General features: G+C 40.7%; 4 protein-coding genes across 29 annotated transcripts in view; 2 read left to right on the plus strand and 2 right to left on the minus strand.

The window, feature by feature from the left end:
• Positions 1-45,161, minus strand: part of PPP4R1 (protein phosphatase 4 regulatory subunit 1) — a 64,154-nt gene extending 18,993 nt beyond the window's left edge. The window contains exons 1-11 of one of the 22 annotated variants that reach the window (XM_086892127.1): positions 44,934-45,161; positions 44,242-44,286; positions 30,100-30,235; positions 22,869-22,975; positions 9,143-9,285; positions 7,650-7,796; positions 5,989-6,096; positions 5,158-5,223; positions 2,869-3,027; positions 1,554-1,684; positions 1-417 (exon numbers count right to left, since the gene is read on the minus strand). The exon at positions 1-417 is cut by the window's left edge and continues 104 nt beyond it. In XM_086892127.1, the coding sequence (XP_086748253.1) occupies positions 1-417; positions 1,554-1,684; positions 2,869-3,027; positions 5,158-5,223; positions 5,989-6,096; positions 7,650-7,796; positions 9,143-9,285; positions 22,869-22,975; positions 30,100-30,158 (1,337 nt within the window). In that variant the 5' untranslated portion in view covers positions 30,159-30,235; positions 44,242-44,286; positions 44,934-45,161. The other 21 variants (XM_086892095.1, XM_086892130.1, XM_086892098.1 and 18 more) reach the window with 21 other exon arrangements.
• Positions 45,162-64,061: 18,900 nt separating this feature from the next.
• RAB31 (RAB31, member RAS oncogene family) lies at positions 64,062-129,270 on the plus strand. Of its 5 annotated transcripts, none has more exons than XM_086892725.1 (8): positions 64,062-64,168; positions 91,017-91,096; positions 93,254-93,335; positions 103,435-103,506; positions 105,351-105,457; positions 109,357-109,466; positions 121,322-121,402; positions 121,496-125,534. In XM_086892725.1, exons 1-8 carry the CDS (start codon positions 64,130-64,132, stop codon positions 121,564-121,566), a joined length of 642 nt encoding a protein of 213 aa, XP_086748851.1. In that variant the 5' UTR covers positions 64,062-64,129; the 3' UTR covers positions 121,567-125,534. The 5 variants fall into 5 exon arrangements, with proteins under 5 accessions (XP_086748851.1, XP_086748827.1, XP_086748844.1 ...); XM_086892701.1 differs by having other exon boundaries at positions 64,063-64,153; positions 121,496-125,057; XM_086892718.1 differs by lacking the exons at positions 121,322-121,402; positions 121,496-125,534 and adding an exon at positions 129,236-129,270 and having other exon boundaries at positions 64,063-64,168.
• An 11,935-nt stretch (positions 129,271-141,205) lies between these two features.
• Positions 141,206-168,814, plus strand: VAPA (VAMP associated protein A). Its single transcript, XM_086892692.1, has 6 exons — positions 141,206-141,495; positions 158,162-158,314; positions 160,517-160,620; positions 162,598-162,678; positions 165,015-165,191; positions 166,136-168,814. The coding sequence occupies exons 1-6, from the start codon at positions 141,420-141,422 to the stop codon at positions 166,292-166,294; spliced, it is 750 nt and encodes a 249-aa protein (XP_086748818.1). The 5' UTR covers positions 141,206-141,419; the 3' UTR covers positions 166,295-168,814.
• A 10,052-nt stretch (positions 168,815-178,866) lies between these two features.
• On the minus strand, positions 178,867-206,600 carry APCDD1 (APC down-regulated 1). The gene is made up of 5 exons (XM_086892729.1): positions 206,507-206,600; positions 196,826-197,009; positions 194,709-195,240; positions 185,192-185,513; positions 178,867-183,144 (listed from the first exon to the last, which is right to left on the minus strand). Exons 1-5 carry the CDS (start codon positions 206,562-206,564, stop codon positions 182,696-182,698), a joined length of 1,545 nt encoding a protein of 514 aa, XP_086748855.1. The 5' UTR covers positions 206,565-206,600; the 3' UTR covers positions 178,867-182,695.
• Between the last annotated feature and the right edge of the window lie 81,758 nt (positions 206,601-288,358).

Here is a 288,358-nt window from a genome sequence, read left to right on the forward strand (position 1 = left end):
TCCTGAATTTCTCTATCGAGTTTTATATCAGAAGTCTGCTGAAGCTCAAAGTCAATATCTATTTCAGGAAGTGGAGTCCTCCAGAAATGGAAAGAGTTGTATAATTCCTGCTCTGAAAGAGAGGTTTCCTGTGAATTCAGCTCAGCTTCCTGCAGATCTCTTGTACAGCAATGAGAACTTTGCTCATTCTCATCTGCCATTTCCCCACAAGATTCTGAAGGCAAAGTGCAATGGAAGGATGATTCAGTCTGGAAATCACTTTCCCTCTTGGAGTTATTTGACACTGTATTTTGATCTTCTATGACATTTTCAAGTTTTCTTGCAAAATCATCACTATCATCACTATGTGAAGACAGATCCTCTGTTCTGTTGTGCTCTTCATCTGTTGTGACATCTTCTGCAGTCCCGACTTGTTCACTGTTGAGTGTCAAAGAAAATGGACATTAAAAAAACCAAAATAGACTTATTATACTCTTGAAAATTCACATACATGCTATCAACTTATTTGTCAAAGTAAATTTACTTACAGCATAACAAAACAGAAACCATAGAATCACAGAGGGGTCAAGGTTGGAAGGGACCTGGGCCAACCTCCTTGTACAAGTAGGGACAACCAGAACCAGCTGCCCAGGACCTGTCCAGACAGGTTTTGAGTATTTCAGAGGATGGATACTCCACAGCCTTCATTGACAACATTTGCCAGTGCTTAGTCATCCTCACAGTAAAAAAAAAAAAAAAAAAAAAAAAAAGTGGGTTTTGATGTTCAGGAGGACCTCCTGTGTTTGGGGTTGTGACTCTGGTCCTGTCACTGGGTATCACAGAAAAGGAGTCCAGCTTCATCCTCTCTTCACTCTCCCCTCAGGTATTTATACACATTGGTAAGACCCCTCCCAGCCTGCCCTCTCTTCCCCAGGCTGAAGTCCCAGCTCTCTCAGTCGGTCATTCTGTGGCCCTTCACTGCATTGTCTCCAGTGTGTCCAGGTCTCCCTCTGGATGGCAGCATTACCCTGAGGGTGAAGCAGCCACTCCTCCCAGCTTTATGTCATCAGCAGACCTGCTGAAGGGACACCCTGCTCCACCATTCAGATCACTGAAGAGGATGTTAAACAGCAGTGGAGCCAATACTGATCCCTCTCACACACAATCAGTTAGCAACCTTCAACTACGCGCTGCTGACCAGCGCCAGTGGGCCCAGCCAGGCAGGCAGGCGGTCCTCAACCCACCTCACTATCTCCTCATCTGACCCAAACTTCAGCAGCTTCTCCACAAGGGTCCTACAAGAGACCATGTCAAAAGCCTTCCCGAAATCCAGGTACACAACATACACTGCTCTCCCTTGTCTATCAAGTCAGTCATCTCACCACAGAATATATATCCTAATTCTGGTACCACAGAATATATATCCTAATTCTGGTCTGTGAAAATGAGAAGATCCAGATCTTTCCATTTACCAAATACTCAGTTTATCCAAGAAAGTTAATTTTTCTAACATGTAGTTCATGCAAAAGAAGAACAAGGAGGCAAAACAAAACTTGTAGATTTAGCAAACTTACCTGTTTTCCTGTGCAGAACCACAATCTTCTGGGTTTTTACCATCTTCTTCTTTAAAGTACTGGCCACTGCTGGATGGATTAGCAAAAGTTGATATGAAAGGCCCCAGAGACTGAAAAGCTGCTTGACGAACCTAGTGGAAAAAGTCCAAGGTAAAAAACCAAAATTATATATATAAATTTTGCTGTCCTATAAAACCTAAAATGCCTGCTATTAGGAATTGAAAGGGTCATAAGCCTACTAAGGAAACCAAAAGCAGAGGCTCTTATATGGAAAGAATCAGCCAGATGTATACAGATTGCCAACTTTAAAAAAAATGTTAAAGAAAATGAAAAAGCAGGGTGAAACCAATTAAATCACAGGTAACTAAACTGACAGGATTATTCCCCACAACCAAAGCAGGAAGAATCTGCTTAGATAATAGAAGCAGGTAAATTTGAGCTCAGGTCAGAATTTTAACAACTTGAAAGGAAAAAAAAATGTACAGTAAATAGACATTTCACTTTCAGAAATTTGACTGATAAGCATTATACTTCTTTCCCTTTTCTATTTGGCTATGCTGTGAATTTGCTCCTTCTTTCTCCTACTATTCAGTCTCCTCAACAATTCTCTTAGTTTTTGTTATTTGATTAATTCTGCTGGGCTACAACTTGGATTTTCCAAGATCCACGAGCTCATGCTTCTGTGCAGATGATCCTTGGCTCTTGGAAGTAGTCTGCTCAGTTACAAATTTAAGGTTTAAGAGTAAATCTTCAAGACAGCAAATAAAAAAAACCCCCTCCAAACAAACAAAAAACCAAGCCAACCCCCCAAACAACAACAAAAAAATGCCACCCAAGCCCTCCAAATAAAAAACAAAACCAAAAGCCCATCACCTAAGAAACAATTAAAAAATTAATTAATAAAAAATTCCCCACCACCAACATCCAAAAGACCCACAAAACCCAAAACCAATCAACCTCCCAATCAACAAACCAACCAAAAACTCCAGCACCCCCTCCCCCTAAAAATGACATGGTCTTAGGGAACCGAAAGAAGTACAGGTATATCAGTTTTCCAGTTTTGCTAATGAATCTCAGCAATGTTAAGTCACAGGCTAAAAAAAGCTACTCCACTGACAGTGTTTTTCTTAATGCTGCAGTGAAAATGTGAGGGACTCTCTACACCCATCAATGAACTAACCAGTCTAAGAACAATTTTGCTTTATGTGCATGAAACAGGTTAGATTATCCACAGCCACAATACTCCTACATGGAGTACTGTAGGTAAAATCCTTCAAATAGGACAGCTATTCAAAAAACAAAAAGCAAATCTTACCCATCGTGAAGGATCACTAATCAAATTAATAAAAAGGGTTGACAATTTTGTCCTCCGGACTTCCTGTGATGTTGCACAAGAAACTGCCATGAAGCACTCAGCACAGGCTTTCCTAACTCCCCACACATTATCAGAGCAGAGCTGGAAAAACCTCGGCAGCTGTTGGGAATATAGTCAGTGAGTTTGCAAGTCTGAATAGGCAGTGCTTGTTTCAAAACAAGTTCTCACATTCATTTTCTTCAACTGGTTGTCCATCTTTATACTCAGGTGCACGGTTTAACATTTGCAAGACAAAACACACATTCAGTAGTGCCAAGCTTCTAATCTGCTACCTTCATATTACTTATGGATACAGATAAGGAAAATTCACCTGTCTGAAGAATAGCAACAAAGTACTAACTCTTAAACCTGATTTATAGCCCAAAAAATGCCCCCAAAAAGCCCAACTTCAAAAATACCTCCAAGACCAACAAACCTATTATAAGACAAGACCTCATGTCTACACCATTTTTTTAAAGCAAGGACAAGAAAAATAGTACTGATGCATTATTAGGAAGCAATTCTTTACTACAAGGGTGGTGAGGCACTACAACCCATTGCCCAGGTAGACTGTGGATGCCCCAAGCCTGTAACTGTTCAAGACCAGGTGAATAAGGCCTTGAATAACCTGATCTAGTGGAAAGCATCCCTGCCCATGACAGGGGAGGTTAGAATTAGATGATCTTTAAGGTCCCTTACAAAGCTTAACATTTTTTGATTCTATGGTTAACATTTTACCTATCAGAGACCACTTCAGATTTTTTTTTAAGATTCTTACTGAAATGAAAAGGAACAGCATCTTCAGAAAGAAAAACCTCCCTTTTCTAACTACACTTCTCCTTGTTAGATTTATCAGCCTCTGCCACCCTCTATCCTAGAATGCAGGACATGAACTGCAAAGAGGAACAGGGGAACGAGAGAAAGACTGCATTTTCTCAGGAGAAAACTTATTTGAACAGAGCAGTGGTTTTACTAATATAATTGAAGCATTTTGAAGGTGCTCAGGTGTTTGGGCTTTTTGGAAACAATAATGGTAAGGGTGGACAGTCAAGGTGAGGCACAGACATGCAGGGCTGCCTTGGCTTGCAACAGGCACAGTGACAAAATATGATTAATCAATGGCTGTTGCTACAGCCTTGTTCACAGTTATTGATGTTCAACTGCTCCTGCTCTCTGCAGCCAAGTTTTCTGGACTTTGCCTCTAATTAAAAAAAAAGCTTTTAGGTTCAAAAATGAAGTCTTATCATTCAGCTTTTTACACCCCTCCTTTTTCCTAACAATAATCACAAAAGACCAGAAAATGGCATTTTCTGTTATAGAAAGAGAACTCCAGCTGTCCCGCCACACATTATTGCTTTCAAATGAAATAATCATCACTTTTTTATTTCATAGTAGTCTAACTGCACCCTCTACAAAGTTTTAATCCAAATTCATTATGCTAATCACTAAAAAGGCAGTTGTGTGAGAAAAATCAATTTACATCCCAAATCAGGAAGCATATGGGATGTAAGTCCACACAACTAAACTCCACTACCAAATGACTTCAATCACTCAATAGCTAGAGAAAAATGCAAAAAATGCTTTAAGAGCATAAGAAATGGCCTGAGAGACACAATAGGCCTACCTGTCCCAACACCACAACTGCAAAAAGCTGCAGAGCCTCTGGCTGAAGTCATGCCTGCATTTATACTCTACTCATGTAAGTCCCTCACTAATTCAGAGCATTGATTCATCAGCCTCTGCTGGCCCTCAACAAGCTCACTGTCCACATTCCCAAGAGGATAAAGCTTGAAGAGAGATCCCAGAGACTGCCAAGCTGATTTCTGCTCCCTAGTCTTATCACGTCTCCCAGTTATCAACACCCCCTAGGCTCCCCAGACCCACCATGGGAATGTGGGCACAGTTCCTACTGATCCCACTGAAGGATCCTCTTCTCACTACTCCATCCAGCTCCCTGCTTTTCCAGTTTGAAATTTGTCTCTCCTCCCTCTATTTCATTTGTTATTTCTGAGATTCACTTATTTACTTTACCTTTCTTTCTCTTTCCCTGCATTCCCAGATGTTTGAGGCAGGAAAACTGACTTGGAGAGATTAAATCAATACATAGGCCTCACCACTTCGAGCACTTTATCCCCCCAGCCATGCTCCCCCTGTATCTGCAAGCTCCCATGAACTGCCCTTCTTCTGTAGCTTGTCTGGCTCCACTCCTGAATTGTATTAAGAAGAAAAGCCCTTTAAGAAATGGCTTACCAGCATTTCTTCGGTGGCTTGCTGTCCAACCACACTGCAGATATCTCCAAAATTGGCTGCACATACCTTGCAGACAGAATGCAAGAAATAAAGACTAAGACCAGAGTTTTAATACAGCAAAATCCAAGGGGGAAAAAATGACTTTTAAAATCAGAAAACTGTGTTTTGGTGTAAACTCATTATGAGCTACTTTCCCATTCCATCACTTTCCACGGTTTTTAAAAAATAAATAATTTTCTTTTTCTTCAAAATTAGTCTTTTTCTTCAAATTTAATCATAGAAAAATGCCAGAACTTAAATGAATAGAAAAAAGGATAAAATGTATTTGAAGTGCTGTCAAATTAAAGAATACATGCAGCTATCAAGGGAAATAAGCTATTCAATGGCAGGATGAGATCCAGGCGCAGCCTCTACACCTAAACATCATGATGGAATACTGGTTTACTTCAATAAATATGAGCATCTTTAATTCCATCTGTGCACAGAGGTATGAGCTCAGGTGGCTGACGCTGTATCAGCCACAGCTGGTTCATGTTATCCTGGCTACCAACACAACCGTAAGGACGTATGCCAAATTACACTGCAGCTATCTATAGCATAAGGACAAGCAGATTCTTTCTTTGTTTCTAGTAATAAAGGTGGTGATTCTGGAAAAAAATATCAGTGTCAATATTAAAACCTGTGGAAATGCAAACTACAAAAACCCCCACAGTTTTCATTTACACATGTCACAAATGAGATCTACCAGGGAAGTTTCTTAGTCACATGCAAGTTCCAAGCACATGACACGTTTTTCAGAGATAATCTAGACCAGATGCTCCTAATTCATACCTTACGAACGTGAAACATCCTGCAGTCACAGCACATCTCGCAGAACCTGGGAAGCACAAGTCTTTCCGTGATGTCCTTTCCAACCATGGAGGCCATTTTGCACATAATCTAATGATAACGAGACACACACTAATTAGAGACGCCTGCACAACACACATTCTGTGTCAGCTAAGCAGAGGGTTTTTACATCTACTATTCATTCTACTGAAAACTGTGAAAAATACTGAAAACAAAACCCCACTTGTATGGAAAAGGCTTGGCTACTTTTGCAGAGAACCAAATTTCCCATTTCCTGGTCATGACACAACACAGGTGTAGAAGATGACACTGATCTTCCAATAAACTGAACCAATTCCCAGCTAACAAAGATAATTCGACTCTTAGCAATTATTCTATGTTACCCAAGAGACCTCTAAAAAAATAGTACACGATTCTTTTACTATTTCAATACGAAATGCATGTGTACAATCAACAGAAAATTATTGACAATTAATATGCTTAAGAAACTTCTGAGTCCTGTATGGTTTTGAATCAATTACAACACTACACTGCATATATGCAACTCTCAAACATAAAATTCCCAAAGAAATGTATCACGCCAAAAAAGAACTCTTCCCTCTAACTGTTCTTTCATTCTAATTTGTACTGAAACTTAAAAAAAAAAGTTTTAAAAAGCAGAAAGAATTTTATGTTTATCCTTCCCAATCATGTCAGTAGAACTATTTACATTCATTCCCCTGTAGTAACAAATGATGGCTTTTCTAACCTCTAGGTGGTTGATGAGGTACAGAAATTTCTATCAAGTTTCAATACCTTCAAAACCATGAAGACAGATAAAGCTAATCTGCTTATATTTTATTCCCTTATGTAGTTGTAAGCTTCATCAGGAAGCAGTAGAAATTTTGTGCCAAGTGCAACAGTGCTGGAGTCTTTTTACTGTTTATCAGTCCAGCCACTGCAGTAAAATATTAAATGAGGTCTCTCTCAAGCAAAAAGAAAAGAAAAAAAATTCACCCAGAAGAAAGAATTTTTTTCAATATAAATTGCAAAAAAACAAAGGAAATAAAACGGCATACATCTGCTATTTCTCCATTATAAATTAACTAATCTGCTTACTATTTTAATTCAACACATACATTTTAAATACGAAGGCTGTGTCTAATGCAAAAAAAACCCCACCAACCATGAGTTAATCAACTCAGATGCTTATTACTTTGTCCAATAAAACACAACAAAATCAATAAAGAGAATAGACATACAGCAAGGAACAATAGAACTGAGGCACTAAAGCTTTTGAACTGATGGAAATTTTCCACACAGGCAATCTGAACTTCCATAAAATAAACAGACAAACCTTCAAAAAACTAAAAAGCCAACACAGCAGATGCTTTAGGAGTCAATAAAATTAATCCCCTGCACTGTCTTGTCCAGACAGACTTTTTTTAACAGCATATATAAGCTACTGAATTTAAATCTAAACTTGACCAGAGTGTACAGCGCCGACACCGACACAACACAGAAGTTACAGATTTGTTACAGAGAGGGAATATAGCGTTTTCCTTTTAGTAATGGCTGTGCAACTTGAAACACACCACGACCACTGCACTATCAAGCATTCAGGCAAACCTTTGGCTGTGTGATTTGGTACTGCTGCTACTTACAGCCACAGCTTCTGTCTTGACATCGTCGTTGCTGTCTGGAGCTGTCAGATCTATCAGCACAGGGCACACTTTGGTCTCCACATCGTATCTCTCAATGAGTTCTTGCTCCAACAGCACTAACAATGCCGCCTGGCTTGTTTTTCTTACCTGCCATAAAAAGACAAAAATTGAACCAAGCAACTCCAAGAGAGTTTTATTTGTTGAAATACATGTGTTCTGTATTTTGGAACCTGTACCTATATACCAACACACAGCAGTACTAACTGCACACAGTGCGAGGACAAGTGCTCCACAAGTGCAAGAACTTCGTATTTGCTGTCCTGTGTTTTGGGAAGCATGAAGGCAGACACCTGCCTTAGTTGACAATGTGAGAGTGTTTCTTGGGTTCACACACAACTTGTTTTAATGTCAAAAAGAGTAGTCATGGCAAATCTCAAGCAAATGTGTGAAGAAAAAGCAGCACAACTAATGGAGCGGAACAAATTTCTAAGGAAGATGAATTTTACTAAACAAATCCTCTTTTTCTGAGATTAACAAGAAATAGGCTGGCAAGAAAAAATTGTGTTTATTTCCAATGCTTTTGAATTCTGAGACACATTTTTGCTTAGTCTCATTTAAAAAAAAATTTACAGAATTAAGATACCCATGTAAGATACCCATTCATAGCTGGCTAACCCCTGCCTCTAAAAGGAGCAATTTTATCAGAAGAGAAACCATTACATACAGCAAGAGACTACGTATACTGCAATGCAGTAATTTTGGAAACTCCTATGTGCTCTTTGTTTCAGAGATCCGCAGCAAAATAACCACTGAATCTTCTAGAAGGAGAACATCAAACAAAAGTATGGGTACTATACATGTGATACACAAATTAGCAGAACAACTACCAAGAAAAATAGGTTTGGTTAGTTATCTTTCACTATGTAAAGGACAGGGAAAAAAGTGACAAACTCAAGAGGCCTAAAATATTGAAAATAATGTATCAACTAGCATTAGTCTAGTCTGAAATGACTGAAGAAGCCTCAAGAAAGCTTTGGACAAGCTAACTTATACATTCAGAGAAACAAACCACATGAGTTCAATCCTAAACTTTTATTGGATTGATATACAAATAACTGGTAATGAAGATATATCATGGTGTTAAAAAACTGATTAATACAAAGGACTCACAGTTTTTCACTACTAGTGTTCCTTTTTGCCACAATTTATGTAAGCTTGTCTAAATAACTGATTTTGTCCATATGAATGCAATACCACATAAAAGGCCCCAAATCAGGACAGATCACATGAGATGTAAAAAACTGTCATTATATTGTCTTTAGAAGTTTTTCTTTAGTATTTCCTTTAAATAAATTCATAGTTTCATGTATTTCATGTCCAATCCAAATCCTTATATCCCAAAATCTAAAACGCTTGTATGAATCCAAATTTAAGTAATTTGGCATCACAGCAATATTTCACCAGCTAGTAGGCTGCTCCTACAAGAACCTTACCTGGTTATTCTGGTCTGCGAGGTATCGCACCACAATAGGTAGCAGGTATTTGGAAAAAGCATAAGGGATTGAAGGTCTGTTTTCTTGACAGAACATAGCAATATGAGGCACCTGTTCCATCAGTTCTGCCCGCACTGTTGGTTCTGTAAGGGTCAAAACAAGACCAAAAAAAGGCACAATATATGTTAACAAGCATGCTCCCAGATCCTGCCAGAGCAAGCCTCTTACAGGAATCTACATACAAAGTATGTTCTCAAGTGTTCACGTCAGTGTGTGTTTGTCAAGCTTCATTTTAACCATATTTTTACAAAACCAGATAAAACTACGCCCTGTGCTGCCAAACTACTAAAAAGTCATGTCTCACATTCTTAGTAATAAAACAAGAAGAGGTGTAAGACAGCCAGCCACCAAACGTCATGAGTATCAGAACTGTCCAAACTCCTTATGTGCATCACCTACTTCACAGAAACCCCCTACGCAGAAAGTCAGCCCAGAACTGGCACCACTGTGAGAAGAAAAAAACTGAGGGGGAGTCTGGGCCACAGCCTCTCAAACAGGAAAGATCCCACTGAACAGGACAACCAGCCATAACCACAGATGCTGCTCTTCATTCTTTGTTTTTCAAGGCCACTGATGTCATTGTCAGATGGAAAAAGGTCATGCATCTTTCCAGCTGCTTCTGTTAAACCTTTGTGATGTGTTTCTCACCAAAATTGGTGATTAATTAAAAAACATTTAATTCACTTTTTAAATTCAAGAAATGGCACGCTGCCTGGATGAACCCTAATCCCCACAGAATATGCACATATATCTAGGGGATCAGAGAGGAAGCAAAAGAAGCAATACAGGCATGGATTAAATCCCAACTGTTAGAAAAACAGATTCCATTTAAGAAGCAGGACCTTATTACATGCCTAACTTCTCCATGGGGATAAAAAAATCAGAACTAAGTACTTCTGCCCTTTCAGGATTTGCTGACATGTGCTATTACTACTAGTCTACTGATACCTATAAAAAGACATAAAAAACCCCATCGACTACTCTCAAATTAAACTAATTTGATTTACAATACTTCAAATAATAAGATGTATATGTCACAGGATAGATATGTATGCCCTACTGAATTTTTACCTAGAAGTTGTTCAGGTAAAACTTAATAGTATAACTTGAACCATCTTCCTTGGAATACTTGTAATTAACATGATTCATTAAAAATACAACCTTTTGTTAAACAGAAGCATGCAACATGCATTTGTATTTAACACAGCAAATGTGTGCAGCACTTGGCTTTCTTGAACACTGGCTACAAGTGTAAACTCAGGTCTGAATAAAACATAACAAAGACAAAGCAAGTCCCCTGCTGTGTGCAGTCTTTTCTTCACTAAGGACAATGAGAACAGAGAAGATCACTGCACATGAAGTAACTAAATGCCTATGGCCTCCAATTCTTTCACTACAGACTTGAATTACTTTTCCTATAGAAAAACACACCAAAATCCGAGTTGAAGGGGATCTTTTAGATCATCTAGTTCCAACCCCTGGGGGTAGGGGGTTCCACTAGACCAGGCTGCTCAAAGCCCCATCTAACCTGGCCTTTAACATTTCCAGGGATCCTCTGGAAAGTTTATGAATTGGGGACCAAGATGCAAATACAAAATGAAGTCTCAGATAAATCAGTATTGTACAGGTTTGCTGTTCACGACAATAGAGTAAAAAATGTCTTCCAGTCTGCTCTGTATCTCTTCCTAAATGCTATCAGGAGCACACAGGAGAAAAACATTTTTATTTAAACTTCAGATGTTCTGAAACATATGCAGGTTGAACTCCAAAAGCAGCACAGACATCCTGAGGTTTGTATTGAAGAAGTCAGCTCCTGAAGAATGCTACACAAACTATGTGCACATTTTAGCAGATCTAACAAAAATTCACACCTTAAAATGCTGAACTCTAGTCTAGTGACCAAAATATGCACCTGTAACTAAGACAAACTAACAGTTAATAAGATTATTAATTCTGAAAGTTGAAATCTCCATATCATACTAATGCAAAGAAAGAAAAGATTCCTATTGTAGAAACTCCAGCTTTTGCTTCCTTATAAAAATTTGCCAGAGCAGTCTTTAGAACACAGGGAAGGTGCAACTGTTCATTAGGATGAGGTGATGGGTGGGTGTGTGTGGGTGTGTGTGTGTCGTCAACCAAAGTAGATTGGGTGATTTCAAGAGTCAAGCTGGCAAAGGTATCTATTTTCTTCCTACATTTAATTCAGTTTTGGTCCTTTTATCTGACAAGGCCCACCTTCTTCAGTTCTGGAAGAGGGCTTGAAGTGTGCCTGAGGAAGGAGTCCTTTTACATGTCAACTTTGACACATCAACATGTTTTTTTCCACCTGTGTGACAACCTGCACAAAGGTGACTGAGTTAAAGAAGCCTTGCAAGCACCCTCCATTTACAGCTGCCCAGTATCCACTGAAGGCAGAGCAACTACAAATGGAAGAGTCCTTCCTTCCTGAGTACATTTTGAGACAAAGAAAGACATTACCTCTGTAAAGATGCTGTACACAGCCCCTCTCCCAAGCGCCATTTGTTTGAAAAAAGTGTAGATGGCAAACAGAGCAAGATGAGGAAGCATGAGGCTGGGCAAGGAGGATGGGAATTTGATGGACAAGAAATGGGAACCAGTGCCCAAAGCCACGGCTGGAGGAACTTGTGCCCACCTTTCCCATATTTCCAAACATGCCCAGGACATGATCTAGGGGTACAAGAGACTTATGTAACAACACTTAGCCCTAGGATCTTGTTCTCCCATGTTAGGACTCGTGCCTTGTTTCTTGTGGCAGACAGAAGATGACTGGGGACGGGGAGAGAGGGAGGGCAGAGGTGAAAGCGGAAGGAGAGTAACCAAAATCAATCTGACTGAGGCTGCATGTTTGGCAGCAGTGCTCCTTAAATGGCTTCTGAATTTGCTTTGGGCAGCTCCCACCATCCCAGACACAAAACCTGCAGCTTCCATTTATGCCAATGCTACTGTTCACAAAGCCAGACAATAAACCCTATCAAAGAACTGATCTAGCTGATGCAGCTTTTGACTTCACCACAGCAGCATCATTAAACAGCAAGAACTGGCACTTAATATTGATCTCCCTGTGCAATCACGCAATTCCCTCAAGTAGCAGAACTGTCTGATGATGGAAGTAAGCAGTGGTAAAAGAAGGCGCTAGAACTGAGGGAAAGAAGCAAAATGCTGAGAAAGTCAATTCATTCCTTTGCCTAGTGTGAAGCTGTGCAAAATGTTCAAGCCAGGCTCTTCAGAGACTAACTGCACACCACTCATTTGATTGCAGTCTGAACTCTGTCTTGATGCTTTACAAATACCTCTGCAATCAAAGCCAACAAGAACTCTGTATTAAGCATATCAAGAGCAGTGTACATACTTTGGACACTAGGCACTCAAAATGGGGAGATTGTTCCCATACCTCTTTGACACCTCTACAGTTTGCCCACCCACTGATAAAGCAATGGCAACACTCCCTTTCCCCAAATTGACAAAGTCTGCTGTGAAATTGGATTCATGTATTTTTTTTATGAAGGACTCCAGTAAGAGTGCAGGATGTACAAAAACCACGAGATCCTTTTCCTTCAGAACAGGGCTCATCTATTATGCAGCAGTTATGTCAGCCACCTGACAATACTAAAGACCTGCAGACGTAAAGTGAGCGCCTTTCTTCCTGAGCCACTAAGTCAGCTCTGTCTTTGTGAAGAACACAGGCAGATAAGACGATGCAATTAAAGATTTGAAACATTCATGCCCAGGAATGAATTAGAACTGTAAAGTCACCTTAGTTCTTATGTTCCCTAACTTCTAAGTACACAGCTCTGGGATCTTTGTATGGTCGATTCAAAGCAACAAACAAGGAGTGCTGTGTAGGGAACTGGCTGTGTAACACAACACCGTAATTCGCCATCAAAAGGCGTTTGTGCTGTTCTGGGGAATTACTGCTGCTATGCAAGAAACTGAACCTTAAGCTTACCAATTTAGATAACAGTTCAATTCTTCAAAGGCTGAAGCATATGCTCCAGTGTGTACTGAATAGAGCCTAATCTTGCAGTCTGATGCAGTTACAGTAGAGCTTTTTTTTGCACTGTGTTTCCTTAAGACCCAAGCAACAACGCCAAAAAAATCCACTTAAGTCAGAGAGCTTTCTCATTCCCTTCATCTATTCCTCAGCTTTGTCTTTAACTTGAACAGGTGGCAGCTCCAAGCAGAGATTCCAGAAGGCTTCAATATATAACAAGTGTCTGCCATTTCAGTTTGAACTTCCCTGTTGTTTAAAACCAAATTTACAGCTTGGTCACTGTGTTGGTTTTGGCTGGCACAGCATTAATTTTCTTCAGGGTAGCTGGTAGGGGGCATGTTTCTGATTTTTGCAGGAAACAGTGTTGATAACTCAGGGATGTTTTAGTTATTGCTGAGCAGCACTTACACAGAGCCAGGGTCTCTTCTGCCTTTCACCCCACTTCACCAGCAATCGGCAGGAGATGCACAGGGGGAACACAGCCACGACAGCTGATCCCAACCGACCACAGGGACACCCCAGACCATGGTGGCATGCTGATCATATAGAGCTGAGGGAAGAAGGTGGAATGGGGGGAAAGTTCATAATGGTGGTGTTTATCATCCCAAGTCACTGTCAGGTATGATGGAGCCCTGTTCTCCTGGGAATGGCTGAACAGCTGCCAGTCCATGGGAAGTGGTGTATGAATTCCTCTCACATTTGCAGTGAAGATTTGAGCATTACCCTGCATTAAGTTCCATGCTCATAAATTTAAGGCAGCTTAAACACTGTTGCCAGCACAAATCCAAAACATGGCCCAATATTAGTTACTATGAAGAAAATTAACTACTTCTGCCAAAACCAGCACATTTATCAACACAGTGAACAGGGCACAGCAGTTACATGTTGCTTTGTAAAGCCGAAGTTCATCCAGCTGGGGAATACGTCAGCACTCTGTGTTTTTTGCACTGTACAATATAGTCAAGGACCAGGATTTTACACAGTATAAACAAAATCCAGGAGCAGAATTCTACTTCATGTCAAGTTTCTATCTTAGGCAGTCTGGAAAAAACTCTGTGTACAGCTAGGCTCTACATAACATTTGCCTGAAGCAGTATTTTTCCATTTGGTAGAGGGAGTATTTTTAAATGCTGATCTTTTCAAACTATCTCTTGAAAGTCCAAGTCTATCTATTCCTTAAAGTAGCAATTTACTAAAAAGAAACCCTGCAATTTGTTAAAACAAAAACTTTGAAAAGAAATATTAACATAAAAGACTAGATTTCCTCACTCATTAGAATTTTATTTCATTCTATCCTATCTTGTGTATTATCTAGATACAGAATTACACTGAATTGAGTTTTAAGAATCAAGCAAAATTAAGAGAATGACAGAAGGCAGTGAAAATGGCTTCCATTTCTTCTGTTAATGAAATAATTTTGAAAAGAAGCTTCCAGAATAAAATGACACAGTTCTACCTACCTCTTCATTTCCAGACCACACAAAACCATTATTAAAATGTTCAAATCAGCATCTCCAGAACCTGGGCAGACTTTTTTCTGAATAAAGAAACCCTCAGTTTTAGCTATTACACAAATGACTATTCAAATCAACATCCTAAACTGACTCCAAAATCACAGAAGTAATTAACTATTTTCTCTTCATCCAAGAAATAACACATTTCCCCTAAAATCTGACACCATCTCTCATGTAAAGTGCCAGCACGTTCACTTGGCTACCCTTAGCACACACACTCAGCTTGTATATATAAATGTGTAATGTTTATTTCAACCCTGCTGAGGCTTCAGTTTACTCTCTATTCCACTTCAGCTATAAGGAAGTAAAGCAACACCATCAGCTGCATACTGGAAATTAAAAGGGGATTATTTTAGAACTGCACAGTATAATACCAACTAATTGCTTCAGAGCCGTTATTTATAAATGGAGTCATTATTCCAGAGCCACCCAACAACTAGATTTACTTCACAATGCTTTATTCTGCAGCAACGTACAGTATTTAGAAAAAAGTCTGCAATGCTTTCATTATCCAACTATGAACATTCCAAAATGAAAGCAGCAGTGAAATTCCACTATATTTGTGAGGGGTTGTAAGGTTTCTGTGTTCTAAAACTGTTTATGAAGAACAACCATTGACGACGTTAAAGCTTCTGTAACTGACAATTTTTATGACTGTATTAGCACATCTGAATATTAATAATATTGCCCTTTGTTCTTATTAAGGGTTGTGAGCAACAGGGAATGGTGAAAGTGCATGGCTCTGCATTAACACTTCCATTCTATAAAAGAATAATTCACAGAACCACAGAATATCCTGAGTTAAAAGGGATCCAGAAAGACCATCAAAGCCCAACTCCTGGCTCTGCAAAGGACCAACCAGACACCATGTACCTGAGAGCATTGTCCAAATGCCTCTTGAACTGTCAGGCTGGTGCTGTGACCACTTCACTGGGGAGCCTAATCCAGTGCCCAGCCACTCTCTGGGTGAAGAACCTTTCCTTAATATCCAACCTAAACCTCCCCTGACACAGCTTTATCTATCCTCTCCTTTCCCCAAAGATAATTTTCCATTACCCTCTTTTTTTCCTTCTACAAACATACATATTTTCCCTGTTGGTTTGTACTATTTCCCATTTCATCTTTCCCTCTGACTTTCCTACCTCTTTCAAAGATAAAAGAAAAGCTAGACAAGTGGAAATACACTGTAACCAGAGCCCATTCTTTTTAGCTTAGGAGTCCAGCAGAAAGGCTGATGTGTCTGAGGCATGTGCTGCTTCAGTAGTCAGGCTCTTTTCTCCTGCTAACCAGAAATGGATTTCATTACTGACTGACAGAGCAAGTAACAAGAAACACAGACTAATGAGGGAGGGTAAAGTCACCCTTAGTCACTCATCAGATGCATAGAGGGACAAAAGAGGTTTACATCAAGCACAGTAAAAAATTCTTTAGCGTAGCATGAGGTGGGAGATGAGATATGGAAAATCCTGAAACATGAGGATGGGAAGAGAAGAAAATACATCTGAAGATACTGGCAGCTGGGAAAGGCAAATATTAGTATTCCCATTAATACTGCATACATATGAACATTTTTGTTACATAAAATGCTGCAATATGTGCTGTTTGACAGGTAATGTTGGCATGTCTCAAAATACCAACAGCAATAATTGAACCTACATTAATAAAACCATTTAAGCACACTATTAAGTAATTAGGGTTGTGAGGCCATTTACATTAAGCCTGATTATAGAGCTTCAAAACTTAATGACCAATTAGCCTAATAATTGTTTTCAAAATCAGATTGTTTTGGAAATGGCATTTACAACTTACTCCTTGCAGTAAAGAGATTACTCCTCATTCAGAAGAAAAACATCCTAGTTGGCTATACTCAAAAAAGCACCAGCCCTTCAGGACATTTATTTTCCCCCCATCATTTCTTGAAAAAGACATCTATGTGTATGTATTTAATAGTAAGCCAAAGTACACATGGATTTTAGAAATGAAGATACAGACTCTTAAAGAAACTTCAGAAAATAAGATTTAAAGCTTCTGGAGCCTCTTGCACTCTAAGCAAAATGCCAATATTGTACTAATTCTGGCTGGGGCTAACTTTTAAAGCCAGTTAATGCACTTCAGCACACAACGATGAAATCTTGTATCATCTAAGCCACTCACAAGCTGGTACCAAAAAAGAAAAAGTATGAATTATACTAATTTACTTAAGTGAAAAACTCAGACACAAGGCCCTTGTTCAAGCTTTCACAAGCCTGTGTCTAGTCTGCATTTGAGAATGGAGAACACCCAGCTGTCTTAATACAAAGATAAGCATTTCTAACATAATAAGCATAATCTAACAAGGGTTAATGTGAGATAACTTAACATTTGCCAAGCACTGGGCTTATATGCCAAACTACTTCTTGGCTTGTATAGATTCAGAGACACCATTAAAACATCTAAGTGTAAAGTCATACCTAACATCCCTAAAGAAACAGAGAAATTACAAAGTGATTGAACAGCAGATTCAAAAGCAGTATAATGTATCTTTCTCAACTGTCACTACCGTAGGAAACTCAGTAACAAAGACAGCAGGGAAGTCCAGTTTAGGACTGAAAAGTACCCAAATTCCACAGCAGAGTAACAGATTAAACAGCAACACCCCAATTACAGCAATGAAGACAAACACTGAAGTCTTCCAAACAACTCAGGTTTGGAAAATAACTTTCTTAAGCAAGTAAGGGCCTTGGGAGCAGAAGATTATTCCCCAATGCCACTGATGGGTTTCCTCCACAGAACAGCTATTCTGTGCTGCCACATACATACAACAGAAGCACATGATACCAGGGCAGAGCAAATCTTGTCTTCTGCCAGCACTGGGAGCAGCTCATTTCCAGTACCACCTGAAGTGGGTATCTTTTTCCCCACAGAAACACAACAGTGGTTTTAAGGCTACAAGTGTAAACTGGAATTAATTCATTAAAAGGAGTCCAAATTACCCTGTCAGGAGAATGCACACTTTATACCATTTGTATGTGCAGACACAATAGTAATCAAAACTCTTTCACAAAATACAATTCACTACAACTCTACTCAGAGGGTCCAAATGAGTTTCCTTCAAAAGCTATGTCTTCCAGAATGTTTTTTTCTTTTTTTACAAAAAGCTTTTATAAAACCAGTTTTAGAGCTGATATTTACTTTTGCTATGATACCTCAAAAAACGTGTCTTGGCTAGCCAGTTGGTATCTCCAGATATGTAACAATCATAGCAAACCATCCTCTCATAATTGTCTTCCATCATTATATACAATCATATATTTGGAACCAGGTATTTTTCTAGTAAAGATTATTTTTTGCTCCACATTAATACACTATTCAGTGCAACCAAGATGACATTTAGGTTGTTAAAGTTTTATCACAGGAGATGAAGAATGAAAATTATTAGAAATTCTCCTGCTTTTAAACACAGAAATGGCTGTCTCAGCATAGCCCCAGCTTATTAAAAAGTATTAAAAACAACCAAAACAAACCTGAAAAAAGCTAAAAAAAACCCAACCAAAACAACAAAAAAAAAACCAACCCAAACCTACAAACCACAAACCCAAAGAATTTTTACAAAACCCTGAGACTGATTCTTTTTCAAGCAAAGACCATATCTGAAAAACATCAACCCAACTACAAGACTTCTGAAATTGCAAGGTATTAACAGGACAGAGGACTCCCTTGGCAATTTTAGGATAGCTGGTATTTCTAGTTCACTGCTGTACCTCTATTTTAGAAATCAGCATCAGCAGCCCAGAAAGAGAACAGATACTGTGTATCCTGGGTATATTCTTCAATTCCAACCTGATTATACCAACTATTGAAAAGAAAAAGGAAAAGTACTTTGCTTTCTATAACTTCATTTGACAAGAGAAGAAAAAGAGCTCCAAATGTTAAAAGAACTGGTGCAAGACTGGCAAGCATCAGCAACTTGAAATACTTAGTCATAGTTTAGTTTGACTTCCAAGTTTGTTTTTATTTTTATTTATTTAAACATTTGAACATGAAGGTTTGACTGCAGGATAGCTCTAACCATACAAATGTCTTGCTTTTACCAGGGAAGTTAAAACACACAGGCACTTTTACAATGTTTTTTATTCCAAATTCAGGAACTTTTATGTTTTATGCTTAAATTGGGGAAAAAAAAATACTGTAAATGGAAAGAAGAAAGACAAAAATTAACAAGTCTAATAGTTACTACCTTAAACATACACACACAAAAAACCAAAACCTCTGCAACAAAACCAAAAAGCCATGACAAAAAAAATTAAACAAAACCCATTGTGCTACAGTTTGAATAATAGTCAAGCTCATATATTAAGAAGATACAAAGCAGATCTAGTTCCCTAATGAATTTTCACATGGTTTAGAACACAAGGATATTCTAATAACCTGTCTTACCGAAACCAGTCAAGTCCAATACTGCAACTGCTCGAGGCACAAGACTCACAGTTTGCAGAAATTTAATTTGTGGGGCAGCTGCAGAATCCAGCGCTACTAGTTTGGCAGATCTGAGACAACTTTACAGTGCAGGAAAAGCCTGAACTGCTGCTTTTACTGACGCTGAGAAAATATCAGCCCTGACTAAAAATGTACCCCACCCTTGTTAAAGGCAACAAATTGATTTGAGCTCAACTCTTGGCTTCCACTACTTTTCTGCCTAAATAAACTTCAATTTGACACACTTAGTTGGTCACCAATGAAAAGCCTAAGGCTACAAGTTGCTGCAAGAGGCCACTTTCCCTTGGACACATCTGTCCTATTTTCTAAACTGAAGTGGAGCTTCAGAAAGTTTCTGATGCTCAAAACTATTCACAGGGCCACACAAACAGGCAACTGTATATGCAGATTTCAGCAGCAGAGCTTTGCTAGGAAAGCACTCTATAAACAGTAGCATGCTACTGTTCTCAATTAAAGACATATTTTATTGTAAGTGAATAGTGACTTTCTTTCCCTTTTAAAGAATCATTGGAGAGGTACTCAGTATCATTATGTAATGCTTACAACAGGCTACTTTTCCTGGCTAAACAAGGACATTCCTCCAGAAAAAGAAAACCATGCATTTTAAATTAAGACAGTAATAACAGAATAACAGAAATCAGCAGAATATATTTTTAGAAAGCATTATCTTCTGCAGTTCCAGAAGAAGGGAGAAAAACTAGCAGACATCAAAAAGAAGAAACATTTTCTTCTCATTCAAGATTTACTATAAATTTTTCCCCACAGCACTCCAACAATAACAAAATAATGACCAGATCTTTTCTGATGTTTTGCTGATAGACTTTCTTCCTTCTGGTGTGTCAAATATATCAGCTATGCTGAAATCAAGTTCTTAATTCTTTCAAGAGCATCTTTAAGCCACAATTTTGTCACAGCTCTGTCCACACCATTTTCCCCTTCATCCACTCCCCCACCACTTTTTAAGCACTCCTTTTCTTCCACATTTGTTTTTCATTTTTCTCTTGCTTTTGCCATTTATTCAAAACACTCAGCAGTCCCAATATATTCATTATAGAGACAGACATACTGGATCTACAGAGCCCTCCTACTCATAGCAAAGAAGGTCATGCTCTTTAGGGCAAGCTCACTATACTGGATGTCAAGAGCAGACTTCTGGCATCTTCAGGGATCTGCTTGGTGGAGTACCATGGGATAAAGCCCTGCAGGGAACAGTTGCCCAAGAAAGTTAGTTAATATTCAAGGATCACATCCTCCAAGTGCAGGAGCAATGCATCCCAACAAAGAAGTAGTCAAGCAAAAACACTGGGAGGCCTGTATGGATGTACAAGGAGCTCCTGGACAAACTCAAGCAAAAAAAGGAAGCCTACAGAGGGTGCAAGCAAGGACTGGTAAACTAGGAGGAATACAGAAAAATTGTCCGAGCTGCCAGGAACTGGGTTAGGAAAGCTAAAGCCCCCAAAAAATTAAAAGTGGTCAGGGATGTCAAAGGCAACAAGAAAAGGTTCTATAGGTACACCAGTGATAAAAGGAAGACTAGGGAAAATATAACTTCTGTCTAGAAGATTCAAAAGTGGGAGACCTGGTTACCCTGAACATGGAGAAGGCTGAAGTACTCAATGACGTTTCTCCCTCAGTCTCCAGCTGCAAATTCTCAACCCGAGACCCAGAAGGCGAAGATCAGAGAATGATGAACTGCCCACAGAAGAAGATCAGGGTCAAGATCATCTAAAGTACCTGAAAGTCCACAGGACCTGATGCAGTGCATCTGCAGGTCCTGAGGGAACTGGCAGAAGAAATGGCTAAGCCACTATCCATCACATTTGAGAATTGTGGCAATCCAGTGAAGTTCCCACCAAACTTAAAAGGGAGAACAAATCCCTCATTTTCAAAAAGAGAAAAAAAGAAGACAGAGGGAACTGAAGACCAGTTTTAGCCTTCACCTTGATGCCTTAGCAAGATCATGGTGCAGATCCTCCTGGAAACTGAGAAGGCACATGGAAACTAAGAAGGTGATGTGTAAGAACTACAACAACTTCACTAAGGTCAATTTCTTGGCTTTCTACAATGGGGTTAAAGTGCTGGTGGATAAGGCAAGGGCAACTGACATCCTGTATCTGGACTTACGCAAAACATCTGACACTATCTTGTTACATCCTTGTTTTCAAATCACAGACACATGGATTTGACTGATGGCAATTCAGTGGATAAACAGCTGGCTGGATAATGCACTCAAAACAGTTGTGGTCAACAGCTTGATATCCAAGGGGAGAGTAGTGACAACTGGAGCTCCTTGGGGGTCAATACTGGGACCAGCACTGTTCAACATCTTAGTTGGTGACATGGACAGCACCCTCAGCACTACACCAAGCTTTGTGGTGGGATTGACATGCTGGAGGGAAGGGACGGCATGCACAGGGACATGTGCCTGAGAAGCAGGCACATGTGAACCTCATGAAGTTCAACAGGGCCTAAAACAAGGTCCTGCACATGGGTTTGGACAGACCTTGGTACCAATGCAGGGTTAGTAGAGAATGGATTGAGACAAACCCTGAGGAGAAAGATTCAGAGGTGCTGGTTGATGAGAAGCTCAACATGACCCAGCAATGTGCACCTGCAGCCCAGAAAGCCAAACACATCCTGAACTACATCAAAAGCAGCATGACCAGCAGGGTGAGGGAGGGGATTCTGCTTCTCTGCTCTGGTGAGACCCCACATGGAGTGCTGCATCCAGCTCTGGGGACCCCCAGACAAGAAGGACGTAGACTTGGAGCAGCAAGTCCAGAGGAGGGTCATGAAACTGATCAGAGAGATAGAGAATCTCTCCTACAAGAGAAGGCTGATAGAGCTCGGGCTGCTCAGCCTGGAGAAGGCTCTGGGAAGACCTTACTGCAACCCTCCAGTACCTAAGGACGCCTGAAAGAGAGCTGGAGAGGGACTTTTTACAAGGCCATGTAGTGACTTGGTATGGGGTAATGGCTTCAAACTGAAAGAAGGCAGGTTTAGATTAGATTCAAAGCAGAAATTCTTCAGTATGAGAATGGTGAGGCACTGGAGCAGGTTACCCAGAAATTGTGGATGCCTCATCACCGGAAGTGCTCAAGATCAGGCTAGATGGAGTTTTGAACAGTCTGGTTTTGTAGAAGGTGTCCCTGCTCATGGCAGGTCCCTTCCAACCTAAATCATTCTCTGATTTCACATTTATCAATTCTTGCTGCTTCTCTTACCTGCCTTCACACCTGGTTGCCCAAAAAGGTCTAAAGGAACAACTTCAGCATTTAAATTCTATCAAAATTTATGGGAGTTTTGCACAGATGGTTTCCAAGTTTCTTTTGAAGGCAAGAAACTAATCTTGATCTACAACTCTAAAATAATCATCTAGATCTCCTGAGTAGCAAAAGTACATAATAAAAGTTACTAAAAAATGTACTGCTGGAAAGCTGCAGTCCTACATTTTGAACAGGTGTGAATCTGTTGATGAAAATAGTAAGGAAAAAAGTCATCTTTGGGGGTTGATTAAGAAAAATTAAACTTTACACTATTTTATTGAATTTGCAGAAGCCTAGTTTGAATACTGGAGAAAGAACATACCGCTCCTGTGCTAAACACAAGTTCAGCACCTCTGACTTTCCCACATGAACCCAGTAAAATGTTTAGTGCTACCTACCTGAATCATCAGCTAATCTGCTGATTCTCTCCAACACAGCAATACAATCTCTCTCATCATCACTGACTTCCTTCAAAGTGTCCAGCAAACTTCGAGCCACCATTTGCCTAGTTTACAAGAAAGATTAAAAATCAGCATTATTTGTGTCTGGAAATACAGATAAATCAAAAAGTTGTGCAATCATACAAGTTTCTTACATAAATAGAATTTTATATATATTCACTTCAAAGTCAGTATATTTAGTTAGCCCTGCTTTGGGAATTCTTATTTCTGATACCTGGCATAATCTTAAAGAACCGTATGCTTTAAATGTAACATTTAAAGTATCCCTTTCATTTACAAGGATAAGAAAAACCAGCCACCAAGACCAGAAACAGTAATCATCTGCTAAGTGGGCAAACAGGAGCTGAATGTTAGGAAGTCAGAATTGGCCTTCCATCCTCATCTATGTAGTCCCTAACTTGTTCCATACAAAGTAACACTAGTATCGTTAAAGTGTTTTTAAACAGAATTCTAAATTTATTTCACAGAAAGCATGAAGACTCAAGCTGAAGATTTTCATACCAACATTTAAAAGTCAAACTTCATGTGAATGCTACAAGTATATACTGTGAGTGGTGGGTACATATTTTATGTGAAAATAACACTACTCAACCCATGTGTACCTGAGACGTACATTAAGCAAAGTAGAAAAACATTAAGAAAATATTAAATAAGTCATAATCAACTCAGTTACTACTTCAAATGCAAAAGAAAATATTCTATGGATTAATTTATGACTGAAGAGACATAGTCAGATTTGGTATTTTGTCCACCGAGGTTCTGTTGCAGCCTATGTTACAAAGTCATACCCATCAGGTACCTAGATAGCCCTAAATGCAGCTGGCAATCAACCCTTCTCCTCAAAACCAGCTTGCAATGGCATAAATCTTTTCTCACCCTATTGGATAACATGGGTTACATGTCACTTCAGAGTTATCCCTGGATAATAGAAAGGGAATGGGCCAAGGAACAGCATCCGAGACACTGGTAGATCTGGTAATGCCCTGAAGCAACTCAACAAAATGCTGAAGTTGTCAGGTGCCAGGTATTTCCAAAACTGAAGGACAGAAACACTCCTAGGATGTAGCCTAGGTAGAAGCACTGTTGTAGACAAGAGCAGAGGCATACCTAAACTTTATGAAGTTCACTACAAGCAGTGAACATGAGCAGTGGTAAGCAACTGGTAAGAAAACAGATGGTTACATTCCTAGTACACAAGGGAAGCTCAACAACTTCACAGTTCCATGCAACTGGAGAACGGCAGGAGGTTTCCATGAATTCCCAAAGCTAAGCACACATTTTCTCCCACTGAAAATCAGTAATTCAAATATTTCACATTGGCCACTTGCAGAACTATTTTAAACTAAACTGTTTTGACATACAGATGTATAAAATCTAAAAAAAACAAATTGAAGAAACCATTTGTTTGTCTTTTTCAAATTTCCTCTCCCTAACTCTTTCAATTCGACAGAAGTACATCTCTGTACTTCTTGAGAATTCAGCCATCAAAACCCTAACAGAGGGAAACAGACTGCATGACACACTAACCTAGAAGCAGAGTTGACTTGGTCTTTTAAAGGGCTGGACACCTCTGAAAAGAGAAGAGGAACAGATAAAGCAATTTCATAAACCAGCCTGTGTGGACATGTGTCTCCTAGATATTAAATGTAGTCTTGGAAAGTCAACTAACCCACTGAGTCTCAGCAAGTAAGGAACCACAGTAAACAGAACCCATCCAACAAACAGCTCAAAATCCCTTCTGACTCCAGGGGACTATGGAATTGCTCTCTACTATGCTGGGAGTTTTGAGAAGACTAATCTCCTCATAGAGTGGGACCGGAGTGGCTGAATCTCAGTGTCTTTACTAGTTCCTGTGGGTTGGACATATGGCTATGCAGAAGGCCATAAACCTGCTCAAGAGGAGAAGAACACAGAAATCCTGATCTGAAGTAGACTTGACCTATCTATTAAACCCATTACACTTATTCCATGCACCAAATGTAGGGTGGCCCCCACCTTCATCCAGACAATATTTCCCTCTTTGGCTTGTAAAGGAACTAATGGATCTACTTTTACAATAAACAGATTCTGGTAAAAAGCAAAACAACGAAGGGTACCTGGGTAAGCTAAATTCACTTTAGCAAATCTAACTGGGTAGGTAGCCAGTAATCACAGAGTAAACACAAAACTCAGTCTGATCCATCCATCCATCTATCCATCCATCCATCCATCCATCCATCCATCCATCCATCCATCCATCCATCCATCCATCCAATGATGGCCACTCATGTTCTCCAAACATTACAGGCTGTGCTCTAGCTCTGCCAAGGTGTGCTTGATCTCTGACTGGCACCTAAGCAGCACTACATCTATTTATCCATTAAACAGTTCACAGACTAAAGAAAGGCCAGAGGTCAAAGGCTACAATGTAGCGTGCAGTACAAGCACTTCCAATATTATGTGCAGAAGTGGAGGCTATTTAGCAAAATTCTGAATTTCACGAGCCTGTCAAACATTAGGAAAAACTGATAAGGTATCTTGTAGGTACACTTAACTGCAATTGGCAGCAGGACAAAATGGGAATAGATTACAAACACCCTGCCTTTATGCCACATGCAGGTGACAGGTATTTTGAAGACTGTACACACAGACATAATACAGGATGTCAGAATATACTCTGAGAAGAACCGTAAGTAATTTTGCTTTGCTTAGTCAAACTCCTTTGAACCTCATTTGCCCTTTAGTAATTTTTTACTTTAGAATTTAAATTACTTCATCTGCACAAGGAGTGCATATAGCTAATAAGCATATGTTTAAAAAACTGAAACAAAACCAGAGAAAAATAAAAGGAAAAAGATACCTCTTTTCTTTGCCCATTTTTTCAGAACTTGTAAATCAAATTTCACAGAACCATGGAATATGCTGAGCTGGAAGGGATCCATAAGGATCATTCAGTCCAACTCCCAGTCCTGGACAAGACATCCCAAAGAGACACAGCACATGCCTGAGAGCACTATTGACATTTTGTGTTTAAATTAATACTGGCAATAGTAAATGAGCCTGGCAGTGTTTTCCCCTAACAAGCTCAGAGAATACTCAGAATAAACTCCCAATTTTAAAATCAACATCTCTGTACCCGTAAGAAGAAAGGCTAAACATGAAGAGGTACATTCAAGCACTGTTGAAGTAATTAAAACTTTTCTTTAGTGCTTTGGGAAAGTTCTGTCCTTTGTTAGTTCAGCTTAAATCATTTTAACACATTTAAAAGGTAAAATTTCTCAAGCTATATTGTTTTATTTAAGTCATTTCTTTGGTATACACAGATCTGCAAATTAATGTTCAAAAAAAATGTTTTGAGGTTTGTTTCATTTTTTTACTACATTTTAATTTTTGATATACAGTAGGATCAGAAACACTGAGACAGTAACAGAGTAAAGCTAGAGATCAGAAGAAATAACCTAATTTATACTAAAATGATGAGAAACGTCCCTGTCAGAACAAAGCCAGCATAGTTTCACCTGCATGTCTTCAGCATGAGTTTAGCACTTCCTTACTGTCAGTACACAAATACCCAAGAAAGAAACTACACTGGGCTAGGCTACAGGGACAGAAGGGAAGAGAAAAATAACTGCAGCTGTGTACAATCAAATTGTCAATTAAATTTAATCTGATCATACCTAAATAAAAATAAGGCAAGCCAGTCTCGACATCTGACAAAACTGTCTTAGAGAGGTTTTTCATATACATTACAGCAGGGATCTTGTAATTACAGCATTCCTCTGTTTTAGTGAGGTTATTTCATGCATTCAAGTCCCAAATTTGAAATACACAGTTAAATGAAGTTCCTGTGAAAGCATTACTTATAAGCTGTGAGTACACACATATGCTTAATCCCACTTTGAGATCCAGCATATCCTCACTTAATGCTGTTCTATGAGTATTTTAAATTAGACTGTTGCCAAAAAACTTTTTTCAAAGTATATCAGGTATTCTCCCAAGGGAAAAGCAAAGACATACTTCAAAGAAGTCTGGCAAGAGGACAGTTTCAAATTATCTACATTCATATGCAGATCTAGTCTTGATAACCAAGACTGACCATACTTGTGAATTAGCCTCCTGCCAAGATGTGCTTTGGTCTGAAGAGAAAAAGCAGCAATAATTTCTCATAGGCTTATGAAAATGAAGGCTCAGCGTTCAGGAACTGCCTCACTATTCAAATAGATTTATTGGTGAGTGCTCTACACTTCTGAGCCTTCTTAATGAGGAATGGGAGCAAGTTCATGGCAATAAAGATCAGAAAAATCCACAAGGGATTTTAACACAAATAAAGAAAAGAGACAAAAACTATGCTCCAAACTGCACCAGTAACTAGCAACTGGTTTTTAAAGCGAGTAGTAAAAGGGAATCATCGTCCTTGTTCATATGCACACACACCAGTGCTACCAGACACAAGATGACCCTGTGTTTTAGGGTGATGGCTTTGGACTTCTGCTCCACATCTACCCTTGCAGTAATGTGATGTTGGATTATTAAGGCATATGCTAGAGATGCTTCTCAAATCTGGTCTGGAGGCTGCGTCTTCAATAATCACACCACAGCCAGACTCCCACACTTGCCTTATTTGACAGACACAAGAGGGGTCATTCATTGTAATATTTGTCAGGTTCCTCTTCATTCTCACAGATTAAGGCAACATCTGTGATGCTTATGAGCAACACCTAAACCAGTAAAAATGTAAACCATAACATACCAGAAGTCATCACAAAGCAACTATTTCTGCCACTTGGGAAGCCATTAAAGGATTCCCTACCCCTCTCTCTCTTTTTCAGTTAATCCTATCAAAAATCTTACATATTTAAACAAAGAAGACATTCCTATTTCCAAGCCCCATCTCCTGAAATTTTTTAGGACACAGACACTGATCCATTCCCATCTCAGCAAGTGGCTGAGAAACCATGAGTGCTCAAGGAATCCACTTAAAGCAGACTAGACTTCTGCAGCAGTTGTTAAAAATCCCTTCACTTTAATCTTTCAATACAATCACAGACTGTAAATATGCTGCATAGGTAGATGATTAGCGAGATAGAAAAGGATAATAAAACCAAATGCAAAGAGAAATAATACCTAAAATTAAATGTAAAGATTAAAAACTGCCATTTGCCATAAAGGCAAATTCATCCAATTAAAGGGGGAAAAAATCCATCTTACCCTAATTTACCTAGATTCAGTGATTATGTTTCAAGAGTTTGGAACGTGTAATATGAAGCTTCCAGAGAAATGCAGGTTCCAGGTCACAGAAACAACTGAAACATTATTAACTCAATTATAGTATTTTAAAACTTTTAAACTACTCATTAGTAATTGGATGTGCTGATACCATACTAAGACATAGGAATAAACAAATGTAATTTAATTTATCATTTTCCTATTAAATGCTCCAGTTCCTCTGCTTAGCAAAAATCCCTCCTATTATTCTCACACTGACTAATGCTGAATCATCATAAAATGACTGCAATTGTCACTATCATTTATTTTGATCTAAGTGCTACTCACAGTTATACCATTAATAATTATCATTTGCTACTTCCTGTATTTTCTTATGCTGCATAACACAATAGGCCTACAAAGGGAGCTAGGATTAAAAAAACATGTTTGTACCAGCAAAAAGAATCCAAACAAGCAAACACAGGAAAAAAATCAGGAAAAACTACAGCTACTCTGATCACCTTGCCCTGCAGGAAAGCACAGGATGCATAAACTTGGACACAGCAATTAAAGAGATTCCAAGTTTATGCATGCCCCATATCCAATGCAATCCATACTGAGAAATCAGACAGATTTTGCTTAGGTGGGCAACTAAAATATTAGGACCAGCATTCTTGGTTAAAATTCAACATACATAACTTGAGTTTCTGAGTTTGTTCTCCTCCCTACTATCTTTTATCACATAATTATCATCTGGAGTCCTGAAGGCTCCTCTTCTCTCCCTCACCATGAAAAGTCAAAATTTACAAAAACTCCCTTCTGGTAGTATAAGTGACAATCTCATCTTAAATTGTAAAATACAGCAAACTTTGGATTTGAGGACAAAACAAAATTTGAAAATGAGGCGTTCATTCGGAACTCATCTGTGCATACAGGTTTATGCAGGTTGTAACAAGAGAAACCATTCTACAATTTTTAGCTTCGATTCAATGGTATGCTCACACACGTAGTGTGGAATTTTAAGTACAGTTCACGTGACTAAAGCTAAGAACAGAGCTAAATACTTTCCAAACCCAGGCCCTGAACAACAAAACAGAGGCTATCCTATTGGGTGATTGATCGTAGACTTTGGTTCTATGTATTATTGTATCAAGAATTCAACATTAAAGCAAACACACTTCATTAAAAGCTTACTTGAAACCCAAACTAAACCATGTTCAAATAAAATACCAGAAAATCTCAATGTTACCATATTTTATACATTTCTGTTGTCCTCTTACTGTTTACAGGTCCAATTAAAATAAACCACGGGTTTGAATTTCTCCATTCAAGTGCAGAGCATCTGAGTGCAAGGGGGTGGGGTAGGATGTGTGTCTGTCTGAAGTATGCTACAATACCTGTGCTTTTAAATGAAACAACCATTTCAGAGGCATTACAGAAATAAAAAGGGGAAAATGCAGAATGCAGTATTAAATGGGCAAGTTCACTTACAATAACTAGAAGCAGCAATATTGAAGTTATAAACTACAGAGGAGATTGATTCTGAAATAGTTCTTGGGTTTCTCTCGGCAAACTCTTTGCTGTTCATTATGCTCTCCTGACCTTTCATAAAGTATTTTCTGAAGCTCATTGTCACACAGAGTTATGGATAGAGTTACTATCACCTTACAGTCCTGTGCCAACAGGAATGTTAGCATCTACAAAAAAACCTAAACGATGTGCTCCAATTAATGGAGAAGTTCAAGTCCTTTACTACAAGTTGCTTGAAAGATGAACTAATGTTTTTCTGTTATCATTAATATTTTGCTCTCTCTAAGTAGGAGGCACATGAGCAAACAGAAGGATGGGTGGAAACTGAAGATATTCCTAGAGGTGCTGGGTTTTTTGAAATGATTTGTATTCCATGCAAATTAACTTCAGTCAGATTTGAATCACATGAATAGTCTGCATACCATTAGTCAGACAGGACATTTAAAAAGCATACCTGTTAAATATGTTCTCACTTGCAGCGTACTTGTCCAATCTTCCCAAAGGCGTCAACATTTCATCTTGTGAGACAAAGTCCAGGGCTGAAGGTATAATAATCACATCAGACTCTGAGCTGTAGTCATCCACACCAACTATCAGAGACATCAGAAATATTCCTTATAATCACAGTAGTTTGACACTAAAATGATTGATGTCTGTTGTTGGTCTGAAATACAGAAGTCTAGGCAAGGTCCCATTGACAACATATTAAGTAACTGCATCACATTGTTCCCACCAGCTTCCCCAGCCCCTCATAAAGTCTTCTCTATACAAATGTGACTGATGATGTATAAATGGATTTTGAGTCATTTTATCTAAGTTCCCAAGTAAGATTCATCACTAATCTTCCTGAGTATTTTTATACCTTATATTTTTCTCAAGCAAATGACCTGTATCTAGTTGTAAAGTCAGCTTTTTGAAAACACGTACTCAAATCATAGCTGCGGGTAGCCCAGAGTTTATACAACATGATCTAACAGACCAAAAAGACTTTGTTCTAAACCAGAAAAATCTCAATTAAGCATGTCAAAATCAGAATGTGTTGCTAGATCTGACTACCAAATAAAATGGGCACAATTCACCTACTGCATAATTATAAAGCAGCAAATCATCACGGAATTCTTATACAGACCCCTTTATCAACACAAAACCAAAGACATGGAAAGAAGTCCAATCCTGCTCTAAAGAGCTGCTTAAGAATTAGGATTTGAATTACCCCCATTTTAGTTTCCATATGCCCTCAAAACTGCTCTAAAACTCAGTCCTATAGCAAACACACACTTCTGGCTGCAAATGAGATCCCCCGTTGGAAAGGTCGTCTCCATTAGTCCTGAAAACACAACACTACAGTACACTACCCCTATTCTTCAGTCTAGCCAAATCCTCTGAAATGCCTTTTCAAAACTTGCAAATAGAGATCAGAAGACAGATCTGCAAGTCCAACAACGATTTTTTGAATGAACTCTACAAAAGGAAGAGATTATTGTCCTCTTACTCTCCATACAATTATGCTGTGCTATATAAATTGCTTACCAAAGAGTGTGTCATTATACTCAACATTCAGAATACATAAACAGATACCATTGCCTGAATATCTTCCTTACTGTACTGCAAATGTCAAAAGACAAACACTGAGCTCTCAGAGAGTTATATTTTTAGATATAAACTAAGTTAATGGCACCCTTTTAACAACAAAGTAATGATCCCATTTTCTATATAGAGAATCCATGGACATCAATTGATCCCATCCTTGCACAAGGGATCAGATTTTGCAGTCCTTGACAGAACATGAAATTCTTGCCAGAAATCAAATGAAAAAGTGATGGGGAAAGAGCAAGTGTATAAGAACAATTTAAGACATGGGAGAAAGGAAGAAAGTGTACTAGGAGCCAAAGGAAATGGAAGAGGAATCTGAGAAGAGGAATTAGTAGTGTTAGATATGTCTAAGGTAGAGAATAGAATAATAAACTGCAGGGGCAGGAAGGGAAGGCTGAAAAGAATGATCAGCTGCAAAAAGCTATTGCAACACAAAGGGAAAGTGTTTAGCAACTCCAGGTTTACATAACTGTTTGAACTTGTGTTTGGTTTGGGTTTGTGGGTTTCTTTGGGTTTAACTTCTGTTGTTTAGTTTGGGCTCTTTGCAAGAATCAGTTTTATTTTCACAGGAAGTGGGAGGCAAGTAAAAATGAACTCATAATGCAAGCTAGGACTTTATGCCAGGTTAAGTTAACAAGGAACAGGCTACATCCTTTCACAGGCTTGTAGGCCTTTAATTCAACCCATCAATCCAACTGAGACCAGGGATTTTTCTGTGTTTTTAGTTCTGTTCTCACTTAGACTATTTCAGTTGAAGGTATCTTCAGCTATCATCCAGTCCAACTGCCCAACCACCTCAGGGCTGAACAGAAGTTAAATCGCTTCCCATTCTCAGGGATCTACAAAACGTGATGAAATCACCCCTCAGCCTCCTTCTCTCCAACTAAACAGTGAAATTAGTTCTATGACAGGGTTCTATTTTTCTATTTCAGTGTCTGTTGATCATACTGTAAATTTTAAAACATAAATTGAAGAAATGATGTCAAAATACCAACATAAAAATAACTATACTGCTGACAGTAATTATTTAGCTATCAAACTCAAGAATACAAAAAAATAAAATGCTGCCCATCACATGTATGACCAATTTTACTCACTCCATTTCTCTCTTCTCAACCTCAGCTTTGTTCTATGTTCCTCCTTGTACCCTCTACATTTACTTTTCTACAATTTTTGCCTCATGAAACCAGTTAAGTCAACCCAACTTCTAAATCCACTCATATCAGATGTAAATACCAATGATAAAAATATGAGTGTCTGCTCACAACTGATCTGTTTGATGTCTCCTACTAGTTCAAACATTGAGTTGTGTGGACTTGGCTCTGCTGAGTTTATGAATTGTAAAATTAGGCTTAGCACTGCATTGAGCTTGATGTGTCTCTGCTACCAAGCAACAATTACTATTTAACTAATTCCAGCATCTCAGCTCGTAGTCACGGAAGAGATCATTCAAATGACAGCATCTTGATTAACACAACTATAATACAGGGAAGAAAAGGGTAGTAAAAATAAACCAGTCAGCACATGAACAGTTTATAGTTCTAGTAAAGTGCTGTTACAGTTATGTTACATATTCATTTTCACTTCCATGACACCTATCCAAGTCAAAACAGATAGTCCATTCTAACAAAGAACTCCCATTCCAACAAAGCCCCTCAAGTGGATGTTTGTCTTCCATTTGCCACAAACACAAATCACCAACATCTGACCACTTCTCATCTAAAATGCATAAAGGACATACTTTGCATTATTCAATAAACCAAGTCACTCTGCTATTCCCTCCACATTATACCAAAAAGGCTGTTTACTGAGTATTGCCTCTTCAGCCCTACTCTGCTTTCTACCCAACTTTGAGCACTGATTAAGTACCACAAGACCTTCTGTAAATTTTACAAATGCAAAACACACTCTTAAACAACACAAGTGTACTGGTTTTGGCTGGGATGGAGTTAAAGTTCTTCAGAGTAGCTTATACAGGAATACTTTGCACATTTCCAACCTATTCACTGGGAGAGCGCCATGAGGAACAGAAAAGGTCCTGTTAGTGCTTAAGTCCTGTCTTCAACAGTAGCTAACATATCAGTGATTTATCAACACTAGTTTTAGCAGAAATCCAAAACATTGTCCCATACATGGTATTATGGAGAAATTTAACTCTATGCCAGTCAAAACCAGTACAAATTTTGGCTAATTCAAATGAAGAACACACAAATTTCTTCCTGCTTCAGAACACAGAACAGGCAATAGGACAATATATTACTTATCTACTGCAGAAAAACTATGGGTCAATTTTCTTATTTTTCTCCACTTTTTCAAATCCACAGAAAGCATATAAACTACAAGACACCACTGAAAACTAATGCAAGTGCAGAGCCTTAACTACCTTCTAATCTGGTCCTACATATTCACACCAGCATGCAGAAGTAGAGCTAGACAAAATAGGAGTCTCCATAAGAACACACTATCCCAGGAGTTTAAAGTCACTAGTGGTGTCAGGAGGAGAAACAGCAATTGCACAGTGATGTCAAAAGCAATCACCACGCTTCTATTTCTGTATATTCAAGTACCAAAGTAGAACAAAATTAATACATTCATTGTTTATCCAGACAAAGTTTGCAAGTTTCTCTTCAAAACTCTACACAATGACTGCCAAACACAAGGAAGCATCGTATAAAACAACACATAACAACACTGCCTTTTGCTTCCATGTCTGACTGTCATTAACCTGCTGTACTACAGAAGCCAAGTGACTTATCCTCTGTGTACCTTCATTTTCCTGTCAAAACATTTGTTTGAGTGTTTTTGAGAAGTTGTTCAAGCTTGTCTATCTATCTTGCATCTGGTCCATACTGTACTGTGTGAAAATATATATTAACATTCCCTGCTTCAAGCTCTCCTGTTTCCCTGAAGCTCTCCTTTGTTTTATGGCAAAGATACAACAATAACTTGACACAGTTATTAACTAACATGAACTATACAGCAGTCTTGCTGAGGCAGACTGTGTGTAGAGGTGCTTAGTCAACCACTGCCAAGCTTGGCTGAACATACAACAACAAAACAGAGGTCCATTTAAAACTCAGTTCCCTACAAAACCACAGCCTGTAGGCCAATTTTCAAGGCAGTTGGTTTTTCTACTACATATCTCATCCTCATATAATCCTTCACAAAGGTCTCTCATACGGAATCTTTTACAGAGAGGCACACAAAATCACATTTGAAAAAAATAACTATTTTTTCTTATTTAATAATGCAGGAACAATTCTTTGCCATAGACTGTTCAGTAACAAGGCCTATATGTATTCTTTTCATTCTCCTGTATTTGCTATGAGCGCCAGAGCAGAATCATTCTTCTTTGTTTTGGCATAGAAACTCAGTGACAAGAAGTGTATTTAAAAAAAATAAGCAATTCAATTCTGAAAGCTGAACAACAAACAGCTTTAAGGATTCGAGACTTCCAGCTAATCCTAACAGTTCTCTCATTTTAGCTTCTGCATCCCCAGAGTCCTCAAGACCTATTGCAAAATCTATACGGCAGATACATCTACTAAAACGGACTAATTTTTATTCAATTTTAGCATAAGTTACTTATTACACTCTACATCAATTGTTAACATATGGATATTCAAGATAATACAGCACTTATATGCAGAACCAAGTCCTATTCTGCTGTTCAGGCAAGTAATTTTTCTGCTTAACTCTAAAGCAAGAATTGTAATCTTATGGGTCCAGACATTTGATATCATGACCACAAAATAACAGTAGTAGGTTTTGTTCTAAATTACTGCCCTCCATGCTACAAAATAATAAATTCACCTTAGATTCAGACTTCTGCAGAGCAGAAGTAGAATTCTCTTCAATAAGTTCACTTAATTCTCTTCAATATTGCACTTCAATATTGCAAACACATTCATTTCTATATATAACTATTTCTAATTCATTAGCCCTTCAAACCGTGGAGCACCATCAGACTTGAGCCTCTTACGAATGTGAAGTTATCACACCTGTGTACACAGACTTTGTTGTCTGAATTCCAAGTTTGGTGGGACGGGGGTTGGGGGTGGGGCAGAAGGAGAAGAAAAGCAGGAGCAAGGAAGAAGATAAGAAAGGTGGAAATGCAAAGCAGCTCTGATGCAATTACCATACTAGCCCCCATGTAGCACTTTGACAGCAGAGCTTACTAACAGCTTGAAGCAGACAAAGAAAATCCTATAAAATAAAGCTTCACTAAAGGTTTGGGGGGCAAGGGACAGGGAGTACCTATCAGATGAAAGACACAGGAATGAAAAAATCAGCAGCTGTTAACACACAGAACAGATGCGAGCATGGCACAGAAAATTTCAAAGACCCAGTAGTCTAAATGTAACAGGCTATGAGAATATTTTCATTTAGTAAAGCCCTTCATAAAAAGACAGCTATCAAGCTGCCACAGGAGTTGCATTTCTCATCAAGCATCAGAGGAAACAAGGGGCAATACAAAATTCCTTAAGCAAGGAGAAGAGGTGCAGCTACACACAAGTTTGTTTCTTTCAGGCATATGCAAGCAGCATTGAAAATACTGATTTGCTCTGGAAAAAAAAAAAAGGAATAGTTCTATCTCATATTGCTCACTAGTCATTTATTAGCACAACAGCTGAATGTACCTTCTACCGGTTAACAGTTTGACCTGCCACAAACGCTGCTCCAGAGGAAATTGAAACAAAGAGAAGGATATCCAAGCTACCAGTTAAAACAATCAACAGTTTATATTCAGTCTGCCTATTTCCTGTAGGGAGCATGTCACGCCCATCACCAAGGCACTCAAGTTCCCTGCTATTTAAGTCCCTGTCTTCTACCCCTTCCAAACAACTGCATGTACTTAAGAATTGTGGAATGAAGTTGGAGTGAAGCAAAAACCAGCTCCTGCAAGTAGAAGTTCCTCTAAGGCACTTTTTTCTCCTCTACAAAGTCATTACTGCCAAAGAAAGGTATCCCTTTTCTCTCTGCAGAGTATTGCTGTTCATGGGATTTTTAACTGACTGCATGACTGACTGAGAATTTTGTAGCACTGGGGGGAAAATCCTATTTCCATCTTCAGCCAACATGTTCTCTCTGGTCCTACAATAGGACACGTGCATTCAATGTGCTTGGGGCCATGCTCAAATTCTGCCACACAACTGGGTATTTAGTACACACAAAAACACCAAACATTGGACTAACTAGAAGGAAGAGAGATATGAAGCAAGCAGCTGAAGCTCAAACACTCTAAGGACTTGTGCAAGCTTTGCAGTGCTTGATGTGACACCATGAGTTATGATACATCAGCTATGAAGTGTTGTTCCACTGTGCAGTACTTCGACAGCATCATCACAGTAATTCAAAATACACTTACTTAGGCTAAACACTGCAGAGAAGTCAAGCTCTACAACTACAGTACATCCATAAGCTATGAAACATGGCTTTGCAATGTAATTCCCTTTTAACTTCCTAACTGCACTTTTCTCTGCCTAAATCCCAGAAAATGCTCTTGAGACGCTGCTTGACAGCTTTCAAAACTCATGTTGGGATAAACCCCTGTGTTTTCTGGGTATACAGAGAAATTCTTGCTGCAACTCTCCACACACTTCCTGTCTGTGCTCAGTATAAAGTATAAAACCAGTCTGTGGGAGAAAGTTGAGCAGTACAGAATGCTGTGGATTCACTCTTGGAAAAAAGTAAGAACGGTCATGGGTGTTCATTTCAATGCAATTTAATGTTTACATTACTTGCACAAGCAAGCATCCCTACAGACTAATCAAGCTGTTCCTCCTGTAGCCTAGAGAGGAAGGAAAAGGTAGTCTCTCCTCCATTCAAGTATTTGGGAACTGTTCAGGCATTTGGCAACACCACAAGAAAAATTTCCTAAGTAGATTTGTTTATCAGAAAAAAATGCTTCAACAGTCTGCAAAATCACTCACATACCATGTCCATTTCATACATTAATCGATTTAGCTTTTCCAGACTCTGTACAGAGAATAATACCTCTTTATGGTACTGTCTCTCTATTTTACCTTAAAAACAGTATGAAAAACCCACCAGACCAGTGGTCTCAACTGTCAGTGCCATTGTTCCACTGTTGCAAACAAACACCCTTTGACAATTTTTCAACCTATCCGGTAGGGTTTTAACACCCTACTGCCAGAAAGAACTGCAGCATTCCTCTCAGACCAAGGAACAGCCACGTTAGTTTCTCTTACACTGTACCTTCTAAAGCAGACAGAGGAGCCCTGATATCCTGGCAACTTTTAGGGGCAGCTGTCCCTGCCTCACTCTTCCAAAGAGAGAACTGTTCCTCCAGCTCTCAAAGCAGAAGCTATCCTTTCATCCAGTCCTGTTCATGTTATAACTCTTGCAATGAAAACTTCCTGCCCACACAGAGGGAAAGTCTTAGCAGCAAAAGGCACACACACAGGAAAGAAAAGCATTTTATCTTCAACACGCTGCAGTCTGCCACCTCCACAATAGGTCAGCAGTCAGAAATAACTGCAAGCACCAAGGTTTCACTATCTTAAGCCTAGGATTTTGAACATTTCCAGCTCATTCGTGACTCTTTCACTCCCTCTGTTTCTCAGCTGCAAGTGGGAGAAAAAGAGAGAAGGAGGTGAATACCCAAAGCCCTGTAAGATAAAGCATGACAGGGGGGAAAAAAAAAAAAAAAAAAAAAAAATATCTGGCAACCTTAACTGAGAATCCTTGCCAGAGATGGGATAATGAAAGGTGTCTGGTGAGCACATTCCCACATCAGAAGTGATGCTGTGGCCTTGGAAAGCTGAAAGCCTAGAAAATTATTTCTTCTTCAGTCCTCTACTAGGTGCAACGGAGAAAAAATGTGCAGCTGCATTAGAAATGTTCATTAGCCTACATCAAATCAAGCACAATCCCTTCCTCACATCATCTTCTTTTCTCTAGGATCCTAAGAGGTTGCCAGAGAAAGAGACTAACCATTACCCACCTGAGACCACTAACACCAGAATTCCATGGGGACACAGCCATCCACCTGAGTCTCCCAGTTTCTGTGAGGGTCAATCACCACATTAAAAGACATAGAAATGAACTGAAGTGTTGGGAGAATTAAACCCTGATCTCCAGGGAAAACAACAGACTTAACACGCGTGCCTCATTAGCATTAAGGAATGGTTATTGGATTCCCAAAGGAGCAGAATCTCAGTCACACCAGAGAACTGATTCCAATCACTACAGAAAGTCTGCCATTAATTCCTGTTATTACTTTTATGCAATGCTGAAATGCCAACCCAATAACTCAAACTATCTCAGCACTCTTTCACCAGAGCTCAGACTCTGAGGTCAGTACTGCAACAGGGCATTTGAACATGATGTTAGAAATTTAGCTATACTCACAGCTGGAATTAAGTCTAAAAAGTGACACAATGTGCAGCCTATACAAAACAACTACCAGCATAAAAAAATCTGTTAATTCTTATTCTGTGGTGAAGGAACAAAGAAACCACAGTGCAAAAGCTTCTGATATTACTACGTGCAGCTGTGGAAAAGGGAAGGTGAATTTTAACATACTCAACACATGTTATGCCAGCATAATTCACTGCCAGAGAATAAAAACTACAACACAGCATCAAGCTGTGACTGTGATTTGACACCACAGGGAAATACAGACTGATTTTATAAAAACAAAACAACATAAAAGAAAAAAACCCACATTTTTCGACTTAAACTATAATTAAAAAGGTTAAAAAAATTAAATTTAAATTAGCTTCCATTTGGAAAGAGACTTGTGCACTACTTAAAGTCTGAGAGAATAATTTAATTAAAAGCATTCAACCAATACAAGCTCACTGCTAATGCCAGAAGATTTGCTCATCACCTGGAAAAAGAACATAGCATCAACGATAAAACAGCTTTTGACATTTGCAGATGCACAAAGAGAATTTTCTTCAACTCAGCTAAATAAGTGTTTCACTCACTGAGAAGCCTGCTGGGAGGAGAGGCTAGGAAAACCTGTCCTCCCTTTTACTCAATGGAAAAGAACTCAATAATAAAAATAGAGCTATGTTGGATCATCACTACTATGTTTTCAGTTTTCAGAACTGTTTCATCCACTAGTAAAATCCAAACAGTAACATTAGATTTGCCAATTGTAAAAACTAACTTATTGCTGAATTTTAAATCTATCATACCATTAAGCACTTGTGTTAAAGGAAACAAGTTTAAACATGCGTATGTAAAAATTCATTTAACAGTTCTAAACTACAACTGTCTAAATAATGTGTAGATACTAAAACTCAATTTTCTGCATTTTTAGTTAAAACATCTGGAAACTAATTGTACAGAAAAAGGAAATTCACCATTGTCAGCATGGCAAAAAGGTAAAGTTTCAAAATCTGAGTAAGCTACATAACCACCAAAGCATGCTCGTATACTTGCAACTACCAGAAGTCCTGACGTTGCATGCAAATGCAGCTATCACTAACAAAGGCTTTTTCCAAAAACAAAGGTAAAACAATATTAAAACCAGTTATCAGATGAAAATCTCTTTTCTCTCCTGATTTAAATCACAATTAAAATAGTGAGTTGAATAAAGCTATTCCCTTTCCAAATCTGAATTCTAATTGCAGATGGCTCTATTTTTTAGAGCACACATCCTGCACACATCAATGGTCAGACTCAAAGACGTCATCATCATGGTACGTTTCATTTCATCTATCTGTACTGATCAGTTCAGCCTCCAGAAACAGCCAGGGGAGGGGGGAACACAAACTGGCAAGAGTCATAAAGAACACTTTCTTTTCAACAAGCCCACGTTTGCTTTTCAACCATTTTTGCTGCCTGTTTTCTTTTCTGTTCTATACTTATCTTAGACAGTTATACTACTCTATTTTGATTTTGCATGCACAAAACAAAAGACTTGAATAAAAGCCAGATTTACCCTGACTTTTTGCATACTGTGCAAGATTTCAGACAGAAGAGCAAGGAAGCCAACAATCCAAGTAGTGGGATGAAGATTCTTCTTCAGGCTTCCACTTTGAATTTTTTAATTTTCACCCTATTTTCTTTAGAGTGTGGTGCCTTTTTTTTTTTTTTCTTTAATGAATAATGTCACACAAGGATTCTTCTTAGATTTATCTTCACATAAATGAAATGCAATTTTATGTTCCTTTTTATGGGGGGGGGGGGTTAGAGTCAATTAAGTTGTCTTTCATTAGAATAACTGACATCTAGTAATTAATTTTTCTTTTATTCCCTTTTTGTATGTTTAGCCAGGGTACAGTCATTGTCTTGGTCTTGGGTTATTTTTCCTTTTACTTCAAACAAGCCAATAAGCAAAAGCTATTGGCTAAAGAATTCTGGAAGAACCAGAATTTCTTCAATTATTATGACAGCCTTTGACATCAGGAGCTATGTCTACAGAAGTGAAATATCAGCTAAAATCAAAATACTTAAATGCCATTTGCAAGCTATGTAACTACTTAAAGCAATCATCTGTTTAATGTACCAGGTGCAAAGTATGCATTTACCTCAAGAAAAAAAATATCAGAGCTTTCCAGTGGTTACCAAGCAACCAAGAGCAGAAAAATAATATGAAGCTTTCAAAATAGAAATGCAAACCAAAGCTGAAATTAATTATTTAAAAGTCAATCCAGCTGGTTTATCAACCACTCTCTGAAAGCCTTTCTTATAAAACCTCTTGTTTAATCTCTGACCTCTTAAACAAATCAACAAAAGGAAGGCTGGTTTTGTTTTTTTTTTAATAGATGCCTTCCACAGCATATATTCTAAAGGTCTCCACTACTCCAACAGCTGATTTACTGCTCTCTGCTGTAATCTAGAAATGTATCATTAACCTAAATATTTATCAAGTTTTCTTCAGAGAAAAGGTAAACTTTGTTTCACAAGCAGCTATTAAAACAGTCCTCCGAAGATATAGTATTTTACTCTTCTGTAAAATTACGTTTTCAGGTTAATTAGCATTCAACACTGGCATAACAAATGAGGAGAAGAACAAATTGTACAGTTGTACAAGTTGTTGATTGAACTCCACCTTTCCAGTAAAACACTTGACTATAGAAACCTTAAAAGACAAAGATCATAAAACAGCTGTTCTTCACTCTGCCTATCTAAAAGCTGCACAGATGCTTGGCTCATTACTTTCAGCAGGAATTGTGCATGGTTGTTTGCTCAGCTCCAGGATTTTCTCCTATTGCTTTAGAACATGACCAACAAAAGGTATCTCTTAAGTCACCTTAATGATTCCCCCTTTAGCAGGAAACACTGAATCACACTGGAAATTCTCATCACCCAAAGGAAAAAAACAAAACAAACAATGTAACAACAAAAAAATATTTCATGATTCGGACTCAAACCTAGGCTCACTGATGAGCTACAGATGAATACCTAATCTAGTGAAATGTCCTGAGCCATATGCACAGAGACTCAGCTTTAGATGTCCAATCCAGAGCTTGACACATGCATCCGGTCTTAAACAGTCCTGATTTCTTCAGCACACCCGCAAAGATGTCTTGCTATTACTTGATATCAGATCAGTTGAAAGCCCAAAAATTTATTGAAAACATAGTTCACTTTTCAAACGAGCCAGTCAATCAATCATTTTATATTTATCTAATTCCTCCTCCTAAATTATATGACCAGGAATACTGGTTTGCCTGCAAATATTTCTCTCTTATTTGTCCTTAAAAATAACTCAACACACTTAATAGCAAGAATGCAGCTGGCAGAATCACACAGGCATAAAAACTGCCAGCACTTCCAGTTTTATCACTATTGCATTCTACTACTCCAGTAATACACCTCTAAACCAGTGTCTAACTCTGTTACTTGAAAGAGCTGCAAACATTTGAAATATTTACAACATAGAGATATTGTAGGGCGCGGTTCAGGCAGGAACTGCAACTTTCCGTCTTAATTTAACTGTCTGTTTCATATGTGCAACCAATCAATTGGAAACATTTTCATAACTGTGTGAAACTGTTTTTGGGTACAAAACACAACTATTTCAAATAATACTGCACAAGAAACAGTATTTCAGTTTCCTTGATCTGTACTATTTTTCTTTGGCTCACAGACACCATCCAAAACCAAAATCATGTACAATTTAGAACTATAAAAGCCACTGTGTGACTGAACTACATCCAGACAGCACATACTGATTCATACAGATTCCTGTTTTTTTCTCTTAAAATACCATGCATATGTACTGAGACATTTGCTTTTATCTACTTCCATCAAAACCTCAGTAATTTTTAATGAGGTTTCAAATCTTTATATTTCTATAGCTTCTGCCTTCAGGATGCTCTCATCTGGACTGAGTCATATCTCCAAGCATATTTTTTTTTTTTCATTTCTAAAGACCATAACATAAGACCAGCACCAGGAACCCACAGCTTCAGTCACCCCTTCAATGACTACATATAATTTCAATTCCTGTCTTCCAGTCAGCTAAAACCATAATCTAAGTGGAAAACTAAGAATGCACTTTATTTCTTTTTTACGTGTGTCCCTTTGGAAAAAGTCCTCTGTAATCACTGTTTTCAAACAGCAACTTATCATGTGGAATTAGAGAAAAAAAAAAAAAAAAAAAAAGAAGCCTGAGGGAAAGGCTCTCTCTTTGTGCAAGGCAAAGCACAATAGGAGCCTTCTAAATGTCAGCTGACAAAAGTGAAAAAGAAGACGTATCAGTTAAATCCTGAAAAGTTTAAATAGCTCTCCTCTAAAAACGAAAGCCACGAAACACGAGGATTTTCTCCTGTACTCCAGCTCTGGTGAGGGGATGCCCTGCAGACTGCACGGCAGACAAAGCACCTTCAGGCAGTAACCAGGGGGTCTGCACACCCACAGCAGGCGCCTGCCTCTACCTCCATTTTCACTTTCCTCACAAAATTCACCCTCTTCTGCTTCCAAGAAGCTACCACAACATCGATACGATCAACAGACATCTCCTCACCTGAGTAACATCTTGGTCTGCCATGCTAAGGCTTCTCACCCCGAATTTGTAATTTTTGCACCACCCCAGCCAAAATTCAGCTACTTTGCACCCTGACGTTAACTCTTCTCCACAGATCTCTCCAGAGGGGTCAGGACTCACAGAATCAATTGGGTGTGAAAATACTTATGAAATCGCCGTGTCCAACCTGTGACCAAACATCACCTTGTCAACTGGACCATGCCACTGAGTGCCACCTCCACTCTCCTGAAACACCTCCGGGGACAGTGAGTGACTCCACCACCTCCTGGGAAGTCAATTCCAATATCTAATCACCCCTTCTGAGAACAAATCCCTCCTGGTGTTCAACCTGAATCTCCCCTGGCGCAGCCTGAGGCCATGTCCTTCTTGCTGTCCCTGCTTGCCTGGGAGAAGAGACCGACCCCCTCCCGGCCACAACCTCCTTTCAGGTAGCTGTAAAGAGCAGTAAGCTCTCTCCTTGAGCCTCTTTTCTCCAGGCTAAGCATCCCCAGCTCTCACACCCGCTCCTCACAGGACATGTGCTCCAGAGCCTTCACAAGGAAGGGAGCGCCTGATGGGAGGGGTGGAGGGGGGCAGGATTGGCGACACAAAAATTATATACAAAATACAGAGATATAAAAGGAACGAGCAACCCACATGCTGCTGCAGATGTAGCAGCCTTAGCCTCCTCCTGCTCCTCCCCGCCGGCGCCCCGCCGTGCCCGGGCCATGAGGGAACGCCGCCCCTCAGGCAGAGCCTCCCCTGCTTCCATCCCTCCTTCCCTCCCTCCCTCGCTCCCACCGGGGCGGCCGCTAACGGCGCCCCCGCCCCGCCCGCCGCCCAACGCACCCCGCGGGACCGCCCGGCGCAGCCCCACGCGCGACCGGGACCGGGTCATGGACACCGGGAAGCGCGGAGCATGGCCATGGCTTCCTCCTCTCCTCCTCCTCCTCCCCGCCGCCTCCCACAATGCACCCTGGGCGCTCCCCCGCGGAAACCACTTCCTCGCCCGAAAGCCGCCCCGCCGCTCCCCCCCACCCCGTCCCCACTCACATCCGTCGATCTCCTCCTGCAGGTCCTCCTGGAGCAGCGACAGATCTGCGGTGGGGGAGACACACACACACACGCACCATGTGCCAATGCGCCCGCCGACCCTCGGTGCCACGCGTGACCCCGTCCCGCCCGCGGGCTGCGACCCCCCGACGCGACCAGCCCCGCAGCCCCTGCGCTCCGAGCCCGGACAGCGGCGGGCAGCGCTGCCGAAGCCGGGGCGGGGGAGAGGAGAAGGAGGGGGGATAGAGGAGGGAGGGCTGGCGCCTCGCCGGGGAGGCGGCGTGTGCGGGAAGGGGGAGGGGGGCGATGCCTACCCGCCATCTTGCTGCTGCAGCCCCCGCGGGGCGCCCGGCTACATCCAGCCCGCGGCCGGGCAATGGGAGCGGCGGTGGGAGAGGGCGGGCACGCGTGCGGTCCAGGCCCCGGGCCCGGCGGCGCCTCTCCGCGTCCCCGGGAGAGCCGCGCAGGGAGGGAGGGAGGAGGGAGCGGGCGGAGGAAGGCGGGAGGAGGGGTCTGGGCCGGACACGCTGCCCCCGCCTCCGCCCGGCGGAGCCGCTCTCGCTCGCTCGCTGCTCGCTCGCTCAGGCGGCCGCGCCTCCCCTCTCCGCGCTCTGAGTCACGGCCGGAGCTGCCCGGGCCGGCCCTGCGGCTGGAGAGCGCCCGGGCTCGGCCACACGCCCCGACGCGCTCACCTGCTCTCCGCGCTCCTCCGCCAAATCCGGGCTTGGGCTCGGGCTCCTCCTGCCGCCCGCCGACGGGCTGAGGCGAGGCCACGGAACTTGCCCTGCCGTGAAGTTTGGGTGTTGTGGGGTCGGTCGCCTGGAGGAAGGCGACCCAAGGTGCTCCTCGCCGTGGTCACCGTAGGGTCGCTTCCAGACGCGGGGCCGCAGAAATCCTCGCCGCCGGCGTCGTGGGGTTACCTGGGGAGAAAGGTTCCGTGACCTACCAAAGAGAAGAGTGTGGCCAGTAGGTCCAGAGAGGTGATCCTGCTCTGCTTGGCGCTGGTGGGGCCACATTTGCAGTGCTGTGTCCAGTTTTGGGCTACTCAGTGCAAGAAAGACCTACTAGAGAGGGTCCAGTGGAGGGCCACAAAGATTATTGGGGGTCTGAAGCGTCTCTCATAGGAGAGGCTGTGGGAGCTGGGCATGTTTAGTCTAAAGACTGAGAGGAGATCTCATTAATGCATATAAATATCTCAAAGGCAGGTGTTAAGAGGATGGTTCCAGACTCTTTAAGTTGTTCCCAGTGACAGGATGAGAAGCAATGGCCATAAACTAAAACACAAGGAGCTTCTAGATGAGGAACAATTTTGCATTGAGGGTGGCAGAGCACTGGAACAAGCTGTCCAAGGAGGTTGTGAAGTCTCCTCTGGAGACATTCAGAACCCACCTGGATGTGTTCCTGTCTCACCTGCTCTAGGTGGCCCTGCCTTGGCAGGAGGGGTTTGGACAAGATGATCTCCGGAGGTCCCTTCCAACCCCAATGATTCTGTGACAGCAGCCATCCTACTATCACCATGAAGCCCATGAGCATCCTCCTCGCATGAAGTTTCTGCAGCTGGGATCCTGTGGCTTAAACACACAGGATATTGCCCCGCTGTGCCTTCTGACTTCTGCTTTAAAAACAGGCAATTTAGTTGTACACAGACACAAAGGTGCACATAATTTTCTGCTTTTTTTGGCTGTACCTTTTGGTCTCTGCTGATGGTTCTCATTTCAACTGTTTTGATATAATTTTTCCACTGTAAATTGGAATATTTAAAGTTTTGGATGAAACAAATGCTCTATTCTGTTGATAACCAGGGCACTTGAAAGAGGAAATGACCATTACGGGTATTAGTGCTACCTGGGAATATTACCTGAGTCTTCCACAGTCTTATTTTAAATCTCCATAATGAGAGATGAAGTTGTTAGTGCACAGAAAAGCAAAATACATTCTTTTTGGCTTGCAAAAAAAGATGCAATTTCATTAGCACTGTTTTTAACCGTGTGTTTGACAGTATGTCTTCTCAGCTGCTCTTTAACAATTTTTGGTTTTATTTGGTAAATTGTACAAGGATTAAATCTTTATAGTCATTCATTCTCTTTGCCATGGTGAATGAAAATGTGTAATCTTCTTTTAAAATCTATACACCCCTTTCCTTAAAATCCTGTAAATAAGCTTGGTCTTATTTCACACCTGTTCAATCTTTGGATGAGCTACTGGGGCCTACTGGATACTGATTATCTAACATTTTCTTTTATTCAGATATATAACCTCAAAATCTGAGTAAATCAAGTAAATTCACCATGACTAAATTATGACATGAATATTAATAACATGAACCATGTTATTCTCTGCCAGTGTAATTTAAGAAAAGATTCAGAGGAAATATTTGACATAACAAATCTCTGGCAACACTGGATGTGATAGCAATAGACTTAGAACAGAAAAGTTAGATGTACTTCAAGATCCCATTCTATTTTCTTTATTACTGCAAGTTATTTCCAGAAAGTTTTCTCACATCTCCTCTGCATCGTTCACCACAATCAGTTTTGCTCCCACTGAATTCAGTAGAAGTGAATCTAAGAATCTCTCTCACAACTAAAATTTGATGCATTTCATTTTACTGAATGAATCAAGGAGCCTGACTCCTCTTTCCAACCATTTAGGAAAAGGCACTAATGCTCACAAATCATAAATTACTGTGGTCTGAGAACATCAAAGCTACCTTAAACATTATTAGAGTTATCATCATAAGGAAAACTTAATGAGGTACATCTATGACAACTGGGTTTACAATGATCAGAATTACTGCTCTTAAAAATGTATTAATAGTGTTCATTATAATCAATTAATTATTAGCCCATATATAGTTGCCTCTAGAGTATTTAGGATTTTTTTTTTTTAAATTTCTATGTGTGTATTGTTTTAAAGAGAGGAAGTATGATTTTTGAATAAAGCAATGAGAACTGCAAGCAGTCATACTGAACCTAAGATCATATAAATTAATTTTGGATCTTCCTGTGTGCTTGTGATCTCCAGTGGTCTTTGGTTCTTTCTCTGTAGGCAGGACCATGTGATATTTAAATAGCACAGACAACAAGGATCAGTGTGTTACAAATCATAATTGTTCAGGAGTTGCTGGGGGTTTTGTGCTTGGTGTCACCTCTAGAACATCAGACTTTGCTCCTCAGGCACAGTTGGTTCTAGCACTATCACTAGGAGTCATCAGGAAAGATCCCTTCCCCCATGAGTAGGAGCTCTGGCAAAACCTTTGGCTCATACAGTGACACATGCATGGTAGGGGGAAAGTAATTTATTTAAAACATTTTAAAAAAGGCTTCAAGCCAACATGCAATGAAAAATCCCATTTAATGAATAAGTAACCCGGTATTTCTAAACTTTTTGGCCTCAGTAAATCCAGAGGTGGTCCTTCAGAGCCTGATCCAAAGTTCAAGCTGATGGTTAAGATTCCCTGCCACTGGTACAGATGAGGCAGACAGAGAACCTTGTAAGTGTAGGACAGATGCTGACTCTTGCAGATGAGTGGCCGTTCCAAACCAGCACACCTAATTATGGAAGAAAATTTTCATGACAGACTTGTTTTATTAGACAAGACGTGTTAAGGAGCAAGTAATATAACACTTGCCAAAACGTTCTAGCAGATTTTGTGCTGGAGTTCTCATAGTCAGCTTAAGTACCCTTACAGATGCTGGGAAGTAAAGAACTGAAGAATGATAAGCTCACATTCTCACAATCTATCTCAAGGGAAAAACACACTACAAACACTACACCACTGCTTCAAGCTTGGGATGGAAGGATACAAATGGAAGACTCCTTGACAAAATCCTTTGCACATGATAAAAGACACTGCATTGTTATCTACATGATGTATCTCAAAAAAGTCCATAGCAATCAGCAAGACATTTCTATAAAGTAAAAGTGCTTTCCATAAAGTGCTTTGTATTTACAAAGTATTTACATAAAGTGCTATATAAATCCTTTCAAACTTTCACATTGAACACAAGATACCAAACATCCACCTAGAAATACTTGCAGCGAGTTATTCTGTAGTTTGATTGGTGACATCTTTTCAATTAAAACTGCTCTGGGATATAAGAACCTCAGGCTCAAAAACTCTGCTGCACACGGAACTCACCCATATTATTTTATTTATTATCTAAGGTATTAGAGTTTTTTTCTCATTTGCTTGAAGAAGCAGGTCTCATCAGATAGCGTCAGCTCTCAATGTCCATATATTAACTTGCTTTGCATTTCTCACAGGCTACCTTCATGTGTGGGAAGAGCTTCCCATAAATATTTGCACAGCCATATCTCTCTATCCTCCTTCGGATTCCTCCAAGAAACTCTCTTTTCCTGTGAAGCCTATCAAGAAATGGATCAGGGTTAGACTGCTGGTGCACCCAGTCAGCTGCTTATCTTCTTGAATAATCCTGACTCATCTTCTTGGCCACCCCCAGGATTCCATCTGCATGTGTTGTCCTTGATGGTTCAGCCATTCATCCTTTGCTTTCTAGACCATCGTTCTTTACAGAATGTTTAACCAAATTTGGCCCATAACTAAATGTACAGACTAAGATACATATACACACATAAGCACACACATCCCTTTAATATGTATGGATACATATGAAAACCCAGTGGCTGAAGTCTGGGATTTGCAGTTGATTTGCATTTGAAAATATAGTAAAGCATTTCTCCTAAAAAGAGGTGTTCATCATAAAATGTTTCTTTTCTTCTCCTTTCCATTTCACTTTTCCTTCTCTTCTTCCCTCCCTTACTCCTTTTTTCCTTCTCCAATTAAAATACTGGAGAGGGTGGGGTTTTATTTGTTTTAGGTTGTTTTATATATATATATACATATATGTATATATTCCTTGTGGTTGCAAAAGTTTTTAAATGTGTATCACTCAGTTTTATTTAATTTTTCCTTTTTCCTGGGCAAGAGTTTGAGCAGGTGTCTCCTGGCAAACCTTAGCATTAAAGTTCAGCTACCACTGCTCTCAGAGAAGACCTTGCTGAAGGATTTTAATCATACAATATACCAACCATGAATAAATTAACACTTAAATTTGCTGACAAAAAGCCTGGTTAATAAAAAGTTTGCTTTGTGGGTTCCTCATGTCATTCCAGGTCAGCAGCAAATTCTGTGGCAAGTTCAAGTGATGCTCAATCCTCTTAAAACTAGGAAATACCCACCTGAGGTACATCCCAGTGCGGAATTAAGGCTGCACCTGGAGCTTGCAGTGGCTCTTGGCATTAATTTGCACACAAATCTCTTGCACTGGTGGCATGGAGATTGCAGCTGTGTGGGCAAAAGGAGGAGAGGCATGCAAGTCAGGCGACAAGTCTGATGCCTCATTTTTCAATTTTTCAATTTTTCAATTTTTCAGTTAAATGTGATGATATCCAACTCCTTTGGCCAAAGACCAAGGAGAGAGTGGTCTGTCATCTCAATAGCAGTGAAGTGAAATTCCCTGTCTGTATCTCACCCTTCAGGTGCTGAAGCTGATGATGAAAGAACACAAAGAATTGCTGCATCAGAGGCTGTTTCAAGGAGATGGGTCTCAGAGTTTGACTGCAGCATATGTGTAGGATTCCTCATTTAGTAACACACGCCTGGACACAGGCTTTCCTTTAAGAGCGCTTGAAGTGCTGCAGCTCTGAGATGTTCTGCTTCAGGAGCCACAGTGTCATGCATATGTATGTTATGGGAAGTCTGAATCACTGATCAAACAATGCAGAGTTCAGGTTGTACTGCTCTACCTTAGCTCTGCATTTCCTGCTTCTCAGAGGTGTCTATCTCACTGTCATATCGGAAAGGAACAAGACTGAGCAACAAGAAACTGAATCTTCTCCTCACTGAATTGCCTGGGGTGGGGATGGGGGGAATTTGTTCATTTTTTTTACTGGGGGGATGGGGATTGTTTTGTTATTTTGGTTTTGTTTGCTTTGAAAAGAAAGAAAAGGTGAATTTTGGCTATTTCAAGAAATTCCAGCAACCACCTATATGAGCAAATGGGATACTATTGCAGAAGATACGTTTATCCCTCAACACTTCATCCGAGATCTCCAAATCATTTTTAAATGAACTAAATTATTCTCATCTTCCAGGTAAAGAAACTGAGAACAAAAGAAGCAAAGTGATGTGCTTGATACTGCTTGAGGCCTGAGATGGCAATTAGTGCATAAAATAAAATACACCAAAAAAAAGTCTTCTGTGCTATTTTTTGCTATCTGATGCCAGTAGCACAGTAGCACATATGTAGCTGTAGCATATATGACAGTAGCAGTCTACTGAATGATTCCAGATGTGCCAGCTCTCAGTTGTATGCCAGGCCAGACCCTCCCTGATAGATTAGCCTTTGGGCCAGCCAGGCTCTCCAGCCTTTCCTCAGCCCACACATTCTCCCTTCCCCACCCAACTAGTCCCTGCCTGGAAATACCTAACCTGATATTCAGATTAATATATTTGCATTTATTCACTCCTTTACTTCCTGGTCTACTTAGTTTAAATTTGCATCTCTTTAGAGCTACTTAAATATTAGCACATGCAAGCTGATGGCTCGCATTCTTCTGAACCAGAGATGAGTTACTGAGATCCCAGAACGCATCTCAAATAGACCAGTGGGACTGAATTATCACTACTCCCAAACCTCCTTTTCCATGAGTTTCACATCCCTTCAACTGGTCCCTTCCTAAGATCCTTTCTCTTCTTACTTCAGCACCAGCTCTCTCCACTCTCCCCCATCTCAAACTCCTCTCTCCACTCTCCCCCATCCCAAACTCCTCTCAGTGAGCTCCTGTGTACAGCACATTTAATTCTGTTATTGCTGACAGTTTCTGAACCTTCTTGCTTATTTTCTTACACTCACATTGCATTTTCCCAAAATAAAACAGAAACAAAACCTAAATCCTGGCCGAAGTGGAGTCTGGCACCTTGTCTACAGACCTTTGTCATATTTTAACTGGACTTAGGTCAGACTCAAGAGTAGCACTCTTTCATAACCCACATGAATACAAGCTGGCTGGAAGTCCTCTTGGCACCCTACTCAGCCAACAACGGTGTAATCCATTTAGTCAGGGAGGACTGGGTACATGCCTATGCAGGCAGCCAAGCTCTTTTTTTGCTGATCTGAAGGGTGGTAGGTGCCAGTGGGAAGCATGTCAGGAGAATGATTGGTTTTGGACACGGCTTGTTATCCTGGTCTGTGCAATTGCTAGGACCTGTCAATCCTTAAAAATGTGAGGGGTGGAGAAGTCAAGAGGTTACTTCCTAAGAACCCTTTGTTTAGATAACCCTGGCTCTTGCAGGAAGAACACTGAATTTCAGGGTCAGTAACACACGTGTATTTTAGACTCTGGAGGAGGCAGCCTTCAGATGTGTGTGTTTGTACAGTCTTTTGAGGGCAGATGTGAGCTCGTCCTGCTTCTGCTCCAACTCAGTCAGCATCTGTGTAATTACACTTCATGTAGCACTGAGCCCAGAGAGAGGTATGGACAGACTGTGGCACAACATTTGGAGACTAGTCAATTACATGCAAAATATAGCAGAAGTCCTCTCATTGAAGAAATAATTAAAACTGAAACTGTTTTTCCTCTCAAAGTGCAGGCTGAAAATATCCAAAAAGATTCAATGCTTATCTTATTTACAGTGTTAGAAAAGGATTAAAGACTATCCTATTTACAGTGTTAGAAAAAGATTACAGACTATGAGGAAAGGATTATATAACGAGGAAACAACCACCAAAAAGCTGCCCAAAATAAAGAGAAGAACTAAGTGCTGGTTCTTGACATATGCTGGTTCCTACACCAAAATTTTCAGCTATTGAACTGGGAGGGAATCCAGAGAATTAAGGTTTTTATCAGAAATAAATGTACACAAAACTAGAGGGGATACAAATACACACAAAATCCCATGTCTAATTTCTGAAGAAGACAGTGATAAAGTATGAGTTAAGAAATATGACTATGCACAGGGCCAGATGGTTTGTAATAGAAGGTACCAAAAAGTTTAAAGAGCTGTCTGATCCAAAAATAGTTTCTCTGTTTAATTAAATTAGCTAAGATGTGAAAGAGCAATTACAGCCCTAAAGCAACTCCTAACTAGGCTGATTCTCTCAATAATTTCCAAATCATCTTCGCTCACTTGATATAAAAATGGTTATTTCCTTTTCTTTTACAATCATATAGGCTTTGACCTGCTGGGTGCTTGGCTGAGGTACAAATGTAAGCTGTAATATTTTTTAACTGTGGCAACAGTTAAAAGGTGTCAGGTATATTAAGAAGCTTTACATTATGCATTTCACATTCTTGGATTTAAGCGCTGGCAACATTCTAGGTTCCAAGGTTTCTGTTTAAAATGAGATTTAATGTGCATACACTGTATCATTGCCAATAATATCTTTAACTGGGTGTGTTTTATTGAGTGATTCATAAAGTAAGACAGACAAAGTATGCACAGTGGTATTGGAATTTGGGTGGGATCAAAGTGCTGATTTAGTGTAATATGTTGTCAAGCACAGCATACAGGAAATCTTTCTGAATGAAGATGGATTTAGCCTATGAGAATCCAAGTATATTTCCAACTGTCATTTATTCCAGTGAACCCCCCCTTGAAAATATTAAACTGAAAAAGCTGCATCACTCACCCTCAGATATTCCATTGGCAGTGAGACTACAGTCAGACTTGTTGGACATAAAAGTCAGGAAAACTACTAAAATTTATAAAAATAACATTGATTTAAAGGGACACTGTCTGAAGTTGCAACACAGAAGAAAATTCTATCTGTTCCCTAACAGAGTGGCCGCAACATTTTAATTTAAATGCAATTTTGCTGTTAATTTGGCATCCATAAGCATACTGAGCTGGGTATGCTGTGATTGTACATTTGCATGCATGCACCTCACCCTCTCTGCACTCTTCCTGTTTGCATCTCCTTCCAGGCAGTATTTTGAAAACCACAGTGCTGATTTTGTTTCTGAGACTAAGAAGCCACTCGTACTGAGAACAAGGAGCTCTAACACTGAGAAACTGAGCCCTACTTAGAGGGCTTCACACTGGTAAGAGGGATAATCCTGTCCTGAGTTCCATTATTAAAAATCAAGCTGTTACATTTATGAAACACCTGTTTAAATACATTATGTTTGATTCTTCGTTGACTCCTGATCAAGAATGACGTCTTTTTTGATCACATACTGCTTGCTAAGCAGTGGGAACAGAGTATTCTGCCTTTATCCCTGCTATCTCCACTCAGATGCCCTTGGAGGGCATAACCAGATTGTTGGTCTGGCCCTGCCTGGTCCTAGCTGCTCCTTTGGCAAAATTCACGCATTTGTGAGCTAGGACAGAAACTACGAAAGGAAGGCTGTGGACACCCTGTCTCACGAGGAAGAGTTTTATGGGGGAGAAGGAGCTTGCAAGACTCACGTTCGTACAAAACAGAGAGAATGGGACAAGGTGAACTCTCCCGCTGGCAGGAGCTAAAAGGACTCTGGGTCTGCCCCTAGCGCTGGAAAGGATTCGGTACAGCAATCAGGGCAGATACGTTTTCAAAGGGCTTCCCACCTTCTGCTTTGAAAAGTAGTCTGCTGTTTTGCAAGACCTGTGTCTAGAGAACTAATATTCCCAAGATGTTATTTGGTTCTCAGAATTTCCTACCATCTGTGATTTTTTAAGGGTATGAATGCTATTAACCTATAGGTTAATTGATTAGTTTTAAATAATGTGTTACATCCTTTCCCTCAATTGTGTTTTAAGATTTATATTAGATTAAATACACAGGGAAGATTTTAGTTTGTAATTTGCCTCAGTGAGAAATAGATGAAATAAAAGGCTGCACTTGCTGTGGTGTCCTTCAGCTACCCATGAAAAGTTAACCTGTAAAGTTCTCAGAACTGTCATGGAGCAAAACTTTGGGATATTAAGAACTTGAGAATAAAGGAAAAATTATTTCTCCTGGAAAGAAGCTATAGCTTATATGCATTAATTATCTCATGGTACTTTTTGATAAGCAAACACAAAAGCAAGCAGTGTACAGCATGTCAGTGCAAGTTAGAGAGGCAGTGAAAATCTGGCTTATCTTGAAAAAAAGAAGCTGTAGCGTGGCTTTGTTTCTTTGGTCTGCGGACAGATCCTTCATGAAGATAGCAGCAGGAAACAGCATGTCTTGCTTTAAGGTAGGATTTAGGTAATCTCATCTTCAAAAATCTCTGCATTCTTTTTTCTTCCACATTTCGCTCCTGATATGCCACTAACAGAGCATATGTACATTGAGCCTGATTACACGCCTATCATACTTCTTCCCCTGGACTAGATAAACCAATCAACCAGTGTGACAGATAAATCAATCAATCAATCAATCAATCAATCAGTGTGAGCTTATTTTTTGGGTGACAAGTCCAAGAATAGGTGTGCCATAGATGTCCTCCTCAAAAGACATCTTTTGTCTCTCTCCTCTCTCCTGTGTTGGAATAAATAAGATGTTATGAACTTTCTGTTGTTGTGGAGTAGCACACCCTGGCAGCTCTGCATCTGGATGGAAGTCTTTGAACTCCCACAGTATCATTAACCTTCCCATCCTGCAGGAGAAAGCCAGACAGTAGTTCAATTTTTTCCCCATCCTCTGTGCAAGTCATTTGGGACCCAGCTTCCCAGATCCTTGTCTATTTCCAGTGGTCTGATTTCCTTACTTTTCTGGCTATTGGAGATTGCTATGACCTAGCCCAAGATGCCCAAGTGCTCCCATTCTCCGTGTAGGAGCGAAAGGCGATACTCCCACAGAGATGCAGTTCATCTGAACATATTTTGAAAAGGAATTACAGTCAAGTCACATGCTCAGAAGGTAAGTCAACAGTAGTGGCTCACATAAAGTCCAAATTGCTCACAGGCTATGCTCTTCCCTTGCTAATGACCGCATGAACAGTTGAATCAGGGGGTCAGGAACCACATCCCCATTCCAGCCACCTGTCTTACTGAAAGGAATTACTTGGCACTATTAGCTCATACTCACTCCAAACAAGGCTTGAAGAGTTGAATTAGAATTATTTTTATCTATTCTAACACCAAAATGAGACTTCTGACTCTTTCTGGGTTTTGGTGAAATGTTATTTTGTCTCTGCCAGAGCATCAGATTTGTTTTCTAATCCAATTTACCGCTTTCCTGATATCATAAGAAAGATTATGACCACGGTAGCTTCTCTTTAAGGTTATTCTGCAGATAGACCTTCACTTTGCTGATTCTTTTGCTGAAGATAACTAGTGCTAGTTCTTTTTAAGCTATACCTTCACAACTTTCTACTCTATTACGTTTTTATTCTCGTCTATTCTTAAAACTTTTCTAATTGTGAAAGTGAGAGAAATGATTCCATGATCTATGTGTGATGAAGGTATGTCTGCAGACCCTTAGAATGCAGACTTAGCAGAGAACTTTTCCTTTGCATTTAATTGCCCTAAAAATAACATTTAAAGCCTCCTAGTGTACTGCAGGATTTTTGTCCTAATGCACCCATCATATTTAAAGAAACTACAAGAACTGATTGAGAATGAGAGTAAAATAGCTGGACTGATAAAACAGGCTGCATTGTGCATATTTCCAGTTTCTGCTCTCAAGATAGTTTCTTAGCTATCAGTAATGTCAGGGTAATCAGCCCCTCTTGGTGCAGTTAAGGTCCTGACAAGTTATTGCTTATTTGAAGAGATTATTAGTACTCCTCATTAGAAAATTAAAGCTTAGAATTAATTAGAAAATAAAAGTGCATTCTTCCCCCTTATAAAATATTTCATTAATATGTATTAAAAAACCCTACAAAACAGAGCACACTAACTTCTTATTTATTTCTAGGTTTGAACAAACTAAGATTATCTGTGTTGGAGCCAGATTCTGAGGTCCATAAACAGGCAACACTACCACTGCTGTACAAGGAAATTGGAATAAATATTAAGCAAAGGGTTGTCCTGAAATGAAAAATGCCATCACCATTAACAGAAATAATTATAAATTGTGTGATCAAAACTTTGCAAAACTGCAGGTTTCTTTAAGGGTTAATTCATCCACATAAAGGACACAGATCCAAATAAGGAATTTGGAATTTACATCAAAAATCCTTTGCAATGCAGAGCTGTTTAGACTAGTGGTGGGAAGAGGGGAGGTCATACTCCCAAACTCAAACTCATTTCAACACATAAAAATGTTATTCATAGCAGAAACAAAATAAAAGAAAAATAAAAAAGGAACTCTAACGTTTAATGCTGTAGATTTTTTTTGATTGATGAGAATTTCTTTCTCATCATCAAAATGATCAGACTTTTCTCCCTCTGAAATTCCTTTCTCATATTGTTTTCCTATTTTATTTTGGGAGTGCAAAGATCCCTCTCACTGTTAAATCTAAACAAAGGAATCAACTTTTAGTATGCAAGACTAAAGACTAAGTCATAAGGTAAGTAAGTCTCCTCTGTCATCACCTGGCTTACAATTGGATTTTAGTTTTTCCTTTGCAGTTGCCTCGTGATTGTTCCTAAGGAACACCCAATTCCACTGATACAGACAAAAAGATAGGAGTGACACAACAAGGTAGCTACAGACATCCTTCTCACTGCTTTTACTACCATAAGGTCAGGATGGATAGATGCATTTTCATTTGAAAATTTTCATTTGAGCCTTGTTTGGAAGGTCCCTGTTTGGGTCCTCTGTAACCAGAGGAAGCACCATCAATGTGCATTCACTGCCTGCAGATTTAATGAGAAAAATCAATGTGAAGTTCAAACCTTCTCTGGCTGGCAAAACACACTGGGTATGTTTTAGACAAACCTGATGCTCACTTGGCAGGACAAATTTCTGAGAGTATAAGAGCCCTGTTATCTCTCCTTGGCAGTTTGCACAATAGAAGCCTGCTTGCTCAACAATAAAACTTTGGCCTTAATATAAAACTCTTTTCATCATTTGTAAGGCTAAGCTTAATTAAAAGGAGAATTGTGTATGCTCTCCTTTCATTTGGTAGTAAACACAGGCTCCTTCACCTCATACAAAGCTAATGGTGGTAAACCAGATACTGCACCACTCTGTACAAGAATAGTGTACTGTGGAATATACTACTAGAAGGAAGCAGCATGTATATTCAGTAAATCCAGTTGTAATTTATGAGAACCTCTCTGAGCCGCTCCTACAGTGAGCTGGAAGGCAAGAAGGTATCACCAACCTGCTGCAAAGACTCCCTGAATTTTGAAGTAGAGATCTCCAGTTATCACTCCAACCAGACAACTGATAGTTGGGTGAAGCTGATCTTCACATTCCCTTTTCAAGCAGCAAGTAACAGGTGTCACCTATGCCAGGAGCATGAAAAGAACCAAGCAAACCAATGCCAGCATCACCAAAATTAAACTGAGACAGTTCTTGTCATCTCCAGGGACTCATTCAGAACAATCATCACGCTGTCTTTACAAACTGTTCTCAAAATTGGCAGCCCAAAATGAGGACCTGCAGAATGGAACGTGTTACAAGAGCTATGGACATGATAAAACTGCAACCTTGAATATCCCCCAGTCAGTGACCCCCTCTTTCATATTGTGCCTCGTTACAGGAAATCACAATAGCCTTTTGTTTGGATTGGTGTTTACACTGCAAACACCTGCATGCTCAGGCATGGTCTTGTATGGAATCATACATGACAAAGGACTCGTGCAGCCTTGTGGGTTCACATTAGTATTTTCATAAGGTTCATGCAGAAAGTGAGTTTGATAATAAGATACAGAGCTTTCATCAAGAACTGACTGAATGAATTCATGCATGATAAGAAATTTACAGGATGCAGCAACTGGATTGATTTTGCTGGACTGATTTAATAAAATCACCATTTCAATCTCAGCAGAAAGACCTCTAACTTGATTCCTTTGTCCAACCTCAACAGTTGGTGTTGACTGGCTATTATGGTTTAACCCCAGCAACCAAGCCCCAGGCAGCCACTCACTCTCTCCCCCACCAGTGAGATTGGGGAGAGAATCAGGAGGGTAAAAGCTGGAAAACTCATGAGTTCACATAAAGACCATTTGATAAGGAAAGAAAAAGCTGCTCACACAAGCAAAGCAAAAAGGGGAATGAATTCAGTGGTTCCCATAGGCAGGCAGGTGTTCAGCCACCTCCAGGAGAGCAGGGCCCCATCATGCACAGCAGTGACTTGGGAAGACAGCCTCCATCACTCCAAAGGTCCTCCCCTTCCTTCTTATTCCCACACATTATATACTGAGCATAATGTCATATAAATATTCCTTTGGTTAGTTGGTGTCAGCTGCCCCAGACGTGTCTCCTCCAAGTTTCCCACATGCTCTCAGCTTCCTACCCAGCATGGCAGTATGAAGAATGGCCCTGGATCTGTGTAAGCCCTGCTCAGCAATAACAAAAACATCTCTATATTACCAATCCTTGTAATTTGTGTTCAGCACAAATCCAAAACACAGCCCCATCCCAGCCACTGGGAAGAAAATTAACTCTACCCTAGCAAAACCCAGCCCACTAGCCAATTAACTTAGCAACATGGACAAATAATCTGTTGGATCACCAAGTTGTGACTTCTGCTTTTTCAGGACATTTCAGAAATTTCTTTTTACCTGTATAAGACTGCACCTTTAAATTAGTTTACTTTTCATTTGTTGCTCTGACTGACTCTGATTTTCAAAGCCTTTTCCAGACTAAATCCATCTGAAGCTAATTTATGTCTATTTTTTGATTGAGCCAATATTTTGCTTTAGCTAGTTCTTGTCCCTTCTTAATTTGCTATGTTCTTAATTTGCAGTGTTCCCAAGTTGTACCTCAGCTTCTATTTTTCTGATGTAAGCAAAAAGCTTTTTTTAAAATTCTTTCCCCATCTAGCAGTGGAGAAATGTTGCACTATCACCAGCTTGAGGCTATGAGACATCATTTGCAACAAATGAGAAGTCCTGCATAGCTTTTCACTCCTTAGATAGGGCATTGCCGTGAGGATAGGCAGTGAATAAGCAGAGTAAATTTGACCCTCTTGACAAACAAATATCTCTACTGCCAGAGATGCCAAAATGTTCCCCGAGCACTTTAGGAGCATCTGTTATGAGGTCCAACAAGAAACATGGTGGTAAGCTATACAAAAACAACCCCTAGGTTTCACTCAACAGCAATAATGCTGCTTTTCCAAGTTCTTGGCAGTCAAGCTGCAAGTAGGATCTTGCAGAGGTTTACTCCCCTCTAGCCTTTTCCAGCAGATTTTTCTCTGTAGAAGGGCATGATTGGGCCATCCAACTGCCATAAACAGGAGATGTTCAAACATGAAGCAACACTACAGCAAAATGAAGTAGCAGCCAGCTACATAGTCTCCTGGCATTAATGCTGGAACCAGTGGGTTATAAAGAACCTAATTCATTCTTTGCATGTGCAATGAAGTGGAATAACCCTTCTCAAGTAATAAAAAAATTGCAGTGGCTTCAGACCTCTGTAGCTGCAATCAAAATCATGCTCTTATTTCCACCAGGTCATTCCTGTACTTCTCTGGTTTTCGTGTCCCAGGACTCTCATGATGCTTTTCCAGGGCAGTCCTTTGCTAGCCTTTTTTAAAGTAAGCAGACTCTGATTAAGTAAACATTTACTTTGGTCAAGTAAACAAACAAACAAAAATAGCATCTCCCAGAATTTTAGCCATTTCATAACCACTGGATTTTGCATGGGATCTAAGAGTCGGAAGCTGCTCCTCCCACTCAAGGAACAGCTTGCTCAGCAGCAGCTGCTTTCCTTTTAAGAGATTTTGGCAGTTTCTTGGGCAAGTACCAGAAAGATTTCTGTGGTGGCAGTCATTACCGCACTGCAAGTTTGTGTCATCCAATGCAGAGGCATTTCTTCCTGGGCAGCAGGGAGTTAACTTGCCTCCTGTTCCCTGCCTTGGGAACAAGAGCTGGGATGGCAGCCCATAGTAGGAGGGTCTGGATTGAATTCTCCAGTGAAGAGGAGGGATAACATTTTTGTGTGAGAAAGATGCTTGCCAAGAAATCGAGAGGGGAAGTAACATGGGAGAAAGGAAGTAACTCATCAGTGTTTGGGACAGACAACAGCAGTTTCAGGATCTGGGTACACATCAGGGTCTTGGATGGATCTTTCTTGACCCACATCACTCACAGAGAAAGAAAGCAGAAGGAGGAAATGTAGATGCCTTCATAAGCATGAACACTGACAGAACCTCAAAAGCATCCTGTTTCGTACCAATACTTTAGGCTTACTAAATACCACTACACCACTTCTAGAGGGGAAGAAACTGAGGTCACAGAAAACTTTTAAACATAGTTTTCTACCAGCATGAGTCACATTGGGGCAGACACATGTGAGAAGGGGCAAAGAGAAGGGCAGCAGCAGCCCCAGCTGCTATTGCTCCTGACCACTGGAGGACACCATGCCAGGACTTGAAGCTCTAGGGGAAGGCTGATGAAAACAGAAGCCACTTAGCTTTGTACTTCCCAAAACCAAAATACAGCTGGGTATAAAGAAGTGAGGTACACCATTGTTTCAAAACTTACAATTATTCATTGAATAAAATGCTACAAAAGGAAGGAAAAGAAAAAAAAACGAAGAAAGAAAGAAAGAAAGAAAGAAAACTTCTGGGATGCAAAGACTTGTTTTCCTTTATTTTTAATCAGCCATTTGAAAACACTGCAACATGACCAATTCTGCAAAAATGTTTTTCTGACCACAGTGTCTTGCATCCAGACAAACACAAGGATTATGCCAGTTCCTGGAAGAATGAGCGTCAGTAGCTTTTTTTAATACTGGAACACGTCTGTTTGTTGTTTTTCTCTCTTCTTATCACCCTAATTTTGGGGATACTCAAAATTTTTGGTGACATCTTTTTTGTTGTTTTTGTTGTTCATTGGCTCTTTGTTTAAACAAGTACTATATGTTACTTTTTCCTCTGGTTGTTAATTTCTGTTTGGCTCTTTAGATTTTTTGACTGTACAATAAAATTACCCTTAACAGCCACCCTTCTGCTGTTTCAGCCTGAACAACTTCCACTGGGTCATCTTTGTGCTACTGTTTTAAACAGTTCACTTGTTTAGAAGTAGTTAATTAGTTATTGGCTCTATTCAGCAAGGAACTTTTGAGGTCTGGGCTGTAACTTCTTTTAGTGAGAGCTCCTGTTTCACCAGTGTGTATTGGAGAAATTTCTCCGGGTAGGATGAAAAACGGGACTCTGACTTGCTTTGCTGGGCAAATATCTCAGGCACTGTTTTGTATTTTGGTGTACTGAGTCAAGACAGCAAGTGAACATGTAGTTATATGGCTTTGAAGTCTGTGAGATGTATTACTGTCTGAAAAATGGATGGGTGTCCCTCTGTCCATGGCGGTGGGGCTTGGGACTAGAGGATCCTTTAGAACCATTCCAACCCAAGACATTCTGTGTTTCTGTGATAATGTAATTCCAGTGTGTCTTGCTGAAATTAATTCAGATGGCATAATGTTTCACATATACAGTAATGAAAAAAATCTCAGACTTCAAGAATTACAAAATCTGGACCAAATGAAAGGGATAGTTGACTAATAGGATACATGGAAGATACAAAAAAAATTAAAAAACATCACAAAACCCCAAAAAGAATCTATGGAAAGGTGATCCTGAACCACAACACTGTCTGTGAAAGAAGAGTGGAATGATGTAAAACCTTAAAAATTTGTATCTCCTGTCAATTTGTAGAACTAATTAGTGGCTGAAATTTGTAAAACTAATCAGAAGCTGCTTGAAACTGGATGTCCTGAGTGCGAACTGTAATTTTTCTACATCAGGGAGCATATCCCATTTGCTTATTGAAATACATCAGTGTATAATGCATTCTTATGGAAAGGCAATGAACAGCCAGAATCCTTGCAATATTGTGTACTGGTTGTCTGAAAACCTGCTATGTTTTGTTTCTCTGCTAAATTCTCCTAAAAAAAAAAAAAAAAGCCTAATTAAATCAAAAACATCTCTCTGATGAGCCTCTCCTTTGATCCTTTGATCTCCCTCTTTTGATAATCTCTCTCTTTTGATAATCTCTCTCCTGACAGAGAATGTGAATACTCTGCTAGCAGTACTTCATGCTTTCCTCCATGGGGATAACAACTGCTCTTCTCCTGGCATTTCCATGGCCTAGGATCTGGGATCTCTGGAAAAGGGCAAATATCTCCATCCAGTCTATTGGTGTGAGTGCAGGACTCCGCGTGGAACTAATTAGTGCTGTAATGAATGCCACAACAGTTGCTTGCCAGGAAGCATCTAATGACCTGGCAGTAATCTCACAATGATTAATCAAGATTTTCTTTAATTCCCTTTAGCAATTTTACCTGATAAATTAGGGAAGGAAGGAAGGAAGGAAGGAAGGAAGGAAGGAAGGAAGGAAGGAAGGAAGGAAGGAAGGAAGGAAGGAAGGAAGGAAGGAAGGAAGGAAGGAAGGAAGGAAGGAAGGAAGGAAGGAAGGAAGGAAGGAAGGAAGGAAGGAAGGAAGGAAGGAAGGAAGGAAGGAAGGAAGGAAGGAAGGAAGGAAGGAAGGAAGGAAGGAAGGAAGGAAGGAAGGAAGGAAGGAAGGAAGGAAGGAAGGAAGGAAGGAAGGAAGGAAGGAAGGAAGGAAGGAAGGAAGGAAGGAAGGAAGGAAGGAAGGAAGGAAGGAAGGAAGGAAGGAAGGAAGGAAGGAAGGAAGGAAGGAAGGAAGGAAGGAAGGAAGGAAGGAAGGAAGGAAGGAAGGAAGGAAGGAAGGCTAAAATAAAACTGTAAGTAGAACAGAGGCTCTGATTTAAAATATCTGGTGGATGATGCTCTCCTGCTTTCCTGGGTTTATTGTGTAAAATCCTTCTCTATAAATTCTAGAACCTTGCACACCAAGAGCAGAGTGGTTATGACTCCTTCTTCACTGACTTCAGAGGACTAGCTTTAAGATGATGAGCTTAACTTAAATTGGGTATGTGATGTGTGGGGTGCAACCCTACTACTAACCTGAGGTTGACTATTTTAATCCAAACTGTGTGTATTACCAGGGTTGGGTAAGAAAAATGGAGTTACCATTTTCAGTGATTTCTGCACATAGAAAGAAAAGCCTTTCAAAAATAAATAAAAAAAATTAAAAAAAAAAAAGAAAAAAAAAAGAAAGGAGATGGATTCAGATGCAACCAGAGCAGTCCCCATCCCATGCCTAGCCCAGCACATGGTGTGTAGGACTAAGCATATGCACAGACCCCTGCAGGATGCCGTCTCTCACAAACTGTTTTTCTCACAACAGCAAATATTTACCCTGCAGTACAAGAAAGACAAGGAGCTCCAGGAGGGGGTCCAGCTAAGGGACACAAAGACTATTAGGGGTCTGGAGCATCTCTCTTATGAGACTGGGCCTCAGAAAAGATTGAAAGGGATCTCATTAATACATCTAAGTATCTCAATGGCAGGTGCCAAGAGGATGGTGTCATACTCTTTTAAAGTCGTTGCCAGTGACAGGATGAGGAGCTATGGCCATAAGCTAAAACAGTTTATGTTCACTGAGGTTTCACCTCAACACGAGGAAGAGAGTGGCAGAGCACTGGAACAATCTGTCCAGGGAGGTCACGGAGCCTCCCTTTCTGGAGACATTCAAAATCCGCTTGGATGTGTTCCTGTCTCACCTGCTCTAGGTGACCCCGCTTTGGCAGGAGGGTGGGACCAGACGGTCTCTAGAGGTCCCTTCCATCCCCGCCGATTCTGCGCTGCCCTAGTTGCGGCTCCCATCCCGGAGCTCCCCGGGAGCGGGGGGCAGCGGCGAGGCGGGGCCGGGCGCATGTGACCGGCGGCGGGGGCGGCCCCGGCGGGGCTGGGCCGCCTCGGCGGGGCAGTGCGGAGCGGCGGCGCCGGGCATGCGGAGCGGCCGGGCCCCGGGCAGATGATGGCGATACGCGAGCTCAAAGTGTGTCTGCTCGGCGTGAGTAAGGGCGACCGGGGGGTCGCTTCCCCCTTCCTTCCTCTCTCGCCCCGCAGGTGGGGGCCGTGGCTGCTGGGGTGCTCGCTAAGCCGGGAACGCTTCCAGCCTCGCGGTGCCGCTTCCCGGGGGCGCCGCGGCCCCGCTCCCGCTCCCGGGCGGGGCGGGGGGGCTCGGCCGCAGAAAATTCCTCCCCGCCGAAACTTGGCAGCCGTGCACCGGCCTCCGCGGGGCGGGGGGAAGCTTTGGGGATTGTTGTTTTTGTCTTGTTCCTCAACTTTTTAAAAGCGAGAAGGGCGTAGCGGGCTGGGGGAGGCGGCGAGCGGCTCTTCTGGGGGTCTCCCCCAGCGCTCCCCAGGCGGGGGGGTGCCGGCGCCCAGCCATCCCCCCCGGCGGCCCTGCGGAGGTCTCCCTTTGGTGCCTGAACCCCGAAGGCACCCGGGGGGGATTTACTGCCCTCCCTGGGGCTCGTCACAGGCGGCGGTGGCCTCGCCGAGCCCCCGTTCCAGCGGGGCAGGCGCCCGCAGAAAAGCGGCAGCGCTGCCCAGGCCGGGACGCTGTGTCGGGTGGCTCCTTCTCCCGGGGCTCCGTCCTGTCTCACCCATGTGCTGCTCGGCGCTTTGTGTAGTTACTTGCCTGGCTTTATTCAGCAGCGCTTCTCTGGCTCGACTCCTTACAGGAACGGCCTTTTTTTGCCATTCCTTTTTTTTTTTTTTTTTTTTTTTTCCCTCATCTTTCGCTTTTTTGGCGAACTCGCGCGTGCGTTTCACATCTGGAGCAGCAATGTGCTTAGCTCTGCACTTTGGCTGCGCCTGCCCCTCTCTGCCCGGCACCGAGGGAGCTTCCCGGCAAAGTGTGCCCACAAAGTTGGGACGAGCACCGCCGCAGAGCAGAACCACCTCTCCTGACGGTAACCAGCAGAGCATCACTACTTCAGTACACACGTTCTTTTTAAAAGTCAAGCATCTCAAATTACCCGGTGCGAGTTCGGCTGCTTTTTGGTCCACATCTCCGTAAGCACTCGGAGAAGCTGCATGAATTAAGGTGTTTTCGAGTGAATTTGCTTTCATGCCATTCAAGTGAGTTGAACATTTGAAAACCAAACATGAATAGACGCTCCAGTTCTCTCTGATTTGTGTTGACGCTTAGCCCAGCAGGAGTGGGTACCTTGCCCTGGAGTAGTTCTTGCCAGGATGCAGTGCCAGGGCACTGGAGAGTTCAACCCAAAGTATTTGGCAAGTGACCGTTCCTCCTTTCTTGGATAGAATTCCTGCCTTCAACTTTTAAAATGGCATAGTGACAAAAATAAATGTGGTTTGTACAAACACGAGGAGTCTGTGGTAGAATATGTGGATGTGTCTTTGCTTGTTTTCTTCTCCAGCAGAAAATGTTGTAGTTTTATAGAGAGGAAGTGTCTTGTGGAATGAGATATCTTATGTCCATAATTTATCGATGTTTTGTAACATTAAAACTTACTGGAGGTTTTGTAAGGCAATTGTTTGCTTTTTTTTTAAGACAGGAAAAGAAACCTATAATGCAGCTCTATGTTACTAGGAGTATGCAATTACTCTGTAGATTCATTAAAATGATGGGGTGGCAGTGGTAGCACTTAGAGAGATGTGTCTGTAGTTACAGTCACTGAGTAATCAGTGAGATATTCCTTCCTGAGTTTGAAGAGGGCATAGTCCTAGAAAATCTTATACTTCTGATCACAGACATCTTATTTACCATGGGGATTGATGCTCTATTTTCCCAAAAGAGAGGAATTCTTCAGATAATGAATCCTCTCAAGAAGTTCAGACATTTCTAGAGCAGGGAAACTCCATACCTGTCTGCGTGAACAAATGCAGGCATTAATCTTCTGATCTGCTTGAAAGCTAGGCAGCAACTCAAAAATACATTCTCAGATCTACCAAAAGAAATCTTGACAGTTTTTTTTTTTTCTTCAGTAGGTCCTGGACCTGTTTAATCTGCATTGTACGTCATAGATCCCTTGATAGTCAAGTCAGGCATGTCCTAGTCCCAAGACAAGTTCTTATCTTTGTTAGAAATATGGATTAAATTGGTTTGTAAACCCATATCCCTCCTCAGTTCTGAACACAGCCCTAGGCTGCACCTCTGGTTTAGACAGGAGGGTCATTGGCAGTTTCTGGCCTCAAGCTGTGAAGAGGGCCTGGGCTTGGGCTGTTTCTGCCTATTCAAAGTTTCCCAATGGGGAAAAATTGCAGCTGGTGCAATGTTTGCAAAGCCAGCTTCTCCACAAGCTCTGAAGCCCCATTTGGCTATAGAGGGTCTTGTTGGGAAGATGATGAAGAGGAATAGAGAAACCAGAGCTGTGGTCCACATTATGGCCCTACAGGCCAGTGCAGATCTCCAGGGTCAGTGAGTGGCCTGGAGCCATTGCACTAGAGATGAGGAGTAGGTTATTGGCTCCTGGATGTGACCCCACATTGCCAGGGGGGAGACCGGCCTCTAACTTTTGACATTAACCTAATTAAACAGGATTTGGTTATCTAAATGTCATCATGTCATTTCTTCCTCCTCCAGAGTATGCTGGGGTTTTTTGAAACTCTCTGTGGGCATCATGGGAGTGATTTGGAGCAGCCAGGAGGAGCAGACAGCAAGATGATGGTTATGGGATTTGTAGCTGTTAAAGGAGACACCAGGGAGAGAAGGGCAGAGGAGAAATCTGGGGCAGCAGGAGGGTGTGAATGAGTCAGTGTGGAAGGAAGTCTTTGTTGATTGCAGAGCTCTTTGAGAAGGGATGGTTCCAGCTTGCCAGTGGGCTAGCAGGAGCAGGATGCCTTCCTAATTGTCCAGTGCCTTGCAACCTCATGTGTAGGAGCTACAGAGGTGTAGTTGAACAGCTCTCTTTAGTATGTTGCCATGCAAGTGTCCTCAAGCCTGCTCCTAAACTACTTCCTCCAGTAAATTATTGCTGCTGGGCAGTGAAGTGTCTGCATGTGGAAGGTGTTAATCTTCCTGAGTGGGAATGCCTGAGCTGTGCTCCAACTCCTGTCATGTTACCCCTGGCTCTTCCTGGTCTCTCAGTCCAGTTTGTTGTTTGTTCCCAGCAGTTGTCCCTGTGTTAGATGCCACATGCTTATGGGTCTGAGCAGGTTTTAGCTGCAGGTTTATGTGGTGAAATGAAGTGTAGCTCCCATTTGATTTGCATGGTGTTTCTACGTTGTTTCTACCTTGTTGAGGGGCTGGAGGAGAGAGGAGCATGGGGGACCTGTGGTGTTCCTGAGCTGTGCTTTAGTGCTGAAATGTGACTGGCTGTGCAGCAGCCAGGTTTCCTAATCTGTCTGTGGCTGCTGAGTGCCCTGTGCTTTAGCTCCCAACATTTTCTTCATGTGGGCTGGAGGAATGATTTACAGTTCCCTGCCAGATCCTGATATAATTGTGTGTGGCAACCGCAGGAAAGATTGTGAGGTTTACGACTAAGGCAAAGTTTCTTGTCTTTGTCACTTCCTGAGGAAACTTTGACAACTCTTCAGACTTTGGGAGTTGGTTTGCTGACTGCTGTCTAAAGTGACCTCCATTGCTCCTTTCCTTTTGTTTTTGTTTATTACATTTTTGTGTTGTAACTGTGCCTCACAGGACCGAAGGAGATAGGATTGGAAGAGGCTCAGAGGTCATCCCTTCTCCCTAAACCCCTTCTTATTCCTGACATATGTTTGTTTCCTGTCTTTAAAAACTCATGATCTTCTCCCTGGGGTTATGTCTCAGAGCTTAACTGCTTTTACTGTACAAGGTTTTTCCTGAACATAGTGCCCACATCTTCCCTAGCTGAGACTTTGTTTCTTTACCTTTCTTCTGTTTGTGCCTTTGTTTTCTTGCTCTTAAGAAGTCACTGGTCTGCATTCTGCTAGTATGAAAATGCTGTCTGAAGCTGGTGAGCCTGCATTTGTAAAAGGAGTGACATTTCCTCTGTGGAAATTACACTATGATACTGAACACAACTCACTGGGAATCTTTTTGTTTGTGTCTGAAATGTTTGTCATAGTTGATGCTTTTATGGCCTACACATCCCAACGCAAATAGAAAAGCTCCTGTTAAAAACAAAACTGCCCTCCTGCCTGGGTTGAACCAGTTAAGGAGCTTTCTTCTCACCAGGTATGTGCAAGGTGGCCTCCATGGTAAGGTGAGCATCACCTTACCATGACAAGTAACGCTGCACAGTGCAGAAGCCACATGTGCAACAACATCTGCAGTGTTGTAGCCTAAAACAGAGAGTAGAGCAAACAAAGGGGGTCATGAAAAGAGGAAAAAATGTACTGATGAAGTAAATGTGTGCCTTTTATAATTTTGTCCACAAAAGTATCTTGTCTGAGAGAAGAATAGAGGCTGCCAAGCCATTTTCCCCCCCCCCCATGTTAATGGTCCATCATCACCTACTCATTCATTCATATTTTATTATGCAAACAAGCAGCTCTATCATGAGGGAAATTTTTGGATCATGACTACATGGCTGTCTGTCTTGTGAAGTCACTGGTTTGAAGTGTCCATCATTGCAGCCTTTCCATCAAAGAAGCTCTTTGATCTGTATCTCTTTCCTAGCCAGTTTTTGCATTGTTGTGAAACATCAAATTACGGGTAAAACCAAACAGTGATTTTAAGTCCATGGTGAACTGAAAGACAGACACATGGTTAGCTGAAGTGCACAGACTTAATTTTCTTGGGAAGTGTTTTTTCTTGGTATTCTTCATTGGTGAAGAATATTCTGAAATTTGCACTTAATGTGGCCACACAGCGCTTCCATATTCCATTCTCCTGCTTTGCCAGTCAAAAGAAGTGTACAAGATACTGAAGGAGACTGGGACTGGTGATTTTGTTTTTATTGTATTTGTCAATATTGCATAAAAATACTGTTATGCACCAAAGAAAAAAGGCCTGCTCTCTTGTATCAATAAAAAAGTGTCTTCAGAAGCCTAAATCAGCCTTTTCATATTATTTTATAAGATTTTTTAATGGATACAATCTGATATTTTTGCAATATAGACATTAAATATGTAGGTAAACGATTTCTCACAATTTGGAATTCAGGATGTCATGTTGATCTTGGCCCTATATTGCTTTCCTGACATACCTACAAAACTTTTTTCTTTACTAATTTCTTCCAAGGGTTTTGTGTGGGATTGCTTAGAAGAGTAGACTGGACCATCCTTCTAGGAAAAGGTGATTGTGGAGGCCACACTCTGCTTTCGTTTCCAGTGGCCCAACCAAACAGGATTTTTGAAGAAGCAGAAGCAGAAATTTGAAGCAGATTTTAGTTTCAGTAGCAGCAAAGCCTCAAAGAGGAAGCTAGTTACTAGTAATCTACTAGGTAGCAAAAGAGTAGCCTGTGGCTGCTGCCTGTTGCTGCACTTCATGGGCTCCCACCTGCTGATAACCAGCTCTGAGCTCCCATCCATGCTTGTAACTTGCCTGTTGAATGAGTCCATGCAGTGACTATCACCCAGAAATCATATGCAGGCTGTAGTTTTACTGTCTTTCAAATTGTCTTTAAATTTAGATTTCCCCAGCACCTTGCTCTTTTTGATTTCTGGCTGAAAAACTGGGAAACTTCTTGGTTTACAGTAATTCTGGGGGAAAGAAAAACAGCCCTGCATTCTTTCTGCCAAAATAAGGAAGTTGAATGGTGATAAACTCAATCTTTTTTTCACATAGTTGAATGCAGTTTTTGCCCTACTCAGGGAAATAATGCTGAGGCAGACTACGTGAAGGAGGCAGAAAGTTTGCATGCAAACAATATGCAGGGAAAAGAAAAACCTTCTCATTTTCATCAGGGGGCTCTTTTTAACTGGCTTAAGTCAAGCCATATCAAAAGGCCATTTTTAATTTGCATTTAATGTATGTTTTCTGAGACTGGTTGATGGCAGGACTTGTTTCTGAGGTGGTAATTTGATTTATTGGTAGGATGTGTTGCAGTTAAAGTGTGTTTTAGCTGCACATGGGCAAAGGCCTTTGAGTCTGCAGGGCTTTTGCTTGTGGTGGTGTTTGTAAATAACAGCGCGAGTGCCTTTTACTTGTGTTGGGTTGTGTCTCACCTAGGTGCAGTGTGGGTGCTGCAGACTGCAAGTGGACACACAGGCTGGAGAGATGTATTCTTGACATATTCTGTCTAAAATTCCTCAAGCTAATTGCTTGTTGAGAGCAGCATTTACAGGGAGGCCAGAGCCATAACTCTGCTGCTCTTGCTCTTTTGCCTCCCTGCTGCTCATTCTTACGAATGCCATTTTCCCAGTCTTCAGGGCTGTTAGACCCTCTAGGGGCTACTATTAGTCATGAATTTCCTGGACACATCTCCCTTCAGATAACATCAGGACAGACACTTTTTTTTTTTCATTTCCTGCATTGTGGTTTTGAGGGGAAGGCAGAAGGGCACATTGAAGTGAACTCAGCTGGCTTTAGTAGGTTTGCACTTATGATAGAATGGTTTGAGTTGGAAGGAACCTTAAAGATCATCTGGTTCCATCCGTGGGCAGGGTGACCTTTCACTAGAGAAGGCTGCTGTTGACCCCACCTTCCCCACAGTTCAGGTGCTGCCTCAGAAAACTGAATGCAGGGCAAGGAGTTTCTCCTCAACTTTGGTGGCTCACCAGCCTCCACTGATGCAGAGGCTGTTTTTAGAGCTGTGGTCTCCATCCAGAGGTCTGGAGCTCCCTTTGCTCATATTTTTCTCAAGCTGTTTTTGGGGCCAGCCGAGTGCCCAACACATGGTTAGAGATACCTTCCAAGAGGGTTGGGAGAGGAGGTGGGAGCTACCTATGAGGCTTACCTCCATCCAGTGCTAATCACACCTGTGGGTTAGATCATCACACCAATGAGCTGGATCATCCCGTGATTTTTAGAGAGGGCAGAGCAGGCCTTCAGTACTTTTCTCCTTGTTGTGTCCCCCACTGCCTCCTGACTGCAGGCCGAGGGCAGCTCATGTGAATATAACTCTGCAGCCCCTCACCAGAAGGTATCTGGAGCTGCCATGGGACATGTGCTTCCAAAGTAAACAAAAAAAAAAAAAGATGTTTTTGTTCTTTTGGGGTTGTTTTTCTTCTCACTGCATACCTTGGAGAGGCTGGGTAGTGGTGTCAAGGTGAAAGGAAATTTTTAAAATTCCATCTCAGTTTGTAAGGTGCCAGGAAAGGAACACATTTCAGTTTTCTTGTGAAACATCTTGTACACCCTTTCAGTGAATGCTCGCTGTTCTGAACACCACTGCCAAAAGACAAATCCAAGCTTTAGAAAGCCTCCAGCGGAGGTGGATGGGAGGCCAACTGGGAGCACAGCCTTGTGTAAGCACATGCCAGTGGTTGATTTACGGTCTCTGGCTTTGCAAGGCTGCTCTGAAAGCTGAACAACAGGCAGTGGAACAAATGCTTTTTATTTTCTTGTGGATATTTTTAAGCAGAAAAGCTGGTTAGTCCATGGGTTTTATATTTTTTGGAGGCGAGGGTAGAGAAGTTACGGTTTTTCACTTTTTGTTTTGGCCAGAGTATGTTCTTATTTGGGCAACATGTGGAAGTGCATGTGCATGAAATCCAGCCACTAAATACTTTGTGTCCCTGAGTTATTGTTTCTTCCTTTGTCAGCAGAGTGACAGGATGCTGCAGACGTCAGTGGGTGTCCTGGTTGGACCTGTCAGGGAACTATAAAAAAATGTAAATGATAAATATTAGGTTCTTACAGGAATTCACCTATAGTTAGGGGCTCTCTGAAGCAGATTCTTCTTCCCTTTGGAGCCTGTCTACAGAGCCAAAATGAGTTACGATAGATTCCTAAACTGGGTTTAATTCTGAAAAAAAAAATTAAATTTGGGGCCCGTTTAATTCTGAAGCAAACAAAACTCAAGTGTTGATAGGATCCCATGGCTCATCAGTAAAGCTGTACTTTTGGGTGACAAAATATGTCTGAAGTCACTTGCATCTCCTTCCACGCTCACTGATGACCAGTAGGATACAACTGGAATAGCTTTAACTTTCTCTATCTTATGCTTGTAATTGGTTACTGATAACTCATATCCAGTACTGCTGCAGTGTAAACTCTCTAGATCTACCAATTTCTTACTGTGAGGGAGTTCAGTGGCAAAAAAGAATCCTTAGGTCAACATCTGGTGTGTGCCAACAGAGAGAAACTGTCCTGGGAATCACCCAGACTTGCCAAAGACTGATTGAAAAGAGCATTTCCTTGAATGTGGTGTGGTGTCACACCAAGGTTCAGCTTGACTCTTGAGACTTCAATTTTTAGCTAGTTGATTTGAAGGGGTGAAAATATGTTATCACTCCAGTCAATAGTTTAGGATTTAGAAGCATATTACAACTGAAATATTTGAGGTGTTGGTAAATGTCATCACAATTTTCAGTTTGAGCATCATCTATCTGTGAAGCAAATACTAATTTTGTTTGCTTTAGGCAGTCTCTATTAATAAAAACAACCCCAAACCACTAAAAAAATGAACCTCTCACTGACAGATACACACCACTATAAGCTTCTAAGGGTGCACTTCCACTTTGTGCCTGGATTAATCTTGCAGCTGATTAATTCCTGAGGGATTTAGGAAACGAGAAAAGAAATATGTTCTTTCTTAAAGAGGAAGCCCATTATCTATCTCTTTTTTTTCCTTTTCCTTTGCATACTAAATATAAGTATTTAAGTGCCTATTTTAAGAATCATAATATCAACATTTGAAATACACCTTCTTAAAGCTGATATGAACAGGAAGCCTCCATCCACTTTTGGGCCAGAAGTTGTTCATGGTACATAGTCCATGCTGACTTCAACCTTTTCAATACTGCATAGACAAGCTTCCTTTTAGGATATTAATTTCATGAATGTGCTACAAATGTGGGATTTTTTTGCTACATTATCCCTTACACCAGCAGTTTTCTTTTTTGAATGTTATTGCTCTTGTGGAAAATCCAAGGGAAGTTGAACTTAGTTTTTGTCTTGGTTTGGTTAAATATCAGTGAGGGAATTAAACCTTGTCTTCAAGTGTTATTACTCCAGCAGCACAGTGTAGTTTATGTGAATAGTCTTCAGAATCAATTGTTCTGTCCTTTGATGTTTATTTTTTCTGCCTTGGATATTTTTGTTTATTTTTTCCCTGCGGAGTGTGCTTGAAAAGAATAAATGCATGCCAGGGCATTAGACAGACAGTTGGAGCATGTTTTATGTGACAAAAATGTTGGTTGGATAAAACCAGATAACATAAATTCGATTTGAGATTATGTTAGTGATACCCTAATCTGAGTAGCATCCTTAAGCATATGTTTGATTCTGAGCATTAGGATAATCCCTCTTCAGCAGAGTATCAGGGTACATCCTTCCCTGCATGGGCTAAATTGCATCCCATGCTTAAAGCTCAGCATATGCTTTAATGCACAGCTGAATGTACTGCTGTGTGGAGAATAAGATAAAATGTTTAGGTAAATTAAGTATTTGAGATAAGACAAGCTCATGAGTGATTCCTGTCATTTGACATTAAAGCCAGATAGAGTGGCCAGGTTTGTCTTCTCCTTTAGGCTGACGTGGAAAAAGGCAGAGAGAAAGCGAACCTTTGACACCATAAATCCAAATTTAAAAAGATTTTCTGAAGGAGAGTGGTAGCCCTGCAGCCTAAAAAGTTATTCAGGAATAGTTTATGACCAAAGAATGGTTTGGGTTGGAAGGGACCTTAAAGATCATCTCATTCCAGCCCCCCTGCCATGGGCAAGTACAGATTGCTGTAGACAGCATTGCTCAGGCCTTGAGCACTTGCAAGGATGTGCAGATCAGTAGAAAAAGGGGTGTAGATATTGGCATAGAGGAGATTTGCAGGAACAGAGACTAATGGAGGAGGAGGTGGAGTGCTGAAACTGTGAGACCATGGGAGGACATGTGGGAGCATTGTATGAAGACTGGTGAGACAGAGGAGTGAAGTCAGGAGCAAGGGAAAGAGAAGCTGAGGATAATAAAACAGAAAGCTAGACAGAGCAAACCAACAAAAGGTAGTAAAAATAATAATATGGGGTGAAAAACCCCACCAACCTCTCCCTTGGTTTTAGCTTCCAGTTTCCTTTTAAATTATTTTTAAACCCTCACTTTGTTTTAGTGCTGTTTCATTTGTGTTTCAAAACACTTTTGGCCAGTGGAGCCTGCAGAATTGTTGTTTTTGCATCTTGGCCAGACAAAAGCCCTGTCACAGATGTGACACAGGGAAGCTTTGGTAAGATCTCATTGGCCAGTTGAGATGTCTTCCTCAATCCTTGTGCCTGTTGTTTTGCCTTGTCTGAGATCTCTGGGAACTTTGGAATTAGTTCCATGTAGTCCCAAACACTCAGGCTGTGATGCTGGAAGTGTTAGTATCTGGACAGTCTGTCTTGAGGGTGACTCCTCAGTGCCTTCTGTGTGGCTTTTCCTACTTTGGAAGGAATTTCTCTACCAGTTTGTCCTTTCAGGAGGTGTCCTTAAATATACTAAACTCCATGGTTTAGCATTCCATTTGAAATGCTCACAACATGTTTTCAGTTGAGATTTCCAAAGTCTATACACTTTCGACCATTTCTGGCTTCCAGATTTTGAGTGGAGAAAAAATGGACAGGTGAATAAAAACTTCCTTCTGCAAGTCAGTTGTAAGTTAGATACTGATTTCCTAGTTATTTTTGTGATGGAGAGAAGAAAGTGCCTTAACAGTAAGTGTGACAAAACCTGGTTATCCTTAAGGGCCTTTCCCTAAAAAGTTGAATTTCCTGGCAGTAGTTGCCAGCTTTTAGAAGTTGCTGCGTTTCATTCTCGATTAAATCAACAGGGGATGAACACATTCAAGAAGTCAAGTGCTTAAGGGCTACAGCCTTGCACTGATAATTTCTCCCATTTATGAGCCTGTTCGGTGCAGATAGCTTTACGTTTAGTAACTTCACAGCAGCACACAGTAAATCCACAGATAAAAAACTCAGCCCTGGGTTTTATTATACCGTGCTTGCTGTTATCTCTTCTGTTTACTTGCATGAGTGGTAGAGGGGAAAGCACCAGGTGGGTCTTTTTGTGATGCTGTTTAAAATAAGTGGTGGTGTTTGCTGTCTTAGGGAGAACTTCATGTCCAGACAACATGGAATGAGTATGAAATCACTACTAATTGACATTAATTAAACCTAACGTTGGGTCAAACATTTCTTAACACAAATTTAGGTTTAGGCAAACTTCTCATTCTCCATTTCCAGTCTTGCACATAAATTCAGGAAATGAAAACCCCCAGTTTCAAGGATTTTAGGCCTTTCCTTCATGTTGCCACCTAACGTCCATGTGGAAGCATAGTATCTACATGTAATTTGCAGTTAATTGTAAATAACAAATAATGGCAAATTTCAGAAACTCTCAACTTGTCCCCTTCCCCTGATACCCCCTGGAGAAGACACTTGTTTTATTGTGCCTGGAAGGCTGATGGAGGCGGATTTCCAAGGACTGGCAAATTGTAAAAGCAGCTTGCATAAGGAGGGTGCCATTGGCAGCTGGGCAGCCTTTAGGCTGCTGATGAAGGAGACCAGCTCACACCTTAGATGGTCACCAGAGGCTGCTGATATTGCAGATTGTTGTATCAGCTAAAAGGAACTGATAAGCAGAGGCAGAGTTTCTGGCAATAAATCCAGGTATGAAATCCTTTGTTCCTGTCCCACCCTTGTGGTGTTTCCTGATGTGCTCAAGGCTGGTGATGTCCGGCTGCCTTTGGCTAGTTGAGACCAGAGGAAGAGTTATTTGCTGCTGGTTGTTGGTAGGTGACATACCCCTTACCAGGGCTCTGCTAATTTGGAGCAAAGATCTGTGGCCATGAGGCTGGTTCCTGTTTGTTAGAGGAAATGTTAGTTTTTATAGCTGCCTCCTGAAACTGCCTTCTTCCTCTCTATTGCCTGTTGCTGCAAAGGAGAAGGGATTGAGCTTTCTTGTCTCCAGGACTGAAGTTTTCAACTACTGTTTCAGATGGAACTCATCATTTGTGTGGCTTTTTTCTTCCTCTCTGGTATGAAATGCAATAAAAAGTTGCAGGTGGGACAGTTACAAATTGGGAGGAGTATGTCTGATCATTGAATTGAATAGGGGTTATTGATCTTGGATGGACAAATTGGAAGGTAATCGAGCCTTTAATTTACAGTTTTTTCAGGCAATTGCTGGACAATTTTTATACTAGTGGAATAGCAAGCTGAACACAAGAGACATTTTGTCAAATGCTGTGGTTGATGGACATAGTATTGCTTGTGTAAGGGCCACTGCCTTCATTTAATAAAAGAAAATGACTTTTGGTACTTGTCAGCAATCTGCAATATGAAATTTTAATGTTTGGATTGGATTATCAATTTCAGACTGGTTGGAATATTTTTAATATTTTCTATGTTGAGAAAGGAATATAATTTTATTTTGTTTTCATATTTACTAGGTGGCACTAACAAGCCTTTATTTCTAAATCATGACCCCTAATGATAGAATTTGACAATGAAAAGAGATAGGGTGTTGGAGTATGAGCAGCAACTTGTGTAAACAGCAATTCAAGTCAAAGATTATCTCCTCATCATACCAGTATTTTGAAAGTTGCAGCTGTTACAATATATATGGGGAAGGTTCACTTAGGAAAAGAATTTGGTTTAGAAAGAACTACATAAAATTGTTTACCCCATTTTTTGCTGGCAAATTGTACTTGAAAACAACATTTGTCCGGATGCTGTTGCTTAATGTGTTTACTTAACTATGAAAACCTCAGGTTATTTATGTATGTAGTCTGAAAACTAAATTTAGTTTCTCTGATCACTGCATTGCACAATGGTGATGAAGGATATTTAACCAAATTGTTACACTGGTGTGTGTGCACATGGCCAATAGAGATAAAACCCCTGCCATCAATACTCATTATCACTGACAATGTGAGCTATAGTGACTTGTATGTTACTTCCCTTACCTAATTTTTCAGCTTCAGGGACAATTACGAGGATTTCTAAGTAGATACTATTCGCACATTTTTTACTGTGTCTTTACATAGGAATTTCTCTGTGGGAGGAGTTGTACATCAAGTACAACTTTGTGACTGCGTGTGTGTTTTGAGATAGAGAGGGTAGGAAAGGGTTGGCAGTGTGCAGATGTTAAAAAGTCCCCCAAATTTGTCCAGAAAATGAACTGTGACCATTGGAATTGCCAAAATCCAGGTATTACTATCAATAAAATTGCATAGGTATTAAAGGAGTACCTGCAGTTTTAATTTATTTTAGCTTTATTTAGCTCCTCCCAGTTTGAGGTTTAACTTGCCGGAGGGATCTGTGAAATTTGCTTTTAGTTCCTATTTCATTGGTGTGGGGAGTATGACCCATGGTAAACCAGGGCCCATTTCTCATCCTCACCTGAAAAATGAAATGGTGAATCCTAAAGTGTCTGTGGTGGAGCTCAGATGGGAAGTCAGCAAGCGGGCAGCAGGGAGATGTCATTAGCATGAATTAGGGTGTTAGGAGAGCATGCCATAGTTTGAGGTCTGCGAGGGAAGCTGTGAATGCCCCATCCTTGCAAGTGTTCAGGACCAGGCTGCATGGGACTTTGAGCAACTTGATCCGGTGGAAGGTGTCCCTGTCCCTTTCATCCCAAGCAATTCTATGATTCTGTAACACGCCTTCTTACCACTTTCAAAGAGCCTGTCAGGCTGGGTTTAGTGGGTTTATCTGCTGGTCTGTGTTACACCGTGGTCAGGAGGATCCTATGATCCAATACTCAGTAAAAGGCAATTAGAGGTATGATTCTTGTTTGGATGATAGTGACTCCATGGAGTGCCACAGCTATAGTCTTCTAAAAATTAATCCCAAAATTTCCCCTCTGCAGCATACAACATTGTTGATACCGTGCAGGTTTGTGGGGTTTTTCCTTGCTTTGTTCATTAATACAGTACATTAACTGTGGGATAAGGGCATTCCTTTGAAGCTTCCTCTGCCACATTCACACTACCCATTGCCACACAGGGCTGCTCAAGGTGGTACCAGCAGTGGGAGATGCCTGTGAATCCAAGGGAAGGTGCTCAGGCACTCCTCTTTCCCTCTCAGTCTGTTTCACCTTTCTAGTTCTTGTAAGCTCATCCTGCTATCCTCTTTCCCTCCTTACCCAGGCTTTCGGCTCCCAACTCACTGGAGTGCTTCAGGCAGTGTCCCTCCTTCGCTCCAGTCTCAGCGTGGCCAGGAGTGCCCGGCTCCCGCATCCCGCAGTCCCAGGAGTCACCAGGTGGTGCTATTGCCCAGAGAAATGCCCTCCCTTGGCTGCAGCGCAGCCCAGCCCTTGCAGAAGGCTTCGATGGTGTTTGGTTTTGTGGTGGAGCTTTCTTCGGTGAGCAGCTGTGTCAGGTGGTGCGAGGGCTCTTGTTTCACGCCGTGGGTTCAGTCTTGAGTCAGTTCTATTGATGCAAGTCAAAAGTCAGTTTCCTGTGACTTAATCAGCCAGTGCCTTGTTTGACAAGGAGGTCCCCCAAAGGCTGGACTGCTTCTGCAGTTTGTGACCACCCTCTTGTACTCAAAAGTACTCAAATACTTCACTGTAGTGTGAAGCATTAGCAGGTCTCATTAAGGATATCCTCAGGCTTTGTACTCTTGGGTCTCCCGTGCAACCCAGTGGGAAGGATTTTTGCTTGTTCATTGACATGTGCCGCTTGTCTAAAGGAGATTTGTGTGTGTGTGTGACCCTTCAAAGGTGCTTCTCTTCTTTCTCCTTTCATCCTCTCATTTTATTAGCCAGCCAGATTGATACCACCTTATTTGCAGCTGGTTTTTATAGAGATCATGCTCTTACTTGAAACTGTAGAGGCAGCTCAAAACATGGAGTTGAGCATCTTAAATGAATAGCCAACGCCCCTAAAAGCCACAGTTTGAGATAAAGGAATGCAAATAAACACCAAAGTTCCTTCTTCCTTTTTACCAGGCTAAGCAATTCTCTCTCCACAGCTGCCCATACCGCATGCTGTCAAGGGCATAAGAAATTGATTGAGATTCTGCTCCTTGATTTCAATCTAAAATCCTCCATTTCTCTTGGCAGTTCAGCTGCTGTTCTGAATTTGATAACTTGTGTGCAAAGGAGAAGGAAAGGTGTAAGAAAAGACACAGAGAATTATCTGGAAATTTGATGTGGGTAAGCAGCTTCTAAAGAATTAGCTGGAAATTTATTGTGGGGAAACTGTTTCTAAATAATATTAGCAACAATCAAAGGCTGTTATCTTTGCTGTCCACACTCGTGGTAGCATAGTGCTGTGGTTGGCTTGCACGTTGTGTGATAAGATGCAGTGATTAAGCATAAGTAGGGGAACTGGAATATGGATTTGGGTTTTGGGTTGGTCTTGGTTTGGTTGGTCATTTTTTTTTTTTTTACCTGAGTAGGTGAGCTCTAAAAATTGTGAAGCAGAGGTAGGTTGGCTGCAGCATTAATTTTATTCCTGAAGAATAGCTCCGTGGGCTCTTGCTCCACAGCCCCCTGTCTCATAAATAAAGATCGCTTTATATTCCTGTGCCAGCTTCATGGGCAAAAGACTTGGCAGGTTGTGGAAGAGCAGCACAATTTGTAAGTCCTGGAAGAGTAAATGTGCAGCAGATGCACATTTATGTGCAAGTGGAGTACTTTGCTGGGGCAGTGAGTATCACACCGGGCTGGGCTGGGACATGAACAGATCAAGAGCAGGCCTTGAGAAGGACCTGAGGATTCTGCTGGATGAGAGGCTGGGCATGAGCTGACAATGTGAGCTTGCAGCCCAGAAAGCCAGACACATCCTGGGCTGCATCAAAGGCAGTGTGGCCAGCAGGGTAAGGGAGGAGATTCTGCCCCTCTGCTCCGCTGTGATGAGACCCCACCTGCAGTGCTGCATCCAGCCCTGGGATCCCAGCACAGGAAGGATGTGGCCCTGTTGGACAGAGTGCAGAGGAGGCCACCAACATGATTAGAGGGATGAAGCATCTCTTGTGCAACAAAAGGCTGAGAGAACTGGAATTGTTCAGCCAAGAGAAGAGAAGGGTGACCTAATTGCAGCCTTCCGGTACCTGAAGGGAGTCTACAAGAAAGACCGAGAGGAACGTTTTACAAGGGCGTGTAGTGGCAGGACAAGGATGAATGTATTCAAACAAAAAGATTGTAGGTTTGGATTAGATGTTAGGATGTTTTTTGCTGTGATGGTGGTAAGGCACTGGAGCAGGTTGCCCAGAGTTGTGGATGCCCCATGTCTGGAAGTGTTCAAGGCCACACTGGGTGGAGCACTGGGCAACCTGATCTATTGAAAGATGTGCCTGCCCATGGTAGGTGGGTTGGAGGTAGATGATCCTTGAGCTCCCTTTCTGTGATTCTCTGATTCTTATGGCTGCAGCTACAGTTCTCCATCCTATCAAACCAAGCATGAAGATCTTGGGATTGGGAGCCCTAGTGATGATAACAGAATAATGCCAGTTATTCTTTCCAGGAAAGACTTTGGTTTTAAATAATATTACATGCATTAATATATCAGTGTCTTCGGCAGAGTGAATTTCTTGATAGCATTAGCTATGATACAGACATAAGTTGCTCTTCAGTCTCGCTTATCTCTGGCCAGGCATGTTGCTTTGGTAGGATGATAAAGAGCTTTTGGTCATCAATGGCCCTTTTATACTTTATAGTTTGGTGTTGCTTGTGATCTTTGGGTATGTCTTTGACAAAAGTAGATGAAGAGATTGTAATTAATATTGCAATCTGGGAGGGAAGGAGGGATGGAAATACTCTTTTGTGCCTATAAGAGAGAAAAAAAGCATAGCAAAATATTAAAGAAAGTGTATTTGAAACTTGGGCATTAGAGGTTTTTGTTATCTCTGAAACATTACTGGGTTGGGATCTGGTGGAGAGCAAGGGGCTGTGACTGCGAAGAAACTGGCTAACTCCAAAGAAGCCTACAGATCACCAGGACCACTAGGACTGCATTCTCTGGCTCCAGGTACAGCAGATACTGGAGCAGCAATGCAGGCCTGAGTTTAATTCCACAGGAGGATGTGTGCAGGATGTGTGTGGAAGGAAAACATGTGCTGAATAATCACACTGGTAAGGGTGCCAAAACTGGTAAGGCAGCAGGCACTTGGCTTTGGGGACTGGTTGGGAGCAGAAGTGGACAGGGCTGTAGACTCCCTTCAGCTCTAAGGTGAAGGAGACGGTCGGTCACTGTACATGTTTTGCAAATGGATGTGGACTGAAGGAAAACAAACCAAGAAAAGGGATCAGATGATGTTTTCCATTCAGAGACGGATTGGGTTTCTGTGGCAAGGCTCTGGTAGCGGAGGGGGGCTGCAGGGGTGGCTTCTGTGAGAAGCTGCCAGAAGCTTGCCTGGTGTCCTACGGAGCCAATGCCAGCTGGTTCCAGGGTGGACCCGCCACTCGCCAAGGCCAAGCCCATCAGTGATGGTGGTAGTGGCTCTGGGATAACACACCTAAGAATTGGAAAAAGCAACTGCAAAAGAGCAGATTGCAGCCAGAGGGAGGAGTAAGAATATGTGGGAGCAACAGCCCTGCAGACACCGGGGTCAGTGGAGGAGAGGGACGAGGTACTCCAGGCTCCGGAGCAGAGATTCCCCTGGGTGCAGACCATGGTGAGGCAGCTGTGCCCCTTCAGCCCATGGAGATCCATGGTGGAGCAGAGATCTTCCTGCAGCCCATGGAGGGGACTATTTTGGAAAAGGTGGAGGGCTGAGGGGCTGAGGTGACCCCATGGAAAATCCATGCAGAAGCAGACTCCTGCCAGGACCTGCAGACCCATGAAGAGAGGAGCCCACACTGGAATAACTTTGCTGGCCTGACTTGTGACTACGTGGAGGACCCACACTGGAGCTGTCTGTGCCTGAAGGACTGCACCCCATGGAAGAGACTGTGCTGGAGCAGTTTGTGAAGAACTGTGCTCCATGGGAAGGACTCGTTGAGCAGAGGAAGAATGTGAGGAGTCTTCCCCCTAAGGAGGAGTGAGGCAGAGACAATGCTCTGGTGAGGAGCAGGTAGAGAAATTTGGAGTAAAGTTAAGCTCAGGAAGAAGGGAAGGTGAAGAGGAAGTATTTTAAGATTTAATTTGTATTTTTCATCATCCTACTTTGATTTGATTGGCAATAAATTAAATTAATTTCCCCATTTTGAGTCTATTCTGCCCATGGCAGTAGGTGAGTGATCTCTCCCTGTCCTTATTTCAACCCACAGATTTTTTATTATATTTTTCCTCCCCTGCCCAGCTGAGGAGGGGGGTGATAGGACGGCTTTGGTGGGCACCTGGTTTCCAGGCAGCATCAACCCACCACAGCATACCAGATACATTAAGCCCTGACTAGTAAATGTTTTTCTGTTTTAAAAAAGTCAGTAGAAATATAAGGATGGTATTGAAGACACATAAATACCAAACAAATAAACTCAGTGCTTGGCTATCTCTAAAAGAACTTAAATAGCTCTTTGTTACTGTACTGTCTGAATGCTTTACAACTGTCACTGTTTTACATCCCCATAACGCTGTTACGAGGTAAAATCAAGTAACTATTTTCCTATAACAAGTAGTGAGCTGAGAACAATAGAGCCAAGAATTCCTGTGCCAAATGCAGTCCTTGCAGCACTAGGAGGAAGGATTGCATTCTGATATAACAGGACTGACCTGACTGTGGGTAGAACAAGTGCTGCACTTTTACGTGTAGAGTGAATTAATATAATTGTAATGTGCTCCATAGGAAAAAGTCTGATTCTGTAGCTAATCTGTGCTCTGCAACAGCAATGTTGGCCTGAAAGCAATTAGAAATGATGTGTGGGGTTTTTACTGTGTGGGAGTTGGCATAGGTCATCCTAACTTAGTGGGAGTAATGTGCCAACTGACTTAAAAGATACCTTTACTACCATATAAGTTTAAAGAAGGGAGTGCAACAAAGGGAAATGCAAATAGGGATGTTCATGTAAAGTTCATACAGGGACAGGTAACAAGAAGAAACTGTGGTGGTTCCTACTGAAGTAAGACACTGCAGAATCCCTCCCTCTCAGAACAGAGTTGCAGTGGGATCCATGTGTTTGTGCTGGGATTGTGGGCAACTGGGTTCCAGTTTTCAGTGTGAGTGTTGTTCATTTGGCAGGCACCCTTCACTCAGGAAAGTGCATGATAGCAAAATGACACTTCTGGGAGCCAACTCTGGCCCTAGTTCTTCCCTTTCAAAAATTTACTTTGCAGATGAGTATCTCCCAGATCTTTGCAGAAACTCCTTGAAGATCACTGGTGGTATAAGACCACAGAATTTTAATTTGGAATTTACAGAAATCGTTAGTGTTCTGAATGAGATGTGTATATTTTGATTGCAGAAGTGAAGCTTCAGAGCACCTGTACCTGCATTCCTTTGCTTCAGACTGAAGCCCAGGCAGTTTTGTGTTGGTGAAGCAGCTGAGAGCCAGTGTGTGAGTCTAAGAGCTGCTCTTGTATTTTCATCTGTTCAGTTATGCAGTGATACCTTTGCTCACTTGATACTTCTTGCAGATGGAAAAATTGAATAAAGGTGGGAAGCTTTTTGCATTTCTTCCTAGACACCACTCTGCAGTGCATGGCTTCATTTTCCCTGGGACAAGCCTGACACTTGGCAGATTCAATTCAGTCCCAGGGGTGTCTCTGAACCTCGGTCTCCTGCAGGGTATTTCTCCTTAGAGAGCAGTGTTTTCAGACAACCGAAAGCGATACCCAAACACAGGGGAGGGCAAAGGATGTGTTTAAGGTTGGCAAATAGTTTATTGGGTAGAGTAATTCTTGGATTAGACACTGCCCTTGGAAACCACGATCAGGAATCTGTTGTGCATAACTCTTCCTTGTATGTTCATAGAGTTGATAAAAATCCAAAGGCAGTTTCAGATGCTCTTCAAGCTGCTTGTCACAGCCTTCCAGAGCAGCTGTAACTGGATTAGTAAGACATGGAAAATATTGCAATGCTACCTGCATTTGATCATCTGAGTAATGATTAAAATGTTAAAGGCAGGCATAGAGGACTAAAGCAGACTGCAAATTGCAAAGCTTTAATTTATTTTGCAGCTTGTTGCTTTTTTATCTCCACTGGAATTTGAAAGGCAGCCATAATCCTGTACTCAGCCTTACTGTGTCACATGCCTTAGGGTTAAGAACTGGCAACCCTGAAAGCATTCAAGTTGCAGGTTGGGTATCTCAGTGCTGCATGCCAGGCCTTGCCCGAGGAGTGACATTCCTCCTGGACACCAGGCTTGACCAGAGCTGAGCTTACATTTCTGCTAAAGCCCAGTGATACTTTACAGCACAGGCCTTGCAATTTGTTTGATGGTAGCTAATGAAATGCAAACCATTTAGCAGCTCTGAGATGCGATTACACTGCTGTGAATTTTCAGATTCCATCAGAGTCCTGCTGAGGGTAATGGGAATGGGCCAGGATGATTCAACTGTAAATCAAAAACAAAGCGCGGCCAATTCTGACAGTGGGAAGAAGAGCTGTTCAAATGTGCAGAAGCTGGTTTGCCAAGTCAAAACCAGCTGCACTTTACAGAGCTACTGGAATGAATGGTCTCTCTCTACATTTGTGGGTTCTTTTGTGACTCATTGATTATTTTTCTTGCCCTGAAGTTTAAATTCTGTCTTTCTACTTCAGGTTTGCTTGGCCAGTTGTTAAGGTTTTCAGTGCTTGTTTTTGGTATATAAAATACCAAATGCATCGATAATAAAGGGCAGTTTTCTCCTTTTGGTAACTTCATACTGATTCAGGTGTTTTCATCTGTACATACTTAATGCTTCAGCATTAATGAATGAATTAATGAATGCTCTGCTCTGAGTAAGACCTCTCCCTCCTCTCTGCACTAGCACTGGTAGGAATCAAATAAGTGTAACAAAAAGTGGCATTTAACTTGGGAAATCTTGAATGTAAACTGGATTCTCTGGTAGTTTTCAGTTAGGGATTAATCAGCCAAGAGTGTCCAGTGGTGTGAATATGTAACAGGGAGCCAGGAATTGTTGCTTCTCTTAACATGAGGAGCAGCCAGCTTCCTCTCCGAGCAGATCCTCTTCCAGGAGAGTGGGACAGCTTTTTGACTGCACCCCAGTTCTGTATGTTTCATCAAGCCTGTTGGGTTTGTTGGTGTTTTTTGAGTTTGTTTTTGTTTTGTTTTGTTTTTTTTGGTTTTTTTGTTTTGTTTATTTTTTGCTCTGAAGGAAGCCAGAAGGTGTTATCTCACTGGAAGGTACACTGAAAGAGTTGTTAATGACAAATTTGACCACAGATGTTTCTGGTGCATGCACTTAATTGTACTTTTTGATGTTAACCTGTCTGGAGAAAGCTTCAGAACAGCTTGCTGGTAGATTCTGGTACTGCTCTCTGGCTGAAACCCTGAGTTCCAGCAGTGTGAGCAGCTTTGTAATTCCAACTGTATGCCTGATGAAAAAGCTTTGCCATGAGAGACTTCCTGGGGGTTACACTAAATTAACCCTGACTGCATTGGTTGTACTCTTTTTCTTTTGATTGGGGATCCTCAGAGGAAGGGTTCAGTTGCTAAATGCTTGTGGTACCTTTGCTCAAGTTAGGGTTGTTGGCAGCTCAGCTTTTGGGGAGCCTGGCACAAATGAGCTCTGAGGAGCAGATACATTCCTGCTGTGAGGTTCAGGCAAGTCCTGCTGAATTTGATGGAAGCCACATGAGCTGTGGGATCAGTTTCTGGCTTGTGGGCAAGGACAAAGATTTGTCAAGTCCAAATGCTTCTCATATTATTACTAAAATAACGTCTTCTTTGCCTGGGGATTTTTGAGCACTTATTATTAATACTCTCCAGGTTGCTAGGGCTCATTCTTCTTCCAATCTGTAAGACTAACTCATGTTAAACCCTGTCAGATTTAATGAGACCTGTCTATAACTGATGTCTCAGTGACTCTTAGTTATTTTGAGGAATGTTTTGAAAGGACAGACATTTTTAATTTTTAAACATTTTTACAAATTCAGATTGTAAATTTGATTGAATCCTGGCTTTGTCCAAGCTGATGAGAAAACTTCTTTCTGAAGGAGCTGTGTGTGAGATCCCTATTTATATAGAGGTCAGTTCTCCATTGCTTCTTAATGCAAATTTTTGTGGTGCCTGTGTCCAGGATGTCTCAACCTTCCTTTAAAGCTGAAATGGGAAGTTAGTCATGAGATCTGTGGTGGTTACAAGCCAGATGTTCTTTTATTCCTCCTTAGTTTGCAAGTGGAAGGATACAAGGCAGTTTCTTCAGTATGTTCATTCTCAGGGTGCCATTTCCTTATGTGAAGTTCTGTCTAGTGTTCTTGTTTTGTTTGTATTTTCAAAATCCTAGAGTCATAAAGGGTTTTTGTATGGTTTATTAAATTTTACACATACTTAGGAAGCCCTGTGTGTTAACATAGCAGAGAAAGACTCTGCATAGTTGAGACTAAAAAAGCTCTTGCAGCAGTGTGCATGATTATAGGGCTGCTGTTTAGTCATCAGTCGTGATATGTGTGGATTTTTTTTGTGAATCCAACATTTATTCCATTTCAGATGTAAAACAAAAAAAAAAAAAAACAAACAAAAAAACATGAAGAGATTAGTTTACTCAGCACAATAGGGCTTGACCCTCAATCTATTAAAAGCTATTATAATATCAAGGCTACAGACTATCAGCCTAATCAGGGATGTGTTTACAGGATACTATAGTTCCCTCTAATTTGGAAAAGTGCTTGGAGGACCAGGCCCTATATGCAAAGATACAAATGAGACATCCAGATTTAAATTAAAGAACTGTATTTTTCTGCATTAACTTTTTCTGCTGGGATAAATGTGTTTGGAACAACAGACAGAGGAATATACCAAATGCCTATTTGTAATGGGGAAATTGTTTTCTCCTTTAATATATTGCTCATATTTTTTCTGCTTTATTTTTTTTTTATCTCCCTGTAAGCTTCTGCAAATCAGCCAGGAGAAGTCAGCAGCTCAGTTGTTGTTTGCCTGCAAATGAGTTGCCAGCATCCTGTAATGCTGCTAGCTTGAAATACAGTCTCATCTCCTTTACAGTAATGAGAGCTGAGGAGAGCCAAGTGGGGTGGTTCCCTGGGAGCAGGAGTGTGGGTGGAAACACTGTTTTCTGTGACATTCTGCTCTCCATTCTGGTGCTCTTAAAATCCTTGTGCCTAAATCTGCTGGTAAGGGATTTTGAAAGAGCAGAGAGTGTGTTTTCCAGGGTTGAAGGGTAAAAATCTGGAATTAGTCATGCTTGCATTGGTTCCCTCTATTTATCAGAAACATCTGATACAGTTTCAGGTTTTTGAATCCATTTTGCTGACCAGGGGAGATTCTGAAGTTGTAACTACTTATTCTGGCAAACTAATAGTGGTTCACTTAGTGTGGATTACATTTCTGCTTCTTTCCTTCCTCCCTACCCCACCCACTTTGCTTATCTCGCTACAAAGTGGTTTATGAGTGATATTTTGTAAGCGTGCTGGGAGGCTTATGAAGAAGAAAAGGAAAAAAGGCAAACCTGTTGCTGGTTCCTCGAGTGACTCATGAACGCCTTGATTCACAATAATTGTTTTATATTTTTTTCATTTCTTGCCACGTCTTTTCTGGATTGGAACGCTCTTGATCGTGATGATTCAATGACTATAGTGCTGAAGCCCTTAGGTTTCCTGTGAAAGAGGATTTTTCCCAAAGAATTTCAGGATCTGTTTCTTCAAGTGCAACAGAGCTCCTGAGGGCATGTTCTCGGTTTCTGAAACTTGTCCAATCCACTCTGCTCAATGCCACCATGACCTTTTCCATAAGCCTAGGTGTTATACCTTTGTGTGTGTTTGATGTTACGTGTGCACCAAGATCAGGTAAAACAAAACAGAAAAATGGATTAGGAGGTGTAATAGCAGAACTTGAGAATGGGCAAAATAAACCTTTTGTATGCCTGAATGTTACCCAGGCATGTGGCTTGATAAATCTGCTATAATCCTTTGAAGAAAAAAGAACAAAACAAAGGACATCATCCCCATCAGATGTTAGAAAAATAGGTTTGTGTAATAGAGAAAGACCATATAGTAAAGGACAAAGCAGATGGTTGCAGGAAAGGTTTATACAGCCTTACAAAGGAGGTTTAATATCAATGCACTGAGAAGCAAACATTTTTCTATACTTCTTTGAAGCACCAACTCTGCTTTCCTTGTCTTCTGTGAGAGACTTGAAAGAGAGTTCCCTGTTGTCAGTAAAAGTTAAGGTCTCATTAGCTGTTTTCAAGCTGTATAATGTTCATATGCCGTGATTTGCTTTGCTTTCAGGCAGGTGAATGTCTTGATTGATGGATGTCAGTACAGTTTTCAGTAACGTGGACTGAACTCTGTCTAAGTAGTTTTAAATCCCATGATGGAATGATAATCACTGCCTTAAGTAGGAAGCTTTTTCTATTTTACTTCCTTCCCCTCTATGCTCTAATTATACTCTGGTAGATGGTGGTTTGCATCCTCCAGGCAACAAAAGGGAAGCTGGGAGTGCTTGTTTCAACTGAACCCCCCTGGTGCAATAAATTGCCTGGCTCCTGGAAAGCACCAGCCACAGGCTGCAGCAGGGCTCATCCTAGAAACAGGTTCACTTGTGGTCCAGGTCCATTGGTTTCACTCCAGTTACTTGAGGGGGATATTAGCCCTCTTGGTAGTGCAGGCAGCTCCAGGAGCAAAATGTAAGAATGCCTTTAAGCTTCTGGAGGGCTGTTGGTGTGCCTGGCATGTGCTTAACTGTGCTCACTGTGAGATGTGAAAGCAATAGAAACTTGGAAAGATCCTTTTAACGGTATCATGAAACATTAGTAAGAGCCACAAACTGAAAGATGAAGAGGTTCCAGGAAAATGAGCTAAGCTTTAATCCGTGCTTGTGGCTGTCACGTCCCTGCCAGAGACCCTGGCTCCTCTTGTAATTGCAGTTGCCATTCAGAGTGACCTGTCAGGAGAGCTGGAGGAAGCAGATGAAACTGAAGAATTGTCAGGTCACCAGAGTCAAAGTCTGGTTTCGAACATGGTGGCAGAAATGCTGTCCCCACAAGAGGGAAATGTAATTCCTTGCAACCAGTGGGTGGTGATTCTAATTTCTCTACACCACTTAAAACCTGGAAAAATACTTAGATCCTCAATTTCAGGGCAGAGGGGTTTTTTAATTTTATTTTTGTTAGCATGCTCTGCCATCCTGGTATAGTAATTATACAGTGATGTCACCTGGAGTCAATAATGAAGGCAAAATTTGGGAACAGTAACAGGATGTGTTACTGCTATTGATCAAAGGCTACAGGGCTGTTTTGAAACACTGCTCCTCTCTTTGATCTTTTTTTCCTATTGATTGAACAGAGTAGATAAACAACTGTCTGTGTAACATGAGCATTTGTTATGGCTTTTAAGCTGACTAAGGACAGCATTGAATTAAATATGAGAGTTTAAATGATGGTTTTCTAATAAATGCTGTTTATAAAGACTGGCATGACAATACAGTTTCATTTGAGCGTGGTGGAAGGAAATGTAAATACAGGCATTCTTTTTCTTTCTTATTCAAAAAGAAGATAACATTGCAAAATTGATTATAGTAGAGGCAGAACTGTCGCTATTTTTAATATGTGGTTATATGTGGGCAAAAGCTGCTTTTCTATTTTTTTACTCGTTATATGTGTCGTGCTGTTAACAAACTGTATTGTCATATCTTGGCATTTTTCAAGAATGTTGTGTAAATTAGTCACCTTAAAATAAGGATACAAATGGAGCTACCAGGTACAATCTGGTAGTTCTGCAATCACTTCAATGAAATTAATAGAAAACTTTCCATTGACTGTTTAATGAGTTAGATTGGACCCTGGGCTGTCATTGTTAATGTCTTGGAAAGGTCAGTATCGATTTCCTGGCATCCTTTTTGTCTCTAAGGAGGTTCTTTGCAATTCTGTGGAAGACATAGCAATAATGTTATTCCTCTGCCTTGATAATTCGTTGTATAATTTAAGTTCTACCTGCCATCAAAGTCTTTGGGCAAAAACAGACAGACTGAAAAATGTTGCATTTTAGGGAAGTTGTTTATATCTTAAATGCCTAAATAATATTTCTGCATAATTTCAAGTTTTCTCCTGCCCCTTCAGGTTATTTTGAATTTTATTCTAGTATTGTACTGCTGTTATTTTTCCCTACTGATTTGGTGTGTTAAAAGAAGAAAAAAAAAAGACTATTCCTGCAAATGGAATCAGCCTGCCTTGTTGCAGTGTTGAATGCAAGCTGTGTTGCCTTTAAAGTAATGCACTGCAGACCTCTAACATGGCATGCACAGGGAGAGCTGCACATCTCTGGGGATCCAGATCTTTGGATTCCTACCTTTTCAAAACCACCCAAAGTCTCTGCAAAGTTTCCACTAAGTGGGCTAGTTTGTTTTGTCATGAAAAGGTTATTTCCACTAAGCCACTGCTGTCAGAGTGCTAAAATGTTGTTGTTGTTGTTAGTCTGTTTTGGAAGCTTGCTTGGGCTGGCCGTGCAACAGGCCTGAATGAAATTGTTTCTCTGGCTCCGCTGTGTAATGCGCCGTGTGTTGGAAAGCATGGGGTTTGCTTGTACAAGTAAATGGCTATGCTGGATGGACTGCAGTCCTTGCAACAGGAATATAAAATCCACCCAATAAAATAGAGAGCTTGGAGAGAAGGGAGTCCTGGGAAGAAGGCCAGGGAGATTCACTCACAATGCTGATGTTTGAAAAGGATAAGCCATGTCCTCACTTTTCTTCTGGAATGTGTAATGTGCCCTGCTTGCCACAGGACAAGAAGAAATATTAATTCTTGAAAATAAATCAAGTGGAGTATTGACATCTAGGGTCTCCTGGATATGACTTCATGACTCACTGTCATGCTTTCTTTGGTTTTCAGGATACTGGGGTTGGGAAATCGAGCATCGTTTGTCGGTTTGTCCAGGACCACTTTGATCATAATATTAGTCCTACTATTGGGTAAGTATCACACATAGTACCACTTTGGTTTTCATGTCAGTGAGGCTTCAAATCTGACCCTTGAGTGATTTAAGTCCTAAGGTCCTACAGCCATAACAGTCTAAAGTGGGAAGCTCTTGACAAGACAAATACCAAAACCCCACAACCCAAGAGGCTGGGATCTGCCACAATGATCAAGTAATCCCATAGCTGAGCAATGGCAGAAAGACCATGGGAAGCCCTTGAAGTACCTTTGTTGAGTGTCCTGGTAGGCTGGTCTGGAACATGGACAGTGTTTGTTTCCCCATATGGATGTGCTTTTGTCTAAGTTTAGGATGTGTCACATTGTCCTTTCTTAAAATAGGAACAATGCAATTGAAACTAAGTATAATTAATTTATATTGCTTCTTTAAAAACTACTAAGCTTCCATGTATCAGACCATCAGAATCCTAATAGTCCTGCAGTAGATTTTAATTCAGAGTTGTGAGGTTTTTTTCTTTTAATATCTTAGGGACAGATCTTCCAAGTTCAGTGTGACCTGGAAAATTTTTAAAGTTACGGATCTCTTATGAGAAAGGAAGCTATTATGGAATGTATAGAAAGGAGTAATTTGTGGGGAAGGGCTGATCTGGCATGTGTGTCAGAGGTGTCATAAGTCGTCTGTGAAGGATTGGTATTGTTTGCTGTGTGTTGTTCAGAGAGTTGCATGGTACCTTCTGAAGCTCTGCCTTTCAGTGCATGGAGGAGTCTCAGCTGGATGCTGCACGTAGAAGTTCCAGGACAATTTTGGATTCCTGAATGAGATGAATAGAGAAAAATGGACATAGAGAAGGGAAACATGTCATGAATAAAATTACTGGCTGAAGGACACTTGTTTGCAGTGAAGGAATTGATGGCAACTTGAGTGGTTTTTTTTGTTGTTTTTTTTTACTTCTAGCAGCCCTTTTCCCCAAGTAGCAGTTGCTAAGTTGAGCCTTCTGCTCAATCTGGAAAACAATTTTCCTCTGTTATTATAATTATGAAAACTAAAAGAGATTTTTTTTTCCACTGAGAGATTAAAATGTGACGGCTAGGTTCACACAGGTGATAATATTTGTCTGCACAGATAAGGGTTTTTTTCTTCCAAATTATTCAATTATTTAAAATATGTAATCCTTGCAATCAACAGTTGCTGCTATGGATCTATGAAGTTCCAGTTTTTGAAGCTGTGAAGTGTTGCTTATTGGTTTGAGAAGGGAGTGACAACTGAGAGAACATACCCTAAAAACAACTAGAGAAATGTTGCCTTTATTTTCTTTTTCTTCCCTTAGTTAGTACTTTCATAAGCAGTGCAGCATTGTTAAATTTAAGCAATTTGCAGATGGCTGTAAAGGAGAGCTCTGGTTTATCATTCTCAGGAAGTGTTTCATTCGGTCATATGTCATTTGATGTCATTTGGTGCTTTTGTAATGACTGTGCATTGTGATGAGATAGAGATGAAATGCATCTCTGTGAGCCAGGAAAAATGTTACCACAACAAAAATGGTTCAGCAGTACCCAGATAGGATGGGGAAAATAGAAATCTGCTGGAGTTTGGCAGTCTCTCCTACCAGCTTTCAAATGGACTGCTGTAATGCAGAAAAAGCCTATAAATTAGTAACCTTCTTTCCTAAAAGAAAAAAACTTAAAAAATATAGACCAACCTCATTTCCTATGGAAAGTAAAAGAAACTGGAAAGAATTCTTCATCCCAGTTGAAAGGAGGAACAACTTTCTTGCATTTGTTTACCATGTGCACTCCAGCAGGTGACTTTTCTGTTCCCTGGTGATCTAGTCTCATATGTTGAAGTGAAAAGTGGTGCAGGATGTTGTCTGTTGCCTTTTTCTCAGGCCTGTATCACCAAGAAGATGGAGCTAACAAGCAGCAGAAGCTACTTGTGAATGGCAGGAGCATTTGTGTTCCTGGACCCATGAACAAATGTCCTCTGAACTTCAGAGGCTTTTTCCTTCTTGTTAAAAAATACATCTATAGGTAGCATATGTTCTCTCTGAGAAAAGGGAGACTTCTGCAGGTATTTTATCAGGGTTTTAGAGTTTTCCCCAAATGCAGTCTAATCCAGCAGAACTCACTAAGGTCTACAGGTTACATATTCAGAGTGCCAGTTATGTTACAAATTTCACTTTCTTCCTCATTTTCAGAGCATCCTTCATGACTAAAACTGTGCCATGTGGGAATGAGCTTCATAAATTTCTGATCTGGGACACAGCTGGTCAGGAACGGGTGAGTATTAGTTTGCAGAATGCTTTTATTATTCTGGTCTCTCTTACTGGGTTGATGTGCTTTTTCTAAACCTTTCTTCTTCGTAAGTATCAACCTCTTGAATCTTTGCAAGGCTGTGCAATGCAGGTTGTCAGCAGGCACCAAAGTATGTAGGTTCCCTTTCCATGAATGGGGAAAATTCAGAGACAGGCTGAGCATACCACTTGCCTAAAAAAACCCCAAACTGTGGTGTGAATTATGAGCCACCTTCCTCAAGACAGCTTGAGCAGTGCCCCAGCAACATCCAGCTCCCCTCTGGTTTCATCAGGTTTGTGTATGGCAGCTTTCATTGGCATTGGAAAGGCTTTGAGGGTTTTGAGTTGCAGCCCATGGGCTGGGGGTGGTCTGAACTTAGGTGATGACTCCAGGATTGTCTTGGATTAGAACAGTGAATATGGGCATGGCTTGTGTCTGCTGTTACTGTTTAGGAAATTACCACTGCAACCTGAACCACTTTGGGTTTTTGTCTCTAGTGTGTGAAGTGAATTACTCAGATCATACAGCTTTCCCTTTGACTTTAAGAAAAAACAAAAAAACCCAACCAAACCATAATGGATTTTTGGGCATTAGTTCATCTTAACTGTAAGTCTGGTTGAATTTTTTTTTTTAATAGCCTCAGTGGCAGTAGTATGCAGTAATAGACTGCAGTAGTAGAGCTGTAGGTTTCTTTTAATATATGCTCGTGTTTGTCTTGAGAAATATGAGAGAGATGGAAAAACCTATGCATGCTTCTAGAACATCTTCAAACTTGTGAAATATGCACAGTGTCTCTTCATAGGAAATTGTAGCTGTGCTCACATTAGGTTGGGATAAATGGGATGCTTATACAGACCAGACTGGGATGTCAGTCCTGATACATTCCACTGTATTCCCCATACCTTATATGTGAATTGTGGGCAAAGAAGATTTTTGCTCTTAACTACAGGAAATGCTTGTGCTTTTATTTACAATGCATAGCATGAGGTAAAGTGACCCTGATGAAATATGTTGACTCATAACAATTCAGTAAGTTATTTATCATGGGAAAATGGACCTTGAAAAACATATTTGAGGCCTAATTCCTTCCCTTGAATCTTGTTTGTTCCATTTCTGCATGGTCTGGAGCTGATAACTGACTAATTACTGCAAGAGGTAGAAAAAGTTCAGGTTTCTTTCCCACGGTTTCTGTTTCCTTGCTTATTCTCTCTCTTTTCCCTCCACTGCTCTGCTCTCCATGCTTTTTCTTTTCCTTTTAGCACTTCACACACAGAACTCAGTAGGATTAATACTTATATCAAAAAGCTATTTTCCTACATAGTCTAAGGACTCTCAAAGCCCTTTAAAAGTTGGTGGGTAGTAATATTTGTATTTACTGAAACAAATGATGCCGCATTTGAGGCAAATAATCTGTGACTGAGCTCTGGCTCTTGGACACAAAATCCATCCTTCCCAACTAGTCCCTTATGCTTCTCAATTCTTTTTAGCTCATCATTTTTCAAACATCTGCTTTCCTTTTTTTGTGTGTATGTGTGTTTGTCAAACTGTAGTGAGCAGTGAGCACCACAAACTTTCTTAGATTGCATAGAATTTTTTACAGATAAGACATGCTAAATGTTTTCATTAATTAGTAACCACAAATTAGTCCAGGGACCATCTTTATGTTCTGTGTTTCCACAGTGTATTCTCAGTCCTTCAGGAGGACTAGGAAAGTGTAGTGATATAGTAAACAAAGTTCACTGATGTTGAGTGCAAGCTACAAAGGCAGACAAGTTTCCCAAGGTGAGGTCCATACTGGTCCAGGTCATTCTCTGTCCTATAACATTCCTGTTTTACATTATAGCTGAACACATGATGTTTCTCAATATCTTACTTTAATCAGGGATTTTTGGTTGTTTTGTTTTGTGTTGCTCCTTCTGTTCTGCAATTCAAGAAGAAATGTCTTCCCTGTTAATTTTTTTCTAACTATTCCCTGAACAACAATGATGACCCAACATTTCCAGCCTATCCCATCGTCTGGGCCTATTGCTGTTTTCACAGTGTACTAATAAACGTCTTCTGAGTGTTGTTTCTGCTTTGAGAATTGTCCTTGCAATTGTTCTTTGCAATTTTTGTTGAGGCTTTGTGTTCCACTGCTGAAGCCTGGCAGTTTTGCCAGTCTGTACTGCTGAGAGCAGTGTTTAGGACTTTCTGCTCTTTCAGCATTGCCTTAATTTGGCTTCACTGTCCTGAATGCAAGGCCAAGCATAGGCTTGTGCTTATTCTGGAGTTGGGATGCCCTGTGCTCTCCCAGCTGTGCCAGCTGTGTCTACATGCTGATGTGGAGCCTTCACAGCAGGAGAGCCCTGGCTGAGGTTTAACTGAGTCCTCACTTATGCCATGCAAGTGGAGCTCAAACCTTAACCGTGGTAGAGCAGGCAGGCAGAAACAACAGTAGTGGTGCTTCTGTTCATGAGTTTGTCCTTTTTAATGAGTTTTCACTTCTCTGTTCATGATTTTCTGTGGGAAACTGCTAGCTTGGAGTCAGTGCTGCAGAGTGACAATAATGCAGCAGAAAATGGAGATTAAAAGCTTTTCTATCATATCCCTGGTGGGGGTGCATGCTGAGTGTGCTTCTTAGGAGGAGACCCTGGAGAGGGGTATGTGGCTTGTGGTGAAAAATTCACATAGTACACGATTACAAAAGGAGAGAGAGCTTTTTAATCCTTTTATCTTGTTATTTTTTCTTTCCCTTGTTCTTGACTAGAAAGAAACAAACTGGCAGCAGACTTCACAAAATCCCCCTATCTTCTGTGCCTGAGTACTGGTCTCTGTGGACCTGGTGGCTTTGTGCTGGTGTGCTATCCAGCAAACTGGCTTTATTTTTTTTCTGATAGTCACTTCCCCTCTACACCAATGTTTCCCAAATGTCACTTTTCCCCCTCCTATCTCACATTTTCCCCATTAAATTTGAATTGTTGCCACAGTCTTTGGGACTTACATGCCCAACAATTATGTTGTTATTAGCAAAGATTCCCTCCCCTAAGAAGAGTCTCCTCACAAGTTAGTTAATGATGTTTTTATTAGCATATATTTTGGTTCATGGTGCCCTAAGTAGCTTCTAATTACAATGCTTTGTTTGAATACCTTGGGTGGCTGCCAGCTTTCTGTTTTGTCAGCTGAGGAATATTGTAGCAAACAGGGAGTCTGAGGCCCATGTTTCTAGAGCAGGAAAATTTATCTCTATCCTTTTTAAATTTACTGTGTTGAACTCTGGGACTTTTAATTTTGTGTAATAGAAGAGGTCTCAATTACCTGAGCCCACTTTAAAGCTTGATAGAAATTATCCTGAGTTGTGAGCTTTTTCTTTTTTTGTTTTTTAACCTTCTCCATTTCCAGGAAAAGACTGACTGATGACATGTCCACTGCTCTTTATAGCTCCCTCTTTTCTGAGTGGCAGTAGTTGTCCTGGTGATTCAGAGACAGTGTCACAACACCATCTATCAATGACTTGAATTATTTCTGCAGGCAAAATGCAGCCTGAATTTTACTCTGTGGTGCCATAAATGTGGCTCTGATGGTCTCCCACAGCTCAGTCAGAGTGGGGGTGATTTGTTTCGTGTGGTGTGAGGGCCTCTTGCATGCTGCAAATGTTGACAGGTGACTTGGCAGTGTGTGAGAGCACAAGTGGCATTAGAGCTAGCAAGCCAATATGTTATTTTTACTATTTTCAGAGTGAGCATAAAGCATGGTAAATAATTTAGGAGATGCATTGGAATGTGTTTTTTCTTAAGCTTCAGCAAACTTGCAGCACCTGTAGTTTGATGGTGAGTCATGGTTTTGGTATAGTGCCTTTTGCATCCTTTGTTTAATAACTGTAAACTTCAGAAGGGCTAAGTACAAGTCACTTCTGTGATGTTGCAAAAGTTTGTTTTCTGCCTATTTAAAATACCTTTGAAAGGTTAACCTAACATGTTGAACTTTTTCCTTCTTCAGTTTAAGAATTTTTAGACATTGGAAAAAAATGTTCACTCTTTTATATATACATATATATACTTCAATTTAACTAGCAAAAAGTACCTATAGATCAGAGACAGATCTTTCCTCGTTTACTCAGCTTGGAAATCCTGAGAATTGGAATTTCAGCCTTCAATCATGTAAGGAAAATTACTCAAGGTTTTAAAATGCTAAATGGCATCTGAAAGTGGCTTTCATGCATAACATTTTTCCCATTTGCTCTTTGCCAGCTGAGAATGTCAGGAATTCTGTATCCCTCCCTGTTAGAGAAGCTTGTGTGTCAGGATAATCTGTTTAATGCTTTTGGGGTTTGCCTTGGCTTCTCTCTGCACCACCACAATTTTCTGTGTGTTGTCAGCCACTGCCTTGAAGGTGGCAGGAGTGGGGCGTGTACTTGGGCAAGTGGTTTTTGGGACAGGACTGAATGGGTTTTATGGGAGTGGCCTGGCAGGGAGGGCCAAGGACAGGAGAAACCGGACACCCAAAATCACGTGCAGAGGTGTGGGAACGGCCTGCTGAGTGAAGGGACCTGATACATGTTTAAGAGTCCAGAAAGTGTGAGTGTGTGTAATAGGAAGGAGAAAGAGGTTGCAGGGCAGTGGCACTGCCCACACATGTCAGCAAGTAGCAGAGCCAGAGGCTGTGGCTGACCTTGCCATTAGTGGCACCCAGATAAAGAGTAAGAGTAAGGATCTCTGACCTTGAGAGGAACAAAGTAGTTTGGGCTTGGCCACTCAAATGCAGCATGTGTTGTCAGAGAGCAGCTTCATAGGAAAGGGAATGAAATTTAGTCAAATGATCGCAGCTGTCAGGAACTAAAATCTTCTGCTGCTGTGCACCTGCAGGTGCTTGAGAAGACACTGTGTAAGAAAATCATAGCTGAATTCAAAGTGTGTAACACTTGCTGAGCACTGGTGTGATTCTTCTCAGTTTGTCCACCCTTATCCTTTCCAGCTGTGCTTATGGGCAGAATTATAATCCCTTTTCAGTAAGAGCAGGTGATTTTCTTTACAGTTTAGAATAGTAAAAGCAACCAAATACAGGAGTTAGGTGGTGGTTGTAGTTGTTGTTTTTGCTTTTGCTTTTTTGCCTCTTGACTGTGGAGTTGGGAAGAGGCAGCCCTGCTGCGGCAGTATGCCAGTCCTGGGATATAGCACCACAGGATGGTGCAAAGAGCTGCTGACATGAATTAATGTTCCCTGGTGTGCCTGGCAGATTGAATGAATCCCAACTGTCTTCAGCAGCATTTGTCAGCCTTTATATAAACAAGCAGGAGTGTTAGTTTTTATTTCTGTGTTCATTTGGCCTCTGTTTTGCTTTCTAAATCAGCATTACATTAGACAGGGTTAAGAGACTTCCACTACCACAGCTCAGGTGTGATTTATGCTGTGTTCCCATGATTTTGGTCTTCTGTTCCAAGTATGATGTGACTGTTTTCCTTCTTCCCCATTCTTTACTGGTAGTAAAGAGGAAATGTGGCAAGTGTTACCTGTGACCAAATACACCCCTCCATGATGAGATGCATGGGAAGCAGAAAGCAAAATTCTACACTGCTTTTAAATAGGTGGTAAATTCCTTAATGGCTACTTAGTTCTGTCTTTCTGTCCTCTGCAAGGGCAAAACTTCTGTTGACTTCATTGAGATGGCCAGATGAGGGCTTGCAGAATCCCAAAATACTCTGGAATCAATGAGACAAACTCTGGTTATGCTCAGCTTTCATTTCCACCATGTAAGACTGAATTTGCTCTCTGTACTGTGAGGCTCTACAGTTGTAAAGGGCTGGGCATCTTCTAGTGGGACCCTTAGGAAAAAGGGGTTCTGCTTTCAGAGGAAATTTCATAATGCACATGTGGCCTCACTTCACTTAGTGTCAGAGATGATGAACCACAGGTGCAAAGTGGATGTGTTGGTAGAGGAGCACAAGGAAGAAGATGCTCTGAGCCCAGTCAGCATCGCACCAGCATTCAGGTGACTGTAGGTATAGAGCACTCTGTGTGTCTCTGAGGAGGAGAGTCCTGGAAGTCTGCATGAAGTAATTGATTCTGAGTTTTGGCATGTCTTTGGTACAATATGTATCTTATTTGTATTTTGAGGGGTCCTTTCAGCCTGGCTGCTGGATTGGAAAATGTACCTACCCCTGCAATTGAGTATGGCACTGCCTGGATTAGCAACCTCAGCCTAACCAGTTACCAAACTCTCCAAAAGCAAAATGGGGCTAATGAGTGATGCAGTTGGTCAAATAGGCAAACTCTTTTTTTTGGTGGATGCTGAATGAGAGGCATGAAACTTCAAAATTCCCACAGTAGGTGACCTCTAATGGTAGTTTATTCATTATACAGAGATGGGAGATGTTCCCAGTGCTTAGAAGGTAGAAAGCAGTTGAGATGAAGTTTGGTGGTGTTAAGTACCAAGGTTCTGTATTTTTTGCTCCTAACAAAAATAAATGCTGTAAAGTTGTTGGTGAGTTTTTAAATTTTTATTTTTAGGGGAAACAGAGGAGAAAAGCCAGCTCTGAATGTATTCACCAATTAAAGGATGATCATGTGAGTGTGATGCAGCCATGAGAAAAGTGTTAGGGGATGTGCAGTTAAGGCTGTTCAATGTCTATAATGCTGGATAGAAACCTGGTCACCAGCAGTCAGGAAAGATGAACTGAAGCTGGACCAAGCACAAGGAAAGGTGATTAGGCCCTGATTTCTCCCTTTAACATCATCTTCAGAGTGGAAGAGCCTGGTATAGCAGAATAGCAAAGTTAAATCTGCAAGCTTGTCACTCTATATTAATATTTCAGCTGAAGGCAAGTAGTGATCCCTAAATTTTACTAAGTCAAGGTGCAAGCAAATTACAAGTAATTTAGTAAGGATTTAGGAATTCAAAATGTTATTAATTGTCAAAGTAATATGATCCCTGCAGCAGTATAATGAAAAAAGAAAACTAATTATTTTGGACAGAACATTGATCAGCTTTTGAAATGGGTTAGGAGTGTGTTTATTTGTGATGGTGGGAGCTGATGGACATCTCTTTCTAGTCTGTGTTTTCCTGTTGGACCAAGGGGATGTGAGCTGCTGCTGGCTGCAGGAAGGGGTGACATCTGCCAGAGAGCTGCTCTCAGCTGCAGGTTATGGAGGGGCTGACTCCATGGAAAGTTGGGGCTGTAACCTGAGTGTTGGTGTGGCAGAGCCGAGAGTGGCTGCCTGAGCATTTTTAGGTGGCCCTTCTCAAACAGATTTGTTCTTATGCTAAATCTCAAACTGCTTCTGTTTCTCCTAATTTTCTTGGGAATTACTGGTTATAGAAATACTGAGCTATAAAATCAAGGTTATAGACATTGTCATTTATAATACAGAAGGTAGTCCCGTGAGATTTAATTTTGTGAGCTGTTTTTTAGTGTGTCACTTGTTTTGGGCATCTGTCCCACATTTGGTCCTTGGCAGGTGAAAAATATGCAGATTAATATTTTGTATCCCTTTAATTAATTTGGTGTGACTCTCTTTTTCCAATTAATTAGGCCAGAAAAATGTTCAAGAGGACTTTGCTTTTGGGCGCTGATTTAAAAGAAAAATTAAACATAATTATTTGCATGATATTGGAAAATTCATGTTCAAGGAGCACATTTGTTAAAAGTCTATCATTAAATCATGAAACTCATGCAGTTAAAATTTTTCAGCCCCTCTTGATTCATTCAGTGTTGTGAAGAGCCTTTTCCTGTTTTCTTGTAGAGAACAGTGATTTCTTGTGACTGGGACATAGTGTATTGTCATGTTTGTTTATTAGCCTGTAGAAGAGAATGACAAAGGGCATTTTTTTGTTTGTTTGTTTGTTTTAAATTACTTTTATTTTTGCTTTCTGGCCCTAACACTGCAAATATTCTTCAGTGAAACAGCTATTAAGGGAAGTGTTCTTGTCAGCTGGTCAGAAGAAAAGGGAGAGCAATTCCCAAGATGTTGTACAGATTATCAGTGTGCTTTCAGGGCCAGTCTTGAAGGAATTTGGAGTATGTGAATTTAACTGCATGGCTCCTGTGAAGTGTGATTGCTGTTATCTGAGAGCTCTTTGTAAATTCATGAATGCTGTATAATCTAGATTAAAATGTAATCGAGATTAAGACCAAATCAGCATAAGTGTAGGGTATGTATGTTTTTTTCCTGGAGTTTACAGACTGGGAGGGGTGTGCATAAGCCATGAAAGGTCAGATGTATCCTCCACTGTTAAGGCTCCTGGCTTTCAGGCTATTTCAATACAACACTTATGTTGAGGAGAAGGTCTTGGAAGTTCCTGAAGTTTGTAGGAGACAATTTCTAGTTGCAGGTATTCAGTGAGCCAACCAGGCAAGATGCCCTCCTAGACTTGTTTGTGATTAGGAATGACTTGGGGATGTGGTAATAGGTGGGATGCCTTGGCCACAGTGATCACGAAACAGGTAATGAGTCCAATGTTTTCTTTAGATCTCCTGTGCTGTCAACATACTTGAAAAAGTCCTTCTTGTTATCTGGAGTGATGCCTCAAGCTTGTCAGTGTTTAAGAAGCATTTGGACAATGCCCTTGACAAGATGCTTTAACTTTTGGCCAGCCCTGAACTGATCAGGAACTTGGTCTACATGATTCTTGTAGATCCATTCCAACTGAAATGGTCTGCTCTGTTCTAACATACTGAAAATTTCTGTCATGATTTAGGAGCCTAAAAATTCTGGAGAGCATTTATTGCATTAAGCATGCAAGTAACAAAGCTACACACTAAAACCCCAGAAAGCACACATCTACCCAACTCCCTCGGGATCTTGGCTGATCCCATTTCTTCAGACCACGCTTCTTGACTGATTTCTCTTTCTTTTCTCATCCTCTTTCCTGCTGTTTTCTCTTATTAATGAGCTCTCCCACCTGCCTCTCTCCCCAAAACACTTCAGCACTTGACCATCTGTCACTGCTGCTGTGCATCCATACTGTTATAAAAGAAAGCGCCGACCTTGAGCTGGTGTGTGAGATCTGTGATAAATAGCTTACAAACTGGCAAGTGAACCAGCATTGCAAATAAATTGCCTGGTATGTTGTGCGTGAAACAGCAAGAAATGTGGTGGCTGCTAAAAGTCTAAATGCTCAGTCAGTAGGTACAGTTCTGGGAAAAAAGATGTGTCCAGTAAATGTGCAGAAGTTTGCAGTGTAACACGTGGTGGATCCATGCATGTTTGCTGGGCAGTGAGGTTCAGACCCTGCCCTGAAAATGTATTTGATTTAGGCGCTGACCTCAGTTATTAGCTGCAGCTTAATATGCAGCTTTTGCAGATAACTTCCCCCCCCCAGAATTATAAAATGGCTGTGTGAGCATACTGAGACTGAATGCATTTTCCAAGAAAGATTATTTTTGGTTTGTTTGAGACTAAGCTTAGTTGAATCAGCAGAAAGACTTTTACTTCCTTTCTTTAATTGTAATTGTAAGCTGAAATTCTAAATCAGCTGCTTAGTCATTGCTAAATTACAAAAATTATGCTGTTCTTCAGTTGTCATAACAAACATATTTATTTCTTGGGTTTTTTCCTGAAAGAATGTTTTCCTTGAAGCAAAAAGCTGAAGAGTAATCAAGAATCTATGTTTTTTGAAATATCTATCATAGTATAGGATAGGTAAGCAAGACAGATGTTCAGATTTTTCTGACAAGTTGATTTTATCCAAGTCATTTGCAATGCTTTATAAAATTCAAACCCAAGCTGAATCCAGTCATTGCTTAGATTTATAAAGCAAGACTGTGGTTTTCCAGGGGAAGGGGTCCCTATGCCATCAGGTTCACAGTGTTGGTGATTTTCCTGTCAAAACTTGTCCTCAGAGTCCATGCCCTGTAATGGAAATGATGCCTTGAACCTGTAAGTGCTGGTTTCATAAATTTAGTGGGATGAAGAGCAGCAGGAGATAAAGAAGGTCTGGCTTCTTTGTGTTTAAGGAAAATGAGAGATGGGTGGCCACTGATAAGATCTGCTCTCTGTGGGATGGAAGAAAGCAGGTGGTCCTGCCATGGCAAGTCTTTGAGACCTGGCAAAGCATGTGATAATTCTGATTTATTAATGATACTTTCTTTTGGGGGTTTATGTTTTAACAGTTTCATTCCTTGGCTCCAATGTACTACCGAGGTTCAGCAGCAGCTGTGATAGTGTATGATATCACCAAACAGGTAAGAGTTTTGGGATGCTTTTCACCTGTGTTAACTCCTGTGTTTGGGCCCGAGTTGGAGTTAAACCCCACAACTGTGGGATTTAATTTGTCTGGTGTGTATATGCTTCGGTAGTTTGTGTAGATCTGGGTAGAGGTGTTTAACTTCCTTAAAACATTAAATGAAAAGTTCTGCTTCTGTGTTGTTTCAACTTCATGCAGACAAAAGGTTGGGGACTGCATTTTGTCAACGTTTCTTTGGGCTTCTGCTGGCTAAGTAGACAGGATTAATGTCCTGCAATACCCCCTACCCACCACCACCACCACCTATGTTCTCTGTGTGGAGTTAAATTTTTACTACAAAAAGCAGCTGTTAGCTTTATCAGCTGAGTAGAAATTGCTTGCATATTACCGGTTTTAAAACTAATTATTTTTATCTAAGCATATAATTTCATGTTTGTATTACAGGTGTCATATCTTAATTTTGAAACTGATAATGAAATCATGGGCATTTTTTCTTAATATCATTCACTTGGAATGAAAATGGTATTTTTAGATTCTTAATTCTCTGGTTCATTTCTCAGGCAGAGGAGGAAAGGAGATTGCAGCTGCATGCCTTTTTCTCTCCTTTTGGAAGGTACAGCTGAGTTAGAGGCAGTGCTAATGGCTGGCCAGGAGAGATCACTAGCATTTTATTCCTTTCTTGCCAATTGATTTATTTACTACAAGGTTGGGAGGGCTGGTTTGGTTCCCCAGTGCATTGTTGTAATGCTCTGTCGCTGATGGTGGTGGTCACTGTTGTGCAGCAGTGCTGTTCTCCACTGCTTATTTGCCAGGAAAAGGTGAGGAAGACTGAATCATGCTGGATTGATACTTTTGATTTAAATACCTTACAGCTGACCTTGTAATATATTGTAAGAATAAAATTTTGTTTTGCCAGCCTTTCTCCAAGCTTATGTGGAACAGCTCTCAGGATAAAGAGGGGGAAATAGGAGAGGAAGGTCGATGCGTATTTCACTTTCTGATGCTTAATATTCAGTGTTAATCTTTAAAGCAGAATGGATTTTTTTTCCCAAATGACTGATATGGCTCTACCTTTGGTGATACTGATGCAGCTATTGCTGATTTAGACATGACTCTTATGTGCATTTCTGTAGGGGAAAAAATTATTTATAATCTATTTATAAGCTCACTTTGTCAGTAAAAATTTCAACTATGCATTATACTTAGAATGTCCCGAAAGAAGTGTGATCTTAAAGCTACTACTTCACTTGTGTAAAGAAATATAAAAATTACTATTAAAAGGTAGGTATCATCAGCTAGAGCTTGATTTTTGTGCTTGGCGGGAAAAAAGCTAAGTGAATTGTCACCTCTCTTTTCAGTTTTATAATGAGTAAATTGAGGTTTACCAGATCACAGATTTGGAAATGCAGGGAGGTGGTTATCACTGTGAAAGCTCTCCTAGATATTACCAAAAATATGACAGTGATTGAGATGGTAAGCTGCTGGACAGAAGTGAAATTAGACAAATTAAGCTCACATTAAGTGAAGGAAATGAGCTACTAGATGAGCTGGGGTAGTTTCTTCATCACTGGAAGTTTAATATTCTGTGCCACATTGGAGTAGGGAGGAGGGGAAGTGGAAAAGAGGGAAACATCCAAGTTCAAGAATTAATTTGAAGAAGTCTTATGGCCTGAAGCTTGAAAAGCAAATTGCATAGATAGATAAATGATCTTCCAGTCTTGTGATCTATGTAATCATTATTGCATTAATACTGTCAAAGCTGTGCTCCCCTACTTTAAAAAATAGGCAAATGCATTGACAGAGGGTGTGCTGGTAGCTTACACTGTTATTTCTCTGATGTAGGATTCATTTCATACTTTGAAAAAATGGGTGAAAGAACTAAAAGAACATGGTCCTGAAAACATTGTAATGGCCATTGCCGGAAACAAATGTGATCTTTCTGATATCAGGTAAAACTTTTTGTTGTTATTTTCATTGCAGTAACTATATTGTTTCTTCCCTTCAGGTAACAATTTTGCTTCATTGTTATAATAGTATATAATTTTGGCCTTCTGCAGTAGAATCAGTGATTCTAGTAATGCACAACCTCAACAACAGCATGACTTGAATTATGTATTTTTTTAACTTCTCTTTTACTCCCCTTCCTCTCTATTTGTACAATCTCTACATCCTTTATCTGCTGAATCATTTGGTATGGAAAAAGGTTCTCTTTTTTTGTTTCTCCCTTCCATTCTGTTAAAAGGTGCAGAATGTTGTAAGTTGTGATGAGTGAAACCAGCAATGTAAAGCTGGGAGGGTGGGAAAGAGGTAAAATAGTATCACAGAACTTCTGAAAACTTGTGTTTGCAAGAACTGAAACTGTTTCATAATACTGGATGTAGAAAGTGTATTTTGGGGGGTTTTTTGAAGCATAACTTCAAGTAAAACTTTTGATCCCTGTGTGAAGCAAAGAACCTCCTAGATAAAAGAGGGCTGGGTTGAATCCACACCCCTGCAGAAGAGATGAGATGATGCTGTTTGGAATGAGAGTGAAGCTAGAATCACTCTTCTGCTTGTTAGCTCCATTTTGGATTTGCATTTATCCTTTCAGGAAATGGAAGCACATTCCGCTGTACAGTAGTGATTCGGTTTGTCAGTCCATGACTATTACTACTTCTTGCTTTATCTATGAGTACAAACTCAATGATCATATTTGATGCTTTCCCCTTATGACCTCATAGGCTCTTGTGGTTGTTCAAATACATCCCCATGTGTTTAGTTATCGTTACTAAGGCCCAGATTCACCAGAGCTCTGCAGCATGTGTCTAACTTCAAGTAATTGCTGCAGTGCTTTATTGAATCAAGGCCTAGGGTTTGAACTGTGTGGGTTTTGTTTTGTTCTCCCCCCTGCCAATGTCAGCCATGAACTAACACAACGCTGCAACTCACTGCTTTCTGTAAGTAGTGAACAAGCCCTAATTCTGGGAAACTTCTGGTTTCTGTTGGGCTAAGAATCAGGGACACAGATGTATTGGCATCTCCTACGTGATGTGGTGATGTGCTGGTCAACACGGTGGAACTGAGTCCTACAAGGCAAAAATTTCCAGATACGAAGGAGAAAAAAAGAGGAAAGGATGGTTATAAAAATAAAACCAAAAGCCAGTTAGCAGAAATCATGGGTTTTAGTTGACCTGAGAGTCACTTTTAAATTTATTGCATAAGTGTTCCCAGCAATAAAGTTGCCAGATTAACTCAAGGGTAATAAGTTTGGAGATGGTGGCAAATGGCAACAATGCAAATGAGTCCATAACTAGCCCTCTTCTTGCTTGCTGTTGCACCAATTGCAGACTTCAAAAAAATCTTGCATCCCAAAAATATTGTGAAAGTACTGGGCTTCCTCAAAGAGCAGCTGTGATCTGTAATCTTCTCACCGCATTATTATCAACCACTACCTGTAGTTTACTGATTGCTGATCATCTGATTCTTGCTCCTGTTCAGCCGGTATAGCTCTTTGCACAAATTGTTTTGCTGTGTGAATGGTCCTCATTGTACTCCATGAGCTAATGTCTCTTAATCTTTTTGGTTTTTTTATGGGAGAGGACATTTTTTTCTCCTCATAATTATGAATAGTTTTGGTAATATTTTTTGGTGCAGTTGTTCTTTCTGCATCCCCCTATCTTTTTTCTTTCTGAAGTTATCCAGTGATGTCCAGCTAAAGTTGTTTTGGTGGAAAAATAGAGGGTAGACTGTCTCATATGTGATATATTTTCACAGTTCTTCCAGAAATCTGATTGTTTATGCAATGCATGCAGCTGTTTGCATTCTCTGTCTGCTTTATGTCTTCAGATTTACTTCAGTAAAAATGGTTTTAGGTGAAACATGTCACCAATTTATCAGGTTGTTTCCAATGAGTAGAAAATACACATGCCTTTAGGCACAGAGAATTTACAAGTAAGATAATGTGAGCACACAGAAGCAAGCTGCTGTTTGTATGCATTTTTGGCATCTCTGCTTCGTTTTGTAGTGCTTTTGGCAGATGTTTTGCTGGATATCAAAGAGACAGCTGCTTTTAAGACCAATGTGAATAGGTGCAAAAGAAGTCAAGCTGACTTGGTTCAAGTTGGTTTGATTCTGTCATCTCTATGAGTGTAAGAGATAATATAAGGAGGAATTAATGTATTTCTCATAATCATTGACCATGTTACTCCCCCTGTTTAGCATCTAAAATTTGGTTTTGAGCTGCCAAGATGTATTTGGGACACTTAGGGGTCACACTGCTTTTCCTCAATGTTGTTAATAAGATATCAACAATTCTTGGTGCTCTGTTGAAGTAAATTTCTTCTCCACTTTGAAGGAATTTCTAGAGATAGGCAATTTTGTCAAGTATAAATCGTCATTTTTGTGTAGCTCTGTCAACTCTTTGAACTGCTGAATGTTCAGCATACTTCTAAGTAATAGGAATAAGGCTTTCTTCTGATGTGCACTGTTCTTCTGACAGGTCATTAAAAAGTACTTTCAAAGACAGGAGCTGAAACTTCAATGCTAAAATGTTGTAAGTGTCCATAACACCTTTTTTGAGCATTATGGAATGCAATAGTTGTAACAGCAGCTAAGAAGTGTTCACTTCCCTAAAAAAGTGGTTCACCTTCTTAACAAGTTTTGTTCACTGGAAATCCTTGGTTAAGAGAATTCAGCAGAATTCTTCATTCTATGCATCTATAATATTTCCTTATTCTGTAATTTATCTGGACTTCCTTAAATCCTTTGACATGGTCCTTTACAACATCCTTCTCTCTAAACTGGAAAGAGACGGATTTGATGGTTGGCCTGTTTGATGGATAAGGAGTTGATTATCCTGTTGCATCTGGAGGGTAGTGGTCAACGGCTCAGAGTCCTGATGGACACCAGTGGTGTCCCTTAGGGATCCATATTGGGACCAGTGTTATGTAATACCTTCTAATAATGACACAGACGAAAGGATTGAGTGCACCCTCAGCAGTTTGCTGATGGCATCAAGCTGAGTGATGTGTCTGACATGCTCATACTGGGAGGAAATTGTAAGAGGAGTCTCTGGATTGGTATACTGAAGCTGTGGGTGAAGCAGTTGGCAGAGATTCTGCTGTTGGTCAAAAATCAGGAAGAGAGGTTGTTACAGACAGCAGCGCACACGGGCAGATCCAGCCCTGAAATCTGGCTCAGGGAGATACAAGGCCAGCATGGGACTAGCTTGTTTAAAGCAGAGGTATTTTTGAATGTTGTAAAGTGCATTTGCCATCTTTTGACATATGAAGTATTGGCTGCAAAAAGAGGGTGTTCTGCTGGTGATTTTAAGATGATGTCACTTCGGTGAAATGGCACAGAATGGTGTCTTTCACCAGTGAACTGGCCCTCACAGATTGCTGTTGCTGATGTTCTTGAAGTCAGTGGCTTTCATATTTACTTCAGAATCTCTTGTTTCTTGCTGCTTGCAAAGACCAAGACATACAGTACTCTTATCATTTTCATCTGCAACAGTTGTACCCTATCTTGTTTGAACATTTGGCATGTGGAGAAAGCTTTTCTTATCAAAGTCAAATATAAAACACAAACAAATGTGATTTTTTTTAAATGATCTTCCTTTTCTCAAGGTGTGGATTCAACAGCAAGTCACAGAAATCTGCAGATTGATCAATTTTGTGGAAATGTTGATGTCTTTGAATAACATCATCTAAATGCCATATGAAAGAGAGTACTGTTTTTATGGAGTTGAAGAACATATTAATGCTTTTCTCATCAGGCTGTGTTTGAGGTTGTTTGGGTTTTTTTTTTAAAAATTAACTTTTTTTTTAAATTGGCTTCATTTATTTATAAATGTTATATTTTTTTTAAGGGAGGTTCCTATGAAGGATGCCAAAGAATATGCAGAATCTATAGGTGCAATTGTTGTTGAAACCAGTGCAAAGAATGCTGTTAACATTGAAGAACTTTTTCAAGGAATAAGTAAGTAAATGTTCCCTTTAATTAATTAATTTTGATTTTTTAGAAGTTTTCTGAAAATAGCTGTCTATTTCAGGTCTATAAACTATCTCTCTAAGGACATCAATAAATCCTATGAACCCTGTGGTATGGCTGCTATTTTTTCAGATGTAAACTAAGAACAACTTTGAATACACCAGAGCAAAACATAGTAGATAGTAGATACAGGGTAAGCCTGTTCCTTCTAAATCTGGATATAAATCCTGCCCTGGGCCACATCTGCTGTTTCAGACCAAGCCTGCTGTAGAGGCAATACTGTTGATCTTATCATCATGTTGCTAAAAATCTTAAACGTTGATAAATGCTCCTGGAGTGCATTGGTAAGTACAAGATAGTCACTGCAGTGGAATACATTAAAAAAAACCCAAAAAGATACATTTCTCTCTAGGCCTTCTAAACATGATGAGACTGGCACTTACCATGAGAAGAAGAAAAACTGTCTTGTTCAGTTTGCCTTCCAGGGGTTCCTTTGCTGGTCACTGTTTGCAAGTGGGAAGGACCTTGAGGGCTGGAAGGGACCTGACAAGAACTTGAGTCCAGCTTTCTGCCCAGGCAGACTTGGTAGTGAATTCAGACCAGGTTGCTCAGGCCATTGTCTGGCTGGGTCCCAGAGCAGAGGTTCCACAGCTGCCTTGCTGGGCAGCTGTTGAAATAGTCCTCACAGTGAGGATCGCTACATCAAGCCAGAGCCTATTCTCATTCAATTTACTCCTTGTCCTGGGTGCACCTCATTGAAGAGCCTGGTTCACCTTCTCAGCAGCCCTTCCCATGGGTACTGACAGGCAGCTTTGTGCCCCACCAAAGCCATTGTGTCTCCAGGCTGAGCTGCCACTATTTCCTCAGCCTCTCCTCACAGGACAAGTCCTCCAGCCCTCACTGTCTTGCAGCCCTCCTCTGAGTTTGTGCCAGCTTGTTAATGTTTTTCTTGTGTTGTGGGCCCCAAAGCCAGTGTGACCCAGCTGGTGTTAGACCACATCTAAAAGGGGATAACTACTTTGCCTAATGTTCTGTCTTGGCTCCTGTGACTTGCTGCTGGCTGTCTCTGCTGCCAGAGCATGCTGCTGGCTCATGCTCAGATTGCTTCCCTCAGGTCTTTATTGGGCAGAGCTGGTCCCCAGGCAGCCAGTCCCCAGCCTCTCTCATAGCCAGGGGCTCTTCCTTCCCACAAGTAGTGCTTGGCATTTGTCCTTTCTGAAGTATGGAAAGGTTCTTTTTGACCCATATCTGCCTCCAGCCTAAGGCCCTCTGAAGAGCAGCCCTGCCTCAAGGATACTGAGTTGGGTGTCATCTGAGGGCTGAATTGGGTTGCCTGATTTTTCATCCTTCAGGCTCTAATAAAAGATATTAAACAAGGTAACTGGCCTGTGGGTAGACACATACTATTAGCCACTGACCTTTGAGTCTGACGTTCCAGCCAGCTGCTCACACAGCTAACAGTCTGCCTATCTAGGCTGTAACATCCCAACTTGGATGTACCAGGATGCTGTAGGGAGAATTATCAAAAGCCTTGCCAAAGTCAAGGTAAACAGCATCCAGTGCTCTCCCAGTCATGCTGTCATAGAGGGCAACCAGGATGGCTGGACACAGTTAACCCTCGGTAAGTCCATGCTGACTAGTCCTGGTCACCTTCTTCACCTTCTTCACCGCAGAAGCAGCTTCTCAGAGGATTTACTCTGTGGTTTTCCCGGGAAGCAGAGTGAGGCTAACCAGCCTGTAGACCCATGGCTTGTTATGTCCCTCTTTGAAGACACTGACCTTTCTCCACAACCTTTCAAAAACAACAGGGATGATAAAGAATGGTGTTGCTCCCTATGCATCCTCAGGCTTGTATGGATTAAGATTTCTCAGGAGCTCCATGGTCTGATCACCTTCCATAACTGCTGTTTGCTCCTCTCCCTGAATCCTCTTCTGGGGTGCAGAGACCTAGTAGACAGCATGTCCAGACACTCAACCTTGTTTCCCTGAAGTTATTTTATTTTATTTTATTTTATTTTATTTTATTTTATTTTATTTTATTTTATTTTATTTTATTTTATTTTATTTTATTTTATTTTATTTTATTTTATTTTATTTTATTTTATTTTATTTTATTTTATTTTATTTTATTTTATTTTTTTTATTTTTATTTTTATTTTATTTTTTTATTTTTTATTTCTTTTATTTCTTTTCTTTTATTTCTTTTCTTTTATTTATTTTCTTTTATTTATTGTCTTTTATTTCTTTTATTTCTTTTTTTTTATTCCTTTATTTTTTAATTTCATTATTTTTTTCACATATTTTTAATCAGCTGATAATCTCTAGCACGCTTTGCCTGCGATGGGGCCTGTTCAACTGTTTGCTGTGCTCACATGGGATGTATTTGCAATGGTTAATGAGAACCAATATTCCTAGAATACACTACCATTCTTTTGCCTCCTTTTAAAAAGGAGGTGTGTGCCACATGGCTGTCTAGAGGAACTGGTTCTTCCCTGTGATAGTTTACTTGTTTGTCTGCATCTGATGGTTGCGGGTGTTCTCGCAGAGGAACACATTCTTGCCACATAATTAAATAATTAGTTTCCATCTTTGATAGGCATTGCTGCAGCTGGCAGTGTGCACCGTCCCTAATAATGAATATAATAGATGAGGAAAATCAGCTAAATTAAGTTTAGTATGAACTAGATACCCAGGCAAGTGCACTTAATTCCACAGGCAATTACTTCTATATATAGAAATATTTGGTCTCAGTGGATCTACTTGTGACCTTATCAAGCACTCAGCAGAGAGAAAGGAGAGAATTGGTAGAGTATGTTTATAGAAATATAGTGAAAACTAAGTGCAAAATGCTTGATTAGCAGTAGAATTAATTAGTGAGATTGTGACTGGACTGAGAGTATTGATAAGTAACCTGATGTTTTACACCACTTCAGTCTTGGTGCAATTTCCAAAAAAATCTGTCTCTGCCCAAGTTGCATAGCAACATTTCTGCCTTTTCAGAGTATGAAATCCTCCTGTGGCAATGTCTCCTACCTTGTTGGCTAATTTTGTTTGTGTGATGCCCTAAAAGTCACACTGCAGCTTTAGTTTTGCTTTTATGCTGCCTGAGAGCTCCTACCCTTCTCCCTGTGCTGCTCATGAAGGGCATGGTGCAGCTCCCTGGCCTCTGAACAAGGAAGCAGCAATTTCTGTTTACCTTGGACTTTGCAGGTAGACTGTATGTGTTATCTATTTTATAGTCTAGCTTTGGAAGGATATTACAACATGTGTGGAGAATTAATCTATTAAATCTTCCTTGAAATCGATAGCTCAAGCAGAAGGGGTAGACTTCATTTTATTTTAGCTGAAAAAATTTACCTCCTTTTTGCCTATGCTTTTCATTTCCCAAAGGCATTTTAACATAAAAATTTTTCCTTCCTGAGATGTTTAACGACTGTCTCTTTCCAGGGACAATGTTGTGATGATGGAAAAAATGTACTCATAATGATATAAAGAAGGCATAAAGAAAAAAGTGTTTTATTGACAGCCACATGAATCTTGGAAAAATTACAGAGATTATAGAAAGATTGCTTCATTTCTAAGGTTATTATATTACACTGTGCTTAAAGGATTTTTAAAATAAGTTTCTGTCACAATTTGAGGATTTGGCTGCTTAGAGGGAGATCTTCATAACACAGTCTCAACATAAATCTGTTGTCCTTAATTTGTCTCAAGAAAATACAAGATGTGAAAGACTAGAATCAGTAAAAGTTTCTGATTTTTTGAAGATGAGTCAAATTTGGCAGGAGAGGTACTCTGCAGTCACTGTACTTGGGCAAATAAGGCTGAGGAGGCAGACTGAGCATGAGAGTCAGCAAAGTCAGTGTTCTCTTACTTGTTTGCATTGAGCTGAGTAATAGGCTGCAGCTCCTGGGTTCTGTTGTAGCCATGGGATTTCAAATGGTAAGCCACTTCACTTAGCCTGGCTTTGCTTGGTAGTGCCTGGCTGAAGGCTTGCTGTGATTGTGAAATATCATGTGACTGATTTATGTCTCTGTAAACATGAAACGAGTATTTTTAATACAGTTGTATATTCCTCACTTGAGCTAAATTTTTCCCAATGTCTTTCTCTAAAGGTTTTTGACATAAAAAGGTCTTAATAGTTCAGTGTTTCTTCCATTTGTTCCAGTAGTTTTCTTAATAGCTGAGTTTCTGTAGGAACAAATGTTATTAACTTTTTATTCCCAGTCTTAAAAGAATCATAGGCAGAGTGGCTCCCTGTTGCTGTTTGTTTGGCAGCAGAAAAAATGCCAGGAATGTGTTATACAATAGCAGTATAATAAAGTTGTGCCTGTGCAGGGGGTCATACTGGTTCTGTATTGCCCTTTCTTGTTTGTGGAATTTTAGCCCACTGACCTTTGCTTGTGCCTGGCTGGTTTTCTGAGACTAAACAAGTTACCCCATGTGTACCATCATTTAGTGGCAATCATACCCTTGCAATTCTCAGACACCTGTTCATTTACCAGCTCAAATAAGCCTTAGTTACCTTACTCAAAGCTGGTACACACCCAGCTGTTTCTCTTCAGCCTGCGTGTGTTGCCTGCTACCTCAGCGTGAAGTTGCCCCAGATATGAAAGAGCAGATTACGTGAAAGCCGCCCTCGGCGCGCGGCAGAGCCGAGGCTGTGGCTCCCTGGTTAATTCCAGGCTGCAGCAGGAGATCCGGAGGGGAGCGGGCAGTGGGACAAGCAAGCCGCTGAAGAATAGCTAGCTAAGTGAAACATGAAATAAGCTTGGGCTTAAACAAAACAGGTTTTTATGGCCATGTGCTATTTTCTTTAAGGTCTGGCAAATCATAGGACAACAGAATGGTTTGGGTTGGAAGGGACCTTTAAGATCATCTGGTTCAACTCCTCTATAGTAGATCAGGTTGCTCAAGCCCCGCTTCAACAAAAGTTGGAGATCAGTGTGCTACCAAAGGGGGCAAGATTGAAGCATTTCAGCATCCTCTGTTGAGGGTGAGAAGGAAGTAGGAAGAACATTATCAGAACACTCTATAGAGACTGTGCAAAGAGTGGTTAGCATGCTCACTCTAACTGATGCTTGTACTACGAAAAGGAGAGACAGACTGATGTTTAAAATCCTGATAAGAACATTCTTCCTAGATGAGGCTTCCTAATTAGAGCAGTTTCTGTCTTGGGATTCAACCTTTCATGTGGTAAATGCTCAGTTGTAAATGTATGAAGCTATTGATTTTTTGATGCCTTGCCAGAAGCTCATATATTGAATATTTAATGTAACCCAAATACTTGTTTCCTAGAAATACTGGGAGATTAAAAAAACCAAATCAAACTCAATCTCTAGAGTTTATAGTTTAACCAGTTGTATGCTGGACTAACTAAAGAGGAAGGTATGAAATACCTGTGGAATATGGAAGGAATCCTTTCCAGTAGACATTCAATGTTTGCACTGACTCAGATGGGCTTGGATGGGTGGAATTGCAGATGAACAGTCTTCAAGGTTTGAGAGTGATGAGTATGGTGGTTTTCATCCTTTCATCTGCTGGTATTTGCAGATATCTGTGAAGTACTTTGAAGGGGTCTATGAAAGATATTTTAAGAAAATAAAATATATTTAGGTTACAAAGAAATTTCACATATGCCAATTTTTAAGGTAGTCAAAACTCATAATTGAATTTTTGTATGGGGTGTGAAAGGATGGAATAACATTGTCCAAACTTATATTTGAGATTATGTTCTTTACAGTTTATGCTCCCAGTGTTTCAGGATTAGTTCTCCTCTTGGTTTCAGACTAGTGAATGGAGCAAAACTTAATGACCTTTGGGCTATTCCTTAAGTAAAACATATAAGGTACTGGATTTCTCTCGAGGAGAGCACTTCAGCTTAAAACAGTAATAAATAAATAAACTGACACAGCCCAAAGTTAATTACAGCAGGACCTTGAGTCAAGGTTGGATCTCTCAGTAATTAAGTAATTAGGAATACTGTTGTTTACTTTGATACATGTAAGATTTAAATATTTGTTTGGATTTTTCTCTGGAGATTTTAATTAAATGAGCAAAATGTAGTTGTATTGCTGATTTCCCTACCAAGAACTTGTGTCAGCAATCTATGCTTTTGCTTTATATCAAAGCAAACCAAAGGCTTGATTTTCTTGCATGGTGATGCTGTTAGCTGTGCTATTAAGAGTATTAAAATAATTGCAACTCAACTATGTATACTTATGCAGTAGATTTTGTTGTAAAATTTATTGTGTTCCCTTGCATGAAAACTTACAAAATGAGTAAACAGTCATCTCTGTCAGCTGGGGAAATCTTAACATCAGTGTAAGCGGGGCAGGGGGGAAGAACTAGAGACAGACTAGGGAGCCAAGCTTTATAATCCATGTGACAAACTTCTAACATACCACTGAAATAGGTTTCAGAGCATGAAAGAATTTGGAGAGATATGAAGTGGGACTGTTTTAAGTCCTACAGGTGCAGAAAACTGCCAAAACTATTAGATCAGATGTACTTGCTTTGCTCTGCTGTGTCTTCACAGATGGCTGTTCTTTATTAATGAGATTTGCAGGGGATCATCTTGCTGTGATACAGCTGGCAATTTGTGGAGGAGGTTCTGGCCATTGTATAGCTGTTGTACCACTGCTTGAAGAAGTTAACCTTTTCTCAGGTGAGACATTAGAAATGCTCACCTGAGCTCTGACAGGTGTCAGGCTGCTGCTCTGGGGCAGAGTGAAATGAATTTGACCTTCCCCCAGCCTACTAAAAATTATATGTGATTTTTAGGAAAATGGAAAGAAAGGCAGAGAAAGCCACTGCACAGGACTCTGATTGCTTCTTATCCTTAGTGTAATTGTTGTGTTAGGTGGCAGGACTCTGCTTCTTGAATGGTCTGAAGTTGTGTTCAGGGTGGTTTAGGTTAGATACTAGGAAAAGGTTCTTCACCCAGAGAGTGGCTGGGCACTAGAACAGGCTCCCCAGGAAAGTGGTCACAGCACCAGAGTTCAGTGAGCACTTGGACAGTGCTCTCAGACACATGGTGTGACTCTTGGGGTATCCTGTGTAGGGCCAGGAGTTGGACTTGATAGTTTTTGTGGGTGCCTTCCAACTCAGCATATTCTGTGATTCTGTGAGTCTTTGGGGTTTGACCTCATGATCTGCATATTCCATCTTAGGCTGATCACAACATATCTGTTTCCACAGTAAATTGCTTACCTGTTCGATGCATTGCGTTTGTCCTTTTGTCAGCATGGTAACTGTTGTGGTTTTTTTTACTGAGCCTTATTCTCAGCTTTAAGGCTGATCCCATCCTTTCCTTTCATGCAGTCTTTTACAGGTCAGAAATGAAGCTAGTTTCATGTTTAAAATCTCAAACAAGAGCAAAACACTCAACTTCAAGCCTGTTTTTTCTGAGCTAGTGAATGTCACAGCTTCCAACTGGAGCATCACATTCAAAAAGGAATAAAGAGAGCAGCTTTTATTACTTTGAGTCTCCTGCTTCCAGCTGCAGCAGAGCAATACCTGTCCATCTTTCTTCAACTTCTGCTCATTGAGCTGTTACCCAGTCCCTGTTGTCTCTCTTGCTTCTCTGCTCCACTTTACATTTTTCTTCATTCCCATTTTGTTTATCTCTTGTTGCACCCTCCCATTTCCCAATCTCTGCCTCTGGCACTCTTAGAACAGCAACGCCCACAGTGCTGATTAATCTCTTAACAAACCTCAGATTCAGTAGCAGGAGCTGGAATTCTTACCAGGCTTTGGAGAAGATTATGACCTTCATCCTGGACTGCCTCAGCCCAACTCAAACATGCCAGAAAGGAGATGCAATTGCTTTAATGCTTTTCATCTGTTAATCTGGATGATTCACTTCATAACTGTGACAATTTCTGTAAGCCTACATTTGAGCAGTCTCTTGTGACGCTTTTTATTTTACACATCAGTGTTTACTGGCGTGAGAGAATGGAGGACACCAAGACCTCTTCAGGAATGTGTGGAGGTGGATGGTTACAAACAGTTTTGTTGCACAAAATCTGTGAAACGTGGTCTGAACCTTAGTGAAATGAAATCAATATATATAATCTTATATTTAATAATAGTGCAAAATCAAATTCTAAAATGCAGTCAGCAACTTACTCTGTAGGAATATCAGCAATAGAAACCATATGGGACTTTTATACCATCTCAGTAATATTTTATCCTCAAGTTCCTCATTTCACCAGTTCAGCTGGAGAATTCTTAGATAAATCTGCATGCATTCTCTGTGAATAACTATTTCTTCTGGAATCCTAAAACACACTCGTGATGATCTTTGGCAAGCTAGCAACTTGTGTCCTGCTCTTCAAAACAGGGTGAAGACTATTTGTGGTCTAGTTTGTCATCTTAAGCTAAGCAAGAGATGAGAACAGGTTATCCTGAGAGGGTTGGATGCCTCATCCCTGGAAGTGTTCAAGGCCAGGTTGAATGGGACCCTGAGCACTCTGATCTAGTGAGTGACATCCCTGCCCATGGCAGGAGTATTAGAACCCCCTTATTTTAAGGTCCCTTCTAACCCAAGCCATTCTGTTATTCTAGGAGTTCAATCTCTGATGGTCCTTTTAAGCTGACTCTACGTTTACAAAGCAGTCTTCAGTTTGTAGATAAATTGCCTTAATGTTTTTGTTTCTTCAGCATGAGAATTGCAGGGCTGAATGTCAGAGCACTTCTGCTTCTTTCTGACATAAACTGCATAAAAGAAATAACCTACAGCATTTTTAATTTATGGTATTCAATACCAGGATATCTTTATTACTCTGGAACAGAGACTATGGATGCCAATGAGATACAAATTTTAAATGAGTATATGCTTTCCAAAATAAATTCAGTTTGTGACCTCTGTTGATCCTGACTCAGTGCCAGGTATATTTGAGTTGGTGTCAGCAATATTGATGCCATATTTATCAGGAGCTGAATGACAAGATGAGATGATCACAGTGCTTTTTTGTGGCAGTAGTGATTGAGCTGGGTTAGAAGCAGGAAGTGTAGGTGCAGGCTCAGCATTTCACTGCTCATCCTTAGTGTTCTGCTGGTGCTTAGGCCTTTCTCTGTTACAGTACCTGCTGCCAGGAAGGCCTAAGGAAAGACAGTAGGTCAGACAGATTTCTGACTGGGTTTTTTTATTCATTTTCCCTGATGCCTGATGAAAAAATCACTGTATCATTTGCCATGGAGCTGGTTCTCAGGTGTTAGACTGAGTTTTATGCTCCAAGATAGTTACTCCTGTCATGGTAAAAGCTGCTTGGGAAGGGATGTCTTATTACTGAAACTTAAATTATTTAACTTGAAGGTTTAATAATTCTGGTAATAAGAGAAATAGTAAGTGAGGGAAGAATCACATACTGAAAAAATATAATCAAACTTGAGAAAAGTAAAAGTTTAGACTGTTTAAACATTTATTTCCTTACATTGAGTTCAAGGAGCGGGTGGTGATATCAAAACAGCAGAAAACATGGCTAGTTCCTGACAAACAGTACTTAAGTTCAAAGGCCAGAATAACTAACCAGCAAATAAGTCTAGAGGCTTTTTGTCTTTATTATTTATAGTTGTTATCTGTGTGGGTTTTATTGTTTTGAGAAATTACTTAAAACTGGGTGATTATTAACGACATATATTGTGTCCTGGTCTGAACTGGACAAACTGCTCACTGACGTTGAAGCCTGCAAGGTTTTTGCTCCAAAGTTAAGTTTGCCTGCTTCTTGGCATGCACATCAGGAGTACTGTAGAAAAGACTTGAAACTCATAGGAAATATGAAAAGCTGAATGAAAAACAAATAGAGTTAAGGTCTTTGTTTAATGCAGAGTTCTAAAATGAAAGTTAGGCACTAAAGCTCTCCTATTCCAAAGCTACCATTAGAAGAACCAAATGTTCAGAGAGTATTTGCTTAATGGAAATTATTTGTGGAAGCCGTGTCTGTAGTTTCCAGGTTTTTTAGTTACATTGTGCTCTGTCTGGGTCAGATTGACAGGGTTTTATTTCACTGGGACTGAGTTGAAAGCCCTTTGGAAGTGTTAAAGTGCTAATGCAGAAGTTCCCTGCAGGTCTCTATGACGACAGCATTGCTTTCTTGGAAAGCCTCTCACAGATACCATGTTCTTCATATTCTCTGGAGTTTTAAGAATTAGTGGATTCTCTTTGCCTCCAAACAAAGCCAACAAAACTAATGCATGTAACAGCTGGGTCCATAACTACCTATTCTGCTTTTTATTTTACTTCACAGACATGAAGTCTGAACAGAATATTAAGCAGGATGGGAAGCTGATATTTTAGTGACCCAAACAGAGTTTAGCATTGTAATGTCAGTGCTTGTACATGCTTTGGCCCACAAGATACACATTTTTCACTCTGTTGGACCACATACAGTATCTTTACCTTAGTAATGTGTGGATGTTTCCCTTTCTCATTCAGTTGCACAAAACCACAAGATTTTCTCCTTTAAAAGTCACTCTTTTCTTGTACATCATACCTGTGCAGAACTAACTGAATAAGAGAAAATTTGAATCTTGGCTAAAGGTAATTTAAGGACAAGTTTTACAGATCAAATTCTGCTGTTTGATTTCATTGGGATTGGATTCTACCCGAATGTTTTTAACTTGCCCACCCACACCCACTCCCCCAAATAATTTGTAGGACTCAGGCTTCAGCATAGGTACATAATACATAAAACATTTGATAACAGAGAGCTGTGAATAACTGAAGCAAAGGATGGGAAATCTAAACTGTAAAATCCACCTGGATTATGATGAGCTTTTCACAGGAACTCTGTTCTCTCTAAGTGGTATATAAGATACAAATATTAAATAACTTAACTCATGTTCTTTAAGATGGGTAATGGTAAACCCAGGAATAATTAATAAAAAAATGGATTTGGCTTCAGAAAATATATTTTAGGAAATCCACAAAGTGATGGGAAAGTACATTAGCATGACTGTAAAATCTCAAGGTACTGATGGAGAGCTCACACAAGGGTTTAATGCAAAATCCAGGTGCCCACCAGAGAGACACAGGGTGGATTGGACCTGGGAGGATATTTTTTTCCATTTATTATTCTTCTTATTAAGCACATTGTATGTTGTCTACTAATAGGAAGCCAGTTAGACAAAAGATGCAGCAGTACTAAAAGGGCACACAGGGGAGGGAGTAGGAGCAGTGCCCTTCTGCCCCAGGAGAGATCTCTGGCTCTCCTGTGATGGCTGAAATTCTTTAAAACACTCTAAATAATTACTCCATAAGATGATTAAAAAATCAGGAGAGTTGGTGGGGGAGGGGATGTTGGTGATGTTAAGTAATCAAAGCTGTCAACTGGAAAGACATGGGTACCCCTAAAAAAGAGAAAGGGATTCAGTAGAAAGAGCAGATATGTTTTTCTTTGTCAATTACAGGCACCATGTGTTCAGTTACAGTGCTTTGTAAAACTTCCAGTGTGCTAGGACTAAATGCCATGCAGATTTAGGATGGGTACAATCCCATTAAACTTGTACCATTCACATTTAGGTGGAATTAGGAGAAAGATGAGAATTTTCTTTTTCTAAGTTGTAAGGAGCTCAGTAAGATAACTGGTTTTAAAATACATGGATAATATCATTTCAGTGTACTTCATGCCTTCTCAATAGCCATATTTCATATATTTTTTTAATGTGAGAATCTTTTTTCATGAGCAGGATACAAGGAAAAATATTCAAGGTATGGTTGTTTTATTGTAAGGTTTCACAGATGTAATTCTTATGCAAGCTAAATTCTCCTAACTGTTATGTGCATACAATGTTGTTCTTCCAGGAAGAAAACTGAATTCATGTCTCTTCATGTGTTTCAGGTCAGCAAATCCCACCCTTAGATCCTCATGAAAACAGTAACAATGGAGCAATCAAACTTGGAAGGCAGACTTCACAGATGGGTAGGCGGTGCTGCTGACCCAACTTGATCTTTTTAGATTTACTTGAAAAACAGCACCATTTGCCTTTTTTTTTTTTTGTTTTCAATGAGAAAGGACTTCGTGATCTCAGTGACGTGGCTCCTTATCTTGAAAGCAGTAATTTCAATACTTCCCATGAGCAATAACGCAAGGACCAGAAGCAGAAGGCTTTGCTTCAAAGGGATTTTGCAAAACCCAGTTGGAAAATCCTCTCTAATATCCTGTCAAAATGACAATGTCAAAGTACTCAGATTCTCTGTTTAAACTAGCGACTGTTGATTTTTTTTTTAATAAAAAGATCAGTTCATATATATAATTTAGGTTTGCTGCAAAAATCTATCTTCTTACATTTGCAAAGTGGACTTGGCATGTTTCTAGAGTTTTCTCTGTAATAATAGGATGAAAAAACCCCATAAAACCTGAGTTTTGGCTTACAGTTTCTCTGCCATCTTTTTATCTGAACTCTGCTTCACAAGTTTTCTAAATCTGCAGCTTCACCTCCTACTTTCAGTAAACATCAGCAAGAAGGGGACTGAATTTGCTAACTGAAGAAAAAAATGGATCCAAGGGATGAGTGAATGCAGTTTTTTATGGACTGGAAGTCAAAATCTGTGTCAGGAAGTGCTGTGTATGTGGAAGAAGGAGTTGTCATGAAGGAAACTGCTGGACTCCATATAGTTCCAGTGTGCTCCAGAAAGAAGTGAAAATGCAGCCACTGTGTAGACTGGAATGATTCCCTGTGCAGGGTGTGGGTTTCAGTAATTGCTGAAAATGTAAGAAGAGCATAAGTACATGCTTGATCTCCACTGCTTACCAGGGTTCCTCCAAATCTGTGCCCCAGACCAAAGCTATCTGTGTTCAAAGTTGCATATTCTTTGGTTTTTAAAAGAGGGTGCCACAGTGCCCCACTCCTCACGGTCTCACTGCTGTGCTCCTAGAGGTCTTTGGGTTCAGAGAATGATATTTCTGTACAAAAAACCGCACAAGAGAGCACAATATAATTTGGATTTAGAGGCTGGAATCTAAAAAAAGACAAACGTGAATGTCTGTTTACATTAATGTGTTTTTGTAATCATGTAATTCCCTGAATTTGTGGAGCAGTCTTCTCGATTGTGTGGGGATGTGGTGTGGAAGACACACTGTGTGATATCAAGCATGATGCACTTGGAAATCCAGTGGAGGAAAAAATTCCTACAGAGGGTTATGAACTAGAAAGAATGTAAAACCATATGTGTTTTCCACTTCCTTCTTTTATGAATTTGTGTGACTGAGATGATAAAATCCAAATTTATCTTCTAAATCAATTTCATTGGAAGTGGGAATTAGAGTAAGAAATGCTGTATTCAGAGCCCAGCCTGAATTCCACAACATTAATTTGTTCTCTTATGAGGAAAATTATCACCACTGCACATTTTCAGGAGGGCTTATTAAAAGCAAACAAAAGGGAAAAATAACTTTCCACAATAAATCATGAGCAGGCAGCCTAGAGCGTGGTTTCCGTGTTGATACATAGAAAATCAGACCTTATTGGCTGGTTGTGAGATTGCTTAGATAAAATGTCACTAATTGTTAGGGCTTGAAACAGAGCCAGATAAAATCAACAGGAACATTTTGTCTCCAGAGGGCTTGGAGTAGTATAGGTGGGAAATATCCCTCTGGATTTTATCTAAGAACATGCGCTTCACTGTTTTTTCACATATAATTAATTCCTCCTATATTCTGGACTCCTTTGAAAACATTCTAGAAAATATGGCCTTGGATATTTTGGGTAAACGTTCCGTTTTCAGCTGTGCTGATATACAATCCGTGTCTCTGACTCATTGCAGCAACTATTTTACTGATAGTCTAGGGTTATTTAAGTGAAAATTCAGTAATCATCACTGTTGATAGCTGGGGAGGGAGACAGGCTCCTTTAGGGAACATTTAATTCCATCCAGTACAAGCAAGTCTGCCAGGGATGCCTGGCTCCTTCACTTGGCTGGGGAGGGAAAAGCTTAATGTGGCCTTCAGTGCTAAGGAAATACCAAACTTACCAACATCACAGGTTCTTACATTTTATGGGGTCTGTGACCCAATGCTGGAAGAGATCTGATTCCTCCTAAGTAAAACCCAATAAGAGGCTAGACTAGTTACCCAGAAAACAAGGTGAGATTGAGCCCATGTTTTTGGAGGTGTCATAAACTTTAGTTCAACATATAGCAGTTAACCATAATTGATTTTTAAGCTTTTGTAAATCATTGTTAATTTTTTTTTTTTTTTAACATGGCATCTCAAAATTTACTAAATCCTAAATGAGATCTCTGAAAGCTTTGTAAGACAATTTTGTGAGTACTCTAATTTGTGTTAGAGCTGGCAATTGATGTTGATTTTTATGGGACATTGTCCTGAACAACCAGTTCTCACAGCTGGCTTTGAGCAGTGTGTGAATCAGAACAGGTTTATATGTTAAAATAGTTTTAAATTGGAAGTTTTTACGATGGATCTCTGAGAGATTTTAAAATTTGAATGGTGACTAAATAGGTTTTGCTTTTGGTGGGGCAGATCTAAATCACTTTATTCTGCTTTTAGTCAAGAAAAAGATTTAAATTAATAAGGATTCTGATTGTATAAGTTCTTGAGATTTGGGTTATTGGGAGCTTCAGCAGAGAAGTCTGAAGCCAGAAAAAAAATAACAAGCCAATGTGCTGTGCAGAGCATCTTGCATTTTCTCTGAACATAGGGCTCACCTTTGACAATGTTGTTGCCTCTCTGCTGTTTGTCAAAGCCAAGGTGCAGCTTTAATGTGCCTCTTCAAATGGGGAAATTGTTTGTTATAAAAAAAGTGATTTTAAAGTGTAAAATTAATGATTTCTGCTTCCACTGGTTGCCTGTGTTTCTTGGAAAGGACCACCACCCTTCATAAACAACCAGAAAAATGACAGAGAGCCCCCCCAGTCTCAGAGTTGAAAGTTTTAGCAGCAACTGGAATTCCTCTTAGTAGTTAATGGCTGGTGAAAAGCTAAATTACTGTACTGGAGCACCTGACTGTGTAACTGATCTTCTCTAATAATAATAATATCCAAGCTGCAGTTCTTTGTTAGCCAGCTGGTGCTGGGTTTGTCTGAGACTGATTTTCTCAAGAGAGCTGGCAGCAGGACTGAGGCACAGACTGTAGTGCCAAGGATATTTGATGGAGTTTGTTTGCACCGTGACTCAAGACTGTGACTGTCCAGTTGAGGGTGACTTGCTTTTCTGGCTTGTCGTGAACTGATTTAAAAGAATTATGAAGGAACTAGTTTTTGTATATGCTCTGCATATATGTGTGTGTATATAAGTACAGTTTTATATTGTTCTGCTGACATGTAGTGTTTTTTTCACTATGTCTGGTTCTCATATACTATACATTTTATTCTCTAAGTACATTTTTCTGCTAATGATCATTTCACATTTATGAACTTAAAGTTGGTAAGTGGATTGAAGGTGGCAAGAAGATGGAGATATGAATAGGTACAATTTTTGACTTGCCATTCTTGTGCATGAAAATGGCATATTCTAGGAAATGTCTGTCTTGCAGACTGAGAAATCTAAAAAGGGCCATTATTATTCAGGAATTGGAACTTAGAAGTAATAAAATGACACTCAAAAGAAAAAAAAAAAATACTGTTTCTACACACAGTACATGTCTATCTAAAGTGCTGCAATGTAACATGAGTCTGTATCAATACCTAAAAAACTTATTTGTCATCTCATGTCTTTACTAATCCTTCATGGCACATGGGAATAAGCGTGACTAGATAGTTTACATGTGTGAGCATTCTGGCTGTCATCAGACTGTTTCACTACAGTGATATATTTTACTAACCTACCTTTAATTATTTAAACCAGAGTCAGTGATAAATTGCCAGTTTAAAATCACCTGCTAGGTACTCTTCCTCTGTTTTGTTTATATAAGGGCTTTGATTGGGCTGGACCCACTCGCTTCATGTATGGGATGCTGCAATCTGTTAATACTTTACCTTCTGTTTTACATATGAATTGTATCATACCTAATAATATTTTTTCCCTAAAATGTAGTTTTTGTGTTTTATTTAACCTGCAATGATTAATGCTAATAAATGTTTTAAATGCCTCTGAATTGAGGAGATCTCTGGTTTCAATGAAGCAGAACAAAATAGCTCCCATTTTGCACATCCTTTGCTCTTGAAAAGGGGCTGTCTGCAGTCTGTGGATTACTTGCCTGGGATTTAAATGCTGCTTGAAATGTGTGTGGCTGGCCTTTTAGCAGAAAGTGAACACATTCTTGGGAGATTCTGCAGTCCAGGTGAACTCTCAAAAAGCAGGAAAAGAAGATCTGAAAATACTTTTGCTAAGTTATTTGATTTATCCTTTAGAAGAGAGGGACCTGGGTGGCCAGCATCTACTTAGAAATTTAGTATAGCAGCTCTCAGTAGAAAATGAGCTTCCAGTTACCACTTGCTTTGAATAGAAACAATGGCTATTATAGCTCATGAGACACTTCAACTTTTGTATGTTTTTATTTTGGTGTACATCTATTTTTTCACCCTGGTTTATGTCCCTCCCTCAGACTTGTGTCTAGGAGTTAAGAATTAACACTCTTAAAAAGTATGTAGTATTTCATTCCACTTGGTGCTATTGTTTCAAGAGGTGTTTAACACACCAGCAGTTTTTTGCACTGTTTGGTTCATATTTTTAAAGTTGTTACCACAACTATGAGGACTATGAACGAAGAGCTGGGTTTTTTAAGGAAAAACAGGATTTTTTGAACTAAGGCTTTTCTGAATACCTTGATAAATTCAATGCACAGCAGTACCCAAGAAGCAGTGAAACTCAACAGCACAGAGCACCACTTTTCTGTGTAATGAGAAACCGGTATTTCAAAGAGGTTTCATACGTTATGAGTTTAGTTACTGCTGGAAGATACCCAGCAGGATCTGTTCCCTGCTTCAAAGCAAGTACAATTATCTTGAAAAAATTATGTATTTTACCTCCAGCTTTGCATAAACAAGAAGGAACCCAGGCACGTAACTGTAACCTAAAAGGTGATACACTTAATTCACAGAAAGCCTAAGCCCCTTAACTATTATCAGTGTGTTGGAAAATCTGAAGTGAATGCAGTTTTGCCCTTAGGTCTTTAAACTGAGTTGTGCCCCTGAATGAATCAGTCCTTGTGTTGTCAGTGGGATGTTTTACACGGCTTGGAAACATGTGCTTGTGGTGCTCTAGGTTAGCTTGGAGTTGAATTTAGTGATGAGCAGGGAGCTATACAATTGGCTGGAAAATATATCTCTTCTGCTTTCCTTTTGAAAATTGAAGGTTGTGTCTTGAAGTACTTAAGGAAAAGTATTTGACATTTCAGCCTTCAGACTCTTCACTGCAGCTTCAGTCTCTGCAAAGAGCATCATAGGACATCCTGCTGTGATCTCCTGAGCATTGCACTAAAATCAGGACAGCAAGGCTGATGAAACAGTCTGTGTAGATAGTTCATACCTCCACCCCCTCACCTAATCTGCAAAACTGTTTAGGCCACTACCAGGTTTTGCCTCCCTTCCCTGAAAGGAAAAGAGTAAGCTGCAGGATAATTATTTTTTAATCTCCTGTCAGTGTTGTTTTATACAAGGCTACGGAATTATTTTCTTTAAAAGTGTTAAAACACTCATAGTATAGACTAGCTAAAAGTATTGTACAAGTGTCTTTGTTACTTGGTGCTGGTTGCTCCCTAAGGACTTGACATGAGTGATAGGATGGATATCTTCATTGTGTAATGGGGTTCTTGGCCATCAATAAGGTTCTCTTTTGATCTACTGTTTTTTGCAAGCTGGACCAGGGGTAAAGTCATTGCTTGATAAAAATGCTCTCCCATTGTCCAAAATTAAGACTTTTTACTAAAAACTATAAAATAATAGCTAGCCACATTTAGCAGGTTAAAGATGAGAAAGAATAAGTAATAGCATAATGTGGCATTATACAGCTTTTTTCATATCTATTTCAAGTGGGTTTCTTGTGTTTCAGTTAACAAGAGTCCTTATTGTAAAATGCCTGATGTATTTCTGACACTACCAAGTGAGTCTTCATGCAGATTAGTTTGCCTTATCACTTACCACTGCTGTGTATTTTGTTCAAACAGGAAGACATTCTCTTGATACTCATTCATAATCATCTTGTTTTTAAGCCATAGCTGTGTTACTGGAATTGTTTTGTAACATAGATGTGAAAACTTGAAGATAGTATACTGGCAGAACTTGAAGAGACGTGTACAAACTTGCATTTAGTGTCACACCAATTAACAAGTTTATAATAAGATATCATGATTTAGTGCAGAGATGAGAATTTTGAGGCTCCTGTATTAAACATTTAACAGGTTGGAGAGGATTTTTTTTTTTTTTTTTGGCTATTGAATTACCCATTTTTTATCCCTGAGATTGCCTGAAAGACTTAAAAAACCAAACAAAAGCAAACCACCAATCCCCCCCCACCCCCAATAAACCTACCCAACTTTCTTTGAAAAGTACTGACCTTGTTTTCTCGAAACCTCCCAAGAACCCGAACTTTCTCTCTCCCATCATCCATCAAAAGTTTTTTGAGACACCTTATTTATGATGAAACACTCAACCATTCTGTTTGCTACACTGGGAATTCTAGAAAGCAAAAATGCCTTTACCCTAAAGACTATTTAATTCACATTTATTTTACTTAGTCAATGTCTCTCCTGCTCCCTCCACAGCAGTAAAATACATGTTTAAATAAGAAGATAAAAACCTAACAACTAAATCCCTATTCCCCTACATCAAGTAGAGTACCCTGGGGAAATGATCTGTTACAGACTAAAACAGAAATGATCCCTTTGCTTCCGATTACATATTGACAAGAACCAATCAATAAGGAAGTCAGCTTACACGTCTGAGAGATGCCCTTGAGGAAAATGAACATCACATTCCTTCCTTTTGGTCAATATAACATGACCTGGGGGGCAAGTGATAGCATTGTTGTTATTAACTAAAAATAAATAAGAAATGTTTAGGAGGATAGCAACAGTTTCTCCTTATTTGTTTAATAGGGCTGAAATGTAGGTTAATCACCTTATAAAAGAAATCCCTATTACCTGTCATCTTCAAAGACACTGGCAGCTTTGCTGAGAGATAATGTGTTGGGAGTTCTTACAGGGCTTTAGCAAGAAAGAGCAGTGGACGCAGCCTGGATGACAAAATGTGTTTCTATATTCTGGCTCTGCAAAAAACCACATCATCACCAAACCTATAAAATCACTACCAAATATCCAAGTTCTTGTGTGTGTACATCACTCATCACATGGGATAATTGTGTACCATAGATATTTACCAAAAAAGAATAAAATGTGTAGAAGTAATCTAATAAGAGCCCTCAGAAAGAAGGACATACAAAATAAATATGTAGCTTTTCTGTGCTATTTCTTGAGACAGACAGAAACACAAATGAGAATTAAAGAGTTTTCCTGGCAGCACTCCCTTTAGAGATACTGTTTGTCCTATGAGTTTTTCCACACTCTGTAAGTCATTCCTGATTCTCAAGGAAAATTTGCTTTCAAGGTGGCAACCTGAACTGCCTGTTGGCACCCAACCAGCTCCCCTCCTACACTACAGCCTTTGATGCCAGAATGGTTCTCCCCATAATCTCAGTAAGAAGGGGCGGAAGTCTTGAGACATGCTGGAAATATGAACTCATATTGATGTAGGAAAAGGTTTCAACAGATTAACTTGTTTTATTATGATAAAGATACCAGAAAAAGAAACAATTATTAAAATACATGTTTTTCACCACAGTATTTTTTTTTTCCTGCAGTGTTTTAGGTGGTGAAATTTCTGGAGGAGAAATAGGTTTCTTGGAATGAGAATGAAGCCAGAATGTCTTGTTGATTACAAAATTCTGAAGAGGGAAAATAATGTCTAGAACTGAAAAGAAGGGATAAACAACATGAAGGTGGGTCACTCTTCATGGTGGGTCACAGCCCCTCTGAGGTGGTAAGAAACAAAAACTATGTCTGAAGTATAAAATCTAGATTTGGGCTAAAAAGGGTATCATGTTGTAAATGGTCAGAGTGCATATACACTCATTTCATGGCACAGCCACGCCACCTTAACACCACTGTTACTTGAGAACCCCAGCTAATAAATAAGCATAAACAAACACAAGATTAGAGTACATCAGGTGCCTATGCTCCACCTATTCAAAAATGATACCGTATCTTTACCTGTGGGTATGCCTGAATCTAACAAGTGCAAAGTCCACAGAGTAAAAGAAGATACCCATTCATGCAGTCCTTGACACACCAGTTACTGAGTTGGAACTCTGGACAAAGGGCTTTGGCTAATACATTCCAGTATATTTATGTAGCCACCCTGCCTGCATGGTTTAGTTTTTCATGACACTTGATGCTGTGGGAATGATGTCTTGGAATGATGGGTGATTTTGTACAAATTGTTCCAGAGAAGACTAAAGAAGAAAGGATGAGGTAGTGATAAACATATCTAAGTAAATTTACATTGACTGATTTAACCACAGCATGTAGTATGTACTTAAGTAGTTGCTGCTGGCAGTAGAAAGGCTTTACAATAACACAACATCTACCCCTGAGAAGTAAAATGAAGGGACTTCTATTTTAAATCTCTCAGGAGGAAATTGATGCCTTAGAAAATCCACAAGGCTTGAGCCATAAAGTCATCGCTGTCAGTGGGCATGTCTTTCAGACACTTCACCTTATCTCACTGTGACTCACACACCAGGGAAAGATGCATACCATGGCAAAAAATTGCACCCTCCCCTTTGTGATAGACACAGCTGAAAAAATTACAGGGCCTGAAGCAGCTACTAGATTAGAAAGAGAGCTGCCATCTGAGAAGCCTGTTTCTCATCACATCCATGACGGAAAAGTAAGGATGTCTGGAAGCCACAGGTTTCTAAGCTCTGAGAAAGTGGTTACTTAGCTCTTTGGCAAAATGACTCGGCCTAGGTCTCTGGTAGTGCAGGAGAGCCGGAGTTATTGAGGCAGCTTTCAAAGACATAGCTTTCCTGGTGAAATGGTGGCAGGATTCCCATAAGAAGTCCTCATTTCTCATGAAGTTCAAGGAAGGATATGATCCCCACCATTTTCAACCAGCTTTGGAAATTCTCATTCCATTTAGTGGGAGTTCCAAGCCATAACAAAATCCTGGATGTTAATAAGTTCAATATATATTTCAAGCTAGGCAGCCACAGGCAGGAAATCAGAGTTCAGGAACTTGTGATTTTCTACTGGTATCTTCAGATCATTCTGGAAATGTGAGGAGGCCATGTTTCAAGCTAGGCCATCTGATTTTATACAGAACTGTCAGAGAAAGTGCATGATGAGGAGATTGAACAACTATCAAATTTCATAGTGGTGACCATTTTGAACATAACCGTTACTATAATTGTCATTTGCTTGCATCTTTTATACTCAGAGGAGGTCTGTGGAGACTGTGCATCAGTAACAAAACATTTAACCAAGTTAAAATATTGGATGTTCAATCTTAAGGGTAGCTAAGCCAATAAGATTACTCTTTAGGGCATTTTCACATTCAGAGTTGGGTTTCCAAGCCTGTAGTGCTGCAACCTTCAGCAAATCTCAGGAGGATTGATCTAGATAACTTTGATGAAGAGCAAAGCAAGGAGCTTTATCATTACATTTTTACTAAGTCACACTTTAAATCTGAGAATTAGATTCATCTTTAAAAACCGGCTTGTATTTGGGAAAGCTAGTGTGTTCCACTGACATCACATGTGATATTTCTTTACTGTTTATTCCCTTTTTATTTACTGAAAACTGTTATGAGGTTTTCAATCTTACATTGGTCTCAGAGACTGAACTGGATAGAATGTGAAAATGGCCTAAACAGTAATCTTATTAGGGCTTAGTCCCCCCTAAGATTGAACATCCAATATTTTGACCTGGTTAAAAGTTTTGTTACTAATGCTTAGTCTAACAGCTGTCTCTGTCACAATTGTATAGTCTCTGAATAGCCAACAAGAGCAAAATGCAATGATTTCTTTTTTTGCCTTTGATATGATTTCATAGTAGGGACTAGGTTTTGCATAATAAAGCACAGTTTTTAATAAGCCACTTTGAAAAGTGGCTTATTTTTTCTATTATCATAATGAAGTGATATTTTTTTTTTTTGCTCTCACTGTATGTATGAGAGAATGTTCATCAGTGAAAACAAAACACATTTAAATCATCAAGCTTCAGTGCTCCCAAAGAGTATGACAAAAAAAAATGGTGGAAATACTGTTGGAGCCATTCATTTTTATTCTGAAATAATATTGTTGGTACACAGGGGAGATTTCAGATGACTGGTAAAAAGTGAATGTGGCACACTGTAAAGAATAAATGCATTGGCTTTGGATAATTATAGACCCTAGGTAAAATACTAATGAAAATAGATAATAAATATAGAAATAAATATAAATTATTCATAGGTAGTATCTTATGTAATGTTAATACATATATTTTTATGTGGAAAATAGATGCATTCAAACAACAAGATGAGACTAAAATGCAGTTGCTTAAGATAGATGTATTGAGTTAATACACATGGATTACTTCAAGTCATTTGATGTAGCCCTGCATGACAATCTGGTAAAAAAATGCAGTACTATACAAAATCAATTTACCTATATCAAATGCTCTGGGAACCAATTAGCAGCTACATCAGCATGTTTCTACTCTCTTCTAATGGGTTATTTAACAGCTTCAAAGGAGCTAATACAGCTCAATATCTTTATCAGTGATCTGGAAGAAAACATAAACTCTGCTGATAACTTTGCAAATTACACCAGAATTGCTGGAAAGGAAAGAATGATGAGAACAAATGACACAAAGGTATTGAAGATGGTGCTTCAGATCTTAAGCATTAAGCCACTATTTAAAAATAGGATGAATCTCAATGTGGAAGATACACTAGATGCTGTTTTCAAATGTAGGATCCTCTGAAGCTTCTTGTGCTGACCCAGAGAGGGAGGATGATTAATGAATAGAAACTACTTTCTGATCCACTGGAGGTTCCCATTTTCCTCATTTCTATTTTTTGTCTTACTCATGGAAGGAAAAAATGCAAGGAATTGCTGGTATAAGAAAAAATCACATTCCACATTTGCAGTGGCTAACTCTGTTTTTCTATTAGATTGCTATTAATTTCTATTAAATTTCTTTTTCTCATACTAGGGAAAGAGGAGTAAAAAATCCACCAGCTTCCTTTGAAGAGGAAAGCAGAGGAAGTTTTCTGGCCTGGCTGCAAGCTAGTGGGAACACAGAGTCAGGAACAATGTGAAATAGGAGAGAGGGAAAGGGAAAAAAAAAACAGCAAAAGATGACAGAATTTGTTTTGGGGTGATGGACTGGGAGCAGAAGAGACTCTCTCTCACTGTAATGTGTTTCCCACTGAAAAGCAGAATTGAAGACAGGAAACCTGTGGCATTAAAATTGAGTTAAATATTAATTTAATTTTAATTAATTAAAAATAATACAGTTAAAGTCTGTGTTAAAGGCATGCTCACCAAATATTTACAAGCATTTAACTTTATGAATTTAACAGTGAAAGTCTATTTATGGTTTTTGTCTGCAACAGGTGTGTAGGCACAGGACCAAGGTAGCAGGTGAATGGGTACAGTCTCCTAACCTTCCTTGCTCATGCTTGGTGTTGAAGGAGGAAAATGGTAGATATTCACAGTTGTAGGTGGAAAACCCTGCACATGGTTGGAGTGTCCATAGCATAGGTAGAACTCTGCTGAAGGACAGAAGGGACTGGGTTGCCCACAGGAAAGGGGAGCATCAGAAAAACATGACAGATTGCTGGCTGGCAAGTGTACATAGGTGAGGAGTGGACAGGTCCCACATGAACTAATCCAGGTCAGAGTATCCTTTGCTACATGGGGCTTTCTGCATGCCTTTTTAGTCCTTGCAACTTCCAAAATGCTGTCAGCTATTCCTGCTTGGCCTCTGCTAAGTGTTCATACCTCTTTTAAGGTGACCCACCGAAGTACCAGAACAAAGTCTGAAAGACGCAGCCCTGTTTGTGTGCAGTGTATCAATTGCACATTGAAATCTAACAGGTCCTCATGGATATCATTTGTACAATTAAGCGATAAATAATTCAGTATTTGGCAGTCAAAGACTCAATCTATAATAATATGCAGACTTTTTTCTTCTTTTTTTCTTCCCAGAATGCAAAGTAAATATTTCATAAAAGATCTCTCAGGTAGAGTGTTCAGTCTTCTGTGCAGACACAGAACACGTCTGCAACAAACAAACCAGAGTGGGGAGATGATTTTCCAAACCTTGTGTCTTTACTCCTAGACATAATAAATTAGTCAAAAGCAAAGAGTTTTCATGTGTATATTAGCCCCACATTAGTAGCGGCTTCCTGCATCAGTTAAAAGAGCATCAGGAGCCCTCACCTGCTTCCTGACACAAGACAAGGGTAACGGGTGAAAGAATTCCCAGGACATGCCCACAGTCCCCAAAAGCAGAGTGGCTATGGATGCCCACAGGAGCTGTGATCTTGCAGGCTTTTAACTTCATGTAGAACTTCAGGTATCCAGTATTCCTCTCAATTGCATAGAAGTGCAATTGCAGAGGCAGACCTTTAGCTGGCTTAAGTGCTTGTGATTTAACTGATCATTCAGAGTGGAGTAAAATCCTTATGTTATTTGGTAACAGTCTATGGGAAAATGGATATTTCCTCATCAGTCACTACACAAATTACTGAATCCACTGACAGCTTTAATGTCTCCCTTTCTTTTGCTCTGCTCATTTTCAGACTCTTAGCTAATTTGATCTTTTGGCAGAGACAAACATTTCATTCTCATGTTCATGATACCTATTTATTTTTAAAGTGTTGTTAACATAGTTTCAGCTGTCTCCCTCTGTCTGGCCCTGCCTAATTGATGTAAAAAATAGCTGTCTAAAGTGTTCTTCCTTGAGAAAAGTTACTAATTCCCCCCCAGAGATCTTCTCCTTGTGTCTGCCTTCAGTCAATTTCACTCAATTTTGTAAGAAAAATCTAGCACTGCACCTTCAATGTGTGTTTACTTTCTCTTGTAAAACCATTGCAAACTAATGTGCCCTGGGAAAAGGAGTTGGATTCTTCCCATTTGCAAATACCATTAATAAAATTGTGGACCAAATTCCATATGCAGCTCCAAATTACACACTCAGTTAGGGTCTGATCCAATGCTTATTCAAGTCACTTGGAAAATTCCCCCTGATCTTAATGAGTTGTAGTCCAGACCTTGGGAAGTGGACATTTCCACTGCAGATGATCAGTTTAATCTTTGAACATGCTAGAATTCATGCAGTGATAAGACTCATAGGACTGAAAAAGACTTCAGAGGTGAGATCTCAAAGCAAGATCAGCTAAATTTACATATCCCAACAGATGTCTAACCTGTTCTTGAAGGTCAGTGACTGGGACACCATGGATTGTGCTTCCAGGCAATCTTTTTTGTTAATTATCCTTACTCTTAAAAAGTTCTTCATACCTGCTCTAAATTAATCCTTGCTCTGATCTACACCCATTGATTCCTGTTTTATTCAAAGTAAATGAGAGAAGACTTTTTTTTTTTTTTCTTTTGCAATAGGTTTGAATTTGTTTGAAGACTATTACTGAACACATGAGATCTTCTTTTCTTCCTTAGGCTAAACAACCTTGGTATTTCAATCTGTTCTTATGCTTCAATCCATCTGTTTTCTGGATCTTGGTCAATACAGGTCCTTTCTTCTGGGCTCCCTTCACTTAGCCCAAATATTTTCTGACAGATAGTACCCAAAAGCAGACAAATCCCTTCAGCAGATGTTTTAGCAGTGCTTTGTAGAGCGGAAGCAGTTCATGTGTCAGGCACAGTCTCAGCACAGTGCTTGTCTTTTACAAGTTGATATGACACATTTACCTTGTGACTCATTAGAACTGAAACTGGGCATAATTTGAAAATATAATTCAAGGGCCTCCTGGGGCCACTGGGGAGACGCTGAGGGCAGAACTAGCAATGCAGAGCTGCTATAGAACAAATGAGAGCGGGAATTTGAATCCCATTTGCCAGATGAGTTCTTCAAGCTGAGATTCAGAAAGACCATGACATTGTTTGCAAGAATATCAGTTTGAAAAAGAGATGTATGTGATGACTATAGGGCACTATCATACTTGTTCTGCAAAATTACTTCTCAGGTAAGATGCATTTGAGTCTTTTAAGAGTCTTCAAGGAGGCTTTAAGACTTCTCTTCTGGAAGCAAATTTCAGCTATGTATTTATGTTTGTATATTTAGCTACAATTTTGATTTTTGGCTATTTTTTAGGGAAGTCTTTGTTGATTTTTAGATATCCACCATCAGCAAACAACAGCCAACACATAAAGACAGAGTCTGTGTTTTGTATATTGAATTGTCTCATTACATCCCCCATGAATGAGTACAAATGTAAGAATCAATGCTTGAAACAGTAATCAAAACTCCACTTCCTTAATAACGTTTTCTTTTATCAAAGGATTAATGGCTTTTAGCACATTTGAAATTGTCTGAGGAATCCTTCAGTTCTTTATATTGTACTTTAAACCACAAAGAAAAGACAACACTTCTGTCTTGCTCTTTCAGAAGTTAATGGTCCAGGGCAATTCTGTGTTCAGTGGAACAGAATTGTGTCCAAAATATGAAAAGCATATTAAATTTTGTGCTATAGCTGTTTATGAGAATGCCATTATGTGTTATTGGCTTCTCTCTTCATGAATATTTAATATGTATTGTGTGTTTTTATAGTTGTTTACTGGGTAAACAAATACACTGTAGTTGAACCAAGTTGAAGATACTCAACTAAAATCTACTTTTCCATTCTGTGGCAGCATTTGAATAGTGCCATAAAGCTTCAATAATGGTATGGACTGTGACTCGACCTCTGATTTACAATATAATAAGTGGGCCTAAAATTATACATGGACCTCTAGCAGTCAAGTAAATGATGACTAAAGCCTTCTGTTAGAACAGCTTTGCATTTCAGAAGAAAAACAGCAGCACTAAAACGCCAGGTATTTCCTTAAAGAGAAATTGGAACATAGCTTTATTCCTTTGCATTTTGCAATATTTACTGACTTAGCAGTGCAGGACGCATGAGATACTTCACTGAGTGAAACCCAGAATTTTCCCTTTAACACAACAAGTAATGCAGCACTTGGTTTCTCTTTCTGACAGTCCCAGTAACACCAAGAACTGGCAAAGAAGATTGTGATATTGTTTTATTGCAAGGCATTTTCAAGTTCTGAATTGGTGGGATTGACCAAACAACCTGCACAATAAACAGTGGAAAAAGCTATTAAGAAATTGAATATATTCTATTACTTCTCAGATACAGAGAGTGTTTATTTAATATTTAATAGCAAACAGTTTTGAATGATGTCAAACTATCTCAAAATTGAGATATTATAACAACAATGCTGCATGTGCAGAGTGAAAAACATCAAGATCTACAAATACACAGGGTAAATGTTGACCTCAGATTAAGCAAATGCTATCCTTTTACAAGCAGTGATGAATACACTAGAGGCACTTCTGGAATGACATTATTATCTCACTGAAATCAGTGACAGGAGTTCTATTGACTGCAATAGATCCAAGGTTTCATTCCTGAGCTGTGCTGTGAGGTGATGAAATGAAATGCATCACATGTCGGAGAGGGTTTGCTAGATATTGCTGATCAACAGCACAGGTGTTGTTTTAATATAAAAAATTACATCAGTCTGGATGAAATAGCAGCATTAGATCAGAAATGATACTAAATGCAATAAAACAGATCAATGCGTTATTAAGCTTCAAAATGTGTTCAAACAACAACACAGACCACATTAAAAAAACAGCTTTGAGTTGGAAATTGAACTATGGCCTTAATGGGGTCCTTCGCAGCCTCAGTGATTGTCGCTGTTGGACATGAAACAAGTCACACGGACACAGCTCGAGGTGTGGTGAAGGAAAGAGAGAACTTTATTTCTTCTCTCAGAATTTATAGGTTTCTGACCATGGCCAGAGATTGGACAGTCAGGTTAACACCTTCCCAACCACACTGGCTGTGAGAGATGTCCATCAAAAGACATGTATCAGAAAGAATGTATACATATCTATGTTTACAGTTACTGTCCTGGGAAAGTCTTTAGAAACTATGTCAACAAGATGAAAAAACTGAGTTTTCAGGGCGACAAGTGATGATGTGACATCCCACCACAGCTTGGGGCTGTGCCCTGTTTTCCATTCACTGCCTCTCACTATGCTGTTGATAAGTATCAACCCAGTCTTCCCCCCAACCCGTGCACACCTCCTGATGTCAGTCCTATCTACCACACAGCCATGTCTAACAAGGTGTTTGCATGGGAATACCTGTAAGTCCTGTTACTGTGTTTAGGAGAAATATAAACTGGTTTTGCTCTGTTTTTCTTAAACAAGAGGTGTGTAGAAGAATTAGAGAACACAGATCGTTCTGTCTTCTAAATCTGCATTACAGAAGCTTTTTTTTTGCATTTGTACTCTTTACTATTATTTTTTAACTTCATTAAAAGAAGACAGAAACTTTTGTGGTATTCAGCATTTTGCAGCCATTTCCCATGACTTGATTTTTTGCAAGCTGAGACCCAGTGCTTCTGGTACATAAGCAGAATTCTGGAGGCTGAATTACTGTTTCTGAGAAGTGTGCACTTTTACTTAATCTTTACTTGATTCATGAACAGAAACAGAGTGGAGATAACAGAGTTAACATTCTTCTTCTGTGTTAACATAGAAGAAAAACCTCTGATTTCCAGTTTATCTTCCAGATCCCAAGGGTAAGAATGCATAAACAGAGTGTAACATTGGTTTTGTTAACAAAGCCCAGCAGACCACCAGATAACAACCTTAAATATTTCACTGTAAATAAAAGATGTAATTTAAGATGCTATTTTATGTGCATCGTAAAGTAAGTCCAGAAAAAACCTGCAGCCACAGTAGCTGCAGAACTCTAGTGACATTTTCACACATAGGTCATGTAACTTCACCTATTGAAGTCAACTCCAATCAGGTAAACCTGCTCTGAGGTGCTTTTCTAGAACACTTTTTAGTTGTTTATTCTTCAGTCAGTGATGGTATTAAAAGTCATGTGGGTTTTGGTGTTGGCAAGAGTCGTGTGGAGAAAAGTAGGCAGGAATGATGGTGACAGGCCTGGAGAAGGGGCAGGCAGCTGAAATGGAGGATGGAAGCTCCAGGGGAGAACCTGAACCTAAATTACTCAGAGGGTATCCCCAGCCCAATGGCCTCACAGTCCTTCATGGCTTGGCTGAACTAGAGGTATTCACCAAAGAAATTATGTGATCTGCAAGTATTACTATGAAGACCTGATTCTGAATGCAAACCATTTAAGTCCTCTCAATGTATTTATTATCAGGACATATTTTTCAAATGGGTCATTATGTCCCTGTACATGTTCTTAGCATACCTACGCCAGATTTTGCAAGAGAGAAAAAATGTGTTAGTCCTTCTGACTAAATTTACATCACCTGTACTCCAACTTTGCACAAATACAAACATATATCTTACAGACAAATTCTTCAGAAGCAGATTTAGGACACAGAAATCATGGTTTGGATTGATTTGAGAAACTGTTTTTTCTTGTTTGTTTGTTTGTTACTGGTGCATTCAAATACCCCAGGATGCACCATCTGCTTGAAAGTATGGTACTAATGAAAAGGCCCACTGTGACAACACTGTATCTGACAAAAATTGTTAGCAAGGAGGATGCCAAACAACTCATGTTCCTGCCTACTAATAAATAATGGCTCTTATTTTTCATTCAGGTTTCATAAGAGCTCAATCTCTCTCAACTTTTCACAGAATTGAAGAATTGTTAGAGTTGGAAGAGACGTCTGGAAATCATCTGGTCCAGACCTCTTCCCAAAGGAGGGTCACCTAAAGCAGGTGACACAGGAATGCATTCAGGTGGGTTTTGAATGTCTCCAGAGAAGGAGACTCCATAAGCCCCTGTTCGGGTGACCCTGAACATAAAAAAGTTCTTCTTCATGTTGAGATGGAACTTCTTGTATTTCAGTTTATGGCCACAGCTCCATGTCCTGTCTCTGGGCACCACTGAAAAAAATTTGGCACCACCCTCTTGACACCCACCTTTGAGATACTTATTATTATTATAACTTAGTATTAATGAGATCACCTTCAGTCTTCTCTTCTCTAGACTAAGCAGGCCCATTTACTCCCTGTTAATATTCCTAAGGCTTAACGTAATGATAATTTTCCTACTTTAGCGGTTTTGGCTGTTTTCAAGGACAGAGGGTCAGGTCCATCCACATCAGTGCCCAGGTCCCTTTGGACTGGGCCACAGTCATCCCAACGAGGGTACCTGGCAGCAACTGGGAACTGCCTCACCCATGAACAGCACTGACGCCTGTCAGCGCCACCGGGACCCACCATCCAGGCTCGCTCTCCCTTCTCTAGTTTAGAGGAAACGCCTCACTGCCCCTGAGGCCCAAGGGAAGGGCGCCCGCTGGTGTCACCCCCAGGACTACAACTCCCGGCAGGCCCCGCTACCGCCGCGAGGCATGCCGGGTGCTGTAGTTCCCCTGGAGCGGCTGCCCAAAGCGCCGAGCCGGCGTCACCTTTCCCGCTCCCGCTCGAACTGTGTGTATGTGCTTGGGAAGGCGAGGAGCGTGGATGCTGCTCATCCCCGCTCCGCTCCAGCCATCGCTGCTTGTGGGACCGGACCAGGCTGAGCTGCGGCGCGGGGGAAGACAAACTGGATCGATGACCCGAGACCAATGGTGTGAGGTTCAACAAGACCAAGTGCCGGGTCCTGCACTTGTGTCACACCATCCGCTGCAGCGCTACAAGCTGGGGGAAGACTGGCTGGAAAGCTGCTCAACAGATAGGGGTCTTGGGATGCTGGTCAACAGCAGCTGAACACGAGCTAGCTGAAGAATAAGGCCAATGACATCCTGGCCTTTATCAGGCATCATGTGGCTGGCAGGACCAGGGCAGTGATTTCCCCCCTATATATAGCATTGGTGAGAGTGCACTTGGGAACTGCGTTCAGTTCTGGGCCCCTCAGTTCAGAAGGACACTCGAGGTGCTGGAGCATGTCCAGAGAAAGGCAGTGACGCTGGGGAAGGGTCTGGAGCACATGTCCTGTGAGGAGCTGCTGATGGGAGCTGAGGGTGTTTAGCCTGGAGAAGAGGCGGCTCAGGGGAGTTCATATCTCTCTCTACACCTGCCTGAAAGGAGGATGGGACTAGGTGTGAGTCGGTCTCTTCTCCCAGACAATTAGCAGTAGGATGAGAGTACAAAACCTCAACTTCCACGAAGAGAGGTTTAGGTTGGACATTAAGACTAATTCTTCACAGAAAGAGTGATTAGGTATTGGAATGTGATGCCTAGGGAGGTGGTGGAGTCCCTGGAGGTGTTTAAAGAAAAACTGGCCGTGGCACTGTCTTACTCTACTTTACAGAGTGGTGTCCGGCCACAGGTTGGACCCGATGATCTCGGAGCTCTCTTCTAACCCAGCGGATTCTTGGATTCTGACTCGCTTTAGCCGCCAGAGCGGGACGGAAGGCTGTCTGGCTGTGTGTAAGTCTGTGTGTGCTTCCGTGTCCGCGTGTGTCCCGGTGTGTGTGTGGAACGACCCGGCGGCACGCGGGCGCATGCGCAAAAGAAAGGCCAGGGGGGAGCGCGCCGCCGCCGTCGTGCCCGCGCGGGGGGCGGTGCTGCCGGGGCGGGGAGGGCGCGGGGCCGCGCTCGGGGGCGCGCAGCAGCAGCGGCAGTGCCCGCCCTCGGCCCGCGCCCCGCCGGCAGCGCCCGCAGAGCCGCGCCGAGACACCGCCCGCCCGCCGTGAGGGAGCGGCGGCACCGCCGGCCCCCTCCGGCCCTCCTCCTTCTCCCCCGCCTTCTCCTCCGCCTCCTCCGCCCTCCCCCCTGCCCCTCCTCCCGCCTGAGTGAGCGAGCGAGATGGCGGCCGCCGGGGCTCTGGCGAAGCACGAGCAGATCCTGGTGCTCGATCCGCCCACCGACCTCAAATTCAAAGGTGAGGAGGGGGGAACCCGGCGCGGCGGAGGGGAGCGGGGCGGCAGGGGCGGGGTGTCCCGTTCCGCCTGGGCGGCGGGCCGCCTCCGGGCGCCGCGTTCCCCGCTGCCTCCCGCGGGCGGGCCGCGGTGCCGGGCGCTGCCCGCCCGCCGGGGGATGGGGGCGCCGCCGAGCCGGCGAGCGGGATCGGCCGCCGCCATCTTGGGATCCCGCGGGGATCCGCGGTGCCGGGTGGGATCGGCCGCCCCTTCCCTGCCCCCGCCCGTTCCCCCGCCCGCCCCGCCGTGTCACCGCTGCGCTCGTAGGCCCGGCCCCGGAGCAGCGGCGCCCGGGGACGCGGGTGTCGCTCTCCGGTCGCTGGCGGCGCGGGCTCCCTCTGGCAGCAGCGGGCAGGAGAGGCCCTGGAGCAGGCTGTGGAAGCCTTGCGGGGTTCCAAGCTTCACGAGGCTGCCCTAACGTCTGGCCTTGTCCCACTTTCCCTCTCAGGCGTGTTGGGGCCGCGGTGTACGCGCGGAGCTGGTGCGGCGCTGCACCATCAGTGCCCGGCACCGGCGCCCTCGCCCCGGTGCATCCCAGCCCGGCAAAGGGCTCCCCGCCCTTTACCCAAAGCTGTCATGTCTCTGGCAGGCTATCGGAACGTAAACAGGGAGCTCGCCTCTTCCCTGGCAATGAAGGAAATGGAATGCGTGTCTTTCGGAAGTTTTATGTGTGCTGTGTGTTGCGTGCCGACCGCATGGCAGTGACTGCTGACGTGCCGCTGTCAAAATAGGTCCCAGCTAGTGCTGGTATCGTGTGTGTCCGTGGTTTTCTCTCCTCATGAATTAGATGGTTGTGAAAGGAAAGGCTCTGTCAAAAATGAGTGATCATTGAAAGGCAAGGGCATAAAGAAAAGCGTGTCAGAGCGCGTAGTTTTTGTGATGACATCTTATACCTGTAAGGGGCATTGAGAAAAATCTCAGAACCTTTCAGATTTGGGATCATCAGTATTATTATTATTTTTTTTTAAACATAGTTAATATTATGGAAACTTACATTTTAAGATGTTGTGGCTGGTGTGTCAGCACAGGTACATGCCTAATCCTGTACATTTTTCTGTTTTTCTATTTTACACGTTTCGTAGGCTCATTTTTCATTGTTTTAGGGAACAGAGTGGAATTTATGATGTTGTAAAAATCTTCCACGGGCAACTAGAACAAATAAATGTTTATATTAAAAAAGGACACTGTATTCCACCAAAATACCTTTGGTCTGGCTTAGTATTTAGATAAATTAGCAAGCTATACTTGTTTTATTGATCTGTCAAATCAGTTAATACCAAAATCTGTCTAATTATGCATATTAATTTCTTAATAGCTTCAATTTTAATTTTTTTTTTAAATTGCACTTTCATACACAGAGTCAAAACCGTTGCAGGAACTTGTAATTTTCACTTGCGTTTTGTGTTGTTAAAATGCTGCCGGTCTGGCTGCACTCACATTTCACTATGCTGTGCTCAGAGCAGGTTGATGCAAGAACAGGTTGGGGGAAAATGCATTATTTTATTTTATTTTATTTTATTTTATTTTATTTTATTTTATTTTATTTATTAAAAAAATACTGTGTCTAATTCACAGTGTGCAGATGTTGAGATATCTTTGAGCTGGAACTAAGCTGTATTGGTGTGATATGAAACAGTGTGTTGATAGAATAAATACTAGATTAGAAATTCTATGTGAAGCTGTTGTCAGCGATCTTTATTGTGCTGTGTGTTTATGCACTTAGAGCATGAAATGTGTATTCTTTAGGCATAAACTTTGGTTTCAGGCTGATGCATATATTAGGAAAATTTCTGTAGAGCAGACTAAGCAAAAACAAAATATGAAGCATAATGAGACTGCAGCACTCTCTATTACTGTACTATTGCAGTAATATACTATAGAAAGTGCTATCAATTGAGAGAGCATCGGGTGCACGCTCAAGAAATATTTTATAACTGCTTATTATTTAGAGGTGTTTAAAAAGGTTTGTGGGCCACAAACTAACCCAGTTCTAAAGTACTGTGTTGAAGAATACCGTATTGGCAGTAGGGAATTCTGAGTGTCACCTTTTAAAAAGTAATTGGTTAGTAAGAAAGAGAATATATGACTCAGAATAAATGTAGCTTAGTGTAGGAAAAACGTAAAACGTTGTTAAAAGAATAAAAGTATACTTTTTTTTCAGTGCAGCAGGTTATTCAAAGTTATTATATTGGTACTTTTTTACATTACATATAATACAAAGTTATTATATTGGTACATTTGTATTATTAATACTGTTGATACATATGTAACAGAGATCCAGTTTAAGTCTAAACATTTGAAGTGAACGAATAATTTTGTTGGTTTTCTTGCCTCAGGAAGTTGTAATGGATTTGCTGACCTTTAGGGTAACAGTGAAATGTGATAATGTGCCCCTTTATAAACAACTGTGTCATTAAAAGATATGTAGTACTTATCTTAAGGAGTTGTTAACAAGGCTTTAAATTCATCATTGCCTGATGAAACTGCTTTTTTTATTAATATAACCTAATTTACTTTGTCAGCAAAAATAAGTTCTGTAATACATCTATCCTTCAATTTTATTTAGCGCGATTCAAGGGGTGTTCTAAAGAGCATGTCCTGTGGTAGCTACCACATTACATAGTTCCCTTGGTTTCCAAGACTTCATTCCTGTTTTTATAGTGTTTGTAGTCTTAGAAATTTCAGTCATTAATAGTGTTTGAGTCATGGGTAATTCCCTCTGTCACCCTTTGGTAGGTAGGTTTCTTTGGATTCTGAAACTATCAGGAATATCTTAAGAAAAACTACAAAACAAATAAGTACTTTTCATAGTGTTGTGGTGCAAATGTGACAAGGGGAAAAAATGTACTTGAAAGTGATGAAACCAAGGGGCAGTTGATAAACTATCTGATATCACTTTCATACACTCAGTATGGAGCAGTGAGAATTTGCCTCGTGGCAAAATTCTGGTCATGTACCCAGGTTCTTCAGCCATATTGCTCCTGCAGGTTGGCTTTCTTTTGTATTCTAATGTATTTTGTTTAACTTCTCAAATCTGATGATGTTGAAGTTTATTTAGGACTGGATAGGAAGAATTGAAACACAAGACACTTAAAAGCAACCCATTTGCTTCTTGCTGGTGTCTTCTTCATGTGTCACAGACATGTAGTTATTGTTGGTAGCTCTAGTTCAGTGAAGATTATGAGAATCTGGAGTTGGTGTCCTTTGAATCAATATGTTTTTTGAATTTTTTTTTGTAAGCAGTTGTGTAGTTTAATAGCAACATTTGAAGTTTTAAGTTCAAAAATTTGTAGCTCCTTCTTCCTTAAGCCAAAGAAGCCAGTTTCACAATTTTAAGTAACATGGATTTAAATTGGTCTTGAATTATGGTCGCTTTTTAAAAAAAACTTTAAAAGCCTTCTCCAGATGTTTACATCAGTCATAAGACATGCTTCTGCAACACCTAATTGAAAATCAACACTAGTTGATTTGATGTGCTTTGGACGATTAGTAGACAGTGTTCAGAATTTGAATTTCTTGTGATTCAGATGTGTCTGACTAGCAATACAAGATTATAAAAATGCCTGAATATTCTAAATTTATATCCTTTATTGAAGATCTTGCTTACACATGTGTGAAGTCCAGTTATATTACCTTCATAAACATCTCAAAATAATGAGTCATTCTTTTCCTTTAGCAGACTAAAATAAAATTTTGAATGTGTCTGTGTGCAGTATATTTTGTTTTTGATGGGTTGATTTACTAGGAGAGATCAGTGTGACAGACAATGTTTGATTTCTGATTGTTGATATGAATCGTAGTCTAGAATTGTCAGGTTCTAAAATCAGCTATCAGCTGGTGTATGTTCAAATGACTTTTCATGGGAGGTAGAGAGCACTTCACTCAAGTATTGCAGCTTATTCTGAAATGCAGATTTCGACAGCCTTTTAAATAATACAAAAATATTGCTGTAGATTATTTTGTAATCATTAAACTGCTGTTGGTAACACTGAAAGCCATGGGATATGTGTTGCTGCAAATTGAGAAGGTGGAATTTAAAGGCAAAAATAGCTCAATGTTAAATGCATCCCCTGCCCTCAAGATCTGTTGCCAGAATTGGCCTAGGATGCCTTTTGGTGTAGGCAGAGTTTGAAGTCCTCAAATGTGATCTTACTGCCTTACTTGTGTATATCTTGATTAGGTCAAATTTTATGCCTGCTTTCACTCTCTTCGAAGTACCAGTAAATTTGTGACGTCCCAATTTTCTAAGGTTAGAAAAAAAAGATGATTGGGATGTCAGTTTTCTGGTACCTTCATTCAGGAACATTTTGGAACTAAACTGTGGGAGTGTAGAGGGAGAAAAACTGGTTGTAAGTGATTACTAATATAGTTGTGACTTTCTGATACTTTGAAATGGTTCCATTTAAGTTAATATTTTTGCTGGCTGAGAATTGCATAATGGCAATAAAATGACTCAGTATTCAACACGTAGTCTGAATCTTTTTTTTCTTTTAAATACAAGAGTGAATCTTGGAATTGTTTGCTCTTCCTATATGTGTACTTCTCCCCATTGTTTCATGGCTCAGATGTAGAGTTTGTTAGTATTTTAATTTCTCTAAATTATATGTATTAATGAAAATAGAAGCACAGGATGATTTGTGGGAATGTGTTGAGGAAGAAAAAGGAAGATAATATTTTTTATCTGGTGTTGCTTATTAGGTGGCATTGTGTTATACAGTCATCTCTACCACTGTGCTAGACTGCATTTAAAACTGCCTTGCGAAAAGGGAGTTATATTGATCTGTGAAGTCAGGTGTATTATAGTGTTAGATTATATTTTTGGCAGAAATAGTTTGTTTTAAGATTCAGTAATGGAATATTTTCCTGTGGTGATAGAGGTATACAGTAGTGAAGATTTAGAAGTTTTGTCCTTTACCTGAAATTTATAGGGTTCTGTTTTACTTAATATTGCTGTTGCTTCCCTAAACAGTGAAACACTATCCAAACCTCACATCTTGTCCTTCTAGTGTGTACCAATGATTATTGGTATAAAAGCTTCACCTTTGCATTATAATTACTATAAAGTGCCTACTCATCCTGCTTGTTGATAGCATAAGCAGGTGTTCTAGATCACCATAAGACATTTTTATTAATATTATAAAAACATTCTGTATTATGCATGAACAGTGTACTGTTATTCAAGGCCGGGTTGAAAAGTAGAAAGTTTGAGAGGCTTGAGAGGAGCTGTTTTATTGCATCAGTAAATAGGTCTGAATATTTAGTGCACTGACTGTCCGTTGTGGAAATATAAATGGTTCCTGTTTTGGCCCGACCATGGTTTCTGAACATTTTACTTTCTGACCAACTTCGTCTTTGGGAGGTACTTGTTAACCAGATCTTTGTGACCATCAGTCACTGAAGGATTTTACATGCCTCCCTTATAAGCCATGAATTCAAGTAGAAAAGGTTTCTGAAGAGAACTTACTGTATTAAAAGTGGAAAACCGACCCTGACTAATTAGATAAGGATTACACTTTCCAGTTCGGATGTTGTCAGTTTACAAGGCTTGTGGTGTCAGATAAACCTAATAAGTGAGTGTAAGCTAATTTCTTTAAAAAGAAAAAAATCAGCAAAACGCCTCTACTAGAATAATTTCTGATGTGGCATTTTTGAAAATAAAAACGCATAAACACAAGTTAGAATTTTACTAACTTGGTTTTTCTTAAGGTGATAAGACTTTATTTGGGGCGTGGTTATCTTGGCCTCTAGCTTCTCTTGCCTTTTAGTGTTGTTTTAGTTTGTGTAAGGTTATTTCCTGGCATTTTAAGTTATTTAGCAATGTAGATGTCATATTTCATTTTAGTATTTTAAAGTATTTAGAAATAGATGGTTATGTAAAGGAAACAATATTTTCAGTTCATTCCTATATGAACAAGGTCTTGTGAATTAAGATAGTTTGCTGAATATGGGTTCTGCTGTAGGACTTCATGTGTTTAATGACATGGAAGAGGAAGAAAACAAAAAGAAAAAAGTGTATAACATTAAAAAAAATAGTCAAATCAGACTTTTTTTCCCCTTTGTTTTTCAAAATGTGGTCTTACTTGGATTAAAATCTTATTCTGACACTTCAGTGCTTGAATTGGTCTAGCCTCAATAGTAAGCAAAGCCTTGGAGGAAAGAATAAGGACACTGGGGTAGATGGAAGATCAAATAAAATGCAGTGTTTCAGGTAGAATGTGGTAGTCTGATCTGAGGCTTTCTCTGTCTGTGATATTGAGGATTGCCCTGACCCACATGCAGGACCTTGCACCTGGCCTTGCTGACCCTCATGAGATTCCCATGGGGCCACCCTTCTCTCCTGTCAAGGTCCCAGTGGATGGCATCCCTTCCCGGCAGTGAATCCACTGCATTGCTCACTTGGTGTCACATGCAGACTTGCTCAGGCTGCTCTCAGCCCCACTGCCAGTGTCATTGATGAAGACACTGAATGATACTGGTCCCAGTATGCATCCCTGGGGGATATGGATACCACTTGTTGCTGGTTTTCCCTTGAACATTCTAGCATTGACTGCAAATCTTTGGATGAACCACCCAGACAATTCCGTCATATATATGATATGTCAAATATCATGTTTGATGCATAGTGGTCTATGCATCAAACCCACATCTCTCTAATTTAGGAGTAGGAATGTTGGGGAGGACCTTATTGAGGGCTGATGCGTAGCTTTTCCTTTGTCCATTGATGTTCACCATAGAAGGCCACTAGATTAGTCAGGCATGATTTACCCATGATAGAGCCATGTTGGCTGTCACTAACTCCTTGTCTTCAATACATTTTGATATATTTTTGAGGAAAGTCTGTTCCATTTATCCTTAATGACCTTGGTATGAGTGGGAGTGTGATGGTACAGCTCACTGGTAATGCAAGGTTAGGAGATGCAAAGAAAAAAATTGGATGTGTGCTAATAATAAAACATTTTTTAGAAGGGATGAAAAAGAAGTAAAACTAGTGACTAGTACTTAATCATGGGTTTATTGTGAATGTGACAAGTCATGAAATGGGGCAAATACAAGACTGTAATTTTGTAGTGGAAAGTATTAATGTCAAGATCTTTGGCTTTGATGAAGCTTCATCTGAATGCATCCCTAGCAACACCTAGTCAGATAAAATGTACCCAAATGGGAATGATGCAAAGACAACTTTATTAACACAAGTGAAGTAGAATAGCTTTAGCTTGTTAATCTTAGCAAAATGAAGACTGAAAGAGGATCTGATTGCTATCTATAAATACATCAGCAAGGTGAGCACCGGGGAAAAGAAAATCCATCTAGACTAAAGGATAGGATTGGTGGAAAAATGAATTTGCTCCAAGTGGCTGTGGATGTATTTAGATCATTAGAAACTTAGCTGAATCTGAATCATGTCAGTCTGAACCAACCTTCTAAAAATTATGTGGGCAAAAATAGTTTTAAATTAATCAGATACCATCTTACAAAATTATTAGTTTCATGTGGGCTTCAGAAAGCTTCTCCTAGGTCATGAGTTTACAATGTTCTTGAAAGTTTGATAGGACATTAATGGTACACAGTTCTGTACTTTGGCTACAGCTGGTACGTTGTGTTACATTCCAAGACATTAGAATAGCTTAACTGAGATATATTTAATTTTTTTCCTTTGTAAAAAGGGATATTCATGAATTTAAAAGTCATATACATGGGAGTAACTGCTCCATATGTAAAATAAACCTAATAATTCTAGTCCATAGGGATATGATGTTTATTTAAGATGTTATCATGTGTATTACACTATGGTGCTAATAAGGGCAGTAAACATAGTAGACCCACTGAAAGTACTGTTTGGTTGTTTAATTTTAATGCCCACTAGCCACCTACCAGGCATATTCTATGTTATAGCTCAGCTTGGAATTCCAGCTGCTTCTGTAGAAATGACCTGACTGGTCCTGAGAACTGTGGCTGCATTAGTTCAGCTCAGTACATGGATCCTCATCCTACTGATGAGGAAATGGAATTTGTGCTCCTGCCTGATTGACAAGACTGACTAAATGCAACTTCTGCTTGAATCAGAAGTTGAATTCAGGTATTTGTTTACCTGAATGACCGTAGGAAATGATTGTACTTGGCTTTCAGTGGCTTTGGAAATGGAGACCTGTAGCCTGTACTTCCAGAGACTGCAAAGTCACCCTGAAACTGCAGTGATCTGTTGGTGTGCTTGGGAGGCAGTCCAGTGTCAGCTAGACTTGTCTGTAGGGGATTTTAATGTCTGGTATAAAAGTCTGTTTTGATCAGGTTCTGCGTTATGAGGTTGGATACCATGTAGCAGTACAACAGCTAAAATGGTTCCCTTTGGGTTTTTTTACAGAATTTTCTGGGGTTTTGTCCATGCTGGGAGACTGGCGAATTTGACTAATTTTTAAAGTTACTTTGTTACGCTGGTGGGATACTGCTTGCAAGGAAACCAGTGAAAACCACAAGAGCTGTGGTGGTCTGTTCAATGTTTGTGTCGGGCCTCTGATACCCAGTTCTTGGAGCACATTGGGAAAAGTGCAAAGCAAGAGCTTCAGATCAGGTCTTCAGTGGGAAGACTGATTATCTATGTGCCACTACAGCTGTCATCTAAGATGATTACAAGTGTTCTGATTACTGCTATAGAGTTTGAAGAGTATCTTGTATGTTGCAATGCAGATCAGTTAGGTATATCCAATGGGAGGTTTCTTATATGATGATGCATATGGATTTTAAGCTGCCGGATATTTGAATATTTTAAGCAGCACATCTGGGTTTTTCAGCATCACTAAAAGCATTTGTAAGTTATAGCAGTTTAAATACAAAGCAAATGTAAAAGGAAAAAGGAAAGGGAAAAGTTACTTGTTTATTTAGTTCTGTTGATCAAATATGCTAGTATTCTGGAAATCTAAGAACCTCTGTAAATATCAAACTCGTTAGTTATGCTACCTTATGCAAGCAAAGAGAACAGTTGCTCCAGCAGGAGGGGTTTATAACATGGCCCTTACTGAGCTAAATCTATACTGAAAGATTGGGTGTATATATTAGTTGCTTCATGAATTTGGGGGGATAATTTGATGGTTTAAATGTTCAAGTTTAGCACCACTGAAATATTTCTGCTGTTCTTGTTATTTCAGCAGTGCTTTGGCATGAATACTACTTTATGATTAGATCCTGAGGACTTTATCCTGGTAGAATTAAGAGCTACCAATTTTAGTATGCTCTTAAAATGTCTTTGGCAAGAATAACAATGTAATCACATAAAGCTAAATTGCAAGTAAGAAATTCACAATATTATGGAGGTTAAGTTTAAGTTACAAGCATCCCTTTGATGTTAGTAACCAGACAGTTGTTTAGTAATGGCACTCTTTCAATAGGAAATATATGAACAATAGACTTATATGACTGACTTGGACCTAGACTGCTAGATTTTAAAGCTTAAGCTAAATACCAGCAATAATACCTTTGGATGAAGTTATTCCGTGTTATACCATCTTATTATTAGTGGTGCTTTGTTGTTATTAAGGCTAAAGAAACCATTGCCCATATTTAAAATTAAATGCAGGACAGTCTACCTCTAGTCTGTATTTTATCTAATATAATAAAGAAAATAGTGTTCTCTTGACCAGAATTCCTGGTAATGACCTGTGGCTTTACTTTACCCTTGAGATAGATGCTTACTGTATTTTTACTGTGGTTTCTTGGCTACTAACAACGTTTCAGTCACAGGCTGGGGTGAATAAGAAGTTTTGATCCACAAAAAATATGTAAGGAAATGTTTTGTCTGCTTTGAAATGTCACTGTGTTGTATTTTTGTCTTTTCTCTGTCAGAATGGCAAGCAAAGGTTTCAGCTCCCATTTCCCTTACACCAGCCCCCAGTGAAGCAAGCATGCCAGCATCTGCACAAGCACCTCTAATAAGATGTGTAGCTATATGCAGGCTCTGCCCCTTTGACAGAGGAAGATGAGCTATTTCAGGATTAAAAAATGGGCATTGTCTCAGCATTTTTTAGAAAGAAAAAATCTATGATAGACACATCAGCAGCATGAATGCTGACAGCATGTCATTGTGGGGAGCTCAGATAAAATCTGATGTTACCCCTTGTAAACAGTGGTAGCCTAGAATCAGCCCTCAGGAATTGTGGACATTGAGGTGTGTCAGCTTTCTTATAAAGCCTCTTTTGCATTCTATATTTTACATGCAAGCTGATGATGAAACAACTATTTCTCAAGTGCCAGGATAGAATAAGAAATGAAAGATTCTGTAATGCTAATATATAATTCTAATATGAATATCTTCCTGAGAGCCATGGTTATTTGTAGGTATAATTAATCTCTCACCTTCATCCACTGATTATTCCTGATCATTCATATGCATGTTTAAGTATTAATCCATGAAACATAAGCTATTATGCTTCATAGACCATGAATAATTTTAATGTAGGTGATTTGTTAGAGATGGGATTTTTCTTCCAGTTGAAGAAGGTATTTGATTGGTCATGGTTCTGGTATTTCAAGAGGAAGGAGTTATTTATGTTCTTTGGCAATGTGTGTTATATATTTTCTTCAGTTTTTTTTTATTTTTATAGAGGTCTGAATATCAATTTCTTAAAACAAATTTATGGAAATAAACAATATTCCACTCACTTTCTTTTGTGTCTGCTATGTCACCTATGCTTTTTTCAGGAAATACTATAAAATTCAATTTTGTGCAATAAAGTGCTTTGAGTATATTTTAAGATTGATTTTCTTATCTGATAGTCAAGGTAGTTTTGACTTGCTACAGAACACAAGTATGTCTTTCCTTCAGTACCTCTGGTGGAAGGTGATCTGGTCAAGGAATACTTAAGTAAGCTAGACATAGTAAGTCCAAGGATTCCGGTGGAATACACATGAGTGCTGAGGGAACTGGCAGGTGGACAAACAAACTGACAGGAACCTTGTGAAGTTCAACAAGTGTGAAGTCCTGCATCTGGGGAGGAACACCTATCCAAGCACAGTGCAGGTTGGGATCTGACCAGCTGAGAAAGCGGCTTTGCCCTGGCTGTCCTGGTGGCCACCATGTTGATCATGAGCCAGCAGTGTGCCCTTGATACAAAGAAGACCAGTGGTGTCCCAGGCTGCATTAGGAGGAGTGTTGCCAGCAGGTTGAGGGAGGAGATCTTCCCCTCTGCTCAGCACTGGCAAGGCCATAGCTGGAGTGGGGGTCCAGTTCTGGCCTCCTCAGTCCAGGAGAGACATTGACATCATGGAGAGAGTCCAGGGAAGGGCCAGGAAGATGATGGCCTGGAGCATCTCTCTTGTGAGGAAAGGCTGAGAGAACTGGGGCTGCTCTAGCCTAGAAGACTGAAGGCTTGGGAGAATCTTGCGGATGTATAAAATACCTGAAGGAGGGGTGCAAAGAGAATGGAGATGGGTGCCCATGAGCAGACCAGAGGTAATGGGAACACCTTGAAACACAGGAGCTTCCTTCTGAACATGAGAAAACACATTTTTACTCTGAGGGTGACCAAGTAGTGGCACAGGTTGGGGAAGCTGTAGAGTCTCTATCCTTGGATGTATCAGAAGTTTCTTGGCCTTGGTGCTAGGCAGCTGACTCTGGGTGTCTCTGCTTGAGCAGGGAGTTTGGCCCAGATGACCTCTAGAGGTCCCTTCCAGCAACAACCATTCTGTGATTGCTATGTCAAATAATGGGAAAGAAAAACAGTTAAATTTTGGCCTAATTTAAAAATTCAGCATTACATCATGCAAATATAGATTACATGGAGCTTTCTTAATTTAACTAACTCTTTCTTTACTCCATCATTACATTTGATTCTGGCAGAATGAGTTCCTAGAGATCTTAGTCTGTTCCTTTCAGGTCTATCTGAAAAGTCAGTTTACTTGGTCTTAAAATTTGTCTTGCTTGGTTTACAATGTCACTATTAGTTTTTATTCTGCTGACTTGAACTCATTTCTTATTTATTAGGGCTCAAGCTGTCAAATGCAGTAAATGAGTTTTCTTTGTCTGCCCAACCTGCCTTTATTGTGCACCCAAAGAAAACTACCCTGAGTTTGTTTTAGTTAAGGTGCAATGAAGTGTTCTGTATATTTCAGGTGCTCTTGGGAATTCAAAGGTGACGCAGCAGCTGTGGACAAACAGCATTGTGTTTAAAGCATATAATCCCCATAGTTTTTGAAGTTAATACTGTAACACGTTTAAAAGAGCTTGTATTCCTTTTGCCAGCCTGTGTACTTTTTTTATGTGTACTTACATTGTTTTTAGATGTGGCTGAATGTATCACTTTGCTGTACCAATTTACAGCTTAAATAAACTTTAATTCAATGTATGAATGAGAGTGTTTTCTGGCAGAGTCAGCTTAGATATTGGCTTTTCCAACAGCTACAGTTCATTGTCTTAAATTGAAGAGGGCAATGTGCGTAACACTTATGCTTTTTCATAAAATGCTGTTGATTTTGTTTAATAATGCATATTCATTTTTGTACAACTCTTCAAGTGATCTGCTTTCTAATTATCAGAGATTTTGTGTAATTTAATAAAATTATAATTTCTTCTTACCCAGTTTTAGGTAGAGGTGGTATTTTAAGAGAGGCTTTTTGTGTACATTATCACAGCCTTACTAATTTTGAATGGAGCTTCTTGCTGACTGAACCTGTCCCCTTCTTGGAAGTGCTTTGTTGGCTCTGTACTGCCAGCAGCTAGAGATACTGACATGGGTCTCTCACCTTTCCCAGGGGTACCAAGCCTGTGGATGTTTAAGTCTTTCTTCCCACATGAGGAGGGTGTGTTCACATCATCATTTTTTCCCTGATGTTTGACCATCTCACATGGTAGAGAAATGGCTTTTGAAGCTGGGACAGTGAAGGAGACCTGAATCTGAAGTGAAAATGATGATGAAGAAGATCTCTGTATGGGTCCTACCTGTCCAGTAATACATATATTTTGGTTTTACTGCAGCATAACTGACAAGCTTGTGGCAAGCTGGGAAACTTGGCACTGTTTCAGCAGTAGAAACTGGCTCTGCAGAATCTGTGGCATTTCTTCCTGCCCACTAGTTGCTGTAGTCCAAGCTGTGTAGTTGCCAGAGGCAACCCTGGCATTAATGTTGTGGTGACTGCACTGCAAGATAGCTGAAATAGAAACTGAACACAAAGTTTTTGGATATGTCTGGTGTTTCTGAGTGTGATTAGGCAGGTGTCTGTCTTTTTCTAAGGCACTCGTAAGTCAAAGTGACAGGAAAACTTGTGGCATGAATTGTCACTGTTCCATTCAAAACCAATTGGAACAAACCAGTACTCTCACAACCTTCATTCCAGGAAGATGCTGTAATTGGTGTCTTAAATTTACACTGCTAAGAGAGTTGTTGAAATCACTGTACCCTCTGAAGTAACTCTGGACTTCCAGAGGGCATTAGATTGAGATTACAGGTTTATTAAGCAGTGACCTCTTGTCATTAGACATCATGTTACATAGGTATATAGCCTGAGGATTTTATTAGTTTATTTACCAGAGGGTCTGTGTGTACAGTTAGACATAAGCCTGTCTGAGATTTAAGTGCTTAAATAAAAATCTGCTTGGACCTCAGTGTCATGCAAGCAGCAGGTGAGATGCTATTTTTGAGATTATAATGCTGCCCTGGTGTAGCTGAATATTTACTGAGATGAAGTGTGTGTGTGCATTTGTACATTTTGATGCATGAGCAGAATGTTTGTATCCATCTTTGCCAGTTCTTTTCCTTGTTTACTTGCAGTCTGTGTAGTAGAGTCCAAACATTTCTCCTTCCTGGTTCTTCTGCCCGTGCCCCACATTTTTCCTCAAGAATGATCATAGTTTAGGCTTTTGCACTTAGGCTGTTACTGCCAGCTTGTACTTCATTTCCCCAGTCCTCCAAAGGTAGTGGTGCTTATGTTTGTGTAATAGTGAACTCTAGAATCTTCTTCAGTTTCTTTTTTGAAGGGTATGTCATGCTAACCAAGATCATATGGCTCCAAAAGGTACTAAAATTTTTTTTCTGATTTTTTTTTTCCTTCTGTCTGTTCCTGTTGGTTTGCCACTAAATTACCAAACAGCTGGGTTCTGCAGGAACAGTGAAATTCAGTCATCTTTTCCTTTTGTGCACCAATTTTTACCACCTCTTTATTAAATCTAATGGTTGCAAGTCTCGAGAGGCTTTATACAGCTATTTTCTTTAAAGCTTTTAGAAAGCAGGTGAAAGGTAAAGCTGTCATAAGCATCCTCTAGACCTTGAAAAATATTTCAGTCACCTTTGAAAGAAATATCTGATTCTAAAAATGTCCTAGAGCTAAAAGGTTTTTTTTTATGTGAAGTATCCAGGAAATGCAAAGGACGTCACTGCATTCACGTACCTGGGAAAGAAAAGAAGATTTCTTTTAATTATCTGAGGTGTTGAAACTGACAGTAAATATCAGAGTAATTTGTAGAATATTTTGAATCCTATCTCATTATTGCACACTTTAAAGAGGCCGTCTTGAGGAGACCTTTCATGTCTCAAAAGAAACAGAACATCTTTTATTTTAGTTTAAGAACCAGTTTATCATCAGTTTATAAATTCACTGTTGCTTTGAAACAAGCTGCTTTTGAATAGTATTGCTCCTTTTCTCGATGACTGTGCTTTTCAAAATGAGCCTCTGAACTGTGTCTTTTTTTCCTTTGTGCAGAATGTCCTTAGTAAAATTAGTTGAGAAGATTGAGAAGCAGAGCTTCTCAGGTTGCCTAGAGTTGCAGTTAAAAAAAAAAGTAACCCACAAGTTTGAAAGCCAGATTCAAGGTGCTGTTTGTCTCTGGGCACTGCAAAAGCAGTGGTTATTAGATGACTAATAGCTTAGGTGGTTGTTAGTAAAAATACCAGAATAACTTCCTCAAAAATGTGTGTGTAGCATGAAAAAAATACATGTTTGGTGTGTTATGAGTGTATTACCCGTCTTAGAGTGAGAAGAGTATTCATCTGCCTAGTTTTAGTTCAGTTTGTGGTATGGGTGATGGGAATTATTTCTGGATCTCCCTCCATAGGATCCTGCAAGAACCATCAAAAGATGAGTGGCAGGAAAACTTTCAAGTAATTTTGTGAATCTTGGGGCCTGTGTAAAATTAACCTGGATTGAGACGATGACTTATTTCATCCACCATATAAAGTCAGATCAGGAGTGAAGTTTCAGACAAGTAATACCAGTTCCTATTTGTCCAAAGAACCTCACTGACTATAAACCTAGGTCACAAATATCTTCATCTATATCTCAGTATTCCTAGTTCTCAGTGATTCTCTTTTTAGTGTTTATGTATTTGTATCTTGGTGTTTTGTGTTAGGACTGTTTAACACTCTTAAAATCAAGTACTTGGAATGCGTTGTAGAAATAAAGGCATCAGTCAAATAGTGAGCCCTCTAGTGTAGTAACATGTTTGATAGTGGGCAGAGCTATTCCTTCAGAGGAGTGCAGACACCACCTCTATGGAATAAGGTGTTCAGAAAAGAGTTGAATTCCTGTGTCAAATGCAATTAGTGGTTTTGTTGTACTTACCACTTGTTCATATCAATTATATTTTTCATCCAATTTAATCTGTTGTTTGTCTTCATTGTAATTTTTTAATGGGAAAGTTGTTGCATTTTCAATACTCATACAAATTATTTTGTAGTAATTTAATGTGTAGTTTTAAAGAACTATGAAGAAGGTTCTTAATAGTTAATCTACATGTGGAATATTCTGGAATAAATTTCATGCTCATATGAAATACCATTTTTGTAGAGCCTTTGCAGTCTTGCTTTCAGATGACACAAACATAAGGGAAATTTAACACTGCTCAGAATGCTGTGAATATTATTTTTCGTGCTGTTACTGTGTGGCATTGCATCATGAAGGTGATCTCTGCTGGAAGATATGCTTTTGCAGCTTGATATTGAAATTACACCTCTTGTCCAGACTTGGAAGGAATTCCTATCCTGAAGGTTTAGCATAAATACAGTTTAGAGAGTACACTGCATTGAATACATAAATACAGCAACTACAACAGCAACTATGGCTTTTCTGGGGATCAGTTAGAGTACTGCATAAACAGAGTGTGATCTCTCTTGATTGAGTTTGAAAGAGGAGATTGATGCCTTGTTTTGTTAAGTCTATAGCAGCTCAGAAGCCAACGGAAGTTGAAATTTCAAGAGCAGTGACTATATTTTAGTCACAGTGTTTTCTTCCTGTAAAGAGATGAAAGAATTCCACAGAATGTGTTGCTTCTATTCCTGAAGAACAATTCAGCAAAATTTACCTTTGTGTGTGACCAGTACCTTCTAGTATATTTCAATATATATTATTAATATTTCAAATATTAAGAATGATTTGGTAAGAATAGCATATACATACATGAACCACTTGTGTCAGCAGCTTGAGTCTGTTGTAATATATGAGTTCTTGATTGCTGTAATGTATATTGTTATTACTAAGGTGATAGAGCACTCTGCATATAACACAGTGTGTGTGCCTAACAGGTGTATGATTTAACCTGCTTTTAGCAGTTTGTTTGCAACAACATACATTTTCAGAGTTACTTGTACTGTATAAACAGATTTCTTCTCCAGAAATACATGTATATCTTAAAAAGACAAACTTTTTTTTCAGGTCCCTTTACAGATGTAGTAACTACAAATCTTAAACTACGAAATCCATCAGATAGAAAAGTATGCTTCAAAGTGAAGACCACAGCACCTCGTCGATACTGCGTGAGGCCAAACAGTGGAATTATTGACCCAGGATCATCTGTAATTGTTTCAGGTAAAAACAAATATACACAGTTGTAGGTTAAGTGTTTTTAAGGCATTTGATGCAGTTCTCTAATGCTTGATCTTAGACACTGTTTGAAGTATGTCAGCTTTTTAAAACTTCTTTTAAATAAAAAGGATTCCCCTCATTAGTGTGATGACAACTTGATGTAGAGCTGCAGTGATACATGAAGAAATCCTCCCTGTAGAAATACTTGCCTTTGTCACATTTATCTGTGGTGCTCTGAAAGGAGGAAAAGCAAGTTGAAAATGGGCAGTGACATTAACAGTACCTTTGCCTTAGACTATTATATTCATGTTCATATTCTCAAGTAGAGCATTTCTTGGCTGCTCTGATATGCTTAAAATAACATTTCATAGTTCATTGCATTTAAGAAAAAATTAGTTTACAGTTGTATCTAGTTGTTTTTCTCAAGAAAATGGGAATTTTCTAATCTAATATGATCTGTAGATCATATAGGACCCTTTAGAACATCATTATTCTTACCATGGGCAGTTCAGCATCTGGACTCATGTGGATTTATTCACTGACTTGGGGATGAAAGATCATTTTACTGAGAATTGATCTAAGGTTTAAGTAGTCAAATACTTCTTTATTTCCATCTTCAACTACAACTTACAGCCATTTTGCCTTAGCTGTGTGTTTGAGCTGGTATCTGGGATTTTTCTAGTGGGTAGTTTGATATCACAATCAAGACCATGCTGGAATTTCTCTTTAGGGAATTGAATAGATCGAGGGATTACATTCTGTGTGTTTTCATCATTACAAATCATCCTTTTAAATATTTTTGTTTTTTTAAATAAGCTAGTACTGGAACTGTAAACAATATTGTGGCTTCAGATCTCCAATAAAGAGAAACAGTGTTACACTGCTCAAGTCTTCAGTTGGCATAGCAGGAAGTCTTTGATGTGCCTATTTCTGTATTGCTGGATTCTCATGCAGTTATTCAGCTACACTGACCTCAAGATGTTTTCAAGTGCAGTTGTTTAGTTATAGTGATTCTGCTGTGCTTTTCAGAGCTAAGTTCTTTTCCCCAGAGTGTCAGCTTCATCTTTTTGTTTTTAGGCATTTAATTTCTTTCGGGTCATTTGCTAAGATAAGTGTGCAGATTATTTTTCTAGTGACCCACTTTATCTCATCAGTCTCTCATCTGAATATTTTCAGTGCTGAGTCATCTTTCATGTAATTAAAAATAGATTTCTCTCACATTGTTGTGCAGAGAGAAATAGCTATAGGATACTGTGGGCTGGAGCTCTTATGTTCAAAACTGAATGTTGAGGTAGTGTTAGCTGTCTTCAGCCTGTTTAAAGCATTAGGCTGATTCAGAGCCAAGCCAGTTTTTAAATTAATTTTTGGAGATGTGATTTGACAGTCATTTTAAGGAAGTCCACTAACATTTTTTAATCATTTATTACTTTTCAATTGTGAATCACTAAGTAACCTTCTTCAGCCATGTTTTTTCATATTTTTCCAAAAATACAAATTCCATAAGAACTGTTTTTGTTTACCTTGGTACCCTAAATTTACTATTTATTATCCTGTCATGTATTGTTTGTTAACTTGTTAGCAGCAATTGCTTTTTGTTGGTTTTTTTTTCGTAATATAGCATGTTACTCTTGTTCCTTCACAGCTTGCTACTGTTACTTATTAATGTTTTTCCTTCTGCTTTTGCATTTTTCTAGCTATATCAGTATCTCTGCTGTAGCTTTTTCATTACTATAAAATAGGTACATATACAGATAACTGTTGTAGGGCTCCATGTAATTTTTCTTATATTTTTTGGAACTGCTTTTGCTTCTCTTAATTTTGTATAAAGATATACTGAACTGGGATTCCCATTCTGTGGAAGACAGGTGTAGGTACACTGCCAAATAATTTCTCTCTCCAGTTCACCGAGTCCTCATCCTCTGGTAGATCAAGTTGCAATATACACATATTTAGATGTAATTTTTTTGTTCTCTTTTACAGGATCTGTTTGTTCATATTTGTTTATGAAACGTCTTTTCCTATAGTAATTACAGGAATAATCAACCATACCAGACTCTGACCTCTCAGTCCCTTTTTCTACAGTGTATGCACTGCCTTTGCATTTTAACTTTCAGTGTCTATTTAATGAGGAATAAATCTAAAGTAGATAGCATGCTTGCTCTAGTGATTAGCTGAATAATCAGTTTTATTTTTTCTTTGGAACAGTAATGCTGCAGCCTTTTGACTATGACCCAAATGAGAAGAGTAAACACAAGTTTATGGTACAAACAACCTATGCACCACCAAATATTACAGATATGGAGGCAGTGGTAAGTAAAAATGGACTAAAATGGTTGTTGTAACTTTTTTTCTTAAAAAAATCTGGCTTAATTATAAATGATTCACGTTTTTACAATTTCTTTTTGAAGAAGAATTGGGTTTTCTCTGAACAAGTGTGTCTTCAAATTTTAATATGAAATACAAGGTCAGTTCTTAGTATTTTCCTGTAGTGATTAACCTAGAGGTTATTGAACCTCTAGGAAATAGTAGTGACTCTAAGGTAAAGTCAGTTCAGTGTTAAAATATGGGCATATTATACCTTTATATGCAGCTAATTTGAAAGGGATAAATAGATTGAATTTGAAGTAATGAAGAGTACATTCAAACAGCAAGCCTGAAGCTGTATGAAAATGGTTCATTTGGTATGAAAAGTGTTTAAGTGAAATGTTGAATGGGATGATAATGAATTAAAACCTTTTCAAGACTAAGATGTGTCTCCCTACAAGATACCAAATGGCTAAACACAGCACAAATGATAGAGTTATTTTCTGTTTTAATGGAACATGTTGTAGCTTTACTTCTTAGGCTGGGCTGGTCTGATGGAAGATCCAGAAGGAAGATATGTAGGTTTGTGCTTGTTAGTTCAGAAGTAAGGTGCCTGTTTCTAATTTTATTGGCTGTCAGCAATGAGAATGAATCCCTCAGTTGTCAGAACATGCCTTTTAGGGTGTATGTGGACTCACATAAGTATGTCCTAAGGTGGAGGCCAACGTTGCACACGTGTCTTAATTCTAAAAACTATTTTAAGGAATGCTTGAGTTCACACAGGTGCATTTGATGTTCACTCAAGGCAGAGAAGGAGAGGGGAAACAAAGGATAAATATGAGATTGTATAAATTGCTGGAATCCAAGAGACCTTTTCAGGTTTGGGCTCTGTCCCCTTATATAAAGGCAAAGACTGCTGTGGCTCTTCACTGGAAGCAGTGGAAAACTTAGATTTTGTGAAGCTTTGGAGACATGAAAGTTAACATCTGTCTACCTTTTTGAACTGGTTTGTTCTTCTTCATATGCTTTAGTAGCTCTTGGTTATGTGTGGTAAATGAAGCATGCCTATTTGGTGAGGTTGTAAAAACTGACTTCAGAAATACTTCAAATAACTGCTTTCTTAGTGAGTTCAGGTATACAATACTGAGAAACAGATCTTTCAGGAAATCACTAATTGTAGGTAAAGGTTGCTGTATAACTAATGCCACTGGAAAAAAAATAGGAAGGATGTTGTGAAAAACCTGAATATTTGCGTCTGTAACACCTATAAGGTAACAGTAGAGGACCTGTTAGAAAAATTGCTGCAGACTTCAGAGCAGTCTCTGAGCCTAAGAATTTAAGGCAACTACATGAAGTGCATGCTTTGGAAGTTAATTGTCAGTTGAGTAGAGAGATTCCAGTATAGTTTAGCTATTTAAATATACTGGGGACCATTAGAATTCAAATGTTTTTGAAAAACGGCTTTGAAAAATTCTCGAGGTCCAAATTGTCACATGTTATGCAGTAAAAGGAGAAAGTGGTTAAAAGTCTAAAACTTGAAGAACTAAAGAAATTTACTCTAGAACACATGTAGAGTCACTGAAATATGTCTTTCCATCTTGTATTTAAAATCAGTGCTTCCAAGATAGGATACAAGAAGTACATTTACTGAGGCATAATAGTGCTAGAACTTCTCAAACTAAATCAGATGCTACTTGTTTCTCATTGTGTATTAAGAAACCACTGTATTGTCCCCTCCCTATTTCATACAAACCTCTGATGCATCCATCAGCATTCAGTTTACTCCTTTTTATTTCCAGACTTGAATTCACAGCAGTGAGTGTGAACAAAAAGCATTGTTCATAAGCAAGTCTGAAAATTGCGGGGAGGGTAAGCAAGGTATTCAGTTGTATAGGAAGCCAGTGCTAAGAGCAAACTTAGGAACTGTTGAGATGTTTGCATGAGTCCAGGATGTTAAGTAATTGTATTAATTGTTTTCATAGTGGAAAGAAGCGAAACCTGATGAGTTAATGGACTCCAAATTGAGATGTGTGTTTGAAATGCCCAATGAAAACGATAAACTGGTAAGTAAGGAATAAGAAACTGTCATACACTGACTGGTAGGATCTCACAAAATTTCAGGGTTTTTTTTTAATCTATTTGATTTAATGATGAAATTAATTGATAGAATTTGTACTAAATTAGACAGGAGGGGTGTTCAGTATATAACTTTTTAAGGATTCGTAGAATCACGGAACAGCCCATCTTGAAATACCATCTTGTCTAAAAGGGAACACTGTCCAACCTCATCTTAAAAATCTCCAGCAATGGAGAACAGTGCCAAAACACTGTATTTTTGTTATTTTTATACTTTACAGTTTTCAGATGCAATCTCAGTTTTATATTGGGGGAAAGAGATGTAGAGATTGTTTTTGTGGTCTGCATTTTTTTGGTTGGTTTGTTGTTTTTTATTTTTTTTTTCTTTTTGATAAAGGATAATTTATGAGATGAAGGTGTAAGCTTCCTAAGTGTGTGTTAAACAGAACATAAAGGTTGAACATTTATTATCGAGGCACTTATTTATCTACATTCTGGCTTTAATTTTATAAAGTGTGTAATGTAGTGAGAGAAGTGGAATGGGTTATATAAAACTACCTCCTTTTGTACTTTCTCCTAAGAAACTGTCCCTAGTGACAGAGGAGTTTACTCTTTAATTAAAAAATCAGCTCTTTATGGCCATTCTTAAGGGTCTTTAGGCCCTTTTAGGGCCAACTCTTTAAGTCCATTTTTCTTAGGATGCAAGAGCTCCCCATCCTGATGTGTAAGAAATCAAGGAAGGCAGGCTGGAAAATGGCATGAGCAAAGGTCAGCTTCTTGCATTGAGGAGTAAGAAGGCAACATACAGCCAATGGAAGCTGGGGCATGTGACTTGAGAAGTACAGGGATACAGTTTGGGGGTATGTAGGGGTGAGATCAGGAAAACTAAGGCAAAGGTGAAATGTGATGCGGCAAGGGATATGAAGAGTAACAAGAAGGAACTCTGTAAGTACGGAGTATGTTAGAAGAGAAAGGACAAGGAGAGTGAACAGCCCTGAGAAACAAGAAGGGAGAACTGGTGACAACAAATATGGAGAATGCTGAGGTACTCACTGAGTTCTTTGCCTCAGTCTTCACTGGCAGTCAGGCTTGCCATGTCTTGGGGGTTCTTGTGGTTGAAAAGCTGGATTTGAATCTACAGTGTGTGCTCACAGCCAGAAAGCCAATTGCATCTGGGACTTCATCACAAGAAATGTGGCCAGCAGGTCAAGGATTCCCCCTCCCTCTACCCTGCCCTTGTGAGACCCCATCTGAAGTCCTGAGTCCAGCTCTGGGTTCCCTAGCATTAAGAAGCATGTGGACCTGTTGGGGCAAGTCCAGGGGAGAGCCATGAAGATGCTCAGAGGGCTGGAGCACCTCTCCTATGAACAGAGGCAGAGAGAACTGGGGTTATTCAGTCTGGAGAAGAGAAGGCTCCATGCACACCTCATTGCAGCAACTTTCAACACAGGCATATACTGATAGGAAATAAAATAAAAGAGGAAATAAATAAAAGAGGAAATAAATAAATGAGGAAAGATTTGGGTTAGATGTTTGGAGGAAATTCTATACTCAGGAAGTAGTGAGACACTGTTACAGGTTGCCCAGAGAAGTTATGGATGCCTCATCCCTGAAGATGTTCAAGGCTGTGTTGGATCAGGCTTTGAGCAATCTGCTCTGGTGAAAATTGTCACTGCCCATTGCGGGGGATGGGTTGGAACTAGATCTTCTTAGAGATTCCTTCCAACCCAAACTATTCTATGATCTTGTGATTTTGAGCAGAGCTGTGAGAATTAGATTGTTAATTTTAATATTGTTCTTTCCACAGCTTTTTGTGACTTTTCAGAATTAGTAATGGATGTTTCAGATGCTGTGAAACTTAAATTTCATGTTTGTGCAGCACTTTATTTTCCTTCACTAAAATGTATTATAAGTACAAAACATTTCTGTCACAATACTTCATAGGAGTTTGTGACATAACTTGTTCTAATTTGCTTTGCTTCTTACTAATGCAGGATTACTTTCTTGCTTGTATTGTTTTCCCAAAGTTCAAATGCTCTTTGGTGTATTTTATGTCCTCTTTTGGATGCCTCCTGGGTCAGTATTAAGTAGCTAAAGTATTAATTTGTGTCTCAATAGAGTGTAGTACCAGGTAAACAGTGCAATCTTCTCTTGCTTTTTTAATACTTGAGCTAATCAGAATTGAATTGTCAGTGTGTCTGTTCAGCTTACTGTAAAGATAAACCTCACTGAACTATATTAATAGTTTAATTGTTTCACTTTTAAGCTGTGGATGATTTTTCTCTAGCTAAGTAAATTCTCAAATCATTTTTGATGTTTGTAGAATGATATAGATGCAAGCAAAACCACCCCAGTACTGAACACATCTAAGCAGGACGGACCGATGCCAAAACCACATAGTGTTTCACTTAATGATACTGAAACAAGGAAGCTCGTGGAGGAGTGCAAAAGACTTCAGGCAGAGATTATGAAGCTGACAGATGAAAATCGGCACCTGAGAGTAAGTTCTGCATCCACATTTATACTGAAATGGCTTCACTCTTCTTGATTGAAAAGTCTAGTTTGTAATCAGGCCAAAAGATGTATATTCTAGAAAGTAGATAAAGCTGTTAGAATGTCAAGATTGATTCATAATATGACTTCAAATGTATATAATGTGTATTTTGACCTTCTCAGTGATTGAGACTTTGTTACTGTCATGGCTGAGACATGGAAGCTGCATAATTTTCTTCTTAAATTAAGTGGTCCTATTTAAGTTGATCTTAGTTACTTCAAGTCTAAGTTGAAGCTACTGAATTAGTAGCTTTTTAAAAGTGCTTCATTTTTCATTAATATGAGTGAGATCCAGAGCAGTAACATTTTGTATTACAAACAGCTAGAGAACAAGAGCAATTATTTGCCCAGAGAAGGTAAGCAAACACTATGTTCTTGTACCTTTATGTAAAGGTGTAATTTCACCTGTAACTAGTAAATACATGATTTTATGTGTCTTTTCTATATATTTGCTTTTGGAAAAGTTCTGACAATTTCATTGGCCATTTAAACAACTATGAAATAATATGATATCTCCATACCTGTTATTCTGATGACACTGACACTAAACAAAGCAGATGTTTCTTCTTAACAATAAGGAATTACTGCTATTTATTTTTGACACATATTAAGTACGAGCAGAATGCTTCATTGGGCCTAGCAAGATTTTTGGTATATTTTTTAGGAGAGACTAGTGAAGAGAGACTAGTGAATTACAGTCCTTATTTAAAATGCGGTTTTCTATGTTCGTGTTTTGGATTTTGGTGTGATGTAATGTTGTATGTGTTGAGGGTTTTTTAAAACTTTATTTAAATATTCACCAGTAAATATGGCCTTTTTAGTTTAGTTTTTACTATCCTAGTAATGTATTTATGGTTTTTTTTTTCCATCTGTGTTTTCTCCTCCCCTCAGGATGAAGGCTTGAGGCTCAGAAAGGTAGCGCACTCGGATAAATCTGGATCACCCACAGCTTTGGCCCTCAGAGATAATGGCTCTAATTCTCTTCCTTCGCTTCTTGTTGTAATTGCAGCCATTTTCATTGGATTCTTTCTAGGGAAGTTCATCTTGTAGAAAGAATGAGTGAGAGAAGCATGCAAAACTGCAGCTTCCTTTTTTTTTTTTTTTTTTTTTTTGTTCTGTTTTGTTTTCTCTTGGCCAGAAAAAGGTTTGTTTACCTACCACATCATGGGTAGTATGGCCCGAGCAGCCGTTCTTGTGTACAGCATCATAACAGGCTTTGCCTTTAATGATCTCGCACGGTTAGAAAACACAATCTGAAAAGACAAACTGTTCAGCTGCTGGACAAAATTGTACATTCAGTCATCAATAGCAGGTATCAGTTGCACAGTCAGTCCTTTATGAAAATTCATAAATAAAGAATTGTTCTTTCTTTCTGTGGTTTTAATAATTCGAAAATTGTTCAGAGTCTTGTAAATGTTATTTTAATAATACTTTAAAATTTTATCTGTTGCTGTTACCTCTTGAAAAATGATTTATTAGATTGCTAATCCCACTCATTCAGGAATATGACAAGAGGTATTCTGGGGGAAATGGTGCCTCTTACTGTGTAAATTTTCTCCTTACCTTACTTTGCTAATATCATGGCAGAATTTCTTTCTTATTCCTTGTGAGGCATTGTTGAGAGTTCTTCATCCTTAACAGTCCTGTCCCATAATATTTAACATGACAAAAGAAATAAAATTGTTAACAGATTTTTCTGCTGGGTAGCCTGTTTGTGTGTGTCGTGCTTTTAGAGGGGATTCTTAACAAGTTCATTGTTCATGGTAATTTGCTACTTGTAACAAATGGCTATTTTGAAGTTTATTTGCTTAAGTCTCTGGCTTTGACTGTTGTAATTGAGACTTGGGAAAAAAAAAAAAAAAAAGAAAAAAAAAGAAAGGGTTCCATTCCATTTGTTTTAAAAAATGAGCTGTTTTCTGGCTGCTTTCAGCTACAAAGAGGATGGTTATCAACCTTGTTTTTTGGTACAGAATAATATAGATATCCAGCAGGTGCAAATGCCAGACATGAATGTTTTCAATATATTAACAATTTGCTTGGATTGTGCAGGAGTGTAATAATCAACCTTCTGTTCCATCTTTGAATCTTCTGGGTGTCTTCCAGGAGTCAATATTATTCTTTGATTTCTTAAGGGTACTTAATTCACATATATTAACTTACTCAGTTTATAATTCTGTTTTAGCAGATATTAAAAAATGCAAGTTGAATTATTTGGACACCCGTAATGAATTCCGTGATGCAGAAGAGTTGATATTTGCTGAGTTGCTCACCTTTTGCTCAGTTGCTCATCTTTGGGAAATAAAAAAAAATTATTTTATGCAGCTCTTGGCAGATCTACCTGTTTTAACCATGTATAGCTAAGTTTTAAAAAATGCATTTTTGGGGTCTGAAATGCTTCCCTGCACTTAATCTTATGTCTTGCCTCATCTCTGAATATGTCATAAAAACAAACAGTAGTATTGAAACGAAATATTATCTGTACTTCTGAGTAAGTGTAATCCAATACAGGGAATTACTTGTAAAATTGAAAAAATGTGGAAGAGGTATACTCCTGTAAGCAAAATTGTGTATGCTCTTGGACAGCTTGACTTGATGTGGTGCAGCTAAGTGTGTTAGACCTTGGTATATGCACACCTTATGTAGCTGAGGAAAATGTTCTGGGAAAGATGTACTTTTTTTGGTTGCCTTTGATTTCTAGTGCTCTTTTTAAAAAAACAAAAAAATGACATCACATTCTGTCATAGCTCTCTGTGATAAACTTTTTTTATGAAATCTTGCACATATACAAGGAAGATGATGGAGAAAATACAAATACTGCTTATCCTTTCACTTAAGCATGCAAGCACTGATGTTTTCAATTGTTCCAGTGTCTGCATTCAAGTCTCCTTCCATCCCAGTGACTGGAAAAAACTGTGTTAAGGTTTTGATTATTTTGGTTCCACTGGTTCAGAATGGTGTATTTCTTCTGATTTTTTTTCTCTAACAGAACAGTTCCACATCAGACTTTCATAGCCTGTTCCAAACTGATTACGTGGAAAATAACGAAAGCAATATTGTGCAGGATGTAGTTTGCTTCAGACAGAGCAGTCATTCCTGCATTGAAGGGAGGAAAAACCAGACAAAACCCTCTGGAACATCTTAAAATGTTTACAGCATGGTGTATGGAGGTTTTCAAACGTGCTAGCACTTAGAGGACTTTAAACTAGAAGAACTAGTCATTGCTCAATGCAGCTGACTCAGGTTTTGATATCTGGCAGCAGAAATATGGTAAAAGTAATGATAAAATCAGAATGAAGTAACTTTTCTTCATAAATAAGAAAACAAATGATGGTGAAACTTTGGTCATGATTTAAGTGATGTTTTCAAGGTGAAAGTGTACAGCGCTCTTGTAACCAGAGTTCTCAGTAATATGCTCTAAGGAGACTGTCTTGGTTTCCCGTAATCCCTTCATAGCTGTATATAAAATGTAATGCTAAAACTATTTTGCTCTCAGGAGTCACTTTGGATGAGATCAACTGTATTCAATGAATTATGTAACATGGATTAAATTGTTTGTCTTTGTTCCTGAAATGGTTAGAACTTCTTGCTTTGTCTGCCTGCTTACTCGTATATGTAAGCACAGGGAAATGCAGTCTCTCCACCTGCTGCTGGTGAGATGAGCAGACGGTGACGTCCATAAAGTCCCGTGAGGCTAAATGCGCAACTTCAGTCAAATATATGTTGCAGGTTGCTCTTCTGATTTCTCAAAAGGGCAAGATGATATAAGTATACAGTATCAAAGTAGTTATTTAATTTTTTTATGAATATAGCACTTTAAAAAAGAGTAGTATGGTTCAGGGGGAAAAAAATAAACCTAGTTACCTAGAAGATAGAGCTTCTGTAGTAATTCTGGGCACCAAATTTAACCCACTTAAAAATATATATATATATATATATATGCATATAAAGTTCATTTAAGAAAAGGTTATTTTTATCAATGCACAAGTCATTTGTGCATTTCTACTAATTCTCTAAAAGCTGTTGACAAACACTGTTGCCCAGGCTTGCATGTTTCTGCTGCTATGTTTGAAGCCAACTTACTTAAAAGAAGCAACCAAACATTAGCTTGGAACTTCATTATCCTCCTGGGAGGAGGGAGGGTGGAGGGAGGAATTGAAAGGTGACATTTTGCCAAAGGGGAAAAGACAAAGTCAATAAGCAAAACTTATCTTTCAGGCCTTCTTCAAAGTTATTAAAGGTTGAAGTGTTAATAAACTATTAAAAATCTAGTGGTGTCCTTTTTATTTTGGAACTTCTCCCTGACTCCATTCTGTGGACTGCTGCTAGTGAAGAGGTGTGTCTGGTCCCATGGGTGCTGTTACTGCTCTGCTCTAGGTTCTGCTGGTAAATGAATGACAAGAGGCTGCCTTGGATGAAGAATCAGTATTGGAGTGAAGAACAGGTGCCTCGACCCAGGCAGCACTGAGGATGGATATGGGTCTGTTGGATTTGTAAGAATCATCTTGACAAATAGTTTTCTTTTTCCTTTTGGGAGTCCCCAGGTTTTTATGTGTGAATTGACTTGCTGGAGCAAACACTTGGTTCAGTCTGTAGCAAAAGATGGAACGAGAGCTACGCAGTTACAGAGCAACCCTAATAAATATTTGCTATAATACTTAAATGCCTTGCTTTCCAAGTTCGCAGGTGTGATTGCAGTTCTGTAGCTTGTTTTTAGGTGCATTGCTGTGAAGGTAATAGTTCACTGCCTTGCCTGCTAGTCTGGTTCCTGTAGAATGGCTTTGTGGTGGGTGTCTTGGAAGGCCTATCTGTGTATACACTTGTCACTGCTGCTAGTGAGCCTCTGTCTTTCCTGATCCTGAGCTTCTGTGGTAGCTTTAGAATGGTGGCACATTGGAGTGTTGGACAAGAGGGGGAGCTAAATGCAGGAGTTGGTTTTCACAAGGGTTTGAGCTCCTTCCTGTGGGAAGTACTGAAACTAATGATGATAAAATGAAGTAGGTTATTTATTGTCCAAATGTGTTTCCTAGGGGTGCTGAAATAGTGTAACCAAGTGTCTGATTGGACTTGGTGTGTTGTGTTTTTCTGTTTCAATGTATGTTAGGTACGTGGAAGAATTGCTGATTCTGACTGGGCTACATGAACAGAAGTAGTGCTGGTGTTGTCACCTCTTACTTAGTTGCCCTGTATGTGACAAATGATCATGTAGAATGGAGGTCTTGTGCAAAGACAAAACAGTTGATTCTTACCTTTTATCTGGCATTGTCATTACTGTCAGGTGGTGATAAGGTCAGTGCCTGTGTCTCATTTGCTGGGACAAGGGTTTATGTGTTTGTGTGGTAAACTAGATCTGGAAATTGCTTTGGATGAAATTATAGTTTTATCCCCTACAAATTATGTCTTAACTGAATCCTGGTATAAGCATTTCCACCACATTGCAGTGCTATTTGTTTTAAAACTTGGTACCAGTTTATGTAATGTTAGTAGTGCTGCCACTGGGTATTGAATCCCTGTTTGTACCGCAGCTACTCTCTTGCTGGCAGTGGTGGAAGGCTGATGTCCTCCCTCATGGAAAAGACTTAAAAGGAAAAATCTGTGTGGTAACGAGGCACAGAGGTGTGAGACAGACAGCCATAATTACAGTGAAGCAGTCTGAGCTCAAACACTTGAAATAAGTGAAATAGTAATTGAAGGGTGGCTGAAATAGTTATTCTTACCTTTTGAATTGGTTGATAAGCAAAAAAAGCATTTTGAGTTGTTTTATTTAGTTGTGGTGGTTTTTTTTTTTTTTTTTTTTAAGTTAGACTGCTGATCATCCAAGTTCTGCAAGGGAAAAAAACCCCAACAATCAACCAACCAACAAACTGGCATAGTCTAGGAATAATTATTTCAGGATATTGCGGGAAATTTTTACTAATACTGGTGCAGGCTAACATGCAAAGGTGAATTTAGAGAGACTGCTATTGGGGATCAGTACCTAGGCTTTTCTCACAGATGGTAGTAGTTAAATAGCAGTCTTTGTGAGTGTTTTGGTCTGCCTTGTCAAGGGTGGGTTATCCTGGATTTTGAGATGGGGAAACTGAGGCATGAGTGTTGAGGCAAATGACTAGGTAGTTTAAGCACAGCCCTTATTCTCTTAGCATACACTCTGTCCTGTTCCTTGTCAAGTATTCCTTGAGCCATGTCCAAGTCTTTTTTGTTTGTTGGATTCAAAAATGCTGCTTTGTGTTGCTTAGACATCTGTAATAGTCTTTTGAAGCAGCTTCCTGAAGACTTAGCTGTTGCTTTGTTCCTGAAGCCAAGTGTTGAACAGAGAAAATGTAACTGTTAGGTGTTTTAAAGTGGAATGTACTCACTGGTATTATAATGCCCGACCTCAGCCAAAGATAGTCGAGGGGGAAAAAAGGAAAAAAAATGCTAAACATTTGGGTGTGTTATGTTTGTAGTCCTGAAACATAAAAGTCAGTCTGTGTTGCAAAAACCTTCTGTAGAGCCAGTGCTGTTTACACTTAACAAGTAAAAGAAAGCAAACTGTCCTAAATGTGTGAAGCTGCCCTGTTAGTGGGGGTATATATTGCTGCACTGGGTTTCTGTGGCAAGGTTTTGATAGTGTGGTGGCTGCAGGGGTGGCTTCTGTGAGAAGCTGCCAGAAGCTTTCCTGCTGTCCAACAGAGCCAAAGTCAGCTGGCTCCAAGACGGAGCTAACACTGGACAAGGCCGAGTCTATCAGTGATGGTGGTAGTGACTCTGGGATAACATGGCTACGAAGGGGAAAAGGTACTGCACAGGAGCAGATTGCAGCCAGAGAGTGAGAATATGTGAGAGCAAGAGTGCTGCAGACTCCTGGGTCACTGAGGAAGGAAGGGGAGGAGCTGCTCCAGGCACAAGCACTGAGGCTCCCCTGCAGCCCGTGGTGAGGCAGCTGTGCCCCTTCAGCCTATGGGGGTGCACAGGGTTGCAGAAATCCCCCTGCAGCCCATGGAGGACCCCACGCTGGAGCAGGTGGATGCTTGAAGAGGCTGTGACCTTGTGGGAAACCTTCAGTGGAGCAGGCTCCTGGCAGTACCTATGGACTCATGAGGAGAGGAGCCAATGCTGAAGGTTTTCTGGCAGCACTTGTGACCATTCTTGAGCAGTCTGCTTCTGGAGGACTACACCCTGTGGAAGGGACCCGTGTTAGAGCAGTTTGTGAAGAACTGCAGTCCATGGGAAGGACTCATGATAGAGAAGGACTGTCTCTCATGGGAGAGACCCCATGCTGAAACAGGGAAAGTGTGTGAGTCCTTCCTTGAAGGAGTGGCAGAGACAATGTGTGATGAACGGATCACAACCTCCATTCCCCATCTCCCTGCACTGTTTGGAGGGAGAGGAAATCAGGAATAAAATCAAGCCTGAGAAGAAGAGGGGGATGGAGGAAAGGTGTTTTAAAATTTGGTTTTCTTTTTCATTGTCCTACACAGATGTGATTGGCAATAAAGTAATTTGCCCAAATAGGCTCTTTTGCCCGTGATGGTAATTGGTGAGTGATTTCTACCTGTCTTTGTCTTAACCCATGAGCCTTTCATTGTATTTTCTCTCTGAAGGGAGTGATAGTGCCTCTTTGGTGGGCATCTGACATCCAGCCATACGGCCACCATAATCGCTCTGCCCATGGAAGTGGAGAAGTATTTTTCCTTTGCTGCTTCAGAAGAGCCAAGCAATTATTTTTTTAAAACCTGAACATGTTTGACTCTTGCAAGCAAAGATTCTCCAGAATCCATCAGACTCACAGGTTAAGCCCACTGATGTGTTTTCACTCAAAATTAGTAAATGTTGTTATTACTGCTTTTTAAACTGTGGTGCACTTCTGCACTGGTATGAAGGTTGGTTTGAGGAATATTAGTAATGAGAACTGAGTAATTATCTCTGTTTCTTAATGGTTGAGAGACATTATTTTAAATCCTTATGTAGTTTATGGAACTGTGCTGTGGAAAGGCTTAGGAAGAAAGTCTACAGAAAACAAAACCTGAACCTTGGGTCCAGCCCCCTGGAACTGCAATCAGAAGTACTAAGAGTGCAGCTTTGATAATGAAGTGAGTGGTTCTTAGAAGAAGAAGCTTATGTAGTGGTTTTTTTCACTGCTTGCCTTAATCTCCTCTGGTTAGTTCAAAATGCTGAAGTGATAAATATGAGATACATGTCCCACATCTCAGGAATGGTTGGTGCCTAGTGAAGAAAATGGGAGTATGGTAGGAAGAGATGGCCATGACAAAAATGAGGTGGACTGCTATGGAAGTGGCTTTGTCATGGCTTTATAGTCCCAGGAGGCCTGGACTGTTAGAAACATCTGTATGTGCTGCCTTCTCTCCGGACATATGCTGGAAACTGCCGTGCTTTCTCCAGGCATGGGAATTTCTCTCCAATTTTAGGGTGTAAAGCCTCAAACATGGTGGTTGCCCTTGTAAACAGGAGAATGCCAGGAGAAGGATTTTCATTTTATTCATGCCCAGGATTGTCTATCCTCAGATTTCCAGTGCAGCCTTCAGCTTCATGGCAGTGCTTTCTGACTGCACTGAATACCTTGAAATACTTTAGCCCTTGGGCCTCTCATTTCACATCCCAGCTTCAAGAAAATGAGAACAGATTGCCTTCCTGATTAGGTGAAATAATCTCTTCATCCTGCCTCCACAGGAACCAGGTTACAATGGCAAAAGAAGGTCAGCGTATTTGTGGAAAAACCTGACTTCAAAGAGACAAAGAGACAAGATTTATGTGATTGCAGCATTTTTGTTGCTGCTGTTCCCTGTGTGAATTTGAAATCTAGTTCAAGCCACATTTGATAGAGAGGTGTGTGTTTCACAGATGCCGATTACCTCCAATTAAACGAAGATTAGAGCTCAGATGAGACATTTAAATTGAGTCTCCCAGCCTGGGCAAGCCCACATAGCAAGCTGGGAAGATACCTGTTCTTCTTGTTGCTGTTGGACCAGTTAGTGCTGGCATCCTTGCCAAGCTGTGAGCAGGGGCACAGATCAAACACCCTGGCAGCTGCTGGCAGTGGTCCCACTCTTGTCAGCAATGGGATGAGAGATGAGTGGGCTACAAGGGAGCAGGTTGGCAGGAACAATGGGGCAAGAGCTGTCACCAGACTAAGCTCATGGAGGGGGTGTGGAGGTGAGACTGCTTGATCTACCAGGGAGCGGGAATGGATGACCCAATAAACATGCTAAGAAATGGGCTGAAAAATGTTAAAAATAGCATTCTTATAATGGTAATTTTAAAAATTTATAATTTTTATGAGTATAATTCTGCATGTTATGCATCCTCACTTACCTGCTCTGCTCTGGTCAGGCACTTCAGAAACACTAATGGTTTAATGGTTGCAAACAGATGGGAGGAGTCTGCTGTTCAGAGTAGCCAAAACTGAGCTCAAAGCTTCTTGTAGACTATTTTTTATAAATTGTGGGTTTCTAAATCCACTTTGTGAGGTGTGTAGAGGTTGCATTTGTGGAACGGAGGTTTAGAGATAAAGCAGCTAATCAAAAGTAAACCAGCAGCATATGGAAGTGGCCTCCTGATTTCCTTGGCTACTGCTCAGGGAGAGCAGCAGGGAACAGTAGTGTGTGACAGAGTCCTCTGGTGCTCTGCACACACAACACAGCACATTAGGTGAGCCACACCAGCATTAGCAGCCCTGTTGACAAGGGGGTTATGCAAAACCATTTTGTGTGTCTGTAGATGGTCATATTTACATCCGAGCTGTGAACACCAGTCTTTCTGGGGTGCCTGTATGTGGGCTGGTGGTTACAGTGGACTGGCTTTCTAGAGGGCTTTGCATTGTATCATACATTTGTAATTGCTTCAGTTGCCTCTAATCCATTTTCTTCCTTCAGCTGCTGCTAATTTTTGAGTTACTTTAAAATTGCTGATTTTGAGGGTGGCTGCATGCAAAAACACTTCCTTCTTGCCAAATTGGAGCCATCTCATCCGAAACCCCTCTAAAATGCTCTCTGAGCCACTGCAAGTTTTGAGAACTTAAAAGAGAAACATGAGGCTTAAGCAGAAGGCTCACACAAGGTGAAGTTCCAACATCCAGGAGTAATTGCTAATGCTTTTGTGAAGTGCACAGGTCTCTGCTGTGAATGCAAAAGAAATTTTATATTTATGAAATTTAAATGCAGATTTTTTACTTTTGCAGGGGATCCCTCTCAGTCTCACACCTGATGGCCACTAAGTCCTGTATGCTCCCTTCTGTGTCACTGTACATGAATAGTTATCTCCTAATCATGGAAAATAAAGCACTTGGCTTTTATAGCAGGATAAGACAATAATAATTTACGATTTAAAATTATAGTGTATCTGTCAAAATTCTGTAATTCCCCCCTGACCATATTTAGTGTATTTGAGAGTTTATGTAGCTCTTAGTATTAGTTGAGTGTGTGATACTCCTCATTAAAAATTTCAGTAATTCCCTGGATAAAGTATTTTCTTGTGAGCTGTGTATATATCATTAAAATTTTCAGTTGCTGCCTAAATATACATTTTTGGACAGATTTGGAATATGGACAGATGGTCGTATGTTGAGGCAATGCAAGGCTGGCAGTTTAGTAGCAGTATTTTCCTTCTATGGAAAATGCATAAATGAGGATCTGATTGGTATTTCTGAGACATGTAACCATTTTCCCTGTATTTCCTTGCACAGCGTGGAGAAGGGAATTGTTTAGTGCATAGGTTCAACAAGTTTTGCCCTGATCATACGGCACTGGGCATGCAAGAGAGGCTTCAACGAAGGCTGCAGGGGCGAAGCTTCATTTTGGCGTTTCCTAGCTTTCAAAAGCGTAACTTCACATTTTTCTGAGTGTAATTCCTGATTTCTTTTATCACTACTGGTCCCATGGGTGGTGCGCCTCTCTGGTAAGGAGACAGCATCGTGCATCATATGGAATGAAACTGTAGTGTTAGTCTGACCCTCAGGCAAAGCTTGTGAACTGGCTTTAAAAGATGGATGTTTTATTTTCTGTAGGCTGAAACCATGGCCTCCGTAGAGAAACTGGCTTCATTACTAATTCAAGTTGGTTTGGTTTATTTGTTTGTTTGGGTTTTTTGTTTTGTTTTGTTTTTGCTGCTTGTGCTCGCTTAAGCGGACAGAGCCTCACGGCTTGGCAGGGTTTGTGCCCCCGCCTCCTCCCCTCTCCCTCGCCGCGTTCCCGCTGGATTTTGGCGGGGGGACGCTGAGGGGAGCCGGTGTTCCGCAGGCTCCCGCCGCCAGATGGCGCTGTGCCCCCGGCCCGCGCCGCTCCCGGCCGGATCCGGGGCCCCGCTCCCGCCTCCCGGGCGGCCCGGCCCGGCGGGATCCGGGGTCCCGCTCCCGCCTCCCGGGCGGCCCGGCCGGATCCGGGGCCCCGCTCCCGCCTCCCGGGCGGCCCGGCCCGGCCGGATCCGGGGCCCCGCTCCCGCCTCCCGGGCGGCCCGGCCCGGCCGGATCCGGGGCCCCGCTCCCGCCTCCCGGGCGGCCCGGCCCGGCCGGATCCGGGGCCCCGCTCCCGCCTCCCGGGCGGCCCGGCCCGAGCGCTCCTCCTTTCCCCGCTCTCGCCCTCCCAGATAGCGGCGAAGTGTCTGGGGGCTCGGGTGTCTCTTGTTCGTAGCGTTGAAACTATTGTTTGTAGTGTTTGCTGGGAAGATGCGATTGTTTCCGGAAATGCCTTAGAGAATCCTAGAGTGGCTTGGGTTGGAGGGGACCTTAAAGATCATCTGCTCCCAGGTTGCTCAAAGCCCCGTTCAACCTGTCTTTGAACACTTCCAGGAATGGGGCATCTTCAGCTTCTCTGGCAACCTGTTCCTGCTCCTCTCCACTCTCGCAGTAAAGAATTTCTTCCTGATACCCAATCTAAATCGACCCTCCTTCAGTTTAAAGACATTGGCCCTTTTCCTATTGCAGCAGGCCTTGCTAAAAAGTGTGTACCCATCTTTCTTACTGAACTCTACTACTCTGTTTCAATACCTAAAAAAGTGTTCCCAGAGTCTGAAGTGAACAGTGCCAAATCTCTCAGTTTTTCCTCACAGATGTGCTCCAGCCCTGATCATCTTCATGGCTCTTGCTTGGACCTGCTCCAACAAGTCCATGTCTTTCTTGTGCTGAGGACTCCAGTGCTGGATTCTGCACTTCAGATGCAAGTGGGGTCTCATACTGAACAGTTAATGAAGCTGATGCCCATACATAATTTTATTTTATTTTATTTATTTATTTTATTTATTTATTTATTTATTGTCTTTGGTTGGTGCTAAGAGCAAAGGGATTCAGTACTTGGGCAGATTCTGTTATTTTTTACTGTGTGTTAATCTAGGAGATCTAATATCCAACATTCCCAAGTATAAACTTTTTTTCTCCTAGTGTTTCTCATTTATTTATTTGAAGACAGCACTACCCTGTGCAGCTTGCTTTGTCATTTTCCAACAGACTGTCTTGGAAATGGCAGCAGACAAGGAGTACTATGGATCCCATGGGTAAGGATGTTTGCCTGCTTTGAGGCAGTCAGGGACAGATCATGGGCAGTTCCCATTTTTGGATGACATGCAGGAATTAATTACTGTCCTCAGGGCTGGGTAGTACCATAGCTAGAATCCATCCCATGGTCTGGTCCTATACCCTGGAACAGACTTGTGAAGAAAATGGATGGGCAGATGGTGCCTGATAAATAATTGCTCAGGCTAACAGCACTTCTGCCTTGGCTATTAAGAGTACCCATGGTATAATTCCTCAAAACCTGTGTTTGCCTGATTCAGAAGTGGAATTTCTTATTATTATTTATTTATTATTATTTATTGCTGGTAGCAAATGGCAATGAGAAAAATCCAAAATGGTTGCACTAGAGGAGAAGACTAAAAGGCCAAAAATATTTGTAGAAAGAGGAAAAAATATGGAAAATTAATGAAACTGAACCAGAATTAGTGGTGCTGGTTTTTGTTACCTGTCCTTCAGTGTTTTGTTAGGACTGAGTCAATTATGCCAAGTAGAATCTTGCAGAATTTTGCAATAAACTGACTGAATTATCCATACTCACTGCTTTGTGAGGAAGGGAGGCCACTTCAGAGGCTGTGGCTACTGCACTTGCAGTACCTTGTAATTTCGAGCATACTTCCTGAAAAGAGAACTCATCTTTCAGGGATCTCCTGAGTCACTTAGAAAAACTCAGGAATTGGTAAACTCCAAAGCTTTTGATAGTGGTGTTGGAAGGCTCAAAGACTCTTTCTGTGTGTGAGGAGGGAGTGAAACTGCAGAGCACTGAGCAAAGACACTTCTGTTACCCTGTGTCTTGCTTTCCCTTCATGTTTTGTTTCAGGTTTCAACACCATCATTACTCACTGGGCACCTCCAGCCATGATTTTATTCAGAAAACCTGAAGATGTGCTGTGAACCCCAAATCCCATATCTGCATCCATCAGAACTGTTCCTAGTGACAGATATGTTTGGAAACAAAAAATATTTTCTTGTGTATGTAGTAAAAAATAAGCTTTTCTGTGCACAAGTTACTCAACAGTCAGGTTTTTGGATGTTTCTTTCCAAGACACCTAACATTTTTTTTTTTACACTTAGAAAGTCAACAGAACAGAAAACTAACATGTAGAGGAGGCAAAGAAGTCCTTAATTTTACACTTAGGCTTTTTTTTTTTATTTCAATCAATAGTTTAACAAGTGCTTAAACTTCCCCAGCAGTTTAATCTGGAACATAGTTGAGAAGAAAAATATCTTCTATAACCTTACAAAAATAAAGAGATTTTTTTTTCTTTTAAAATCCTGCACTTTAGGCAAGCACACTCCGACTCAAGCAAGACTGACATTATATCCTAAAATACAGACTTCTGTTCATAGAAATGACATTCTACCCCAGGACAGCAGGCACAATATGTAAATGGTATAGAAACAGAGCAAGAACACTTGTTTTGACTTTTCTGATCCCTTTTGTCCTATTTCTTGAATAGAGCATCTTAAAAACTATTTGCCTAAGAATTTCTTAAGGTTGCCATTTCTTCTGTCAGGTGGATCCTTGAGTAGGATTTTACTGAGGGAAAAGCTTTCACCTGCCTTGGCAACATTTGCAGCAGCTGAAGGTACCAACGTTAATGGATACGTTTTTTTTAAACCTTCTGCATTTCAGCAAGGGATAAATCACCCAGTTTGCAGGTCTTCCACTGCTAAACCACTTGCAGCTTAACTTCTTTAGCAGCCAGGGCTGCCATCACATGAGGTCAGGCTGGAGAAATAAAATGAATGGAATATATTGTGTCACATATGTATGTGGTGCTGTGCAGCAGTTAATTTAGTGAGTGATGAAACCAAAAGAGGGGGTAAGCTTAGCTCCTCGTTCTGTGCCTGCAAGCAAGGAGAAGCCTCATAGAAAATACAGGCTAGCACATAAACTATGCACTCTGAAGACTTACAGCTTTGTTCAACTTGACTTGTATTGGCTAACAGAAAAATTAAAAATATATAGGCACGTGGAGGGAAGCTGGTGTAGCAAATGCTAAGAGCCCAGATCATAAAATCATGTTTCTGGTCAATACTACAAATAAACTACAGAAGTCCCCAGTCAGATTTCATGTAATGCATTGTGAAGACCTTTTGAAAATACTTCCTTTTTAAGTGTCTTTAAGTAACAGGAAAAAAAAGAGCATCTATTGTACAATTTGTACAGTGAGCCACATTTTCATGTAGTCTAACCATAAACCTTGGAAAACCTAGACCTTTGCAAGTCTGTGATTCAAAACAGCTGAGAAATGAACGCATTTTCAGAGGTTATAACTAGACGAATCTTTCTCTTGAAACTTGCAACATTTTTAACATTAGACAATTTACAGAGGAGCCACAAGGCACTAATAAACTGTAGATGATTGCCCCAATGAATATAGAAAATTGTGCTGTGGAACAGTTCCTTTGGTCTTTGCTTTCATCCTGCATCACAAGCATGTGCAGATTTCAGCTGGGATCAAGCTGTGTGTGGCACTTGCATAGGCAAGTGACATAGTCTGACAGCTTCAAACCATGGATATTTTTTCAGAGATAGGACCACATGGGAATGGTTGATGGTGGTGAAAACTGCTTGTATTGTGTGATCTAAGGAATGCCATACAATACTCATCCTTTTAAATAAAAACTGGTATGAATTCACTACTGCCACTAGATCTCAAATATCAGTCAGAAATGAAGCAGGTACTTCGGGGACTTGTTTGACTGTAACAGCTCAGTAACCCAGTTAGAGATATGCTGGTGTTGCCCTGCTGACTACAAAACTCAACCTAGAGAAAACCAAACTCCCTGCTGGTTTGTAACTACTCTGTCACAGAGGTGTCCTGTCTCCTTCTGGACCCACTAGTTAAAACTGTGCCTCTCACCAGCAACTGATCCAGAGCTGGCTCTTCAAGTAGGTTTGACTGCATGGAGCAGAAAGCCATCAAGAACAGCTGTTGCTCATAGGGCTCAATTCACTGCAGTGAGCTGGCTTTCAGATCCTTCCAACAGGCTGAAAGGGGATCTGACATCAGGTGGATGGATAAACACCTTCTCTGGTGACTACTGAGCCAATCTGAGCTCCATTCCTGACTCTTAAGTAACAGTTTTCTATGACTTTTCATTTGTCTGAGGAAAAAACATTAAAGATGCAGTCTGACTCAGCAGCGTGTCTATCTGTGATACTGCTCCTTCCCTCTGTCTTCCTGCTGTCTCAAAACTAGGTGAACTGATTTTGTTCCAGCTCTGGGGAAATTCACATCCATGTTTTCAAGGAATGCTTTTGCTATAGAAGCCAGTATGAAGACTCACTGTGTAAAGCTGAAAGATGTTCATTCAAAACATACTTTTCCTAGGATGCTGAAATGAATACATTAAAGGTTCTTTTTCTGACATAGTACTGGGCTGGGCAGCTAGCTTATACTGTGAGGAAATGCTACAACTTTAATCCTTATGTTTCTCACAGATGTTCCTGCTCCTCCTGCAAGCTAAAACACGTACATCAGTAAAAGCCACAGCCCAAGAGCAAGATGAAGATATTCCTTCAGTTCACTCTCCATTAAAGCAGGGGAACATTGTTCATGTATGAACTTCTAACTCCTTGCTGGCCTTAAACATCTCCCCTGCTGCTTCCAGAGTCTGCTCTGATTTGCATCAGTGCACAAAAGGATGTATTCACCACTGAGGGAAACCTGAGAATTTCCAGGGCAGGCTCCAGTTGACAAATGCTCTCTGTAGGCTGTGTCTATCCACCTTCCCGGCAGTGTCTTCCCAAACCAGTGCTAATTTAAGATCTATGAAACTGTGGCATGCATTGGGACAGTTCAGCAAGGAGAAAAGAAAGAATGTGGTTGCATTAGTGCATCTCTCGCTCCTCCCTCTGTAAGACTGGGCTGGTATTCCTCCATCTGAGGGTGTGTTTCCTGCTGCTTTCTTGCTCTACCAGGGACCACAGTCTGCTCGCTGCTGTTACCCTTTTCCCTGTTCTTACATGAGATCACATGACTAAAAAGATGCTGCTAAATAGGGATGCAGAACACATTAGATCCCACTTGCTTTACTCTACCCACCCAGCTGATCCAAGTACTGCACGTGGAGTATGTAAGGCCTCAGGAATAGGGGAAGAGAAGTCTTTCCTGCAGCTTACCTGAACTCTGTGCATTGACAGGAAAACTGCTGCTGCTGGCTGGCTTTGAGGGGGCTTGGTTGTAACTACTTACTAGATACAAAGGGAGGCCTCAAAGCAATTACATAGCTAAGTTAATTGAATGTGAAAATCCTAAACCACTGGTTATTTTTACAACTTAATGACTGTAAAAATATCTTAAATTACTTGGAGTATTTTTTTTATTTTAATTAGGGGTATCAATCATTTAGCACTTTTTGAACAGAGGGCTGTTGATGTGCTGATTCTTTCTGTATTATGAGCTGCTAGATAATGGCAAGATAAATCTTTGTGGATTTCCTCCTTATATACATATCTACATCAGAGCTGTGAAGTCAGAGGGGGAAGCTGCTATCACAGTACTGGCACAACACCGAGCCCTTCCCCAGAGCTAAATTCTGATGAGAAACTGGGCATTTGGGATAAGAGTACCACAACAGTGAGATGGCAGAGATGACTGAAGCAGGATCATAAAGTTTATCCTAGCAGTTTAAAAAAAAAAATTAAAAAAAAATAATAAAAGGAGACCCCCTCCCTCCCCCCAGAAGTCTGCAGTCCTAAAGTGCAATTACTTTTGTGCAGTCGTGTCAGGCCAGGGATCAGACTGGATGAAGTTCAAAGCACAAACATCAAACGAGTGCCGTTCGGGATTCGAGGAGGAAGAGGGAAGTAAGGAACAGAACAACAGTTCTCAGGCATTCAAGTGCATCAAGAAAATAAATGTCATTTTCTGTCTGAAGAAAAACAACCCCCAATCTGGTGGAATCCTGGCTTTGTAGTCATGAAAAGTAAGTTTTCCTTGCTTCTAGCTGAGAATGTCCCAATATGACACAGTACAAATAAACAACAAAGCAAGAGCTGGGGTGCTGGGATATTTTTCCGGAGCCCTGCTGCTATACAGCCTGATTTTATTCTCCTCTGGTGACTCTTCGGATCTGGGTACTGATGAGGCGCACTGAATTAAAGGCATCTGGTAGGAAGTGGCTCTTTTCTCGGGTCGGTCAGGGCTGGAGCCGTCGCTCGGTCTCTGTCCATTGTACAGCAGGTACCTGCCCCGGGCATCCTGCTCCATCTTGAAGATTTCGTACTCAGTGTGAGGTAGGCGGATGCCGAGCGCGATGCAGCCGTTCGTATGGGTGACATCCTGCTGAACCCCAACCTGCCAGGATCCCTGTGCTCCACACTCATTCCCATTGAAGACGTTGAGCAACGAGGCTGTGGATATATCCATGGGAGTGACCTTCATGTGATTCACTGTGAGAGAGGAATAGGGGAGCTGTTAGCAGAGGGACAAAACCAGAAACAAAGCAAAGCAAAGATGAAGATTGGGGCACACCTGTTAAATCAGAATTGTCACCCCTTGTTCCTTCTTAATTTTTTCACATTACAGGTGTGCCCAGCAAATCTATGAGAATCATTTTATGTCTTTATCTGTGCAAAAATTGCTTCTTGCACAGAACCCCCCTCCAAATCAGTTGAAGAAAACTTGATGGCCACGTATCTTAGCCAGAGATTAAGCAGAGCTTTTCATAAATTCCAGACAATCCTTTACAGATAAAGCCTAGCTGGTTATACTAGGAGATATGGAAAAGAGGAAACAATAAAACTTTACTCATGTTTTATTGCCATCTGCCTTAATTTGTAAGTGGTGCATTTATCACATATTTTTCTTCATAACATTTGCTAGCTACTCTGTAAACCTAATAAAATAATTAGTTCCCATTGGGAAATTTGGAAAATACCACAGTTGCACAATTATCCTATATTGCCTGTCCTTTTTTGCATGACTTATAAAATATAGATGATCTATGGAAAGATGTTTTTTCTCATTTCTAAACATTGGCTACAGGTTGCAGTATCAAATGTAGAACCGCTGCAGCTTCTTTAATTCTAACCTGCTTGTATTTCAAAGGAGTTTAAGGCACATAAAGTTTAATTTTCCAGCCAAGTTAAAAAAGTTAGGAAAAACCAAAATGAATGAAAGTTTGCAGAAGCTGAACTGAGATTTTTCCTGGTCTGTGTTTGACACTTTATATCAAGAAAATGGGATCTGAACGGATTTGTGCTGACCAATACAGAAGCAAATAACCATCTCTCATGCCTCCCAACATACCAAATTCCCAAATTCTCTTGCAGATCATTTTATAGTAAGATTTTTTGGGAGCTTTTCCTGAGCTTTTATAAACAGCCATTTGACTCGATGGATCTACAGTTCACATTATTTTCTCTAGCTGGTGTAAAAGGTAATTTATAGAAATTGAACCTGAAAGTTTTACCTAAGCCAAATTAGTGACCTTGATCTGTAAGGTAAGTTGGCACAACATAAACCAGAAATGCAAGCAGAAACTGGATTTCATGCCAGGAGCTGAGCTGGGACATGATGCACATGCAGCTTGAAAGAGCCAAAGTTCTGACAGGCAAGGGTATCTCCCACCTCCTACAAAAATCTCAGATTAGTAAATTATTTCTAGTTGGATGCTTTTCTAAATTAGACCCAAACAAGATGCTTTATGCTTCTAATGTAATTGAAATAAGGAGACTAGCCTACAGAAGCTTGAGGCTACCAGAGGCTCCACTGGGGCTGGTGCTATGGTGGGATGTTGTGTTTTGGAGATGTTTGTTTCTGTGAGTGGTTCAGGCCCCTGAGCTCTTTTTAAGCAGGGTGCCATGGGGCTGTTTGCACAGGAAAGCTTCTCAGCCATGGGTGGTGTCACCACCGAGAGCTGCTTTCCAAAGTACTCAATGAGTTTGGGTTGGATACATCTTGTCTGTGCTCTGGCATCTTTAATCAGAGCTGTCTCTAGGGACACCCTTATTGCTTGAGGGCCCCTTGGGAGCACATGAAAAGATACATGCTGCTGCATCTGTCTTACACAGAAAATTATTTATATTGCTTCAGATCTGAAATGCCTTCTGAAGATGCTTTTTTCTCTCTCTACTGAAGGAGCCCTAGGACACAGATCTAACCACTTCTCTTAGAGGCTTGACATTTGGCCACTGGACTTCACAATCACTAAGTAATGTGAAATCTTACTTTCTTGTGTGTACTTAAAGGCCTCTGCCTCAAATGAATATTGCTTCAGCGGTGTGAAATGCCATGCAGCTGTATATATAGTAGCTGTATATAGTGTATATAGCTGTATATATAGTTTGGCTGGGCACTCACACAATGCCTGCAAACTTCCCAAGAAATGATGAACTCCTGAAAATCACAGATTGAAATCATCAGCAGTCAAGTCATTATGAGCAAACTGCTTTGGTCCATAACTACCTCCCTCCCCATTGTATCAAGCTGCTTTACCTTTGAACACAAACTCCGTGCCACCCATGACTTTGGACGAGTGCACTCCCCGGCTGTAGCGTCCCTTGGCATAGATGGTGAAGGTGGGGTGCTTGCAGATGGGGTCGGAGTAGTGGTAGTAGTGGCCCTCCCAAGTGTTGTTGTTGTCGTGGAAGATGAAGTGTCGAGTCAGGAAGAGCACCTCTGGCCGCACCTCACAGCGCTGGCTCACCCACTCTCCGTGCAGCCCGATGGTCAGGTCTGCCTTGGGGGGCAGGATGGGTGGGTGGTGCTCGTCTGAGCGGTAGATGATTCTGCACGCGATACACGTGCGGTCGTGGTTCTGAAACAAAGCAGAGAAATGCTAAGTAGGCATCACCTGGGATACAGAGCAATGCATCAGGCCAGCCACTTCATGCTGAAGTGACGCCAGCTCCAGATTTTAAGGAATGCATCATCATTTCTGATCTTATTAGTGGTACCATTTGGTTTTGTGTGTAACATTGCACAGCAGAGGAGCATCTAAGACTTTAATTCCCTGGTCTGAATTTATCTGAAATCAACATTTTAGTTCAGGATCTAGAAAAGGCTGACTTTATCCTTCAGATCATACAAGAAGCTGGCAGATGGTAATTTACTATGATAGGGATTTTGGAACGCTTGTGTCAGAAATCAATATATTTGCTGAAGCCTTATCCATCTGTCTTTCTTTAGGTACTGTAGATAAACATGAGTGTCATAAGGACTTCTTTTGTTTTGGATGGCACCTTGAGAGAACAGTAACCAGTGCTTTTTGAACTTTATGAGCTTTATGACCCTCTCCAGCAGGAACAGTGGTCCAGGGTGGCTCACCACTGTGGGCTATGCAGCAGCTTCAAGCAGCCAAGTACCCCAGCCCCAAATGTGACTACCTGGGGTGTCCTGGGAGCCATCTGCAGGCTCCAAGTCTGTGGCAGGAGTGGAGGAAATTTCAGGCTGAGGCTTCCACCTCCTGAGCAACACCATTTATAGTTACTTTGCACATAGACCTGTATTACTCTACATCCCAGGGACATAGACTACAGCAGATTTCACTATTGGTGAAAAGACTTTGGATGACTGTCTGGCCTGGGATGGGCCAAATATAAACCCTCTGTATAAAATAAATATATTGTGGGTGTTGTACGTTGATTCTCTGAAGCTACCTATGGTCATTTTATTGGAGGAATTCAGGGCGCTAATGAAGATTGTGTGAATGTCACCCCTAAAGTGAGCCAGAGCTGAAGGCAGTGAGTGGAGAAATGCTGACTTCACAGCAGCTCTTGTGGACTTTAAAGTAAGAGCAGTGAATATGAGCATTTATGTTATGGAGGGTGCTCACAGAGGCCTCAGAAAAGAGGGCTGGAAAGAAAAAGTATTTCTATAAATCTCCCAGATTGGCTGCATGTTGAGCTTTAGCTCTCAACTCGATGCATCTCAGGAAAACACTTCACAGCTTGAATGTGGAGGATGTGAGTAACCCCCCCAGTGCATCCCCTTCTCTCAGGAAGGATCGAGGAGTGTCATTGAGACATGGAGGCACAAGATAACTGTGTTGGTTCTTCTGGACCAGTGCTGGCCGATAGCCCTGCTCTGAGGATGAAGAAGGTTGGACTTGGTGACCTCCCCAGAGTCTTTCCACCCCAAAACATATGGTCTTCTGGAGACCACATGCCAACATGTTCTTAAAGTGGATGTAGTACTTTCCCTGTGGAGCTTGTTACCAGATTTTAAGATATGGGTTTTTTTTCAGCTAAATTCTACAAGCAGGTGCAAGGTCCATTAGTACCTTAATGAAATACAAACATTTAATTGAGTAATTTAACTGCAACTGGTGAAGTTAGTGCAGATATATACAAAAAGTATCTTTGAATTTTAATAGAAATAATGCTTCTTCTCCCCAGAGATCAAGATGCCAGTGCCTTTTAACCACACGTTTCTGTCCTGCCATGGGGCAGACTAGCTGCACTGTTCCCTGACACATTAAGGGCACTGATGACAGTAACTTCATGGCTGGGATTGCCCCACTCACATAAAGTGAAGCCAGAAAGCGATAAAAAGACAGTGCTATAAAACTAAACATAGCTTATATGAGCTGAATCTGTCAATAGTAGGAGAGAACTTCTGCTACAGTCCCTTTTCTGCTGAAGTGAATTTCAAAGCTTCTATCATGTCCCAGAGGAAACCCTGGCAGAGCAGTAGATTGGTTTGGTTTATATTCACGTTTTTCTCCCAGGAATCTGTCCTCCAAAAACCATTTGTGAACCAAGCTAATTTAATCTGGGAACCTGTGATTTCTGTCACCCTTGTTCAAAAAGAAAACCAAACAGCAACTCAGACTGTTTTCTTTTTTGGTCACCACGGGCCACCATTACACTGTGAGCAGAGGTGACTCCTTTGGCAAACTCTAGGAAGGTCCTTGTTAACTCTCTGTTACTTGTCTGTAGTTCACCTAGCTCTTTTACCACTGTGGTCCTGAACTACTGTAACTCTGTGCAGCCCTTCTAATTCTAAAGGCTTTGCACCAGCTGTGAAGGTCTGGCCAGTTGGGCTGCTAAGGTGTGCCCAAAAGAAGGGGCTGAGGGAACCAGGCACTTTTTGCATCGAAGAGTGAGTGCAGCAGGGAAAAGCTGGGGTGGTGAGGGAGGAAGCAGAAACATCCCTTTGGTGGTGAGACACCAGCTGGCTCTGGCCCCTCACGTGGATGTCCTCTGAACACATCGCTTTCCTGGGACCAGCATTTGAATTGATGCCCACATAAACCTTTTTTGCTGTGATACTATCTTTCACATTATAAACTTCTTAGTGGAAGAATATGCCACGTATAAACTTGTCTCAGTATGATTTTTGCCCAAGTAATGGGCAAGGGAAAAAGCTAGTTCTGTTATGAGGCAATTTGACTTAATTATGGAGTAATTTATGTTTAACAATTGACTGTATATTTCACTCTTGCTTTTTTAGGTCAGCTGCTCTTGGCTCTTAATTACACTATCTGAGGCTTTGCAAATCACTCCTTTTCCATGTGTTTCAGAGGAAGGTTATTTTCTAAAAACAGGCATTCAAAGAAAATAAGGAACAGAGACAGAGGATGTTTGAGTCCAAACATTATCAAAAACTCTCTAATAAAAAGCTCACTAGGGCATAAAATAAAAAGCAATAAAATAAGCAGAGGACAGGATGAACATGGGTTCTATGTTCTGATTATCTTATGTGCACAGTGCAATATTTTTAGTAGTGGGACCTTGCTGGGAGGACTGGGCCCTGAAATAGCTGGAAGATCCCTTATCATGATGGGCAGCTCTTTGCAGTTCTGCAGTGCCAAAGCCATAGTGTCACCATTCCTCATCCTTCCAGGTGTTTCTTTAAAGGCAATTTCTGAACTAATCCACAATGCCATGTGTGCCAAAACAAGCCTGAATCTCTGGCTGAAAACTCAGTTTTTGTAGCTGGGGAGAAAATAGCTTAGGATCTGAGAATTTCCACTAACATTTTTTTCTTATCACTCTCTCCTGCTGTTTCAGCTGACATGGTAGTAAGGCCAGAGAGCACTGGAAGCCAAACAAGGGGGATTCTAATAAAAAAAAAAAAAAAAAAAAGCAAACAAGGATGAGGTTCCTTCATCTTTTTCCAATTGCTATGGATAGTTGGAAACATAAACCCTCCCAGCACAATTTAATTTTCTATTAAGTTCTGTGGAATTCTATGGCTGTCTAGGACTAATTATCTGACATTGGCTGACATCTGACATCACAGAGCATGTGACTGGGTCTGTCATGTTGTACCCAGCATATCCTTGTTGCAGGGAGATGTGAGACAAAGGACCAGGCATCAGAATTCCTCAAGCATGGGCTCAGGCTTGAACTGGGTGTGCAGTACAGATCTAACCAGTATCCCGGGATGTTGTAGGGGCCAACAGCCACAAAAGCTGGCGTAGGAAACCCCTGCCATGCGAATGCATTTACATTACATATGTATTACCGTGAGGGGAAGTGCTGAAGAAGTGGGGAGAGAAAAGGCACACTCAGCTATGCTCTTGCACACTTCCCAAATACCACATGTCACGGGCAGCACTAGGTGGGACTGGAATGAGTCATGCCTGGTCAGAATGTTTTAAACCTCACCACGCAAGGAAACACAGTACCAGGTGTTAGTGTTAGTAACTAGCGCTCCCAGGATGAGTATAAATGGAAATTCTTGGGAGAACATCAATTCAAGGAAATGCTTCCAGCTCAACAAAAAAAAGTTGGATGGCTTTGCTTCACATAGCCGAGGAGCCAAGTCCACAGGAAGGACACGTTTATGAATTGCTCAGGATAGTATCAGGCTCGCTCCTCCACCACTGTAGATAACTGCAGACCAAGACAACACTTTAAAAAATGACCAAAAATCCTCTCCAGTACAAAAGTGATAATTTGCAGGCTTTGCATGACCTCATATGAAGCTGAGTTGACTAATGTGCATTAGCCTGGCTCTGGGGAGTTGACAAGCACGGCTGACACAGTTATAACTCAGCCTGCCAAATGGAATGAAGCAAAACGAAGATTTAAAACTTTAATTAAAAATCTTGAGGCAAGTAAAATGCTGGAGAGAGCAGTAACTCCTTTGCAGAGTTGTCAGATGGATATTTCTTTTGGTGGGGAACAGAGGTGCTGCAGCAGGAAGGAGGGTGGAGATATGCTCAGATTTATCTGTAAATGCGCCCCATATATTCTAAGATATTGAGGAATGGTTTTTATTAACTGCTCTTATGAAGGGAAAGATAGTGAAGGAATCTCAAGGCACGACTATTACACAACTGTCTGATCTATGATGTTGATTCTGTTGCACAACCCTGCATAAAACTGAAATAAACAAAACCAACATGAAATGCAAAAGTCTTCTGGTTGTTCTTTTCTGGTATAAATTACTTTAGCCTGGGCAAAAGACAAGAACAAAGAGAAAACCAGACTTCACAGATGAATATGCTTGCATGTCATCTGTCCCATTAAAATGATACTAAATTATGGTGACATTTCTGTTTTATGAAGTATTAACAAAAATAATTTCTGGAAAACCTGAAGGGAGAGCTTGAATGTCCACTTTCAAGAATAAAGTATTCTCAAATAAACCTGCCTTATGTATTTATTATGCCTTTAAAAAGCATCTTATATAGTCCTCTAAACCATGCAATATTACCACTGAGTCTTCCCTGCCCTTTTACAAAAGATGAAGCCACTGTGCTTAGATGCCAACCGTAAGGAAGGTGTCAGTAGTTTAGATACACATACTGAGCTGACCTGAAGGCCTGGGGTTTATTTCACTAGGCTAAATAGTTAATTTTGATTCCTGCATTTTGAGCTGGGACAGGCTTTACTGCAGCTGCAGAGCAGACAGTGGTAAGTGCAGATGTGGAAGCTTCAAAGGCGCAGGGCCACGGCCGACAGCGCTGCCGAGCACGGCAAGGGCCAACCTTGGCCAAAAGCTGCTTGCTTCCTCATCTCCATAGGGCACCACACACACTGTTATTGTTCATAAACCTGGAATTAACCCATTTGAGCATTCTTCTGAATATTCCTACTTTGCTTCCCCTCATAGTTTTCCTAGCCAAGAGCCCTTTTCAAGTAATAATGGACAAAAGGCACCCTTTAAGTGTTTCCTTAATGTAGAAGTTAGTGGCACTACTCAGGCAAACAAAGGAGTTCTGTCTGCCAAAATTGTACTTTTTGGTTGAGTTTTGCATATTTCTCTGAGGCGCTTCACATGTTTAACATCTATTTATTAACTTACAATTGCATTTCCCTGGGAGCTTCACAAGTACATAGCATTCCCCTAGAGATGAAGTCACTGTGTTTCAAAGAGATGAAGACTCTAATTTTTGAAAAGCACAGAAAACTTGGCACACTTTGCTCTTTCTTGGCTAAAGGAAAGCACAATCACCAACCTCCACACACTGAATCTGTATCAACTGCAAATTTGAGGTGCTGCTGGAAGTCAGGTAGGTCCCAGAGATAAATAAAGTTGTAACACAGAATTGATTCGTTAGAGTCACATTTTAAAGGAAAAACATCTCAGTGAAAGAGTGTGTCCAGCAACTGATTGAGCAGGACAGAGTGAAGGTTATCCTAGGAATTTTTAGGTTTCTTGTGATGTTCCAGACCATGTCAGCCTTATTCCTAAGTAATGATCTAACCAGAATGACCGGTCATCACAGTCCTGCTCTGATATTTCCCGTTACTCTGTCACATGAGAAAACAGCACAAGGAGTTCTTTGTTTACAAAGCAATATTGCTGAGGCAATTACATGTGAAGTAAGTCTCCCAGTACTGCATTTTCTGTAGTTGAAAGCAGACACTTCTGAAGAAATTTTCTGTCCTGCACAGAGAAAGAATATTGCATTCAAGCCTTCCTTCATGCTACAAATCCCTGTATACTTTTGTGATATTACAACCAATCAAGGCAGCCTCCTTGGTGTTGTCCTAATTGGGAACATTTTGTGTAATGTATGTGATGATGGCCAAGCAGTTCCCCCATCTTGCCCTTCCCACCCATGTGCTCTCTCATGCTGGCTGAAGAAGCTCCTTGTGTGATAGCTTGAATCACTTGATAAACTTGCAATGTTAAGAGACATCAAAGATGTTCATCTCCATTCATCAGCCAGTCCTAACTAGTATCTTCAGCCAGGTTAGAAAACAGACAAGATAAACCTATATTGTGACCCATTCATCATCTACACTCAAGAACTTCCATGTATTTTACATGAGGAATTTGTTTAAGGTATGCTCTTATCTAAGAGAATTTGTAAAGCCTTAAGAGATGACATATTATATGTTTTTAAAAGCTCCCTGATTTTATATGAACACTTGAGATATGGTAATCTGTGAATTTATTCAGATTTGTAGCTCAGCATAAAGCTGTCTGGTTTTTGGACAGCCCTTTTGATTTACCATCCCGTGGTGAAATCGCTGCAGGAATTTGGATAAGGTCCAATTCTGTTTGTTTAAAGTTCTGATCATGTGGCTTTGGCATTCCTGACATATCCAGCAATCATTTGCTTTTAATTACCATTCATTTCAACCACATAAGTAATGAATGTGGCTACCACATCCAACTCACAGGCTGTGTAAACTCTTGGGCTGGGTGGAACTTTCTTCTATATAGAGGCTTAACTATAAATTTAACTCAAAATGTGAATCCTCTCAACTTATTTTAGGTAGGCCTTTATGAGTCTAAAATATAAATAAATAAAAAGGAAATGAAGAAAGCCTTAAATGAAAGATTCCACACAATACACCTGATTCACCTCAGAAGCAATTTCCTGGCCCCCACAACCTCTTGGTATGACTGCAGAAACCTTAAAAAAACAAGTTGATTTAACGTTTCTATTTATTCATGGTGTCCAGTTTCCAGAGGAGTCTGTGACTTGTAGTTTTAAACTCAATTTAGCATTTAAACTCATTTTCAGCTGGGTCCCAGTGGAGCAACAATTAAAAAAGGAAAAGAGTTCAAAAAGGAAGGGTTATAACCTTTCAACGGTATGTTTGCCTGGACTTCAAGAAAAAAAAAGAAAAAAGCACTTCTGTTACTATTCTTCCTACATTTGGCAAACACTAGGTCAGAGAGTCTGTTGAGAACCTGTTGGTATAGGGATCTTCATGCTTAGGTACAAACCAACAAACCCACATCCTGGAATCTTTCACAGCAGCTAAAGCAAAGGTTAATTTTTTAGGGGTATTGCTGTTTACTATCATGCTGAAAGCCGGTTATCAGCAGGCCCAGCTTCTCTTAGCCGACCTGTCTCAAGAAACATGAGACATATATGCAAAATTTGGCCCCTTAAATTTGAACATCCTATTTTAGAGCCACTATATTTTAGAGAGAAAAAGGGATGCTACAGCAGCAGAACAGACAGGCAGGAAAATCATTACCTTAAAATTACAGCAGGCATGGACAACAATCTTAATTTTCTAAAGCTGGCTGAAAATACATCTGACTGCTCTGACTGTAGTGAAATTACTACATGGTAACTTGGTTACTACAAGGTAACAAGGTTACTATCTTACATATCAGGCCAGAATAAAACACCTAGATTAGACCAGAAATAATACTCAGCTACAGAGATTTAAATCAAGATTCTGTCTCTGTTTCAAGCGGTTGGAAAAAGATCTACAATATTTTCTAGAAAAGATACAATATAGCTGGTGTCTGATAACTTCTATCTAAAGATACCTGCAAGGAAGAGATTTAGCAAAGAACCCTCACTCCCAGGTCAGTAAAGTGAAGGTTGATGTGGTTGTTTGAATCAATTAAAGACAATCAAAATTTTGCAGAGGATTGAGCTGTGGTACATCTGCTGCAACTCACTATTTTGGGAAGGTAAGTTTAAAAAGAAAACTCAAATCTGTCCTTGGTCACTTGAAGACAGCGTAAGAATGACAGAAATAACTGCAGTTTTCATCCAGCAAAACATTCAACTGTGGATTAAAATGATCCCTAGGCCAGGCTACAAAGCAATTAAAGGCAGATCACATAAGGACCTAACCTACTAAAATATTTTTTTTCACAGGAGACAGAAACAACCCAGGGCAGATGGTTTTGAATGGAAGGGAAAGCCAAGGCTTTTTCATCAAAACTGTCCCTGCTCCTGTTGCATTTCCTGCTATTGCTGATAAGCAGTAACTGATTTTTGAACCATTTGTGATGAGATGATTAAAAATGGTGGTAATTATCTGGAAGAGGTGCTGTGGCAATGCCCAGCTGCAGCACACTGACGGCAGCAGCACCTGGCTATGTGGTTCCAATAGCTGCCTGCCTTTGAAATGTCACCGGGAAAGACCTATGGCAGCCTTCCTGCTACAGGCCATCAGTGCCTGTGCTTCCTGTTGAGTTTTATTTAGCTTCCTATGGGTTGGATCTGTTCCCGATGAAGCTGAGGGCACTTTGGGGTCCCTTTGAAAACTGAATTATCAAATGGAATTAGGGCCCCATTTATAATTCACCTGATTTTCATTTCATTAATGTGTGTGCCTAAGACTGGATCCATCAGTTTTTTCCCATCATGCTGCCCCATCCATGTGTTTACCTTCCAATTTCCTTGTCTCCTCTCCCGGTTATGGATCACCCAACTTCCATATGCTGATATTCGTATTTCATTCCCTCTCTTCCTGCTCCCCTCACAGCTATAGAAGTATCTACTGATGATTGTTCCTCCTCTGCTATCTCAGTGCTGTATGAAACCTTCCTCTCAGCTGCTAGTCTAGAGCTGGCCATGGTCCCAGCCATCCACTCCCACTTCTGCCTACAAGTCTATGATTCCATCTTCAGAGTGGCCTTTGTTGAGTTTACTTCACGAGATTACTTTATTTGCATATTTGCAGTCACATAAACCACAGCAAAGTTACTGTTCTCACAAAGTGAGTTATCCTCTGTTAATTGAAGCTGTAATCACCCCCCTGTATTAGAAGCACATCTACATTTTAGGTGATTTGGGCTTTGTCACCAGTATCTTATAGAGAGGATATATGCAAACCCCCCCACCACGTACCTTGGCATTTTGAAGAGGAGGTTGGTAACTAGAGGGCCGATAGTACCTCCTCTGAGTGGCATCAGTGTGAATGTCTCCAAGGAATAGTTCCTCCACGAGGTGGTCTAAGTTATGGTGCAGGTACTGCTTCTCCACACGGATCAGCTGGAGCTCGTGCATGGCAAAATTCAGAGCCTTGGTGCATTCACAGCCGTTCTCCTCTCTCAGCAAATCATAGCTCACATCCTGCTCCCAGGGACTATCTTCTGGGATAAATCCAGGACACGTCTGGTTCACCAACTCACTTAATTTTTTGGCTACTGCTTCGTTGTGGCATATGATCTGTATGTTGCGGAGCTGATAGTCGGCCTCAGTGCCCCCCCGGATGATCCAGGACGCCTGTCGGAGACGAATTTTGCCACGTATGACTAAGGTGTAGATGGGGTTTGTGCAGCGATTGCCACCGTAATAGAACTGATAGGCCTTGAATGTGCTGTTGTGGTAGAACCTGTAAGATCTCGTGATGAACTCTGGGCCTGCTCTGACTTCGCAGCTGTGGGGAGGAAAGAAAGTGGAAACAAAATCTCAACAAAGTGGCACATCATGTATACTACAGGCAACAAGACCCCCTTGGGCTCACAGAGACATCTGGGTGCTAATACCCCTTCAGCAGGAATGGGAGTGAATAGGAACTAGGCATCTGTGGCCTGCTGATTATCCAACAATTCCCTCTGCTGCTATTAATACACTGCTTCATCTTATGGTGAAGCATCTAGTGGTGATCGTATCTAAAGGCTTTATCTCATAGGCTTAAGTACTTTGAATCGTGTTTTGCTTTTGGCTTTTGTCTAGGGACCACCATGTGACTCAAGTCTTCACTGAAAATACTAGCAGCTTATTAAACATCTATTGCTCTCTTTCGCACGGTAGATTTAGCAGAATAACTGATAACATCAGAAAGTGAAACTCCATACATCCAGGGAACAGCACAAAGAACTGGCTTATAAGCTGCTCTGGAAGCTTCTCTGTGTAACTCCATGATCTCTGGTCTGCTGTGGATATGCAGGATCATGTCCTGAGCTTTTCCACTCAAACATTCAACAGGGGTGGCAGTTAATGCAAATTTCTGTTAATTCAAAACTTCTATTTAGCTTGAATATGGACCATACAATATTCAGGTTTTGTGGGTTCTTTCTCTCCCCCCTCCCCTTTTTTTTTCTGAAAATGTAAATGGCACTTAAATTTCACTTCCTGTAGGGAGCTCTTCTGTGCCTTCAAACTTGTTCCCCTTGTCACCTCTACACTGCCTAATATAAACAGGACTGTAGAATTGTTAAGGCTGGAAAAGCCCTCTAAGACCATTGAGTCCAGCCATTAACCAAGCACCACAATGTTCACCACTAAACCACATCCCAAGTTCCACATCCACATGTCTTTTGAATACTTCCAGAGATATTAACTTCACCACTTCCCTGGTCAGCCTATTCCAATGCCTGACCACTCTTACAGTGAAGAAATCTTTCTTAATATCTAATCTAAACCTCCCCTAGTGTAACCTGAGACCATTTCCTCTCATCCTGAAATATACTCCTGTTAAATAAACCCAGTATTTCCCACTACAAGTCACCTCCCATGAGCATGTGAATATTGCCTGCTGAGACACAGAAAGCAAAAGAGCTTCTTGAAATACCAGTCATCAGGTATAAAGAGTAACAGGACTAGTGAAATACAGCTTCTTAATTTCTTTTGCTGATAAAACCTGTGCTAGACACATGATCTGAAAACAAGGACTCGTTCAATGGATTTAATGCATGGAGACAAATACAGTGCAATGTTATGTTTGAACAAGCATCCATTTTGGCAGCTTGGTAGGCTCCTTCCTATTCAGGGAGATTTAAAGATGTTCACAGCATGCTGTTTAAAATCCAGGCAATAAATTGATTCATCAAGACAGCTTTATGGCATGCTATTTTAATGTACATAATGCTGTTATAAACATATAGAGAGCATTTGGAATTTAGAGCATCACCATATTAAAATATTTCTGCTGTTGAAAGTGGGAATATTCATCCTTCCCTCTCTGCTTCTTTACCATCTTCTCTTCCCCATCCCAAGCATCTTGTTTTATCTTTCCTTACCCGGTAGAGACCCAGTGGCCCTCAATATTGGGAGGCATCTGTACAGTGATCCGGGCTCCATTGTGAAGGTGTTTCAGCATATGATGGCACTGTGACTCCTTGAAAGCCCTCCAGGCACTCTTCTCCAAGGACCGAGGGTGGGACCTGCTGTCCGGGTGAAGAAGAGCAGAACCTTCTCCCAGCCCTGCGACACAAAGTGTAAATTATATCATGAGACCCTGCTGAGTAGGGCTTCAGTGTGACGACCATCTTGTGTTGAACAACACTTATTCATATTGGTATATGTCTGGGCAAAGACTGCTTACATTTTTTTTCTCATCTGAAAAAAAAAAAAATTAAAAAAATGGGAAGCTCTTCCTTTCTGTCACACCACTAATAATCCACCACATAAATTTATGAAATAAACTGGGGAAAAGAGCTCGAACTGAAGTGGTATGTTTCCACACCCAGGAGATGTGGCTCTGAAACTGAACTTTATAGACACCTCTGTAATCTCTGGTCAGGACAATCAAAAACCTAGACTTTCAAACTTTCAGAAAGTTGCATCCAGATCCGGACACAAACTTTGTGGTTTCAGCCCACCTCTAATTTGAACGCTTCTATAATAAACTTGCAAATAAAGACTACTCTTTAAAGTCAAGGGAAAACAGATATTAAAAGCAAAGCCTCTGCACACAGGAAGCCTCTGTGATGACTGAGGTGGCCAATTAAAGGCAGATCCTTCTATTTTTATTTTAAAGGGGAAAAGGAATTTCAAAAGCTAATTTTATCTCCAGCACACAGTAATTTTGGTTTCTAGTAATATATACACACAAAATCCACCAGCATGCTCTCCACACAATATTAATTGAACAAAATGAATACATAGCTTCAAAAGAAATGCGTCTTTACTCTTTTAGACACAGCCTGCTCTTAGATTTGTTGGAAAACATGGATCAAAAGAAAACCCCACATCTAGGGGTTAAAAGGTGACAAACATGAATGTTACATAACGTGTTGGAAAGTGTATTACATTGCCAGAAGGAATTTGAGCACCAGAGGGCTACAAAATGGATAAAGGGTGAGGTGAAGGGGTTGTTTGAGTGCCTGGGAAGTTGGGGCAGCCATCTCAGGAAAGGGATGTCTCACTGTAATGTGCTTCCAGAGCAGGTCTGGGATTCATCCCCATATTTTCTGCTGCCTTCTCAGCTGACCTGGATAAGAAATGAGGCTGTTTGGGATCATCAGTGAGAGCCACCCAGGACAGGACCCTATGCTTTATGCCCCAGGCCCCATCTGACATTTGGGCATGTGCCTGGTATTAGGTAGATACTTCTTTTAAGCCTTTCCCATTTCCTATTAAAAAAAAGAAAAAAAGAAAAAAAGAAAAAAAGAAAAAAAGAAAAAAGAAAAAAGAAAAAAGAAAAAAGAAAAAAGAAAAAAGAAAAAAGAAAAAAATAAAAAAGAAAAAAAGGAAAAAAAGAAAAAAGGAAAAAAGGTGATTCATTATATTGGCTAGGTCTTAGATCTTCTGGAATAAACTTGGATAACACCTGGGAACTGCTAAACACCTGGCATTGCTAAAATTATAAATATATGTCAATCATTTAAAAACAGCAATTCCTCAGCTAAACAGAAGCAAAGACTTGTCCAAGAGACAGGCTAAAAAATGATCAGAAAGAATACAATAAATACCTTAACCTAAACATTGAGCAACATTGAACAAAACCATTTGAAACAACACCAGGGTTTAATGAGATTAATGAATACAACCTCACAAAACCTTTTCTGGAAAATCTGATAGCTTTGTTATGTTGCAGGTTACAAACAATTCTTCAATGTCAATGAGAATTGATGGCCTTGCTTTCTATAGGGTAATAAATACTAGGGATACTTTGATATTTGAGCACAGTGCCTGAGATGCCCTTAGTGAAGCCTGATTTTCAGGGGTTCAATATTTCTTCCTTTCTGGAAGTCAGAAAATTCTCAGGTGTTTCTACATTTGTTGAGCACAGTCACTCATGCTAGCACCAAACAACGCCCATTCTACAGCCAGAAATTGTATAGCCATGACAGGGTGATGCTCTGCTTGAGCAGACTACATCCTTGGAGAGGCAGGATTGACTAGGCTGGGTCTGTGCTTCATGTCCACGCAAGGTATGTGGCAGAGGTTGTAGCCACCAGTGCTAACTTTCAACAGGGTGTCTTCAGCAGACAAATTATGTCACACTGAAAAAAGGCTTTGAAAATTTGCATTTCCTTTTGAAGTTGTTAAACATTTGAAATTTGCCATCACAACAAGGTTTTGAAATTTTTCAACTGGCTATTTTCCAAGGCATATTTATTGTACCACTTGCTTTCATGCAGTCGTATTTTGCCTAGTTCATGTCATATGACTCATGAATACAGATGCATTTAGAAATGATTTATTCATTTAGACATACTTGGGGATTTAATTTCTTCAAGCAAAAATTCTTTTGTGGGAGGACATCATCTTGTATGTGCACATATCAAAGAAGAAAACGCAGTAACCACATCAAGACATTCCCAATTATTCCCTGAAGGAAATAATGAAAAGAAGGAGTTTTTGAAAAGGAGTCAAACTTTATGTGATATTATATAGTGTCTTTTCTTTGATACAGCTCAAAACCAATTGTGTTTCTGCTCTCCATGTCACATGAATGTAGTTCTGTCTGCAGCTTGCAAACGATAAACTGCAACAAGGGAATGGGAGATTTGCATGGACAGCCCTAGAGCAAAGAGGGTATTTGTTTGGGACTCTATCCATCCAACTGTGATAGGTGAAGGCAAGAACAAATTCAGGTAATCAAGAGAGACACAAGAACATAATGAAGGCTGCAGAGACACAGGGAGAGAAACACACACACACACAGAGTGGTTTGGGTTGGAAGAGACCTTAAAAATTATCCAGTTCCACTTCCCCCTGACCATGAGCAGAAGGGACACCTTCCACAGGACCAGACTGGTCAAGGCCCCATCCAGCCTGGCCTTGGACACTTCCAGGGATGAGGCATCCACAACTTTCCTAGGCAACTTGTTCCACTGCCTCACAGTAAAGACTTTCTTCCTAAAGAAAGGATTTGATTCAGATCTAATCTAAACCTGCCCTCTTTCCATTTAAAGCTGCTCCCCTTGTCCTGTCACTGCGTGCCTTTGTAAAAAGTCCCTCTCCAGCTCTCTTGCAGGATCTCTTTAGGTACTGGAAGGTGCTCTAAGGTCTTCCCCCAGAGCCTTCTCTTCTGCAGGCTGAAAAATCCCAGTTCTCTCAGCCTGTGCCATAGGAGAGCTGCTCCAGCCCTCTGAGCATCTTCATGGCCTCCTTTGGACTTGCTCCAGCATGTCCACATGCTTCTTATGCTGGGGACCACAGAACTGGACACAGTACTCAAAGTGGGATGTCACCAGAGCAGAGCAGAGCAGAGCAGAGCAGAGCAGAGCAGAGCAGAGCAGAGCAGAGCACAGCAGAGGGACTTGTGCTGCTGCCCACTCTGCTTTGGATGCAGCCTGGGATGTTTGGATTTCTGGGCTCTGAGTGCACATTACTGGGCCGTGTTGAGCTTCTCATCAACCAACACCTCCAAGTCTTTCTCCTTGGGGCTGCTCTCAATAATGCTAAACAACATCAAAGGACCAGAGTATCAGAATAAGAAATACAGTATAAAATAAAGAGACAGAAATGGGACTTAGCCTATGTTTGCCTTGCTGAAGCAAGGAAATACTTAATTTAGTGCAAACTTCTTCCTTACAAAGAAATCATTTCAACACTTTCGTAGATACAACTGCTGTACAAATGAGATGTAACTTCCCTTTGTACCATCTGCAGGTCAAACACTGAGACCAGTGATATGCTTCCCACACAGACCAGTAAATCAAACACCATCTTCTGTGTTTTTCTTCACAGCAGGTGCTCAGAGGCAGTGCAGTGCCCCCCTGCTCCACCCTTGGCAGTGCACACGAGGTGTTCTGTAAAACTGAGGAACTGCAGGGATGATCTCACTTATTTTAAAAGATCCATTTGGCCATGTTAAATGAGACACTGTTGGAAAGGCTCAAGGTTAAAACATGCATTCACAAAACCGGGAAAAGAATTTCATGACTCTTTAGAAGCCCACTTTGGAGAGTAGATGCAGTTGCAACATAGTTGGAGCCATTACTTTCATTCAGAGAGATCCAAGTCTGCTATTCTCTACAGCACTGACAGATGGTAGGTTTCAGTATCTCCATAATTGAGTATCTCAGACTCAACTGAGAATATTTCAGACTCTCTCTCTTTGACTGACTACTTGAATTTTTGTGTGTTATGAAGGTATATTACCCACTGGCTAAAAAATATAAAACCAAAATCCACCCTCTATGTCACAACTCAAAAGTGTGGCAGATTTCAAACAAACAAAAAAAAAATAATCTTTGCATGAGATCTATAACAATAATTTTGTGAAGCCTCTGGTTGGTTCTCACTTTAGCTACACCACGACCAGAGATCATTAAGATTATAACCCCCACCCTACAGCATTTGTTTTCAGAGGAACAAGTCTAAAAAGGAAAGTTACAGAACCTGCCTGAAATACCAGGTAGCAAAACAAAAGCATTTTATGATGAGCTGATATCCAGCTTCCCTTTCAAAACCAAGCCCTAGAAGTGACACAGCTTTAGCATGAAATTAATTGAATACAGCATAAGAGGTGCTACAGCTCACTGAGGATCCCTGCCCAGACCCTCAGAGATCACACAGATCTTTGAGGGCCTGTGATCCCAGGGGATCAGGGGGGACCCAACATCCATCTGAGTGGGAAAGTGGAGGCCTCTACAGCTGCCATGCCAGAAAGAAGTGGATAGGAGCACGCACCACACCAGACAGAGGGCTTCAGGCTCTCATGTTCACCTATAAACCTGTATCTGATGTGGGAACAACCATTCAAGATAAAAATAATTGTTAAGGGAAGATAGGTTACTTTCAAGTTCTTCAAAGATTTCTGCACATAGCTGCGAGTAAAATACAAATCTTAAAAGGGCAATCTGTTGGCAGCCCGTTACCCAAACGTGTTTCAAAAATGGTTATGACAAAGCCCTCTGCCAACATTTCTGCAAAAAACTGCAAGCTGCTAGAATGAATGTTTTGGTTTTCTGAAAAATAGCATGCAAATGCTGTACAACTGCAACAAAGATAATAAGTAGAGTTGTGCTTGAACACGGATAGTTTTAATTTAATTTGTGCCTCAACATCCAGGCCAAATTCTGCTCACAGCTATGCCAGACTGCTAAAGTGTAAGGCAAATTATCTTAAACTGTTTAGATTTTATCAGTTTAATGAATGTCTCTACCAGAATCTAAACCACGGCTTCGAACATGTCCAAGTGTGGCGCTTCAAACCAGTCTCAAAGCTACCAGGTGTTCAGCAGGTTCATCCTTTGCTAGATGGGGGAAGAGATGTTACCTCAAAGAAGTATTCAAACCTGGATTTAGACTGAAATTGCTCAGCAGGAACCACTTAACTTTTTTTTTTTTTTTTTAATTTCTAGTGATGTAAATACAGAAGAACAAAATTTTATTATGAAGTAAAACAACCTCAAGTGATAGTGTAAGTTCAAAATAAGCAATGGCTTCATCTCTGATAGAAACAAATGAACGTTCAAGCATTACTCCTGCAGCAATCTCTTTTCAAGTTAGAACTTGTTTGAAACTGGAAAAACCTTACAACAGATAAAGAATAATTGGCTGGATTAACTTTATAGCTCTCCTTATCTGGGCAGTTGCCCTGCACAATTAAACAAATAGACATTTGGATTATGCTCTTTCTTGATGTGGGATAGTGTCAGATAATGCCTATGACAGGCTTTTAGTTCCAGTGCAAGCTTACATAATTGCCATGGAGAATATAATGTCCTGTTACCAAGCCACGAGCTGTGTTTACCAGTGTTTTCCCTGCACTTCAAACTTCAAAGGGTCCTCACAAGACTGGGGCCTAAATTAGCTACTACAAACAAAAGGGTTGGGAAAGGAAAGCTGGGTTTTATGGCCAGGGAAGCAGACAGGACAATGACTTCCTTTCACATGTATCTGTTGCCTCTCTTGCGCACACAGAGTTTCCAAGTGCAGCTTTCGAAGAGAGGCAAAATTAATGCTTAAGAGCGCAGAAGATCCTGAGGAGGGATCCAAAGTATGTTTACATGGGACAGCTAAAAAGTAACCCCCTCAAAGCTGACAGGCCCAGCATGGAGGTCCCCTGTTACCCTACAGCTTGGTCCTTACACAATGCCCTGTCCTGGAAGAGGTCAGAGAAACAAGTGCCAAGCAGTTACACAACCCACAACCTCTGCTTAGCTGAAGTTCTTAATTGGGATGGCTGCTGCTACCTGTGCAAGGTGAAATGGCACTGCCCAGAGTAAGGGCTTCTTTATGAAACTCTGAAGGGTTAAAGCCCATCTTCCTTCAGGGCAGTGGGAACTCTGCCCCTGAGAGGAATGGGTGCAGCACTGGGATGTCAGTGCAGTTCAATATCAGTGGTGGTTTGGTCCTGCCCTCTTTGCAAGAAACATCTGCTCTCTGTCAGAGACATCTGCTCCATCCTGTACCCACACCTTGGCACTGGGGTTTATTCATGCAGAACTGCCCCCAACTCCCCTGGGACTTGTGTGCAGGTGAAGACAGTGCTAAACAAACTCACTACATATAATCCTACCCTCCATCAGCCCTAAATAATCACCTCACTAATGAAATACTACCCTTGCCTTGAATAGCTGAAGGTATTTGCCTCCAGTGTGGCTGAGGTTACTTTTGGGCTACTTGTGTGCCAGCCTACCTTCTAGAGACACCCTACAGAGCACAAAAAAATTTGCCCTTTCTGTTGATGACATCAACATCTTACCACTGTGCTAGCCCACAGTCAAGCTACAAAAGTGAGTGAAATGGAATTTATGCTGACAAAATTGTGAATAAAACTTAGTCCATCTTCCAGCTGTCCCTGCACATTCTCCAAATCTTACACTAAGCAGTGTGTCTTCCCATCTTTTTCTTGTCTTCCAGATTTTGAAATGCTTTATTTAACTTAGGAAACAGATCACATATGTGTCTAGCACAGAGCACAATATAGGTTCTTTTTATGGTTTTTTATGATCTTTTTATTATTTTCCTGAAAAAGTTTTGAAATAAAACACTACTCTTTAACTAATTTAAGCAACATTGCCAGAGAACTTTTCAAAGCATAAACAGTTTTGCTCTGAAAAGCCTATCAGTCTTGTTCTCATCATCTTTATTAGCACCACTTCCATGATATTATCGAGTAATTGTTTTCAAGTTTCTAACTCATTACTCTAACAGTAGCATAATCAGCAATACACTGAAGGTTTTTTTCAGCATCTGTATTTATAAAAAAAAAAAAAAAAGGTTATTTTTACAAAAGAAATTAGCCAAATTTGTTTTGAATCCACTTGAACGTAGGTCTTATTATTCAGGTTTTTTGGAGTTGAATGACCTTAGTGTTTGACATCTGAAACTTCTGTGGCTTTTTGTCTAAGCAAAGAAAACAGTGATAATGGACAACTTCCAGCTGCAATTTTTTTTTTCTTTGTGACACTGTACATGTACAGGTTTTATTTTGATTAATGAAGACTAGTTTTTCCGAATTTCAGCTCAGTGACGTTAAAGTAGGCATTTCTTAATGTAATGAAAGCAGAAGCTTTAGCCTTACAGGACATTTTAACTTGTGTCACAAAGCTTTAAGCCCTAAAAATCCTCAACCACCCACACACATTTACTCACTTTTAACCCTTAAGTTGCCATATGCAATAGAAATCCAGAAAGAAAACACTGCATGCACAAAGAGGCTTAACACTGCAATCCCCTGGGATTGATGGTTATTCTTACACATTAGCAATTCAGGATAGCTGCTGATCAAAGGATGCTTCTACTGACTTTATGGCATGGACAGAAAAGCTTTAGACCAAGTGAAAGCCAACAGGGTAAACACATTTCCATGGGATATGTTTCAGTGCATTATATGACACTGATATAATTTTCAAGTTTTTAAGAGGGCAGTAGTTTCCAAACTCTTGAAACTCTGATCCAAACTGTTAACTGCTACATTACCAAGGTGTTCATCTTCATATACAAGGCAGTGAGTTGAATCTTTCTACAAGAACTTAGGTTTATGTTATTTGGTGAAATATAACTGCAGCTGGAAGAAATGACTGACTTTCCTTCATCATCCTCTTTTGGCAGCTGCTGTTTTGATCTGATCACTAGCCCTGATTTGTTTCCTGCTCCAGCCAGCATTCAGCTCTGCTCTGTAATTCCAAGCAGATGAGCCAGGGAGTCCAACCCTGCAATTACACCTCCTCTCTTTACCCTCTAACTTCAAGTCTCCCATTTCAACTTTTACATCTCAGATCACAGAGTCTAAAGAACACCTCTGGCGTCCTGTCAGGTCTGGCTCAGCTAAACATGTTTCTGTGCTCTCTGGATCTCATAGCTGAGCTGTGAGAAGAGTATAAAACCCCCTCCTGGGGATCAGAGCCTCCTACTCTTTCTTTCTCTAAACAAAATATACCATCAGAAGCCCATTCTCTTTATTATTTATTAAATACCATAGTGTGTGCTTAGCACTTGTACAAACAGAGAGAGACAAACCCTGCTCCACAAAATCAACCCCAGGAATAGCTTTGAAATCCTTAACCCCAGCTAACAGATCTCCCACTGAATCCATGCAGGTCACTTGCATTTTAACAGTTAAAAAAGAAAATAATCCTCTTTTTACGACTAAGCTTGGGGTCCTAAGAAATTTAACTGAAGGATGCTACAAAGGACTTGAGAATTAGGAACACTCTTCAAAATGATGCTGTAACCAAGTAGCTTGAGTCACACTTTCAGAAGGATATCATACCCAGATTTTTCAAATCTGGCTGCCAAATGTTAGACATACCTAAGCAGCTCATTAAACTGCCTCATTTTCAGAAGTTTCTCTTGAAGAACATCAGCTTTCTGGAAAGATGGGTTATCTGTTTAAGGACCTAAATTAAACTTACAAGGTGAACTTTCAAGTTTAAGTACGCTGACTTTTCTCACTAAAATTTTGCCTACTGTGCCATTTCAGAGGGATGTCAGTCCAGGGTTAAACTGAGAGGCTGTCAAAGCAGGACTGCGTGTAATAACACCCAGAATTTTTGTGCTCAGCAGCAAAACAATTTTAGTTGGGCACAAGATCCGGTGCTGGCACACTTTGCCTACCGAAGGCTTCCCAGATAACACCTCCACGGCAAAAAAACTTTTCCCGATAAGAGGAGGAACGCGGGCCCCGCAGGGTGTCTCGACCAAACGCGCCGGAGTTCGGCAGCGCCAGCTCCTGCCCGGAGGTGAGTAAAGAAACTTTGTGTGAGGTGCCCGAACCAACTGCTCCATCCAAGCAGTCCCAGGCTGCAGCACAAGCCGCCGACGCGCACTTGGGAGCGGGGCGCTTTCGGCGTGGTTTTACCCGGCCGGCGTGCTGCTCAGGGGTGCCGCTAACACGGGGGTCAGGCAGAGCCAGCGGGGGCTGCCCGCTTCCCATCCTGTGCCAGACCTCTGCCCCGGGCGGGCGGCACCCAGTGCCCGCGGCCGCGACGGGGGAGCGCACCCACCCGCGCCCCTCTGCCCCCGCTGGGACCCGCTGGGACCCCCTGCCACCCCAGCCGCTTCTCGGGCACTCACCGTGCAGCAGCAGGGCTGGGAACAGGTACCGCAGGAGGCTGCCGTACGGGGCGGACATCTCCCCGGCTCGCAGCCCTCCTTGCCCGCTCCTGCGCTCCGGCCGCCGCCACTCCCGCCGCGCCGCCCGCGCCTCAGCGCCGCCGCGGGCAGCCCACGGCCCGGCGCTGGGGGGCAGGCGGCTGGCGGCCCGGCGGCACCCTCCGGGGACCGGCGGCACCCTCCGGGGACCGGCGGCACCCTCCCGGGCCGGCGCCGCCGCCGCTCCTCAGGGCTCCCGCCCCGCACGCCGCCGACCCGGCGGGGCTCCGGCTCGGCCGCCGCCGCTCGCTGCCCGAGGATGCCCGCGCCGCGTCCCCGCTCGTCTCCGCACAGCGCGAAGACGGCTCCGCTTCATATTTCCCCTTCCAGCAGGAGGAGGAGGAGTGGTCGGGAGGTGGGGACTCCTGCCGGGGCGGGGAGGGGGCGGCCCCGGGCCGGACAGCGCTGGCACGGCGGGGGAAGGGGCGCTCGGGACCTGCCCGGAGCTTCCGCGGGGCGGGAGCGGGACGGAGCGGGCGCCGCACTGTGCGGGCACCGGGCATCTCGGGGCATCTCCCCTCGGGCCCCGGCCGGGATGTGCACGTGGGGCGCTGGAGATCCCCCGGGACAGGCTGCGAGGCTGCTCCGTCCTCCCGCGGCTGCGGGCAGGGTGGTGCCGGCTGGCCTGCGGCTCCCAGAGCCGGAATATCTCTTCTCTGGGGGAGCGAAGCGGGACTTTGCCGTCGCGACCGTAAGCTGAAGAGAAAGAAAGTTGGTGTGCGGCCTGTCTTCGAAAAAAAACCCCAAACCTCTGTGTGGTCGCTGCTTTCCGTGTAAATGCGGCATTTTATAAGCTAAAAATGCGTGTCAAGGATGCCTTTGGTGCTGCACTGTCCTGCACGCATTCCCCCATGTCTGTTGTTGATTCGTTTTGCTTTTTTCTCTAGTCTTAAACGCTGGTCGTGCAAACACACGTAGACTTCACGTACCTGTGAGTGACTCGTGCCTGAGTTTAATCACGGGATTTTTGATTTCTGATGTCCTCTGAACAGAGACATCATGTTTTCCAGTTTGCATTTGGTCTTGTGGGCTCGGCTGTAGGGCCTCATGGCAAAGAATGTGTAACAAATTGGAGGAAATGTTGAGAAAATCAACAAAACTGTGTTATGAACAGCTTAACTAAGCTGAAGTGTTTACATGCTGCATGCTTAAAGAGAAATACAAACAATGTTGATTCCTTCCAAGTCCCTTGAGAGGGAAGAATAAACTTGATCTTCCTCACTTATACTGGGAGGAAACTGAGACAGAAGCAAGTAAGTGGTGAGTCAGAGTCAATGCTCCGGTGCCTTGGATTCCCAGGGTTACGCCTGCAGCTTCTCACAAATGTCTTTCCAGCCAGAAAAGATGGTTTCTGGAGCACTTGGTGGTGGTCTGTACAAGCCTGTAGTGCTCAGATATCCTCTCAATGACCTGGATAGACATGCACAGAGAAAAGCAACGTCCTCCAAGAAACAGGTGTCTATGAACACGATCAAGTAACACTGGGCAAGGCTGTAAAAATGCCTTTACCCCACGCTGGTTGCTCATTGTCTTCTCCTCTAGTTGCCACAGAGGTGTTTGTCAGGCGAGCGTGTGAAGGGAGGTGATTCACGCTGTAGGCGCAGTGCATTTGGACAAAGTGTCATGTATCCAGATCAAAATTCTGATTTTGCCACTTGTAACAATCCTACAATAGCAGAGACACCCAAGTGGTTTTTCTTTATCTGCAGGTTCAGTAAGTGAGTCAGGTACAGTGAGCAAGGAGAACAACAATATCCACTCACAGTACAAGCATCTGCATTTCTGAATCTTGAGGACCTGTGTTGTGCTTCTGCTGCGTGTGCTGGTTGCCTCTCCTAAGGGAAGTCCCTGTTGGGGTTATCAGTAACGTAATGCAGGATGTGCAAATGGGTGTTAGAGGGAGAGGGGAAAGGTGATGTGTGCGGGAAAGCAGATTGAAAGAAAGAATTCCCCTGTTTTTGGTTGACCAGGTTATTACTTAGGCATCCAGCCTGGTGGAAGAAGCCAACCTGAAGAGTCTCGTGTGTTTGGCAAACACATGGGTAATATGGTATGTGGGAAGTCTCCTATTGTAACTGCTGCTGTTTACCTGAATATAAAAGGCAGGCCACTGTCCCTGTGAGTGGTGATGAAGGACTAGGAGTTTTGAATATAATTGCATAAAAGCAGCAGCATCCAAAAGAAGAGGCTTCTTATAGGCACCACCTGTTTTACCATCCCCTGATCAAGCACCATCATAATTTGTAGAAAGATGAAGCTGAGAATCGCCTGCAAAAAATTATTTCTTACAAAAGGCAGTTATCCCTGAAGGTCATGGTTTCTGGGAAATGACAGCCCCCCATGGCAGCGTCACAAAAAGCTTTTCATAAGAGGAAAGCAGTGCCTTTGCTGCTCCACTGGACAACATTTTAAATTAGGCTCTGTTTGTGATTTACTATCAGTGCAGCTTCAGATGTGGTAATGAAATAAAATGAAATCAAAACCCAGTGGGTTCAGATATGGCAGAACTGGCAAAAAACCCCACAAACTTTGTTTTTTCCTTGTGGTTTTTTTTCCCCCCTAAAATTGTTGTCATTTTAAGGCTGTGTGTTTTATCATCCTGATGCATGTTCTTTTTCTTTAAATGTACCTAGTCCTACTTGTTTCATTGCCCTGTCCCTCTTAAAAATGTGCTGTAATGGGAAGCAGTGACAAATAGCAGTTCTCTGCGCTTTGATCTAGGCAGCATGTCACATCAGTACTCATTAAAAATGGCATTAACCAATCCAACCATGACTTTCTGAACTGGAGTTCCTGGGGTGTATACCTAATTTAGGTATAATGTAATATCATTCACAAAGGCATGTCTCATGCATATTCTCAAAAATACCATAGAGCTTGAAACACTTCAAAAAGGAAGTCAGCAGAAGTTTGCACAGAAAGGAGCAGTTTTGAAACAAAAAAACCAAACCCCAAACGTGATGGGAAATGTACTTTGTGGCTGAAGCCCTCTGCAAAAAGTATTAAAATAGGAGGAAAACTGACTTGTTGGACTTGTTGTGTGACACTTCAAAGATCTAGGCATATCAGCATAGCACTTGTCTAGGTAGAGTGCCGACTGGCTGGCTGGCTGCCAATGCCAATCTGGTGGCGAAAGATACTTAAAAGAGGGAGAGGATGGGAAAGAATGGAGGCAGTGAGTGTGTGGGACACTTTATGCTGTGGAGAAGAATAGGATGGGGCAGCACAGCTAATGGCTATATTATGTTTTTTAAAAAAAGGGACGTAAAGATTTATTGGGAAGGAGGGGAGTGACTAATTCACAAAGAATCAAGCGTCAGATTTCTGTGAATCGCCCTTGGCAAATTAATCAAAATAAGTAGAGAGAAGTTTTTCTACACATCCAGCTTGAATTAGAATCCACAAGATGAGCCTGGAACCTGTTTGATACAGAGAAATATTCACTATGTGCTTCTTATTTTGGCTTCAGCGGCTTGAGAAAGAAATTAACCTGTTTAACGATATAAAAGAAATGCTAATTGGTTTGTTTCTTCTTTCAATCTGAACTGAAAATGCCATAGTTTATGTGGTATAGCAGAAATGGGGTTTATCCATTACTTCCTCTATTGGTTTTAAGTATTTAGAATAAAGTGTTTAAGCTGATGATTTTTTTTTCTTATTCTTTGTTAACAGAATAATTGAAAGAATCTCTGACAATATTTCCTAAATGTTTGGCTGCCGAATTGTGCAGACTAACTGACGTTCCCTTACCATAGATGTGATCTTCAGTGCAGCTACTAAAGCCAGTGGAATTTTATGATTGTTTTAAGGGATGCTGAGTCTGGGTTTAGTTTTGTCAAGCGTGTTACCTGTGGTAAGGCTGTCCTGGAAACTAAGGCTCTGAGGTGGAGCAGATTACCACAGAGGTCTATCCTTTATTGCTCTTCCTTGCTTAGGTAGACAACTCCTCTGATAAGTGTGTTTTGGAAATGAATTTATTTTAGTCATCTAAGACACAATGCACATGTTGAAGTCCTGTTACCTGGAAATAAAAATAGAAAGTATAGTATAGAAAGTATAGTATGCATATAAGCATAGTAAAATGAAGTTATTATGGCCATTATTGATGGGCTCTTTTTTTCTTCAGATACACAAAGAGATGTGCATGCACATAAAAACACAGAGCCCATCTGCTAGAATAGTCTTGATGGTTTCACAAAAATGAGGCTGGTTATCTGAATAAGGTTTTTTTTTTTAGTTTTTCTAGAATGGTTTAAGAAGTAGTTGGAAATAAAGGTATAAAATGATATAAGAGTAGATCCCGCAGAGCTTGGGCCATCCAAGACAAAAAAAAATAAAAATCAGAGAAAGATGTAAAGAGCTCACACATAGCCAATGGCTTTTCATAAAATAAACTCTCTCCTTGTTTCCCCACTCGCTTCTGGCATTCAAAATGTGGTTTTGATTTGACTATTCAGAGGCAAAGAGGAACTTCTCTGCGTAGAATTACTTTACTACAACCACGAATTTCATGGTGCTGTTGCTGCAACCAGCAGCCAGTTGAAGGCCAGGTCCAGCTCCCAGTGAGCTTGGCTGGTGTCTTGCCATTGACCAGAGCGAGGGATGGATCAGGCCTTGGGTGAGGCTGTTGGAAACACCAGCTGGAAGAGCCAGTGCTCATATGTTAGTGACATGCATCTGGAATCACAGCAAACAGGGGTCAAAGGTATTTCTTCACCCAGTATCCATCCTAACCCTCTGTAGCACTGCCATCCATTCATGGCACTCAAATACCGTGAAAATGAGTGTGGTAAAAATATCTTCATAAATGTTGTTTAAACCTCCTGTTGTTTGCACAGGCTTTGTGATGTTGTGACTTAAGAAAAAGAAAACCACCTCAAATAGCTAAACCAGCAGTTTGAAAATCTGTTGCAATCTGGACAAAAAATTTTCTTCTTATATCTTCTTGCTCTGAAGAGCCATGCAATGGGTCAGAGAAATAATGAATTTGATTGCTGAAGACAAAGGAAAACTTCTGGAAAAATTTAAATGCACGTAGAGTCTTGTTCATTACTGCTTATATTTTGTCAGACTGAAAATGAACTTTGATTTTGATTAATTTTGTAGAGAAAATGGAAGTTCTGGCAATTATTTATGAACTATCAAGAGAAACAGATTTCATTTCCAAACTGAAAAATGGAGTAATATGATCCGACAGGCTTGTGTTTAAAAGTCTCAAGTAGCATCTAATGCACCTGGGAGTTACTTTCCTAGTTTTTATTCTTCTTGCAGCCCTTTTGGGGCCAATGCTTCTCCAGGTTAATAACATCCTTTGGGATATGTGATTCTCATCCCTTACAGAGCACTGCCCGTGGTCTTCATTTCACTTGGCAAACTTTTGCAGCAGGGATGGACAAAGAGTAGGAAACGGAACCTGTTCCAGGCAGTTCTGTTAAAAATAGAGCTGTTCCCTAGAAAGGGGAGGAGGAAGCCCTCCTGTCCTTCTGACCACATCTGAGCCAAGTGGCCAGCTGGACAGGGTAGAACTTGAGTGTTGCCTTGAGGAAACAGGTGGGAAATTTTCTTTCATGGTTTTGTTCAGTTTGTATTTGGTGATGGGTCTCTTGCAGTGTGCCTTAGATACACAAATGGCCAAACAGAAATTGAAATTATGACCCTGTTTTACAGTGCCCCTGTGTTTTTGTAGCAGCCCTTAGGTCGGCTTGTATCCAGTCTCATCCTTGTGCCAAGGTTGGTTGTTTCTCAGTGTGATGTTACAGCAGCCACTTTCAGTCTTGATCTTGCATCGCAAGTCTGGCAGTCCTGGTGTTCTGCAGATATCTCAAACACACCCATGCTGCAGGCATTTTTTTCTTTGTTCCTTACAAAACTGACTTTTGTTCAAAGAATTCACTGAATTTTAGACTCACAAAACCAATCATATATTCAAGCACAAGTGTTTTTTATCAAAGGTCCTTCCTGAAGGGGGCTAGCTGTCACTTTCAGCAAGGACATACTGAAGGTGTCAGCATGACCACCAAGGGAACAGTTAACTCCAAAGAAATGTAGAAGCATTTGTTTTCCCAAGTAGTTTGCAACTAGGGAGGAGGAAAAGAAGTAAGCAGCAAGAAGTGCTGGAGATTTATGATTTCCAGTCTTGGCAGCTGATGTGGAACAGAGACCTGGGGCAAGCCTCTGGTTTGATGTGCAAAGCCAGTGCAAGCCACTTGGTTCCTCAGGGCCTCAGTTTCCCTAACAGTGGGAAAAGGTAATCTGTGAATAACATCATGAACTAAAAGGAATGTTTGTACTTCTTTGTGGTAAGAACTCTCACTTAAGGTGGGAGCTCACATAGAGAGAGAATGGTGTTGATATGGCTTTCAATAAGAAATATCACAGAATGGTTGAGGATGGAAAGGATCTCTGCTGTTCATGTAGTCCAGTTTCTCTGCTCAACCAGGGACACCCTGAGCCAGTTGCCCAAGACTGTGTCCAGATGGCTTTTGAATATCTCCAAGGTGGGAGACTCCATAACCTATAGAGGACAGCCTGTATATACATTGTCTCAGGGTATTCCCAGTCAACTGTAGCAAGTTTTGAATTCCTTACATCATTTCCATCTATTTAGCAATGTAAAATATGTGTTATATACATATATTTGTATGGGTGATGTATGTACATATACAGTAAGTATATGTATATATAGATATGTATAAAATATGTCTATTTTATATATGCATAAAGTCTTTGAAACATCTGGATAGTGCATTATTCATACGTATGTGCTTCAAGTCCATATGCAGCCAGCCAGCTTGCTGACTGCCTGAATTAAACTGCAGCCTTCCCAGACAATTCTGTCTGCAGCTGTAAGGTGTTCTATAGGTTACCTAAAAGCTGCCAGATTCTGTAAAAAAACTCTTTATCTGCTAAGAAAATGTTACCCGCATCTTCTTGGAGAGACTCACCAAGTTCCTCAGAGCAGTGGCTAAATTACAGTTTTAGGTAATAAAAGGAGAAGAAGAAAAAAGAAAAAGGAAAAAAGGAAAAAAGGAAAAAAAAAGGATAGAAGGAAAGAAGGAGACGAGACTCGAGGAAAAGAAAGGAAAGGAAAGGAAAGGAAAGGAAAGGAAAGGAAAGGAAAGGAAAGGAAAGGAAAGGAAAGGAAAGGAAAGGAAAGGAAAGGAAAGGAAAGGAAAGGAAAGGAAAGGAAAGGAAAGGAAAGGAAAGGAAAGGAAAGGAAAGGAAAGGAAAGGAAAGGAAAGGAAAGGAAAGGAAAGGAAAGGAAAGGAAAGGAAAGGAAAGGAAAGGAAAGGAAAGGAAAGGAAAGGAAAGGAAAGGAAAGGAAAGGAAAGGAAAGGAAAGGAAAGGAAAGGAAAGGAAAGGAAAGGAAAGGAAAGGAAAGGAAAGGAAAGGAAAGGAAAGGAAAGGAAAGGAAAGGAAAGGAAAGGAAAGGAAAGGAAAGGAAAGGAAAGGAAAGGAAAGGAAAGGAAAGGAAAGGAAAGGAAAGGAAAGGAAAGGAAAGGAAAGGAAAGGAAAGGAAAGGAAAGGAAAGGAAAGGAAAGGAAAGGAAAGGAAAGGAAAGGAAAGGAAAGGAAAGGAGGACGAATTTTGGCTTTCTTTCCTCTCCTGTGTCTGTGCTTGGTACAAGAAGTAGGAAGATAACAGCCAGGTTTTGAAAGACAGTTCTGTGTTTTCTGTGGCTGATGCTATTTAGGGTCTAGAAAACAGCGAGCGAGTAACTGCTCAGAGTAGCAGAGGGCTGCTCTGTCCCCTTTTGTGTCATTGCCTGTCACAGGCAACTGTGCCAAGCAGTTGCATGGTCTATGTCCAGAGGATCACAAAATCACAGAAATAATTAGGTTGGAAAAGACCTCTGAGAACGTCAAGTCCAGCTTTTGACCCGTCACTACCTTGTCAATTAGACCATGGCACCGAATGCCACGTCCAGTTGTTCCTTGAATACTTCCAGGGATAATGACTCCACCACCCCCCATTCCAATGCTTAACAACTCCCCATGAGAAAGGTCTTCCTGATGTCCAACCTGAAGCTTCCCTGGTGTAGGATGAGGCTGTGTATGTCTTCTCATCCTGTCACTGGTTGCCTGGGAGAAGAGACTTATCCTCACCTGGCTACATCTTCCTTTCAGATAATTGTAGAGAGAGATGTCGTCTTCCCTGAGCCTTGTCTTCTTCTGGCTCAAGAATCCCAGCTCTCTCAGTAGCTTCTTGTGGGACTTGCTCTCCAGACCCTTCACCATCTTCTCTGGATGTGCACCAGCACCTCAATGTGTTTCTTGTATTGAAGGGCCTGGAACCAGACACAGGACTTGAGCTGTGGCCTCACCAGTGCTGAGTACAGGGGGACAATCCATGCCCTGGTCATACCTCTTCCCTCCTCTCCTGGCTTTTACGTTTGGACAAAGTTGCAATTACCTTGTGGCAAACAGCACACAGAAGTTCTTTTTCTTCCTGCAATGGGGGGAATAACAGCAGGACAGAAGCCCTTTATCTCTATTCCATCCACTGTTTGTGGTCCTAGTCCAGCACCCCTTTCCCAGCCCTCCTTTCAGCTCCTTCCCTTTGCACTGCTTTCTGCACCAGCAGGAATCACGGACCTGTGGAGGTTAGCAAACACACCTGGCAAAAGGGACATACTCACACCTGGCAGAAGGGACATACTCACACCTGCATTGCCTCGTGTGGTATGGGGCTGTGTGTGTGGCATGTTCCAGGAGGGAAACAGAAAGCGAAGATGTGGACCATGGAGTAGATAGCCAAGGTGTGCTGACCCTTGCACTGTTGTTTCTGTGTTGGACACATGTGTGCACAAATAAACACCCCATGTGCAGGTGACCTGTGGAACTGTTTTTCCCACTGGAATAATCACAGCTACTCCAATTATAACCACACGTGTGTGTGACTTACTCCTGGCAGATAATTCAGTGATTGTAAAGCTATCAAGTTACTAAAAATATCCCCTTCAGCCCGCTCTTTAATTACTGAACTGTTTCCCATCACATTACAGGAAGAAAAAGTACATTTGGTAGTAATTGTCTGACATGAAGGCTTCTTCTCTGCTCATCATGTAAGTGATAAACTCCCTGAGATATTTTTAAAGGAGACTTTTACAGAGGTTGCCTCCATTGTGAATCTAGGGGCAGACAGCTGCTGCTGCTGCTTTCACTTTGGTCTCTCCCAGATCTGGGGGAAGCTGATGTGGTCAAAGCGAGCAGCTGGTCGGTGAGTCTGCATTGATGCATGTCCTGGGAGAAGAATTTTCTTCTGAGCATTGTTGTGTGTGAAATGGCAGCAAGCTGCCTCTGATGAATGGAATTGTTTGGAAAGAAGAAGTTCATATCCGTATAGGTCTTGTGGATTTTCATTCTTCCATAGGGGACACAGAGAGACACAAAGCAGTGAATGGGAGCTGACAGTTCACTTACAAAGTGTGAAACAACATGTTTTGCTCTAGCTACTGCCTTTTTTATAATTGTATATTATGAATATAGACAGTAACATGGCTACTGGTTTCTAGCAATGCCACAGGGTCCACATTCCTATGGGCTAACACCTCCAAGGGATATGGGAGAAGGGGAAGAGGAGTACAGATGGTTGGATATAAAGGGCCCTCTGCAATATGCTCCACTACTCTCAAGCTCTCACTCACTTGAACATTAAGATTGGGAAACCAAGACCTCAAAAGAAGTGAGTTTGCTTACATGCCTTCTTTCATGGTCAGCCATTACCGAACTGTTGTTACTCATTTTGTTACTGTCTGACATGAGTCTGTAGCTATTTATGAACTTCCCAAGCCTTATTTGACATGCTTATGCTTGGTTTTGGGCATGTTAACAGTATAGAAGTGTGCTCTGAAGAGCTGTGCATTCCTTCTTCACTGGCAAAAAGCCCTAGATATAAGCACTGGGAATGGTTCCTGGTGTGATAAGCAGGATAGCTCATATCCCAGGAGCAAAGATGCAAGGCAGTCCTTAAATAAAGGATGGCAATTAGCCTACATTTTGCCAACACAGATGACCTACTGTGCTCCCTTTCAACCTTACCCACTCTGTGATTCCATGATTCTTTGATGATGACAATATTTATCCTTTTACTTGTTATTTTTTTTAACTTTGCAGCAAACCTCTACCACCAAGTACCAGGTTGTTCTGGGTTTTGTCCAAGTTCGTACCGTTCAGAAATTTTCTGCTGCAGTCAGTGGGAGTTTTGCCTCTGATTTCAACAGAAGTGGGGTAGGTTGTAGGGCTAGTCACAAACCCTTCATAGTTCTGTCTGAAAGCAAGTGCAAACAACTAGAAGAAACCTCTTAATAATTTGCATGTTGAAACTTACATTGCATAAATGTGCCATTAATATCATTAATATCTTCCTGGAGATAAGATGCAATGAACCTCTTTGAAGATGAATTGCTCAACTCACCCTTGGCATGACTTCAGTGGAATCTCACCCACTTCTGACAGTGATTGATTTCGTCTGGAGCACTTTCCTCTGGGAGTCCAAGATGTCTATCTTTTCAAATCCACACAACCTAACATCAGAGAACTCAGGAGCAGGACTCTCAAGTTCCAGTACTAGCTCAGCCATGAACTAGCATTATGCTGGTTATCTCATTTTATTTCTGTGGGCCTTGCCTTAATCGTAAATCTCATAGGCATACTTATTTCTTGCAAAACTTATCAGAATCTCACTTTGAAAGGTGTACTCATGAAAAATTTAAATATCCACAAATTAAGTGCTTCTAAAATAATTTGCAAGCAGAGAAGGAGATTCATTCCCACAAAAAGGAAAGTAGGAGATGTTTCCTGAGGCTGTTCTATAATTTTTTTGGTCGTGTCTAATATGGTAGAACAGCAGGGAAATATTCTTGGTGTGCTTGTTTGCAACAGAAAGGAGGCCCTGTCCTCAGCTTTCTCTGTTGTTGTATTGGTGCTTATGTGTGCATATGAGAGTTAAAAGCATTACTTCTGTAGCAGGAAAAGTGGCAACAGTCCAAGCTTGAACATGAGTTGTGATGGGCTGCATTTAAAATTTGTCACATTTGACATAGAACGAAAAATTCTCTATGCAAATGTTAGTTTTAGAAAACAATGCCAACATTGTAATCCTTTATGTTAAGTGAACAACTGGGTTTCTTTAACCCACTTTTATGCCTCCTTGATGCTGGCTCAGATCTGTTTTGGGTCTGAAGTGGCTTTAAGTGTTCATTTTCAAAATCTGAAATTTTAATGTTTTGGAGTCTTTGCATCTTGCCTACAAGAAGGTATGAATGAGAGTGGGAGTAGGCACATTTCCATAGTCCAAGTGTCAAGGAAATTTTCCTGTATTGCAGCAGTGCAACATGGACTTTAAGAATGGAGTCCTTTGCTTTTGTACGTTCTGTCTTTTCATACCTTGAATTTATGTTGTAGGTACTCAGGCTCCTTTTTCTCTCTGTGATGGTAACACCAAGGGACCCGTGGTCTAACCTGACCTCTTGCTTAACAGAAGGGCTTTATTTTATAGTGCAGTCACTTGCTGCTGGAGTTGAAAGAACCACTACTTGCCTAAACAGCCTCAGACACCTGGACACAGCAGACAATTCAAAACATCCAGAGACAAAAAAATATTTTATTATAACGATAGAGGGAGTGGCACCTCAGCGATATGGTGGCATTTAACACTTAGAGAGATCTGTTAACAAGAGAAGTTTTATAAGCTGTTTGTAAAGAAATATTTATCTGCTGGTAAAGGACACTTAATAAATTGCTGCAGCTGAAGAAATGCTAGGTAGAATGGGGTACAGTTTATCATACAAACTACACTATACATTCTCCTGTTACTATTTCTCTGCTGCATGTGAATATTAGTGTTCAAATACTTAAGGTGTTCCTTAAGGTCTACTCAGATATATATGTACACATACAAACACACACACACACACATATATATGTATCTATGCCAAATCCTTTTATGTCTGAACTGTAGATTGTGTCACAAGATTAAACAGCTTGGTTTTGTAAAAGTAAAATAAAACATCTGTTTGGAAAGGCCCTGGCATTGTAAGAAATTTTTTGCAGGATGGATCTGCATTCAATGAAAATTAACTCACATAAGTTTTTATAATTTTTCAACTCAAATAATCTTATCACATGCATTCAGAAACTGAAACTAAAAGAGCTGTTGAACTTAAGCAAAGGCTTCTGAATTGCAGTGAAGTTTCTATATGTATCTTTCTCTATGGTATTTTGTTGTTTTCACTGGCTTCTAATTTTCTGAGCTGCTTTAGTCAGCTCCCTACTTTAAGGTGAACTATATTTTTCAATTATTTAAACAAGAAATTATATTTTTTCATCACGCCTATGAAATGCAAGAGAAAAATTTTGCCTTACTTACCACAAAATCCTGCCTGTGAAGCTACTGAAGAGTCCTGGGGATAAAGCAGGGGACCTGGGGATCATAGCCCTCCTTATACAATCAAGCATCTTTAAGAAATATTTATTAGGCCTACAGAAAAATGTGATCTTCCTCCCATCTGAGGAATTAAAATTAGTGAGCATTAAAAAAAAAAATCTACATTATTTGTCTCAGGTCATACAGTCAGGTTTTGGTACCCAGCTTTCTGGGATGCTCAGCAGTGTTTTGTCTGCAAGACATCCTTGCTTCTCAGACTGAAATGATTCCAGATTCTGTTCAGTTCTGTTTCCTGATGAGGAGAGGATATGTTTACCCTTCTGGGACAATCCCTTTATGATCTACCAGGGAAAAACACATTGTAATTGCCATGCTTTCTTACTGCTGTTGATACAGATTGGCTGCCTGATGTACTGCTCAGCAGCGATGGAACAGCACAGCGGGTGGAGGCCTGCTTCTCCTCTGGAAATCAGATCACTTCATGTTGCACCATCATTTCTCATCCTTTCTGTATTCCCCTCAGATAAGATAACTCAGATTTGAATGCTTGCTCTGGGAGCAGGGCAAGGATAAAGAAAACTGTTGTCTTTTCATCAACATACCACAATCTGTGTCAGAGCAAAGAAATGTGGGCTCCGAAAAGGAAAGTTTTTTTACTTTATCTGCCTGAGTAGAAATGAAAGCAGAAAAATAGCAAATTGCAGTTGTGAAAAATGTAACAGTTTTCCAGCTATAATTGTCCCTCAGTAAAATGCACAAACTGGGAAGCAGGAGTGATCCAGTTGTGTGGGTGTTTCAGCGTGGAGCAGGCTGGGTGTCAATGCTGTGTGCATTTCTCTTTTGCTAATAGGCTCAGTGAGGTGAAGGGGCTCTTGCAGCTATTCCCACCTCACACAGCTCCTTTTGCATGGTTTGTTGCTACCTCAGGGCCTTGGAAAGATCATGATTTATAAGCATCTCCGAGCTCTTAGTGATCTCCTGTGATTCTAGGAGTGAGGATGCTCAGTCTTTCACACAAGACTGTGGATGCAATTATGTTGGACCAGGTCCTGGATCTTTTAGATGTACAGATATAGAGGAAACAAACACGAATAGAAGCTTTTAGAAGAGCAGAGGTCTAAATGCATACCATATTGGTCCACACATGCAGGTGGGGGTCTTTTAACATCACTATGCATCCAAATAATTGCACTAGGCTTCCGATGCTTGTCCTCCTATCCCTATTCTCATGTTCCCTCAACCATATAGACTAAACAATCAAAGCACAGAATTGCTGGTTTTCAGTTTTAGGCCCTCTTCTTTCCCATATGCTTTGTGTTTTGGTTAGGCAACTGGCTATGACTTTAAAGGCTGCTTATTAGTATCCACTTAATTTAACTGTCTTATTCCAGTCATGTTTTTATTTGAAATTTTAAAAAATAGTGATACAGTACTAAAAAGAAACAAAGAAAAAGAATTCAACACGTGATCCCTTTCAGAAAAGACAAATTATTCTATGAAATGGTGGGCCACTGTGCTAAATAAGTCAGGCTAATAAAGAATAAGAACTAAAAAATAGAACCAATGAATAGTAAGTATTACTGTCCAACAAATACTAATCTACAGACCAGGCACCACATACAAAGTCTAGGCTACATGCTTGCATTGTTCTTATATAATCTAGTATTTATAGGAATTGTCTATACCTGTGTCTGGAGGATGTGGTTCTGTGTGAATAACTCTGCTACTTGGAATAAAAAGATGTATCCATTTCACTGTTAGAGCTGTAGGTAAATGGCAATGAAGCACTGAATTAAATTCAATCAGATTAAAATGTTCTTGTAATAACCTTAAGGAGTAGGTAAACCATATCATGTACATTCAGGAAAAGATGAGGCACACCATAAATTTTCATACACATACTCTGTAGACCAGGCAGCTAAATTAATTTTGAGTGAGGTCTGTTGCCTGTCTTTGTTAAGTGTATTGGATCCAACAGTGGGGCACACGTGCTTTTAATGCAGAATGAAGCAAGATCCCATATCCACATAGTTTGTTTCTGATGAAATCTCATCTTATACATTTATAAACATTGCTATTTCTCTCCTGGAAGCTCCTAACATTGTGCATCATTTCATCAATTTCTTGCATAACCATTTCTGACACAGCACGTACTGGGGCATGCAGCACATGCACACGTAGCGTTTAGCGAGGCCAGCAGCAGCCGTGCTCTCATGAAAGCATGGATTTGCTTTTGTTAGTAGGGATTTTGGGTTATGGAGTGGCCAGCATACATGGAAAGGGCAGAGTTGTGCCGCTTGGTAGGATACAGGCTGTTCCCTCAGGGCACCCTCCTGGGGCTGTCTGTTCCTCCTCTGTGGCCTCTGGCACCTCTGGGATCAGGACTATCCTGCTCTCATGGTGGGAGCTGGAAATTTCAGTCCAGCCTTTCTGGAGATGGGGCCTGTAATTTAACAAACAGGTCCTGAGAGAACTGAGCTGGATTTTCTGGTTTTGGATGCTTTTTTTTTTATCTGGGAGTGCAGTTGTTTCTTCTGGCCAGCACAAGCTGCTCTCTGGTTACCTGGTGATCCTGACCAGGGAGCTGATCTGCCCAAAAAATAAGCCCAGCCACTTTTAGGATGAGCAGATCATGCCCACACCAGTGGAGTGGTAGGAAGGATTGGCCAAGCATTGGGTGGTATCCCAAGGGACATATAGTCCTTGGGAAGAAAGAAGAGGAATGCCGTGCACCCTGAGTCCTGGAGTGCAGCAGGTTCCATCTGAAATGGACTATGAGTGCATCATGTCAGTTACATTTTACACAATTTTTGTTTGACACCTTTTTTGTCTCATCAGTTTTCCAGAGTTGAGTATAGAAAGGTAAAAATATTGATTGTATTTTTTATCTTTTTTTTTAATGACCTTTTTCTTTTCAGTGAAAAGAAAAACCTAAATAAAGATAACTAAGAGAAGATCAGGACTTTTCTTGTGCTTTTGAAGTAGCAAATGTCAAAGCTTTTAAAAAGCAATAAAGAAAAGAATCAGTTGGAATTGTTTAAAAAGCACAAACATCAAAACTCTATGTTTATAAAAATCACTTTTTTTTTTTTAAGAAAACCCTTGTTAATTGAAAAAATGCCTGCCATCACGTTGATTGAATTATACAGTGCTTTGGTGACAGTTGCAGAAATGAAACACATAAAAATTAGTTCTTCATGTCAAGCAGGCCACGTTTTCCCATACTTTTCCAAGCAGAGCTAATTTTTAGTGCAAGATTTCTCACTAGTATTAAAGGCCTATTTTGAGAGCCTTCTGAAAAGTTGACATTTGGAATGAGTCCAGGATAAGTGTTACTGACCCTTTTAAGGCTGAATATTTATTAAGTAAGCCCAGAGGATTTTTAGCTTGACCCTGTCAAATTTAGCAACCAAGATTTTTGTTGGATATTCTGTTGGTGCAGCATTGATGTTTTTGCTTTCAGTGTGTATAAATAAATGTAAAAGCATCTTTTTTTAACAAATAGTGGAATGTTGCCTGCAAGTAAACAAGACAAAATGTTCACAAGCCCTGAATTTTTAATCATAGTTGGACAAGCTTGAAAATACCCTACTTCATCTTGACAATCGAGCATATTTACCTGTTTCCTCCGTAATATCTCAAGCTTTCTCTGAAATAAAATTTTTAATGGCTTGTCTTGGGGGACAAGATAATCCAGTGTAGTGACTGAAATTCCATATAGGCATTTATAATGTATATCATTAAAGCAGGATTGTTTTATGTTGTTTTCTGTTTGTTTGCTCGCTTGTTTCAGTTTTCTGTGTTGTTTACTTGGGGTTTTGGTTTGGTTTTGTTGTTTTGTTTGTTTTTGGTTTTGTTTTTAAAGATTAAATATTTTGCTTTGGCTTTAAATTTACAGGTTGGGTTCAGACCAACCTATCTCTTGGTCATTCCTCTCTGACAAGTCATGCTGATTAAGTGCCCAAAGCATGGGGCATCAGGTGCTCTGTGGATTAATTTATCCATTTTCTTTACACCTTCTGTACTTCGCAAAATAAATGCCAAAGTCTGTTTGTCACACAATTTGTGCAGTTCTCCTTGGCATCAATACAGTTGTGTTTCCTTGTCAGTTGCTGGGGTGTTCCTGAGATGACTCCAGAGAAGGTTTGTTTCCAGAAAGGTCCTCTTCTGTGGCAAGGAAGCCACAGAAATGTGGCTGAAATGTTGCAAGCAGGGTGCTGAAAGCAAGCTGTTGTTCTCATGAGAAGAGGGCTGGCAGGTAACTTGGATATGAGATGGTTTAGATGCCGACAAAAATCTGTCACTAGAAATGGTTTTCAGCATCAGAGGTAGAAAACAGGAGTGTAGGAATGGCAGTGCTGGTCAGACCAGACATCCATCTAACCTAGGGTCCTCTCTCTGGCGTTGCTGAGCTGGGGATGGCCAGGTAAAATAAGAACAGGGCTTAGTGAGTAGTACTTGCCTGGTGTACTCTCTTGCCAGCCAGCAATTTGGGGCTCAAATTCCCCTGAGCTGGAAGTTGCATCTGTAAAATGCAGCAGTCCCCTGCAAACCTTTTTTCTGTGAATTTATCTGGCTGTTTTCTGAAACTGCTGTTATCCACAGCATCCTGAGGCAAAGCGCTGCAGAGTTTAATAACACGTTGTGTGAAGAGCCTCTGCCTTTCCTTTGTTTTCCACCTGCTACCTCCTCTCTTCATGCTGTGCCCCGGATCCTGCCCTGAGGGTGCAGGGCTCCTGTTGTGCCCAGTTTGCTCCCCGTGACACACGTGTGTGATTTATGGACCTCTGTCCTACCCGACTCCGTCATTTCATTTCCAGTCTATTCTGTTTAGCTATTCCTGGTGGGGAAGCTGATCCACACCTTTGATCATCCTTGTGACCTTTTCCTGAACCTTCCCCAGTTCAAATATATCCTTTTTGGTGTCAGAGGAACAAAACTGCACCGAGTATTCAAGGTGCAGTCACATGAGAAATAATGCAGTGGCATAATAAAAACTTTTCAGTCTTTTCTTTAAAAACCCCACTGTTTTACTTTCCTTACTGATGACTTCTCGCTACAAAACCTCTATTTATATGACAATATCCACATGAAGGATTGTACTCTAGAGAGATAATTATCTTAGAGATCATAATTTTATATCAGTCTGGAGAGCTAGACTAGAGCAGCCTGGCCAAACCATAGTAATAAAAAAATAATGAAAAAAGATTTTTTTAAAGATGGACAGGATGATTTTTTTTTAAAATCCAGAATGAAAATAAGCTCTTCTAGGGAAATTCACCAAAATCTTCCTTTCACATTTTTTTTTCAAAAGGTTTTGTTTGAAAGTTTTCTTTATTTGTCTTTCCTTATTTTGTAAAGAAATGTTATAGTGGTTTAGAGACGATTCAGAAAGTTTCAGGCCAGGAACCTTACATTCAAGCCTTGCAAAAGGCTTTGAACTACTGAAATAAAATTAATCTAGAAGATCACAATGAATGTTTTCAGTAGAAATTGTGCTGGGAAAATCCTTGGACTTCTTTGACAATGTCAATGAAGTGGTCAGTGGATAAATTAAAATGAGCTAATAAAATTTATTTAGACTTTGAAAGACCTTTGACAGCAGCTATTAAAAAATTAAGTAGTCACTGTTGTTGTTATTGCTGAAAAAGCAGGAAGGAATCAATTTCTATCACTGATCAGTTTTCATTATTACAAAATCCTAAGAGCAGGGTCTGACAAGTTTCTGTATTATGGCCAATGTTTCATGTATACAGTAATAACTTGGAAAGGACGGTGAGCCCAGAGGCAGTAAGTCAGCAGATGGCCCCCAAATAATTTAGACTAGTCAAGATGAAAGATGTAGATAGGAAGACAAAAACTGGGAATAATTTGGTGAAGCTTAAGAAATCTAGATAAATGAACTACTCATAGCAAATGAAGTTCAGTATGGCTAAATGCAATTTATAAATGCAGTATTAGTTATAAAAACAATGGAAAAATACAGTGCAAATGTACAGAAGTGCTCTGTACACTGTAGACAGTCCTATGTTACAGCAACTCAAGAAAACATTGAAAAATATCTGCTCAGCATGTAGCTCTAAGCTGCTACAAATAGCATATGCAGTAGGGAAAATCCTACCCAAAGAAGAAATAGAAACTATTCATGTAGTCAAATCATTCTTTTTAAATTTAAGAAGTCCCTGAACCACATGGGTTTGGAAGACAAAACTTTCATAAAGAACATAATTTTGAAGATATTGCTTCCCTTTGCATAATTATAGTCTTGGTAACTAGTTAGAAAAGTGTTGTGACTGGTGAAACCCCTGACTTTGACTAAATTAGGTTAATTATCATTATAAGTTGTTTGAAGAGTATAAAGATAAGTATCTTTTGGTGTACCAATGTTACCTGTAAGTTTGAGAAAGTTCTCACATCACAGCCTTAATTTACTTAAGACTTGTGGAATTGTTTCTCTTTTGTGATTGAGCTGTGCAGTAATATAATCCTGCTGATCAACAAGCTAGGAGAAAAAACTCATTTAAAATCTGTTTTTTCTCAATATGCAACTTTGTGCATTTCTGCCTTGTACAATCATTTGAGCTAGTAAAACCCAATATCATAAATATCCAGAAAAAGCAAACACAAAGGAGGAAAAAGCAGCTGGGAAACATTTGTTTAGAAAGTCGATCAAATATTTGCACACTTTTTTTTCCCTTTGCCCCAGTATTCACTTTCCTGTCTGGGCACAGAAGTAGTTTTCTTTGTGTAGGCAATACTTTTCATGTAGACAATTCAACCTGATTTTCAGACAACAAGTGATGCATAAACTTCAATTTCAACACACACTGGTGTGAGCTGAGCTGCACTAGCCTGTGGTGTGAGGTAGGCACAGTTTACCAATTAGAAGCCACCTCCCCCGGTTTTGATACTGCACCAATATTGTATCAAAGAGGAAGTAAATGGCAAAAGTGGAATCTGACCAGCAGACTTGAATCAGCATTTTAATTGCAATGAAGAATGTCCTAGATCTTTCTGTGGCTGCAAATGCACTCAGACCCTCTGAGTGGTTCACTGGTCAGGGAGGGATGGCAGCACTCAGATCAGAAATTTGTTAGAAGTCCTGTGGTATCTTACAGACTCCATCCAGCTTTTTCTAGTGTCAAAGGAGGTATGTAAGGCACCAGAGAGCAGTCACTGTGGATTGTACACGGGACATGCAGTGAACTGCTGCCCATCTCCTCTTTCTTTCGTCTGCTCAGGTAGATTTGCTGCAGCTTGAATTAAATGGATTCCATTTGTCAGTGTTCAGTGTTGATGCAGTATCTTGCCTTGCATCTTGACTGACTTTTCACTGTGTGCTTTTTGCTCTGCAGCTGCTCACAATTCTTTACTGTAAGTTGTCACAGATGCAGACTTTGACTCACATGCTTGCAAAGTGAATCAGTGGCAGCATCTGTTCCCCCAGAGGGGTGGGTGCACCGGCCTCGAGCCACCCACAGAGGCAGTGCCTATGGAAGCTGGTATTTCCTGGCTTGCATCCTGGCAGGCATGTTCATTAAAGGAGGAAAAAAAAAAATCTATCCATGCTCCTGTGATTTTGTGGATAGGTGTGAAGATCTCCTCTGTGTTCACAAAACCCCCATGTTCAGATAAACACAGTCAGGGAGAGGGAGCCATGTGGCATTACTACTAACAGGTATCTGAAATTTTCAGTTGAGTCCAAGATTCCCTGCATGGTTACTGCAGTCAGAGATGGCATTTTTAATGTGTGGCAGATATACCAACACACTGTAAGAAAATATTTGTTATTGAAAGAAAAACATTTTGTAGGCTAGATTTTCCCCTCTGTTGCTCTAGTGTACCTGCATGCATGTACCTTAAGCTGGCCCGTGTGGATCTTCCATGGAGAACTGAACGTGGATCCTTGTGGGATTCTACCAATCTACAGTGACATCTGCAGTCTGACAAATGAAACATAGTGGGATTCTGGGCAGTACAGAAGAGGAGATACCAAGAAGAGGAGAGCATGTGTGAGGCTGATTAGGCATCAGTTTCAGTCCTAAATCATGACCTGGGTCTGTAGTTCTTCTGTGATTAGATGCATATTCTCCTTTAAAGACCACCTCTGGGAAGTTTGTGATTGAAAACTCTCAGACTTCAGTGGTAAAACGAGAGCAAGCTAGAGATGAACAGACACAGTCAGGAGCTGAGGCATTGTTTTATGAGGAAGGATTAAAATGGAGGTTTACCAGGATGGCTTAGTTTCCTTTTCCCTCTATTTGTAACACAAGGAACACTGAAAATTGTGGGTGAAGTGATTGTGAAAGAGTCATGGCAAGGTGTGGTTTCACATCTTTGTGGCTGCACTCCTCCATGGAGGTCTGGCTGGTCAGTGGAAATGTGCCTTTGATCCTGAGAGATCACAGGCTGGGTACCTAGGCTGGCCAGGGTGAGATATCTTGGCCTTCTTGTGTTTTGAGGCCTCAAACTTCTTATTTCTGTAGTTTAAAGGACAGGAGTACATAATGACAAGAAAATTATTCTCCTAGACAAAATCTTGGGTGTAAATCCCTCTAGTCCTGGTGTGAGGAAAGGCAGCCTGAGATCTCTGTGGTTTGCTGGCAGCATCTGCGCTGAGGGAATCACAAGGAAGTTACCTCTTTACCAGACTCTTAGAACACTGGGTTACAAACAAGAGGCCATGGTACTTAAGAGGTGGCTTGATGGGAAGTTGATTGCAGGAGTAGGGCTGGCAATCAGAAGTGGGGTCAGGAGCCTGGAAGGGCCCTGGGAAGTGAGGTCACGAGAGGGAAAAGTTGAGAAAGTGCCCAAAGATCTGTGTTTAAATGCACTGCTGTCCTTGGCCTCTCCTGCATGTTCCCATCTCTGTGTCCAGAATGCTTCTAGTGAGGATTAACAAACCTCTTTCCAATGCATGAGAATATTCACTTGAATCCTGTTTCTTTGGTATGGTTCAAAACACTTGCCAGCAGGCTAACAACAATCTCCTTTGTCAGTGTGAGGAAAAACCTGGGAACTCTGTGATCAAGGACTATTTCTCATTTTCATGAAAGCAACAGGAAAGGGTTGAGCCACAGGGGAGACATTTAGAGTCAAAGAATAGAACTTGCCTCAGCAAAGCTATCATGCATATACACACAACATCTAGTAGAGTTTAGAAATCACAGTCTTGCACCAGACCAGATTCTGTGTGAGAGTGATCTTGCATAAGAAATGAGACTTAAGAGCTATTTGTAATTAAAAAAAGGCTATTTGTTTATATGTGCTGTTCCCATGAACCCTGTTTTTTCTCTTTCTGAATAAAGAGAAAGTAAAATAGTCTCTCATATTTTCCTTTGTTTTCCTATGTATTAAGAGAGAAACTAAAGTTAAGCATGTAAAAAGGCTGGTGACATGCTCAATTAATATTAAAACATTAGAAATGGAGATAGCAAGTTGTTCTGTGCAAGCAATAGAATAATTTTATGTGCTATCCTGCCCAATATTTGTGGTGCTGTTATTTATATTTTATTAGGAATGTTTTCCTGAATGTGCAGTAAGATCCTTATGTGTACATATTCACAATGTCCTCTTACAAGGAGAACTTAGAGGGGGTTTTGTAATCTTTAGGAAAAGCAAGTGAGATGCAGGATTTCCTTAGAATTGCATTGATCTTTAAAGAAAGATTCTCTCCATATCTCTGAAAGTTTAAATGTCAGCTCTTAAGTGAGAAACAATAGAAGTATCTCAGGGTTTGCTCATTTTGAATAATTATTTTAATTGAAATGTTGGATTGTGTTCTAATTCCTACACCAAAATGTCTTGCAGGCATAGAGAAGAGGAATTATTTGTGGAATGCAGCATCAGCCAAGCCTCAACACACACACTGGAAAGAACTGGCGTAGGCTCACCTGGTTTTGCGTGCACAGGAGTCTTGAAGTGTAGGAGTTTGGACTGGTTTTTCTTTTAAATTCTTTTCATTAATGCTACAAAACAACAGATGCAAAATTCCCATTGCCTGCTTGCTTCTCACATTTCTCGAAGTCAGAATAACTGGAGCTGTCAATGGGACTTACCTTGTTACAAGCAGTATCAGAAGCGAATGCAAATATTTCTCCCTTCCCTTCCCTTCCCTTCCCTTCCCTTCCCTTCCCTTCCCTTCCCTTCCCTTCCCTTCCCTTCCCTTCCCTTCCCTTCCCTTCCCTTCCCTTCCCTTCCCTTCCCTTCCCTTCCCTTCCCTTCCCTTCCCTTCCCTTCCCTTCCCTTCCCTTCCCTTCCCTTCCCTTCCCTTCCCTTCCCTTCCCTTCCCTTCCCTTCCCTTCCCTTCCCTTCCCTTCCCTTCCCTTCCCTTCCCTTCCCTTCCCTTCCCTTCCCTTCCCTTCCCTTCCCTTCCCTTCCCTTCCCTTCCCTTCCCTTCCCTTCCCTTCCCTTCCCTTCCCTTCCCTTCCCTTCCCTTCCCTTCCCTTCCCTTCCCTTCCCTTCCCTTCCCTTCCCTTCCCTTCCCTTCCCTTCCCTTCCCTTCCCTTCCCTTCCCTTCCCTTCCCTTCCCTTCCCTTCCCTTCCCTTCCCTTCCCTTCCCTTCCCTTCCCTTCCCTTCCCTTCCCTTCCCTTCCCTTCCCTTCCCTTCCCTTCCCTTCCCTTCCCTTCCCTTCCCTTCCCTTCCCTTCCCTTCCCTTCCCTTCCCTTCCCTTCCCTTCCCTTCCCTTCCCTTCCCTTCCCTTCCCTTCCCTTCCCTTCCCTTCCCTTCCCTTCCCTTCCCTTCCCTTCCCTTCCCTTCCCTTCCCTTCCCTTCCCTTCCCTTCCCTTCCCTTCCCTTCCCTTCCCTTCCCTTCCCTTCCCTTCCCTTCCCTTCCCTTCCCTTCCCTTCCCTTCCCTTCCCTTCCCTTCCCTTCCCTTCCCTTCCCTTCCCTTCCCTAACATGCTGAGTACACCTTTTCCAGTTGCAGCAATTTCTTTTGTAGTTTGGAGTTCTTGCAGAGGCCGAGGAAATGAGACCTAATGGAATTGATTGAATGTGTCACTGAGGCTGTGTGAAGAATTGATTTTGTTTTCCTCCATTGGTGAGGTAAACCAAACCAAACCAAACCAAACCAAACCAAACCAACCAAACAGAAAACACAAACAAACAAACAATCCCCAATATTTTGGTTTGGATTAAAATAAATCTAGGTTTCTAAACATTTTTTTTCTCCCCGAAGAAAAATGAAAATTCTCCAAATTATATTTTATCTTGAATGAAACCTTCTGTTCAACCCCAAATTAAACATTTATTTTCCCAAGCATTTGCAAGAAAAGCAAAGGAAATGGAGGGATAGAGTCACAAAACTGGAAAATCAAATGGAGAGTCATTCAGCTTTAGTTTAGTGCCAGAGAACTGTTCTGTCACTTTTCAACTTTGTATAAATATTTATTAGAAAACAGAAATGAGCCCAGAGGACTGTTCCGACTTGCAGGCTACCTACACCTCCTCCTGTGTCTATTTCCCTTGAAGATTTTAAAAAAAATATTCAACAAAAAGTAGACCAGAAGGCAGCATCTTCACTCCCATCCGTTCCTGAAGCACTGCTGTGGTAAAGACGGAGGGCGAGTTCACACACAGCTTCTTTGCATGGCATAACATTTATAACCACTCCTGACATGTACAGCTCACTTTTCCTATGCTACCAAGACCCTGGAGCACAAAGCAGTGAATTTTAACACAGATCTCTGTAGCAAACATCCAAACCATCAGGTTTTAGTGGTGCTCCCTCAGTCACTTCTGCTGAAGGTCTTCTACCCTGTTTTTTAGATTTTTAGGAGCTAAGACAACTAGCGGAAGTCAATGTGGCTCCTTACCCCAAGGGGTAGGATGCTCAGCTGGAAGGTGAGAAACCTGCAGTTCAGGGTTTTTTTAAAGTTATTGATTGCTAGTGAAACAAGATAGCGGGGCAGATCGAGGTAGGTGCCCTGCCCTGAACATGAGAAGAGTTGATATCATGGGTGAATTTCTGGGAGGTGAGGGCCATTGGTTACATCTCCTCTGGCAGAGGAAGGGAACCAGTGCTTTCTCACATCCAGCTGTGTTTTCCCTCTGGTATAATACTAGCTGAAAACACAGCACAACTAATGCTCTCCCAAGTCTGCTCTTTTTAAACTTTTCTTCAAGCCAAAATGATTTGGTGAATTTGACCAGCCTGCCCTTTGCTACATATATTACATGGCAGGTATCCCATCAAATAAAAAATGTCCTTGAACCTGTGTGAATTTACAGTACAAGTCCAGAATAAATAGCGGGCTGAATTAAGCTTTTAAGGTGAAATTCACCTTTCCTTTCAGAAAGCTCTAGAAATCAAGACTATACATGGCATTTCTCTCAACACAAATAGAGTTACAGCAGAGTAGCCTACAGGCAGCAAAGAAATTTGAACTGTAGATTTTATGGGGTCTTCTAGGTATAGTTGTATGCTTGGACTAAGCATTTGACTGAATAATCTTTGCTGAAGTTGCCTGGAGCATGTGGATGTCTGCAGAGAGAATATTAAAGAGTAAGAGGAAATAATCACTTCAAAATATTTTACATGTGAGGATGAGCTGAGAGAGGCCAGGTTTAACCTTGAATAGGTTTTCTAGAATTGGACATTTCTGTGGTAGCATATTTATGAGCATGGAACCTTCTTGTGTTTTCCTGATACAGACAAGGAAAAAGGCTGAGACCAAGCCAATTGCTCTGCATTGAATCAAGTTACTCATCCTTAAGATTGTGGAAGCTTGCAGTCTATTTCCAATCCAGCTGTAATTTTCCAATGTACTCTATTTTTGTAGAAAATGGTATCTGTGTATGTGACTTTGTTTACGCAGATGAAGAACTTTTGTTGGCAACCTCAGCTTATGCTCACAAAGTCTATTTAAATTCAGCAAGCTGCATTAATAGCAGTCAAGTATTAGTGTTCATAGCTTGAGGGTAAGCAAAGAGAGAGAGTGAAAAATGAGACTTTTTTCTTCCCAATTATTTATTAGAGCTAAAAAGAGAAAAGTAGTTTTGAAAAACTGAGAAAGTTTCATTTTGTCTATAAAATGTCAGGAAAAGCAGATAAAAATTGGAGAGGGAGAAGCAAGCTCTGATCCAAGTGTTCCATACAAGGTCTCCACTGAACTTTTACATGGGTGGCTGAATTGAGGACATTGAAATAGACTCTTATTGGTGACCCCTAAGTTACCAATACTTGTTTGCATTTGTACTTGTCCTGTTTTGCCAGGACTCAACATCAAGACTTTCTCGTGGCATTAAAATACAAAATTTCAGTTTATTTCAGAACAGATAAAAAAGCAAATTATCTTCCCTACATTTTACCACTGTGGCTGACTGAGTAGATACACATAATTTACTTTATGTTTTATATAGTGCATATGTGTACAAAATATGAACATTTATTCTAAAAGTCACGTAAAAAGTAATTTGTAATTATAGTATAAAACCGAAAATAATTTAGGATTGATCAAAAACTTTCATTTGACAGAAAGTCAAATATTCAGTTTCCTTTGTAAGGTTTTAAACTCTTTTTTAAAACCCCTTCAAAGTAATTGGACAACATTGAAGTAAAAATGCCATTTTAAAACAAAAAAAGGGAAAGAATACTGAAAATATAAAATGAAACACTTTGGCCTGTCATTCATCTTTCTAAGATCTCACTGCCAAAATTCCTAATTAAATTTCATCTATCTTTCCACTGCCCCCTTGCAAAAAGTGTTTTTCAGCATGTAAAATACTCACTGAGGGTAAATAACCTAATCTACCCTAGAGACCTCATGCTGCACTCCTTCCTCTAGTTTGCACATGTTTTATTTGCCATTATTTGCATGCTCAGATAACTGCCCTGATGTTCACTCACCCATTGTGCTGTGCACAGAAATGTACAAGACACTCTCTTTGGAAGTTTAAACAGAAAGATCTGTGATAACAATATGCTGTGGCTGCTGCAGAATTTGAACAGCTGCCCTAATGAATTTCCAAAAGTGCAGTGAGCGGCGTTAACTGAAGCTCCAGTAATGCCATGCTGGCCTGCCTTCAGTGACCTGGGTCTTTCTTTTCTGCCTCCTCATGGTCAGCCACGCTGGTGCTGCTGGATCTGCTGAACTTCAAGATGAGGTCTGTGTGCTTGCAGAGGAAATTGGATTACTTTTTGCACATTTGCATGCTTGTTTTTCTTTCTTCTGTCAAAAACATTTTTGACCTGAGAAAGAAGGAGTTAATAAAAACAGGCTTTTTGCTCTTGAAATGTCAGCCACAGCTTCTCATCACCCCATGAAAAGCCCTCTTGTTTCCTTGCTCAGCTCCTCCTGAACTTCAAACAGTCCTATAATCCCTTTGACCTTAGAAGGTCAAAGATATATAAAAAGTATCATTCTTTGTGTAAAAGCACATTAATCATTCTTACCTAGCTTTTTATTCTCTTTTGAGGGCACTGTGATATTTTAATTCATGATCCACCTTCTAGCATTAACATATATAATTTCCACTCTTTTCTTAAGCAGCTAAAAGAGGAGAAATCCTTTCTGTCCCTGCCTTTGCTGACTCCCTGAGTACAGGCATCTAATTTATTTTCATGATTAATTTAACTGCATAATTTAAAACATTAATATTCACTCAAAATGCACATACATATGTCCAATTGTACTATAAATATTGTTTAATTAAAGAGTGGAAGCAGATATTTAAGTATGCTGCTCTCAATTTCTATGAGTTTGGCAGGACATGAAAGTCCTAGGAGTAAATTCTGATGTCAATGCAAATCTGGAGTTTAATTTAGGTCAATGAAAAAACCCTCTGGACTTTCAGCTGAAGACAGAATTTGTTTCCCTTGAGGAGCTGTATCCTACAGGGTGGAGAGAAAGGGAATGGTCATAATGAAAACCCCTGTAAAAATGAAGCACCTTCAGACAAACTTAATTAACTGTGTGGAGCCTGTCAAAGGTCAGGGCAAGACCACTGCAGGAAACCCAAGTGCAGGACTGAAACACTGGCAGCGGGAGAGCCAGGGCAAAGGCAGAGATGAGCCTTCCAGGCAGGCGTGGCTCTGAGCTGGAGGGCCAAGCCACCCTTGTGCCTGTCAAGAAAGAGCTCCTGCCTCCTTGGGTCCTGCCTCTGTCTGACAAGCAGCTCCATGTGTGTTGGTGCCACCAGGCAGCACTTGTCACAGAACAGAATCCCACATCACTCCTGTCGCTATTCGTACGCTCAGTGCAGGCAGAGGAACGGGCTGGATGGAGGAAGATGGGGAGAACTGGGCTGGCACTACAGCTGTTTTGAGCCTGACTTGTGCTTTCTCAGCTACCCATGCTTACTGCTCTTGGAGCTTTCTTGAACTAAAATACCTGTTCATTAGTACTTCAGGGTTTTTTTCCTTTTTTTCTTCTTTTTTCTAAGTAATATTGTTTGCCAATGGTTTTTGACTCTCATTTTGTGAGCAATGTTGTGACTGTCACATATTTGGAGCAGCTCTGCATGAGATGCTTGGAAAGGGAGTGCACAGAAGCATTTTGAAATGGTGAGACTAGAAGGAAAACCACAGACTGCAGAACTGCATCAAAGTGTCACAGCTGGGTGATATTGCCCCTGTACCACCCTCGAGGTGATATACTTCTGTATATCACCTTCTGTACTGTTTTTTACCCTGGGTAAACAGCATTTTGTTCACCTAGTGCTTAGTGCCCTGCACTAAAAAAATGTGAGTAGCAACTGATTGTTGTGCTGGTAAGCCAGGGAGGTTAGGCTGATGGGTCCAGGTCTGTCCACCTTTTTCTTGACCCTGCTCTTTTAGGACTGGAAAACAGTCCTGGGGACATACAGGGGCACAGAAATGTCCTGAAATTTGGGTATCTGACACAGCTGTTCTCAGCATCCTTCAGCCTTCCTGGCATTGTTCCAGACCCGGCACAAAGCAGTCACTAATCCCCTTAAATCTTTGAATAGAACAATAAGATGATGAGAGAAGGACAACTCAAAGTAGATGAGCAATCCAGGGAAAAATGTGTATTTTTAATGTGCTGTGCTTCCCTACAGGGAGAGGCAAAATGCGTCTCACTGATGGTTGTCTCTTGCTGGCTACAGAAAGGCTGCTTCTGACAGTTGTACAGTTCCCTGGTATTTTTATCTTTTCTTCTCTCCTCCTCTTGCCAGGAAGCAAGGGTAGCTGCAGCAGCTCTGACTTTTTACCATTAAATTCTGTAAGCTGAAAATGAAATAAAATTATGGATTGATGCTGGGAGGGCAAGGATGCACTACAAACAGAATATTCTCTCTGTTGACAGTGTGAACTGATGACCCATTTGGCTGCTTATGCTGGGGAAAAGCGTGTTGTAAGTCAGAGAACTGAAATAGTCTTGTACCTGTGAGTGAGTGTCGTGACTGTAAAATTCTCCTGCTTTTTAGCATGTGATCCTGCTGTCAAATCAATCTCAGACCATCAGCCCTCGACCCTGCAATAGATATTGTCATCCCAGTCCTTTGGCGCTTGCCACAGGGCAACTTTCTGGAGCTGTGATGGGTGCCCTAAGCTCAGATTGACAGCTCCCTTTCCCCCTGAGCTTCCCTATTAGCCCTTTCTTCCCTCCAGTGTGGTGAGACCCAGCCTCCTTCCTACTGCAGCTGCCTCTTCCCAGTATCAAAACTTAAAAATCCCACCACTGCCACCCACCAGGTCAAATAACTTTAACAGGTTCTTTTCCTGAGTCCTTGCAAAGGTGTTGGCAGCGCTGTGCCCTTGGGCTGTCTCTCTGTGTTTTCTGTTTTGTTTTATTTTCATCTCCTATTATCTTTTAATTTTATTTTATTCTTTTAAGCTTTAGCTACTTTTGTCCTGAAAGAGTTCAAGCACTTCTCTGCCTCTTAGGGATTTGATCCATTTTAACCTCCTAACTTCTTCACTGATCCTGGCTTTTATTTACTCCCCTGCCATGCACTACTTTGGCCACTGACCCAACAGACTGTACAGGAAGGGCTTTCCCCAGACCATTTCCCATATATGAGGACTCAAAATCACACCATGAGAGATGTGTATTTATTGTTCTTTGTGCCTATTTCTTTGCCCAAGCCTTGAGGGACTTGCTGTCCTAATCCTGCTAAAGGTAATGGCCCAGCCATTACGAATCCCCACCTGGCTAAGACATTTGATATTGTGCATGAATTTCACTAACTTACCTCCCAGAATTTGAGAGAGGTGGGTCAGCAGTTCAAGCCTGATTTGTGATTCCAGCCCAGCTTGGAAAACCATTGAAATCAATCCCTCCCTTAAGGTAGAGGGGACAGACACTTGCAGAGGAAAGTGCGTAGTTGCCTGCAGGTTTATGGCGTGTGTGTGGGTGTATGTGTGTGTGTGTGTGAGAAAAAGCATAAAACTTAACCTAGGAACCATCAGGCCAGGTGTTTTACTCAGTGTTATGGGTTTCAGGGTATTGGCAAGCTGTGATGCTCTTAATGGACGTCCCAGGTTTCCTGCTGAGACAGAGAAATGGGGCATTTAGATACTAGCAAAGAGCATTCCCAGATACACGTGTGATGGAAAGAATTGAAATTGTAAGGGTTTGGGTGACAGCTGAAGAATATCTTGTTTATGTATTTGGGAACAATGAACAGTTTATTCTGGGTATTTCAATGTGCAGAAGGGTTCTGCCTAAGCCCTACCTTCTCAGTGGAAGCCCTGACACACTGCTCACCTTGTCCTTGCTCAGATCCTTCCCAAAACAGAGAGGAGTGAACATAGTGAGATGTGCACCACATACTGAGTTCCTACCTGTTTCTGGTGAATATGAGGAGGAGTTCAATAGAAGGATTTGAGGCATCCTCCTCATCCAAGCCCTTTTCTTTCTTTCCTTCTTTCAGGGCTAGTAAGCCTGCCTATGAGAAAGACTTTTCATGTGTTACAAAGAAGCTGGCTGAGGAAGCTGGCAGTTCATTGGTATCCAGGAAGAGATCGATAAACATATCAGAATAAGGCTATAGAAGTATTAAAATATTAAACCTCCACCTATTTAGTTTCTTGGACACTCCATCAGAAGAGAAGGAAAAAGTAAAAAAAATCATCAGTATACTTGTGCATACATATGGGATTTTTTCTCCAGAAAGGAAAGAAAAAGGTCAGCCTGTGAGTATCCTTTGCAGGTAAGGAGGAAAATGACAAAACTTCTAGCTGTTGGATTTACGAACATCCCACAGCCCACCTTCCTTTACTGGAGAAGCCAACATCTTTCTGGATCACATTACTTCACAAATCTTAGGAGATGATTAAAGAAAGGATCTACTGCGGGATCTATAATTTAGTAAAACTTCCTGTGACTTTGAGAAAACCTGCCTTTGTGCAGCCTGGAGAAGAATCTCTGCATAATAGCTGTCTTGTTCTTATTTGGTTTCCTATTATAAGGCAGAATGATTTTTCACCTGTTTTTGAATACCCTGCTGTGGGAAAATTATTATGAAAAGTCATGACTTAACTGACAGCAACTATAGCCAATTTTGTTTTAGTAGCTTTGAGCTAATTCAGGCTGTGGTAGTAAGGAAGAGGGCAATACTTTTCCACCAGTCCCATACCCAGCTTACAGAGTTCTAGTTTAAGCTCTCTGGGGGCATTGTAGCACCCACAGCTTGGGCACTTCCAAAGAGCTTGGGCATGCAGGCAGGAGCATCTTGCCTTCTTCACCCCATGCCATTGGAAAGAGCCAGCACACCCAGCCAGGGTGTGGACAGGGGAGCTACATTTGTCAGTGGGGCTGGGCTTCTCTTGCTCAAGAAGAAGTGGTTCACCCTGAGAAAAAGGACTTTCGGTTCAGGAGGTGCAGGTAAAAGGAAAGGAAATACCCTCATGATATTGCTGAATATTCAGATGTGTGACAAGTAACAATATGCTGCACGAGATGGGATCAGTAAAGGGATGGGACCTGTAGGAATCCTCTCTTGGTCAACACACTTGTTGGTCTATGAAGGTCAGGATGGAACTGGGAAGGAGAGGCAAGGTAGCACAGGAAAGTATCACAGAAGTTATGACAAGATTGGAAGGGTAACGCGAGGCTTGAATATTTGAATGGTTAGAACTGCCTTGGGCTGACACTGTCTGCTGCCAGAGGATGTTCTCTGTTGCCTTCTGTAACAAAACAGAAAAAGACATATTTAACTTGGAGTGTGCAGAGTGGATCCAGGATATCTACTGATAGTTCAGGGCATCCACTGCCTTCACATGCTTAAGTACAGGAACGTAAAAAGAAATGCAAAAGATTTCAGCCAAAAACCTGCCCAAAAGGGAGGGAATTTCTGATGTAGAAGAGATGGGATGGCTTAGCAGTGAATGTAGGCTAGATATTGGTAGTCCTCATGGATGACTCCGGAGCAAATCTGCCAGGTTCCTCTGCCCTGGAAGATAAAGCACATACAGAAGGGTATGGATAATTAGGCACCCCAGTGCAAGTCAAACTGGAATGAGGTTTAGAGGTGGGATAAAGGTATTGCAGTCAGTCAGAATCTTGGAAATACGCTGCATTATGCCAGAATGTCTGGTCAAGAAGGTCTGTAGAATCTTAACCACAAAATTAGGGACTATAAACTGCAGAGCAGATTCTGGGATAGAAGATGAGATAAGGTTTAAGCAATATAAGACAAGCAGGTCAGGATTACGAGGAAGAAAATTAACAAAGGTCAAATCAGAAGTCTGTGAAGAAGGGTCAAGAGCTAAGTAGTGAATTACAAATGAGGTTCAAAGGCCAAAGCAAAGACTGAGCAGTCAAGGAACACTGTATGCTGAAAACATACATATATCCCATATCAGAGTCTACCTGTACTGGATTAACTGGGACCAGAACCTCTGATTTTGTGCTGTATCAAACACTTACAGTGATCCAGCTTGGAGGTTGCACTTGTCTTCCTTCACAGAAAGGAATTTTATTTATCACAGACAGAATTCTCCAAGAGTCTCCCTTTTCTAGGCTCTATGAAGATAACCGCCTTTTGAAAGAAAAAGAACTGAGACACATGATGGTAGTTCTTTCTTCTTGTTTGAGGCAAATATTCAAAATAATTTCCAGTGTTCAAACCTTTGTAATCTAGACCTTTCAAGTCACCCAAGTCTGACTGCAGGAATTTCTGAATGACTGCTGTGGTCTAGGCTGTGATCACCACAGTCCCTCTTGTCAATGAGCGTCATACTTTGGAAGATGTAACCCCTTGTGGCACCTACATGGACTGTACTATCTGTTGCTGTTGATTGTTCTACTTAATATTCTTTTTCCTCTGAGTCAAAAACTGGCAAGCTGAGAGAAAAGTCATTACCAATTTTCTTGGCCTCACAGGCTACAGACCCATATTATCAACTGCAATAAAACGATGCTGGAAAGGAATTGAATATTTTGGTGCAGAGTACTTGAATGAGCTTCAAAATCTTGTGTGTTCCAGCTGAAAGATCAACATAATTTTGGTTTTAAAATGCTGACTCTGCTCTGGACGGCTGCTGCTGCTATGACTTCACTAATGTGGCACAGATCCTTGTCTCCCTCACCCTGGCTTTACTCTGAAGTAGCTCTGGCAGCTGACTGGAGATGTATCTGACTTAAGCTGAGAAGAGAATCAGGCCACAAATGTCCTCTGCCTAACTCTTTAAGACAGGAAGGAACTTCTGGTTTGGATCCCTTTGGGTTAAGAGAAAAAAAACAAAAACAAAAACAAAAAAAAAAAGAAAAAAAAAGTTTTCAAACCTCAAAAACAAACATAACCTTTCCTTCCCCTCAGCAGCAGGTTTTGCTTATAGAGTGATAGTATATGGCTCTATTTAGTGTGCTGGAGCTGCCCCACAATGAGAGAGTACATCTTCTATTTTTCCTTCTGGGAAGCAGCCGGCTCCCCAGCAGTGCCGTGTGGACACAGCTCGGTTTGCTCCTGGAGCAGGAAGCAGTGGGTTTGCAGAGCTGACGCACTTTGGCTGCCTCTGCCACCTTCCATCCTCTGATGGCACAGACCGAGATCATCCAGACTGATATGACCTAGAGGGGTGTTTATGCAATAAAACAATGAAGTATTTGATTCAGGCAGTTCTGATGACACTGAAATTATATCACTAGAAAAGTATCTTTTCTGATAGTAATTGCAGCCTACTGCTATAGATTTAGATTTTGACAGATTTTAAATAATTTTTACTGCCTACATGACCCAGTGTGGGTGTAGTGCAAAATATCAAGCTAAAGCAGAGATGATGAGAATGACAAAACATTCACATGGCATGAGTCTAGTCCCAGTGCAGAAAAACGGCAGATTTGGGAATTTGTTCTGGTTTTCACAGAACCTGAGGTCTCCTTTGTGCACGAAACCATGACTACAGTGTTGTGGTGGGTTGTCTGTGGCTGGATGTCACTCTATGCCACTCAAGCCATTCAATCTCTCCCCTCCTCAGATGAAGAGGGGAGAGAAAATGTAACAAAAGTCTCAGAGATCAAGATAAAGACACTCAGTGATCATTCAGTATGGAAACTGTGGGCAAAACACACTTGACTTGGGAAAATTAGTTATTTCTTAATAGACAAATCAGAGGAAGGTGATGAAAAAATAACCCCAAATCTAAAATACCTTCCCCCTACCACTCCCTTTTATCCAGGCTTAGCTTTACTTGTGAATTCTCTACCTCTCTTCCCCCAGCAGCACAGGGAGATGGCGAATGGGGGTTGCAGTCAGTTCATCAAATGTCTCTGCTGTTCTTTCCTGCTCAAGTGGAGGACCCCTTATGATCTTGCCGTGCTCCAGTGTGGGGTCCCTTCCAAGGGAGACAGTCCTCCACCAGATTCTCATAGGTTCTTGCACGGACTGCAGTTCTTCATGAACTGCTCAAGTGTGGGTCTCTCACAGGGTGCAATCCTTCAGGAGCAGATTGGTCTAGTGTGGGGTCACAAAACCTTGTGGGGTAACAAAAACTAGTGTGGTGACAGAAACCTCCTCCAGCACCAGTCACAGCCTCCTTCAGGCATCTATCTGCTCCAGTGTGTGGTCCTCCAGGGTCTTCAGGTGGATGTCTGCTCAGTTATGGAGCTCAGTGTCTGCCGGGAGAAAACCCACTTCACACGGTCTTCACTGTGGGCTGCAGAGGAACCAGTGCCTGGAGCACCTCCTGCTCCTCTTTCTTCACAAACCTTGGTGTCAGCAGCTGTTGCTCTGACATATAAATCCTTGCTCCTCTCTCTGGGAGCAATTTGCTGCTTAAAGGTGTAGTAGCTTCCCTCCTTTTGACTACGTTATCCCAGAGGCTCCACCACTGCTGCTGATGGACTCAACCCTGGCCATCAAAACCTTGCCATACAAACCCGATACAAGCATACAGGTCCAGTGGTTTGCCAGAGGAAAACAGATTGGAAATTTTTTGAGTGTAAGCTCTTTGCTTGTGAGCACAGTTGAAGATGTTGATACAGACCTGTGTGTGACAACCTGACACAAAGCCTGTTGGATGGATTTTTGATTCCTTACACAGGCCAGAAGAAGACCTTTTGACCTGTTACTTGCCTTGCCAGGACAAGTGACATGAGAGGACTGTTAGTATAAACAGTGATTTATTGATATTAATTGATTATGACCAACTAATGGCAGATCTACTAATTGTAGATACCAACCAATTATTCTTAAGGAAAAATACTACCCTGCAAACTTTCTCCCATTAATCTGGGAGAATTTGAGGCTCCTGATCTTCTTAAGATGGTGTGAGGCCCAAGATCGCTCCTAAACTTCTGTCTGATGAATGGGAGTTATTGTCTGGATGTTGTTTTTGTTCGGTAGTTTGGTTTAAGCCAACATACGACATTGTCTACTCACTGTCAGAGGCTTTGGGAGTAGGGGCACCTATGAACCAGTCATCGTAGTTCTTTGCAGACTGTGCTGTAGCTTGTGCAAGCCAGCACTTTACTACACAAAACAATAGGCTGAATTCATCAAAGTGATATCTGGGTCAAAAGGGTAGGGTTGCCAAGGCATAACTCACTGTAGTTAAAGGTAATTTTAGTTTTATTTCCTTTTTGATTAAAGTTTAAACTTTGATTAAGATTTTTCCAGGGGAGAACAATAGAGCCGTGGGATAGATGCTTAAGTTCAACTGATAATGAAAAACAATTAAAAATAAAAAAGGCCCCCTAAACCTCTCAGCAGAGCTTTTTCCAAGAGAAGTCCTTCACGTCAAAGCTGAACAGGCAGTTCCCTTTCCACCTCTGTTGTTCTGTGAATGAGGGCTGTCTGCAAATAAAACTAACATGTTGCCCATCTGTTATGCACAGCTAAAGGAAATTTAAAGACAATACTACCAGAACTCCCAAAGATACCATCTAACCACATAAATAATTTATTTTTACAGCTCAGATCAAAGAGCTCATGGATACTGGACTCATTTCGTCATGGCGTGCCCTTTGGAAGAAACTCCCACAGTCATGTGATTGTTTTTCCACTGGCCTCTGAAAAAGTCCTCAGGCTCAGAAGTTCCCTTTGCTCTGACTCCCTCTCCTGTCCCCTGGATTATGTTTCATATCACTTATGCTGTGGCTGTTCAGAACTTCCCCTCTCGATTAGCAAGGATTTTTACTTTTCCTGGATGGTGCTGAGATCTCCTGTTGCCCCTAGGAGGGTGTTGGGCAGCAGTATGAATAGTAGACTGTCAGAAACACCTGAAGAAGGAGGAATTTTTCACCCCAAAGTGTGAGGCTTTAGGGAAATGTTCGTGCCATTCATACTTCTGGATAAAGCTAGGAAGGATTAGGCTCTCTTTGTGAACCATGCCATGGCCCAGGGGTTCAGCTCTTGTGTAGTGGATTAGAAATGGTACCATGGTATTATCACACATGGGAGACTAACACCTGTTGCAATATTTTTAAAGCAGGGCAGAGCATGCAGGGTTATGTGTCATGTTGGGTTATGTGTCTGGTGTGTCAAGCCACAAAAAGAGAACATGCTGCGTGGAGGGGTAAACAAGTGTCAGCTGAGAATACTAATGATGGTCCAAGGCAAGTGAGCAACCAAGATATTGGCTTTTCAGTGCTGACTGTGAGCTCTGTGGCTGCTCTGTATCTGTGCACAACTTAGAGTTCACAACCAGATGCAGAATAATGCAGAGAAGCCAGACAAAATCAGTCTTCTCATTTCTTGTTAATGGTCACAAGGATTTTTCTCATGAAATAAGGCATAATTCTTCATCTATGGGTAATGGCTGTCATACTGCTCCCAGGCAATACATTTTGGAAACTAATCCTTTAAATTTGGCAGAGCAAAACATCTTTGGTTCTAACATAATAATTTTGAGATTTGATCTTCCTCTCAGGCTGGTAAGCATTCTTAAATTCTTTTTCTTCCTTCTTTTTACTTTGAAGCGTTGCTGAGGAAACTTGATGACTTTAATACACCTCCTGTGATAACACTGATAAAAATAATCTCTGTAGCAGTCTGGAGTCCTCTGAGAAGCAGACTGCATGCACATCTCAGACAGCTTACAAAGCTCTGACAGTAGGAAAGTGTGGCCATGGCCCGAGAACTGTGGTAAAACAAGCAGTATTTATTGTAGCCTGTTCAACCAGGAGGGGCTGGGGAGCATGGTCACACTCAGATTGCTGTTGCAGCTACTTAAGTTTCCCTGTTAGTAGCCACTTTTCATTCTCTGGAGGCTTTGGTGTGCTGGGCAAATCTGTTTGGAATTGCCATTCAGTGTATGTCTGAGCAGTGAGATGAACAGTGGGGCTGCTTGGGGTGCAGATCAACATTCATTATATTAGCTCTCAAAATGCCAGGAATGGGACCATTTATTTTTGAGGAATCTCAGCTATACCCTCCTCTAAGTTCTAATTATTTACACATACACAGGGAAAGAGATTCTTAACTTTACACATTTAAGGAAGTAGCTAACTATCTAAAGATATCATTACTTTAACACACTCATTGCTTTAATTAATCTCCTTTAATTTATTTACTGTGTTGGATCCATATAATTTGAAAGGACAAAAGGCAATATGAGTAATTATAGAATAGCAACATCTGCACTGAATGATTCTTACTGCTTAATAAAGAACGTTGAAAGTGAAATAAAAGATTAAGTCTACCATGATATACCTGAATGTAACTGGCATAGCTTTTGCAGCCCATTAATAAACTTCAATTGGGTCATAATAAAATAAAATAATAGAAAGAGGAAGGTTGGTCGATACATTTAATTTAATCCTCATCTTGGTACAAAGCTTGCACAAAATCTTTAGACAGTTATGGTGTGAGAAACAAAGTGTTTTGAGTAATGCCCCTTCCTGCCTTGGCAAACTCCAAGAATATTGTAGCAAAATATTTCCAAAAAGGGAGCTGAATTCATATCTTATGATAGAAGTTACTTTATTTGCTAATGATATAAGCTAAAAGATATGATATAGAGACAAAAGATATAAGAGACAAAAAAAGCACCATGTAATATCACAAAATTGTTTCAATGAGTGTGACTGAGGAGAAAGTCAGATGGACGACTTTCTTGAGTGAATGTCAGATAAAATTCAAAGAAAGTTAGAAAGTAACATGGTTTTGGAAGAAACATCTGGAACTCTGGTTTACCTTATCACCACAGAAAGAGATCTCAAACAACAGACAACGAGCAGAGATAAGGGAGATCTCTGCGATGGGAGGAGAGGAGATCATCTTAGTTACTTGCTGTAGATCCCACTGGATCACCTAGATGTGGTTGGAAATGGAATTGCACCCTGAGAGTTTGACTCTGACCCAGTATGGCACTTTTTAGATTCTGAAAATTGGTATTTGGGTGGTGTTGCGGAAGATTTGCATTCAGCATATTAAAAAATCCCTTAGAATCAAACTTATTAGTCAAATGCCTAAGAAATTTGATATCAAACAATTAAATGCTCTGATATCTTCACAGTGATGTGGCCTCCTCAGAAAAACTGTTCTCAGTTTAGTCAGTCAAGACCAGTTTTAGAGTTTGTTCTAGAAAGGAGGTAAATGCCTCTGGAGATGCTGAAATGGCCAGTCTTGAAGATCAGGCTGTGGACTAGCTGGGGTGATTCCTCTGACACAGTGGTGCATTTCCTTTGTCTCTAGCATATTAAATATTTAGGCAATGACTGTTTCATTTCCTGAACTTGCATTCATCTTGTTTAAAGATGCACTTAACTGATATTTAATGAAATGTCGTGGATACTCTTGAATTTAATGAGTTGCCATGTCAGATTTCATTCAAATCCTTTGATTTTTGCCTTACATTTATAGCCTAAAGCTCTGTTTTTCATTTTGACCAGAATTATTGCTCTAGCTATTGGCACTGGGTTCCCTCTATTTACATACCTGCAAAATAAAGATTGAGCCAAACTAAATTAAAACTTAATAATAATAAAACCTCCTCAGAAAACGAAAACAACAACTGAGCTCCATACTTCACCTCCTCAGAAATCCTAAACCACAACACATCAGCAAAAAGTACCTTTTTTGCTTTATTACTCAAGGCATGTTTATGTATTTTGGGTCTGAAATGAATGGGCCCTTCTTAAATAAGACATCTGTGTAATCTAAAGCAAGCTAACCCTTTCTGTGGGGATTATGCTAAATTGACACCCACAGAGATTACAGTCTCCTCTTTTCATGTGGAGAGGATGTCACCCCACGTGTTTGTTTTTGTATGAGAGCATAAACCATGCTCCTGCAGTGCCTAAAATAGGTGGTTTGCTGGGGTTGTTTGAAGGATAACATAGTCTGTGGTGCTGGAACTCCAGGTCTCCTGGTATTTTCATGCTTGCCTCTGCACCTAAGCAGTCACGGACATTTGTGTGTGTTACGTGCCTTACCTACCTGTGGCCCTGTTATCATGATCTGTGGCTGTAGGTATCCCTTAGTTACATCCACACGTGAGCTGGAGTGCCATACTCTGACTTGATGGTCCTTGTGGGACCCCTACAGCTCAGAATATTTTATGATTCTACATAAAGAGCAGGCACAGGCTATGTTACTTCACCAGAACCCATGAAGCCTTTTAATAAGACAGAGCAAAACAGAAGGAGGTATGAGCTGCCCTTGCTGCTAAAGGATTTGTCATGGAACAAAATGTCTCTTTTCTCTATGTGGCCAACATTTTTCTTTTTGAAAATGGTTTCTGTTTGAAAAGAACCTTTGCAAAAAATTGTAAATTTTAAAAATGCTTGAGGTGAATAATTTTTTCGTTAAGAAAATTTTTGAGATGTGTTCTGATGTTTCAAATTTCCAGGGCCGAAGAACTTGTGGTTCTGACTTTTGAATTATGCTTTTGTTCTGTTTGGTAATGTTCCTATTTTGCAGGTCTGTATACACAGGTATGTAAAGAGAGTGGTCACCAGTACAATGTAGAATAGCACAGAGGAGCAGGAACTCCAGAGTTTACCACGTGAAATCCCAGGCCCCAAGACCACTCTTTATTTTATATTACACAGTGTTACCCAAAACACAGAAGCAGGCATTAGATATAGCTGTGATGAGCAATGAACAATGAATAATGAACAATGATGAAGATGAACAATTCATGAGAGAGTGCCTTTGGGAAATTAAGTTTTAGCATTTCCAATGCTCTTATTTTCCTTTTTCTTAAATCATAAACCTGGATCTTCTACTAAATTAAACTTCTAATGAGAAAGTTTTTTGCAAGCTTGTTGCTGATTTAAAGTAGTGACTTTGTGAGTGTATTTTTGGTCCTTTGTATGAGGCCCTTCAAGTACTGCATGACAGGCAAACAGCTGCTGCAACCATATTCTTAAGAAGCAGATGCTCAGGTGTGCTCTGGTCAGGTAGAAACAGTGAAAGCAATTGGTGCATGGAGTTATTCATGCCACATTCATTGTAAGATATACTACCTTCTCTTTTTCTCCTTTTTTTTATTGTTGATGTAGTCTCTTGAGAAAAAAAGATCTGCCGACATTATTAATCTCCTGGCTAAATGAAGAGCCATGTTTAAATTGTAATCAAGTGTTTCCCCACCACCAGATTCTGTTTAACTAAATAGCTCAGGGGAGAGGTTTATTCCCCTTTTATAGTGAGTTCAAGTGAGACAAAGGATTTGTGTGGCCAAGGACTAAGTGGAAAAGGCCAAGCTAGTCTTTCTTTTATTGTGCCCTTCTCTAAACCAAAACCCCAAATGGTATATAAAATATTTCCCTTCTTGAATTCCAGTAAATCACAAAGTTATTTCCCCAGTTTTCCTTTACCTCAGCACAGGGCATTTTACTTGTAAAGTAGAAAATGTTATTTACATACTCCTGTGCTTTCCTTCCCTTCCCTTTAATGCTTTTCCAGAGATTACAGAATAAGCAAACTCTACAAAAGTAGTTTGAGAAAGTTTAAAGTGCATTAAACTTCCCCTCATTTATGAAGAGGAGGTGATTGAAGTAAAGCATAGATGTTTTTGGGGTTTACTCTTTCAGGGTTGATAATGAGATTTAAAATAAGGGCAAATAAATGTTCCTTAATTAGGCACCTGTTATGTTCCATCGTGATCAGTGCTTTAAGGGACAAGAATGCCAAGTGGCAGTGACATTTTGTACAATTTTGAAAAGAACATTTCTGCTCACCCTTTGCTTAAGAAATACAATGAGGCTGGTTTTAGTTTGCTAATAGATATTTTAAAATCAGTTTGGGAAAAGTTATTCCATGAGGTAAAGATCCTGTTTGAAGTGGAAGCTGTTCATCTGAAGAAACATCCATCACAAGACAAGAAAAGAATGATTTCTTTGTGACTGGCAAATCAATGAGACATCTGTTTTAATGTACAGGCCAGAAATAATGCAGTGAGTTCAAAAGGGAATCATAAAGAAGGCTGCTTTTTGTCTCTTCTCTTCAGAGTCTGTAGGATGGGATTCAGCACAGTATTTTGCATTAGCAGGACTTCTTGAGTTTGTGTCCTTAACTAAGTGGTTGAAGTAGACCTTTTGAGGACACTGATGTTTAGGGTTATATGAGCTACTGGGGATTTGTGTTTACTGACCTCATAAAAGAGCTCCATTTGGGTCTTGATTGTGTCCCATTTTCACAGACACAGACTGCTCAAACAGCTGATCCTGCCCCGCTCTCGGTGGGCAGCAGGAACTGGAGGCTGTACAGTCTCTAGGGTGCTTGGCAGGAGGTCGAAGCACTGACTCACTGTGGGCTTGCTCTTCCTGGAAATGCTGTGCCTGGGCTGCAGGCTCCCCATTTGGAGGGGCAGTGGGACATCAGTGCAGGTGGTATGATTGTGTTCCTTTGTCCTGAATGTTTCCCTTCTCTCCTCTTAACCCCCCGTAAAATTTGTTGGGTCCCGAACCACACTGAATGCCAGTTTTCCCTTGCAGGCTCTTTGCAGTCTCTTTAGCTTCCCTGAATTGTAATGGTGTGGGAAGCAGCCAAAAAAGGGCTGCAACCACTACACATTTGATAACTCTGGAAGGACCCTCCCCACAAAACCCAGATGCCCTGAATGAGATCTAACCCCTTGTAAGGTTTTTTGAGGACGAGAAGAAATGAAACCCTGAGGACTCAATTACCCCAAGGCACATTGTATTGGTAGTGTTTTTTAGCTCCTTGGTGTGCACATAGTGTATAAAATATGAGACCAAGAGAGACCCCCCCAGGCATTAGGTAATGGGCTTGTTAGAGCCCCACTGGTATCTGTAGTGTGGAGTCTCCTTATGGCAAAATTGGGCTTGCAGATGTCTGTTTCCAAAGGGAGGAGAGAATAGCAAGAGGATATGCAGCTCTGGCAGTGTTTGAAATCTGAGACCAATGGTCACCCTGGAAACAGCATGTTGAAAGTCTGAAAAACCTCCTGGCAGCGCGTGGGTGGAGTAAAAAAAGTCCTCGGGTTTGTGTGTGCAATTCCAACAAGTTGTGCTCGGCAGGAGGGAAAACAGCTACTGAGGGGACACACGCATACGTTCTCTGGGGAGCCATCTTATCACCCCTTCACATAGAAAGCTGCTAAAAATGATGATGTTCAGGACATGCTTTCCCTTGGGAAGTGTCAGTGAAATCAATGCATTTTTGTTTCTGTCAGCACAGTCCCATGGAAAGAAGTCTGTGGAGAGATGTACAGAACAATAAAACAAAATAGTCAAAGGTGGGAGAGCCGTGCCCTACCAAAGGCAGCAAAAAACCCATGCTGTTCCCACTGAAGAATATGTTTGCATTGCAAATTTCAGCCTGGCTGGCGACAGAACAAGGTCCCAAACCTCGTCATTCCTTGATGTCATGTATGGAGGAATGAAGCAATCTGACATTTATGGATTGACTGTGGAAGCAGATCCATGGGAGTCTCCCCATGTGCAGGAGGGGCACAGCCATTCCTCAGATACACACAGCTCAGTGGTGTGGCTTCTGCTCCCCACGGGACAGCTGTGGTGACACTTCCCTGGTGCACTCTTCAGGCTTCAGTGAGATGTAGTTCAGTGGTTTCCTGCGCTAGCAATGGGTGTCTTGACATCTGACAGCTCATGAAAGACTTTCTTTCTATGAATTGGCCAAATTATGTATTTTAACAACGTGAATTTTGACATCCACAATGCTGTCTGACAATGATTCCCCCCCACGTTAAGCATACAATGCTTTGAAATATCGCTTTCCTTTATTTACTTTGATATTACCACATGGAAACTTCTTTTGAAGCTTCTATTTCCTGTATCATTTGGTATACTGAAGTCTTTGCTCATATCCTCCTTCTCATTCACTAAGTGAAGAGTCCTAGTCTTTCAGATAATTTTTTTTACAGAAGTTGTTTCATGATTTTTCTCATCCTTATTTTTTTGTGTGCCTTTTCTAGCTATGGTATATCCATTTTGTGATGGTGGGATGAAAACAATATTCAGTATTCAGAAGGTAGGTGCACATAGGTTATGCAATTGTTTTGATGTTTACTCCTTACCTGACAAATTCTGGCATTTGATTAGCTTTTTTGATAGCTATGAGGCAGTCAAGTAAATGGAATTGCCTAGTGTGATCCTAAAATCTTGTCTTTAAGGGGCAATAGTGAAGTGTAAGTTAGGATTTGTTTAGTGCATAAACATTTATTTGCACTGAACTTCATTTTCCATTGTGCCTTTGGTGAGACACTTTTTTGGGGATCCAAAATTACCAGATCCATTTGATCTCTGTTCCACACTTGTGGAATCCTTCCAGGAGCTCCATCAGCATAGCAATGTGACTTCCTTCTACAAAAACTGCATGGAATCTTCCCAGAACATTTGGTTTATTCCTGTGCCTCCTTAATTATGTAATTTGGAGCAATTTTTATCAATTTCCATGTGCTGCTGTGCAAAGGAAGTTCCCCAGCATTAAAAAGTAGTGACTTTCCAGGACTGGTACCAGGAAGCTCTATGGATGACATGGGAATCACACTATTCAAAGGAAGCTGCTGAATTCCTATGTGTGTAAAGCCAATCATATTTTCCCCACTTTTTAGTCTTTATTCACCATTGCTATTAGATGGGGTGTGGATGAACCTTACTGTAATATTCCTATTTTTGTTTTATTGATGAGCAGCCTTGCTGGAGCAAGCACTGAAAATTGCAGTCTTGTGAATGTTATTTGTGATTATATCCCATGAAGTTTTTATTTATCTTCTCTTTAGGCCTTAACAGAAGTAAAGACTGGAAATGAGGCCAGTGCTGAAATATTAGCTGAAAAATGCAAGACTTGGGGGGAGATTTAAGTCTTGCAGAACGAACTTGCAATTTCCAATGTTCACTGGGTTGTTTCCTGCGGGGCCTTACTAAAGAAACAGAAAAAACATACCCCTCTAGAAAATGAAAACCAGTTACTGTTTCTTGTTTCACTATTTGCATACCCTGTGATGATTAAAAAGCAGCATCTTGCCTTGATTTGCCATCTTTTTGGAAAGAAAAAGGTTTAACCAAAGAATTTTCCCAGACTTGTGGACTCCTTTAAAATATAATCTTTATTTGGCTTTGCTTTTTTCTGTGGACCTGGATAAAATATAGACTACACTAAGAAGAGTCTGTTTATTTGGTACCTCAGAGACTTCTTTGACATGTGTGAAAATGACCTCTGTGCCAAGGATTCACAAGCCTATGTGGAGATGAAATAAACAGGGAAAAAAAGTAATCTGAGTTCTTTAAACCAGTGAGAAAGAATGATGTGCACAGGAACATTAGCACTGTGTTTGATATATCAGCTTGTGCTCTGAACATTGCAGAATAGGTGCAGTGCAATTTTTTTCCTGCTATTTGTTCTTTGTTTCTTGGTGAATCTGTCAGCTAGGAAAGACAGAATAAATCTGATATTAAATTTACAATGCATGGAAAACACTCCCTTTCACCCTTTATGGCAATATATACATATATTTCTCAAGACTTTCTTTTATTTATGCATGCAACTAATCCCACTGAATTCCAAATACCCTGTGTGAGTAAAGTTATATATATATTTATATATGCAGAGTTGCAAAATCCAGACTTAAGGGCTAACTTTGTTCTGTGGAAACGAATATTTTCGTATGTTGCCTGTTTGTGTTGTTTTTTCTTTTTGCTTAACAAATCATAATCTATATTCTGTGAGGGACTGTATTTGCATTCCCCCACAGCACATTTTATTGACTGTGGTGATTGTTTTAAAGAAAGTGTACATTCCCTTATTTTTCTATGGAATATGGCTTAGCTGGAGCATCTGGTTTCAAGTGAAGTGTTTTCCTACTTACTTTTCCATCTGAGCTGACCAAGGTGTAATAAGATTAAAAGCTGGGCTCAATCATACAGTGGGTCAAAGCCTTGAGGAAGACAAAAGTTGTGACTTTTGACCATGGAGTACTTTGTTTAAGCCTTAGTTCACAAAATGTACCTGAAAACCTTCAATCTGAGGTGAATCTGAACTAGTTTTGAGTACAATTTTGGGTGACTTTGATTGGATGTCTGTAACTGTCTCTAAGCCAGTAGATTTTGGTCCCTGCTCAAAATAGAGGTGATTTATCTACTTCTTGTTCAAACATGCTACTTCTGCATGCACTGTATTTTACTTGACAACAAAAAACACATGGGAAAAAGTAAAGATAAACTTTAGTTTGACTTTTCTCTGGGTTTCTTGGCAGAGACCTCAGAAAGGAATTATTTATACAGAGATGTTCTCACCTACCTTCCTAATTTACAGGGTGAATAGGATGTGTGAGCTCTGTGGAGAGTACAAGATTTTCATATTTGCTGATGGAGTGTTTCACTAGGATTGTGGTGGCATCCTTTTTCATATGACAAAGTTAGAACTTTAGTTTATTCAATAGGGCAGTTTTACAGAACCGAGTAGCAGTTAAAGTAGTGGGATCCTGCTGAAATTTTTTTGAATTCAAATTTAGGAAAAAAGGTAGGAAAACCCCACTCTAACCATAAAAACAAGGACATGAAAGCACCTTACAGTAAGATTCACCTTCTGAATTAAGCTCTATAGGTTTTTTGAACCATTAAACATTCTTTACAGTAAGAAAAAGTAAATTTTCTGATATAATCTGTGTAAGGGTATGCAGCTTCTTGGTTTTGAAACCTGAATTTTTCAGCTGAACACCTACAGAAACAGAGAATCACAGAACATTGGTTTTGGAAGGGCCCTTTAAAGATCATCCACTCCAACCTCCTTGCTGTGGGTAGGAACACCTTTCGCTCAATCAGGATGTTCAAGGCTGCTCCTTGAACACTTCCAGTGGTGGGACATCCACAGCTTCTCTGAGCTACCAATTCCAGGGTCTCAACACCCTCATAATAAAGAATTTCTTCTTTACATTGAATGTAAATCTACCTTCTGGTTTAAAACCATTACCTTTTGTCTTGTCATTACAGAACTTCTCCGTCTTTCTTGAAAGGCAGCAACTGTTGGTTACTCTCTATTCATATCCAGACTTTCCATGTTGTTTACAATCTTTCCTTCTGTGGGAGCAGATGTTTTCCCTGCTCCAGACTCTGCTGTCAGAAGCGCCATGTTCGCAATGGGGCGTGGTGCCGCGTGCTCCACAAACACCACGGAAGAGACAAGGTGCGTTACCCTCCACTGGCTGTCATCTCTGTTGGATGCCAGCGTGTGGACATAACATGATAGAGCTTTCCAAGCTCTCAAATGCACCCTGGTATAGGAGTTCACTTTCAACCCCTCTCATTTTCATTTCAATTCATTTTCAATGTTTATTTGTAGGAGTGGAGTCTCCTAAGGAGCTTTACGGTGATTCCTTCTGGACTTTGATAGAAAAACATTTGGAACAAATGAACTTTTACTCTTGGGAAACATACATTTTGCCATCCTCAGTCTATCCTATTCTTGCATTCCACACCACTCTGACTCTATAGGGAAGAAGTCTTTCAGTTGATGGGAAAAATATTAATAAATGAATGATCTATAAATAAACAAATGGAGACTGCCTAAAGAGGAGTGAAGCTGTTTAAATTAGTAGATCGCCAGAGTAGCAGAATTGTTTCTGGGAATAACCCCCTATTACAAAACACTTAACTTTTTCCACATTTCAACTTCTGGGTACAATTGTCCTTTAACACAAAGTTTAGTCCAGAATACAGTGTGAACTCATGTGGCTTCATCTAAAGTGCTGTGGAATTCAATTGCTTAATGATTTTTCTTTTTGCAAATTGTTATTTCTTACCATGTGGGCACTATAGAATACATTTCAAATTTATTTATTCAAACTGAAATAAAAAAGTGGAAAATTCCTCCCAGCAGAGACTAGCACTAGGGCTTCACAGAGAAAGTCTTGATCATGTTGAATTAATGTCTTGTGGATTTAAAAAAAAAAAATAAAATTCAGGTGCCTGACCTAGTATGTATGTAATTCTGGCTGAAGTTATTCACTTTGAAAGATTAGTGATTATTTAGTCGAGCCTGCAGGTCTCAAGAAAAATTCTTGGCATGAAATGCAGAAAAACAACTTTATAGATTACATGTCTCCCTTACACATACCGTACCACATAAGAAAAATCAATTCTGTACCTATTAATTTGGCCTGAGGTAGGCCTCAGTTTGGCAGTTTACCCGTACTAATTTGCCAGCTTTATAACATGCTGGGCTTAGTTATTTTCTCAGTGGTGAGGATGCCTATTTATTAGGAGGAACAGAAAAGTAGTGGACTAGAATAGACTTTCAATGTCCATTGCCTCTTGTAATCAATTATTAACAAGTTTGGCCTTATGGCCAGGGTACTGTTTCTCTGTTTTAGAAAATAGTTCTAATTTACAGCTAAGATGTATTAGTGATTATTTATACCTTTTGCTGTTATGCTGATCTTGTCTGGCAGTGTAAGTAACTTTTATCAGGTTCTGCGTTTGGTGATCCCTTCTGTTTGTTACAAATAGCATTATATCTGCTTTTGATCTCCTTTTTGTAGGGTGTATAAGTCAAATTGATTTAGTTTCATCCATTTTAGGAACCCACACCTGTTCCAGTTTGTGTTTTCATGCATGACTGGTTTGTGTGATATTACAGAGGTGGTTTCATTAAAGTGTTTTATAATGAAATCTGTATTCCTGCTGAATAGGAAAATAATTTTGTCTCCGTATATATCAGGACCACATTTTTCTTTTACAGTGACATCATAGGTGTGGTTCTTGCTCTTCCTGTTACTGGTTGACTCATTGTTTTTTCTGCTCCTCATCAAACTAGTGAAATCCCAGACTGTGACAAAAAATCTCAGAGATTTCTAGCTCCCTGACCTTATGCTTGGCACTGCTGAATGCTGACTGATTTCCAGAGCACCATGCCTCAAGGTAATCTGGTTCTTCTCAATGTCCAGAGAGAGAAAAACTAAGAAATTTCTTCCCTGTGCCCTGTCCCCCAACCCCAAAAAAGTGCCATCACCTTCAGGGGTGGGTATTCAGTGGACCTGCCTGGACTAGCCCCTACTGCCACGGCAGCTTCCAGCAGCACGCCAGGGCACACATTACCTACTGAAATATGTACACTGCAGGTGGTGCACAAGTCAGTTTGCAGGTTACCTACTCTATGTTGATTCTGACTATGATTTTTAAGTCAGGGGCATGACCAAAAATATATAGCTTCTTGAAGAGCTCCAAGGAAACCTCCCCCTTCAGACCAATTGTTCTGTTGTCAGCACATCCTTCTCTGTTGTTACTTTGTTACCATCTTACAATTGTTGAATTCAATTCCCATTTTCTACATTATAGTCTTTTCCCATATGTCACTTTAATGAAGTCCAGATATAGGAAAACGGGTTCATTTATCTTGTCTGAAAACCTATTATTCTGAAAAGTTCAGTTCTTGGTAAACCCATCTTTATACCCTCAGTTTTCCTCTTTCTTCTGTGCCTTTAATGTCTGTGTTGACTTCAAAGTGTATTTTAAAACCGTGGATGAAGATCTGCAGTTCAATCATTTTTAATTATAAAAATTATTATTTCTGTTTTCTTATAGACAAGGTTTTTTTGTCTGGTATTTGCCAAAAAAGTAGACTTAGTATGCATTGTTTTGGATTAGATGGCAAATAGGACAAAATGACAAATAGCCACAGAATTTCAAGGCAGAATAATCCTGCCCCAGTGCAGAAACCACCAATAAATAAGTGAATTCTGGTCTTAGGAGGGGAATTAGAGAGGCTCACAACATTGAGTATTCCTATAAAAATCCATATGCAGACATATACTTACTAAATTGAAGCCTAACAACACTCTATATGTCTGCAAACCTTATATGATAAACAAAATAATGAGTGAATAGGAGGAAATTGTTTGTGGAGCCCGGGAGATGACATCCTTCAGCAAACTTCCTGCTGATATCAATGTAGTTGAGTGTGACCCAGCTCAGAAAGCTCTCATCAACCCTGAGGAGCTGTTATCCGTGTAGCAAGGAGATCTGTGCGTCTTCTTTTTCATTCATTTAATATTCCCACCCCCTTTGAACACATTAACCTCTTTCACTTAGAAAGGCAGTAGAGCTGGAAAGGAGTAGTAGCTTAGAGCTCTAAAAGTTTAAACAGATGGAGGAGAGAGAAATGTTAACTTTAACACTTAGAGAGAAGCCAGAGTATGAGCGCTGGTAGCATAAGAAAAGATGTCTTAAATCCCCAGCACTGGGAAGAGTTTCAAGAGGACCTTGAATCCAGACAAGGAGGAACCAAAAAGTGAGCTCATGTATCATTAGTCTAGTTTAAAACTGCTGACAGAGCCTGACTTTTGCTTTTAGCTTTGGGCATTCCCTGTCCTGTACAGACACCTCCTGTCAAGTGACCGTGTTTGAGAAAGACCCTATTCAGAGTCATGGGATTGCAGGCTTTTGCACAGTAAGTGTCTCAAGATTTTCTGTCATGGCTGAGAGCAATGGCTCTGATGGTAGCTGAGCTATGATTAAAAACAAAAAAGGTCCTCTTATGGCTTTCATATCTGTCTTTGACATGATCCAGATAATTCAACTGGTTAATTTAATTCTGCTGTTTTTCCATGTGCAGCTATGTGCTAGAACACTTGTCTCAGGGATAAAATCTCTTTTTCCTCTGTGCATGAGTGGTCATATTGACAACAGATTATGGGGTCAAACTTTCTGATTTTTACTGCTTCAGTATTAGAATATGCAAGACATTGAGAAAAAAAGATAAAAATTTCTTCACTGTAATATAGAGAAAGGATTTTTATTTTCTTATTCTTCCTGAAGACGGATAGGTTTTCCACCTCTGCTCTCTCTGTAGATGGCACTTACTGAGCATTTAATATCTTCTTTTCCTACCTAGCATGTCATAATCCATGTTATCAGACATTTGTCAGGAGTGGGGTCAAACTGGCCAGCTAACAATAAGCTTCTTATCTTCATTCTCATTCATTTTTCTTCATTTGAGTTTTGCTTAAATTTTTCCATACTGTAGTCAAAAACTCTGTAATAACTGTGATTTATGCCTGAGAGATCTCTGCCATTACTTTTGAATGAGTAAGCCTGTAGAACTGTAGTTCTGGTTGGAGGAAAGAAAGTAAAGGAATGGTTGGGTTAACCAAGAAGATGCTTGGAGAATGGATTTAGAGAAATGGCCTGAGGAAATGGGATTGAATTCATTAGTTTCAAGTTCAGTACAGTAGTATTTGCTATTATAAATCTGGGGTAGTATAGTTAAGCAAGAGCTACACAAATAGGAAAAAAACAACAGTTCTTGCTGAAAAGTATCTAAGGATTGTTTTGTGTCATGATTTGAATGGAAAGTTGTGATTGCCATGTTTTTTCAAAAAAAAAGATGTACTTTGATTTGTAAACTAGATTTTGCCTGCAAGATGTGTGAAGAAAGTTCCTGCTCTGTTCCAAAATGGGTAGGATGCAGCTGGAGTACAGTGTCTGCTTGGGGCATTTCTACTAAATAAAAATGACAGGGGTTCAGAAAAATATATATTAAAAAAAATAATTAAAGGAAATGGAGACTGAGGGGAGTTGGGATTACAGTTTCCAAGTGTTAATTTACTAGTGCAAAAGATAAAGGAGTAACTCTTCCTCCATGCCTCTGGTGATTAAGGGTGATCTTCAAAGGCAAATACTAGAAAAAACATCTTGCAGAAAGGACAGTGGAGTACTAGAGGTAATTGGCTAGGGAGCTCTAAGCTAAAGTGTGGAGCAAGAATAGCTCAGACAAACATGAGTAAGGAATGGCAGTGAGAGGGTCTTGGGGACAGAAAGTGAACCTGATTATCTCCTGAGGTCCCTTTTGGGACTTTTTTCTCAGTCATTGTGGTTCTCGTGTCTTATAAATAATGACTAGCTCTTAATATAGCCCTCTATTACTATATTGATATTTCTATTACTGGAGTTAAATTGGTATCTTAAGAAGACAGTTTAGTTAAATATCCCTCCAAGTCTAGCTTAAAAGTTGTTGGAGTTCACAGAAAGAATATAATCTTGAAAAACATGATATGAGCCGGGTACAAAATGCATTTTGATGCTGGAGCACTTAACAGTTGTGTGGCATCTTCTGACTGATCTGCACATGACATACAGTGCTTGTGGTTTATCTACAGACCAGGACGTTGCTCTTGCCTATTTGATCATCTGAAGAAAGACCCAGGGAATACAATTCCCAGTTCCCCAGAGACTGAAAGCAGTATTTGAGGGCTCACAAAACTTTGATTGCTGATTCATGTGTTAAACAAGAGAGTTGACTGAAGAAACCTCTAATATTTGCCTTTTATTGAGGGATTTCTGACTAGCTCAATGTTTAGTATCAGCAGTTAGGAAAAAAAAATAAAAATGGTTCCTTCTCCAGATATGAGGATATTGCAAAAACCAGCATAATCTTACTTTGACCTTAACATACAAAGGAATTTTCTCTTTTCTGTTCTGTCTCAATTAGGTATGTATTTAGAGAAACAGTGTTATATTAATGTTTTTTATTTTAAGTCATCAGGCATAATTGCTCATAAAGCCGCTGTCTGGTGGGGATGTGGCTATATATCAGCATTTATTAACAGCATCAATAAATAATGTAGAACAGCTACACACCTGTAGTACTCTTCCTACTAAGCATCAAGATCTGATTTTAATATCTTAAAATGCTCTGCCCTTGCTGTGTTAGATTTTCAGTGGCTGTAGATATTTTATCCTTGTGGTGAGAATTATCATTGTCTTGTATGCAAAGAAAATTTTCTGGGCTTGAGCCAGCTCTAACTTGCCCTGGCACAGGCAAAACTGATTCCAGGTCACAAAATGAAGTTGAAAGGGGATGGACAGAACAACACTGCATGCTTCTGAATATGAGTAATTTTTCAGAGCTCACATACCAATTCACAGTGTATAGTTTTTGGGAGCAAGAGAGTGTTAGTGGATGGCTTGTTTATATGGGTTTTAAAGGAAAAACATTTGTTTACAGCCGCCTTGCTATAAACTGAGGAGGAACCTTGGCTGCAGCAATCAGCCAGACCCAACAGTGGGATGCCAGATAGTGGTAGACCAATTTTACATAGCTGGCTAGTAGAAGAATGATCCTTTCTGTTTGCCACCCATGCACTAATACACATTATTTCTCTTCTAGCCCCATATTTTTTTTCATTCCTGTGTGATTTCTGTGCTGAGCACCATTGCAGGCATTTCCAGCACTTCTGTAAATTACTTGCATCCTGTTGTTCTCTCTTCTTTACATCTCAGGACAAATTAATTTAGCAAATCCTTTGCTCCCCCCATTACCTTCATTTATAGTGGCATTTCTACCAAGACTTTCTAATGCTCTTTTCTCCATGTTAAAAAAGACCACAACCCCTTCTCTACTGGAGTAGAGCAGTTTTATTTTCTTGGGGCTGAAACAGTCTTCACATGGAGCAGGCACATCTAAATGAACATGCTGGGAAGTATCTTATGCTAGCAGGTGGAACTCCAGTGGTGACTAGGGCTGTTGGGCTCCACAGTGGGAAAAAGTTCCAACATGCACTTACAGCACACCACCTCATAGTAGGTTTGGCAAGGACTTGGCTGGGTATAGGTGGGGACACTGACTCTTTTTTCTGTCTCCATGGGATAGAAAGGTGCCAAACACACTGTGGGTTAGCTGGATTACAGCCAAGCTGGAGGTTCTTGCAAGGTGGATTAGTCTCATTGCAAGGTCCTAAAACCTGGATAATGGTGGGAAAGGATTAGTGATGGTCTGAGCTGGGGGTTAGGGAAGCAGGTAGAAGCAGAGTGGAGATTTAGAGTTCAGCAAGAGTGGCTTCTAGACAAAAGTGTATGAACTAACAGCTAATGTAAGAGCAAAACCAAAGGCTCGAGTCAAAGGCTCTAAAGAGAAATTCAAGGAAGCTGGTAGGGGTGGTTTTAATAGTACTTATGGCTTTACCAAACCTGCTAAGTTTAATACAAAGTAGCATCCAAAATGCTTTAAAAACAGATGTTTGTGGTTAGAGAGGGAGTCCTTGGGCTAGAGGGAGGGATGAGTTTGTTTAGTTTTTCTACTAGGTTTTAGTAAGATGCAAAGGTTTTGTGGACCCTTAGCAAACCATGAGGGGTTACAGGATAGGTGGCTCCTTGAGGGGTTTATTTCTTCAGAACAGGCACATATTGGTTTTGAGATGTGATGCAAAGAGATGCCTGAAGCTGGCTTAGCTGACTTAGACATATGCAGGTAAGGCTGGGAGACACAGAGAGGACAAATGCATCTGGCAAATATGTGTGAAGGGTGCTTATTTGCCTGTAAAATGGGTGGGTTGGTTGTTAATTCAGCACTGTTTTAGGCAAAGAAACCGCATTACTTTCACTTATTCTTTTGAAATCTGCTACTGCCCCCTTGCTCTTCACTGACCTTCTTGCTTGTGAAAACCACTGACCTTCTCCCCACAGCAAGCAAGCACTACAAGGTCACGAGGCTCCTTGTGACTTAGCAGTGCTCTGCTTGTCCTGCCATGTGTTTAGCTTTTCCACAGTCCAAAAAAAGGATCAAACACCCTTCTGAGCTCTCCCAAAGAGGCAGCCTCAATATTCTGTGTTTCCTCACCCTTCAAGCATCCTTTGCCAGTCATGCCTCACAAGAGGAACAAATCTGGAAGAGAGTCTGCAGCTCTTCCTTACCTTTGGTGCATGATGATGACAAGGTTCCCCAGTGAGGGACTGACTGGTTCTTGAAGCAAATCTCTACCACAGGGGTCCATGTTGCATCACTGATTTATTTGTGTGCTGCCATTCGCTTCTGCCAGTCTACTCTGCTATATTTATTCTGTGTTTTGGTTCTCTTTTTACAAACTTGGGCTCTTTAGTCTAGGAGATAACACTTTTGTCCTGTGGTTGGAGATGCATTTTCCTGCTAATTTTATTCTTCAGTGTGGTGCACAGTTGTCATTTTTGTAAAATAATGCTTCTATGGCAGCATTGGTAAAAAGAGAGGAAAATTCACGATCAATCACATGGAAAGTGGACTGGGATTGTTCATTTGAAATCTGCTGTTGGAAGCCTTGGATATATTTCTGTTCTTATTCTCTGACACACTCCTGAAGATGTTGGAAATCCTTTTTTCCTGAAAGGAATGGAACTGTCAGTATGGAAGGAACCACAAGTTATTTTCCAGTGTCACAGTGGGATCAGCTGAGTCATAAATGTTCTTGAAAATCTCATCCTGTTGGAAGAATGCATTGCAAAATGTGGCTAACAAGTGTAATGGCGTTTCCCATGGGATGCGCCTCTTCTGGATGAAGATTCCCTTAAGCTGTGTTATGTTCCTATTAACTAGCAAACCCACCTTTTTTATGCAATAGTACACATGTTTCTTCTCATAATCCTAATTCTGTAGGTAGAGTTTCCTTGGAAATGTTCTCATGCAGGCACTTGGACAGAGAAAGGACTTGGCTCTGTGACTGGGCAGCTTACCCTCACCCACTTCCTTGACAAATTTGCACTCGATTCATATTCCCAGGCCTTCCATCATCATCATCCCTAGATCCTCTGTCTCTGCAGGGAGAGGCAGGCTCTGCATTCAGTGATTATTTAGAGGAGGAATGTGCTGGGTAGTTTTGATTACTAATTTGCTATTTTAAGTCCACATTGTGCTTTGATGGCTCTTATGGGATTTTTCTCTTACAGTAAGGGATGAAGATCTAAGGGGTGTCTATTTGGTTTTTCTCATCCCATAACAATACAAAATGTCATCTTGGACTAAGTAGATACACATGTCACCAGCCACATGGCAGTGTACTAAATAAAAACAGTACCCTTCATACAAATACTTGAAACTCTAAGTGGACTTAAGGGAAGAGAAGCAATAAATGAAATACTTTTGGAATATGAAGCTAGTCGGCTATTGCTTCATTCTCAGTTTAAAAGCAAAAACTTCTTAAAGTGTCTCCACTTATTTTTTTAAAGTTTAAGCTCAGCACAATTAAGAGATTCCCATTTTCAGACTGGTGCATAAGTATCAGGTTTATTGCAAAAGGGCAATTATATTTTATCTAAAAACCAAATATTTTTCTGATTAATCCAATAGATTTACATGTCTTAATCTAAATACGGCATCTCATTCCAAATTCAATGAATATAACCATTTCCTCCTCTTGCTGCAGAGTATTATTGGTTTCTACTTGCCTCAGCCCTCATCTAGACCAATTATCCTCCAGAGATGGAAACTATTTATTGTTCTGTGTTTAAGGTACTATCATGCTATTAAACTCAGTACATTTTATCTTGCTATTAAACTCAGTACATTTTAGCTTGCTCCTAATTACAATGATCTGTATTAAAAAGTGGTGATTTGTTCTAACACAGTGCATTTACATGGAAAACACTTATTTAAAATAAGATTCTATCACTCATAAGTTGGAAATTACTGTATATGCAATACTTGTGCACTAAAAAAAATGTCTGGTGTAAAAACTGAGTCTGTGGTTTGCCTTAATAGAATCAAGATAATTTAAAATCTTGAAGTTATACATGAACTTGCATGCTTGCTGAGGAAGTGCCAAGGACACCACTTGGGAGACAGATGTTAGCTGCAAGGGGGTCAGTGTCTGGTACCCCCCAAATGGGGGTCTGGTACTGCAGTTGCCTCATGCCCGAGGTCCAGCTTACAACTCTGAGTAGCCTAGTTGAAGCTAGCACACTACTTAGGTTGTCAGTGCTAGCAGGATGACTCTCTGATGGCCCCAGTCCTTTCAACACTTCTGCATGAGCTTAATTTGGGATTATTGATGAGTTTACAATGAAGTGCATATGTAAGAGCTGGCAAGATTTGGTGTTTCTCATTTGTTGCTACTAGAAGAGATTTCTTAATACACCTATTGTATTTTAATTTAAGAATATTTTTGTTTCAGTAATCAGGGCATATTTACTACAATCAGTGAACATTTTCTGGGACTAGGGCAGTACATGTTAGCAAGAAACAATATGCCTAAAAGAGCGGGTATCATTTATTTTCCTATAACCAGCAGAAATGTTATGAACCCTCATTGTACTGAGGTTTGAAGTCAAGCTAGTGAACCAGGATGAACATAAGAGACAGATAAACTGCAAATCCCAGGAGTTGTATTTACTATACCACTGTAAGGTGAATCATTCCTGAAAACAGCCCCTTGGACCATCTCAGTGTGGTTTGAGTAGCTTTGGTGTGTCTCTTTTACCTAATACTTGCTACTTTCTAGCTTAAGTGCAGAACTATCCTAGTGTATTTTGGATTCTGACAAAGTTTAAATTTAGACACATTTGTGCTTCAGCCTCTTTAGAATGAATGCGAGAGTCTAAGCTGTTGTTTCTGTGGGTCACTTTTTATTTTGACAGATGTAGCTATATGCTATTTCCCCAAAGCTTTACCTTGCAAAGGCATCACCTCTACCAGATGAAGGCCTGTACCTTTACATGGCACCCACTGCGGAAACATTGAGAAACCTGCAGCTGAGAAATCTCTTGAATTCATGTTTTGTTTTAAAAGCAGCCCTGTGACTTTTACAGATGGCCATGCTGGGCAGAACTGTCCCCTATTGTGTCACTGCAACAAAGTCTGAGTAATTCAGCCTCTTGCCCTGTTAGGATGAGTGGCAATGACATGATGATTGTGGTACAAGATTAAATGGGGTGTGTGATGAGCATCATGATTTGTAGAAAAAAACAAAAACAAAAAATCAAGACCAAACCCCACAATAGGGCTGATTTAGGCAGAGGCTGTTGATGTGTGGAGATCTGCATAGCAATCCTGTTGGCTGGGGCTTTTTTTGGGTCTGAAAAGGGCATTGATTGTGTGAGCTTTTCCTCTTTATTTCTGATTCCTTTAAATTATTTTTTTTTCCTGTATGTTCCTGTGCAGATCCCACCATCAAGTCCTGAAGCTCATTCCCTGGTGATGAACCTTTCTAGAGAAGCCAGTGTCTGACATGGTTTGGCTCCTACTGTCACCTGATTTGTACCCTTGGCTTGGAGCAGTGGGAGGGATGGGAACACTGAGGTGCCTGTGCTGGCTGCCCGAGAAATCTTACAGTTAATTCCAAGGTTACCCAGTATGTCTAGAAACCCTTCTGATAAAAGATAATATTGTGATTTTTTTCATCTAGAATGCCTTTAAAACATGTCACAGCTCAGCTTATTTTCATTACTGATGTTTGTTCTGAGTATGTTGTTTGTTGCAGTGGCAACCCATGCTGCTGCACTGTTAAATTCTGGGGAAAAAAAAAGTATGAATTCTTTCCAGCAGGAAATTATTTGGTCTAATGTATTGCATTTACAAGAAAAAGCGACATTTTTAAGTTAAAAGTTGAAGTTAAAAATGAGAAAATTGCACATGCTTCAAAGAATCTTTTCGTGGGTGCCAGTTTCTAGGAATATCATATAAAAGAAAGAGGACATTTACAGTAAAATCAGCAAAATATGAAGTCTTTTTAACCATACCAGTGTGAAATGTGGTGTCTAATAGGAAGAGATTTGTCTGAAACCTCCACTATGAACAATAAGACAAAATAAGATCTGTTGAATACGTGTTTATAGAGCAAACTTGGAGAAGAGCTGTGCTAATCGTGCAGGGGACAAGTTGCTATGACTGAGTTGGAGAATTAGCTGGAGTTCCTATGTTCATTCTAATGAACTCTGCATTTTTATTGTTTAAGATTTTAATGTGTAGTTTGTGATTTCAGTGTAGTTTTACTTCTTTGCTTATTAAGTGCACATCCCTTTCCTCTACCACGCTTAGCAGAGCAATAGCCTGAAAGGAAGCAAGTTTTCTCTGCAGGGCACAAACCAAACTGTTATGAAGATTTAGTTAATTTTTGTTTATTCTTTGGCAATGAAGAAGGAAAGCTTGTTCTGTGTCATGTTTTTCTCGGGTGCAAAGTTCAGCAACATTAGGTATTGCACGAAATAGATACCCCAAGAAACGTTTGTTTTATTTCAATGAAGTTTCTCTATATTCCAGAGCAAACATTCAGCTCTTTTCCAAACTGTCTTAAAAATAATCCCCTCCAACCCTCCCTCTCCCCAAAACAAAAGAAGTTTTCCTTCTCAGAAGAGCATCTGTTATTTAGCAACGTCTGAATTTCCATAAATAATCCCAGATTTCCCCTGCACAAAGATATAAACAATTGTTCCTCTCTCAAACCTCCCCCTGTCTCAGATTCCCTGAGTGAGGAGAGTGGGTGAGGAGGCACCAGTGGGGGGGCTTGCAGGGGGACCCATGTCAGGACAGAGGTGGGGCAGGGCAAAGGTGGCTGTTGGGCCCTCATGGGATGCAAAAATTCTTTAGCTGGGTTGAAGAGGGGATTTTTGATGCTTTTTGGTGTTCTGAGCAGCCAGCTGGCCTCGTGGACTGTGGATCCTGCCTGGCTTGGCCATGGGTTGGAGAGGATAATGTTGGGATAGGGAAGATGCCACCCCACCCCTGACTTGAGCTGTGAGACTCACGTTTCTGGTGGGGGCCCACCAAAAACTACTCAAGACTGGATGCTTCCCCACCAGTCCTAGCTGTGGGTTTCTTTACATAATATGTCTACAGGAGAGGGCAGAGGGGGAGCTAATATCTTCTGAAAATTCTTCCTTTTCTTCACATCTAGGAGATTTTTTTTTTGTCTTTGGGTTTTTTAGGCACTCTATCAGCAAACTGATCAACAGAAGATAATGGCAAAAAAGATAAATGAGTAGTTCCAGAGTCATCATCTGCTTCAGAAATTCATTAAATTAGTGAAATTTGGCTTTTGGATCCCTAATGTAATGATACTGTGTTCTTAATGCATGAATATATAACTTGAGAAGCAACTCCCCTTAAAAGATTTGTTTTTTCTCCTGACCAGAATGTATTTTTGTTTTTTATTTCTGAGCTGAAGTTACTGACAAATTAAACCATGCTTTTGATTGGTTTAATTTTCACCCCCCCAAATAATTATTATTATTATTAGTAGTAGTAGTAGTAGTCTTAGTATTAGTACTATATTGCAAAATGCCAGGATGCTTAAATTTCTTCAGTGATACAGTAAACAAGGACATCACTTTTTCCATTAATGTCTTGGGATATCTATTTAATATATCTTACATATATAGAAGAAAAATTGTTTATCAGGGCTAGGGTACCATTTCAAAGTGAAGATCATTTCTCCTTGCATAGACCTTGTCCTATGATTATTTTTCTTCCATTCTGTCACAGATCCAGACATCTTCTCTATGCTTTGAAAATCTTGCAAAAATTAATTTCATTATTAGCCTCAGTATTACTCCTTGACTCTTTTGTGGATCCCTCACCTGCTGGCAGCTCTGGGGGGCCTTCTGATGGGTCCACTGGTCTTCCAGCTTACTTCCACTGGCATCAATTTTCTTTCAAGTGTGAGCTGTTGGGCAGTGGATACATCCTGAACAAATATGCCTGTTCAGTATTTGCAGTTGCTTTGCCTGAAAAATAGCAGGAAATAATCCTGAGGTTTAGAGCTGGATGGAAGGGCTTATGGAGGCTGCATTTATATGTATGAAAATCTTGCTGTCAGATTGGCCCTGTAAGGAAATGAATGCAGAAAATGACATTCACTTTGCATCCTATCAGGGCTCTGTAAAGACATCTCACTGACAACTGCTGAAGTTGATTTGATTTGAATTCAACAAAACCCTAGAAATGTTTTCATTTTGCTGCTTTGATGTTTTTATGTCGTCTTTGAAAACTTGGTGTACTGAAAAGATGGTAGCATCTTTTTATTTTCAGTTTCATGACAATGAAATAATTTGATGTGATATGTGAAAAGAAAGCAAGAGTACCTTAGAGTACTTTAGCTTGCTTGAACACTGTCTGCTTTTAAAACTTACATACCCATGCACAAATTCAATTCAAATTATAAATCCGTGTAAACTTCCAAGCTCAGCAAGGAAGTTTTGACTTTCTATGCTAGTCTTTGTTCTTGCCAATGTCACTGACTGCTCTGGTACCTGAAATGGGACCTCTAGCCTCCTCTTGGCCAGGCCAGCTTTTTATATCTTGGGTCCTGCTGTTTATCTAAATATTTCTCTTTAATCTGAAGAACTTGTTTTTCTGGAGGAAGAGTTTTCTGGGAAGGGATCCAGGAGTCACCAGTGCTCAGCTGCACTAAGAGCTCTTGCAGTGTGCGGCAGTTGGTGAGAAGCTCTCTGATGCTGTGAGTTAACAATAGAGGGAAGAGATTATAAAGCCTTCCCTTACCCTGGGCCTTCAGGCACAATACTTCTCATTCTGTACCATCCCAGAGGGTGGTGGGACGTGGTCCAGTGGCCTTCCTTCCATATCTGTAAAAACTCACCAAGAAGCAGTTTGCTAAGAAAAGAATTGTTTCTCTGAAAAATGCTCACAAAATGATATTAGAAATAATACTGTTTTAAAGCATCAGACACCTTCATTGCAGGTAGTTTGTTGCTGTTCTCACATGCCCTGACACCCCAAAATGAACCTAATCTTAAAGTTGAGCACATTCCTACCTTCAGCAGCATCTGTGTCTTCAGTCTGTTTGTTTGGAGTTTTGCATGACATCAGTTCCTGAGGTTTATGGTGTACCTTATCAATGTATGAAATGAAAATTAAGGTTTTTGCTTGAAGATGTGAATAGCCTAAAATCTAATTACCAGAGGGACTGCCCTTCCTCCCTCTGTGGTGCAGCTGCCATGGGAACTTCCAGAGATGACCCATCGAGTTCCCCTTCCACAGATGGGAAGTCTTCTGGCTGTTTGTCATCCTCCCACTGAGTTTTATAACCTTCCCAGTGAGCTTCAAGGTCCTATCCCTTCTCTGCCCCACACAGGGACGGGGCTGGCTGTTGGATTCACTGGGCTTCAGATCAGGAATTGCACACTGAATCTTTGCTGAGTGTCCTAGCGTTCCATGGTGGTGAAAGTCAGGAGGTTTTGTGGTGTTGGATGCTGCATCGAATGTTTCATGTTTGGTGTCTAAAGCAGTAAAGGCATAGAGGTGCCTAATGTGTGCCTATGAATGTAGCAGCTGTACGTGTGTACCAGTGCTGAAGTATTTCTCTGAATGTACTGCAAAGGGAGGGATGATTCAGAGCTCAAAATATAAAAGTTTTGGAAGATTCTAGGTCAAGAAAGTTTCTTTTGTAAAGGGAAAGAGAAAAGATGTGCGGAGGATAAAACACTGTTCTTCTCAAACACGCCCTCTTCTTGCAGGACACATATGTTATTCATTTATGCTGATGGGGGAAAATATTTGTCCATTTTACTTTGTAAATGAATGCTGAGATTGTGAGATTGAGATCCTTTTTGTAGCTGTGACTTCCCAATTGCAGACTCAAATTGTAATAAAATTTCTGGAAAAACCTTTCCTGAAAAGCCTTCTGCCTATATTTTCTTTTCTATAGCTTCTCCAAAATGAAGCCACACAGACTTGGTTTGCTTGGCTAGAATTCAGGTCGGCTTTTGATGTTTTTTTTAATGCCATTTACATGAATTCTATGCCTCTGAGTTTTGTTCAGCTTCGGAGACCTGAGGAGGGATGAAGGGGTATCTTCTAACTGAGCCTGGGCAGCCTGTGGCCAGAGGGGCCAAGTTCTGGTGCAAGGGGAAGAAGGGGCACCAGGAGACACAGAAAATGGTGGTTTTATGAGAGTATCAAACACCTGTTTGAAATATTTTTCCTATTTATTTATCTACTTGATATTATCTTCAAGATTTTGCTGTTCTGAAAGTCTGGTCTTTGGCCTCATGATTTCCATAACAGAACTTGACTGTCTCTCTCTTTTGTGCTGCCTTTCTCAAAGATTCTCAAATAAAGGATTCATAGAAAAGGATTGGTTTTCAGAGGATAACACAGACCCCTTAAGCACCCTGTGGTGACTGCAGAACTTGAAAATTGTCTTTTTCTAACAGATAGGGCTTTCTCTGCTTTGCCAACCAGCTGCAGTCAGTGTGCAATTGCAGAGCCTAACCCAGTGCTGTCTCCTGTAGTGGAGACAAAAATATGTAAGACATCTGTGTCAATAAAATGTCCTGACAGGAATTATTCCATTGCTGTCTGCTACTGCAGTGGCACTGACAAAAATCACATATGGATTGGGACACGTGTGGGAATGTGTCTACCTGAGCTGGATCCACTTCAGCCCTGTTCTCTGTGAATGCAAATACTGTAGGACCTTCACTGAATGGTGGAGCAAATATTTAGAAATGGAGTTGTTTTAAGTTCTCTGAGGTGCTGCTAAATCTCATGTTGCAAAAGTTTGCTGTTTACCAGAATCCTGAGTGACTCCCAGGAGCTCTCTCACCTCTTCTGCAATGAAGACCTTAGCAGACACAAATGCCCACTGAATTTCTGCCAAGAACAACTTTCCTACCTCCAGTACGTGCACGGCAGGGAGGAGAGGGCACCTGGAGCGCTCATGCTCCTGCTGCTGGCTGGGGTACTGACAGGGTTGTGCTCATGTATCCCTGGCTTAGTGTGTGTGAGAACAGCAACAGGTAATAGCTGAGCCCCTTGTACTGCCTCCTGTTTGCCTGCTAGACAAAAATCAGGTTTGAGGGGGAATAAACACTCCTTTCTTCATAGCAGCACCCCTCTTGCTGCATAACCCACTCCCTACAGCTCCACTGTTGGGCTCACCATGCCAGGCTTTGCCCAGGAGAAAAAGGGAGTGTGTGGAGTCACTCACAGGTGCTCAGAGCCAGTGATGCTGCAGATGCTGGCTCCTCACGTGGCTTGGTTGAGGTCTGTCAGTCCACATTATGGAACTTGGCTGGAGCATCTCATTGAAGCTGTGGCTGTGTCACAGGGACACTCCACATGATTCTACTCTCGCCCTTTGGTGAGGATGGTCACACAGGTTGCATCTCATGCTCTGCAAAGCTCAAAGGGTCAGTTTATTTTACCTTATACTTGCATGTAGCTCATGTTCCCGGAAGAGTTTCTGCTTCTCTCCTGCAGCACTGGAGGTGTTACAAAAAGCTGGTGGATTGACTGCTTTACTCCTGTGGTCCCAAAGGCTCAGTGGTCTGCATAAGGGAATTACAAGTGTTTGGCAGCAAACACAAGAGGCTGTGAGTGAAAGGGAGAGCAAGGGCATGAGCTATCCTGGGCCAGCTCTGTTGGCCACTCCAAGGCTGGGTTATTACCAAGAGTAAAACTATTAGTACTGAAGCAGCATGTTTCAGGCTTTCCCAGGGCTTAGAAGAACCTTTGGTATATTCAATGGCCAATGCCTGTGCAAGTATTTAAGTTTAATTCACTTTCTGTGCAAAAAGGCTTGCCTGTGCCTAGTTATTCTAGTACCATTTTTGAATGTTAGGGGTGCTTTCATTCTGGCAAACACCCAAATTAGTGATTGTAAAGCTTTTTCACAACGATGTGCAAGAAAATAAAGAACAATAGGCAATTTGCTATCTTTTGTGAGGAGGGGATGGGAGAGCAGCTGAATATGTCATCCTGCTTCTCCACATGTTCTAGTTCAGAGCTGAGACATGTTGCTACAAAGCAAAATATCTGTTTGCAGAGATTTCTGTTTCTCTACATGTGCTGAAGCACAGACACCCTTTGTGATCATGGCATTTGACCTGGGCAGTGCAGGGATTCCTCCCTGTGCCGGTCGGGGCAGTGTCCACCCTTGGCATACACTCAATGCCATTGCAATTTCACATGACTGCACATCAGATTCATGATGTGGGAGTGAAAAGGCTGCTCCAGGGGATGCTAACACATGGGTTACAGCCTGCCTACAACATTGACCCCCTACCTCCATCTTCCAGCTAAACTCGTGCTTGATCCCTCATGCAGGAACCCTTTGGTGAGTCTAATACCTGCTTGCTGTGTCCCCAGGTTTTATTATAACATCAGAACACAATGGCCTGTGGCACTGGAAACAGTTCACAACTGTTTTTACCTTGTATTGTTTGCACCTGTGCAAACTGGATCTAAAAGGCTGACAGGCACATCAGAGGAACCCTGAAAACTCCGTCGGTTCTCCCCTGTGTACCTGTGAATGCACAGTGTGAATAATCCTGTTAGGGAGTTGGGGCTGATTTGGACTTGATTCTCTCACCTTAAATTCTGTGAATTATTATACCACAAGAGGAGAAATTATGCCTTGATTTGGCTAGATTTACCCACTAGATTTGGAGATGACCTTTCAAAATCCAGTCAATTTATCCTTGTCTTTCCTCTCTCCCTTTGCAAGTAAATATGTTGATTCTGTATTTTGATAAGCTCCTTCAAATATGGGGCATCTTTTGGCATCTCTCCCTCCACTGGAAATAATGCACTCCCTTCCCCTGTGCTCTCTGTGCTGCTCAAATTCTTCATCTGCAGTGGGGCAAGCAGCCAGCTCCTTTTCTGAGCATCTCTTGTCTGAGGCTCCATCCAGATGCTTTGGGAGAGAGAGTCGATCAAACAGACAGTGCTGTGATTCAGCCTCTTCTCAGGGATCTCTGAAATGGTCCTGTAGTCCCTGGAAAATGCTGCAGCTGCCCATCAGGCTGCTCTGATGCCTCACCAAAGATTGTCTTCCCCCATATACAGAACAGCACAAAAGATGGGAAGAGATAAACACAAATATTTAGTTGGCAGTATGAGTGGTGGAAAGGATTTAATTTTCTCTGTGACAAGACTTTTTAAAAAAAATAATTTCTGTGTTATTCTTTACCCTTCCTGCTTTTCTTCTTTTATAACTACAGCAAGTTGATGACTTTACTCAACAGTTCCTTGGTTGAATGATAATTTGATGATGAAGGTGACAGCAATAGTAATTATGAACTCTACAAGAGAAGTTGCATTTACAATGGAAAACTTTCACAGCTTGTTTTTAGTAAATGTTTTACTTACCACAAAACATCACCACCTATAGTTGACTTGCACTGCTCATGGTCTCCTTTAGAGAAGTGATTGGTGGAGACAATGTTGAGACAGATACTCCTTTTCTCTAATGGGGTGCTGCTGTTCTCAGGCTCCTTTGTTTTGCCATGGGAAGCAGCTTAGAAATTTCTAAAAAGGGGTATGAGGAGCTAAAAAAGCCCCAAACCAACCATCAGTAATGAATAAATTGCTCACATCCAAAAGATTTGCAGCCATTGATGACCTGTGAACTTCCTGTGAAGCCTGACCTCACTTCCAGCAAATCTACAATTTCTTCTTCCTTCCAAGCAGAGTTTCCTTTTCAGCCAAGCCATCTTTCCTGCTTTCTTGACTTAGGACACAATGGGATTGCCTGCTCCTGTGTTTTTAAAAGATGGTTCTTTTAAACTGCGTCACACTCATGTACCCCTAAACCCTCAAAACAGATTCCCAGGGCACAATGCTAAGTAGCTCCTTGAGTAGCTTCATGTTGGCTCTCTGAAACTTTTTTTCTTCTTCTAGAAAAAAAAGAGCTGGGAAAATAATTTTGAATTTTTCATCAAAAATGAAAAAGAAATTCAAGACCCAACTGTGATTATTTTGCTTCCCTTCCAGCTTTCTCTTATAAAACATATTTACTGTTTGTGAACTGCTTTGGTAAAGGGCAAGGAGAAGGATGACCTCAGGTTATGCAAGACTCTAAAGTGAAGCCAGATGAAAATGAGAATCTGGGGGTGGGTTTTTCTGCATTTCTTTCCAACTTGCCATTGTTTGTGGAATATGCCTAGGTGCTGCTTTTGCCTGTGTGTTTTTGGAACCAAAGCCATGGCAGAAGTAGCAAACCTGCCAGAGAAACCTCAGCTAAACATTTAGGCAATTTCATGACACTTTAGGCAGATTTTGAGCCTTATGTCCAATGTTTGCTTCCTCTGTGTTTTTTAAAAATATTACCACAGCCCCTATTAAAATTATCCAGACAACAAATGATCATTTACCAGTTACACTTCCTACTGCTGGCACCCAGCTCACTTTACATTTTGTTAAATGTGGGGAAAAGACAGCTGCTTCTTCATGTGAGGAGCTTTGCTGGTACCTTGGCAAGTTTTGTGTGCATGTGAGATGGGTGTTGCAGAACACAACCTATGAGATACACGCCATGGCAGGTCTTGACTTAAAACTGGTCTCCAGGTAGCTTTGAAGGATTGATGGACTACACTGCTGTCCCTCTCATTGCTGGAAGTGCTGTGCTATTAGAGAGTAGGAGCTATCCTACATTCCCAGTATTAACACAGTTCTATTCTTTCATGTCACTTCAGGTTGAAGTGGCAAATTTGGAGATGGCAAAGGAATTATTGAATTCTCGAAGAATTTCCTTTACATTGTCCATGGTTCTCATCATTCTGTCAGCTGCAAAATATGTGCAAGTACTACTGATTTTTAGTCCAAGACTGTCTTGTAGCAACACATGCCTCCATAACCCCCAGATCAGTTGTGGTCCTTCTTTCACAGTAGCATTTCTGCAGACCTCCTCCATCAGGCTCAAAGGGCAGCAGGACTGTTTGTTCTTCAGTTTAAGCAGTTGCACTCAAATTACACCCACCCCACATCCTTTACATTGCATGGATATAAAGTAGCAGTTTGTTTTTAAACTAGGGGTGTTAATTTGAGATTTTGGCTGCACTGGCTACTTCTTCCTTTGGCTTTTGTTTTCACAGATATCGCAGGAAAAAAAAAATTCTGAGAGAACTTCCCTTTAATTAGTAAATTGTTTTATTTGGTAACTGAAATCACATACCTTTCAATGAGTGATGATGAAGCAGCACTATAAAACTGGTGAGACCTGAAGCTTCTTTCTGTGCTTTTCTGAATCTGTCAGGATGCAAACGAGACAGCCAGGCCCTGGTGACCCAGCTCTGTGCTCGGCAGAGGGGAACTGGCACAGCCCAGTTCATATCTATGCAGCTCATGTCCTCTCCCTGTGGTTATTGTGGTCACTCCCGGCTCACTGCTATTTCCAGAGCCATGCTGGAAAATCGCCTCTGGGAGGATTGGCGGGGTTGGGTCCTGTTATCACACCCACACTGAAGAAAGGGGTTGCAAGGGTGGTGGATGACCTTCTGGGTAGGAGTATGTGATACTCAAGTTGGAGGAAATGTTGGATTCTGGGTCCTGAGGCAGGTTGTTCAACCATCAGTATAAGACATTTGTGGTTTTGAAAGATTTTTTAAAAATCCAGCTCTGAATTTTGTAGCTCTTAGTTAACTTCATTAGAGCACTATTACATGAGTAAAATACAGAACTTACAATGAACAAAATCTAATTAAAAACATTAGAAGATTTTGAATAAGCATTATATGAAAGAGACGAGTGAGGATAAATTTACAGTTATTGTGTTCCCATGCTCATTTCAGTCCCATTCATCCTGTCACTGCTTTCTTAGACAATATTTCAGCACAAAAAAAAAAGCCTCTAGAATTTGACTAAACTTGCTTGGACCCACCCTGAGACATGAGTATGGTAGTGCAAAGGTAGCATACGTGCTACTGCATGTCTGCAGAGAGATAAGGCTTGTGTTATGCAAAAGGAAGCAAATAACAACTTGCTGCTGGGTGCAAACCAGAGCAGCTGTGAACTGCAGCAGCCATCTAGCCAGTTTAACTGGTTACATACAGTGGGTCCACATGTCAGCATTCAGAATGAAATCCCAAGCCTGAACTTAGTAGGGTTTAAGAGATCATGTTCATGCTGCTCAGTGGTGGCTCTGAATGGTCTTTTTCTCTGTAGGTTGTGTAGGTGGTATTCCTGTAAGGAACGAGGGTGCCCAAGACTCAGTACTCTGATCCTGGTGTCATTCACGTGTTCATAGTCATGCTTGCCACTGTCTGTGGGGGGAAAGGGAAATAAATCACACACATTTTATACTAAATCTGATCTGCTAAATCTGTCTTCTAGGGTGTAAAGATGACTGGTCACCTCTGGACTCTTTAAAATCAAAAAGCACTTTTAAACAGAGGTAACGGGGTGTCTGGAGGAAGGGTGGGTGGCGTGATAAGGATTCTCCTCCCACCATGGTGTAGCAACAGCAGCTCTGCCTCCCTTTGGAGGGAATGGTATTTGTACTCTTACCAGCTCTGGGCTTTGGCTTCCACTGCTGTCACGCACACCGTGGGAGGTTGTGAGGAGCAGAAAATTTGTAAGGCATTTGTACAGCCTCTCTGAGAGCTGCAGAACAGGCCAGTGTGAGGAGCTGCTCTGGGCTGCTGAAGGCTGGGAGCAAGGAGCTGGCATGCATGGTCTGCAAATGGGCACGTGGGAACTGGGGTGTCCTCTCACTGTAACTTCTACTCAACATCTCACCTGGCAGGACTCACTCTGAAGTATCTCATAGTGGGAAAGCAGGATTGCTGCAGACACCTGATAGGTGTTAGCAAATGGGTGCTCCTTACAGGGAGAGACTTTTGAAAGCTGCTTCTTCCACCAGTTTTTCTCCACTGGCCACTGAGGGATCAAAAGGAGAAGCAGGAGCACAAGGCAGAAATACCGACACTTTTTCATATGGACAGTGATATAATGCATGAAAAACCAACCGAGAGCTCTTCCTTGTGGTGCCAGGGAAAGCTTTCTTTGTAACTCTCTCCTTGATCACTTCTGCCTAAAAACTTCTGCCCTGTATTAGACAATGCATGTTTAACCAAGTCTTGCTAATGTACGGGCTGAAACTAGGGCAGAGAGATTTCCAGAAAAAGTGGGGAAACCCTTTCTAACATGATTATTGCTTGTGAGCTGTGTCAGAGTGAGGGGAGGCAGAAGGGCATGAGCAGCAGCAATATGGTCTTTGGCAGGTGTTGGGGAGAGCAGAATCTAATGAGAATCATAGAAACACTTGAAAGCTTTTTAACTCCATACAGGATTTTCAGGAGCTGTTGATAGGAAACAGTAGTGATCCAACTGACAGTTAAAGAGATGAAAGGAAGCCCTTTGGATTAAATAAGATTTAGGAAATAAAAGGATTAGTGCTAGACAAAAGCTAGATTTAGGGGTTTATTTAATGAGTGCAGTGTGGCATGATGGGATGTGGGGCATCAGAAAAGAGATGAAAGACAAAGTAAAAAGACAAATGCGGGAGGTAGTACGGAGGCAAGGAATCAGCACAACATCTCCAAAACCCCTTCACAAATCTTCTTATAATTGAAAATGTGACCAAAAAAAGTAGTTTTCATTAGCAGTCCTGGCTTCTTTACATAGTAACAAGAAGTGTTACAATGACAGGAAATCTCTGATGAGGCTGTCAGCTCAAATCCCTGCCGCAGGAGAGAAGAGCGTATGTTATCAATCTACTTGAATTTATAGATGTCGGATGAGAAAAAATCAGGTTTAAGTACAATTATCACTCTGTTGAATTCATAATTTGTTGTGCTTCCAAGTAGGGGCTGCTGAAGGACCAGTCTTGTTTAAGAAATCTTCATTTGGAGTTCTGTAGTGAAGCTAGTGGCAGTCTCAGAAATGAGGCATATACATGTTGGTGGACCGAGGAGCATAGAACTCCTGCATGCAGCATCTGTCACAGGAACACTTCGTCTTGTAGCTTTAGAAGCAGGACCAAGAGTTTTCCAGAGCTCAAATTCTCCATTTAATCATCTAGAGGTGCCTATTTGTATTACTAGGGAGGCAAAGAAAATTAAAAAAAGTTTGTAAGAATTTGACTCGAACAGATCAGTTGTTCATTTAGCAACTCCTCCAAAGTCTGCTGAAGACAGTAGAGGGGCTACCAGTTTGGCTGGTTTGGCTCTGACATTAAGATAATGTTGCTAGGTAAGTGTGGATACTCTTGGTTTATGAAAGTGCTATTTGGAGAAAATACCACATCCCCCGTTCCAAAGATGTGGTTACTTCTAATCCTCTGGATAGTAATGGACATCTCTAGTGTAGGTACGGGTATTTCTAATGAGAGGCTGTTAGAGGAAGGACAACATAGCTTTGTGTTCCCTCCCTTCAAGCCTCCAAGTGAGACTTTTCTTAGCTAGGTCCTTTTTTTTTATCTAGGTAAAAAGGAAAATGTATTTTGTGGCCTAATTTTACCAATATGAAGGTTTTTACAAACACAGATTTGCAACTGGTTTAGGAAAGTTTAAAGTTCTTGGTGGACATTCACGATAAAGTAATCCAGATATCTGCCGTCAATGTTTCTGAAAGACGTTGGGATAAAAATGTTTCCTCAGACAATATTCTCTTTTTGCTTGTTCAATTACCACAGAGGAATACTAGTAGGATTTAAAAATGGCTAATAGGTAGCAAACAAACAAAGGAAAAGCTAGGAAAAAGGAAATTATTTAAGTTTCCTAAGAACATTTTATATGATATTTTGTGGTTTGGACCCTATGTTGTCCCTGAGTGGTTTTGTTGCTGAACCTGAATAAGAAATATAAATAACATACTAGATTATTTTTTTTTTATTGCTTTGTATCTTTTATATTACTCTCTGTAAAGAGCTGTGTGGTCCGGTTCATTGCCTTTCAATGGAAAAGGAAGCTTGACTGAAAATTTACAGTGTGCCTAAGAGACATTTTATTTGTTCAATAAAGTGACCTTCAATATACCAAATAAATAAAAAAAAATCAATGGTTTTTTTTTTCATCCAATTAGCCCTTTTATTTATTTTATTATGCTTTTTGTCCAGTTGAGTGAAAGCAGTTAAAAGTTCTTTTCCTTAATGAGCTGGTCACCACATTATTAATACAAAAGCAATATGGTCTCCATTCAGATATGATTTTTGAAGGTACTTAAACATCTGCTTGGATTTTCCAAAACACCCAGCTGGATGAAGTGTCTAATAACTCATAATGTCAGGGGGCATAAGTCAGCATCTGTAAGTGCTTAGGGACCCTTGAAACTGGGGTTTTCAAAGTTGGCTTTAAATAACTTGCCTGCAGCACTGGACTCTCTGTCGGTGTCTTTGTCGGTCTTCCTACTTCCAAGCAAATACCATCAAGTCCAAGGGGCAAAACTGACAGTCTTTGGATTACCCTGCAGCACAAGTGCTTTCTGGTCTCTGAGCACTACAGCCTTGATCATCCTTGCTTTTGAGGGCCTGAATTTGCAGCCTGAACAAATGTGCTATAACAGTAGGCTTCGTTCATGTGTACTTCAGGAGAAGAGTGGGTTTGCTGCTTTTGTTGATTTATTTTTCCCCCTCATTTTTAAAAATCATAATTTATATCTGCCAAATCTGTTTCAGAGTGCTCAGGTGACAGCAAGGAGACACTTGTGAAGTTTCTTTACCCCCAGCCCTTCCTTTCCCTCAGAGGATGGCTGACTGAACTGAAGCAGTTTTTCATGAGTACAGTAATTGCCAGGAAATTCTGGAGCAGGTTATCTCAAATCTCTTGTGCCAGAGTTTCACATCCTTCTTCCAGGACATGAGGACAATGCTGCAAATATCTGCAAGTATAATAGAGATCACTGGGGCTTAACAATGACTGATTTTCCAGTGGATATGTTGGTTGCTATTGGGGTTTCTGTTTGTTTTAAAATCTGAAATCAATTATCTGCCATGGGAAATATTTTCTTGGACTAAGAACATTTGGAAAATGTGTTTTAAAAATGAGAAAATGAGTGTATTAATAAAGGAGAGTTTGAGGCATCATATTTAACAATGCCACTATACTGCCTTTAAGTAATACATGAATGATTGCTTTAGACATTATTTCAGAACATCCTGGAACACTAATTTTTACACAACTACATATTCATGATAATGTATTCCAAACTTTGAAAAGGTTCCAACATTACTTTCTTTTAAAATTAGACTTAATTTGATTGTGCTTCTGCACTGCTGTCTTCTCTCATTTTTGCCTCTCTTTCAATTAGGGTGCAAGAAATACTGAAATATTGTTGTAATAGACTTGAAATTCCTCTGCCAGAATTTACCAGAGGTTTCAGGAGAACTGGAACTCCTTTTGTCCTCAGCCACAACAGAATGCTTATCTGTTGTCCAAATGTATCCCTGGGAAAAGCCTTCACACATAAGCAATTTTTCCTCACTAGCAACAGGGCTTACCTGGCAATTACTGCACTCTGTGCCCTCCCACCAGCTCCCCTTACCCAATCACTGCTGCTAATGTAAGTTTGAGGTGCCTGTGCCCCTCTCAGACACTATCCAGTATCTTTCAAACCCAAAATGAAATTGGCAGAGCCAGAGGCAGACTGTTCCATACTAATCATACATCATGAGTGCCACAAAATAAAATGGCTAAGGAAAATGTCTGGATTTATTTTTCTGGCTTATTCGTTCTCCAAATACACTTTATCTCCAGGTGATACATGTGGTTTAACCTTAGAAAGTTTTTGCTGCCTCTTTGGGCAACTATAAGGTATAAACCATATGACTTCAGACTCAAGGATCTTAAAGTTTTTTTCCAGCCTAAATGATTCTATGAGTCTTTGATTCTAGTCCAGTATGGTTTTTTTGGTAGACATCACAGACAAAAAATATTATTTTCTATTTTTTTTCCCCCTGGTGTGTCATACTGTGGGAAGCAGCAGCAAGGTGGAAAACCCTGCTCAGATGGCCTGGCACTCTATGTAAAGGCATTAGATGAAGTTTGTTGAACTCATACCCTCTCTTACATGAGGTCATTGTGCAGATTGTCTCATGCTTCTGCTTGGCTTTGATGTGAACTGCAATATTTCTGTGATCTCAGCCTAGGGACAAGCTGGTGGTCCTGGACTCAGCAGTGGTTAAACACGAGTATAAACAAAGTGGAGATTTGCTATGTGCCAGACAAAGTCACTTGCAAGTGTGCCCACAAACTCATAGAAAATTGGTATCTTTGGCTTATTGCAAATATGCAATGGTACCAAGAGATACAGTATTCCAGCCTAAATAATATGTAATGGTTACCAGCTCATGTACCTTGACTCTGTGATTTCAGTCTGTGAAAGTTCAGACGATAATTCTGTAAATACTGGTGGAAGCCTTTGAATGTATTGTCAGTTTCCTTTCTTACAGATTAAAGGGCTTCTGCACTACTTTTTTTAGCCCTTCATTTTCTTTTGTTTTCTCTTGAGTAAGTCATTGAAGTCAGCTTTATGAGAGATCATGTATGAAATGCATGTACATAACTCTATAGACACATTTCTCTCTTTTTTTTTTCTTTGTCCTTGTGGCTATTTATTTTGAAGGAAGCTGTGTATAAACTGTCAGCAGTTCTTAAATGACTGAAGCCTTCAACTCCTGTGTTTTGGGGAGTAGACAGTTTGCCTGCAGCTGCTGAGGAATGGTATCCTCTGTTTCATGTTTTCAAGCCAAGAGAAAGGGAAAATGCAAGTTTACAAAAAAGACTGTCTCATGGAAGGGATTGCTAAAGCATTTTTTAGTATTGTAACCAGTAAATTGCATCAAATTGGGCACATCAGAGGCAATATGAGAAGCTTCTTGGTGGGTGCAGAGGAACGAGGAAGGATTTTTTTAAAGACAGGGAGAGGCATAACTGCATTAGTAGTCAACTGCATTAATAGCCAACCCTACTTCTGGGCTTAGGTATAAGCTGAACATAAAAGCTATGGAGAGAGGCTTGGTTTACTTCTGTGTGTCTGTGTGCTTTGGGGAGCTGAGTGGCACATTCTAGAACTGCTTTGATGTTTAGTAATTGGTTTATTTTTAAGTATTTTGGTTAAGCTTCACACAGTCATGAAGATTCCCTTTGAGGAATCTTGCAATAATGCAGATGCTGAAGAATAAATTTAAGAGGTGGGCTCAAGCTGAAACCTGCTGAGGCTGCTTCCCTGTGTATCCACCATAGGAAAAAAAGACCTTTTTGGGATCAATTCTTCCAAATGATTATGAAAAGCTATGAAGCTGTCAGTGCAACCCCTAAATATCAGGGTAGTTTTGAAATGATAATGTGTTCACTGTAACAGGTAATGGGAACATTACATCTGTTCCCATTACCTGTGAGCAGCATCTGGTCTTCTTTAGGATGAGTCACACACTTTTCCTCTTTTTTAATTCTGCAGAGACTTGGCACCTCTGTGTGATGAAATCCATATACTGGCTGTGGTTACAGGGCTGAGCAAAACACAGAGCAGATGAAGAGATACAGGTCAGTATGTGCATCTAAAACTGTTTGCCAAGATGACATGGATCCAGAGGAATGTTTGAATATCATCCAGAAATTGTCATTCCTAAATATACATCCACTGAGATGACCCAGGAGAATACACACCTGTTTTTTACTTAACCAGTTACAGAAGAGATACCAGCTCAAGGGTCCTGGGACACTGGAAAATAGTCAGGTCAATGTTGTTGTTAAAATATCATGACATTTGGGGTACAATGGGCTGTAGTTTTAATTTTGTTAAAAAACCCACCCAAAACCAGAAGGACTGTGCACTAAAAAAGAGGACAGAAAATGCACAAAATTACTTCAGCTTTGCCAGTTTGCTAAACAGGCTAATGCTTGTTTTTTTTTTCCCATTTGCTTGCTTTTGGTTTTATCTTACATAATCAACAGGCAATATTTCGAAGCAATTTTTTCTATTTATAACATTCCCTGCAGCTAACAGGCTCTTTATCTGGAAGATGGTGCTTATGGATAGAAACTCTCTCTCTGGTTACTGAGATTAACAGTGCAAGATTGCATCCTCCAGGCCTAGTGACTTTAAACTGAGAGGGAATAAAACTGACTGTACTATGCAAAAGTATTTCTATGCAGAACCCTGGGAATATTCCACTTCCTAGGACCTGTTACAGAAAAAGAAAAGTTGAGGTTTAGTCTAAATTTTGCCTTTCCTTAGGGTTGTCATTATGTCTAACTGTTGCTCTTTTACTCTTCTAACTTGTTATTCCTCTGCTAGCTGTTTATTTCTAACAGATGCCTGTAGCCAGTTAACATATGGCCTCTGTCATTGCTCAGCTAAACTGTACACACAACAGCTTCTCCTTTCCATTTTTTCTATCCAGCCGAACCCCCTTTTCAGCTACTTAACATTTTCTTTGGTTTCTCATGGCTTCTAATTTGTCTACATTTCTGCAGTGCTGACTGAAGTACCCTGGGAGTGGCAATTTGGTTTTTTTTTAAAAAAAATTATTACAAAAGTATAAACCAACCTTTTTTTAATTAAAGCTTTTTTTAATTTTATTTTCTTTTTTTTTTTTTTTTTTTCCTTTTTCAGAGATGTAGATCATGGGGCCTTATTGCTCTGGAAGGCTCCATTAAGAAAACAAGAGGCCATACCCTATGGAGCTGCTGCTTCCATAAGGAACTTCAAAAAGGAAAAAAGCTCAACAAAATGGAAGCAATCTTACTCTGCAGATGGAATAGCCACTGACAAAACTGTCTTTGTACCTGGTGGAAATCAACCAGTCAATTTTTACCACTGTTTTTACCACAGTCTTTGCTAAATGATTTTCCCGTTAATTGATAGCTGTAGATATACGTGGGTTTAATTTCACAGTTTGGTTTGCTTTGTTTTGTGTAGGGAGCCTCTGGTATTTTTAAGGACTACAGTAGCTGGCAGCATCTTGTGAAAGCCAGTTGCTGAAGGACAGCGCTGCTCCAGTGGTGCTGCGTGTGCCGGGGCAGACAGACGGTTTCCAGATTGAGACTGCACGCAGCAGTGCAAAGCAAGCCCTGCTCTCATGCCTGGAGAGCTCCTTGGAAAGCACAGGGAAGACGTGGCGCACTGAGACCACGGGAAGAGCAGCCACCTTGTCCCAGTGAGATGTGGAGCACTGTGGGGACTCATCTCCTTGCAAGAGGAGGGGTGGCAGCTGCCCTTTTGAGACAGCAACAGCACCAGAACGAGCTGCTCTCCTAACCAGCTGAGGTCCTTCCTGTGGCACTGAGGACAGCCAGCCTGGTGGCCTTGGTGGTCTGCTGGGGTGGAGCAGGCAGTGGGTCTGCAGTTCTTTGTGTGACCTTAGAAATATCTGGCTGGGTAGGTATTAGAAATATCAGCCTTAGAAATAGGCTGGGTGAGCCTTACCGAGGGTTGTGAGGGACGTCAGCATGAAGGGTGCAGCTGAGCTGAAACCACAGAGGATCCACTTCAGTGTCTTCCTTTCATGGCTCTGTTCACATGTGAAATGAGTGATGTGGAGGTTTGAGAAAGAACAGACCATAGATAAAAGCAACAATCAATCTTACAGGGTCTTTAAAGGAAGGCAAGAATACGTACCCCATGCAGAGGAAAATTACCTATGTAAGATACTTTCCAAGAACAAATGAGGGATGATTTCTTCCATCACTGACATCAGTTACACATATGTGGATAAACATCACAGTGAGCAGCAGCCCTCCTGTAATGCACAAGGCCACTGGAAAAAGTAAACTTGTGGGTGACACTTCCAAGCATTCAGTTAGGGTTTGTTCTCCAAACATACCTAAATGAAGCATCTGTGAACCCTCAAATGTAAGAATTGTTCAACCTCCATGTATTACAGACTTTTCCAAGGTTTGAAGGTTGCTGTTGAGCAGGTTCTGTTACCTGTATTTATTTCCTCTGATGGGAAGAGCGAGGCAGGCACCCAAGGAGCACTTTCATTAAGTTGGGAAAGGCACAGGAAAATACTGAGAAGCAAAGCCACGATTTTCTCCAGCATTTTGCTGCCTCCCTTCATCGCATGTCTGGTAGAAGCAGATACATTTATATTGAAAGCAGTTCTGGCAAATTTGGAATCTCTCATCTGCAGATGGAGAGATGATGCTTCATGATGCTTCACATTTCTGGTCTGCTGCATATTCAGGGCTCTCTCTGCCTTCAGTCTCAGTGCTGCTTTGGCTCTCAGATCATTAGCTTTATTTTGTTCAGCCTTCAGCAATGTGGCTCCCAGATGTGTTTTCCGGTATTTCGTTTATAACTGTGAGGAATCTACAGTATCCAGTCACCCCTGTGCCTGCCTTTCTTTTTTCTTGGCATTGAAATTCTCAGAACAGGACATTCCTATTAACATCAACAGTCAAAATATGAAATAAAACTAAAAAACCCTGTAAGGTTTTCATTCTCACCAGGAAGTTCTTTAAGGTAGAACTTCAACACACCACACTTTTGTAGAAATATTTGCTGGTAAAGTTATGGGGTTCTTTTGCTCGCCACTACGCTTTAAGAGTTTTCAGCTGACATCTTACATCCATATGAAGTGTGCCTTTTCAGTCTCCAGCTTTGTGAGTATCAGTATCAGTGTTGTAGCTGTGATAGTTTTGGAATGTAAATGATTTATTTTATTACACCATTTTATAAAGATGAGAGAAAAAATGAGCTGGGGAAAGGCTTGTATGCCTGAAAACTTGTCTGCTTTCTCCAGCTATATGGACTTGAAAGATATTATCTGCCTTACAAATCTTGCCTTCCTTTGTAAGCATGTGGTTGGATAATTATTTTCAACTATTGCTTGGATAAATAGTTTCTAAAGAATTTGGGCACACAAAGTAGCCCTTGCTAAATTGTCTAAAGATGGTTTCTTAAATGAAGCGATTTTCTTCTCAGACACATAGAAATGCTTTTTTGGCCAAAGGTATTTCTAGATAATTTTAAAGCACAGGGAATGGTTTGTTCTTATGAATTTTCATATGCATAGCAAAAAAGTGCAGGCACTTGTTTTTGTCCAAGTAATTTTAAAAAGGTATCACAATGTCTGGCTTCAAAGTGCCTGATAAATGTAATGAATGAAAGGCAATGAATTTGAAATATTAAATTATGCATTTCAGAGCACTGGGGAAAATTAAAAAAGGAGGCTGAATAAAAGATCAGAAAAACACATAGCTCAAGCAGAACTATGGGATTTTGAGTTACTTTCCTTTATAAATTGATCTTGTTTCACAGGATCTTCCTATACCTCTTGCTGCAATGAGAAAATATCTTCAGCATACTTTGCTTTTGCAAACTCACCAGCTGGATCCTGAAGGAAGATCATGAACTTTGCAGAAAGCAGCTAGTCTAATCTTTCCTGTGCATAGTTTTAATTGCATTATCTAACAATTGGTTTGTAATTGGAAGAGTAGGGTGTACCATCTCTTGCAAAAGTATTTCTGTTAATGATAACTGTGCATTTTGCATATCACAGGATTTGAATCCTGATTGTCCCTCAGCATCTGCATCTTCTGGGACAGTGTGCTCGTCATTTTAATCCAGTGCTCCCTGCAGAAGCATTGGATATTTAGCTGTGTTTTATGGACACTGACTGCAGAGTCCAGGACAGAATGAAGAAGGGCTCCATCCAGTCTTTTCTGTGCGAGCCATATTCTATTTTCTATATATTTCTGGCAAATCCCAGACAACCCATCATCTTTCTAGTGTTAATGATTCCAGGCTTTACAAACTTGACAGGAGAAGCTCTGCCTCTTGGCTAAATCTGCCTCTATCCTGCAACATCCTTGGTGGTTAGCCCTCAACATTTCCTTCACTTTTGGCTGTCAATGGATGAAAAACTTTCTTCAGGTGCCCTGCCATGTCTCACATTCTCTCTCTTTTGACCAAAATGGTTGTCAAGATGCTGTCATATATAAGACCAGGTTGTATTTAAATTTTACTTTTCAAAAGGAGGCTGCTCAGAGGAGTCCATATCTCTCTCTACACCCACCTGAAAGGAGGGTATAGACAAGTGAGGGTCAGTCTCTTCTCCCAGGTAGGAAGTGACAGAACCAGAGGAAAAGGTTTCAGTTTGTTCCAGGGGAGGTGTGAAATGGATACTGAGAACAATTTCTTCATGCAAATGGTGGTCAGGGATAGAAATAGTCTGCCCAGGAATGATGGAGTCTCCATGTCTGGAAGCGTTCAAAAGGATGTGGATATGGCACTTGGAGACAAAGTTTGGATGTAGTTTGGCTCCATGGTCTTGGAGGTTTTTTCCAGCCTAATGATTCTGTGATGCTATGGTTAGTCTGCTCTAGCTGGGACCAAGCTGTAAATAAGCAAATCACCTGTCAGTACTGGCTTGTCCCGTCCCCACCTTTTTACAGATATTGCAGCATATTCATTAACCATTTCAAGGCACTAGCTGATGACCCCTGCATAGAAAATTAATTACTTAACCTTATCCTTTGTTTCCTAGCCTGTTTCTTACATAGCAACAATTCTCTGCCTTTCTCCTTATAACTAAGGATATAACTTATATAACTTGTATATAGCTTTTGTATGGCTGAAGAGACATTTCAGGTTTACTTTCCAACACTTGCCAGGACAGGACCCCAATCACCTTCAGAAGGACAACCTTTTAGGCCCACCAATATGACCACTGTTATGATGTGTTGTCTTCAAAAAGGCTGGAAATTCAATACTTGGAGTTTCAGACTTGCCTAGAGAGGTCAGTGGAAAAATACATACAAAAACTTGCTTAAAAAAAGCTGACAAAAATTCAGTATATAATTAAGAAACAATACTGCACAAAGTATTGTGTTTTGCTAGGAAATACTGAACCCCATTTCTGAAGCATTTAATGGTTTCAAAGTCTGGGATATGCCATGGCAGAGCCTTATGACGTTAAGTCATTATTCTGTCATATGAGTGATGTTAACCAGACCGACTTAATCTTCTTTGAGGCAACTCAACAGCCACACTGGAACTAAGCATTTTTATTCTCATTCTGTTTATGTTTTGTGTGTGTGAAATGACTGAACTATGGTGGGAAAGGAGAAGAAAAGAGGGATTTGTTTTGGTTTTCTTTGACCAGCTTCTAGTTAAGCTTCCAAGTGTTGTTAATATCTAATATAGTCTCCAAGGCCTTCTGTGTATTATAATCTCTAATCATCTGAGCTAAAGTTTTCACAGAAGTGCTAAAACCATTTTACCACCACTTCCCTGGCAAGACTGTTCAGAGACTCTTTCAAAGAATGAAACTTTTCATGAACTACAAATCCAAGACATTTGTGATGCCTTTAAAATCTTGGCATTTAAGTTACTGTGTTAAGTCCAAAAGTAATTTTTGGATCTGCAGTATATAAAATCAGTCCTCTAGCTTCTTGTAAATATCAGAACAGAAAGGGGACTGTGAACATTCAATTGTCTGTACCATAATTAATAGAAGAAAGTACGTTGATATTAGGAGTAAAGGTTTCAACGCTTAAGTTTTTTCTTCAAGAATTGTAGGCAAAATTAAAAATCGGTCTATCTCACCAAAAATTTGTATGCTTGTGGATATTATTTTTTTCTAATAAAGACATCCACTCTAAAATATAAAAGACTTTAGTTCGGGACTACTGGAACACCAAGTAGAACAAATTATTTTTCACCTATTTTCTGTACCAAAATTTTAAAGTTCACAATTTGAAAAGGAGAAAATTGGAGGAGAGGAAGGTATGAACCTTTGCTGAAGTGAAATAGTGTATAATGGAAATTTCACAGATTTTTTTTTCCTTTTTCCTCACAAGGAAGACCATTACAAACAGACCTTAAAGAACAAATACAAATCTATCTGTTGGGGGGTTTGTATGTTGTTTCACTTGTTTTGTTTTATTTTAATCTTTTTAGAACTGGCCTAAATTATCAGGTTAGATCTTGATCTGGAGCTTTTTGTGTTTTTCAATGGACTCCCTTTCCCCACGCTTCTTTTAAATATGAAAAATAGAGATGGAATCCATTTCTGCTTTCACTTGACAGTAAGAGAAATCTGGACTGGCATAACTACCCAGGGAAAATAAGTGTACTTGAGACCAGGGCTAAGGCCTACCTGCTTTTATTAGGCAGGGATGTGGCATGGGAAGAATGCATGCAAGCAAGGTCCAGCACAAGGCTGTCACTCCACCTTTGGGTGGTGCAAACATACCTTTACCTTAGCGAATTTAGAAAAATATCAACAAAGCCTTTGCTTTTCAAATCCCATGAATATCTCTCAATCTGGGGCATTGTGTAAATGTCACAGAAATCTCACTCTTGACATTTGATTGATGCCAGATAAGAAGTCTCTGCCCCTTCTTTACCAAGGTTTTTATGGGAATCAGACAGACTGATCTCAATCATACTCATACAGGCAGTGAAGTTAATGCTAAAATAACAGTAAGTCCTCAGGGGAAGAGGGAAGCTGCTGAATGCTTATGAATTAGTTTGGGGGTCTGGACTTGGCAGGTGTGAAGAGCTTGACAGTTAATGGCTTTGGGAATTCATTCTGAGATGGTTTCTAAATCTTGTGCAGTATTCACATGCTGTGACAATAAATCATGACATAAATATTTAGCACCTGTTGTGTGCACACACAATATATATTTTCCCCCTAACACTGCAGGTATGGGGAGCACTTGTGTAGTTATGCTTTGCACTTTACTGAGGGTAGGAGAGAAGCTCAGTGAATTTGCTCTCATTCAGGAGCCTGTGGCAGTTCCCACATCCCAATTTGGTGGTGTAGCCACACATGCAGTGCACTCCTCTGTAGATATTTTCCATGCCTTGCACATACAATGGGAATTAGTCTGAGAGTCATGAGGCCACATCCATCAAACCAGGTGCAGGCAAAAAATACTCCTTTCTCAAAGATCTTGCCTTGTATTGCTAGAACATTCAGACTCTCAGACTGCCATATATATGTCAGCAGACAGCTCAAAGTGCATCAATTTGGAGACCTGCACACCTGCTCACTTGACAACTGCCTCAGATATCCAGTGAGTCTTGGCAGATTTTCTTTGCTCTACTTCCACAGATGAGAGGTGTGAGAGACCTGGCAGTAAAGAATGAAGCAACCTTTTTTCTTGGTGGTGAAATGTGAGCAGTCGTGTTACTTTAGAGGCATTATAATCCCTTGCTGTTAATTTTATTTTGGAAGAAAA

The sequence above is a fragment of the Cyanistes caeruleus genome, chromosome 1 (genome assembly GCF_971803275.1).
Source record: "Cyanistes caeruleus chromosome 1, bCyaCae1.hap1.1, whole genome shotgun sequence".
NCBI classification, from domain to species: Eukaryota; Metazoa; Chordata; class Aves; order Passeriformes; family Paridae; genus Cyanistes; species Cyanistes caeruleus.

Coding starts and splice junctions, on each gene's coding strand:
- RAB31 (XM_086892725.1), top strand. CDS start 64,130: ATGATGGCGATACGCGAGCTCAAAGTGTGTCTGCTCGGC. Junction 109,467..121,321: donor AGAACTTTTTCAAGGAATAA/GTAAGTAAATGT, acceptor CATGTGTTTCAG/GTCAGCAAATCCCACCCTTA. Junction 121,403..121,495: donor AAGGCAGACTTCACAGATGG/GTAGGCGGTGCT, acceptor TCAATGAGAAAG/GACTTCGTGATCTCAGTGAC.
- VAPA (XM_086892692.1), top strand. CDS start 141,420: ATGGCGGCCGCCGGGGCTCTGGCGAAGCACGAGCAGATCCTGGTGCTC. Junction 141,496..158,161: donor CACCGACCTCAAATTCAAAG/GTGAGGAGGGGG, acceptor CTTTTTTTTCAG/GTCCCTTTACAGATGTAGTA. Junction 158,315..160,516: donor ATCATCTGTAATTGTTTCAG/GTAAAAACAAAT, acceptor TCTTTGGAACAG/TAATGCTGCAGCCTTTTGAC.
- APCDD1 (XM_086892729.1), bottom strand. CDS start 206,564: ATGTCCGCCCCGTACGGCAGCCTCCTGCGGTACCTGTTCCCAGCCCTG. Junction 195,241..196,825: donor GGCCACTGGGTCTCTACCGG/GTAAGGAAAGAT, acceptor TCCTCCCCACAG/CTGCGAAGTCAGAGCAGGCC. Junction 183,145..185,191: donor CACGGAGTTTGTGTTCAAAG/GTAAAGCAGCTT, acceptor CCTCTCTCACAG/TGAATCACATGAAGGTCACT.